This window comes from Felis catus, chromosome D3, assembly GCF_018350175.1.
Source record: "Felis catus isolate Fca126 chromosome D3, F.catus_Fca126_mat1.0, whole genome shotgun sequence".
Lineage (NCBI taxonomy): Eukaryota > Metazoa > Chordata > Mammalia > Carnivora > Felidae > Felis > Felis catus.
In genome coordinates, this window is record NC_058379.1 from 34614232 (window position 1) to 34852565 (window position 238334).

The 238334-nt window shown below is 44.1% G+C and overlaps 2 protein-coding genes, 1 long non-coding RNA gene and 1 pseudogene across 8 annotated transcripts; 1 reads left to right on the plus strand and 3 right to left on the minus strand.

Annotated features, from left to right (window-relative positions):
* Nucleotides 1–16179: 16179 nt before the first annotated feature.
* Nucleotides 16180–21376, minus strand: TXNDC2 (thioredoxin domain containing 2). Of its 2 annotated transcripts, none has more exons than XM_006938783.4 (2): nucleotides 19149–21376; nucleotides 16180–18820 (listed from the first exon to the last, which is right to left on the minus strand). In XM_006938783.4, the coding sequence occupies exons 1-2, from the start codon at nucleotides 19234–19236 to the stop codon at nucleotides 17157–17159; spliced, it is 1752 nt and encodes a 583-aa protein (XP_006938845.3). In that variant the 5' UTR covers nucleotides 19237–21376; the 3' UTR covers nucleotides 16180–17156. The 2 variants fall into 2 exon arrangements, with proteins under 2 accessions (XP_006938845.3, XP_003995066.3); XM_003995017.5 differs by having other exon boundaries at nucleotides 19137–21376.
* Nucleotides 21377–35322: 13946 nt separating this feature from the next.
* Nucleotides 35323–171336, minus strand: RAB31 (RAB31, member RAS oncogene family). 5 transcript variants are annotated; one of them, XM_045042398.1, is made up of 9 exons: nucleotides 171205–171336; nucleotides 111910–111989; nucleotides 102806–102887; nucleotides 92070–92262; nucleotides 81877–81948; nucleotides 80717–80823; nucleotides 52652–52761; nucleotides 49489–49596; nucleotides 35323–38735 (listed from the first exon to the last, which is right to left on the minus strand). In XM_045042398.1, the coding sequence occupies exons 3-8, from the start codon at nucleotides 102850–102852 to the stop codon at nucleotides 49493–49495; spliced, it is 633 nt and encodes a 210-aa protein (XP_044898333.1). In that variant the 5' UTR covers nucleotides 102853–102887; nucleotides 111910–111989; nucleotides 171205–171336; the 3' UTR covers nucleotides 35323–38735; nucleotides 49489–49492. The 5 variants fall into 5 exon arrangements, with proteins under 5 accessions (XP_044898333.1, XP_044898332.1, XP_044898335.1 ...); XM_045042397.1 differs by lacking the exon at nucleotides 171205–171336 and adding an exon at nucleotides 170592–170842; XM_045042400.1 differs by lacking the exons at nucleotides 92070–92262; nucleotides 171205–171336 and adding an exon at nucleotides 170592–170805.
* Nucleotides 171337–176756: 5420 nt separating this feature from the next.
* On the plus strand, nucleotides 176757–192404 carry LOC111557227. Its single transcript, XR_002737080.2, has 2 exons — nucleotides 176757–176924; nucleotides 192072–192404. It is a non-coding gene; the product is annotated as an uncharacterized LOC111557227 (long non-coding RNA).
* A 33449-nt stretch (nucleotides 192405–225853) lies between these two features.
* Nucleotides 225854–226510, minus strand: LOC101099842 (annotated as a pseudogene).
* Between the last annotated feature and the right edge of the window lie 11824 nt (nucleotides 226511–238334).

Genomic DNA, 238334 nt, shown 5'->3' on the forward strand with positions numbered 1-238334 from the left:
TGCTTCCCTTCGATGTGTTCTTTCAGCTTAGGATGTTAGAGTATTGCAGTGAGGGAGGCAGCGGGGAAGCCAAGAGTGGAGCAAGAAGGAGGTCAACAGGATGGATATCTGCTGAGTAGCAAGTGACTCCTGACTGAGTAACAAGGATGCTGCAGGTAAAACAGGAATGAAGCTGAGTCAGTGCACACAAAAGCACGGGTCCAAAACAGAGAGACGTCATAGAGACCGACCACTGACCAAAACAGGTACGAGGCCCGGAAGTATCACTGGGATGCAATGTCATGTAAATGTGGATTAATTGGTGGTGCTTATTGTGGCATCTTTGTCAGACATCCGTGAGAAATATAGATCCTCAAAGAAGGCAGATGGGAGTCTCCCCAGATAAAATCGAGGCTGGAAGAAGAGTTAGAAAAAGGACTTATCTTGGGGGTTTTTCTTTTTATAGCCATTTAAAACAGTGAAGAGTGTGAGATTAATCATCTTTGTTTATGAAAAATCGTTTGAAGACTACGCGTCTTCTCAGTTAATCTTTTCTACTGTAAAAGCAACATGTGTCATTGTAACAAATGACATAATCCACAAGCATATGGACAAAAAGTCTCTTCCTACACCTCCCAATTTCTACTCCACTTAGGGTAACCCGTTTAACTGCCTGAGTTGTGTTATCACTCTCTAACTTTATCCATACTTATACAAACATAGCCAGTTTGCTTTTTGGTGTGTGTGTGGTTTTTCTTTTTCTTTTTTTTTTTTAACACGAATTCTAACATATTACCATACCATTGCTTTATTCACTTTGCAGTATATTGTTGATATCTGGCCAGGTCTTGGCATAGATCTAACTCAGTCTTTTTTTTTTTTTTAATTTTTTAACGTTTATTTATTTTTGAGACAGAGAGAGACAGAGCATGAACGGGGGAGGGGCAGAGAGAGAGGGAGACACAGAATCAGAAGCAGGCTCCAGGCTGTGAGCCATCAGCCCAGAGCCCGACGCGGGGCTCAAACTCACGGACCGTGAGATCGTGACCTGAGCTGAAGTCGGACGCTTAACCGACTGAGCCACCCAGGCGCCCCTCTAACTCAGTCTTTTAACAGCTAAATCCATAGAATAGATTACCCTACTATAGAACTGTTTGCTCCCTTACTGGTAAATATGTAAATTGATCTAGGCTTTTATCACAACCAACAGCACTGCAATAAGCATCCTTGTATGTGTATCTTTATCATAGAATGCTTTTATTTCCACAGGGAGATTTCCAGTTCTGGGATCACTGGATCAAAGATATTTTCTATTTCAATATATATTGCATACTTTTTTTTTTTCCACGTTTTTATTTATTTTTGGGACAGAGAGAGACAGAGCATGAACGGGGGAGGGGCAGAGAGAGAGGGAGACACAGAATCGGAAACAGGCTTCAGGCTCTGAGCCATCAGCCCAGAGCCCGACGCGGGGCTCGAACTCGCGGATCGCGAGATCGTGACCTGGCTGAAGTCGGACGCTTAACCGACTGCGCCACCCAGGCGCCCCAGCATACTTTTATCCAAAAGGTTGTAACAACTCACACCTCCATCAGGAACAGAGTGAGGATGTCTGTCTCCCCCATTGTCACCAGGCCCTAGTGTGGCTTTTAATGTGTTTTCTCCCATGAATACAGTTATTCTGGAAGGCAACCCAGCAAGAAGAAATTAAAAGATGCCTATGAACATAAAATCCACATCTGACACCTTGCCTGACTTCTCATAGTCTCTGAACACACTGGCTTCTTTGGATAGCCTTAACAAAACCTAGAGTAGATGTGGGGTGAAAAACATAGATTTGGACATCAGACAGACTGGAATTCAGACTCCATCCCTGTCATACGATTAAATACTATGGCCTTATCTATCACATGGCAACAATACATCCCACATTCGATATTGGCTGTACATACTAGAAGGTACAATGTGTATAAAGTGCTTAGCATAGTGCTTGGCATTTAACGATTGTGACATGATTATTCACAAAATTTGATATCTCCTTTGAAATATAAGCCATATATATGTACATTATTGGACATTTAAACCCACAACCAAATGTTATCTTCTTAATGAGAAACTTTAAAAACCAGAAATAATTTCCTAGGGTATTCTGAAAATAATGAGGATTCTTTTTTTGTTTTCCTTTATTCCCGTTGCTGGTTGACGACTTGTTTTGGGCCAAGTCCTGTGGTATAGGGGAGGGCAGACACAAAGAAGACTAATACTTACTTTCAGTCCTGAAAATGTTGATGGTCTAAATGGACTTAAGCATAATCCAATGCGTGGTGGGCTTTAAGAGAAGGAATTGAAAGGGATTATGGAAGAATTGTCAGAAGTCATTCAATCCTTGAGAGTCGGGAAATGCGTTGCAGATATCTGGCCATTTCCAGATCGTGCCATTTTTTATACCCAGGTACATATAAACGCACAGGCCCGCACTCATACACACACACTCACACTCACTCACTCACCTTTCTGAGATTTTCTACTAGAGCACTTTATTTTCTCTGGAGGGTGTTTTGCAGCTCGTGGTTGTTGTTGTGGGTGGTAGTGGTGGTGTTTTGTTGTTGTTGTTTACCTCCAAGAACAAAAAAATTTGATGTTCCTGGCAGCATTATTCACCATAGCCAAAAGCTGAAAGCAGCCGTGACGTCCAACAGATGCGTGGTTAAGCAAAACATGCTAGATACATACAAGACCATATTATTCAGCCTTAAAAAGGAAATTCTGACACATGCTCCTATAGGAATGAAACTTGAAAGACATTATGCTAAGTGAAATAAACCAGGAAGTGAATTAATTAAGCTAAGTGAAATAAGACAGGAAGTAGAATGGTGGTTTCTGGGGAGCAGGGGGGCGGGGAATGGGAATGGGGAGTTAGATTTTCATGGTTATAGAGTTTCTGTTCAGTTGTGGCTGGATGGTGGTAATGGCAGCAAGATAGTGTGAATGCGCTTAATGCTGCTGAACTGTAAACTTAAAAATGGTTAACCTGGTAAATTCTATGTCAGATAACTTTTACCGCAATAAAATGAAAGGCTAAAAACATTTGTTTTGTTTAGCACAAATAGGTTGTTCATTTCACTCTGTAACAGTATTATTACTATCTCCTTGCATTTCAGTAGCTTCTCTCGGGCTGTTTGTGTTTTGTTTGGTTTTGTTTTGATTTGTAGGGTTGGGTTTTGCTTTGGTTTTTGAGATGGGAGGGAGGGACAGACGGAGAGGGGAAGAGAGAGAGAGAATCCCAAGCAGGCTCTGCACTGTCAGTGTGGAGCCAGACATGGGCTGGAACTCACCCACCACAAGATCATGACCTGAACTGAAATCAAGAGTCTGACGTATAGGGGCACCTGAGTGGCTCAGTCAGTTAAGCGTCTGACTTCGGCTCAGGTCATGATCTCACAGTCCGTGGGTTCGAGCCCCGCGTCGGGCTCTGTGCTGAAAGCTCAGAACCTGGAGCCTGTTTCAGATTCTGTGTCTCCCTCTCTCTCCCCGCTCGTTCTCTCTCTCTCTCTCTCTCTCTCTCTCTCTCTCAAAAATAAAGTAAACGTTAAAAAAAATTAAAGAGTCTGACTCTTAACCAACTGAGCCAAACAGGAGACCCTATCCTGGCCATTTTAAACAATAGCTTGGGGATGAGAACTCAGGCTTACTCAAAGCTGGGTTCAATTTCTGACTCTGTCATTTATATGGGGATAATAAAACCATTTACCTCACAAGATTGTTGTGAAAATTAAATGAGACAATACTTGTATATACCTGTACACAATACCTGGCACGTGTAAGGGCTCAATAAATGTTACCATTATTGTTACTTACTTCATAAGTGCTCATTCATAGGTAGGCATGAATGTCCATTTTTGCCTCCTTTTTAAGAAATTATATAGCTTGGGATACCTCAGACCATACATTCATATGAAGAAAATAAAAATCAAGACACTGAATTGTTCCACTGGAAACTCAGTGGCAAACTTTGACAAATACTCACTTTCAGAAAAATTCCCTTTAGGCTTTTCTCATTGAGCTTTGATGCTGGTGCTGTCACATCAGTCTGGATTATATGCTATCGGCATAGTAAGGAAGCTCTTATTCGTTACATTAAAAATAGAAATATTAGTCTATTTGGGGATCACTTATTTTTATTGCAGAGATTTAGTAAAATCAGTGGTTGAAGCCAATGGGCCCGATGGAGGACGGGGACCCAGTGATGAAATAGATACCCAACCTGAGACCTAACCAGCTGCCAGTCAGGAAACTGAAAAAGTTCAGTATAAATTCACTCTCCGCAACCATTGCTCCCGTGAGGTGGAGAAAGGCTGGCAGGCATGGACTAAACAGGTCAGTCCAGAGGTGTGCCTGGACTCCACTGATTCATTCATTTGGACAGTTTGTGCCATGAAATGTGTAAGTCAAGTAGACAGCGCGATGTTATAGGGGAAGTGCTCTACACTGTAGGCATTCTAGGTACTGCCCTTAGTGCAATGTTCCTTGTACTTTACTTAGTAGCCATGGCCAATTTGTAGCATGTTTGAAAGAAGTTGAAGCCAAGCATGTAGATTTGATTTTATTTAGATACAATTGCATGGCCATGGAAACTTGTGGAAGACATTCATTGAGCTGCTTCCTCCGATTGGACATTCTGGTTAGAATTAAAAGGCTCTGGGGCGCCTGGGTGGCACAGTCGGTTGGGCGTCCGACTTCAGCCAGGTCACGATCTCGCGGTCCGCGAGTTCGAGCCCCGCATCGGGCTCTGGGCTGATGGCTCTCGGAGCCTGGAGCCTGTTTCCGATTCTGTGTCTCCCCCTCTCTCTGCCCCTCCCCCGTTCATGCTCTGTCTCTCTCTCTGTCCCAAAAATAAATAAACGTTGAAAAAAAAATTAAAAAAAAAAAGAATTAAAAGGCTCTGAGAAATTTACCATAGCCTCAGTGGTTCACAAGATTTTACTTCCTTACAGATGTGATAAAAATGCTCGGACCCTTGGAAAAACACAGACGTTGCCTTTTTTTTTTTTTTTTCACATTCTGTTTATCTCCTCTCTGCTCCCTTTATAGGACTGATCCACCAGTGCTGGCACACGCGGGCAAAGAATAAGTCACCTAAACATCAGAGCTCTGACTCCAGACTTACAGCACCCATCCTCATTTCTGGCCAGTTTCACCTTACAGGGTTTCTTCAATACCCCTGCAATTGCACTCTGTGGTCGGGGACAAGAGTCAGCATCACAACCGACCCACCAGGCTGCCTCTGGCCCAGTTTCCTCACCCACAGAGGGTGATTGGACACAACTCAAACAAATAAATCCAAGCACAAAGCACCTGGGATATATGATTCCTCCTATTTTTAATCTGGTTGAAAAATCAATAGAATCACAGATTTGGAAGAATTATAAAGCTGAGGGATGGAAATGAAATCGAAATTCAGTTGCGAGCCATGGATTTAATGTGTATGAATTGTTCTTTACATTTCTATAGTTACACCTAAAGTGCAATCCAGATAATGTGTGGTTTATCACACATCAATCTTACCAGCATGGTTCAGTTTCAGAAGAAATACATTACGCTGAAATTAGACTATGCTCACCAAGAAGACTTAGTCCCCATGCAATTTTAGAAAGGGCATATAAATTCCAAAATTGTTTGGCATTGTGGTAAACAATGCTCGGTCCTTGATTGTACGTTGGCTTTTATGAAACCATTGAGATGGAAGCGGAGTGCCACCATAAATTATGTAAACCTTGAGTCAGAATAATTCTGTCTGTAAAGACTGTATTCTTGTTGTCTCTATTACAAATGGTCAGTGATTAACATGAGGTCTAGAATTTAACGTAGCTTCTGTGAGCAGAGACCTCAGTTTGTTCACTGCTGTATCTCCATCATCTGGAACAGGGCCTGGGATACAGAAGGTACTCAATATACATTTATTGTTTTCTAATTTTTCCTTGGAAATAATTTTAGGCTTACAGAAAAGCTGCAAAAAGAGTTCATCAAGTTCAACTTACACCTTGCCCTCCCTCAGCTCCCCCTAACATTAATATCTTACATAACCCTGGAACAGTTACCAAAAACAGGAAAACAATATTGCTTCGATATTGTTGACTAGCCCATAGACCTTCTTGGAATTTCTCCAGTTTTCCCATTAATGTCTTCTGACTTGTCCAGGGTACAGTTCAGGTCCCCATCTTGCGTTTAGCTGTGATCTCTCCCTCATCTCCTCCAAACTGGGACAATTCCTCAGTCTTTTTTGACTTTCATAACCTTGATATTTTTGAAGGGTATTGGCCAATTATTTTCCAATGCCCCACATTTGGGGTTTGTCTGATTTTTTTTCCTGATTGGGTTGAGGTTCTGCATATTTAGCAAGGATACTGCAGTAGTGATAGCCGGCCCTTCTCAGTGCATTCAGATGTCCATAATGCCAGTTTATTCCTGGTTTTCACAACTTTGTTCGTGTGGTTAAGGTGGTGTCTCCCAGGTTCCTCACTGGAAAGTTGCTATTTTTCCCTTTGTGATAAGTATCTTGTAACAAGACACTTTGAGACACTGCAGACGCAGTTTCTAATCAAACTTTCACTCGCGTATTTTAGTATCCATATGAGTCTTGCCTGGAACCAGAGACTATCTGTTTCCATCATTCCTTCCACATTTGCTCACTGGAATCTACTGGAAGGAACAACTGTCCCTTTCCCATCATTTCTTTACTTATTCATCCACTTACTTATCTAAGTATGGACCCATGGAAATTTATTTTATTATAACCCACTATTATCATCATTTATATTGTTGATCACCTTGTCCCACATTTGGCCAGTGGGGGCTCCTTCAGGATCATCATATATTTTCCCTGCTAAATCCCTGAAGGTCCTGATCTCGGGACCTTGGTTAGAAACCAAGATTGGCCCCTAGATGTGCTCATGCTACTGGAATGTCATTGCCTTCAGGTCCTTTCATGGACAAAGCTAGGAAATCCATATAGTTTCTATCTATCATCTATCTATCTATCTATCTATCTATCTATCTATCATCTATCTATCTATCTACATCAAAAATGATGATCATAGCGATGCCTTCCATCCCAATCTAACATCCCAGAGTTCGTTCTAGACTTCTTCCTCCTTATTTGCAACTTCTTTCATGTAAGATAGTAGGAGACCTAACTCTCATTACCCACAATAAATGTACTTACTTGCTCAATCCTCAAATGCATGTAGAGGAATCTCAGAATCGCTAACCCATACCTCTGTGAAAAACAGATTTACTGACTAGGGCAGGATATTTCTGTACAGTTCATATTGTCTTTTACTTTACAGTAAAAGTATACTTTATAGTATACAGTCAGCATACTGTTTTCCAAGGTTACTTACGTAAGTGTTTTTCTTTCTCACTTCCTTCACTATGGTTCTATTATTCACTATGATTGTATTATTCACTTATAATACACTTAAATTCATTTTTACTGTTTGTATTCCATTTTGCCTCTCCTCTTTGCTTCAATTACTAATTTTGGGGTATGTGAAGCATGGATATGCTTCTTAGAGTCAAAAAATATTCTTTTTTTCGTCCTTTGGCACAAGGAGCAGATACATGTGTATTTTCTAATATAATCCTCACTTTTACTTGAAGGGCTAAATATTATATTCTTTTTCATACTTCGCTTTTTTTCACATAGTATATCCTGGAAATCACTCCATATCAGTTCAGAGAGAGCCTCCTCACTCTTTTTTACGGCTGCATAGTACTCCACAGGGCAGATACTATCAACTGCTGTCCTTTGTATGAGTAGTTAGGCTGTTTCCGATATTTTGTGATAAGCAACCAAGGCTTCAGTGAACAACCTTATATATATATATATATATATATATATATATATATATATATATATATATGTCTTTTCATATTGTTGGAGGTCTGGAATTTGACCTCAAAACTCAAATGAAATTTTTAGATCAAAGGTAATTCTATGTATAGTTTTAGATGTTGACAAATTCCCTTCCCTTTTGCTTTGTTCCCCCCCCCCAAAGCTATGTGTTTCAAAGATTACTTCAAAACCAGTATATTTTTAATTTTCTGATTGATAGCCCCTGCTCCCAAACCTTTCAAATCAAGTTAAGACTTAGGATGGGTAGATGAACCTGGACTTCTTGGCAACGGTTTTAGACCAACCTTGAACCCCACTGCTAGATCCCTTCATCTCCTTTCCCTGCAGTTTTTCTAATCTGTCCTTGCTGACCCCAAAGCCTTGCAGAGCGGGGGCTACAGGACAAAAGCAAGAGAAGTACACCCTGGGATTCTCATCTCCACTGTGGTTTTTTTTTTTTTAATTATATTCTCTGAAGTGTGGCTGTAATACAACCACCTGTCTATTTTCACCTTGCACCCATATACTAAGCCAACCAATGATGTGTAAACCAAGTTTGAGCTCTTTCCTCTTCTGGAGCTGGTTGTACAGAACCTCCGCATGGCCACGGATGTGAGCTGGTGGTGGGGCGCTGGGGCATCTACCGCGAGTGGCGTGGAGTTTGGGTTCCCTGTTCAGACAATCTAATGGTACTCTTCTTCCTGCTTGGGCTCAGTCCCAGCGTATCACATCCATCTCTCGTAATGAACTGCTGCAGGGCCCGTCCAGCTTTACGATGTGGTGGATCTGACAGAAATCTTTATGACAGCTCCTAAGGGGCAGTCCCAGGTGTATAGTCACCGGGTGTCCCAGTGACACACTGGGATCTGTTTTTCAAAAAGTGCTGGAATATCTGCCGCAGGTGATATGATCACCCCCCAGAACACCAGGGCTTGCCATCAGCTGTGTGACTGCCTCTTCTCCCACTACTGACACCTCCAACACCATAGACTCTGCTGGATCCTATGGGCCACGTGGCAAGGCTTGGGGCCCCACTCAGAGCTGGAGGCCTTTCTCCTGTGTCGTCTGAGCCAGTGCGGTGTTCTCGATGTGGAGTGCGTTGCATCCAGAAGCCAGACAGACATACCAGGCACTGTGCTTCTGCCTCGTGGTAGGGGATGCAAAAACAAGAATTTATCTTCTAATCCGGAGAACGTATCTCGGCGCCCATCTGATCACTGGACCCCTGAGAACTTTCCTGAATGACAGGTCCCTGAATTTCCAGCATCCTGTCAAGGCCTTCAGGACACTAGCTTTTCCTGCTGTCCTGCTCCATCACACGTCATCAATGTCATGGATCACTGTCATACAGGATGTCCAGGCACTTCCTATTTCTTCATATGGTGTTATAACGGAGGATGGAAAACTTCAAAACACCCTGGAACAGAACAGTCAGTGAATGTTGCTGCCTATTCCACCTGAATGCAGGTTACTGTTGGGTTGTTTCCCCCCCCCCCCCCAGAATGGAAAAGAACATATTTGCCAAATCACTGGCCATATAATATGTACCCGAAGCCTTATTAATCTGCTTTAGCATCAATACTGCTTCTGTCCGGCAGCCTCAGTGGAACTACAGCTTGGTTTAGCTTGTGGTGTTCTACCATCCGTTTTCCGCAGGTGCCAGACTGGCTCTTCAAATGAAGATGTGATAGGAGAGACCACTACCCTGTATCCTTTCAGGCTTTAACACGGGCATGAATCTCTGTGATGCAATATTGCCCTGATTTACCGTTACGACCTGGGGAATGGGGGCAGTTTAATAGGTTCATCGCTAGTCTTACCCAGTGCGATGATTCTTACCCCACCGGTCAAGGACCCAAAATTGCCAATTTTCCCCCCATACATTAGTAAACTTTATTCTGTCTTTTATCAAGGGATAACGAACTCCATTATGGGATTAAATATCTTGTATTTCAAATAGACCTTTTGGGACATGCATTCTATTACCTAATTTACAGTGAGATTGGTAAACATAATCTGGTTACAGTTTCTAAAAATTTCTTAAACAATATGATTTTAAATTTCTGGTGCAGCCCAATGATCTACTTAGGAAAGACATAGTAAATGTATTGCTAGGGTGGCACTCAAATGCTAAGATCTTGTACATTCTGACCATGTCTCTTGAAGTCAAGGCGACCCAACTCTGCATGTCTGCCCCATTCACCAGTGGTTGTCCCACGTGATGGCCTCCTCCACTCCACACACCCTCCACATGTCATCTCACCCGAGCCAATCTTGTCTCGATGCCCAGTAACCACATTTGACTTTTATACCCACTGATCACCCCTATGGTTTGGGCAACTTCTATAGTCCCCTCCTGGTTTCTTGGGTCTCATTGTTAGTGCTTCATTTTCAGCTGTATAGGCATCTCTGCTGCCTGAGACGAGAGAGACCTCTACTCTCAGCCCTTGACCTTCAGGAACTCCCTATTCGCTTGCTGGTCAGCTCAAGCCCTATCCCTCCTGGAGAGGAGACATTTGGACATGTTTCACTTGAATTATTGAAAAGGCATTGAATCTCCATCCCAGGGGATAAACTAGAGTTATCAAGAGTGCGTATTTAAGCAAGTCAATAAAGAATAGAAGAATCCTAAGAATTAAAAATCAATTTATTGATTTTAATTACAAACACAGGAGTTTTCCATTTCATGAACACCTCTAAGTAGGCTTCCCAGAGGACAGCCTATGGGCTCTGAATATTCCTTGCATTCAGAACAGTTTACCCATTGGCTATGAGTAGAGCTCATTACTGACATGTATACCTATCTTTCTGCCTTCAACATGAACACCAGTGGTAAACATGCATAGTATCTGAACCTCACATGATAAATCTCGGGCGTGTGTGTGTGTGTGTGTGTGTGTGTGTGTGTGTGTGTTTTAAGAACATATGAAAAAAAATCAGTACACAGATGGGGCCTGTGGAGTATGAATGATGGCAGCTGGTATCCAACCTATACAACTACCAACTTTATTTTAGCATTTTTCTATGGATATGTATACATCTGAAACTTGCGATCCCAAATGGAGTAGAATTATAATTTGGATTTATAAATACTTTTTTAAAAACCTCAGATGCCAAAACAGAGATTAGTTGAAAGTAAGCATCTTTATCGTAGGAGTACTTTGGGGCTCACAGAAAGAGATCACATTTATTAGGGAAATGAACATAGGGAGATTAAGAAATCTGATTTAAGGGAAATCTTCTTTAAAGCCTTCCCAGGGAGGCAGCTAACCTCATCTGCCATTTCTAAACTAAGAATCATTAGCTAACTGGTGACTTCCTTCTGTACCTTCCTAAAGTCGGTGAAAGATATTGATCTCTGAGTCATTATGCTTGCATTTAGCTTTGCCTTTCAAACACCAAGGCATTGCGGCCTTCCTGGGGCACAGGAGAGAGAAGCAGTCCTTCTTTTCATCTTCCTCAAGCCCCACTAGTGCAGTGGCTCTCCAGAGGCCAGCGACCCATCCGGGGCATTTAGGGAAAACAGCAACAAAGACCTGCAGAACCGCTCTGTGCCCTTCTCCGTTCTTCCCCAAGCCAGATCTCCCACTTCCTTGAAATCACCATCCCAGCCTAAGAGAAGATGACTCTCAACTTGCATGTGTAAAAGTAAGACACTTCTAACCGACGTGTGGTAGAACAATCCGTTTTCTTCCAGTGCTCGCAATTCACGTTTGTTCATTTCAGTCACTGCCTGTCTTTACCAACCTTAACGTCCTTTTGTTTATCATTGTCAAATATCAGCCTTTTCGTTTTCAAGTAAGTCATCTTTTTTCCATGCTGGAGTTTGCAAATCCTTACTTTCCCAAACCTTGAAGCTATAGGGGCTTTCTCTCGCTCCCTGCTATCTTGATCCCAACAATGGTCATTGTTGGCTCCGGGCAACTATTTTTACTGTGGGTGTTAAAGGATCTCCTGGCTAAAGTGCCACGATTCTTTGAAAATCTGAAGATTCCTCCTGTACCTTTTGGTTTATTTTTTTCAGTTAACTTTTATCTCCACTGACTGTGCCATTCCGCGATTCTCTTATACGAGCTGGGAAACTTCAAAATCTGCCAAAAGTCACAAGAGAATTCTCTAGGCAACAGTATGATAAAAGTTGTAAATATTTATTGAATGTGATTTATTTGAAATAAACATTTCTGCCTCAAAAAGGCACCCAAGTGTCGAGCACCCAAGGAGTATTTTATGTAGACCCTCCACCGTTAAATCGAATTGCTCACACTTAGAGAAAAATAAAGTCCAAAAGCTTCACTTAGAAAAACAGACCCCAACACTGTCTTCTTTGCATCTTTCCGAGCATCTGCTTCGTAAGTGTTTTGTATTCTCTTTTGATTCATATTCCATATGACATCTTGGGCGAAACTCACATGTCATCGTTTGTCATTTGAGCAAGCCTCCAAGTTATTACTTAGTTCACAGAGTGGTGTTTAGTTCTTAAGGAAATCAGATTGGATTAAAATGAAGTGAGAAGGCATGTTTAAAAGGAATTTGATATGTGCATTTGATACGCCTTTTCTCATTGGGTTGAGTTTTTCATAGGAATTCATAAGTTGGGATAAGGGTGATTCTAACTGCGTTTTTAGGGTAGCTCCCGGTCTAGTTACAGTGGCACCAAATGTGGCCCCATGATGTGGATATGCTTGTCTGGACAGCAAATCTTCCTTCCTCCCACTTGCCATGTAACCGGCTTAGCTCTTGTGGTTTCATGGCACTGTCCCTTTTCCAGGGGTACAGAGCGACCCAGGCCTGATCAGTCAGAGTACCCCATCCCCGCCAAATACACAGAACGGTTCAGGGATTCTCACATGACCCAGCCAATCAGAGAGAGTCTTTCCAGGGACATTTATTTGGAGTCATGAGGAAACAGACTCACTGTTCATCTGTGATTATGAGCCATGGAAGCAATCAATGATAAAACCCAAATGAGCAGCAGAATTGAGAGGTGGAAAACACCAGTGTCCTGATGATGTTGTTTGAACCTCCACATACCCCGGAAGTAGTTTGCCCCCCTTGGAATTTCCAGTTTCAAAACCCAACACACTCTCCATTTTTGCTGGAGCAGGTTTGAGTTGGGTCTCTGTCACTCGCCAGCAAAAAATGAAAATATCCCCCACGACCTCCTCAACCACTTAGGCACTTGATCTCCAAACAGAAGAACTTCTCAAGATTTCGTCTCTAAGACTGTAACATAAAGCTGGGAAGGCCCAGGATGCTCAACTAGAACACGAAGCCCCAGGTTAAGTTCTGCATTTGAAGACGCTGCCCGAGTATCCTTGTCCTTGAGCCGCATGCTTACTCCCTCTTATTTCAGTTCTCCCAGATTTTGTTTAAGAAATGTTTTAATGTTTATTTATTTTTGAGAGAGAGAGAGAGAGAGAGAGAGAGAGAGAGAGAGAGAGAGCATGAGCAGGGGAGGGGCAGAGAGAGAGGGAGACACAGAATCCGAAGCAGGCTCCAGGCTTCTGAGCTATCAGCACAGAGCCCCACGCAGGGTTGGAACCCACGAACTGGGAGATCATGACCTGAGCTGAAGTCAGGCGCTTAATGGACTGAGCCACCCAGGCACCCCTAGAGTTAGTCTTAATAATCTTTACTGTTCTTGTTAGGACTATTGCCAGATACTTTATTTTCTGTCACTGTTGTAAAGGAGACCTTTTTCCATAATGATACCCAATCGCTTATCATTGAATCAAAAGGAAGCGGTTTTTTTTTTTTTTTTTTTGAAGATTACCCTGAAGACTGCCACTTTGTTGAATTTTCTTACCAAACCAAACAGGTTTTCCACTGAATCTTGTTAGGGCTCTAGTTAGATTATCATCATTCGCAGCCAATACGATTATCTAGAATCTTCTTTCTCATTAGTAATGCTTCTTATTTCTCCTGCATGCTCAATATTAGAGGTTATAACAATTGCTTGGCTCATTTTTTTAAAGCACATGACTCTTAATTAGCAAAACAGAATGTCCATACTCAAGCTTTGTGCCAGAGAACATGACTTTGACCTGGTTACTGTTTAACTCTTATCCAAACAATCCAGAGAAATGGTGCTTAGGGTGGGTAGTTTGAAGGACATGAATCAATTCTCTGGTAGTTTAGATTTTGTTCCTGGATCAAATTAGATTGTCCGAGAGCCTCACATTTGCTCCGCATTGTGTTGGCCCCTCAGAATTGTGCTTTGTCTTCCTCCCTTGATTTATATCAGGAATAGTATAAAACCACCTGAAAAATCTACCACGATTATTTTCAAGGGTTTTCGTTAGGTCATTGTCCATGCCATCACGTAGTAACCTAAATATATAGAAAGACACAGGATAGGGGCACCTGGCTGGCTCAGTCGGTAGAGTATGCGACTCTTGACCTTGGGGTCGTGACCTTGAGCCCCATGTTGGGTGTACAGACTACTTAAATAAAGAAAACTTTAAAAAAAGATTTTTTTTTTAAAGAGAGACCTATGATTAAAAAAAAAAAAAAATCAATACTACAGTCCCAGAAATGGCTGTTGGCGTAACTCACTAATGTTAGATTTGGGAGTGCTTGGTCCTCCAAACTACACGGTCTAAAGTGCTGTGGGGCTAAGTTGTACAAGTGGGGGTCTGGTAGCAGAGGGATTGGGTTAATTCACAAATGTCTTAGCAGATAAAGTTATATATGGAAAACAGGAACACATCTGAGAGAAATAAGTCAGAGGAAGGTCTCTCTACCAGAGGAAAAGAACAGATACATGGATCATTAGCAGAAGTCCATTTATATGAAAATCAAAAGCTGCATACTTGTACACCCTGAATCCCAAATCCTCTCATTGGAAAGTGGTTTATGATCATAGCTTTGGCTTTTAGGAGAGATTAGTACCAGAAATAACTATATGAGAATTGTTTCCGAATTTATGATACAAAATGTTGTCGAGAACGTCATCCGGAGGTTCCCAGACGAAAGTGTTCATGCAAGAATTTCATTATGGGAAATCTTTGACTCCTTTTTCAAGTTCCAATGTTTTCTCCTTCGGGACGCTGACATCTGGGTATCCCTGAGTTTCCCTTTCCTCACCCCTCCACGCGGCTAAGAAGCTCAGGACAAATTTCCCACTCAAACCGAACGAGCCTTCAGATGACATCTTACCCGTCTTCCTGGTTTTAATCTCCTTACTAATTTGTCCGCTTTATCATTAAAGCTTTTTGTAGGTCATCCCAAATGCTTTTGGAAAAAAGGCCAGGTATGCATGGCATTTTGTTTCTATTGTTAGGGGTTTGTTTTTCAGGGCTCAGAGGAGTCTACTAGGTTGAGATACTAAGGGGGAGTGACTGGGGCAGCCCCTTTCTACAGTCAACTTAAGATAGGGATTGCCACCACAACTGCGTAAAGGAAGCCACCCAGGTTCCTCGCCAGAGGACCGGAGAATGCATGCCCCACCTAGGGGAGGTAATGCCACTCAGCCTCTAAGAGGAGGTTGGTTTCTTGAGGTAATGCAAACCCAGAATGCCAGGTTTTACAATTTTTCAGGAAAAGCTAGAATTCAAGATTTTAAAGGGAATTCTGGTTTTTGAAATGTTGACAACTAGTTCAAATTCTTTAAAACACTTTGGACCCGCAGAAGACAGGATGGGATGGTGGCCGATGAGCAATAAGGGGAAAAAAAAGGAGTTGTTCCTTGGTGGGTAGAAGTTTTGGTTATACAGGATGGATAAGTTCTAGAGATTTTCTGTACAACATTGTGCCTACAGTTTACAACACAGTATCGTGCATTTAAAAATATGTTAAGAGGCTACTGGGGCGCCTCGGTGGCTCAGTCGGTTAAGCGTCAGACTTCAGGTCAGGTCATGATCTCACGGTTCGTGGGTTCGAGCCCCACGTCTGGCTCTGTGCTGACAGCTCAGAGCCTGGAGCCTGCTTCGGATTCTGTGTCTCCCTCTCTCTCTGCCCCTCCCCCATTCATGCTCTGTCTCTCTCTGTCTCAAAAATAAATAAACGTTAAAAAAAATTTTTTTTAATTTGTTAAGAGGTTAGACCTCATATTATGTGCTCTTATGGGTTCGAGCCCCATGTCTGGCTCTGTGCTGACAGCTCAGAGCCTGGAGCCTGCTTCGGATTCTGTGTCTTCCTCTCTCTCTGACCCTCCCCCATTCATGCTCTGTCTCTCTCTGTCTCAAAAATAAATAAACGTTAAAAAAAATTTTTTTTTAATTTGTTAAGAGGTTAGACCTCATATTATGTGCTCTTACCATCATCACCACCACCACAACAAAAAAGACGACATACAAGGAAACCTCTGGAGGCGATGGGTATGTTTATTATCTTGATTGTGGTAATATCATAAGTCCATGCATATGTCCAAACTCATCAAATCGTATACATTAAATATTTGCTAGTATAGGTGTGTGTATCCCATACACATTTTTCTTTTGTAAACACAAAACTCTGGACCAAGCCACCATCTGTGACCCAGACCTGGGCCTTTGGGCTCTGAGACATCTGGGAGCAGGTTTTAGAAACCCAGTTACCAGGAGACAAAGTAAGAAATCTGCCACCGGGGAGCTGATGTCATAATGGCACTGAGGATCGCCCTGACTTTGACCTGAGTAATAAAGCGCTCGGTCTGAGAAACCAGAAGCTTTGGGCTCTGTCGAGGTTTTTGTGGGCGCGATTAGTAGAAAAAGGCCTGCACTCGAGATCTGGGAAGCTGGCTTGGAGCTTGGCTGTGCCAGCCACGAATCCCACGCGGGGTGGGTGAAGCCATGGGATTTCCAGAGTCCTCCAGAGCACTCCCTGCACCCAGAGGAGGTTAGGTATGATCTGTGGATCTTTCAAATTCTGTGTTTCCCAAAGTATCCTATCAGAAACCCCAAAAGATATGTGAGCATGAGAAAAGAAGTCTCCACTCATCTTTCAATCATGTACTTGTACCGAAGAACTGTCTAAATTTCCACTGTTGCCACAAACACCAAATGAGCTGGATTTCCAAGGGTGAGTTCCCAAACAAATCACAATACAAAAATACGAGACAGGTGGACTCCCAATCTCCACCAAAGGAAATTTTACTATCACCCTTTCCTACCAATGAAAACATGGTCACAGTAGGTTTCAGTGCTTTACCACTTTTCGAAAAGGTGGAGTTAATACTTAATAATTTATGAGCAGGGGGCCATTCAGACACACACTTTTGTTACGCCTCGCCTTTTTTGGTAAATAAAAAAGCAATCACAAACTATCACGAGCCGACTGTCTAAAATGCTTTCAGAATCCACAATTACTTTAACTCTGCAATGATCGCTTCGAGTTTTTCTGTAACGGCGCCGCAAAATTCGCCCACCTTTTCTTCTTTCTTATAAAACTGAAAGGTTGGGATGCACACGATCTCAAGGTCCTTCACCAGCTCATCACACTCATCAGCATCCACTTCCAGAAACACCACGTCCTCGTACTTGACAGACAAGGAATGGAAAAGGGGCTTGATGGTCCTGCAGGGCCCACACCACGTGGCTGAGAAGTCCACGGCCACCAGCCTCTCCCCAGCCTCCCTGAGCGCCAACTCGAAGTCCTCCTTGCTTAGGATCATCTTCACCAAGTCCACCTCCAGAAGCTCCATTGACCCTGATGCCTTCAGGACGTCTCCTTCTATGGGCGGGATGGCTTCTTTTGAGGACTTGGGGATATCACCTTCCTTAGGCTGGATGCTGTCTTCTGAGCACTTGGTGTCACCCTCTCTGGGCAGGATGTTTTCTTCGGAGGACTTGGGGTTGGGGATGTGTTTGGACAGGGTAGATTTCACTAATAGCTTGGGGCTGTTGATCTGTTTAGACAGGAAAGGTTTTGCTGAGAACTTAGGGGTGTTGGCCTGTTTGGGCAGAATGGATTTTGCTAAGAACTTGAGACTCTTGCCCTGCTTAGGCAGGATGGTTTTGGCCAGGGACATGGGGATGTTATCCTGCTTGGGTGGGATGTTTTTTTCTAAGGAAGTAGACATTCCATCCTCCTGCAGCAGGGTGGTTTTTTCTGAGGAACTGGGAGTGTCACCATGCTTGGGTGCAATAATTTTTTCTGAAGAATTGGAGCTATCAGCCTGCTTGGGTGGGATCCTTTCTTCTGAGGGATTGGGGGTATCACTCTCCTCGGGTAGAATGACTTTTCCTGAAAAATTTGGGGTGTCAGTCTGCTTGGGTGGGATGCTTTTTGCTGGGGAATTGGGGGTATCAGCCTGCTTGGGTGGGATCCTTTCTTCTGAGGGATTGGGGGTGTCACTGTCCTTGGGTAGAATGATTTTTCCTGAAAAATTTGGGGTGTCAGTCTGCTTGGGTGGGATGCTTTTTGCTGGGGAATTGGGGGTATCAGCCTGTTTGGGTGGGGTGATTTTGGTTGGGAAATTGAGGGCATTGCCATGCTTGGGCAGGATCATTTTTGCTGAAGAATTGGGGATACTGCCATGCTTGGGTTGGATGATTTTTGCTGAAAAGCTGGGGGTGTCAACCTGCTTGGGTGAGATGGATTTTGCTGAGAAACTTGGGATGTTAGCCTGTTTGGGTGGAATGGGTTTTGCTAAGGGATTGGAGATGCCAGCTTGCTTGAGCGGGATAATTTTTTCTGGAGAATTGGGGGTATCAGCCTGCCTGGGCAGGATCATTTTTGCTAAAGAATTGGGGATACTGCCCTGCTCGCGAGGGATGATTTTTGCTGAAAAACCGGGGGTGCCAGCCTGCTTGGGTTGCATGGTCATTGCTGAGAAATTGAAGATGTTACCACCCTGTGCCGGTGGGAATATGACCTTGAGCTGTGGACCTTTGGATTGCTTTGCAGGCATGTGTTGTATGTTGTCGGCCTCCGAAGCCGAGGCCTTCTCCTGGATGTGTGCTGTGTCCAAGAATTCTGGGACCAGGGGAGTCACGTGGCTGGACAGGCCCTGTAATAATGGGCTTTCTGAACAAAAAAGTAAATAAGTAAAAATGCAAAAGAAGAAACAACAACAGAAATTCTCATCACGTACTCCAGGGAAGACCAATGCCATGGTTAGAGCCCACAAATGTAGTTTTGTGAATGACGCATCACTGTGAAAAATCACATTCCACAGAAGGCCAAGCAGCATGTGATTACGCGTATCTTTTGGTAGAGTTGTTTTTTTTTTTAAACTACAACTTTTCTCTGCTTTAATACTGCTGTCTGCTCCTTGAGCACGTAGGTCCCTAAGGTGACCTCTCCACCCCGCCGTCCCCCGTCCCCGCCCCCCCCCCCTTACCATTAACGTCACCTTGATCATCTTCTTGTTTCTCTGGACTCATGTTCGGATCTTCCAGGGTTCCAGCTCTATCACTTTCCACTTCCTGTTCCTTGTCCATATCCACTCAGACTTCACACGTGCCTCAGAGTGGAGACGAGGCTGTACCCTCCAACTTTCTCCAGCCTCTCCTGCCTGACATCATAATATGAGTAACGACTTGCATTCGGGTGGTACTCACGGCTGGCTTTCCCTCTTTGTACTCAGAGCAGTAGTATTCGAGAGTCTCGTGACAGCCTTGGTTATGGTGGCCGTGCCGTGTGTTAGGCTGTGCCCGGTGCCTGATGTGCATTCATAGGTATTATTTCCTATAACACAACAAACCACTGAGGTAAGTGCCATTATGATCCCCGCCTTACAAACAAGAATATTGAGCCCTGGAGAAGTTATGTAACTTGCTCAAGGTCACAAAGCCAGGAGATGGGCGGGTTCCAAGCCTGCTCCCTGAACGCTACGCCGAACTGTGCCGTTTGCCAAATCCCTGCCCAGCATGGTAACTCGAAACCACCTTTCCTACAACCTTCCTCTAGGACTCTCCGGCTCCAGCTGTCCCTTTCTGACTCACCCGCCCTAACCATCTAAGTGTTTCCTCCTAATCACGTTACCCTCCTCTGCAAAGTCCTGCCTGACCGTCAGGTGTTCGATTTGACTATTTGGAAGGGAGTAGATTATGATGCAGAGAAATTCCCTGAGAAGAGGTGAAAACGTCACACCTTCCATCCCAATAGATGGGGAGCCAAGAGAACAGGTACATAGATGTGTTCAGAGGAAAGCTGACAGCAGAGGAGTATTTGCCTGGGCTCCACTGGGGAGGCCAGGAAACACCCACATTCACATGGACTCCTCATCGACATGGCAGCGTGGGTCACTGGCAGAGGGTGTGACTGGATTCTTGGGCCTGGCGCAGGCTCCTGGCCCCACAGCCTGCTGTACCCATGCCAAGGATCTGGAAATCCTGCACAGCCAGTGCTGGGGACGCGAGCGTCCCGCGAAGACCGGCAGACCTATAGGGGCCTCGGGGAAGAAGCGAGAAGCCACTATGAAGGGGGATTTGTGATGAGAGGGCAATGATTGGAGTCACAGGTTCAACCAGTGGGTGAGAGCGTGGTGCCCCAACCCCTAGATGGGCCCAGTGGTCCTCAGCAGTCCTTAGTCGAGGCAGCAGGCCAAACAAGCCACTTTACAAGCGGAATCGGAGCCAGAGGGCCGGGCCACAACTGGGCTGCACGGCCCTGTGCACCCAGATATTGTGGAGAAAGGGGAGGAATTGGAAAGACTGAGCTGCTACCAGAATGAGAAAGCGTGCATCAGGCTGAAAGTCCACAAGCAGGCAGATTGAATTCCTGCCCCTCACTCCTCGAATCCCCATCGAGACAAGGCTCGTGGAGGAAGGAGATCCACTGTAGGACAATTTTAAAGCCATAGTATATTTGCACATCTTCATGAAAGTGAGGAGATCTGTGACCATGGTACATTCCTACTTGGGGACCTGAGCTGTGTTTTAGGTTTGGCAGAGTTGTTCGAATTATTTCTCCTCTTCAGTCTGAAATTCAGATGGATTCCAAGCAACCGGAAATATCAATGCCTCTGAATCATTTTCATTCAACTTGTCATAAAATGTATCTTTTTCCCTTAAAATGTATTTTCTCCTTCAGCACAAGCTGGCGCCCAAATTGCTCCTGAACCCTTATGTCAGTTGTGGTTCTGTGAGGGAAACAACAAATCAGCTATTCTAGGCATAGAAAGATTTATCTAATTATAACATAGCTGGAAAGGCTGCCTTTGGGCTAGATGTCCTGGAATAATTCCTAGAAAAATGAGCAGGGCTGCAGACCTGGCCTGCCAGGGGGTGCGACCTTCATGATATCAGGAAGGCAGGAATCAGAAAGTTGCCGCTAAAATGGCTGACTTCAAGAACTTTCTGTTCCAGCTGCCAACCAAGGGTGAGAGAGCCACCGCTCCAACTCCCTCTCAGCTCAAAACTAGGGCTGAACTAGAAAGCTAGGGCAGAGAGAGGACAAAGTTGCAAGATGATGGCTTCCTTCGCATGCGGGTCCATCTACTGGTGGAATCGGTTTTGCATCCAGAACCCTAGGGGAGGCCAAAAAATGTGGTCTTTAGATTTCCAGCCTCTGTAGTTCAGGGAGCCACACTAGAAGTTGGAATAAACACTGCATGGAAATTCATTTCTACCCCACGCTCGCAATGACGACACGGCAGTCTAGTTTTTACACACTAGGCTGGCACAACTTTTTGGTTTTATAATTACAAAAATAATACATATTCATGATACAAACGTGAGGAAACACACGAATAAAAAAATAAGAATAAGATTGGCACTCAAAGTGCCAATCTTCAAGGATCACCGTTATCAATACTGTGATGTATATTCTTGTCTTTCTTGGATTTATACTACCGTAATCCTTTTCATGGAAGAATATATTTTGAATCCTCTCTTTTGGATTTTGAACATCCAGAACAGTGAGACATACATTTCTGTTGTTTAAGCCACCCAGTCAGTGGTATAACAGCCCTAGCAAACTAATATGGCAGCCATAGACATGGGCATGGCTGTGTCATAATAAAACTTTATTTACAAAAACAGGCAGGTGGCCAAAGGACATAGCTGGCCAATCCCTGCCCTATATAATCATTTTTAATGATTGACTAATGTTCTTTTTTTTTTTAATTTTTTTTCAACGTTTTTTATTTATTTTTGGGACAGAGAGAGACAGAGCATGAACGGGGGAGGGGCAGAGAGAGAGGGAGACACAGAATCGGAAACAGGCTCCAGGCTCCGAGCCATCAGCCCAGAGCCTGATGCGGGGCTCGAACTCACGGACCGCAAGATCGTGACCTGGCTGAAGTCGGACGCTTAACCGACTGCGCCACCCAGGTGCCCCTAATGTTCTTTTTAAAGGATGAACTACAATTTACTTAAATCATTTCATATTGATGGATATAAAGGTTGTTTTTATTATTTGCCTGTGTAAGCAATATAACAATAAGGATTTATAGATAAATGTGTTCACATATTCTTAATTATTTTCTTAGAATACAATTCTAGAGGGGCACCTGGGTGGCTCAGTCAGTTAAACGTCCGACTTCAGCTCAGGTCATGATCTCATCGTTCATGGGTTCGCGTCCCATACTTGGGGTGGGGATTATGCTCCATCTCCTTGAGGGAGGGGTATCTACATAATTTTATTTGGAATGTTTCTGTTTGGGAGGTTTGTCTCTCCCATCCTCCATTTATTTATTCCATTCATTTATTTACGTTAGTGTCGACTCATGGACATTTGTTTTATACCTTGGGTTATAATCCAGTACTGTGAACTTTATTTGTTGCTCACATCCTCCCAGCTTTGACCACTGAGAACTTTCAGTTGGTTCCCGTGTCCTTTTGATTTACACACGCCTGTAGTTTTGTTTGTTGAGCATGTCCTTGCCTTCTGGCACTACAAGATGCTCCAGGCTCATTCTATAGATTCACTGCCATATCCCTAGAATCGTCCATTTCTTTAATGAGCCCTGCTTCCTTTTATTGGAGAACGGTGTTTAGAAAACAAAATCTGAGCTGGGTGTGCTTGTTGATACTGGGTGCCATTGCCTTTAGATTCAGTGAGCATAACTAGGAACTGGATACAGATGTAACTAACCCGTGCACACACACACCTTTATTGCTATTTCTATATCAGTATCTGTATTAAGCGAACTATGAGTTCATATTGATGTCCTTGACTTTAATTCAGTACCACATGGTTCATTGTAGCCTTTCCCCCAAGCTTGTCTGTAAACTTCTATTCCAAAAGTGACTTGGTCCCCACTGTCTGCCACTCATTTATTTGTTCAATTCCAGTAGACACATATAATGGTTTCAGAATGGTTAACCTGTCCCTCCATGGTAAACAGCTTCATCACCTAGAACACAGCGCTTCTGTACGGTTCCTTTTGTCTTTATAGGCTTATCGTTTCTAGTCATTTCCAAAGTTACTTAGGTCGGCCTCTTCCCTCCCACCCCCACCCCTTCAATGAAATTATGCCATACATTTGTAGTAGGTATTTTCTTTTGTCACATTCTGCATTTCATTCTGGGATCCCCTACCCTCTGGACTGAATTTTTTTCCAAATTTGCATACATTAAGGTTCACTCTGTGCTATGGAGTCCTCTATGTTTGACAAATGAGTGTTATTATTATTCATCACTACAGGACCATACAAAATAGTTTCACTGCCCTAAAAAAAAAAATCTATGCTTCACCTAGTCAACCCTCACCCTCTTGCAAATTCATGGCAGCCACTGATTTGTCTCTGTAGCCTTGCTTTTTCTAGGTTGTCACATAAATGGGGTCATATAATTTGTAGCCTTCTCAGATTGACTTCTTTCCCTTAGCAATATGTATTTAGGATCCCCCATGCTGATTTTTGTGTCAATGGTTTGTTTCTTTCGACCACTGAATAGATAATAAAGCATTTTAACTAAACTATAGGAGGCAGATCTAAGACAAGAATTTGAGCGCAGGTATTTATTTGGGACATGATCCCAGGAGACATTGGTAGGGCAGTGGGGAAGGAATCAAGCCAGCTGTCACTGTGCGCACTAGGGGTCACTCCCACTGGGGACTGGGGGAGAGTACAAAGCATACCTCAAGCGATCCTTCCTTCCTTCCTTTTGAGTGCTCTTTCCGGGGGCATCAAGTCTGGCATTTGTGCTTGTCCGTGCACATGCTCTACCTGTCCCCTGCAGGGGCACCTGAGCCACCTGAGAGAGATGCAGGTGTTTGCAGTAAGTAGTCATTTGAGAATAGGGATGAGAGCTAACAGGCTGTGCATGGAGCAGGGCATCCTGTTCAGCTGGAAGGCGACGCTGCACAAAGCAGCTGTAACTGAGGAGTAGACAGAAGGGAGTAGGGAGAGAAGGTTTCCATCTTCGGTGGGGTGCACACTGTCTTCTCTGAGCATCTAGAGCTCCAGAAAATGAGCCCAAAATAGGGTCAAGGGCTGGCACTCAGAAAGAATCAGCCGGATGTCATTGCCACGTGCCTTTGGTGGCAACCGTGATACGAGGCAGTCTTGCAATTGCTTCCTGGAGCCACTGCCACCTTGGCAGAGCCCCAAGGGTCTCAGGGGCCTGGGTTCGGATGGCCAGAGGGGGCTAGAGCAGGATGGGGGAGGGAAAGGATGAATAAGCATGTGAAACGGGGAACACAGTGAAGAGACCCAGAAGCCCCCCCTTGAAGAAAGAGCTCCATGGCCAGAGAAATGCTATTGGGACTATTCTGGGGATCCAAGTGCATGCACAGGTGTGTGTGTGTGTGTGTGTGTGTACCCACCATAGTGAAAGCACCAATTAATACCACTTCATAATATTTTATAATACACTGGCAGATATTATTCAGCTCCACATTTGTTGAGTATTTACGTAGGACGCAAATGAGGCTATCCACCAGGGATAAACGAGCAGACCCCGGGGGCTACCTCCTTAGGGCATTTGTTGTAATGAGGAAAGCGGACACCACAAAATGGGGTTTCTATTCCAAAACGTAAGCAAGACCATTTATTCAGATATACATGTATCTGCATCTGTATGTATTAATATATGTAAATATATAAAATAAAGAGAAAACTTGGCTCTGAAGGCCCTGTCTAACACCCACTATACTAATTGCTTTGAGCAGGTAAAGGGAGAGGAGAAATGGGTTTGAGAAAAAGATCAAAACGGACTTCAGCTTTGTCTATTATATTCAATTTCATTTTGCTTAATTAAATACGTGTGTGCCTGTATATCACAAATGCTTCGAAATCAAATGTTAATATTTGTTCATTCTATATGGTGGGCACTCATACGTGGGTTTGTTGCATTTATCTTTGAGATGTTCTGTAAGACTTCACGTAAAAGAGGAGGGACACCAGCTGGGAGTTATTGCGTGTCCTGATGCGGGGCAGTAAGGGCCACCATGGGCAGTGAGGATGACATCTTTCATGCAGGTGGCTCATGCTGCAGCGACATGTCAGCTCCTTGAGAACAGGCACCTCTGAAGGGATTTAACTAGAAGGTTCAACTACAGTTTTATGTGGTTCTAATCATATAGTTGTTAACTGATAGAGACCATTACTTCAATAGAGGCGTGTTCGTTCACAGAGAGTCACTCTGTATTAAGAATTATTTTGTAATCAGATCAAAACAGCATGTTTATTGTATGCCTGGTGCTAAAATAGAAGAATGCTTGGGGAACCTGGGTGGCTCAGTCGGTTGAGCATGTGACTTCGGCTCAGATCATGGTCTCGCAGTTCATGGGTTCGAGCCCCGCATCCAGCTCACTGCCATTAGTGAGCCCGCTTTGGATCCTCTGTCTTCCTCTCTCTCTGCTCCTCCCCCACTCATGCTCTCTCTCTTAAAAATAAATACACATTAAAGAAAAAATATGTATATATATAAACAAGAATGCTTATCGTCATAAAAGCCTTCATTTCAGTACTGGTTGCTCTAAGCAAAAAGGGATCTACGTCTTACATTTCCATCCTATTTTTTGTCGTCGATGTGACCGCTCTTTAAGTATTTTTCCCTAAAGAGATCAGAAAGCAATCAGTTGGACAAGTCATTACACAGAGCTGGATTCGGTGTCTCTTGAATTTTACCAGGCTCACCCACGATATCATATTACCTTTAGAACATCCCCCAAATCTGAAAGAAGTTGTTGTGGGCTCATGTAAAATAAATGAAGCCATAAATCCATTTAAACACCTATTAGAAAATTGTTTTTTACCTGGTTTCTCAGTGTCATACTAGCAAACATTGGAAAAACTCCTAAGACGTTCTAAGTGTTTGTGTGGATTGGTAAATTGCTTACTATTCCTTCTATTTTTCTAGAGTATCCAAACTGTCAAGAATGGACATTTTTTAATGGGAAAGAACTTAATTTCTTAAAGACCAAGCAAATGCTCTTCTTTTCTACCTCCAAATGACTGGGCATACAGAGGATTTGTCATGAACCATCAGTATTTTCCCTAAGGTGTGGATCTTATGCCTTTGTACCTGGCTCTCTGAGTTCAGTACCCCATTCATTCCCCATCAGTTCTAGACACAATGCTATCTATGTTTTGTTCAAGGAAGAGTGGATTATTGACTTTACTCAGCCCCTTTGTTCTGGTATTTAACGCTCAACACTTTTATGGTTGGAGAGACTTTTTGCATAACGTTGAAAGCTCTCCTGTGTGAGTATTTACTAAAAAACCCTGGAGATGCTTTGGTAAGATTCAGGTTAGTTGTCAGTTTGATGGTGTTTTAATACCCATAGGCTGCTCAGAGACTTTAAACATGCACGTGACCCCAGCTCATCACTCCTAGGGCAGGGGCTTTGCTCTCTTATACATGGTTCCTTGGATCTCACAATACCCACCTTCTAAAGGAAGCCAGACAAGCAAGCCAGTGGAATGGCACCCTCAGCAGAGCAGAGCAAAACAATGGCTCCCATTGAACATGTCTCAGCACATTAATTGTGGTTTTGGCGCTCAGGGCCCCGGGAAGGGCCCAAGCTCACTCTCACCATAAGTGAGTGTGGTATTCCGTGGGCTCTTACTGAATGGACGGAGAAAGACATGAATGGGTTACAAGATGGATAATAAGAAACGATCAAAGGTTTACATTAAAACCGTTAACTTAAAATACACTTTTGCTCAAATTATCTTTATTAGCATCTGGCAGACCACCATCTCTAGCTTGGCTTCTGAAGAGAGTAACAGGAAAGTGGCCAAGGAAATTATCCCCGTAAGACTTTTCCAACCCATCCATACCAGGAACAAAATCAGAACACTGCAAGTGAAATGAAAAACTGAAATGTCACCCCCCGACACAGCGTCCTGGCCACCCATCCCTTCCTGTCAGCACCACACATTTAGTGAAGTGATGTTACATGGCAGAAATCCATAGATCCCGCCTAATCCAAGTGTAAGATAAGATAAGAGAGATTGCCTTGGCATCTTCGGTTGGTGGCCTGGTTTGCAATGCAGCAGGCACTCAAGAAAAACTTGCCTGTGAGTTTCCCTTCCTTCCCGACCCTCTGAGGTAATACCTGATTAACTTCCTGACCCTCTGCTACAGCACTGAGTGTGGAGAATTAAAATAAGTTAATACCGGACTCCATGTTTAGCGCAAAAAGCGTACTACCCCAGGGGCGCCTGGGTGGCTCAGCCGGTTGAGCGTCCGACTTCGGCTCAGGTCATGATCTGGGCTATTACTCCCCCGGGGGAAGAGGTGAGAAAGCTCCCTGAAACCAAGTGGTGCACTGCCAGGAGCAAACAGAGATGGCCTTTTTGTCAGGGAAAGAGGAGCCGTGCCACCATGCGGTGAAGGTGGGCAGGAGAGGGCCCTGGCCCATGCTGGGCAGAGACAGGTGCTGGGCCCAAATGAGAGGCGGTATTTCAGCACGTGTCACAGAGTTGGAATGTTACTGGATCTGCACTAGGGCGTCGCACAAAGGTGAGGAAATGGCACGATCTGATCTGTACTTTAGCAGTTTCACGGGCAGCATATGCCGCAGACTTGAGGGCCAAAGACAGAATTCGGAGATCTGTTAAGAAGCCATCGCAAGAGCTGAGAGAGAATATATCAAAAGCCGATACTCGGAGAGGGGAAAGAGAGCTAAAAGGTTCAAGAAATTCCAGAAATAGAATTTCGATGGTTTGACACATGCCTAGGAGAAGCTGACATGGACTCTCACGTTTGAGGCCTGAGCCACCGAGAGACTGTGGCGCAGGAAGCGGACAGGGGACCAGGTGGACGAGGCTGTGTGTGCCCGACGGGGCATCAGGACACCACGCGGGCGCCCATCGGGCAGCTGGGAATCGAATTCTGCTTGATCTCCGGAAAGAAGTCAGACCAGACTACGATTCAGAAGCCAAACACCTGGACGCAGTAGTTGCAATCCTAAAATTGGATGAAATCATAAAAAAGGGGGACACATGGGGTGGAATCAGGAGGACGAGTTTGCAGAAGGGACCTGCAAGGGAATCTTGGCCAAAGAAGGGGCGAACCGCCGGAGGGGAGGTCAACAGCCTCGAGTTCCTACAGGGATGCAGGGAGAGTGAGGAGACAGAGGTCAGCAGTGGGGCCAGGAGGTAGGTCGTCCCTCCATAACCTTTGAAAGGGCAGAATTCCGAATCCCAAATTCCAAATTCGGGTGAGGAGTGAATAATAGAAGATCGAGATTCTCTTTTTAAGGATTTCATTAATGCAAGGCAAGAGTAGCTTGGGGGGGGGGGGGCAAGGAAAATGGATGACAGCTGATCAACCCTAGAGAAGGTTTATGGGTAGATGTAAGTTGACCAGAGGTGGGAAATCGTGCAGGGGGGCTTTAAGACAGAAGAAGAAAAGAAAAGAAAAAAAAAAAAAAAAGCATGGGACATGCTTTAGAAGTGAGTTGGGATCTTCTTCCAAGGGATGAAGAAAAGAGAGAGAATAGGTACAAATGGAGAGAAAATGCGAGGTGAAGGAGAGCAGAGGAAGCCTGGCCACTCTCGGGTCGCCCAGGCCCCCTTGGGGACACCATTTTGCGCCAGCTTCTCAGGCGCATACTCAGGGCAACATCAGAGTCGCGGGGCCTTGATGCAAAAGTCATTTCAAAAGGCCAGTTAAGAACTTCAGTCAGGGCTGAGCAAATGGTGTCAATATCGAGGTCAGGGATACAGAAAAGATAAATCGAGCTGCCTGAGAGGTGGGGTCAAGGAGAGCCACACCTGCAGTTCGGGGTCAGATAATAGTTCCCTGAAACCAGCAAATCTCACTAATGGAGCGTTTCAGCTCTGGTGGCCTGAGCTGGTTAACCCTGAGCTCCCCAGCCTGCACTCCCTCCCGAGGTGCAAGGGTGAGAGTGTGGGCCTCCGCAGGGATGGATGTCACCCAGCCTACTGATTAGAAAACTGAGAGCCAGGAAGGGCTCCATGCTTCTTCCATGCAGATGAGAATAACTGTGCATGCTTCTCAGATTTGTAAGTTTATTTATTTATTTTTGAGAAGGGGGGGGGGGTCAGGGAGGGAGAGAGAAAGAGTATGCACCAGCAGGGGAGGGGCAGAGAGAGAGAGAGGGGCGGGGTGGGGGGAGAATCCTAAGCAGGCTCCACACTGTCAGCACAGAGCCCCGACGCAGGGCTCGATCACATGAACTGTGAGATCATGACCTGAGCAGAAACCCAGAGTCAGACACTCAACGCGCTGAGCCGCCCAGGCGCCCCTCAGATTGGTTTTAAGGCTGAAAGGAGATACAACTTGAAAGTATTTCGTTTAGGAGAAGGATTCATTGAGTGTAGATTTCCTTTCCTTCAATCCTTTTTGTTTTTGTGTTTTAATTTTTTAATGTTTTATTTTTATTTTTGAGAGAGAGATTGCAAACAGGGGAGGCACAGAGAGAGACGGAGACACGGAATCTGAAGCAGGCACCTGGCTCTGAGCTGTCAGCACTGAGCCCGACGCAGGGCTCGAACTCACGGACCGTGAGATCGTGACCTGAGCTGAAGTCGGACGCTTAACCGACTGAGCCACCCAGGCGCCCCTCGTTTTTTAAAATTAAAACACGAGAAAAGACGAACCGTAGCTAACGTTTGACTTCTGTCTCTCTTACTGGTCTATGGTCTTGGGCAATTTAGTTACCCTCCTGTGCCTCAGTTTCCTCATGTGTAGAATGGAGGTGATAACAGAAATGGAAGAACGATAAAGAGGGTTGTAAAAATAAAAAGAGGCAATGGGACGTAAAACGCCGAGGACCATATCTGGCACATAGCAAGTCGCTATATCCATGTTAGCTGTTACTGGTTTTGAGCATTTGGTGCTGGGATGGTAAGAAGTGCTTTCTGTTCAATGAAACCCCTGCAGCCCCACTCAGGAGCCGCTGCGAGTGGAGACGGCAGCTGCCTGGGAGCTGCCAGATAGGAAGGCCTCTCACACGCGCTCTCACCGAATCCTCGTGACGCACCCAAGAGGCAGGTACGAAGGGCTCTCCGTACCTTACGTGACATCTGTGCCCAGGTGTTGGCAGGATTCCGAATTTTGTTTGGATTTTTTATAAAAATCCTGGGGCGCCTGGGTGGCTCAGTCGTTTGGGCATCCGACTCCGGTTCAGGTCATGATCTCGTGGTCGGTGAGTTCGAGCCCCGCGTTGGGCTCTGTGCTGACAGCTCAGAGCCTGGAGCCTGTTTCAGATTCTGTGTCTCCTTCTCTCTCTGACCCTCCCCCGTTCATGCTCTGTCTCTCTCTGTCCCAAAAATAAATAAACGTTGAAAAAAAAATTAAAAAAAATAAAAAATAAAAAAATAAAAAATAAAATAAAAATTTAAAAATCCAGCGGAGTCAGGGATGGGATCCTATAAGCAACCAGTAGTATTTCTGCAACTAAAGGTGCAGATATGCACACCTGGTTGGATAAATACTCAACGACAAATGGCATCTCATCAGTTCGGATCTAGTTCTACTCCAGATGAGTCCGTACCAAACTTAGAAAAAAACCTCTCTGCTCGTGAAGCTCTTTGGACTCCAGAATTGTGGACAAGTGTGCATAGGAATTATTTTCTGCATCTTGCGTACGAGGAAGCCAGGGCTCAGCGACATTAATCTGCTAAACATCCCACTGCCAGCACACAGAGCTGGGGGTCGGACTCGGAGGACTAGACCTCTTGATCTTAATCTCCACGCCACATGGCTCCAGGGAAAGGAACAAACATAAGAAAATGACAACTTCACAAATCCAGGGCAGAGGTCGAAGCCAATGGCAATAATCATGGCTACCAGGCGTCTGGGCTAAGTGCCTTACACAACAATTTCACTTAGTTTTGACACCGAATCCGTGATGTGGGCACTATCCCCGCTTTTCAGGTGAAAACTGAGGCTCAGAGAAACCAAGTAACTTGTTCAGGATCTTATGATGAGTAAGGGGTGGGCTGATTCCGAGCCCCGGTTCCTACCCCTGTGGTCACCATGCTTTCCCCAGTCAAGCCTCCCTGTCTGCCTTCAACAGAATGTCTTCTTCTCATTCCTGCCATTCTTGGTTTTCTCGTCCTTTCCCTTATGTCGGTTTCCTCCTTCATAAGCTTGGAAATTGTATACATCTGAATGGGCTCATTCAGCACCGGCTCATGGTAGCCCTCAACAAATACTTGTTGGATAAATGGATGGATGGATGGATGGATGGATGACTTTACCAAGACAGCTGTGATGAGGTACTTACCCAGGAACTCCTGAATTTTCTGTCCCACCTCCCCGACACCCACCTTCCATCTTGCTAGAGGCTGGACCAGAATGACCATGTGTCCCAATGTGCCCGAGACTATCCAACTTAATCCTGTTGTACCAGCTTGATATTAACAGCATCCCCTTCACTCTCAATAAAGTCTGCAATAAAACAGAGGATTTTGGAACTCAAAAGGGAAAGGCTTGACAAAGCTAGTGTAAAGTTATGGCCTGCTTCCCCCCACTCCTACACCCCCTGGGCTATGGGAAGGGAGCAGCGGAGAAGCTGAGAGAGCTTACATGCAGACACAATCTGGGTGAGGTGGGCCCAGCACCAGCTTCCCACTGGCCTCCCAGAAAGAGGACTGAGAACTGTGCCCCCCACCCAGGCAGTCATCGGGGTCCCCAGCAATAGAGGAGGAATGCTGGCAAAGCTCACCCGACACAGTCCAGGCTGCTGCCCTACCAATCTCTGAGGACCCCGGGGGAGCTCATGCTCTCATCCAAAATCTTCCCCAGGACCTTTAAGCGGGGTGCAGAAGCAGACTGGAGGGGGCCAGGTGCACAAGACAAGGGGGACAGAGAAAGACCTCTGTGTTGGCCAGACAGTGAGACCCAGAAACACTACAGCAGCCCTCCGGGAGCTTAGATGCATCCTTAACACGTCACCCACCCTTGGGAGCACGTGAGGGTTAAATCGTGACAGTGTGCTTAAGCCCACAGTGACGGAAGCCAGAGTTTACGGAGTAAAACTAGCTGGATGATCATATCCAGCTTTCCACATTAGACAGAACAGGGGCTCAAGGTAGAAATGAAGTTATTACGGAAAAAGCAAGAGTACATTTTGATGCCTGACTCTTGTAGCCAGTAACGCTGATTTTTAACACTGTAATTTTTAAGGGTTACGGTATTCTATTTTGTGGTTATGATTTATTCGATTTCCTATCATAGGACATTTGCATCATTCCAAGTTTTCATTATTAATAAACGATACTGGGACAAACACTAGTGAATAAATCTGCACTAACCAGCTAGTACATCGTGAGGTCCCTTGAGCAGTGGTTGGAGAGGTCCACCCAGTGAGGAAATGGGGCCTCCTGCCTCCCTCCTATTAGGGAATCGGTGAGGGCTTCAGATGCTGCAGCCCCAGCCAACATCTCAAATTCACCTGTTAAAGACCCTGCACCTAGAACCACCCAGCTAAGCCGTTCCCAAATTCTGCCCACGGAAACTGTAAGATAACAAGTATTTATAGTTGGGGCACCTGGGCGGCTCAGTTGGTTAAGTGTCCGACTCTTGATTTTGGCTCAGGTCACGATCTCACAGTTCGTGAGATCGAGCCCCACATTGGGCTGCCCACTGACAGCGTGGAGCCTGCTTGGGATTCTCTCTCTCTCCCTCTCTCTCTCTGCCTCTCCCCAGTTTGTACTCTCTCTCAAAATAAATAAATAAACTTTAAAAAATAGGTGTTTATTGTTTTAAGACGCTAAGTTTTGGATGAATATGTTATGCATTAATAGGTAACGTATGTGTGTGTTATATATATAATACATACATATACACATATATATGCATATATATATATACACATACACACAAACACAAGTACATATACTGAAATTAATTCCTACAAATAGAAGAACAGGATTAGTGGGTCATAGGATGTAGTCTTTTCAAATGTCTCAGATACACAGTGTCAAACCACTTTGTAGAAGACTTATCGATTTATGCTCTGACCAGCATGAGAGTGCCCGTCTCCAGTACACCTGCCCATGCTTGGTATTATCTGTCTAGTGGTGTCTCAATAAACACCGGAATAGAGGAGAGAAGGTAGCTTCACATACGTGCAACAAGCCAGTGGAACGTCATGTTGCTGCACTGTCTTAAAACTTCAGGGAAGACGCTCCTGGAGACAGATGCTCATTAAGTTAGGATGACTCCCTCCTCTTCTAACCAGCAAGCCTTGCTCTTGGGATGATGCTTGTCTGAGCAGGAAATGTTTAAAGACTACTTACAGTAGCCCCAGGCCGTACTCGGCTAAGGATAGCCCTAGACTTTTTGCCCTCTTTCTCCAGAACCCATAAATAACCAGAGTTGTTCTGTAGAAACGTGAAAGGTGCCTCAGTGCACAACTCCTCAGACCGTGCACTCTATTAAGTAAACCCCCAAGGTGGGACACAGCGAAAGTGAGAGAGCAAGGAGAGAAGGGAATCTCCGCGTAGAATGTTACCGACACAGAAGGCCAAAATTTGGCGGCTAAATCCAGCAATCCATCGGATTGTTCTGAAACGTTTCCCCAAACTGCCATGAATAGGCAACGACTTCGTAGTCAACGCAAAAGAAAGACTCTTCTTCCTGACAAAATTGGAACACCAGGTCTCTTGGTGATGGCGGTTTTTGTTTTGTTTCTTGTTTGATATTTTGAATTTTTTTTTTTCGTTTATTTATTTTTGGGACAGAGAGAGACAGAGCATGAACGGGGGAGGGGCAGAGAGAGAGGGAGACACAGAATCGGAAACAGGCTCCAGGCTCCGAGCCATCAGCCCAGAGCCTGACGCGGGGCTTGAACTCGCGGACCGCGAGATCGTGACCTGGCTGAAGTCGGACGCTTAACCGACTGCGCCACCCAGGCGCCCCTCTTGTTTGATATTTTGAAGGCAGCTTTCCAAGCACGCGCCTTGGGGAAACTTGAATGCTGAGAAAGTGGGGCACCACTTTCCTCCCTCTTCACACTCTGTTCCAGGTCCATCCATGAATCGGACAAAGCTTTGCCTGGAAGGCACCGGATGTACAGGTGTGCAAAAAAAAAGTCCGCGTGTCTGGCGGGGTAGCTGAGACAGTGGAAGGGGGGCATACGTAAGCCTCAGAAAACGTCCTGAGAACATTAAGTTGGCAATGACACTTAGGAATTCCTTCCAGCCTGTTTACAAAGTCAACCTAATCCTTCTTTGCTTCTTGGCTCCATAGCCTTTCCCTTTGAAAAAAATTAACACGGCAAAATGCACTAATAAAGCACATACCTTGAAATTACCAGACGCTATCATTTTGTCATATTGGCTTCAGAGTTTTCTATCATGAAACACATAAAAATTACTGCTCGTTTGTTGCCCTTCGTTCCCTTCCCTGATGCTGTTTGCTTACCTGCCTCCCCAGAGGTAAGCATGATAGAGAAATCGGTGTTTTTCCTTCTAATGCCTCCTTTACACGCACACACACACATTCACAAACAACATACATTATTGTTTTTGTGCCAATTTAGATGCTTTTGTACTTCTTCAGCTTGCTTTATTGATTCATTCAGGCCACAGCTCTGTTGCTCAGGCTGTGCACTGCATAGCTCCTGAAGGTCCTTCACACAGGCCACGGTGAGAGTGGTTCCCTTGGGAGTGTGCAGTACGTAGCCCCACACTCCACATCCTGGTTTTTTTTTTTTAATTTTTTTTAACGTTTCTATTTTATTTTTGAGAGACAGACATGTTTGTGAGTGGGGGAGGGGCAGAGAGAGAGGGAGACACAGAATCCGAACCAGGCTCCAGGCTCTGAGCTGTCGGCACAGAGCCCGACGCGGGGCTCGAACTCACGACCCGTGAGATCACGACCTGAGCCGAAGTCAGATGCTTAACCGACTGAGCCACCCAGGTGCCCCTCCACAATCCTGTTTTGAGATACATATTGATGTGTGAGAGATCTTGCATTCATTTTCATTACCCTGTAGTTTTCATCGTGTGACCGTGCCCCTGCCACATTTTATTACTGATTTCCTTAGGGGAAGACACTTTGCTGTTGCAAACAGCGCCAGCCAACATCCTTCTACACGTCCTCGTGTGCACAGGTACGCAAATGCCTCCGGGGAATCGCCTTTCTCTGTTCCGAGGTGACTGTGGTTTAAAGAAAACTACCCTGCTGGGCATTAGAAGACAAAGACAGAGCTGGTAAAACTTACAATATTTATTAGTATGAATCAGTGTTTGTTAAACTCAAAATAACAGATACAGTTGGGCGATGTTGAGGGCAATGGCTTACTATAGAATACAAGGTGGAGAGACCCTAATCGTCTGCCGCAGTGTCTTCTATATGTGAGAACTGGGTCCAGCCCAGACAGAAGCCCTTTATAAAAACACGAGAAAAAGGAACGGTTTACACTGACACTGGATCACTGGGTCTGCTTTCAACGATGGCGGTTGAAAGAGCGCCCTAGACACCAAATGGGTCTGAATACAGCTCCGAGCCCTTTCGTTTACAAGCTGGCTTGTAATTCAGCCCGCTGTGAGCACTGCAGAGCAAGGTGGCGTCCCGCCGGAGGGGCTCGGCTTCAGCCACCATATGCTACACTCCTTGATCTGAAAGGAAAGATTTCTGTCATCCAAACCTCCCTCAGAAAATGAATTCAGGGCTCACTGGGGGCACAGCCCTTTCGTTGGCTAGAAGTTAGTTTTAGGCCTTCAACCCTCTCTCGTCTGCAAGGTAACGTCCCATTCGGCACCCTGATGTACCATTTCAACCGTAAAATGGCAAGTCAATTATGTACCTACATTAAACGTTTGCATGACTCCAGCGCCATCGTGGGGGAGCCCACGGGGAAATAACCCCCGTGAGAACCCGTGCCTACACGGTACAACACATAGGCACGAGCCAGGCCCAGCCGGTGAAATGGATTACGTGTCGGTGGTAACAAATACAAAATCATATTTACACATATACACGCCCGTGAAAGGAAAGAAAACGGAAGGAGAAAAGCAAAGTTTGGAAAATTCTGTGAAGGGTTTCCATCACGTGAAACTTCTTGGCGTTTTGGGCCTTTACGTAATATCACGTGGTCATAATTCAACTATCAGAACAGCCAGAACGTGATCGCGAGGCCAAAGAAAGAAAGTCGGGAAGCTTCGCTGTGGACAAAGCGCGAGCGTCTGTCTTCAGAGAAGACTCCGTGTTGGCATGAATGCTTGTGCCCAAGTGCCGTGTACTCTCTTCACCAACCGCTTGGAGTACTGATTATGTATCTATTGCCATCTGACTGGCCTGAATAGTTAAGGCGGTGCAGAAAGGTAAAGGAGTGGTTCACACCCTCGATGTGCTTCTGGAAGAAAACCCCGGGCTCATACGTGGGTTGCTCGCTCGCTGCATGTGATTAACATCAGCTATTTTCATGCAAGCTGCAACCGCCGAAGGCCCAGACCAAGGCTGTGAACCCCACTGGGAGGTGTTAGCACCTTAGCTGGGCCACCAGAACAGCTGTCTAGAGACAGACCCAGGTTCTCAGGGACCGCTGGATGAGGAAAGGCTCCACGACAAGCCCGCGTGCCACCTGGAAAGGGGTCGTTCCGTCTGCAGCCCCAGTTGTTTAACTTTCAAAAGGGGCGCGACAGTCACTCGGAGTTGACAATGTGGAGAAAACTCTAAAAAGCCCAGCAGGGGCCCTGCTGAGGCATCCCAGTGCCACTTGCTAGCAGTTTTTGAGGTGCCTGTCTGGGAGAGCTAAGAGGCCCTCTTGAACCAAAAGTAAGTTTCTCCAGCCTGCACATCCTAAGACGGTCACGCTACTCTTTGCCATCGGGGTGCGACAGTTGACGCTATCCGACCGACAGCATGTTCTTGAGTTAAAAACAAAGCAGAACACCTCAGTCTGCGATTTCCGCCTGTTTCCTTGATTGCAGTCCTCATAAATTAGCGTCAGCTTGGCCGCCGTCTCTCAGCGACTCTCGCTTTTTGTTGGCGGTGATCTCAGCACCTCTAACCTGTCTAGAGCAGGGTGGGCACAGCCACGGCAGGACTCGGAAGCAGCAGCTCGCACTGGGTTCCTGGGAGTTTGAGGTCTTCTGTCCGCTCACAATCTCTCTCCTGGTTCTTACATTATAGGTTTTCTACTAAAGTTTGCTGGGTCTTGAATGTTCCTACCAAAAAAGGGAACCAGCCAGCCCTGTTACCAGGCTGCCTGATTACCCCCACGCAAGGCATGGATCCAAACATCCTTTAAGAATTTCCCTCCAATATAAGCCCTAATAGGAAGCCAAGGGCTTCTTGATCCCAGATATTGATGGACGTCCGAATGGTAATAAGATTTGGATTTCCAATGGAAATAGCTTTTCTTCCTTTCCATGCCTTCTCTCCCTTTCCTTCCATCGGATTCAGGCATCTTTAATTAATTGAGCAGACAGGGCATCTAGAAGGGAAGGTTTTATGAAAGCCTACCGTCGGCTAATTAGCATTCCAGGGTGGGACCTCCGGGTAGCCCTAGCGCCCACCTGCCCAAGCCTGGCATCTTCTAGAACGCTTTCTCCAATTCTGTAATGCCGGGGGTCTAGAATCTTAAGGTGCTGGTGCTCCCTCTGGCTGGCTTTCCTGTAACCTATTAATTGATATTATTCGGGGTGTGCCCTAAGACCTAGACTCGAACATCCCCTGGTTAATTTGCCCCCTAGATATGACGCCGTGACATACTGTCTTAGTAAAATCATAGTCTGTGCATTAACCTTCCCTAAGAGGGTAGGCGTTTATTACTGTGGAGACGATCATACCAGACAGTCTCTGGAAAAATATTTATATCCTACATCTGTCACCGCTTACACGGTAACTACTTAAATGATTCTTTCAAACTAGGCCTCCCACTCCCAAAATTGCATGCGATATCTTAGGCAGATTCGGTGTGTTTATATATGACTGAAGGAAAACGGGCACCAAGTAAAAGAGATGTAGACAACAGTTTCTAATGCATCTTTCTCCACTTTCATCATGGCTCAAGTCTGTAGCTTGAGTGATGGGCCAATTACACTCCATTGAAAGGTAAATTAAATTAAATTAAATTAAATTAAATGAACCTTTCAGTGAAGGCTGGTCAGGAAACAGAGGCAATGGCACTGAAGAACTTAATGAAATGGGGCTGGGGAGCACAGGAAATCAGAATGGATCACCACTTTGGACTCTCACACATATTAAGCCGATGTGGCTGCTGTACAAATTTAAGAATATTTTAAGGTTTTTAACAACAACAACAACAATACCAAATCAGTTGTACTCGTGACCTAACACCTGTTCCCTCCCGTTTGCATTTCATGCACCAAAGGCCATTTTGTGGCAGTGTGGCGGATTTTTCTAGAAGCCTTTCCCAGGGACAGTTCCTGCCCCACCCCTGCAGGTCTTCTAGGATGCCAAGCCAGCATCCCACTTCTCCCTATGTGGGGTGCCAGGCTGCCGAGAATGGGAGGTCGGCTCTGGCTTCTTCAAGTACTGTGGACCATGGCCCACGGGTCAGCAGCACCGCCGGCTGGCTTGCGTGGCTGGCTTCCCAAGTTTGATGGCTCCATTGTTTCCATTTTCATGGGGGTCCAAGGGTGGGATCTGGCGACCTGGAACAAAGAGGAGGCCAGGGTTGAGTTTCTTCACTCTAGTCGGTACCACATACGCATTGCGACCCTGCTTCAACACCTCCCCTTAATGTTTGGGTTGTACAGGGAGTAGAGGGGTCCAGGCTCTTTTCCCTCCCTCCCTCCCTCCCTCCTTGCCTCCTTGTTCTGCTGCATGAAGTTGGACTCCTGTCTAGGAAGTTGAGGAAAAGTAGAAGCAGCCTCCTGAGAATGTGGATTTTCCTGGATCTGGAACCCCGTGCTCACCCAGCCACCTTCTCCACACCAGCAAGGGCCCACTGCTTCCTCTCCAGCCCTCCCACGGGTCTGTCCTACCGGAATGAGCTCCTGCATGGCAGCAAGGCTTCCACAGTAACTGTGAGGGCTCATCTTTTCTGCTTCTTCAAGTAGAACCCGACTGGGAATTGTAATCTTCCTAAGAATATCATCTGTTAACACCTAGCTCCCCATCCTGCATCCTGCCGTGTGCAAATAATCTTATTCTTACTTAATGTAATTTTAAGAAGTGTCCTAGAGTCTCTGCAAAGAAACACAACGTAAAGATTAAAAAAAAGGCGATCGTGGAGGATGGGGAGGTGGCAGCGAAAGGGTATGTGGTTTCTTTTTGGGATGATAAAGATAGTCTTTTTTTTTAATGTTTAATTATTTTTGAGAGAGAGAGTGTGCACGCTCACGCGTGAGTGGGGGAGGGGCGGGGGAGGCGGGGACAGAGGATCTGAAGTAGGGCTCCACCCTGACAATGGACAGCCCAACGCAGGGCTCGAAATCAAGAACCAAACCGCGAGATCCTGACCTGAGCAGAAGTCAGCCGCTTAACCGACTGAGCCACTCAGGCCCCCCGAGATGATAAAGATGTGCCAAAACTGACTGTGCTCTTAGATGAACATCTCCGTGAATATGCTAAAAGCTACTGAATTGTACACTTCGAACTGATGAAATGTATAGTATGTGAGTTTTAGGTCAATAAAGCGGCCTCTACAAAAGGCGACGGGATCTGGAAATAATATTTGTTTAGAACCTCGCAGTTTGCAAAGATGTTCACAGACACTGTCTTCACTTCATCCTGGGAGGTCGGCGTGATGGCTGTTAGTCTCATTGTTTTACCAAGCCTCAGACATCTCAGGTTACATGCTGAAAGGCACATCCACAGCAAGCGGCGCGTGTGGCTCTTTAATTATAACCTGCATCTTGGTTTTCTGATGGGTCCCGAAGCCTGTGTCCTTCTCACTGCCCCGCGTTAGCCCTCTGTGCTACATTCCTATGCCCCATAAAAAGTAAAGGTTGTTCAGATGAGCTCATCAGCATATCAGTTCACTAAATAATCAGGGATTAGAAATGGAGGGGAAATCAGTTCCAAAGACAAAGTCCTTCAGTGCCAGTGGATGTTACCTGCGGACTATAAAGAGTCAAACTGCCTGGAAGAGGCAGAAAGAGTCGATGACAAAGATATTGATGTATTGCGCAGATCGGGTGATATGGCCACTCATCAAAGCCCAAGCAGAGAGGTTAAGGTCATTGGCAGTTGGCCCAAATCCGAAATCAATGGTAGAACTCTTCATCTCACTATGAAGCGGATGAGAAGATTCCAAAAACTTCTGAGGCTACTACTCCAGTCAGTTCCCGGACAGCCGACCAAACTATGCAGAGCTATTGCACACCGGTCTCCAAACAGCTCAGTCCTGATCCAGAAGCAACTGAGAATGTCAGTACGTCCTCTTCTCCTTTGGACACGCTGTGGTGTTTTTTTGTTTTTTTTTGTTTTTTTTAATTAGTCATAATTAAAAGGAAGTAAACAAAATGCTCCTTCTAGTTTGTCAATCTTAAGCGATAGAGGGGAAAGTTCCCAACGACTACCCATAGCCTGATTTGTTTAGGTCAGATCTTGCCAATCAAGTGTTACTTCCTCCCCAAGAGGAAGCGCTGTGTTTGGGAGGAATGATGGTGCCCAGTTATATCATTATTTAAATGTGTAAGATTTCAGGTGCCTCCTGGATGTGTTCGGTGCTGCAACAGGGGCTTTTGCTTTTGCATCTGGAACACCTGGGGCCAAGATTATAACTCTGATTGGTGGAAGCCGTTGCCCTAGTGAACTAAGACAAGTACCGTTCACTGATTACTATTTTTGACAAAATCAGAATCAACATCCTATGCCAACATCAACTTCATGTTATTCTTCGGTTGTTAACTCTAAAGTCAGCAAAGTAGAATTACGCTATTAGCCCTCTCATCTTTGACTTTTTCCACATGCCTCACGCTGTAAGTTTGCGTAAGGTTTTTCCTATGAAATGCACCCCAAATACAAAAGAACCTTATGCATACAATACACAGTGAAGTCACAAAGGTAGAGTGAAAATCTAGAGACAAAGGGCATATGGAAGGCACAATGGGAAGGAATGTCCGGGCAACCCATCCCCATCTGCCTTGCTCTGTCCTTCCTCCTCCCTCTTTCCTGCCTCCCACTTCTCTCCTCCACGGGCAGTAACCACGACAATGTTTAGAATACAAGGTTCAGGAGACCCACATCATGCCTCAAGCAGACTCCTTTGTTTTAAACTGTTAGCAGTGTTTTCGAATCAGTTGTTCGGCCTGGCTTCGTAGAAGCACCGGGCCCCATGTACCTTCAGAATATGCAAAATCTCACTGATTGGAACAAAGTATTTCTCAAAGACAGAGTTAGACTTCGTTTTTCTCCTCTGATAAAAAGAGTGCTGAGATCTGAGAGGTGGTGTCGCGGTTACGTGAACTCGGACAAGCTAGTTAGTGTTTTCAAGACTTCCTTTCCTCGCCTATAAAAAGAATTTGAGACAGTAACTTGACAGCTGCTGTCCATATCCCTCCATGGCCACTACCAACGTGGGAGGAACTAACGGCAATAAACGGGGCCTGGGTGCCCCTCGGGTGGAGCCTGCATGGGGAGCAGGGCTCAGGTACTAGGAGCGGGACCCGTCCTGCTCTCCTACAAAACACAACCTGGGACGGGGCCACCCATCCCCGCTTCAAACAGTGAGAAGAAAGGAAATGCTTCCATTTTAGGGCAGAGGTTGAGGAAAGCTGAGTCATAACGACGAGGCAAGCACCTTAAAAAGAGAAGGAAGCCAATAGTGCTGTGAAAACACAAGAGCTCCGATCTTGTGATCTGAGTTATTTGGAACTTACTGAAAGGTGAAATGCACTTAGACAAAGGAATGGCTCTGGAAAACGGCCAAGGCATTTTGTACCAAGGTGATCACACAACTGAATCGGTATTAATTACATGGGCATAGAATAGGACAAATATATTAGAGACACAAACATCTGAAAAGGCTCTGAGCATCATCCTCTGTGGGTTTCCACTCTTACAAAATGTCCTTTGAGTACACGATCTCCGTAATGGGTCATCCTTGAGCAGAAATCCCAGGCCAGGGTGTTTATTTTAACAAGGTTCAGATTGTGTAAGATTCTGCTTGGGAAAAGTTCAAGGGCCGTTTTTTTGTTTTGTTTTGTTTTTTGTTTTTTTTTTTTGGTTTTTTTTGAAATTCAGTTTTCCCGAAAGCTGACAGCCCAGAGGAAAAACAGGTTTTATAAACGGTTCCTCAGGAATGCGATACGTGAAAAAACAAATTGCAAGCCTATGAATGTGATCATGGCTCTGGACTGGGGACCGTAAACGCTTTCACACACAACAAAAATAAAACAGCGTGCTTGGCTACAGCTGTCCTTCCTTCTTGGGTGCAGGACGGGCCATTCCCTGCACGAGCCCGGAGGCCTCCCCGGTTAATTCTGCTGTTCACATTCTTCTCCCCTTTCATCGCAGTTTAGGATTTACTTGGCTCGGCCATTTTCTGTTGAGTGTTAGAGGTGCTGCCATAATTGCTCTCTAACTTCCATTTCCTGATCCTGATTTTCCGAATCATCCTGATTAGTAAACTGACCAATAGGACTTGAAAGTAGTTAGCCTTGATAATGGCCTTCAAGCCTCTCCATTTAGAGAGGGGCGTCTCTATGGAACACTGCCCTTACAATGGGGACAGGGGGGACACTCATGCCACTTGAGTCGTTCAAAACTGCCCTTTGACTGCTGTAAAGAAGATAATCTTGGAATTACTAGATGACCTTGAATGTTAGAGTCTAGACCCAAGAAATGAGCTAACATTCTATATAGGATCAGAATGACTTAGGAGACACAGAGTGAGTTTCACCAGGAGGCTTGCAGGAAGTCCAGGTCAAGATAAGAACAGCCTTGACCTTGGTGACATTAAGAGAAGTAGAGGAGTACCTGGCTGGCTTAGTTGGAGGAGTGTGGGACTCTCGATCCCAGGGTTGTGAGTTCAAGCCCTACATTGCGGGTAGAGGTTAAAGATTAATAAATAAATAAATATTAGAAAGAGAAGTAGGAAACAAGGATGAACGGGACTGCAGGAAGATACTTGGGAGGATGTGACAATTGACTGGAAGTAGGGTGACGAGAGGGATAGAGAAAAGCAAAGATAGGGGCCCCTAGGTGGTTCAGTAGGTTAAGCTGTGCTGACAGCTCAGAGCCTGGAGCCTGCTTTGGATTCTGTGTCTCTCTCTCTCTGTCTCTCTCCCTCTGCCCCTCCTCCGCTCTGTCTCTCTCTCTCAAAAAATAAATAAACATTAAAACAAAAAAAAAAAGAGAAAAGCAAAGATAAATGTCTAGGTTGCTGAAGGAATGGTGACATTCACAGAGAGGGAGGAGGGGGAGGTCACCACTGGCTGTTAGACCAAGATGCCAGATATCTTCAAAACGGGGAGGCCTAAGTCACTCGAAAATCATTAGACTTCCTTACCATTCAAGGGCATCTTTCCCTTTTATTTTTCTTTTGAAATTAATAGACTCCATTGATTGAATAGTTTTAGGTTTACAGAAAAAGTTGAGCATATCGTACAGAAAGCTCCTAAGACTCCTCCCCCTCATTCCCAACTTTCCCCCTTTTAACGACTTGCACAACTGGGGAACATTTATTACGAGTGACGAACCACCATTGATTATTATGAACTAAAGTCCACAGGTTACATTAGGGCTCATTTGGGGCTCATTTTATCAACATCCTCTGGGTTTTGATAAATGCATAATGGTAGGCATTCACCGTGACACATAGAATAGTTTCACTGCCCTAAAAATCCTCTGTGCTCCACTATTCATCCCTCCCGCCTTCCCTCCGTGAGCCTGTGGTGACCACTGATCTTTCTACTGTCCCTATAGGTTTGCCTTTTCCAGAATGTCACGTAGTTGGAATCATATAGTATGTAGCCTTTTCTGATTGGCTTCTTATCACTTAGTAAGACGCATTTATTCATGCACATCCTTCTACGACCTGATAGCTCATTTCTTATTACTGAAGGATTATTCCATTGAATAGGATACGTCCCCTCAATTTTTTTATTTTAACACTTAAAACATGACACAAAAACACAAGCCACAAGGGGTGCCTGGGTGGCCCAGTCAGTTAAACATCCAACTCTTGACTTTGGCTCAGGTTGGAGCCCCACATCAGGTTCTGTGCTGACGGGGCAGAGTGTGCTTGGGATTCTCTCTCTCTCTCTTTCTCTCTTTCTCTCTCTCTCTCTACCCTTCCCCTGTGTGCATGCTCTCTTAATCTCAAAATAAATAAGTAAATAAACAAACTTAAAAAAAACACACACCACAAGCCACAAGGGAAAAATCTAACAAATCAGACTTCATCAAAATTAAAAATTTCTGCTTTTCCAAAGACATTGTCAAGAAAATGAAAAGGTAAGCCACAATCTGAGAGACGATATTTGAAAAAACAAATATCTGATAACACGTATCCAAAATATACAAATAATCTTTAAAACTCAACAATAAGAGGGGTGCCTGGGTGGCTCAGTTGGTTGAGTGTCCGACTTCAGCTCAGGTCATGATCTTACGGCTTGTGAGTTTGAGCCCCGCGTCAGGCTCTGTGCTGACAGCTCGGAGCCTGGAGCCTGCTTGGGATTCTGTGTCTCATTCTCTCTCTGCCCCTCCCCCACTTGTGCTCTGTCTCTCTCTGTCTCTCAAAAATAAGTAAAAGTAAAAAAAAAATCTAAAAAAAAATTAAAAACAACCCTCAACAATAAGAAAGCAAACAACTCAATACAAAACAGGCAAAATTTAAACCAACACTTCTCCAAAGAAGACACAAGGATTGCAAATAAGCACATAAGAAAGCACTCAACGTTGTTAGTCATTAAGAAGATGGACATTGAAAACACAAGGAGAGGGGCGCCTGGGTGGCTCAGTTGGTTGAGCATCTGACTTAGGCTCAGGTCATGATCTCGCAGTTTGTGAGTTCAAGCCCCACATCGGGCTCTGTGCTGACAGCTCAGGGCCTGGAGCCGGCTTCGGATTCCGTGTCTCCCTCTTTCTCTCTGCCCCTCCCCGTGCGCGTGCATGCATGCTCTCGCTCTCAAAAATAAATAAATAAACTTAAAACAAACAAACAACGACAAAAAGAAATTGCATGATTCCCTCATGGAGAGGCAATCTCTTGCGCAAGAGGCTTAAAATACATAGCAACCGATCACTCTGTGTGAAATTTATTTGCATCCTGATCCAGACAAACTGTAAAATGCAAACAAAGAAACCATTTAGGGCAAACATGAGCCATATTTGGCGATATTAATATGATAACGGTATTGTGATTACTAATGTAATAATGAAGTTGTTATGTAAAAAAAGCTACATTCTGAAAATATTTACAGGTGAAATCTGGAATTTCCTTCAAAATAATTCAGGTGGAGGAGAGTGAGGGGGAATGTGGGGGTAGAGATGAAATCAGCTTGCTTATGAGTGCATGCTGGTTCACTATGGTATTTGGTTTACTGATGTATATTTAACAAATTTTCCAAAATAAAGCCTGATTTAAAAACAATTTTTTTAACATTTTTATTTATTTTTAAGAGAGAGGCAGAGCACGAGTAGGGGAGGGGCAGAGACAGAGGGAGACACAGAATCTGAAACAGGCTCCAGGCTCTGAGCTGTCAGCACAGAGCCCAACCTCAGCGCTCGAATCCACCAACCATGAGATCATGAGATCACGACTTGAGCCGAAGTCGGACACTTAACCAACTGAGCCACCCAGGTGCCCCAAAAGCGAAAGAGAGAGAGAGAGAGAGAGAGGAAGAGCACATGAGCAGGGGAGGGGCAGAAAGGGGGGGGGAGGAGAGGGAGAGAGAGAGAGAGAGAGAGAGAGAGAGAGAGAGAGAGAGAACGCAAAGCAGGCTCCACACTGTCAGCACAGAGCTGGAACCCACAAACTGCGAGATCATGACCTGAGTGGAAACCAAGAGCCAGCCGCTTAACCAACTGAGCCACCCAGGCGCCCCAAGTCTGATTTTGTTTTTGTTTTTTTTTTGTTCCTGTTCCCTGGAATCTCACCACCATGAAACAACCACTATTCACATTTTAAGCCTACGTAGGTATCCCTCCACCTGTTGCCCAGAAGAATACATCGTTTACTTACTATGTACACTACATGGTTCAGACTTTATAAAATCAAGATATTATAGGAACCAGTCTGTGACTTCTGTTTCACATTCAGCAATTTATCTTTGCATGTCAGGAAGACAGATATACATCATCATCTTAAATCACTAATTTATACTGGTGTATCACGGTTGGTTTGTTGGTTTTTTTTTTAAAAACGATTTCCCACCTTTGGGACGGTGGAGTCATTTCTTGTTTTTCACCATTATGAATAATGTTATCCTAAACTGCCATAGGCAATGAGCAGTGAGGCGGACTAGAAGTTGCAGGCATGGTTCCGGAGGCCCTGTCAGCCTTCTAACACCGGCTGCTTGCTTAGTAGCTCTGTGACCTAGAGCAGGTTACAGACCTCTCCAAGCCTCAATGTCCGCGTGTGTGAAACAGGGATGGCAACAGCGGCCTATTCCACAGGACAAATGGTGTACCGATGAGTTAATATACATGTAAGCAATTTCAGCAATGGGACAGACGGCGAACTTGCTAGGTGTTAGACATTACTGCTACATTTTGCACCCCTGATCAGTGTCTGCTTCAGAATCATCAGGATAAAAGATATAACACGTGTTCAGGGCTTTTGATACCCCCATGTGTCCATATTCTGAAAACTACATTATTTCACAGACATCCCCTATTATTGCGGTCCCTAAATTAACTTTTTGGATGTAAGAAAGTAGACAGGAGATGTAGGTCTTTGTCCTTTCCTGCGACTTAATGGCCAAACTTACCTTCGTTGGACAGCTTGCTACAGTACTATGAAATTTGCAAATGCTTTGTTTTGTTTTTAAATGTCTTTCTCCTGCTCCAAACAAAAAGTAACTACTGGAGAATTTCAAAAATCCAGAGCACTTAAAATAGCTAACACTCCGTGCAAAGAATGATCACAGAACAAAACCTGATCACTGCCCACAAGTCTCAACTTCCTGCCTGTCGAATGAACACTCTATTCTGATTTCTCCAAACCAATACGCTTGTACCTCTAATTATATTCACTTGTAAAAATATTTCTCACCTCGTTCTCAATCTGCTAACCAACCAACAAAAAACCTAGTTTGATGTCCACAATGTCTCCAGATGTGATTTTCAGAAGAAAGCCTTGTGTTCTCTTGTCCATTCAAATTAACCAGAACAAAAGCACAGCTGTCTGGCCGAGGTCCCACCCCCAAACAGACCTTCTTCTGGTGAGCCTGCAGCCCCACCTTTTTTTGCCCTCAGGGAGAGTTAAAAACACCACCACCACCAACAAAATGGTATTGGAGTTGAAATGATTAAAATCCACAAACCAAAACTTGTGTTTCTCACACTCCAGAATCCAGTCGGCCAAGCTTGCAACAGATGCAGCCCCAAGAGAACCTGCTCATTGGCTGGCCGTCCTCATTCCAGGATCGGGGACCCAGGGAGCACGGAGCACACGGCTCTCTCCCTCGGCCCCCCAGCCTGGCCTGTTCCCCGTGTTACTGGCTCCACTTCTGAAAAATTTTTGAAATTCGCATCCACGCCCCTCCCGGTCCCAGCCTCCTCTCTCCAGTGTGACTGCAGCAGCACCCTAATCGGGGAGCCATTTCCAACCTTCCTCCCCCTGTCCACTCCCCAAGGGTGATCGTTCAGCGTGTACTGGGTATGCCACACCCCCCTTAAAATCCTCGCGAGCCTTCCAGAATATCACCTCCTTCTTCCCAATGCAGCGCCCAAGCAAGGACCTGGCTCCGTCTCCACGCTCCCCACCCGGGGGTGCCGGAGCTTGCCACCTGCCGTCCTGCGGCCTCCTTTCTGCTAAATGCAGCCCACCGCTTCCGGCCTCAGGAACTCAGCTCACAGTGCTCACTCGACTTGAGGCTCCTCCTGAGCTCTTTGCCCAAGTGGACTCTCCCCATTTTCCAGGTCCAGCTTCAAATCATTTCCCCGGGAAGATCTCCCCCACCGATCTCAAGTCCCCACCTGCCACTATTCCTGCAATCCTTGTTCTTTTGCTTCAAAGCATTTATTACAACGTGTCGTCATATACCCATTTGGCTCTCTGCCGATAGGCTGTCTCCCTACTTGACGGCCAGTTTGTTTTGTTGACTGTGGTGTCCCTGGTGTCTGGCAAAGCACCTGACCCACAGGAGAACCCACGATCTATTTGTCGAATAAGTGAATGAAGACATAGCTCGGCCTCTCCAACCGGCCGGTGTCATCCAACCTTAAGTCCCCGTAGAAGACTGACTGTGTTTCACTTGATCTGGTGACCACACTGAATTACTACCTCCGGGAACATCATGAGGCGGGGAGGAAGATCCAAATTCAAAAAACCGAATTTGGCACTCTCCTGTCTACGCGTCTTAGCTTCACGGGGAACACGACAGAGCAAGACCTGCTCGCGGAGAACTTGCACGAGGTGCACACCATGTTCTTTTAACGCGCTCACTGAATTTAACCACTTAAAAGTGTTCAAGTGTCAGAACGACAGGGGAAACCGGAGGTAACCTCGGGAGCCACCCATGAGAGTTGGGGCAGGTGAAGACTTTGTGAAGGAAAAAGACATGAACTGGACCTTCGAGGAATTAAGGTTTGCAGGAAGGAGAAGAGAAGCATCGCATTGATGGCCGGAGACAGCTAGTGGATGGAAGAGGAGATCAAGGCAAGGCCCGGAGCTCCAGACCCTGCCTTTCAGGATTACAGAGTCAGGCAGAGAGTAGTTGGCCAGAAGAGTTGGGTTTTCATTTGTGACACTGTAATGAGTAAACGGCAACAAGAATATTCTTTGTGCTTTCACACACCAACCGGAACACTCAAAGGTGCCACAATTTTCTAGGCCAAGAAGAACTATGTCTTAACTCAAAGAGGAAAACTGATGTTCAAGTTAAAGGCATGAGACCTCAAGAAAGGAACAGAAACAGCTCTGGGGAGAAATGCATGGAAGGGAATGAGCCATATGCAGTGGGGCAAAGGAGATCCAAAAATGTCATCGAGGAGAGGGTCCCTGGAGGAATGCCAGTCAGAGCACAGTGTGGGGACAGACCGTGTGCCAATCCCGCCCTCCCCCCCACAAAATAAAACAGGGCAGCACCTTTACAGGCTCCTTTATAGGGTAGCTTTAGCCTTTGAAAACAGATAATATTTCGTGAAACAATTTCCTGTTAGTAAATACATTAACTCCTGCTCAGAAGATACAGCGGTCTCCTTTCTGCTTTATGAACACCCTGGGAACACAGAAGAGGAACGTTGGTCTCTTCACCCAAGTCGATACGAATTAATTTTGCTTAAACACACCTTCTTAAAGGGCTTTTACTCTCACCACTTTTACTGTATCCTTTCTCCCAGGCACGTTTGTCTCTGGAACACTGCTTTGAGGAGCATACAAGTCAGCGATACCCCATTCTATTTTGAGCACGGGAGGATCACATGTAACACAAATAGGAGCAGGAGAGAAAACATAAATGCAAAGTCGGCCGCAGTGTATTTAGTTGTACTTGGTACTGCATTTCAAGTCAACCTGTAATTAGGCTGCAACACCCTGTTGTGAAGAAATTCACCCGAAGGAGTGAAGACGCCCCAGCGCTTACAGCACCTACCTACGAGGTCTTGCTGTGGGCCGAGTATCAAGAAGCTTCTTTGCTAAGGCAATTTTTTTTTTCTTTTTTGAGAGAGCGGGCGAGCAGGGGAGGGGCAAAGGGGGGAGAGAGAGAGTAAGAGAGAGAGAGAAAGAATCTCAAACAGGTTCCGCAGCCCTCGTAGAGCCCAACGCAGGGCTTGATCTCATGACCCTGGGATCACAACCCAATCAAGAGTCAAAGGCTTAACTGACTGAGGAACCCAGGTGCTCTGTAAGGCATTGTTAACCAAAGTATAATGAAACAGAAGCAAGAACTTGTTTCTTTCACCTGGAAGACGAAGTGATACAGCTGTTCTACGGCTTATGCAGGAATTAATTATTGGAAGCCATCATTACCCACTGCTTTAAGCAAAACATTTGCTTTTTCTTAAATGAAGCGGACCACCAAGATCTTGGGAATTCCTTACTCAAAGTCCCCATCACCTTGAGCCATAAAGTCCTCCTAGGGGTGAACAGGTATATACTGGCTGGACCGCCCAAAAAAATATCTTTCAAGTGGAGATATTAACACTTGCGGCTTAGGCTTATTTTCTTCCTTGCGGTTATTTCGCTCTTCGTTTTAATAATGATCTGTGTAAGCCTCCCAGCTCATGTAGAATCCTTAAGCTGACTCTCAGGTATGCAGAGCGCTGTGTTTCCTTCACTGGGCACTGCTGGCCCCACCATCTGCCTTCCAGGGCTAAAGCTGGGGGAAGGGCTCTAGAACATATAAGGAGCTGCACAAAGGGAAGGGGTCAATGTCATCAGGAGCTCTCTAGCATCACTAAGCAAAACCTTTAACCCAAACAAAGTGCTGAATGGTCGCACCACTTGCCTAACACACCAGAAAAGCCAGACGCCGCCAGAAAAGAATGAGTTTGATCCGAGGGAAAATGAGGTTAATGGAATGAGTTCAAGCCAAACTCTCTTAAGAGGCCGCCCAGCATTCCACAGCTACAGAGGACAGCTGAGCATTCCATCTATGGCCCATTTTCAGGACGGAGCAGGAGTCTGGGGATCCAGGGTTTCCAACAAAAAATTACAGCCTACCACCCTCAAGTTCAACCACTAAGGTCAATGCACTTGGATTGACGCTATTTTGTTGAGAGGGTGAAATAACAGCGGGCGAACGAATCCTTCTGAAGGAGGACGGGAGGGAAGGTGACGTGGACCCCCATGAACACGTGAGGCTGGGCCGTGCAGGCCTTAGCTGTGCGTTCTTGCGCATTTCCGTATCATGTAAGTAACCCCGGTCAGAGTTCCCCATCTCCAGTGAATTCCCCATCAAGCCAAGAGAAACAAACACAATAATCCCTGCTGTGGGTTCTCAGAGCCTAAAGTAAGGAACCAAAACCAGTTAAAAGGAAATCAAATCTGTTCTGGGAAATGAAGGCCCCTCGGACGTTGAGAGCACCGCCAACTATGACCTCAGGCAGAAGAGAGATCAAACCGTCAGTTTCCCCTCTGGAATTCCCTTCTGGAATTGTCTGGGGCCAGATAAGATCTTTGGGAACAACTGCCAACTGTTCAGGGGTTCAACTTTTCATGAGGCGGGGACCCTGGGCCTCTGCACCTCAGTAAACATGGACGCCTCTGCAAAGTCCCCGATTATGCTCTGGAGGCATCTCAGGACAGTTTCTCAAGACAGCTGTCAGCAGGTAGCTCTCTGAGGGGACCCAGCGCAGACACCTTTACCAAAGAAGCTGTGAAGGGGAAATCTGGCCATCAGCTGGGAAACAGCTCTGAAATAAAGCTTACATATGGGGAACCAGCATAAAGGAAGAGAATTATAATGTGACCCTGAACAGGAGACAAAGAAGAGAGCGGACCTTCCACTAACTGATCAGAAATGAGAGAAACCTTTACAAAATCGACTGACGGGGCGCCTGGGTGGCGCAGTCGGTTAAGCGTCCGACTTCAGCCAGGTCACGATCTCGCGGTCCGTGAGTTCGAGCCCCGCGTCGGGCTCTGGGCTGATGGCTCAGAGCCTGGAGCCTGTTCCCGATTCTGTGTCTCCCTCTCTCTCTGCCCCTCCCTTGTTCATGCTCTATCTCTCTCTGTCCCAAAAATAAATAAATGTTGAAAAAAAATTAAAAAAAAAAAAACAACAAAATCGACTGTCTGCCCAGTCCCCAATTTCTGGTTTTGAGGGGTGGAGACTCAGTTTTTGTTGATGACCCCCAGGCAAAAGAAATCACTAACTTATTTTTGGGTTTTTTGTTTTGTTTATTTTGTTTGCTAGAGTCCTTCCGTTTAATGCACGACGTTAGTGTTCTATACCTTATCGCTACTTATTTTATTTCTCTTCCCCTCAACATACGAACATAAAATGCTATCACATACACAACCTTTTTTAAGTTTATTTATTTTAAGACAGAGAGAGAGAGAGAGAAGAGAGAACCAGCAGGGGAGGGGCAGAGAGACGGGGAGACAGAAGACCTGAAGGGGGCTCTGCACTGACAGAAGAGAGCCTGATGTGGGGCTCGAACCCACGAACCGCGAGATCACGACCTGAGCCTAAGTCGGACAGCAACTGACGGAGCCACCCAGGTGCCCCATACTCAACCGTTTAATTAAAATGACTTATTTTGCAAAAGAGGTACTTCATTTTGATTCACAAAACACAGAATCAACAGGTTAAAGCACAGAGCTATAGAAATTCAGAATCGGGAGGCACATATAGGTCCAGACTCACGAGTACAGACTGAGACTTTTATGTCCACGGCGTCAGACAAATTCACACCGAGGGAAAGCCTGAGTGCAGCCCTCTGTGATTTTATGCTTTGACTCCCAGAAGCATACAAATGCAGGCAAAGCTGAAAATGCAATTCAGGTACTTACTGATTCCTTGAAAGAGCTCTTCGATATTAATAGCATTTTTTGCACTTGTTTCAACCACGACGGCACCTATGGATTCGGCATATTCCTTAGCGTCCTTCAGGGGAACTTCCCTGGAAAAGAGGTCACACCCGGACAGAAATGAATGCTCATTTGTAAAATATAAATAACCCAACAGACCAACAAAAAGCTCACGTGGAAACAGCTCCTTTACTGTCCTGCAGGATGACTCGATTGCTCAGCAAGTATCGAAAACCTAGCATGGGGAGAACACTTTAAAATCTGGTCTCTGGCATCCCTGGAGGTTAAGATGTGTATGTATAAAATGCTGTCCCTGGTCACAGAGGGGAAGAATTCTAGATCATTAGAAAAACTCGTTATGAAGATGGCAGCATATATTCCAGCTTTCAGAGTTAGGGCTGATTGCAATTCTTTTCTCGTAAAAATGACTCGTTAATATATTTTCAAAATTTTGTGCATGCGTGTGCATGGTCCTGCACACACACATGCTTTTGTAGAATTTTTGCATATTGTCTTTCACAAATCAGAGAGATATGATTTGAAGGTCTGGTAATTGATGTGGTCATAGCTACAATGCAATATGACATAACCGGACTTTCACCTTTAAGAGGCTGTTCCTGCAAAGGACGTGAACTCTATATTTAAATGAATAATCCAGAAAGACATTTATTGATCTGTTTTTAACGTGCAGATGCCGTGGCGGATCTGAAGGTTAAAAAGACACCGGTCCTATTCTCTAGAAGTTTAGTCATTTATTCAACAGATATTTATTGAGCGTCTATTATATACCAGTCTCTCTGGTAGGTGCTAGAGAAAACAGTAATCCCCATCTTCCAGAACCTACCTGAGAGCAAAGACAAACATCCATAGTTACTCTAACCCACAACACGGTAACATCTGCAATATGGGGATAATAAAGATGCAATAAAGCACTTCAGCATCATCGGAAGTGTACAGAAATACAGGAAGTACAGGAGTACAGGAAGTGATGCATTTCGATCGATGGAATCTGGGAAGATGAGTGGAGTGCGGCCAAGAAGGGCGTAGAACATGAATAAGAATTTGTGATGCCACCACCTGAAAAAGGCCCCAAGGCAGGGGAGTACCTCATCCCCCGATACTGTTAAAAATCAATTCTGCACCCAGCTCCGCCTTGGATGGAAAGGGTGGATTTGCAAGTGAATGGTCTCAATGGAGAGGAGGCCCTGAGATGGAAGGGGGTGGCCAGGAGGAACCACAGCGGATGGGCTAGAAGACACCCCACACCTGTCTCGTGCCCAGCTGCCACTGGAGGACAGGAGGGCAACAGGGTCAGCACCACATTCTAGGGGAAAACGGTACACACAATAGGCTACAGTGGGGAGTGAGGAGAAGAATTTGGAAGCCCCTCTCATGCGGTGGCCGAGAGAAAATACAATGCTGGACTAGATGGATGGCTACAGGACAGAAGAAACGTGGACAGAAAATCAAGACTGGGAGCAGGGTGACGAGACTGTATCCCTCTCCCACCTCCTTCCCGTTGCTTCACCCCTCCAAATGCCTCCTGAATGGTTTTTTTTTTTTTTAATTTTTTTTCAACGTTTATTTATTTTTGGGACAGAGAGAGACAGAGCATGAACGGGGGAGGGGCAGAGAGAGAGGGAGACACAGAATCGGAAACAGGCTCCAGGCTCTGAGCCATCAGCCCAGAGCCTGACGCGGGACTCGAACTCACGGACCGCGAGATCGTGACCTGGCTGAAGTCGGACGCTTAACCAACTGCGCCACCCAGGCGCCCCGCCTCCTGAATGGTTTTAACTGGCTTATAAAGTTACTGGGGAAATCGCCCTTGGCATTTAAATTCTTTGCGGACCCCCAATCATGTGAGAGGAGGGCTTTTCGGGTGCCAGCTGGAGACGGGCCCAAGGAGTCAGCCGTGGTAAAGGCAGCTGCCCTTGGATTCCAAACCAGAGAAAAAAAGCCTCTTGAGTCATGTCCTTTGGAATCTGTTCTTCCATAATCTTTCTTACCAAAGACCCACTGGGAAAAAACCGTGCTCCTGAATCTATACATACTCTCTATTGTTTTCAACAGACAAGCCCCAGGCTGCTCACTAAGATTGAAGGGGGGAAAAAAAAAGAAACTTGAGTTCTTTGATGGCAATGAGTTTGACATTTAAAACATTCCAGAAAAGGGCTCTTCTGCCTTCAGGTTGGCATGTTACCCTAGTTTTCATTTCTTTCTGGCAGTCTTTATCAAACCACAAATAGAAGGGTGGGGCTCATCTCTGCCCAAATGTGGTTTCAGGTAAGACAAGCCATGTCCTGCTAATGTCTACCTGGGGTACGGGTGATTCTGGCCAGCAAGGAAGCTTTGGAGACCGCTTAAGTGAGAGCAGATTACAAATACAGTTAAATGCTTCCTTAGCCCCCCTTTCCTGAGTCCCTTTGCGAGGGAAAGAGGAATAGCATGGTTTTTGCCAGGATTAAGGCAAGTGGCTTTAACACACAATCCAAAATATCCGTCCTGAGCATAAGAGTAAAAGCTCACATGGGCTGATTATCTCACAGTCTACAACACCGGACCTTGACATGGAGAGATAAGAAAAGTGTGTCCTCACATTCTTCCATGTTTAGACATGGTCTCATGAGATAAATGATTCTTCCAAAGGGACCCAGTGAACCAGGGGTGGAGGCAGGGTCTAATCGAAGACCCTCTGGCTCTGCCCACTTGGCTCCCATCAGGCCTTGAGCAACTAACCACCCAATGGGCACCCATGTTCCTGAGGCCATTCTTTCCATCATTATAGACAAAGAATATGTGAGGTTCAAAAGATCCTCACGCTGTAATACACTGGAGTCAAGGGTGGAAGCAAGGGAAGGGCATAGCCCATCCTAAAGAAGAGGTTCTTACTCTGAGGCTGGAGGGCCAGTGAAAGTCCTTCTAACAATGAACCGAGACCAGAAGGACCAACCACTCTTGGGTCTGTCAAAATATATTTCCTCTACAGTGATATAAAAAGAAATACGTACGTGCTCCTTCTTCTTGCTTCTCGGCACAGACTTCCCGAAACCAGGAAGTTTCTTATGTGGCAGGCGTGTCTTCTGTTATTCACAAAGGCCCCCCCTTACGCCACACCTGAGTTTCTTATAGGAAGAGGCCCCTAGGGAGCTTCAGGTGGGGGCTGGCTGCCAAAAAGATCCAACCCCACGATTAGAGGGTTGAAACTCTCAGCCCCGCTCTCCAACCCTGGGGAGGGGAGAACTGGAGACGGATTCAATCCTGACTAAATAATAAAACCTCGGGGGAAACTCGCGAACACAGGCTCGGAGAGGTTTGAGTTGGTTGGTGAACACGTTGAGGTGCTGGGATGGTGACAACCCATACCCTGCTCTATTCTTCCCTTTCATTTGCCTGGTCCTGAGTTGTATCCTTTATAGGAACATTGTAATCCTAAATCTCATGCTCCAGACTGAGAACTCTGTTCTGGTGAGTTATCAAAACCGAGGTGGAGGGGACATGGGAACCTTCAAATTGGTAGTCTGCTGGACAGAAGTGGGGTTAACTTCTTAACCAAGGCTTGCATCTGGTGTGGGAAGTGGACGGGTGGGGGCAGTCCTGTGGGACTGAGTCCTTCGTTTGGGGGATCTGTGCTAACTCCAGGGGGTTACCGTCAGAAGTGAACTGAATGGCAGGACACCCAGCTGGTGTCGGCAAATGGTGCTTGGAACAAACAGGTATAGCTACGGTCTGAAGAAGAACCTTACAACCATGAGGATTTCCTTCCTCAGAGACTCTTGCAGGTTCTTAATTTTTTTTTCAACGTTTTTATTTATTTTTGGGACAGAGAGAGACACAGCATGAACGGGGGAGGGGCAGAGCGAGAGGGAGACACAGAATCGGAAACAGGCTCCAGGCTCCGAGGCATCAGCCCAGAGCCTGATGCGGGGCTCGAACTCACGGACCGCGAGATCGTGACCTGGCTGAAGTTGGACGCTTAACCGACTGCGCCACCCAGGCACCCCTCTTGCAGGTTCTTAAAAGAGCAACCAACTGGGAACGTGTCCAGCTGCAGTTCAGCAGAGGCCCATTGCACGACCCTCAAGGCTGGAAGGCTGCCATCACTGGCCCGCGATAACGATTACAGGAGACTGTGGCACCTAGTGGCTTTTGTTCATTTTTTGCGGCAAATACTTATCAAGGGTCTGCCATACGCTGGGCGTCGTGCTAGGCATTGGAACAGGTGAACGGAGACTAATTAATTTGCCCAACCCAAGGTTTCAACAGAGCTAGTCAATTTTGATGGAAAAGACTGTTTTTTCGACTTTCTAGACCAACCCGTGTACAGAATTGCGGACTCCTAGAAATCACCCACGAGAGTTATTGCACAGCAGCCAGGAAGTGTAGACTGGGAGTCCTCCCTGGGTGCCCCTCCCACCGCTGCTCCTTCGTCCTCTTTTAAGAGCTGATGGTTTTCTGCCTACCTTATATGTCAGCATCACATCACCCGGGGTTTCTTTCTTGACCATCTGCGGTCCTACCCCCACTGGAGAGCAGCCACAGGCAGGCCAAGTAGTCAGGATAGAGGTTAGGATGCAAAACCAGGCCTGGTTCCCTCTGGAGCCCGTGGGAGACATGCAGGGCAGAGAAAGTGGGAGAGCTGGCGACCATGGGGGAGGCTACTGTCCAGTTACCAGGAAAACACTAAATTCAAGGCACTGTCAGAAGACACGAGAGTCAGGGTCAGAACCAAGAACTGAGTGATGGGGAGAGACAGCAATACTGGCCAGGCTTAGGGGTAGAGAAAGGGAAGTCTTTCTCTAACCCATTTTGTATTTGAACGCGGTCCACACCAGCAACCTGTCACGTGTCTCGGGCCACAGCACTCAGAGGCTCTCCGTGGGGGGGGGGGGGGGGGTCAGGAAACAGCATTCTTGTGGTCTCCAGAGTTTCAACGGGCTGTGCTGCCCCACCAGGGTCCTTGTTTTGTTGTTCGTGATGTAACCTGGCAACATGGCAGCTGACTCATTTTCATTTCAGAGGTATTTAATTCTCCATGGTCCTCCTCCTTTGACGGCACAGACAGAGGAAGGCACGTACCCCCAGGAGTTCCTGCAGCCCTAACTGGAGAGGGAGGGGGATCAAACCAGCAGGCTAAAGGCAGAGTAATGCTGTATCCCCACTAGGGGTTCATTGGGAAGGTTCAGTTCCATGGGTTCCCCCTGAAAGTCAATGGATCCAGGCGACTTCCACTGAGCTTCCACGCCTGTGTCTCCCCCACCGGACATACCTGTGCCTCCCCTGCCCCAGGTCTTATGCCCCTCATTTTACCAGATGGGGCGAATGCTCTATAACCATTCTACATGTTAAGAAATTTGATCTTGGGGCGCCTGGGTGGCTCGGTCGGTTGAGCGTCCGACTTCAGCTCAGGTCATGATCTCACGGTCCGTGAGTTCGAGCCCCGCGTCGGGCTCTGTGCTGACCACTCAGAGCCTGCAGCCTATTTCAGATTCTGTGTCTCCCTCTCTCTGACCCTCCCCTGTTCATGCTCTGTCTCTCTCTGTCTCAAAAATAAATAAACGTTGAAAAAATTAAAAAAAAAAAAAGAAATTTGATCTTATAAAGTGCCCAACACAATACCTGGCACATAGTAAGTACTGTATCAACATTTCATTAACAAATCGTGACAAAGCTCCATCAGCAAGGGTGGTGGCACGGCACCAGTTTCTTAGAGAATGCCACCAAAAGGATTGAGGAAATGATGCAAGTGGAGGAAACAAGTAAACACGAGGCTCTAACTACTTCAGAGCTTGAAGGTCCTTCATGGGTTTATTTGAGTCAACCCCTGTATTTTACGACACAGGAAGGCCTCCAGGCCAGTCATCACTGTTCCACAGAAGAATGGGTGAATACAGGCTAGATCAGCCAACTCATAAGATACATTAAGTTTGATAAATTACCCCAAGATTAAGTTGTAAACATATTTTGTAAACATAAATCCAACACACTGGAAGCCCTTTCTGCATGAAAAACATCTGACATTAATTCTAAGGAACCTGTATTCAAAGACAGCGAGCAACTTTTCGTAAGCCATGAATGTTTCTTGTTCTGTGACGTTCTTGTACATGTTTTCCAACCACTTTGGTTTGGATGGTTTGGATTTTTTTATTTATTTATTCATAAGTGCTCTTTGCATAAGAAGAAACCTAGCCCTTTGTAATATATTTTCCACATTTCTTCAGCTTATCACTTGTGTTTAGATCTCTGCCACACAGTTTTTATATAGTCAGATTTATTGATCATTTTCCTCTATGGTTTCTGAGTTTTGTATCATGATTAAACAGTTCATTACAATTTCAAGATTATTTTTAACAGTCATTTGCTTTCTCTAACTTTTATGGTTTTGTTATTTTACACTTAAATCCTTGTTCCAGGGGTGCCTGGGTGGCTCAGTCAGTTAAGCGTCTGACTTTGGCCCAGGTCATGATCTCACAGTTTTGTGAGTTCAAGCCTCGCGTCGGGCTCTGTGCTGACAGCTCAGAGCCTAGAGCCTGCTTCAGATTCTGTGTCTCCCTCTCTCTCTGCCCCTCCCCTGCTTGTGCTCTCTCTCTCTCTCTCAAAAGTAAATAATTATTTTTTAAAAAACCCTTGTTCCGGGGCGCCTGGGTGGCTCAGTCGGTTGGGCGGCTGACTTCGGCTCAGGTCACGATCTCACGGTCCGTGAGTTCAAGCCCCGCGTCGGGCTCTGGGCTGATGGCTCAGAGCCTGGAGCCTGCTTCCAATTCTGTGTCTCCCTCTCTCTCTGCCCCTCCCCCGTTCATGCTCTGTCTCTCTGTCTCAAAAATGAATAAAACGTTAAAAAAAAATTAAAAAAAAAATTAAAAAAAAAACCCTTGTTCCATTTTGAATTTATTTTTTCTCACTTCCCCTTGATGACTAGCTAATTATTCCAAAACCATTAAATGATTTATCTCTTTTTATATTTACTTAAATATCATCTTTGTCACATACTGAATCTATGTATTTCACCCTATTTCTTGATTCTCTACTCTGTTCATTGATTTTCTGTCCAATTCTGTGACAATGTTATATTGTTTTATTATCGAATCATTAAAATAGATATCAACATCTGCTGGGATTAGTCCCTCCAATACTATTTTTATCTGTTTATTTTTTCTAGATGAATTTTAGGATCATTTTGTAAAACTTCTTCTTGAATGTTGTTTTGGTAATTTGAGTGGAATCTCAGTAAATTCGTGGTTTAATTTAGAGCAAATTGACATTTTTACAGTATGAGTTTTCCTATCCGAGGAAAAAGTACACATTGTCATTTATTTAAATGTTTTATGTCCAACATAGATTGTTAAGTTTTATCTATAGAGTGCTTGCTCAATTTTTTGCTAAATTCATTCCTAGGATTTAAAATACTTCCAAATTTTAAAAACTACACACACACACCAGAAAAGTTTATTTCTAGCTATTTGACATTTGTATTGCTGGTATAAAGAGAGTTTTAATGACACATTGATTTTCTAATTGGTTATTATTTGTACATAGGTGAAGAATAATTACGAGGTAGACAATCATGGTTTTCCTAATCCTGCTAGCAATTCAGAAACTTCCTATGAAAACGAGGATCACATGATTCATATATCAGATTGGCCAAGATGTAACAGTTTAATATCTGCAGTGTTAGAGCAGAGAGAGAGAGAGACAGAGAGACAGAGAGAAAGTGATGCTCATGCACTGTTGGCAGGCTGGCCATGTGATCTCAAAGAGCTCATGGAAGGTTAAATGCAGAAAAACCATATCCTCTAAGAAGTTTCCAGGTAGCTTAGAGCAGGTGCAGAAAAGTCTTCATTTTCTTGGAAAATTAAACACATTAAAACAACAACAACAACAACACCCTTGATGCTACAAGCAAAGAGACAAAATGAGGATAAACACCCAAGATTCCTATAGTCTGTCACGTGCAATTCGGCCTTCTCTAGATCTCCCCAGAGGACATCTGTGAATCTTTCAGGGCCTTGTTTCTCAGGTGTGTTTTACAGACCGCCCATCTCGGTGATTATTTGGGGATCATTAGAAATGAACACCTCCATGCCTCAGACCTACTGAACCAGAAGGTCTATTAGGCAAGTCCCAGAAATAAGCATTCGAGCAACTTTCCAACAGCTTCTTATGCATTCTATAGCTTGAGAACAAGTCTTTTAGGGGGTGGACTACAAAATACTGAGTTTGGTATTTCTGCTGTCTATCCAATTCATAACCTGACACTCTTAAGTTACAAGTTTGGAAATCTGTACTAAGATGACTATACCAGGACATAATCAAATAAAAATGTTCAGACACTATTTTACAGGTGATACAATAAAAGAATAGTGGCCTCGTGAGCTCTTCCCCAAAGAAACTTTCTGGTGGTTCAGGTGGGTTCTAGAGTATATCTTCCATTTCTAAACTATCATAACAGCAATAACCAAGCGTTTCATATTCTGCCGAATTCCCGGAATAAAGCCATGAACATTTCACTTAAAAAGGTTTGCCCTAGGGGCGCCTGGGTGGCTCAGTCAGTTGAGCGTCTGACTTCGGCTCAGGTCGTGATCTCACAGTCCGTGGGTTCGAGCCCCACGTCGGGCTCTGTGCTGACAGCTCAGAGCCTGGAGCCCATTTCGGATTCTGTGTCTCCCTCTCTCTCTGCCCCTCCCCCACTCTTTGTCTCACTCTGTCTCTCAAAATTAAATTTAAAAAAAAAAAAAAAAGGTTTGCCCTGTATTGTTCCTCTCTCCCCCCGCCGCAGCCCCCTTCCAAGGTCAAGCTTAAGAGACCCATGAGTAAGTAGTGGGGCAGCAGTAAGCAGGACACAGTTGTTCAATGTCTGGTGGAATTCTTTTTTGTCAAAGCCATCCCACGTGTTTTAGGCATCCTCGCCAAAAGCAGCGGGAATCATTCACAACATTCCATCAGAATCCAGCAGAGAAGGGCTGCTGTCTGAGAAGGCTGCTGTGTGCCACGAGATGGTCGCAGCCCTCCCCATGCCCTCAAGCAGCCACTGAAATGAATAAACAGGGCATGTTAGGTCACCTTAGCACATATTTTCTCTAAATATGCAAGATATCTGTGTCGCACGTAGACGAGGCAACCATTTTAGCAATAATCAACGTGGCAATAATTAAAGCAGTTTAAGGGGCGCCTGGGTGGCGCAGTCGGTTAGGCGTCCGACTTCAGCCAGGTCACGATCTCACGGTCGGTGAGTTCGAGCCCCGCGTCAGGCTCTGGGCTGATGGCTCGGAGCCTGGAGCCTGTTTCCAATCCTGTGTCTCCCTCTCTCTCTGCCCCTCCCCCGTTCATGCTCTGTCTCTCTCTGTCCCAAAAATAAATAAACGTTGAAAAAAAAATTAAAAAAAAAAAAAAAGCAGTTTAAAACGCCAGTTCTTCTAGACAACCAGATTGGTTCCCCTGTGAAGTGCAACTAAAACCAAAATGAACTTGCTTTTAAAAAACGAAGAGTAATTGCCACCTTCACAGTAAATACCTGACTGGACAGTAACACTTCATAGCGACCTAAGTGCTTACAGTTAAGCACTTGACATGTGTACCCTGGAAAGAATTTCTGTTCCCATGGGGCCTTGCTGCCTTATTAATGTGTATCCATAACTGCTATTCACCTGGGGCCAAATTCCTGGTGTCAAGTTCAAACAAGCAGTGTCAGGTTCTCGTCAGAGACTTAAATGGATTGTTTCTCATGGAAAATGTCAGAGTGAGAACTGAATGAGAGCTGAGCAGAAAACATGGGTTTCTCTAGGGAGATCCGGCCATTCCTTTGCTTCTTAACATCCCTTTCTCCAGACAGAAATTTAGGCGAGTCCTGGGAAGCCAAAGAGAACCACAGGGAAGAGTCTCTAGCTCCAAACCCTCTGAGCAGAATATGATCAGCTGCCGTTTTCCCTTGGTAGTTTGCAAATTATTCTCCCTCACGGATTTCTACTTGAACTTTCTTCAAGAACACTCGTTCTGGAGAGGACGATCAGGTTTAAAGCGGGGCTCTACACCATCTTAGGTGCAGGACCCGAGACAAGCACCTTAACCTTTGTGCCTCAGTTTCCTTATTGACAAGGAGGGAGAAGGAGAGTGACTCTTCCACTGGATTATGAAGATTAACATGAATTACTTATAATACTGTGTGTGGCACACAGTAAGAATTCAATTCCTGCTGGGGCGCCTGGGTGGCTCAGTCAGTTAAGTGTCCGACTTCAGCTCAGGTCACGATCTCGCGGTCCGCGAGTTCGAGCCCCGCGTCGGGCTCTGGGCTGATGGCTCAGAGCCTGGAGCCTGCTTCCGATTCTGTGCCTCCCTCTCTCTCTGCCCCTCCCCCGTTCATGCTCTGTCTCTCTCTGTCTCAAAAATAAATAAACGTTAAAAAAAATTAAAAAAAAAAAAAAGAATTCAATTCCTGCTAACAATGATGATGGCGATAATGACCCTGTTTTCAGTCCACTGCCTAAGTAAACAGTTCATAAACAGAAGTAAATATTGTGCCATTTGAAAGAAGTCACTGAGATGCTATAATTCTTAATGGAAGTGACATTTTGAAACTCTGAAACTTTGTGCAGCATGTAAAGGAAAAAGGAAAAAAAGATTATTGTATCTTCTTTTTTTTTAATTTTTTAAAAGTTTATTTTTTTTTAATTTTTTTTTCAACGTTTATTTATTTTTGGCACAGAGAGAGACAGAGCACGAACGGGGGAGGGCCAGAGAGAGGGAGACACAGAATCAGAAACAGGCTCCAGGTTCCGAGCCATCAGCCCAGAGCCTGATGCGGGGCTCGAACTCACGGACCGCGAGATCGTGACCTGAGCTGAAGTCGGACGCTTAACCAACTGCGCCACCCAGGTGCCCCAGTTTATTTTATTTTTGAGAGGGAGAGAGAGAGACAGAGAGGTGAGTGGGGGAGGGGCAGAGAGAGAGGGAGACACAGGATCCAAGCAGGCTCCAGGCTCTGAGCTGTCAGCACACAGCCAGATGAGGGGCTCGAACACACGAACCGTGAGATCACGACCTGAGCTGAAGTCGGCGCTTAACCAACTGAGCCACCCAGGCGCCCCAGATTATTGTATCTTCTAAGAAAATATCCAGGAACAAAAAGCTTACCTCTTTGTTTAATAATATATCTGTTAATAACTTTAGAAAACATCCTTCCCCTGCTCGCTAAAGAAGGTTAGAATCAGCCATGTGGTCCTGAATTAGGGTTCAGAAGCATCAATAGGAACTTATGTTTATCTTACTATAGATGCAGATGGACAGATACAGAAATAATTAGAGTTGACTTTTATACAACATGATTGGAAGTACACGGGTCCACTTATATGTGGATTTTTGGGTAAATACGGTATAGTACTTATGAATGTATTTTCTCTTATGATTTTCTTAATAACATTTTCTCTTCTCTAGCTTGCTTTATTGTAAGAATACAGTATATAATACATAAATAAAATATGTGTTAATCACCTCTTTATTTGGTTGTTAAGGCTTACGGTTAACATCAGGCTATTAGGAGTTGAATCTTTGGAAAGTCAAAGTTATACACAGGTTTTCAGGTGAATGGGGGGCTGGCGCCCCTGACCCACACATTATTCAAGGATCAGATATGTGTGTACACTCAAGTTAGTCTGCATGCATGCATTTCCTAGCTCTGCTCACTGAAAGGTCCTAGAACCAGTGACACCCCAGTGGCAACAAGCCAAGGCAGCCCAGATCTTGGTTTGCAAATACCATTCTTCGATAAAAGGAACCAAAGCTCCTTGGAGAAATGGCTAATTCTAGGGCTGAAGCCTAAACTATGCAAGATGCGCCGATAATATCTTGTTGTGCCAGAAAGTAAGGAAGTGCTCAAAAACCAAAAGGATAAGCATATGTTAAAGGGACACAGAAGCCAACAGGAAGAGCTCCCAGTGGCCAAAGCTGGAAGAATTTGAGCCACAGATTAAATAACACAGCACTGCATTATAACCTAAAGCATCAAATAAATACCTATGAGTCCGTGCTGATATAAATAAATGATTGAATAAATCAGTTAAGTGGGTAGAGGTGACAAGTTTCACCTGCAGAAGAATTCCAAGCGATGTATGTGGATATTCCTTTCCCAAGGAGTGGGGCGTAATCCCTACCCCTTGCGTGTGAGCTTAGACTTTCTTCCAAAGAGTATAGTAAGGCAAGTGGATGGGTAACTTTACAGTGAAGAAACCTGACAACCAACACCTCAGCTGGGTGACCAAGGTCAACAACACCAGTAGAAAGTGGTAAGTGGTAAGTAATGAAAATAGCACTTTACCACTGTGGTCTTTCTCCCCCAAGCCCCTAACCCCAGTCTAATCATGAGAACAGCATCAGACAAACCCCAATGGAGAGACAGTCTCTAAAATACCTGACCAGGACTATTCAAAACTACCAAGGGCATCAAAAACAAAGGAAGTCTGAAAACCCGTCACAGCCCAGAGGAGCCCAAAGACACATGACAATTAAATGTATTACGATATTCTGGATGGAATCCCAGAACCAGAAAAAAGAAAAAAAAAAAAAGGATATTAGGGAAAAGCTAATGAAATCTGAGTAAAGCATGAACTTTAATTAATAATGAAGTATCAATCGCAGTTCCTTAGTTGTGACAAATGCACTGTAATATAACAATAGGGGCAGCAGGGATGTGGGGCGTATGGGAACTCTCTGTACTATCTTTTTAACTTGTCTATAAATACAAAACTACCCCCAAATTAAAAATTTTTTTTAATTAGCCATAAAAACAAACACACACACCCAACACACACCTCACCACATGGAGATTTAGGTCCTACCGCTCCCCTAACTGCCACCAGACTGCCACATATCTCTTTCCAAACCAGCCTCATGAGATCCTCTCCGGGGCCAACTATGACTATTGAGTGATTATAGACCATTTATCAAGGCTTATAATAAAGCTGTAAGAATTCAGTCAGCACAGTATTGGCATACAGATGGATAAATAGGCCAACAGAACAGAATAAAGAGCCCCAGAAACAGCCCCATTCAGGCATGACACATGACCTATGAGTGATATGGCATGAACATCAGTGGGAAAAAGTAGGCACTTTACTTACAACGAATACAGCTAACCGACGAATACAGCTTACAACTGGGAAAACTCCGGCAGCATACACAAAAATCAATTCCAAGTGATTTAAAGACAGGTAGGGACATAAAACTAAGGTTTCTGTTTTTGTTTTTGTTTTTTTAAAGATCGTCAATATAGGAATGTCTTCACGATCTCAGGGGTGGGGAAAGATATCTTAAATAAGACTCTTTCCTCAGGAAAAACACAAAAACAAAACAATAGCAAAGGAAAAACATTGATAATTTCTATTACACAGGAATTGAGGCCCTCTGATAATGCAAAGCCACAATAAAGAGTGGAAACCTAAAACATAAATTTGAAGCTATTTCAACACATACCTATGTGAAGGGACTAGCATCCTATATATAATATATACACATATGTATATACATATATATACATATTGTATATGTATATACATATACATATATTAAATCCCTTGAATAAACAAGATTAGGATAAAGAACAGAAAACAGAAAAGTGGCAAAGACTTGAATAGGCTCTTCACGTAAGAGGAAACTTGAATGGCCACTAAACATGTAAAAAGACGCCAACTTCTTTATTGGTAACTGGGGAAATGCAAACTGAAATTGCTCTCAGATGTCACTCCACGCCTCAACATCTTATGGCACCAAGACCTGGCAAGGACACAGAGCAACAGGAGGGCTCATGCACCACTAGTCCCCATTTTGGAAGACACTGGCATTACCCAGGAAAACTGAGCATGTGCACACTCTGCGACCAGGCACACTCTTCTTACACAGCAGAATCTAGAGAAGTGCTTAAACATGGCGCTATGAGATGCAGACGACTATCCAGGGGCTCCTGGGTGGCTCAGTTGGTTAAGTGTCTGACTTTGGCTCAGGTCATGATCTCGTGGTTCACGAATGAGTTTGAGCCCCACATCGGGCTCTGTGCTGACAGCTTGCTCAGAGTCTGGAGCCTGCTTTGGATTCCGTGTCTCCCTCTCTCTCTGCCCCTACCCGGCTCATGCTCTGTCTTTCTCTCTCTCTCTCTCAAAAATGAATAAGCATTAAAAAAAAAAACAAAAACAAAGAATATCCAAGAAGTCATATTCACAGTAACACCACCACAGAAATAACTCAAATATCCCTCAACCGTAGGATGGAAAAATGGTGCCATACTCATAAACTAGAATAGCATACAGTGATGAAAATGTACCAAATCCAGCTAACATTCTTTGGGATGAATCTCCCGGGCATATTCAGAGCAAGATGCAAGTCATCACACAATACATACGGTGAGATTCCAGTTCAAAAACCAGAAAACCCAAATCTGTTACTACATGAGTGGTAAAGCATAGGGAAAACAAAGAAATGCTTATCCCAAAAGTCAGGGTTACTTCTAGAGGGAGAGAAGGATATATGGTTGGGGAGGAAAGCTTACTCATAGTTACATGGCTGTTCATTTTATTCTTTAAAATTCCCATTTTCTTTACATATACATCAATGTTTTACATATTCTTCATTAAGAATATTACTGAAAAAGAGAAAAATCCCCGATGTTCTCTCTCAGCTCTCTGGGGAGCTCAGCCTTCAGTTCCTTCCCTCCTGCTTCCAGACCAGCATCAAATGCAGGCCAGCCACCTGCACAGCATCGGAAAGAGGTACAAACAAGGAAAGGCTCATCTCGGAGCACAAAACACACATTTAACAGCACAGATTCTGCTCATCTCATGTAAAGAAAACACTGTGTGCATTTTAATGCTGGGCATGATGTTTCCAGACCTTTTGGTGGCTTTTGATGTTCACTGGCTTTTGTGCTTTTAGGATTTGAATAAGTTGGATTTTTATTATCCAGCATCTCAAGTTGTGTTTCTTGGTTAATATAATTTTAAACAAACTCCTATGCTCACTGTGGACCCACTATCAAGACTGGAACGAGTTCTGGAGTCACATGTAAGAATTAAAAGCAATGTATATATTCTTAGCAAAACATATTTATTTCCAAATCTATTTTTATCTGCTAAAGAGCTCAAGTTCATCCAAAAATTTGAAACAACCAATGCCTGGCAATTCCGGAAATGGTTGATGTACTCGTGGGAAAGTCTAAAGGGGTATGAGGCTGGCAAACAGGTTTCATCTCTTTAACTGGTGGTGACCACAGGAAGCATTGTGTTAAGGAGCCCGGGGCCGCAACAGGATCAGGAGAAGACAGTGCCATGACCGACGGGCGACGGTGCCATGGGTACGAGAGATGGGCAAGGAGGAGGCAGAAGCGCCAGCACGTCAAGCTCAAACCACTCACTCTGCATACGTTTACACTGTGCATAAACTGTCCCCTCAGTATCCACCTGCCTTCCACCATTCCCCAGGCTAACGATCAGGTAGGTATTCTTCATGATCTCTCCCCCATAACACGTGCCAAACTCCCTCCCACCTCCACGCCTCTGGCCATTGTCTTCCCTTCCTGGAATTTCCTCCTCCTTGACTGATCCTTAACAGTGCAGTGGCACACTTCGTCGGTAAGCCTTTCCAAATCACTCCAGATGACCACAGACTCTCCTTTTCCTGAATTCTTTTGTCTGTTCTGCACCATAACATTTGGAGCTTTATTGAATGCAGTCTTGGGTGCCTGGGTGGCTCAGTCGGTTGAGCGTCCGACTTCGGCTCAGGTCATGATCTCACAGCTTGTGAGTTCGAGCCCCGCGTCGGGCTCTGTGCTGACAGCTCGGATCCTGGAGCCTGCTTCGGATTCTGTGTCTGCCTCTCTCTCTGCCCCAACCCACTCACTCATATTCTGTCTCCGTCTCTCTCAAAAATAAACATTAAAAAAAATTAAAAATAAATAAATGTAGTCTTGTATTGCTTGTTAGATATTTTCCTCCCATGTGTACTACTCTTGGCTTTCCAAAGAGAAGTTAATAAGGAAAATACTTTCTTCTCCTTTTTTGTACTTCCCATAGAACTTTGCGGCACACAAAAAGCTACCAAAAATTATTTGTTAATCAAATGATTAAAAACTGATAGGACAAATTTCCTTCCTCCTAACACCCCCTAGTTTCACTTCTACTTCAGATGTTCTTTTCTTGGAGCACAACCTCTTCACTTCAGGAAGACTCTTGACTCACTGGGAGTGTCTCACCAATCTCTCTCGGTGTTGCTCTTACAGATACCAGAGCTCAGAGAGTATGGTTCCAAGAAGGGCAAGAGGACACTCAGCCCCTGATTATCTCCTGGGAGGAATCTTGGGTAGAAGAGCCATTCCCAGGTCTTTCAGAGCCACCACCCCTGAGTAGAAGGTCTCTCCCGATCTCCAACCCCTTGTTTCTATCATCACTTTGGTTGGGTAGCTTCCTACTGCTACCATTTGCAAGATAAAATATGTTAAGCCTGAGGGGCCTTCTCCTGTCAACACTTCTCCTCCATGATCCCTCCTTCACCCTTTCTGATTTGTTCATAGCCTCAACGTACTGGTGAGGTGTGGGATTCCAAGGTAAAGCCAGTGGGAGACCCCTGAGCTTGAAGGATTGGTCAAATTAGAATCCATTAAAAGAAACCAAATGTCTAAATGATCAAGAAAGGAAAGGAGAGTTCTAATATGTGGCAGTCCAAGGGGGTTCACATACAAGGTCATGAATTCAAAATCAGGGCAAGAAGACCGAGCAAAAGAAACAGGCCTGGGATCTACTACAAGGTAGGGGTAGGATGGAAGTAATTTCTCACAGGAAAGTACTTATTTTGATGGCTACAGGTCAAGGCTTGGTTATAAAGCTGACAGGGAAACGTGAAGGGGGTAATTCTGGCTTAGGGGTCAGGGGTAGAATAAGATAACCTCTTCTTCCTCTGAAGACTTGGAGGATCTCGCCCCCATTGCCAACTAGGAAGATGGTTCCTGAGATACCTGAAGCCCCTCTTGTGAAAGTGCCATAGCCAGGCGACCCTAATCATTTGCCCAAGCTGAAGTCAACCAACTATAGGCTGGATATGAAGAAGATCCACCATCCAGGAGGTGGCTGGGTACAAGGTGCTGACCTAAGCAGGAGCCTGATGTTAATTAGATGGAGACAAACCCAATCATCTCTCTTCTTCTGGTGACTCTCAGTGTGAGATGCCAAAGAGAAGGGGCCAGAGAACTGGCCGTGCTTCTAAAGGGATGACAGGATGATGGGTCAGGGGTGCTGGATCCTGAAAGGTGAAGGACCACTGTTTCCATTCTCCCTGAGGTCTGGAGAGTGGGAGGGAGGCAGGTGTGGCCTGTACAGGCTGGACATGTGCCCAGCTAGTTCTAGGACTTCCTCATCCCCCCCCGTCATCAACCCTATCACCTAAGGCAAAGCTTTTCCAAGGATGGCCCTTAGACCACTTGTAAAAGAACCACTTTACAAAATGCATATATCTCCAGCCTTCTGATTATTGGATCAGAATCTCAGGAGCTGGATTCTGGAATCTGAATTTTTAACAGGTGCCCTGAGTGATTCTTATGTTTGTGGAACTTTTAAAACTACTGAAGCAAGGTGACCTCTTTCTCTTTTTCCTTTCAAGACTCGTCTGCTCCAATTCTCTGCCAGGCCCAGGACAGGGCCATGCAGTCTCTTGTGGGCTCCCCAGACTTCCTGAGAAGGTTTCTTTTCTAGCTAGACCCCAGGCCAAATCTGCCCTCCTTCGAGCCACCTGGAATTAGCCCCATGCATCACTTGTTCAAAAACCCAGTGACCCACCACGACGTGGCACTCATGTCGGCGTTTCCTGCCACCCATGTGAGGCAAATTGCACAGCTCACTCTCTCTGCTCTGAGCTGCCCCTGTCCTTCTAGTTCGTGGGCCTCTCAGGTCCTGCATAATCAATTCAGCCGAGGTTCTCTTATTTTCTTGCAATTCTGTATTTCCCTAGAGTGTCCCCAACTTTGCAATCCCTACCTCAGCACGACCAGATGGTAGGGCCCAGGGGGTAAGGAGATGGGGCCTGGTTTCTTGGGCCCCATCAGGAACCGTATACTCTCCTGTGATCAGAGCTGTGATCAGAGCTTTGCTCCAAGGCACATGTTCACTGCAGGAAAGGAAAGTGACAACCAGCACTTTCTGCATGGACGGTCATACGTACAGCATGGCCAATTCCAGTTTGCCTCCTTGCCTCAAAGAGGATGCACATGACTCCAATTTCACAGTAACCTGAGCACAAGGACATTTTGTCTAGAATTCATCAAGATATTCAGGAAAATCTCACAAAGGTCAGGAGCCTAATAAAACAAGCTAGAAGGCCTGAATTCACTTGACCAGATGCTTCTGAATGCCTTTCACTCTGGGTAGTGTGGTCAGACCTTTATATCGTCTTCTGGAACACACAAGAATTCAAAACACAGTGACTGGATGGTCGGGTACCTCCTCCGTGAAGCACTTCTGTTCACAAACGTCTCAAGTGGGCTAAGTCAAATTCACAGCGTTAATTCCTGTTAAATTCTGCTACGCTCTCAAAACACGCCAGTGTTACCTCTTCTTCTGGACTCACAAGCTTACACAACCGAAGTCTGTTAGAGGACCCCGGCTCCACCTATATACACGCTCATACACGCATGTCAAATCTACGCACGGTCGCTCTCCAACCCCCCAGTGAAAAATAAAATAGAGCCTTCTGGCAATTACAGAAAGGCAAAGTGTTTTAGGATTAGCATAAAAGAAGGTCAAGCTCTAAATAAGGTCTGGAGTATAGAGAATTGGCTAACTCCCCAGAAAAATCATACCAGCAGGCACAATCTGGAGCAGCCAGACGGGCTGACCAAGAACCTGATTCCACTGCCATGGAAAGTGTCAACAGCAGATGCCCATTAGGCCCTATCATTTACCAGACTATTCCTGTCCAGTGGGAGGCAGTTTATATTCTGAGCAAGGACTCCCTGCTTTCCTAAATGGGAGTTTTAATACAGTTAATCCGTTTTTCTTTTGCACCCTATTGTGTGTTGGGGATGGTTGAATTCATCATTTAACCCAATGTGCTTATGAAACTTCAGTCCACCATATATAATATATACGATATGCATATATGTGGTGTGTGTGTGTGTATATATGTACACAAATCTACGTATATACCACTGCTCCAATATTTACTTATTATTTCTAACTAAATCAACCTTTTGTTCATTAATTTTTTTTTGAGATAATTATAGATCCACCCTGCAGTTATAAGAAACAGATTCCTTGTACACTTTGTCCAGGTTCAAATTGTAACATTTTGCAAAACTATAGTATAATATCACAAATAGGATACTGATATTAATACACTCTTATTCAGATTTTCCCAGTTTTATTGGTACTCATCTGTGTGTGTTAAGTTCTATACAATTTTTTTTAACTTTTTATGTTTATTTCTGAGAGACAGACAGAGAGAGAGAGAGAGAGGGAGCATTAGTGAGGGAAGGGCAGAGAGACAGGGAGACACAGAATCCAAAGCAGGCTCCAGGCTCCGATGCTGTCAGCACAGAACCCAATGCAGGGCTCGAACCTACGAATCGTGAGATCATGACCTGAGCCGAAGTTGGATGCTTAACCGACTGAGCCACCCAGGAGCCCCATAAGCTCTACACAATTTTAACCCCTGTGTAGGTTCACGTGTCCACCACTGCAGAGAAGAACACCAAATGGTTCCAACATCACAAGGGTCTCCCGTGTTGTCCTTTTATAGCCACGCCCACTTTCCTCCCCATCCCCTGCCCACCACAACCCCTGGCAACCACTAATATGTCGTCTTCTTTTTTTTTTTTTAACTGTATTTATTCATTTTGAGAAAGACAGAGACAGTGCAAGTGGGGGAGAGGCAGAGAGAAAGGAAGAGAGAGAATCCCAGCAGGTGCCCCACTGTCCGTGCAGAGCTCCAGGCGCAGCTCGAACTCACAAAACTAACTGCAAGACCACGACCTGAGCCGAAACCAAGAGACAAGACGTTTCACCGACCGAGCCGCCCAGGCGCCCCTGCTAATATGTCCTCTATTTCAAAAATGTTCTCATCTCAAAATCTCATATAAATGAAGTAATACACTGTAAAACCTCTGAGATCAGCTTTATTCACTCAGCATCATTTCTCTGGAGGTTCATCCAAGTTGCCTGTACTTTGTTCCTTTTCACTGCCGCATACGATCCCATGGCACGGAAGTACCACATTGTGCTGAGTCATTCACCTTTCAAAGAATATCTGGGCTGATTCCAGTGTCGGGCCATCATAAAAAAAAAAAAAAAAAAGCTTCAATGAATCCTCACGTGTGGGTTTTGTGTGAATGTAAATTTTCATTTGTCTGGAATAAGTGCCCAAAGTATGATTGCTGGGCATATGTAATTGCATATTTAGTCTTAAAGGAAACTGCCAAACTGTTTTTCCAGAACGACTGTACCATTTTACGGGCACCCCAGCAGCACAGGAGTGCTCCAGTGTTTCTGTGTCCTCGCCAGCATTGGGTCTTATCACTTTTATTCTGCCAATTTCGACAGGTCTGCCGATGATGCCGAGCACCTTTTCAGGCCCGTGCTGACCACCTTGATATTCTCTCGGGTGAGACGGACCCTCCCCATTTTCAAATGAGGGTTTTTAACTGTTAAGTCTCAGTGCTAATCCTTTGTCAGATACAGTTTGCAGATAATTTTTCCCAGTCTGCAGCTTGCTTTTCATCCTCTTCACGGGAGCTTTCGCGGAACAAGTGTTTTTGTTTTGTTTTGTTTTTAATGTTTATTTTTGAGACAGAGAGAGAGACAGAGCACGAGCAGAGACAGGGAGACACAGAATCCAAAGCAGACTCCAGGCTCTGAGCTGTCAGCACAGAGCCCGACGCGGGGCTCGAACTCACAGACCTCGAGATCATGACCTGAGCTGAAGTCGGACGCTCAACCGACTGAGCCACTCAGGCGCCCCTACGGAACAAATGTTTTTATTTTGATGAGGTCCCGTCTACCAACTTTTCCTTACATGGAGGGTACTTTTGCTGTCAAGTCTCACAACTTTTTACCGAGTTCCAGATCCTCAAGATGTTCTCTTGGGAACTTTTCTAAAAGTTTTCTAGTTTGACTTTCTACATGAAACTCTAGGATTCATTTCAGAGTAATTGTTACATATGGTGTGAGGTTGGCTTGCAGGTTCCCCTCCACTATGGCTATCCAATTACTCCAGCACTGTTTATTGAAAAAGCTATCCTTCCTCCATTGAATTACTTTCGCATCTTTGTCAACAATCAGTTGAGCATATTTATTTGCTGGGCTCTCTATTCTGTTTCGTTGATCTGTTTGTACATCCTTCTGCCAACACCACACTGTCTTGATTACTGTAGCTATACAGTAAGTCTTAATAGAGAAGACAGTGATTTCTTCCACTATATTCTTCTTTGTCAATGTCATTTTAGCTTTTCTAGTACCTGTGCCTTTCCATATAAATTTTAGGACAAACTTGTTTCTGTTTACAAAACAAAACAAAACAAAACAAAAAACCGACCCTTGTTAAAATCTTCATAGGGACTACACTGAACCTATAGGTAGATCAATTTACGGAGAACTGACATCTGTTCTATATTGAGACTTCCAACTCATGAACATGGTATGTCTCTCCACTTATTCAAGTCTTGTTTGGTTTCTTTCGTAAGAATTTTATAATTTTCAGCATACAGATCCCATATATGTTTTATTAAGTAGATATCGAAGTATTTCATTTTCTTTGTAGAAACCGTCAAGAGTTTGTGTTTTTAACTTCAGTTTCTGCATATTCATTTTTAGATACAGAAATATAATTGATTTTTCTGTGCATATTGCATATCCTGAAACTTTGTTGAACCCAGTTATTAGTTTTGGAGTTTTTTGGTATATCCCTTTGGAGTTCCCATGTAGACAATCATGTCATGTACATACATCAACTTTTTAAACATTTTGCAAAAAAATTTATATCATTATCACAAATGGAACACTAGCATCACTTGTCATAAAAATGTAATTCTAAAAAATAAGTACAATAAAGACAAAATATAATTAAATTCCAGCTAAATACAGTTGCCTGCGGAGGCCCTCAATGTTAAGCCTGAAAGCTTGCTCTTTCTCTTTCTCTCTCTCTCTCTCTCAAAGGAAGAATAGCAAATATAAAAATAGGTGTTGAAAATTTATTAGCCTCAAACTCATATGGAATATTCTCCAGGATCAACCATACACCAGGCCATACAATAATCCTCAATACATTTAAAATAATTAAAATCATACAAAGTATGTTTTGAAATTACAATGGAATTAAATTAGAAACCATCAACAGAAATTTGGGAAACTGGGGCGCTTGGGTGACTCAGTCAGTTAAGCGTCTCACTCTTGATTTTGGCTCAGGTCATGATCTCACGGCTGGTGAGTTTGAGTTCTGCATCTGTGCTGTTAGCACAGAGCCTGCTTGGAACTCTCTCTCTCTCTCTCTCTCTCTCTCTCTCTCTCTCTCTCTCAATCTCTGTACCTCCCCAGCTCACGTACACACACTCTCTCACTCAAAATAAATAAATAAACTTTAAAAAAGAAATTTGGGAAATTCACAAATACATGGAAATTAAACACTACACTACCAAATAAAAAATGGGTCTGAAAATAAATTAGAAAATACTTTGAATTGTATAAAAACAAAAATACAACATACCAAAACGTATGGGATGCAGCTATGGCAGTGCTTAGAGGGCAATTTATGGCTGTAAATGTCAAAATTAGAAAGGAAGATCTCAAATAAATATGCTAACTTCTACTTTGAAAAACTAGAAAAAAAAAGGGAGCAAAGTAAACCCAAAGCAAACAGAAGGAAGGGAATAATGAACAGAGGGAAAATAAATGACATAGAAGAACAATGGAAAGAAATCAGTGAAACTAAATGTTGTTCTTTGAAAAGATCAACAAAACTGACAAACTTTTAGCTAACTGAGCAGGAAATAAAAGGCTAAAATTTCTAAAATCAGGAACAGAGGCGTAGACATTACTACTGACCTTACAGAAATGAAAAGGATTATAAGAGAATACTGCACTACACAAACAAATGAGATAACATAAATAAAGTGGATAAATTCCTAAAAACATACAAACTACTCTAACCCAAGACATAATAGAAAACCTGAGTATATCTACAGCAAATAAAGAAGTTGGACTGGTAATTAAAATCTTTCCACAAAGAAAAGCCTGGGTCCAGTTGGCTTCACTGGTGATTTTATCAAACACTTAAGAATTAAGAATTAACATCAATCTTTCACAAACTCTTCTAGAAAACAGAAAAGAACACTTTTCCACTCATTCTACAAAATCTACTGCTTTGATATATCAACATCAAACAAAGACTTCACAAAAAACACAAAAACTACAGACCAATATTCTCATGAATACAGACATAAAAATCCTCAACCAAATATGAGTAAGCTGAACCCAGCAGCATATAAAAAGGATTACGTGTCAGGGCTAAGTGGAATCTGTCCCAGGAATGCAGGGGGTTTAACATTCGAAAATCAATTAATGTAATACATTATATTAACAGAATAAAGGACAAAAACCACATGATCACCTCAGAAGATTCAGAAAGAGCATTTCACAAAAATTCAACATTCATTCATAAGAAAAAAAAAACTCAACAAACTAGGAATAAAAGGGAACTTCCCCCACATCGATAAAGAGGACCTACATAACCCATACCACCAATATCCTATTTACTAAGAACAACTAAATGCTTTGCCCCTACAACCAGGAAGAAGACAATAATGTCCACTCTCACCATCTCTATTCAAATTGTATTGAGGGTCTAGAAAGGGTAATTAGACAAGGAAAAGAAATAAAAGATTTCTTTTATTGGAAAGAAAGAAGTAAGACTGTCTGTATTCACAGACAACATAATCTTGTACACACTAACAATGAACATACCATAAACAAAATTACAAAACAGTCCCGCTCACAGTAACATCAAGAACAATGAAACACTTAGGGACAAGGCTAACAAGGACATGCAAAACTTGTACACTGGCAACTATGAGATATGGGTAAAGGAGATTAAAGAAGACTTTAAATAAAATAGAAAGGCATCTTATATTCACGGATCAGAAAACTTAATATTATTGAGATGCCAATAATCCCCACACTGTTCTAAAGATTCAACACATTCTCTATTAAAATCTCATTTGCTTTTTCACAGAAATTGAGAAGAGAATCCTTTTCACATGGAAATGGAAAAGACCCAGAATAGTCAAAACAGTCAAACAATCTTGAAAAAGAAAAACTAAATTGGAGGACTTATAAATATTTCGAACTTAGCAATCAAAATCATGCGGCATTAGCATAAGGAAGTATAGATCAACTGAATAGAATCAAGGGCCCAAAATAAGATTTTACATTTATCATCAACTAATCTTTGACAAAAGTGCCAAAAAAAAATTCACTGGGAAAAAAGTTGCCTTTTTAACAAATAGTGCTGGGAATTAGATATTCACACAAACGATTAATTTGGACCTCCACCTCATAAACACACACAATAATCAACTCCAAATAGATGACTGATATAAATGTAAGCTCTAAAATTACAAAATTCTTAAGAGAAAGCATAAGAAAAAAAAGAAGAAAGCGGAAGAGTAAATCTTTGTGATCTTAATTAGTCAATCACTTGAGCATAAGAGATAAAAGGGAAAAAAAAAATCACAAATTGGTTGTTAAAGTTTTGTACTTCAAGAGACACAATAAAGATTGCGAAGATAACTCACAAAAAGGAAAAGAAAATATTTGCAAATCCTATATCTGATAAGGGACTTGTATTCACAATACATAAAGAACTACAACTCAATAGTAAAAAGACCAATAACTCAATTAAAAATTGGGCAGAGGATTTGAAGAGACATGTCTCCAAAGAAGATATACAAATGGTCAATAAGCAGATGGGAAGATGTTTAACATCATTAGTCATTAGGAAAATACAAACCCAAGCCACATTGACACAACTTCACACCCATTAGGATGGCAATAATGCAAAAGACAGGTTAAAAACAGTGCTGGCTGAGAACGTGGAGAAATTGGAACCTCATACATGGCCAGTAGGCATATAAAATGGTGCAGCCATTGTGGAAAACAGTTTGGCAGTTCTTCAAATTGTTAAACACAAAGTTTCCGTGACACAGAAATTATACTCCTCGGAGTATACCCAAGAGAAATGAAAACATATGTCCACACAAAATTTGTCCATGATCGTTTACAGCAGCACTTTTTAAAGTAGCCAATGAGGCACCTGGGTGGCTTAGTCACTTAGTGACTGACTCTTGATTTCCTCTCGGGTCGTGATCTCACGGTTCGTGGGACCGAACCCCCCTGTGTCCGGTTCTGTGCTGATCCGGGCCTGCTTGGGATTCTCCCGGTCTCTCTGCCCCTCCCCTGCTTGTGCTTGCTGTCTCACTCTCTCTCTAAAAATAAATAAATAAAGTAGCCAAAAAGTGAAAACAACTCAAATTTCAAGTTTCATTCAACCAGTGAGTGAAAAAGTAAAATATGGTACACCCACACAATAAAATACTATTCAGCCATAAAAATGAATGAAGTGCTAACGCGTGCTACAACACAGATGAATTTCAAAACCATTATGGTAAGTGAAAGAAGCCAGTCACAAAAGACCACATAAGTGCATGACTCGATTTATAATACAAAATGTCCAGAAAAGGCAAATTTATAAAGACAAGAGAGTACATTAGTGGTTGCCAGGGGCTGGAAGGAGCTGGATGTTGGGAGAGACTGTAAATTGGCATGTTCTTTGCAGGGTGATGGAAATGTTCTAAAATTAGATGCGATGATGACTGTACAACCCTATAATTATACAAAAATTTATTGACCTGTACACTAAGAGACAGGTGGATTTTATGGTGTCTAAATTAGTTCAATGAAATATATTTATAAAGAAATTAAAATTTTAAATTACGTATTAATAAATATTTAAAAATCAAAAATTTATTAGATCCATCTAGTCTTCCTCTGTGACTTAATCCAATGAGTCTTTCTCATTGAGGGTTTGAAAGAGAATTGCAAAGGGAGTCATTTGCTTGCTGCATGATTCCAGTGACAAGTAGCATCTAACATAACTTCGCGTGTAACAAAGGATACAATATACTCCATTCTTTAAACCACAACTGCAAGAGAAGTCACATTCCAACCTCACTGAGGCCAAACTAGAGGCGAAAGGGTACTATCCACAAACCGGAACTAGTGGGACAGCAGGCCCATGATGTCACCACTGGATGTAGTACCTGGACGGTCTCCCACTGGGGATGTAGGGGCTGTGAGTGAATTTACAGTTCAAAGTGAGATGGATGGGTTCTGTTAGGTGGGACATTTTGAAAATTATGTATATATACATATATATATATATGTATATATACATATATATGTGTGTGTGTGTGTGTGTGTGTGTGTGTGTATATATATATATATATATATATATATATATATATATATAGGCTTATATAGGCTGGCCACAAAGCAGAATGCCTTCTAAGGAGAATACTATACCAGTGCATTTTTAAAAGTGAATTCCTTTTAAAAGGAACGTACGGTACGTCTCCAGGTATGAGTAGCCAAGCCAACATGTCACAGACATGTTTTGTCTGACCAGGCTGTACTTTTCTAGGAGCTGCCCCTCTTCAAGACCACCTGCCTCCCTATTCTCATGGTTATGGGGGAAAAATCATCTTGTACCTCCCAAATCCCCTCTCTTGGCCACAAATGCCTTGTCATGATATGGGGAGATCCTTCCATTGGCAATTTAAACTAGAAACAGAGAGAGAGTGCCAGAGACTAAATATGGAGCATATCAAATGCCAAAGCTAAAGGCAGCCTTGCTTTTTTTTACCGTGGGGATACCAGCACCTTCCAATAAGTTCCCTTTTTCCTGAAAATAATTTCAAGTGGGACTCCGTTTCATGTCACCAAGAAGCCTAAATAATCCCAGTCAACTTTAAATAACTATCTGCTTAACTTCCACTCTATCAGTTCTGCCACAATACACAAACCTTGGTACCATTACAGCCATGCTTTTGCTATAACTCAATGGTGTCAGATGATAGAACCTTCCCTAGCAAAACACGGTCTCTAGCCACCCGCCCTCCCCCAACCCCATGACAAAAGTTAGTGATTCTGTTGCAATTCTAGACAAGCAAGCTGTTTTAGGGTCACAGTAAAGAATGGAGAGATCTGACCCAAGTCTAGGGAGTTTAGACATTTGTCCAGTCCCCAGAAAAACAAATGATTAAGTGGTGTTTATGGCTGTTATTGTAAACCAACCTGATGCAATGTGATACAAAGTGTCTGAAATCCCAAAGAAACAGAGCGATTTGTCAAAGGCCATGTTAAGAGCTTTTACAAGATCTATTTCCATTGTTTATCAAATGTTGCCTGAATCACACTTGGATTAGCAAAACCTGAGGCATGATGTCTTTGTCTTTATGAAGATCACCGACTGAATTGCTGACAGTTGAATTAACCAGGGGAATACAGATAGATGATACAAATTGGCTATTCCTTTTTTTGTTTGTTTGTTTTTAGTAGGTTTCACGCCCAGCTTGAAGCCCAATGTGGAGCTGGAACTCACGACCATGAAATGAAGACTTAAACTGGGATTAAGAGTAGGATGCTTAATTGACTGAGCCACCCAGGTGCCACTCACTATTCCTTTTTACAGCATTTTTATTTAGTAAAAATAGCTAGCTTATCAGGCTCCATAGAGCTATCATCAAATCTCTAGTCCCCACAGACTGGGTCCCTGCAAATCTCGTTTCAGGTTAAAAAAGAAAAAAAAAAGGTCAACAATTCAGTATCTCTGAGGGAAACCAAAGTGTTTGGTTTGATACATCACCTTAAGATTATACGGAGAACAGCCTTAACAACACAAGTATGACAGCTTTTTACATGTGGACATTCAGAGACAGAGGATGTTAACTATCCGAGAACAGTTTTTAATGGGTCTTACCTAATGTCTGAGAGATCACACTTGTTTCCAGCAATAGCCATTACAATGTTTTCTGGACCATGCTCCTTCAGCTCTTTCACCCATTTCTTCAGGGTATGAAATGAATCCTAAACCCAAAGTGTAAATCAATCATTGGAAAGACCCACCAACACAGTATTGCAACCAAGTAGAAATGTAAACCCAACCCAATTTAATAGACGAAAATATTTTCAGGAAACTCATGTACATTAACATCCCACCCCTGTCCTGGCACAAAACTTAGTAGCTAAGTTACACTTAAATAACCTGTAGAACTTTCCTTTTCTAAAACTGAAACTTGATGAACTGAAGAAAGTCGTGTTAGTAATTTTCTTCTATAAATAACATCAATTGAAAATTACAGCCTTGACTCAGCATGAAAAAGACTCAGTCATAGGACTAGACATGTTCGTGCTTATTTCAGGAAAGAAAAAGAATACACACACACGAGAGAGAGAGACAGAGAGACAGAGAAATCCTGATTTCCTTACTGCCCTTACTCCCCACCATCCTCCAGCAAACCAGCCAAGGTAGACAGCACATCTAGGTAGAAGTGGTCAGGAACTCATGGACAGTTAACAGTGATGGATCATTAAACCAGCAGTCCTGTGCGCTGAGTCAGCACTCCAGGAGTGGAAAAAGAAAGTCAGCAAACCACTGCAGTTACTTGATGGATAGCCTAGATCCCCAACGTGATAACTAAAAATGTGGTATACTATATATATACAATACATACATCAACATTATCCTTGACATTTTAAGTAGTGTGATGGAAACACTAATAGAAAATAAGTATTCCATAATCACAAAACATGCAGAACTTAACCAAATCATTTTCCTCCACTTAAAAGGCTGACATTCTGGAGAGGGGTACTTGGCAGACATGACCTTGCCTCTACGAGCAGACGGTCAATTTGAAAAATGAATGATCATTGTTGTTTACTTAATTTGGTAGAAAAATTTGAAATGTTTCACTATATACAGGTGAATAAACTCAATAGATGGTGTTGATTATCCCTGGCTACCATGCTATGAAATCTCATTCCAGGCTCCTGGCATGACAAGCAGTCAAGTCTCTGTTTTGGTCTTTTGAAGACAGAGAATCAACACAAATGGGGCCGTTTTGAAGGGGACAGTCTTACCTGTTTGGTAATATCATATACTATGACAGCTGCAGCGGATCCACGATAGTACATGGGAGCCAGTGAATGAAACTGTTTAAGAACAATGAATAGTTTTAGGCCAAAGTCAACACATTTCATGCAACTTCAAATTAAAATATAAAAGTTTCATCCTACATTATCCCTATAAGATCCCTGAACTCCCCTTAGAATTCTCCCAGGGTTCGTATTAGGCAATATATTCTCCTCCTTGACTACACACGTGCTTGTGGCTTATAGACCATGAAATTCACTTTTGGGAAAAGGCCAAAAATACGTTTTACTTTAAATGTTACTCTTCTATGAATTTTCTTTTCTCCACTGCTCATCATTTATCTGATACGACGGATCCACGGACATCTCATTAGGATGACAGAGTGGTAAGAAAAAGATGCTTGCCAAGGGGAGGACAAGAAGAGACTGGCACAGATCACAAGACCCTCACTGAGCCTTTAATGAGGAACATTGAGCCAGGACACCTCCCCAAGCCACCCTCAGCCTACACGGCTGCCATCCCTCAAATGAACACAGTGACACAGACGAGCTCCATTCCAAAATGTGAGCACATCAAGTCCCATTGGTCACTAGAACCCTTTATCTCTAAACATGATAGATAATTATGCTGAGGATACATACAGAGTCTGCGAATATTTTGAAGGATAGATCTTTGGATACATCTGGATACATCGTGGAAGGGTTTTAAAAGCCAGTAAGAAAAAGATAGCTCAGGCGAAAAATGGTCCAAGGATACATGTAGCTAAATCTCCAAGGAAGAGATATAAATTGCCAGTAAATATTTTGAAGCATTCAATTACAGTAAAAGAAATGAAAATAAAAGCAATGAAGAGGCATGTAGTAACTTATTAAATATTAAAAAGATTTACTATATCCACAGTTGGTATGGATTCAGTCAGGGGAGCACCCTCATATGTTACCTGGGAATGTATTTGAAGACCTTCTTATAAAAAGACATTCAATATCACTAATCCTCAGGGAAACACAAATCAAAATCACAATGAGATATCACACCTGTTATGATGGCTGTTATCAAAAAGAAAGGGGGGGGGGTGCTGGGTGGCTCAATCAGTTGAGCGTCCAGCTCCTGGTTTAGGCTCAAGTCATGATCCCAGGGTCGTGGGATTGAGCCCTGTGTCGGGCTCCGTGCTGAGTGCAGAGCTTGCTTAGGATTCTCTCTCTCTTTCCCTCTGTCCCTTCCTGACTCATGTGTGCATGCTCTCTCTCTTTAAAAAAAAAAAAAAAAAAAGATAACAAGCATTGGTGAGGATGTGGAGAAAAGGGAAAAGGGAACCCTGATGCACTGTTGGGAATGTAAAGTGGTGCAGCCACTATTGAAAACAGTATGCAGGCAACACAAAAAACACAGAACTATATGATCCAGCAATCCCCCTTTTGGTTATATGCCTAAAGGAAATCTCTTCAATACCTTGAAGAGATATCTGCACTTCCATGTTCACGGCAGCATTATTTGCAATGGACAAGACATGGAAACAACCTAAGTGTCTATCGAGGAATGAAGAAAGGAAGAAAAGATGATGTGTATACACACACACACACACACACACACACACACACACACACACAGTGGAATATTACCCAGCCTTAAAAAAGGAAATCCTGCTATTTGCAACAACATGGATGAATCTAAAAGATATTATGCCAAATGAAATAAGCCAGATGCAGAAACAAAACAACCTGCATGATCTCACTTATACATGGGATCTAAAACAGTCAAATACATAGAAGCAGAGAGTAGAAGGGTGGTTACCAGGAACAGGGAGGGGAGGGGTTGGGGAGATGTTGGTGAAAGGTTACAAAGTTGCAGTTACATGGGACGAATAAGTTGCAGAGATACAAGGCACAGCCTGATGCCTATGGTAAATTATAGTGTATTGAATCTGGAAATTTGCCAAGAGAGAAAATTTCAGGTGTTATCATCGTTTAACAAAGGGAAAAGGTAACTATGTGAGAAGATATATTAATTACCTTGACTGTCGTAACAATTTCACTATGTGTATGTACATCAAATCATGTTGTACACCTTAAATATATAATTTTTATTTAAAAAAGAGAGATACTCTCTTTAAAAGCCGCTGTTGGTAATATATGCCAAAAGTTGAAATGTGCATATTGTTCGACCCACCAACTCCACTTAAAGGAGCTCATCACACACAATGGCCCTCATCCCTATGTTACACATGGGAGCAAATATTTGAAAACGACCTAACGGTTCATCATAGAGAATCCATTAATGGTGTCTGCATATAACAGAATATTCTGCAACAATTAAAATGATGGTGAGGGTTTTTATTTTTAGAAACGATTACACACTGTTAAAGGGGGAAAGAAACAGTCTCGAAGCTGCTTATGAAGCATACTATAATTTAGAATAGAATGTGAGGTGGTCTGTCTATGTCTACGGCTACAACAATGTTTCTCAAAATGTTAACAGTGGGATTTCTAGTGACTTGTACATTCTTCTCATAAGAGCCTGTAGAGCATAAATGTTTACAATGATTTTTTTACATAGGTTTTTAAGTTGAAAAGAAAAAGCAACCATTTTTATTGGAGAGTAGGATAAGGAGCAGGGAGGGAAGGAAGGATAGATCCTGAAGCTTTTCCAACAAAACCATCTCACTCATTCGTGTTGGTTTCCCACATAATACTTATCACTGAATAAAGCCTTGCCAAATTGAAATGATCCTATTTGGAGATTTGAAGTACGTTAGTTCCCGAGGCATCCCTCGTAATGCGCTGTAGAGGGCTAGGGCGGCACTCTCCAGAGTGTGGAAGGAAACAGGCTCTTTCTCAACTCTCCCGCCCTGGTGCAAGCCTCCACCTTGAACAGAAATAGCCATGGGGCCTCTGTGGTTTTTCAGAAAAGGGAACGGGTTGAATGGAGCTCAGGATGGACCCAGGAGTTCCCAGCTGACGGGCCCTGGCCACTTGCCAGGACCCCCTGGAGGACAGCAGGCCATTTACCATGTGTGCCTTTCATATTCAGTGCCCAACACTGGGTGTCTGTTGTAATTGTTAGACATCACTAAATCTATTTTTAATCTGTCCTTTAGCAGTCCAATCCACATGTAGAGAATAAAGTCAGAATTCCTGCCCAAAGGGAGGATACAAGGAACGTATTTCTGAAACACTCCTGCTTTGCTAAGGGTTAAGAATGCATATAAAGTGTCCTTTTAGCCCAATTATATAAAACGCCCATTTTTTTTTTCAATATAGCCTCCATAATAAGAAAGGTCCACATAAACACACCACGTGGGAACAAAATCTGTATCTCAAAAATCAAGATACTTGCGGACTCAAGCACAAAGAGGGGCAAATCGTGGATATCTTCTTAAGACAGAGTTCATTTTCAGCTACAATACTATGAACTGAATCTAAAATGGTCACTGGTGTGCAGGTCTCATGAATTATTGAATAGATCTTTGTATATAATGCATTACTTGTTCTTTCCTTCCCCCAAATGGAATCATTTTGAAATAAATCTGTTGGTGAAGCCACTTAAATGGCTTTATTGCCGGGGACTTGGGAGTTTTAATGAGTTAAAAGTTCAAGTCTCAGTTCTAAAACCCAATAATGCATTGACCAACGGATAATATTTGTGGAGGGCAAAACGATAAATCACTTCTAGCCTACAATGTGTATACTCTTTCCCATACAAATATAAAAACAAGAGCACCACAATTAGCTTCAATACTCGACGTGGCATAACTCAATTTCCGTAGAGTCTGAATTAAGACTGATAAAAACACTTACATAAAAAGGTTCTTCCAGAAACAGTTTCCCGATCACATGAGGTTGATATAATTTTTAAATCTCACCTTGAGAGGTTCTTTGAAAATGAGCATGACAGAAGCCAATTCAAAATCCCTTCTTTCCTAACTATCCAACAAAATATCTAGAATGCCAAATTAAAGTGCTCAGATAACTCTTAAATTATTTAGAAGCAGCACGGGGAATTATGAAAAGCCAATCTGACTCTCAAAAGAAATGGCTGTGTATGTCCTTCGTGTGTGTGACTGTGTGTTTTTTAACTGTTGTATGTCCACAGAATAAGAGGGAGGGGAATGGTCTTCTTCAAGCTGCTCAGACTTAGCTTTTACAGATGTATGCTAACCTTGCCCCCACTTCCAGCAACTGGGAGAAGGATAAAGTGGGCATAATCTTTCTATCAAACAACCAGACAAGGAACATCAAGAGTCTTGAAAATGTTCATACACTGATTCAACAATGGCACTTCTGAAGGGAATGATCAGAGATGGGCACAGAGTAACCAAAATTCACTCCAGAATCATCAGTAATGCTGACAAATCGGAACCGATGTCAACGTCTAACGATCAGGGACCAGAAACGTAAATTTGGCTTAGCCACACAATGGACTTCCAGGCAGCGGTGAAATTTACATTTCTGAAAAAACAGAAGATGACACAAGAGGCAAGATAGAGCAGTCTGGTACTTCCCTAGGGTCTTCTGCAGAACCCTGGGCCCATGAGGTGCTTTTTGGAAAAAAGGTTTCTTGGCCAAGTAAGTTTGACCAACGTTGTACATGATAACGCTTCCTCGGAGATTTACAACGTATTATTAGTGCGTGAGAAGCTCTGAAAATTAGTATAGTCAAGAAACCTATTTGTTTTGGTTTTAACTCAGAATTCTCAATTTTCTTTACCTTTTTCCAAGTAGCATTTTTTAACATCTCGAGACCAGGTATGCTCAGAACCCACCTTAAGGGCAAAGTACGGAAAGATCTACACTCAAAGGGAGTCGAGACATCCATGCCTGGCTGCCTGACTCTGTTCTGGTTTCTTTATTCTGTAAACTGTGGGTAGCTGTGGGGGTTGGGGTGGTGGTGGTGATAACTAAGGTTTTTCCAGCTCTGTGATGACACTCACGGCCAAGGCAGGACAGAGTCTGGATGAAACCTCTTCCCTTTGCCCTGCTCTTGATTCTTCCGAGGGTTTTACCTATAACACAAATGTCCTTTCTTCCCATCCCACACCACCCTGTACGTGTGTACATTCACACACTCCTCAGCACACAGTGGAAATTATTATTCCAGGAAATATCCAAATCCTCCAGACCACCCAGTCTGCTTCAGGCAAAATTCCTTAAATGCAGGTTTGTGGCATCATAAATTCCACAGCAGCAAAAAATCGTGCATGTCAAGAATGAGCAGTAGTGGAAAATACATCAAGTTTCCAAACAAGGACAAGTTCCAGCTGGGCTCTGCCTCCCCAGATGAGAATTATCCAAGCCAGAGCGCTCTGGCATCAGGTCCAGGAACTTGTAGGGATTGGTTAGGCGTTACGATGTTCAGAGAACAGTGTCCTTGGTGAGTCGCTTCAATGCAGCCCGGGAGTCGATGCTGTTCTGCCTCTGGTGCTAGCACAGGATCAGAAATTCTCACCATCCCACAGAACCCTGAGGCCAGGGACGGTCGAGGGCAGAAGCCAAAACATATCCCGTGGTTCATTAGGATTCAAACAAAGAGGGAAGTGGTAGAGGAAAATTCTTGACATTCCCAACATTCCCAGCTGGCAAAAGCTGAATGGAAAAACCATGGCTGAATGTTCTTTATGTGCCATTCAGAAGAATGTTTCTGATTTTTACACAGACCCTCTCTCTCCACAGAAAAGCGGAGGCCTATTTAATATGCCCACTCAGATGTCCTAAAACCCGTTAGCAGGTAAAGTTGAAAAGAAAAAGGGCTGGGAAATTATACAGCAGACTATTAACGATATGATTTCTGAAAACTGCCATTATAGGCAGCCCGTCACTTGTTTTGATGCGTCCAGATTTTTTTTTTAATTTTAATAGGTTACATTACTTTTACAATGAGAAGGGATTTTTTGTTCCCTCCCCTTCCTTCTTCTTTCTTTCATTTTGCCAGTGAAAGTCAAACAGCGGCCTCAGCATCAGGGGATCAAAGTATTGAAGCCAAAGTATCAGAAGGAAGCTGGATTTGAGAGGTAACCTGACCTCCATGTGGCTCCTTTTTGACAAGGTACAGTGCAAACCTTCTCTAGTAGAAAATGAAACAACCCAAATCCAAACCTCTTTCCACAAAAAAAACGGTGTTGGTGGGGAGGGCATGGATTCGTGTTTTGTAAAAGACAAGGCAATGAACTAGGCTATTCTGATCCTTAGAATAATGTAGGAGACAGAAGTCAAGGTCTTGAAATGATGCAGAAATACATTTTTCCCCACCCATGTAATACCCAACTGCAGAGAACCTCAGCTCTAATTCCTGTCTGTTAGCAAGCCAATGGAATTTCCTCAAAGTCCAGAACTCTGCCCCACCCTGTCCCTAAGTTATCTGTGTTTCTCATCACACACAGTCACCATTCATTTGAAGGAAATGCCACAAAGGTTGGTCATGGCTCTCCCTCTCTCTACTCTGCTCAGGTTGCTTTGGTCTCTCCCACCTGTGTGTAGCCTCCTGTTCACAGAAAACATCCCATCTTCGGGAGGCCTCCCTGCAGGATGGGACAGCAAGCCAACATCACCTGGGATTACGCCCAGAGCAGAAGACACTTTGCTCTGTGGGCCCCACAGCGGGGCCTAACCCAGTGCCCCCCGGCAGCGGCACCCGTCCCGAAGCCCTGCCACCACGGTGCCCGCAGGAAAGCCTGCCTTGCTGGGCACCCTTGAGGAGCTTCCCGAGTCTATGACAGCACCTTGCTAGAAAGGGATTAGAATCACACACTTGCAGGCGTGTGATTTCATTCATCCCCAGAGCACCGGGCACCCAGGACTGTGTGCTGTGTTCACTGAGTGCAGCCTGAGTGCATCGTTCCTGGACTATCTGGAAGTTTCCATTACGGCATGTAAATACTGCAGTGGCCTCCATACTGGCCACACAGCACCCAGAGGGATCCTTTTTTTAACTTGAGTTGTGTTATTTACACATACCATCGAATCTATTTTTAACTTTTTAATTGTGGAAATTTTCAAACATACGCACCAGAAGAGAGCATGGCACAATGCGCTTCCAGATTCTCATCCCCTAGCCTCAAGATCACCCTGAATATATGGCCGCGGGCATGTTTCCACCTCTCTTCCCACCCCGCCGCTAAAACCTTCTGAAGCAAATACCTGACATCATATTATTTTAACTGTAAAGCAACGGACGTTTTTCTTCCAACTGTGTCACTTTTCAAAACCCTTCCAATGTACTAAGCATAAAATCCAAACTGTGTCCTGTGGTGTCACTAGGGCACTAGGCTCGTCTCCCCCGCCCTCTCTCTCCAGCCCCTGGCCTCCTCCCTGCTCCCTCAACATGCAGCCACGTGGAGCCCTCAAGCTTATGTCACATGCCTTCCCCAGCCTGGACCACCCTCCACTAGATATCCTCACTCCCTCACTTCATTCACACCTTTTTCAAGGGTCACCTCCTGTGCGACCCTTCCCCGACCCCCTATCTGGGCCATAGCAGGGACTCAACAAATATGTAACGATGGAACACCTGTGATGAGTCCCTAACCCTGTGAAGGCAAGTTCACTGGGTAAGACTGTTCCCATTTTACAGATGAGACAATAGGCTCAGAATGGTTACATCAACTGCCCACGGACACACAGCTCTTCTACACAGTCTTCTGACTCCAAATTCTATGCGTCTTTCCATTTCTCAGTCGCTTCTCTGCAATGAAATGTTGCTTAAGTTGACATAATGCAGATATGGGCTTACACACGTATTCACTCATTCAACAAGTATCTACTGAACACGTGGTACATGACAGGTACTAAGCGATGGGGAAGCAGGAGTTGGCCGGTGGAATTACAGCCCCCCAAGATGTCCACATCCTAATCCCTGGGACCAGGAAATATGTTATGGTACATGGCAAGGGGGGGGTTAAGACTGCTAACGGAATTAAGGTTGCTGACCAGCTGACCTTGAGATGGAAAGATTATCCTCCATTATACAGTGTCCAGTGTCATCCTAAGCGTCCTTACAATTGGCAGAGGGAGGCAAGAGAGTCAGAGCATGGAAGAGCTTCTGCTGCCGGCCTTGAAGATGGAGGGAGGGGCCACAAACCGAGGAATGCGGGCAGCCTCTGAAAAAGGCCAGGGACGGATTCTTCCCCAAAGCCTCCAGAAAGGAACACGGCCCTGCCTATGCCTTGGTTATGAGCCCGGTGACACTCTTCTCAGACTTGTGACTTTCTGAACTGTGAGCAAGTAAACTTGTGCTGTTTCGAGCTACCAAATGCGTGGTAATCTGTTACAGCAGCCATAGGAAACAAACAGAGAAGGGGAAGGACAAGGGTGGAGTCAGGCCCGCCTTCAAAGGGGCTGCCCTGGATTTCAATGTCTCCAAACAGGGAGCTCTGTGTTCTAAGCACACTGCAGCTATTCCTGCTTAGACACGTCCTTCTGGCCTTCAGGAGCACCCTCTTTTGTTATTAAATGAAGTCCATGTGCCTCATTTCCTTGTCAAGAATGGCATTCGCTGGCTTCATATACCCTTTGGTTTGTATCTTGACCAGACTTGGGAAATTAGGTGCACAAAGAAGTGAATGGGGACGGGGAGGGGCGGGAAGGTGAGGGTGAGGAGGGAATGGGGGAGTGGGGGGGAGGAAAGAGGAGAAAAACACAACCAGATACGGTGCTTCTTAGATTCTTAATAAGCGCAACCCCAGCCCCGGGACGCCTGTCTCCGGCGCGCTGCCTGCAGTCCTGGCCCTCTGAGCGTCGGAGAACGGAAACTGGCCTCAACCCAGGAGGCAGAGACAATGCTTCATAATTAGAAGCTACTTAGGGCGTCCCAGACTAAAACACACTCCAGTAAAATGTCGTTGCCCGATTTGTGAAGCATCTTCATTTAGCGGCGTCACGGTCCCCCCCAGACCCTGTCCCCACGGAGGGGGCAGGGCAGGCGGCCCTGGACGCCCAGAGAGGAGGGGGAGACACCCACCGCGGAACAAAGAACACCAGTGGGGTCTCTTGTGACAGAGAGGGTGTAGAAGGGGCAAGGGGCAGGGACTACTTGCAGGCAGGGGCGGCCCAGCCTTGCTTTTTAAGATCAACGTAGGCTTGAGCTTCTACTCTCCACGCTTCCTGTCTGTTCACTTCCCGCTTCCGGTCCCTCACTTCCGGCTTTCCCAGCGCACTGGCTGAGGGCAGAAGTGCTTGGAGAGTTTCCCTCAGGGCTTACTACATTTATTTTAATATATGGACATGTCCTTCCTCTCTCCCTCCTGCCAGTGGCATTCTGCACCGAAACTCATTTCCTAAATGACACCAACACCCCCAAATGGGAACCAGATATGCCGTTAAAGGCGGTTCTCTGGCTGCCCACACCTCTGCCGTCCGATGCCCCTCTTCGAATGCCACAGTCACACTTCCTTGGGCAGTTTCTGTCACCAACTTTTATTTATTTTCTAAAGTTTATTTATTTTGAGAAAGACCAAGAGAGCAAGTGGGGGAGGGGCAGAGAGAAGGAGAGAGAGAATCCCAAGGAGGATCCACACTGACAGTGAAGAGCCCCCGCCCCGTGGGGCTTGAACCCACAAACCGTGAGATCATGACCTGAGCAGAAACCAAGAGAGGGATGCTCAACTGACTGGGCCACCCAGGCGCCCCTCTGTCACCAATTTTTAAATACCGCTGGACCTCTTCAGCCGTACCACTTTTAAATACGGTGATTCCTGAGGCTTCTTCTCAAAGCAGATGTGGTGGCACCGCCCTATCAGGAGCTATTGACTTCTTTTTTTTTTTTAATTTTTTTTTTAACGTTTATTTATTTTTGAGACAGAGAGAGACAGAGCATGAACGGGGGAGGGTCACAGAGAGAGGGAGACACAGAATCCGAAGCAGGCTCCAGGCTGTGAGCTGTCAGCACAGAGCCCGACGCGGGGCTCGAACCCACAGACCGTGAGATCATGACCTGAGCCGAAGTCGGACGCTTAACCGACCGAGCCACCCAGGCGCCCCTGTTGACTTCATTTTTAACAGCATATGCCAGATTTGCAAGCTTCTGATGTTTCTCCTTGCCGCATAATCTTCATCTGGTTTTCCCTTCCGGGGAGTGTTACGGGAGCAAAGGGTGGAGAGAAGGAATATTTCCCTTCTCAGGATCTCAGTTTGCACTAATTAAAACACTGTTCTCTTGGGATGGGGAGAGGAAAGCAAAACCGGGTACTGACCCTCTTCCACTGCAGGTGAATTCCTACAAAAAATCGTTCTCGAGTGAGTGGGTGCAGGAAAAGGTGCAATAGAGTGAAGCAGTTTCCCTCCGGCAGTGGGTGAGGAGCAGATTCTGTGTGTTGTCGAATCGGATCCTGTGTTCTGTCGGCTCCTAGCCGGCGCCACTTGGAGCCGGGCCTGTATTTCCCGTGGCTGCAGGGCAAGCAGAGGAGAAACAGAGCAGCACATTCTGAGCTTCTGAGAGGCCCCATTCTTCAAGGACTTCCAAAGGTCAAAATTTCCTCTGACTTTAGCTACAGTCTGTGAAAAGTGAACCATTTCCTTAACCACAGAGTCCGGGACCAAGGAAAGAATGAAAGATGGCAAAAAGCGTCTTTGGGTGTTTGTCAAGGCTGAACCCGACCTCCTCTATCTGCCGCCTTCATTCTGTTTTTCTGTCTCAGGGACCCCCTGAGACCCAGCATTTCGGCCACGGCCCTGCCTGGCTGTGTCTCAGCTGTCTCTGCTCACGTCGTTGTCCAATCGCCTAACCTTTCCTAATTCCAATTAGGCGCCGCACAGGTCAAGCCAAAGGAGGTGAATAAGCGTAATGTCTCAACAGAGCAGCTAAACCGTCAGCTCCTAGAGGGCATCAGCGTCACTTTGCCTTCTTCAGGTACCCAAGCTTCCGGGAAAACTTCGGACAGAAGGAACAAGGGAAGATTAAACAAATCGGGGTGGTGTAAATACATTTATTATATCATTTCCCCGAGTGCTTGAACTATCTCAAAATTGGAGGGAAAAAAATGTTTGTACACTCACTAGGAGAGTCGCTGTAAGCCTTTGAATCAATGGGTGTCAGCATATCACTTTATCTTGAGTCAGTATGTATTAAGTAATAATGTCTGGTCCTGGGTTAGATAATAGCGCTGATAAAAGCTAAACCAGCTGCAAATGATAATATTTTGAAGACAGATTCCTTCTTTTAAAAAAATAATTTAGTCAAGTAAAATACATTTCGAATATAATGATAAGTTTGGTAAGTTGCAAGTGATAACTTCACAAATATAACCTTACGTACAGTTTTATGTGAACTTGTTATGCATTTTAACATTTCAAAGATTTAATATTTTATTCAGAATTTCTTCTTTAGGTACCATTCAGAGGTCAAGGCTGCCTTTCCAGTCCACAATTAGAAATGAACAACAGCTGGGGCGCCTGGGTGGCGCAGTCGGTTAAGCGTCCGACTTCAGCCAGGTCACGATCTCGCGGTCCGTGAGTTCGAGCCCCGCGTCAGGCTCTGGGCTGATGGCTCAGAGCCTGGAGCCTGTTTCCGATTCTGTGTCTCCCTCTCTCTCTGCCCCTCCCCCGTTCATGCTCTGTCTCTCTCTGTCCCAAAAATAAATAAATGTTTAAAAAAAAATTAAAAAAAAAAAAAAAGAAATGAACAACAGCTTGTAACTTGTTTATCGCTTAGGACTTAAAGGTTTAAGGAGTAGGTAACCCTCAAATTCATCTACAGATTCAACACGATCCCTATCAAAATACAGCTGGGGTTTTTGCAAAAATGTACAAGCCGGTCCTAAAATTCCTATGGAAATGCAAGGGATGTGGAATAGACAAAATAATCTTGAAAAAGAAGGACTAAGTTGAAGGACTCATACTTCCTAATTTCAAAACTTGCCAAAAAGCTACAGCAATCAGGGAAATGTGGTACTGGCAGAAGGGTAAAAATTAGATCAAAGAAATAGAATTGCATCCGGAATTAAACCCTCACATTTGTGGTCAACTGATTACCAACAAAGGTGCTGGGAAAACCAACTGGGCCAAGAATGGTCTTTTCAACAAATCGTGTTGGGACAGCTGATTTTGTATGATATCAACGTACAGAGTGAGGTGGAAAACCCTTCCTTGTAAGATATGCAAAAAGTAACAACAGATGGATCATAGAGCTAAAGGTAAGAGCTAAAACTATAGAACTCTTAGAAGAACATATGGGAGTAAATCCTTGTAGCCTTGAGTTCGGCAAAGACAAGTGGTGGGAATGTGGAGAAACTAGAACCTCATACATTGCTGGTAGGAATAGAAAATGGTGCAGCCACTTTGGAGAATAGTTTTGGTAGACCCTCAAAATGCTAAATATAGGGTTACCACATGACCCATCAATTTCACTCCTAGATATGTTCCTAAGAGATTTTGTTTCGATTCCTAAACACAATTATCTATGCAAAAACTTATTTACTCATGAATGCTTGTAGCAGTCTTATTCATAATAGCCAAAAAGTGAAAATAACCTAAATGTCCATCACTTGATGGAGGGATATACAAAATGTAGTGCATCCATACAATGGAGTATTAATCAGCCATGAAAAAGAAAGGAGCACTGATTCAAGTTACAATGTCGATGGACATCGATAACATTGTCCTAAGTGAAAGAAGCCAGTCACAAAAAAACAAAACAAAACAAAACAAAACAAAACAAAACAGGCTGTATGATTCCATTTATATGAAATGTCCAGAGTAGGCAAATCTACAGGCAGAAAGCAGCCAAGGGCGGGGACTCAGGAAGAAGTGGGAAATGACTGTTAATAGGTTCAGGGTTTCTTTTGCGGATGATGAAAATGTTGTAAAATTAATTGCGGCAACGCTTGCACAGTCAACATACTAGAGCCCACTGAACTGTACACGTTAAATGGGTGTATTTATGGTCTGTGAATTACATCTCAATAAAACTGTATTTAAAAAAGGGAGGTAGGGGTGCCTGGGTGGCACAGTCGGTTAAGCGTCCGACTTCAGCCAGGTCACGATCTCGTGGTCCGTGAGTTCGAGCCCCGCATCAGGCTCTGGGCTGATGGCTCAGAGCCTGGAGGCTGTTTCCGATTCTGTGTCTCCCTCTCTCTCTGCCCCTCCCCCGTTCATGCTCTCTCTCTCTCTGTCCCAAAAATAAAAATAAAAAAAAAGTTGAAAAAAAAAATTAAAAAAAAAATAAAAAATAAAAAAGGGAGGTAAGGGGCACCTGGGTGGTTCAGTCGGTTAAGTGTCCAACTCTTGATTTCGGCTCAGGTCCTGATCTCACACGGGATCTAGCCTCTCGTCAGGCTCTGCACTAACAGCACAGAGCCTGCTTGAGATTCTTTCTCTCCCTCTCTCTCTCTGCCCCTCCCCCACTCACACTCTTGCTCTCTCAAAACCAACAAAATAAACTAAAAATTTTTTCTCAAAAAAAAAAAAAACACTAGAGGTAGTACTCTACATGCTGATAATCCACACAGAAACAAATATAGACAAAAGCGTTTATCAGCTAATTTTATTTCTAACCACTAGAACTCCAGGATGGATTATCCAAAAAAAGACGAAAGCGTGGCTCAACGGCTTCCGAGGTGAACTGGGCAATGAAAACAAGAAGTTTATGAGACTGAAGCACTGAGCGAGTCTAGAACGGGTGAGGGAGTGAACAGGAAAAGAGTTCCAGAGGAACAGGTAAACAGAGGATTTCACACCACAGCTATGTTCATTGGGCTGTTTTCAGAAACACAGAGAGGGACTAGCTCAGGCACCAGGAAGTAATGAATATACAGCTCACCCCTGAACAACACGGGTCTGAACTACACAAGTCCGCTTAAATGCAGATGTTTTTGCAGTACAGAACTATGCACGCATTTTCTCCTACGATTTTCTTTTTTTTAATTTTTTTAATGTTTTTATTTATTTTTGAGACAGAGAGAGACAGCATGAGCAGGGGAGGGGCAGAGAGAGAGGGAGACACAGAATCCGAAGCAGGCTCCAGGCTCTGAGCTATCAGCACAGAGCCGGCCGCGGGGCTCGAACTCACGGAGTGTGAGATCATGATCTGAGCTAAAGTCAGACGCTTAACGGACTGGGCCACCCAGGCGCCCCTTCTCCTATGATTTTCTAATACATTTTCTTTTCTCTAGCTTACTTTATTGTAAGAATACAGTGTATCACATGTAACATACAAAATACATGTTCATTGACTGTTTATGTTATCAGTAAGGCTTCCAGTCAACAGTAGGCTATTAGTAGTTAAGTTTTAGGGGAGTCCAAAGCTATACATAGATTTTCAACGGCGAGGGGTCAACCCCCCTAACCCCCACATTGTTCAAGGATCAACTGTATTTTCAAAGCCACAGGGGGGCAAACGTTATTTCTATAATTTCAGATTTCTTAACAGGAAATTCATTTGGGGTAAAATACCATAGAGTGTGTAAAAGTAAAGTTCAGTGGGAAAAGATGGAGGTAGATGTCTGAAAAGAAGTTCCAGGCTGGGAGAAGTTGAGCCTCCAAGGTACACAGAGCAAGAGAACCAGATGCCTACGGAAGACAAAATTACGACCACCAATTCTTCACTTCTCCATGAATTCATGCCCTGTTTATGCCAATGTAGTATTTGCACTTCCTCTAAAGGCCATGTTTCTATCTTTTGACTTTGGGCTCTGCCATGTGACTTGCCTTGGTCAATGGGATGTAGGCCATGTGACATGTGCCCATTCTAACCCTAGCATGAAGAGGCCTCACGTCTGCCCTTTGTCCCTCATGCTTCTGTATTGCCTGAAAAGAGCTTCCTCGGGGAGCTGTTGTCTCTCTAACCCCAGAATGAACAAGCAAGCGAAGTCCCCCCTTACAGCGCACAGACCCACACCTTGAAACAGAGCCACCTCAGCAAGAGAGCTCTTGTAATATTTTTGTAACTTTTCTGCAAGTACAAGAATATTTTCAAATACAGAGATAAAAAAGAATTCACACGCAACAAACGTGTCATTTTCAGTTAATAATCGTATTCTAAAGCCTACATAAAGTTGTATTTAAGATCATATTTAGAATTCTACAATAGCTCAATCTTTTATTAGATGATACTCTCTTACTCAGTCCCGTATAGTGTTCAATTTGTTCTTACTTGGCATTTCTTTCATTTCCAATGTTTTGTCAATTTTCTTAAATACCCAAAAGAGGGGCACCTGGGTGGCTCCATCAGTTGAGTGTCCGACTCTTGATTTTGACTCAGGTCATGATACCAGGGATTGTGGGATTGAGCCCCTCATCAGGCTCTATGCTGATCGTGGAGCCTGCTGGAGGTTTCTCTCTCTCTCTCTCTCTCTCTCTCTCTCTCTCTCTCTCTCTCTCTCTCGCTCTCACTCTGCCCCTCTCCCCTGTTTGCTGTCTCCCTAAAATAAATAAATAACTCCAAAAAGACAGTAGTAATAAATTATATAATTTCCTACACATATCTTTGCATCATGTCATTTTTACTGTTAAGTTCAAAGCTCCATAATTCCTGGTAAATATGGGGGGGGGGCTATTTTTTAGTCTGTATGTGTGTTCTCCAATTTCATCTTAAAAAATATATAACAATGAGCTTGATTTCAGAAGTCAATCTATTTAACATAAGATGTGTTAAGTAGAGTAAGGGGAGAGTTTTCATGCTCACAAAAGAACTACCAATTCACCTTTGTGGAATTTGACCGTGGTGCATTTGAAACCCAAATTTTATAAATGCAACCATTACGACTGAGGCACTAGGGTGGACAGACAGCCAACCCAAGTGAAACAAGAGAATAAGATGATGTTGATATCTGTTCATGTTAGGTTCTTAGAGTAATATTGCTCTGATGGATCAGATCAAGAAAATGAAGCCTGAAATTATTCCAAGACACCAACATTTTAAGGGAGTTATCTGATGGCTTGTGATAGTGTTTTAAAGCAAAAACAGAATGACTTGGAAGCAGACAACTAGAACATGAAGGTTGCATTTCCTACTGATGAGGCATTTTTAATAACAATGAGGATATTCTAGTTTATGTGGAAAAACAAGGGAGTCAAAAGGAAACCCAACGGGAAAGATGGATGTGCTGCCACATTGGGACAGAATCCCAAACCCAGACTAGTGGGAGATAGGAGGACGAAGCTGGGCAGATAAATTCCTTTCTCTCCCCTGGGACCACTTCCGCTCCTGTGTACATCCTTCCAGAGGCATCTGCTAACCTACTGTTGAGTCCTTGTCACAGCTTGGCACAAAGCAGAAGCCAGAACCACTCATTCCAGGAAGAAAGGATGAAAACCCCCAAAAGCCCGCACTGATACTACAACACGGGCACGGCAGTGGCACTCTCGCCCCCTGGACACCCCTCTTGGTTGCAACAAACTGGAAGCACAAATCTTGCAAACGTTACGTTTCTAACAAATTGGACTCAGCAATCATCTGGTTAATTGAAAATGATTAAATTTTCAAACACTTTCTTACAGAGGCAGTCTATGGATTAGCATTTGCCATTGAAAGAGTCCTAAGATGGCCGTCACATATGGTTGAATGAAAAGCATTATCAGGAATGAACACTCCCTTCTACGAAGAGAGGGAGGAGGAGAGTGATCCTTTTACATTTCCAGTGCTCTGACGGAAAAGTAATTTTTCAAGAGTATGAATTTGTGCCAAAATATAGTCCAGAGTTAATATTGTGTATGCGAGGCAGAACTTGGTTGAATCGTCCCGCAAGTAAACAAATACTGATGCAAAGCACTGCCCTGAGCATTATCCCCCTTTGAGGACACAGAAGTCTATGTCTTTATATTATGAAACCATAAATCCAAAGAGATTTTGTTTGTTTAAAATTACACAGACTTAGTAGAACAGCAGCAGATTTCTACACAGATAAGGAGGGATAATAAAGTGCACTGGACTCCAACAATTAATGAGACAGAACAAATAGCATGAGGCACAAGCAGCAGCAGGGAATGTATTTTTAGCTCCAACATTAGGTAACGTCATTACAAGCACGATTAAATCCAGCAACAAGCTGCCAAAATGATTGAAAAATTGCCATCACTGGAGAGATGCGAGACTGCACGGAGGGACACCAGACAAGGACAGTCTGAGGATAACTAAATCAGGCCTTTGAGGGTTAGAGGGATCGATGACCACAAAGGCTGAACAGACATTTTTCACCCGCGCTCCACAAATCTAGATTCTAAAAAGCATCCACCTGAAGTTATCGTCCAAAACTCAGTCCCTCTTCCCTGAAGCACTACTATGGAATCAAACCTTGCACCTATAATACTAACCGTTATAATAATAGATAATACTCCGAATACATATAGCACTAACACAATAATACTACATATAATATGTAACATGTATAATATAATAATCTATACAATACTATGCTTTTAAAATTACAGACATAGCAATATAGTCACAGATGCCTATAACCTCTAACAAATTTTAGGAAAAGCAATTAGAATAATTAGAAATATGGTCATACGAAAAATTTTCTATTGCTATTTTGCTTTGAGATGGTCAGTGAGTCAAGCTACAAACTACAGTCGTCACTTTCGAGTATCAGATTTCCTCAAAAGCAGTCAAACACTTGAATATTAGAATAGGTAAGGAGGGGCGCCTGGGTGGCTCAGTCAGTTACGCATCTGACTTTGGTTCAGGTCATGATCTCACAGCTTGTGGGTTCGAGCCCCACGTCAGGCTCTGTGCTGACAGCTCAGAGCCTGGAGCCTGCTTTGGATTCTGTGTCTCCCTCTCTCTCTCTGCCCCTCCCCCACTCACACTGTGTGTGTGTGTGTGTGTGTGTGTGTGTGTGTGTGTGTGTCTCAAAAAGTAAATAAACATTAAAAAATTTTAAAAAGAAGAATAGGTAAGGAAATGTCAAATACTCTGTTTAGATCATATAGAAATCTCTCTTCAGGAATACCGTTGTTATCAAGTGAAAACAGCAGGTTATAAAGAACCATGACCCCTTTAATATGAAGTTATCAACACATATAGTGAGTTATCTGAAGAATGATCATCTAATGTCAATAGTGGAAATTAGACTTCTTGTAGGGATCATTTCATAATGTATACAAATATCAAATCGCTACGATGTACACCTGAAATGGACAGAATATTGTACGTCAAGTATACCTCAACTAAAAAAATAAATTAAAAAAACGGTGCAAATATCTGGGTGGTGGGATTCTGGCCAACTTCACTTTCAGCCGCATGGCTTTTGGGTGATTTTTCTAGCGGAACAGAACTACAAAGCTCGGGACCCAGACTGCCGGATTCCTATTTCGGCTTTACGCCTAATTGGCTGTGTGATCTTGAACGAGTTACTTAACTTCTCCGCCCCTCAGTGACTTCACCTATAAATAGGGATGAAAGTAGTCCCCACGTCAGAGTGCCGTGAGAGGGCTAAGTGCGTTATTAGCACACGGAAAACATTCGGAACAGGGCATGAAACACAGCAAGCCCTTAGGAATGACCCACCAATCGTAGAAACAGTAATACTTCTAGTACGAAGCCAGCTATTTGTAAAACTGAGTTATGCACATTGAAAGCAACTATTTCATGGCCAAAAGTACAAATGGCAGCAAGAAAGCCTCTGCTTCAGTTTAAATAACCAAAAAACCAAACCCCTCCCCCCCCAACCAAAAACCTAGCAGGTCTACGTACTACAAGTCTGCATACATAGTATGTAAAGAGGAAGATACGTAAAGAAGAGATCCCTGAGCAGACATTTCTTCCTCGGATTCGTCACCTCATTTCGGGAGTCAGCATGCACAGCTGACCCACAGAGTTAAAGAGGTGCTCGTGGCAGCAGCTTCGTGTGTGCAAGTTGGTGCTCTCAATTTAGCAGCAAAATAGAAGATGTTCTAATGAGGTTAGCATTTGTAGGCCGCAAGATTCGTCCTAATTAAGAAGAAAGAAATCTTGAACACCGGAGTAGCCTGAATCGACAAATGCTGGGACAGGGATTTATGGGAAGTGAAAATCATAGAAACGCACACTTGATTTGTTAGGAGCAGATAATGAAAATGCTGCATTATCCCGAACCCCGGATTCTCTTCCTTTGAGAGAGAGACAATCAACAGAATCAGTAAGTGAATTAAATAGCATATTAGCAGGTGGTAAGGGCTGCGGAGAAAAATGGAGTGGAGCAGGGAGGGAAAAGGGGGAAGTGATATTATTTAAACAGGGTAGGTAGAGAAGGTGACACGTGAGCTTGGACCATTTTACTATTTTACTCCATGATCATTAGCCTGGAGCAGCCTGGCTGCATGATCATTTGAGCAGCCTGAAAGCTCCCAGTGAAGGCAGGCTATTGGTAATCCCTGTGTGTCACTTACCCTGACCACCCTTTTCGACTTTGATAATATACACCCTAGTTATTATATGAATATCCTATTATAGGCAGTCTGTGCTGGTATTACCTCACTTTTTAAAATCTAAAAACACAAGGGGCACCTAGGTGGCTCAGCAGGTTAAGTGTCCGACTTGGGCTCAGGTCTTGATCTCGAGGTTCATGAGCCCAAATCGGGCTCTGTGTGAACAGCTCAGAGCCTGGAGCCTGCTTCAGATTCTGTGTGTGTGTGTCTCTCTCTCTCTCTGCCCCCCCCCCCCCCGACCCTACTCATTCTCTCTCTCTCTCTCTCAAAAATAAACATTAAAATCTAAGAACATAAGCTTTTTAAACAATCTTCCCCATAAATATGTCCAGCACATAAAAGGAATTAAGAATAAGAGAGTAATAGCACTGCTAGGAATTTACCCAAGACATACAGGAGTGCTGATGCATAGGGGCACTTGTACCCCAATGTTTATAGCAGCACTTTCAACAATCGCCAAATTATGGAAAGAGCCTAAATGTCCATCAACTGACGAATGGATAAAGAAACTGTGGTTTATATATACAATGGAATACTACTTGGCAACGAGAAAGAAAGAAATCTGGCCATTTGCAGCAACGTGGATGGAACTGGAGAGTGTTATGCTAAGTGAAATAAGTCATACAGAGAAAGACAGATACCATATGTTTTCACTCTTATGTGGATCCTGAGAAACTTAACAGAAGACCATGGGGGAGGGGAAGGGGGGAAAAAGTTACAGAGAGGGAAGGAGGCAAACCATGAGAGACTCCTAAAAACTGAGAATAAACTGAGGGTTGATGGGGGGTAGGGGGGAGGGGAAAGGGGGTGATGGGCATCGAGGAGGGCACCTGTTGGGATGAGCACTGGGTGTTGTATGGAAACCAATTTGACAATAAATTTCATATTAAAAAAAAAAGAATAAGAAACAAGTCATTGGCTGTTTCTAGTAAACCGATGTCCATTGGCCCGTTGTGCAGTAAAGGAACCTAGATTTTCCTTGGGTAACTAAGCCTACTAGACTTCCAACCAGTGTGGCTCAGGTGGGGCTGATGGCAGCCCTACCTCTAGGGGTAAGTGTATTACCTGGCTCTACAAATAGGAGTGCCAAATATCCCTTAAATGCTGCTACACAGCGTCAAGTTCAAGAGTGGAACACGTGACCCAAACCTGGCCCATGAGAACCCACAGGCACTGAAACACGGGGTGCAACTCGCGGAAAAGAGGTACTGTCCTTTGTGGGACTGCTCAGGTGGCAGAATACAGGCGTGGAGTCACCGACGGAGCCATCCTGGCCACCCTTGGGGAAGGGAAGGAGGTGAGTCTGCCTCAAAATGAAGCCAGTCTAGAGGTAAGCAAGCAAAGAAATACGAATGGAGTTGGGTGCCTCCGACAATACATTTGGAGGACTTGAACTCAGCCCTGCCTCAAGAGAGCCACCCCCATACATCTTTTTCACAGTGGAAAAGCACATTTCCTTTTTTGCTTAAATCACAGAAGCTGGGTTCCTGGTCGCTTGCAACCAAGAATCTTGCCAAATACAAATAAACCTTCAGGAACCAGGCTCAGTATTTTCCCTAGAAAGCCAACGACCACGTACACTTACCCGTTCCTGCCCAGCAGTGTCCCAGATGAGGAACTTATGAAGCTCATTTCCACAAGGCACAGTTTTGGTCATAAAAGATGCCCTGAAAAAGAGAACCAACATCTGCACGTTACCAGGTGCCCTTACAATCTTCACAGAGGCTCCTGGTTCAGACAAGTTAACCTTGCCTCAGCAAGACCTCGTAAGCTCCCTCCTGGGGCCACCAAGGTGGAAAGAAGGGCTGTTAGAGTCTTATCACCCACCCCCGCCCCAAAATTCTACATTTGCTGTTAGTCCAGCTGAACGTTTAGGTTAGGGAAGGAAAACTTCTTTAAAAAAGCAAAGACGGGGCGCCTGGGTGGCGCAGTCGGTTAAGCGTCCGACTTCAGCCAGGTCACGATCTCGCCGTCCGTGAGTTCGAGCCCCGCGTCAGGCTCTGGGCTGATGGCTGATGTCTCCCTCTCTCTCTGCCCCTCCCCCGTTCATGCTCTGTCTCTCTCTGTCCCAAAAATAAATAAACGTTGAAAAAAAAAATTTTTTAAAAGCAAAGAATGCATTCAAATCACTGTGTTTCCAAAAACATTGTCTTAAGATAATATGTCCAATTGTTCTAAGATAATATGCCCCAAATCTCAGGGAAAAAAATAAAACCTCAGATTTTAAAAACTTATTATCACAACAATGAAGAGTGACAAGGGCAGCTAATATCTGGGCAAGTCACACTTTGGGCCTTGCAATGGCGCAAACAGAAAATCGCCTTATATATTCACCTATGCTATGCATCCAACACTAGCTACAACTAATAAAATACGGTATCTCATTCCCACCCTGCTTCTATACACGCAGGGATAAAGGCTGGTGGCTTACCAAATATATATGTTTTCTCCATTAAAAGAAAGAAAAAGGAAGGATTTGAAACTCTCAGTAGATAATGAAACACTTGATACTTTCTTTTGTGTACTTGTTAATAAACTTTTCCTTCATGTTCATGAAAGATGTAAAGATACAATACGTGGAAAGTTTACGCCCTTGACTTTTTTTCTGTGAGATAAAGTTCCCCCTTCATCAAAAACTAACGAGTATCCCCAACAGTGGGGCAACCAGACGTGATAACCTCCTGACGTGATGAACACATCACCTGTGCAGCATTCTGGCCAAAACCATTTAACCCGAATTTAATCAGGAAGAAACAAATCAGGCAAATCCAGAATGCGGAGCACTGTACAAGAATTCTACAAGCATTCTACAACCGGCCTGAATGCTTCAATAAGTCATGAAAAGCAAACAGAACAAAAGGCAGGGAGACTGTTCTACCATCTAGATTCAGAGAACACAAAGAGATAAAGCAACCAAATGCCTCTTGGCTGGATTGGAATTAGGAGAGAAATAGCTTTGAAAGACATTTTTAGGACAATTGGAAACATTTATATTTAGACTATCTGTCATATGTTATCATTAAATCAAAATTAATTGATTTATCACACCAGGTGTGATACCGGTGTCCTCATTATGTTCTTATTCCCAGGAGAGGCACAGTAGAGTTTTTAGGGTTAAGGTGTTAGGCTGTTTTTCTCTTGCGTCCCATGGCCCAGCCGACCACCGTATCCAGTACGCAGTTCAGCCCTGCACCACTCAGCCCCCCTGCCAGTCAGGTTTCCTCAACTTCTCCGACTTTTCCCCAGGACTACGAGGCAAACTACACGTGTCCCAGGCAGAAAAGCGTATGTCCCTGCAATTCCCACATGACCCCCACAACACACACACACACACACACACACACACACACACGCCAGAAGTTAACAGTTCTATTTATCAACCTACGATCGCACTAAATGGAAATTCTAAGTATTTTTCTAAGTGATGTGACCCAATCTTACCAAAACCACAACTGTCCCATGATGTCTTCTCTTATAAAGTGCTTAAAATATGCAAGGACTACTGATAGGAGTAAACATATTTAAAAAATGGAAATACCTTTGTTACTTTTCCTATTATAAAAGCAGTATATGTACATCACAAAAATGAAACAAAAAATGAAAGCAAAGGAGGAAACAGAAATCAACTGCCATGTCAGCACCTAGCCACAATCAGCTAGTAAGTTGGTACACATCCAAATTATTTTTATACAATGTTTACTCCATAATTGATCATACTCTGTATACATTTTATTTCCCCTCCACTCTATGTATCATGGACCCCTTTCCATTTCTGTGAATATGGATCAACATCATTATCTAAAATGACAAAATATTCTTCTTTTTTTTTTAAATATTTATTTTTGAGACAGCGAACAGGAGAGGTGCAGAGAGGGAGGGGACCGAGGATCCAAAGCAGGCTCTGAGATGACAGCGGAGAGCCCGGTTGTGGGGCTCAACCTCACAAACTGTGAGATCATGACCTGAGTTCAAGTCGAAGGCTCAACCAAATTGAGCCACCCAGGCACCCCTAAAATGACTAAATATTTTATACCATGTTATGGCTTTATCCACTACCCCCACTGAAGATAATTTTCGTCACCTATTTTCCACGATATGACAATGATTAAATAAATACCTTTACTTACAATCTTTGTGTCCTTATACAATTCTTTCCTTAGATTTAATCTCAGAAACAGACATGACACCCTGTGGGTGAGACCAGCCTACACACCCATGACCACGTAGAAGATGACCTTCTCCCCAGCCAATCCTCATCTTTCAAGTCTTTCCCAGCATGATTGGGAGAAAATGATACATCGTTCCCATTTTTATTATGCTTATTATAAGTTTGAACGTCATTTTAGTGTTTATTGCTCATTTGTATTTTTCTTTTGTAAATATTTAGTTCGTGACCTTTCCCCACTTCTCAGTTGGGATGTTCACCCTTTTCTTATTCACTTTTTGAGTACTTTATGCTTACCTCTTATAATAGTATATTTTAAATAATATTTTTTTCTGGCTTAACCTTCACCCTTTAACTTTGTTTAGAAATTCTTTCCATAAACACCCTTGGTTTTGTTTTAGCTCTGATGTAAGCCAGATTTTCATTCATTCCTCAATATATTCTAGGCACTAGGATAAATAATACATCAACCGTGCCCTTAAAAAGTTTTCAGGCTTAGAAAACTAAGTTCATGCCTTTAAAATCTTAAAAACAGGGGCGCCTGGTGCTCAGTCGGTTAAGCGTCTGACTTGGGCTCAGGTCATGATCTCACCGTTTGTGGGTTCAAGCCCCGTGTCGGGCTCTGTGCTGACAGCTCAGAGCCTGGAGCCTGGATTCTGTCTCCCTTTCTCTCTGCCCCTTCCCCGCTCACACTCTGTCCCTCTCAAAAATAAATATTAAAAAAAATGTTTTAATAAATAAAATAAAATAAAATCTTAGAAACAGAGGAGCACCCAGGGGGCTCAGTCTGTTGAGTGTCCAACTTCGGCTCAGGTCACAATCTTGCGCTTGTGGGTTTGGGCCCCGTGTTGGGCTCTGTGCTGATAGCTCAGAGCCTGGAGCCTGCTTTGGATTCTGTGCCTCCCTTTCTCTCTGCCCTCCTCCTGTTCAAGCTCTCTGTAAAATGGATAAATGTTACTAAAAAAAATTTTTTTAATAAAATCTTAGAATCAGAGACTTTTAGAAATGGAAAAAACATGAAATATCCAGGCTGACCCTTTCATTCTACAGATAAGAGGGGAGGGTGGAATCTGAGCCCCAAAAGACTGCCTTGTCCATGGTCAAGAGTCTATCAGCACAGTCAGGAACAGAATGCAGAGGACTGTCCTCACTGCCAGCGAGGTGGAATGAGCGCTTAGAAAGCCCCTCAGTTTCCTCATCTGAGAAACAGAACCAGTATCTACTTTGCATGATCTAGAAGGCTGTTGTAGGATCAAATGTGGGAATGACATCTGTGAAATTCCCCCTTGATGTTCAGTAAGTCTGTGCAGAACAGCTTTAGTAGAGTCGTAATGCCTACCACATATACACATAAACACACACACATACACACAAATGCACAGGTATACACCCCTCTCTGCTCCTCATTTCCTGCCACAAGAACAGTCTTCCAATATTTGAAATTACAGCTCACAATCCTTGCTCCTTGGGTTATTCGGGGTTTTTCTTAACAGCTTCTTTGCTAGCATTCAATCTTACGAACCCCAAGCATCTTTTCGTCTCTATAGATTATCTTTCAGAGTGGTCGAGGGGGGAGCGTTGGCAATGCTGAACTGACTTCGTTATCTGTGGGAACCAAAATCTGGCAGAGAATTCACACAATTACCTTGTAAAAGTCGAAACAGAAAGGGAGATACACACACACACACACACACACACACACATATATGTTCAAGATGTCAACACAATCTGCTTGAATAGCAAAGCCAAGATTTTTCATTGTGAGTCACAAGAGACCATAAGAATGAGTGCTTTCCATTGCTGACACAATGGCATTTTGTACCCTTTCCCCAGCGGTAGTTTGACCACAGCGGGAAGAACAAGGGTGGACTTTGAAAGTGGACTCACTGGGTCTGAGTCCTATGTCCGCTATTCGTTGGCTGTATGTGCCCAAACAAGTCACTGCGTTGCTCTGATTCTTAGGGCCAGCGACATTACTGTGAAAAATCAGGCCCTGGCCCTGGCATGAACTCAAGCGTCTACGGGACCAGGGAGCAACCATATAAATGAGCCACGCGGGCTAGATGTAAACGTAATAATGATAAAAATAATAGTGACGATAAACAGCGGCAGCGACACGGAAAGGAGAGAGCCCGCCCACTCACACGGAGCGCCTGCGGCTCGGGTCCAGCTGGCTCCTGCCACGTGAGCATGTCTACGCCAAGTCTACAGATTTTTTTAAGAGAAGCCAGAAATGCAAGTTTATTATGTAAAAATCTCCCAAGTCTTCGCTATTGGCTTAAAAATTTTAAAGCACTGTGCAGCTAAACAAAACGCATCTAAAAGCCAGGTTCTCAGCACACCAAACCCACCCGCTGCAGGCTAAGCACCGCGGCCTATATAGAACATCTTCCAAGAAATGTGTATGTTCTTTGCTAACTTTGTTTGTCTGGAGCTGGAGTTTGGGAACATTTTCTCAAAATCCCAGAGGAGAGAGGATACATTTTGAGTGGGTTTTGAAACTGGGGACTTGAACGGCATCAGGTAAGGACAACAGATTAATACTGGAAGAGCCCATCTCAATCTTGACTCCAGAGGAAAAGTAAAGGATGAAGTAGAAAGAAAGCAGATCAGGGGCGGCTGGGTGGTGCAGTCGGTTGAGCGTCCGACTTCAGCCAGGTCACGATCTCGCGGTCTGTGAGTTCGAGCCCCGCGTCGGGCTCTGGGCTGAGGCTCAGAGCCTGGAGCCTGTTTCCAATTCTGTGTCTCCCTCTCTCTCTGCCCCTCCCCCGTTCATGCTCTGTCTCTCTCTGTCCCAAAAATAAATAAATGTTGAAAAAAAAATTAAAAAAAAAAAAGAAAGAAAAAAAAAAAGAAAGAAAGAAAGCAGATCAGCACATAATTGAATGCTACAAGCACTTACCACTACATTTATGGAGAAATTTTAAGGTATGAGAAAATGCGTAAGCTTTAAGTTTAGAGGAAAATAATGGAATTCAGGATGATCTCTATCTCTATCTCTATCTCTATCTCTATCTCTATCTCTAGATAGATATAGATATCTCTAGAGATAGAGATAGAGATAGCTATCTTTTAAGTAAGACCTAAAGCTGGTAAGTATACAGAAAAATAGGGACAACCTTTCTGAAAAACAATTTGGCAATATCCATCAGGAGCCTTCAATATGTTCTTATTCTTTGACTAAATTATTCCACTGCTATGAATGTAACCTAATGAAATAATCAGAGGTGCATGCAAGTATTTATGCCCCAGGACGTACATCATACATTATCTAAAAGGTAAAACAAAATTATAAATAACCTAAATGGCTTTAATGGAAAATACAGCCATTATAAATCCTTGCTTTGTTATACAACGATGTATGTCAATTCTATATTCCTAACACCGAGGCGGGGGAAATCCTTGTTTTTAAAGACCATTTAATAACATGGAATTCACAATATAATGTTGAATTTAAAAAAAGATTTTATATACACATAGCAAAAAGACTGGAAGAAAATATACCAGCTGATTATGGGTGGTTTTTAAATTTTTTTAATGTTTATTTATTTTTGAGAGAGACAGAGTGCTAGCAGAGAGAGAGGGAGACACAGAATCCGAAACAGGCTCCAGGCTCTGTGCTGACAGAGGGGCTTGAACCCACGAACCGTGAGATCATGATCTGGGCCGAAGTTGGACACTTAATCGACTGAGCCACCCAGGTGCCCCTCTGGGTGGTTTTTATATTTTCTTCACAGTTTTCTTCATTTTCTGTTTTTTAGGACGAGTATATGATACTTTTATAATCAGAGAAAATAGTATTTACATCATATTTTTGAAGATTATTTGGTATTATAAGAAAATGTTCAAAATATATTAAGTAGAAAACTAGATTAAAATCATATGTATACTATGATTCCAATTTTTATAAATTCTGGGCTTTTTCTTAGAATGAACATAAACTTTTATCAATTGAAAACTTAGGCTTTAATCTTGACTTTGTCAAGGAAATGCACAGACAGCATGCAAAGTGTTCCATTTATGGTCTTTCAAGAAATCTGTGTTCATGAAAGAAAAATAAGGCAGACTTAGAGGATAAAAAAATGTATGCTGTGGTGTGTCAGGTAGAATGCGTTGGCATTTTTGGTTTTAGAAATTATGTATTTGTATACCTGCATATACACAGAAAATACAGGAAGTATGTTTAACATGCACTTTGGACTCTAATGATAATGTTAATGAAGAAAATGGGACCAGAGAGCTAGTAAAATCCTCTAGTGTCACTTTCTGTTTTCCATATTTATGGATGGGCTGAATTTTTCATAATGAGCATTATAATTTGAGGAACGAAGGCATGATTTTTTAGTTAATGGACTATTTTTTTTAGAGAAGTATTAGGTTTACAGAAAAAAAATGACCATTAAGTACAGAATTTCCACACAATACATACTTTTTTAAAAACCCCAAACCACCACAATATATTTATCAGACAAAGCAGAGTTAACAGGGTTTGACTGGTTATCTCCACAACGGCTACCACTCTCCCTCTGAATGCCGCCCCTCCCACCAGGCGGTGGAATTTATTTCCTGTTCCTTGAATCTGGGCTGGCGTTATGACTTGCTTTGACCAAGATGCTATGACCAAAATGATATGCCTACTAGAGGCACAAGGATGCTTACACCTCTGTGTAAAAGTCATGCTGAACACTTATGTATTTACCATAATTTATGGTAAGAACATGCATTGCCTTTTTATTTAGAAAAATCATTACAAAAGGAATACAGATTGGTTATTAAAAATGACTTTTTTTTAAGTTTAAAAAGTAAAAGGTGAGAGTCTCCTCCATCTTCCAAAACCACACTCAGAGTCAATCACTTTCAGGGGTTTGGCTTTTATTAAACACACAAAAGTGGAAAATTAAGAAGAATAAAAGTATATCACAGGGCACCTGGGTGGCTCAGTCGGTTAACTGTCCGACTTCAGCTCAGGTCATGATCTTGTGGTTTGTGAGTTCGGAGCCCCACGTCAGGTTCTATGCTCACAGCTCAGAGCCTGGAGCCTGCTTCAGACTCTGTGTCTCCCTGTCTCTCTGCCCCTCCCCTGCTCTCTCAAAAATAAATAAACATTAAAAAAAAATTTTTTTAAAGTACATCACAGAGAAGAATAAAAAGAATTTCCTCTATAAAACTGTCCCCGATCTATGGAAGTGCCTATGTCGGGAGACAATTCCCACGGATCTCTACCATTGTCCACATTGTGCAAGCAGAGGCACAGTCTTTTTTCCAGACTGTGTTTTCAAGGATGTTTGTATAGCAAATAGCCTTGGAGGGGAGAAATAAGGTCTCCCTCTGGAGCGAAGCACAGACATGCTTACCGCCTATTATGAAAGATCCTATTATGGATGTGTACACTTGGGGGTCCTCTCTTGTGACTCAACCTACTGCATGTAGGGCGTCATCTGACCCTCTTCGCGTTACACTACAGGACTAGTGCTCGGAGAACCAACAAATTGATGATATTCCAACAACTGCTACTTTCCCCGTGTCTGATCCGGGAGTCGTGTGTCCTCTACCAGCATCCATAAACCAGGCACAGCTAACTTCTTAGCTTGCCGTCACAGGTCTTGACGCATATATTTGTGAACGTGTTTCTTTAAGCCATTTTTAAATTGCAAAAGGCAGTGGATTTTCTCACCTACCCCACTCCCAACCACTGGCCTATCAACCAACCGCTGGAGCTTCTCCACTTACAAGTGATAGAGACAATCGCTCCTGTCCTCGTCAATCCTTGCTAAAATATAGAAACACACATTTCCCTTGAAGACAAAATAAAACCTTTGCTCTCCGCAAAGAGCACGATATGTTCAGGGAGAAAAAATCAGCGAGGCCAAGTTCTAAGAGAACGAAAAACCAAGCACCTGCAAAACGGCCCAGCCAAGCACATCTGGCAAAAGCGTCTGTAGGGAAGGGGAAAATGGAATAGGAAAATGCTCCCATAGTCCAAGGTTGGGGTCTCAGAAGTGAATAATCCACCTCCCCTCCCCAAGCATAAGAATGACATTTGATTAATCCAGAAAAGAAAATCAATCTGCCCCACGGACTGCATGGACAGCTGTGCTGTGTGAGCAGACAGTGTTTCCAGGTTTATTGGCAGGGTACCTAGAGCAGGACCTCTGGGGATTTGTCCATCTCAAAATAAAGCTGGCATGATTTGCAGAATAACGCTCTTGGAGATGAAGTAGATGGTTTTAGGCTGCAGCCTAAGAGGACGGTTGGCTAGGGAAAAAGAATTACTGACAGGGACAGCGAGGCAGGACACATTGCCTGAAAGTCCCTGCATTTCCTTCAAAGTCTTTACAGTTGGGATTGATTGTCACTGGCTGGGATGCAAACTGCTTTCAGATTCTGCAGATCTGGATACTTGGAAACTCCCTGCCCCGGCTAAAAGCCATGTTGCACCAGCTTGCAGGCTCAGGCACCAAGTGACCTCTCCAAGTGCTTTTGAAGGGAAGAAATGTGAAAGAGAAGAACATACGGGAACTTACCCAATGGTCGGGCTGATGTTGTGGTCAAAGTGATCCTGTACAAATCGACACACAATGCTTGATTTCCCAACCCCGGTGTCCTGGAAAAGAATGAGGACAGAGCCATGAAGACCAAGGGTATCAGTTCTAACCTAGTATAATACACCTAGAACCAGAGGGCAGGAAAGGCTATTTCTGGTTGGTGGGAGTAGGGGAGGAGGATACTCTCCTCTGTTTCTTACCAGTATTCTCCATAATGAACCTGTATTGCTTTCATAGAAAGAAAAGAAGTATGGTAAAAATAAGCTTTAGAAACACGTCCCCTAGGTTAATAATTAACCTAGAATTGGCATGGTTACAATATATGTATTTCCAGAAATTTGAACATGTTTGAAAGGGCCTGGAGAAGTATGGTAAACACAACGCATTGTTTTGGTAGAGATAGAACTGATTTTGTTCCAAACCTGAACACTCGAAAACTATGTAATCTATTTCTCTGGGTACCACCCTGTAAGACCTATGAATGCTAATTTCTGCATTTCTAGCACTTTTTCTTCAGAATCTGATGGCTGCATAGTAACCTCCAATTTTGCTTAATTATATAAAGGTCTCATCTCAGTGCTTTCCCTGTTAAATAATTCTTTAAAGCTGATTAGGATAGAGGTCTATTATATACTGGAAATGGAACACATGCATTTATATCCACTCCCTCCAAAACCCTTGTCAAGTGGTTTAAGGAATAAAAGGTACAAATTCACAAGGTCAAACAGATCTGGAGACAACACCAGACAAGTGACGTCAACCAAAAGCACGTGGCCAAGTGGTCACTGCGAAAGAAGCAGCTGGAGCCCTCAGGGCCGCCAGGGAGGAGAGCCACTGAGAAGCAAGACAATTCACGCCACAGAATCCCTGAAGGAATCAGGAACTGGAGGACAAGGCTGAAAACAGCATCAGCTGAAAGGCCGCACAAAAACATACCCTGGGTGCCCCTGGCCACAAAACCAGAGGCCAGACCCTCCTGAACCCCAGGAGGAGGTGGGAGCTGGGTCTCCAGGAAATCTGTATCAGACAGGGCTGGGCTTGGGAGCTTGCGACCCCCGTTAACCTTTGTGAGCCCAGACAGAAGAGGTGAGGAGTCCCCTCCGGGTAAGAGGAAAATCCTACAGCTCCTGATACTTGGAGCCACCCAACTAAAAGCCATGTTGCACCAGACTACAAACCCCAGTGCAAACAGACCTTTCAGCGCACATTTTAATCTTTTAAAAATAAACGCTCAGCTAAGAAAGACCAGATGTTTATACCCACACAAAAAAAGAGTAGGATACTATTTCAGAAGATTATTCAGAGAGTAAGACTGACCTTAGAGATTAACAATACAATGGTAGAAGTGGAAATTTCAAAGGAAGAGGTGTAAGGTAAAATCCGAGATTGCCCAGAAAGTAGAACATACTAGAACAAAGCAACTGGCCTCAGCTGCAGGTCACTGCTCTTCTGAGAGGGGTGGCAAGGCACAAAGACGCCAGATTCACAGACTACTGACACAGAGAAGGCCTCCTCAACACGTTGCTTATCTGAAAGATCATGGGGACATTTTGAGGTCTATAAGTGAACGGGCAACCAGACATAGCCCAAGAAGAACAAATAGCGGTATGGTTCTCCCCTATTAAAGGTGTAGATTTGAAAGCCTAAAGATCCAGGAGGAAATGCTGAAACTTGGGAAAACGTGCTTTTCCTTACACTGTGATGTGAAGTGAGATCTGAAATACCAGCTGGAAAGCTGAGTTATTTTTATTCCTCACCCCCCGTGCTTAGGGGACAATTCCAGCCAACATAGAGCAAGAGGGGCCCCAGCTTGTGACACTCATCAGAAGATCACTGTCCCAAAGGTGTCCTATCCTAGTGAGAGTGGTCTTCACTGGTTATGAGCCATACTGAAAAAAAGCCCCAAAGCCGCTTATCGGCAGCACGCACAGCGACGCGCAGAGTTCAGAGAGGTGGCGACAGAATTAAAACATCAGCTCCTCGGATTCCAGATCAATATGCCGCTGCTATTTCTGAGCTGAGCCTTCCGCATGGATTCCGGCTAACATGCCTCACAGTTCCCCAAAACCCACAACTCCACTCAGTTGTTTTCATCTCCGTTGCTTTTAACCACCCTCTGCCCCACCCCCCTGCCCCGTGGAGGAGGGGATCTTGCAGTCCCTTCGGCCCATGCAACCCCAGAGAAACTGAAAAGCCAGGGGCGGTACTGCCCTGCCCTTGAAGTCTCACAAGGCGAACTGCTCTCTGCAAACAGCTGGGTAGATGGCTACCGCTGACCACGCTTATCTGTATTTTTACATATTTTATGTCCCCAAGCTCACGGTCGGAACTCCTCCACCCCCCAGAGACAGGTCTCGGGTTTATTATCTCACAAGGAATGCCAAAGGATTCATCTCTGCCGTCTGTGCACCCCACCCATGGTGGGGAGGCAGATTGATGCGAGCGCCTGTCCCCTCCCTCTCTAGCACCTCTCGATCACAGCGTAGGAATCCTCTTTCTCCGGCTCTTCGCTGGTCCTCCCACAGCCAGGAGAGGTGCCTGGCGGAGGGGGTACCCGCACACCCAGGTGCGCAGGACTGCTCTGCCCCGGGCTCAGGAGACAAATCCGCCCCTCCCGAGTTTTGCCCCGATCAGGCCTTCTTTGGTGTCCTTTTGGCTTACCCCCAAGCTCACCCTGCTTCCAAGCTGAGAAAAACCACCCCTCTGGAATACCTCCAGTTTTCGCCAGCCCCCAGAGGCCCTACCCCCTGTAACCACCGTGGCACTTACTCTCTGTGACTGGCCCTCGGCCTAGAGGGCTTTGGCGAGACTGTGCATGTCACAGTGAGGACTCTGCTCTAGAAAGCCCGTTTTGGGTGTCGACCCTTTCACTTTACCCAAGGGCCCTGCTCAAAACAACCAGCTCCAGATCCCCAACAGCCCCCATGATCCTGCAAGGCGAACCCTCAAAATGCCCTTGAGGATGAAAAAACTCAAGAGCCATCTGGAAATGATTCCTTTCAACTCATCCTCTTCTACTGATAACTCGGGCTTAAAATACCAGCTTTTCTGAAGAGTTAAAGCAGCAAGCCTGCTCAAATCCAGATTGAATAGTTCATTTTCCAGCCAAACACACTCAGTGTTTCTTTTCTTTTTACAAACTCACTCTCAAAATTTCCCTCGACAGGAAAAGAAATAAAAGGACAAAAGGACAGGCAAGGTTTTAGTCGGTCTCAGAAAAGGCGGTGTTCTTACAAAGAACTGCTTCAAGTAATCTTCTGTGGCCAGTGGCTTTGTGACGCTCCAGAAGTGGCCAGCTGTTCCCCAGCTGGCCACCAGGGGAAGGCCCTGCTCCAGGTTTGCTGAGGGAGCCTGCCGCCGGGAGACAGGGCCGTGTCATGAATCACTGGGCTTTGGGAGTTCCTTTGCCTGCAGGAACCTCGCTGGCACGGTGACACACAACCGCAAGAGGAAAACGCCAGTGAGTCATGACTGTCGCATGGGGTAACATAAAGGTTTAAAGCAGGAAAAGTGGAAAGCATACCAGGGGAAGAAGGGCATCTGAAGAGAGAGAGGATGAGAGAGGGGGACCGCGGCTGCCCACCATTCTCCAAAGGCTACTTTATTTTTAGTGGACTTACACGGACGGAAGGAAACTCATCTCTGCCGATATTTTTCCATTTCGTCAGACTATGAGACTAGCATAGTCCATCTTGTCCAGTCTCTTAGGTTTGCAAAAGAGGAAGCTGTGTGACTTCCTCAGAGTCACACAGCTGGCTGGTCGAGTCAGAACCTAATTTTCTGAGCTCCAGTGAAATCCCCCTGAGGCTCTTACCAGGTTCAAATCAACCTCCCTGGCAAATGTAAGTTTCTTGCCCACAAAGTCCATTTTCTAGAACTCGCAAGGAGGACTTGCATTACTGCCTTTCACGGTAGCATCGTGTGTCCTCCAAATAAACCTGCGGGGGTTTTTACCTGTAATAAAAGGCGGACATACCACCAGCTACTGAAGAAGCACTAGAATAAAACCAGTCCTGATTCCACAAACCAGGAATGAGGTTTAGTAGAATCCTCCCTTGGGGGTAATCAGTGTTTTGTTGTACTCTCATTTGTGTGGTTGGTATCAGACACAGGCTGAGGCCTAGCGATGGGTTCCATCTTCTTAAAAGGGAAATGCATCCCTTAAAAGATATTTTCTGGGGCTAATCATGCAATCCCCTGAGAACCACCACTTACTCTAACATGACAGTCTCTGCTGTTCGAACTGTCACATATATTAATCACACGTAAATCTGTAGTTATGAAATCACCAACCACAAACTTGCAGCTGCTATCACGTAAAACACGAGGCATCCATTTGCTTCACTCCCGGACTATTGCAACAGGCTTCAAGGAAGCATTCCTACGTCTCCAGAAAAAGGAGAGAAGGTCCGAGGCAACGTTAGCACCACCGCTAATCCTGCTCTAATGGAAGACATCACTAATCAGTTGAGGACATGTTATTTTATTGAACCTGAAAAAGGCCTCCAAATCTCTTCAGCCCAGCTCTGCAGGCAGTCCGTAGGACTCAAACAAGGTGTGTTTCCAGAACAAATGGCCATCCCCTACCGTTGCCCTTCTCTTCCCAACAGTCAACATGCTCCTACGTTCTCCTCCTCTCCAAACTCACTAAGCACAGTCCTGTGGGTGTTTTAGATGCCTTTACGAGTTGGAAGGGGTTTTTTTTTTTTGGAAATTAAGAAGGAACGCACATTGGTGACAGCATTATAAGCCAACATGCCTTCTATGAAAAGGAAATGAGAGACAATACCAAGAATCACAGACCCAGGAAATCCATTCCTAAGAAGATAGTTAAAAGAAGAAAAAAATAAATAAACACAAAAATTTCACTGAAGTATTATTTATAAAAATCAGAAATGGCCCAAAAAACACACTCTAAGTTAAATAACTTGCGGTATAGACAGTAATCTCTTAAGCTTTAATTTCACACCTACCAAAATGTCAAAGGGGCAGAATACGATTTGTCCATAATGCGAACTCTGGAAATGATCCTTTCAGCACCTGTCTCTAGGGTTTAGAGAGAACCCACATGGCAAGGGTTTTTTGCATTTATTTATTTGTTTTATTCAGTCATCCATTTGTTTAAGTGTTCGGCCTTTGAGCCTGGCACATTTCTAAAAAATCCTGAGTGTCTTACACGTTGATAGGGAGCTAAGTTAGGATTTTAGGAGGACCGTGGAGGCCAGCCAGATTTGATGCATGGAGAGAAACAAAATAAAGAGAGAGGCACAGGGAGAACCGTGGGATGGTAAATGGCTTGACCTTTTGACCCCAAAGGTAAGCGAAGTCAAAAGCATCGTAGAGACCGACCCAGGGGAGCAAAGGTCTCTTCAGGGACACTGGACACACCACCCTGAGCGCCTGAGATGGCCTTGTGGAGACAAACCACAGGAAGATGCAGAGAGTAGCCACTAGTGATTTGGGGTAGTGTAACATGCTTATTACTTCCACTTTGGGGCAGATGGGGGAGGAAGCGTGTGTTGCCGACACTGAAGAGAGGAGGTCATGGAGGAGAGAACGTCCATTTCCTGCGACTATAGGGCGCCCGGCCCACGGCCTCACCAGCACGCCCCGTGTCAGCCGGTCAGGTCCCCACTATCCCGGCCAGGGCTCCCCGATGGCACCACCTGTCCTTCCCATGGCCCAAAACGCCAGATCCACCCAGAACAGAGAACAGGAGCTGACACAAAGGAATACACCCCTGTCAAGCATATCCCAACCCGCGCAACTCCACAGTCTGCACCTAATTCCAAAGAAACCCCACGGAAAGGCCGTACAAATTCCATACAAACCCACCAAGTTTGTTTTTTTTTTTTTTTAAAGCTTTGGCTAAGGCGGAAAGGATACACACCCCCATTCCACTCCTCTGCGTGTCAGAAGTTTATGTCAGAGCAACCTGCAGAAGAACCCAATCACACACACCCCTTACAACAGAGGTCACTGCTTCTGTGGAACCTGAATTGGCCAGCCTAAGGACTCAAGCCCCAAACACTGCACATCACCCCCGGAGCATCCTGTAAGCTCCCTGGAGATCTCCCGTGCATCCCTTCAGTTCTGTCCCTACGACGCCAGTTCTGTCCCTACAACACTCTTTCCACGACGCCAGTTCTGTCCCTACAACACTCTTTCCACGGGAGAACTGAAGTACTTTGTTCCTGGATGACATTTAAAGCTTTATTGGGATTACAGATTTGATGGGCCTGTTTGCCCCGGAGCCCTAAATCTCTTTGGCACCGAAAAGGAAAGGGTTCAATATTTGTAAATCACAGTAATCACTACCAAAAAAAAAAAAAAAAAAGTGCCATAAAAGCAAAAACAAACAAATAAATAAAATAAAAATCATTAAACTCAAGTCTATAATATGCTTGTTTTATTACCACACATTCTACAAGATGTCCTTTGGTGGTGTGAGACCTCTGTCCAAGCAGAGTAAATCTCAGCCTTTACGCTACGTTCTAGGAAACAAGTGAATTAGCAACGCAAGAAAATTCAACTACAGGCATCCCACCGTATTTAGGAAAGAACACCATACAATTATTTGATGAAAATACAATACAAATTAAAAGCCCCTAAGCATTCCCACAAATAACTTTGCCATACCTTCGGCCACAGTTATTTTGAAACATGTCAGGGATTTGTGTTACAACAAACATCTGGAAATCCATTTACAAAGAGAACCTAATTACATGTATGACAAAAGGAAATCTTTCATATTGAAAGAGGTCGGTTCTGTCCTGAGTCTGAGAGTCACTAAACTATCTTCTCTACCTACCTCATGGGGACAAAAATGCTTATGGACATAATGTTAAGCATGTAAATAGCGCTAAGTGAATTTATGCATTTAGATCAATGCCCCGTGGGCACTAATGAACCTAGCTTGGAAATGTCCACAGTTTTCTAGATGTATACGAGAATAATGGAAAGTATACATACAGAGAACAAGATGTCATGGCTTGGGATACAAAAAGTGACCAGAAGAGATGTTAAAAATATCCTCTTAGATAACAGAAAGAAATAAGCAGGAATGAGGAGCATGAAACCCACAAGAAGGAGATAAGGAGATGGTTCAATAGGGAACAGAGACACGCATATTCACTTACTCTATCTCCCCGGGTCCTCACAACAGCCCTTTGTAAAGCAGAGGACAGATGGCATTGTCCACACTTCTCATGTAAGGAAACCATGGTCTAAAAGGTTAGGGGTGGGGCACCTGGGTGGCTCAGCTGGTTAAGTGTCCGATTCTTGGTTTTGGTTCAGGTCATGATCTCACAGTTTGTGAGCTCCAGCCCCAAGTCGGGCTCTGCACCGACAGTGTGGAGTCTGCTTGGGATTCTCTCTCTCTCCCTCTGTCTCTCCCCCTCCCCTGCTCGTGCTCTCGTATCTCTCAAAATAAATAAATAAATTTTTAAAAAATAGAATACTAGGGGTGCCTGGGTGGCTCAGTCAGTTGGGCATCCGACTTCAGCTCAGGTCACGATCTCGTGGTCCATGAGTTCGAGCCCCGCGTCAGGCTCTGGGCTGATGGCTCAGAGCCTGGAGCCTGCTTCCGATTCTGTGTCTCCCTCTCTCTCTGCCCCTCCCCCGTTCATGCTCTGTCTCTGTCTCAAAAATAAATAAACGTTAAAAAAAATTTTTTTTTTTTTAAATAGAATACTAAAAGGTTAGGGGAATTGCCTGCGGTCCTACGACTAGTAAAAGCATCATCAAGGTTCAGACACCCCTTCCCCACTTCCAGGGCTGTATTCGCTGACCAAACCATGTCTCTCCAGAAGCCGTGCGTCCATCAGTCTATTCACTGCCTGTATGGTCAGCAATATGCCAGGATGGGAGATGGAAAGATCAAGCCCAACTCCTACAGCCAGGACACTCACATTCAGGCTTAAACTTTACAGCGGAATCAAAGACAGGAGGCTAGAGTGACCAGACCAAGGTCATTGTCCAGGCCACCCCCAATACATGACTGATGACTGATGGCTATGTTCCAAGACTGTATTTGCTGGCTAATCATTTGGAAGTCAGACAGCATTCTTCCGTGGAAGTAATGCTGAAAATAAATAAAGATTACTTCCCAAACTCGCCGCTGAACTCTACACGGCAGAAGAAACCGTTGTCTGTTTATATCTATAGGATAACTTATGGTTTCCACAGGAAAACTTACTCTAATTTCAAACTGGGGATTTCAGACAGTGGCAAGTAGACACCCAGGCTTTCAGTGCAAGCAGAACGCCCTGGGAGACTAAGGAGATCTTGTTGAACAAATGGTCTCGTGGATTTGGACGCCAGCAATACTCCCTAGAGCACAAATCTTTCATAGGAGCAGGAGTGAGCAAAATAGTAATATGGGCAATAAGAAAAGCTGACATTTACTGAGCACAGAGAGAGTTCCAGGCACCAAGCTAGGCATTTCATATGGAAGGTATCAGCTCAAGTATTGCTTCCACTCTACTATATCTCTGCTATCCTTCTGGGATTCCAGTTGTGCCTATACTGAACTTTTTCACCTTATCATACATATCTCTTACATTCTTTTCTTTTCTTTCCCATCTTTTTGTCGGAGTTTCAGTTTGGAGATCTTCTGATCTAATTTCTACTTCTTTCTACAGATGTAGCTAACATGGTGGTGATCCCATTAATTGCTTTCCCAATATCGATTACTGTATTTTTTTTTAAGTAGTCCATGAGGCTTGAACTCACGACCCTGAGCTAAAGACCCGAGCTGAGGTCAAGAGTCAGACACTTAACTGACTGAGCCACCAAGGAGCCCCAATTTATTATATTTTTTTCTTTCGTAAAATTTTCCTTTTTATAAAGTTTTCAATTCCTTGCTCGAAATCATGACTTTTATTTCCTTGAGCATATGAAACATATTTATATTTTACATATTTTAAAGTCCATGTCTGACAATTCTATAATCTACATCCTCTGTGGGTCGGTTTCTTCTGTCTGTGGAAAGGTTAAACTGCCTTGTCTCTTCATATCTCTGGTCACGTTTGATTAAGTCTTAGCATCCTCCTTTCAGAGGAGGAAATCACAGCAATTTGTCCAAGGACATGGGTGTCGAGGCTAAGACTCCATCCCAGATCTTCTGTGACTCTTAGATAACTGTCTAAATAGAAGAGATGGCCATGTTTCTGGGACATCATACACTCCAAAGAAACTAATGCTAGTGTGAAACTATTTATAATATTTAAAAATATTGTCCTCTTTCCACTTTTTCTTAAAGTTTATTTATTTACTTAGAGAGAAAGAGAGAGAGAGAATGGGGGAGGGGCAGAGAGAGAGAGAGAGAGAGAGAGAGAGAGAATCCCAAGCAGGCTCCATGCTATCAGCACAGAACCCAACTCTGGGCTCAGTCTCACCACTGTGAGATCATGACCCAAGCCAAAAATCAAGCGTCAGACACTTAACCGGCTGAGCCAACCAAATGATTCGAGAGGTGGCAGATCCGGTGGGCTCTGAAGTTTAGAAATCGGTCAGGCATGGGTGCTCTGGCCCCCACAGTAGAGTGCCTTCTCAGCCCTGCTGGTGGCAGAGGAATGTTCTAGAAGTTCCAGGGAAGACAGAGTCAGTGACGCACTGGGAGCGAGGAAAGATGAGCACCAGAGGCTCCATCCCTCTCCTCCCCTGGCTCTTAAAGAAATCTTCTCAGGGGCGCCTGGGTGGCTCAGTCGGTTGAGCGTCCGACTTCGGCTCAGGTCACGATCTCGCGGTCCGTGAGTTCGAGCCCCGCGTCGGGCTCTGGGCTGACGGCTCAGAGCCTGGAGCCTGCTTCCGATTCTGTGTCTCCCTCTCTCTCTGCCCCTCCCTCGTTCATGCTCTGTCTCTCTCTGTCCCCAAAATAAATAAACGTTAAAAAAAATTTTTTTTTAAATAAAAAAAAGAAAAAAAAGAAATCTTCTCAGATCACCACCTCTCCTCTCGCCTTACTTTACAGATAAGTGAATGAGCGAAAAGAAGAAGGAAGACAATTTTTAAAAGGGGAAGGGCAAGTTCCATAGCTCCTTCACTTCCGTTATTCTTACAACAGCCCCCGCTGCTTCTTGGCATTTTTGAGAGAGCAGTTTGTCCCAATGTACAAACTCTGTGCAGCTAAGCAGAAATTTCAGTGTATCTAATGAGTCTTAGAAGGTGTGATCTTAACTGTTTAAAAAAAAAAATTAACACTTTTTTTTTTTTTTTTACTTATATCATACTTCCTGCCAAAGGAACTAACTGTCCTCTGGCCACCTTTCCTTCCTCACAAGCAGCATATGTGTGGGCTCTCAGTTGGGCAAGATGGGTCACTCAACAAATGACAGAGACATAGGCTTCCCTCCTCCCAGGGAGAAAACCCACTCATTTCATAAAATATCTAGCCTTGCATCCCGCCAGAAACCAGCGAGGGAGCCCGGAGGACCCGTAGAACTGTGCCCAGATCCCTGACCCACCAAACCGTGAGACAATTAAGTGTGTGTTGTCTTAAGCTGTCAGATTCTGGTGCAACTTGTTACACAGCAATGGATAACTCATAGGGATGTAGCAGACAATGTGTATTAAGCACTGACTCTGAACAAATTTTATTTAACCCATGCAGCAACCCTAATGAAGTAGAGTTAGGCCTACTTTGCAGAGCAGGAAATGAAAGTTAAGGGCAGATCAGGAGTATGAGAAGTTGGCCCCCAAGGGATGATGACGGCAGAGCTGTGTGGGACTCACGAGGCTCTGCCCCAAGAGCAGTGATTCTGAGTACTCCTCCGGGAACCTGCTCTCAGGGCCACGAGAAAGGAAAAAGATTACATTGCTTAAACTGACAAAACCTGTTTTAGAGTGATTTAAGCACTGAGGATAACCCCAAAGTCAGCCAATGAAGTTATGGTGGACACAGGGCTACAATGTAAAGCAATAATTCAATCTCAAGGGTAAACCTCTGGGGGAAAGATCACAGCATGCAAGATCAGAGAGTAGAGAAGTGGGGACTTCAGAATTTGCTTTCAAGATCTCATTAGAGACATTTCACAGTTGTTTGGAGAAACCACTCACACAGCTCCCTGTGAAGGGTTGCCTCATTTTATTAAGCATCTTTTCATCTCATTAGAAACCTTCTCCTTCATTTGGTATCACTTCCACCTAGTGAGTCAACAGGGAATCCAACACCAGTGGGAGGAGGCAGAGACTGTTTCAGTTCCTCTCCTCCTCCCCCTCCATCCACACACCCTTACTTGGTCCTTAGGAGCCATGACAAGACATTGCGGGGGAAGCATAGGAATGTTCTCCCACCCAGCAGATAGACCATGGCCTGGATGGTTCATGCTCTGTGGGAAGCCCGAGGGAGGAAGGACACATCCGGGAGCTCATTTCCTCACCTCTGTGCTTTAGATAATCCGCACCTTAGGTTGATGCTTCCCCTTTCTAACCACCGCCTCCCCCCTCTAGCCAGGGGGCCTCAGACACAGACACAATCCTAATAACAGACACGTCAACACATCAAAGCCACAACACACAAAGACCATCATCTCCACTCCTGTCACCCTTCTATAGGATGATTCATGGGTGTCAGCCACCTGGCATCCTCAAAATCACACGTTACCTTTGTGGGTAGGTAAGGTTCTCTGGTGAGAAGGTCCCTCATCAGATTCTCACTGTCACTTATGACCTAAATATTTGTAAGATCTGCTGAATCCATACGCCCTCTGACTCCCTTCCTTTCTGAATACTGAGCAACAGGCTAGCCACCAACCCCCCCTCAATCTCTGAACGTCTGTGTTTAAGGCAACACTGAGGCCAACCCCTAGAAAGGACAAAGTTACCACTGCCGGTTTATCTCTAATCCGCACACTGCTTGACCTCAAAGATTATGAGTTCTGCTTAATCTTCTCCTGCCCCACTTCCTGTCCCCATCTACCAAGGCTATCTGGCAAACTCTGAAGATGTTAGAAGTTACACGACCTGAGGTCCTGCCCCCTGTACTGCACTTTCAGAGTGAGGGCCTAGTAGCAGGGGGTCATCTGGCCACACCCACAGGGGGACGGGTGAATCATCAATACCCCCACGTGCTCGCATGCATAATGCTTGCACGCACAGCTCAGAACTTGGAATCGGGAAGGCCAGCCACTTATCCCCGTATGACACTGGGAAGGGAAGAAATGGCGACTGCTGATCAGTCCCAGCAAGGTCATATGTCCCAACCCCCACGGAACTCCTGTACCAGTGAAGAACAGACAAATAAACTGGACAGTGTCATATACCGTGATAAGTGCCATGACGGGGAAACAAAAGGACATCGAACCCACATTTGAGAGATCAGGGAAGGCTTTGTGGAGGCAGGGACATTACATCTGAAACCAAAAGGAGGCATTAGCCAGGCAAGGTAGGGAATAGGACCGGAAAACGGAGGAAGGGAGGTGGGGGAGCTGGATTCTAGCAACAGGAACAGAGCATGGGGAGAAAACAGTCTGTCCAAGAATTCAATTTAGTGGACGTTTGAGGTTTTTTTCTTCTGGGAGGCAAAGATCCAACAGCCCCCCAAGAATATACGGATGGAGGGCCCGGGGACTGGCAGATGCCCTTTCCGCCCCTCCTCTGGCCTCTCCTGTTGATCCACTGGCTTAAAGAAGCTCTCAAATCCAGGGGCTCTATCTCCCTATTTCTGCTCTTCTCACACATTTCCCTGTAGCGGATGCGAAGCACATGTGTGCGTGTAACACGCGCAACATACACCCGCAGGTGTGTGCATGCATACAGATGCATGACACACACGCACAGCTGCCTACATGCACACCCATGCACGCATGTGTACACACCCCCACAGGCTCAGCGACCCTGGCTTGTCGTGCACCATCCTGGACTACCCTAATGTCAACCTGGCTTAAAGCAGGGACGACATCTCCCAGGATCCCTTTCTCCCTAAGGTTCTGGGTTAGAAATGACCAAAAAGGGAATTTGCAGGAAGTCAAGATTGCTGTTATACACTCCCGAAGGTTTCAGCACACAGGTAGAAAGAGGTTCCCGGCAGAGCCCCCTTCTGTACCCGCCTTTTCTCCCAACCACAGCCTCAGCAGCCGTCCACAGACAGCTGCCACCCCACCCCGCTGCGGGCCACTTGCTGTTGGCTATGTCGGCTTCTCAGAGCTTCCGCGAGAGCCCCCATGCAACCACCACGCTGGCGATTCTCTGGCTCGAGGGGTTTCGTCTGATTTTCAAGCTCCTTCTTCCAGACCTCCCCTCACCGCACTGCCCACGTTCATATCAAGGGCAACAAAGTGCAATAAATCCTGTCCCATAGTAGCTCCCCTTTCTTGAAGAAATGCTGATACACTCACCAGGAAGAAGCACCTGCAAACAAAGGAGCAGGAGAATGCAAAGGAATGTTCTGCAGGCTAGAGAGAGAGGTAAGCCCGGCAGGAGTCACGTCAGGATGATTTAACGACCAGAGCATCATTCACTCTAGACAGAGCCCCAGAACATCCGCAGGCCAAGGGCGCGGTCTTAACCCTGTTAAGGAGTCTGGAAGTTGGCCGAGGAAAGTGGGAACCAATGAAATCCACCCTGTTGTGGCACTTTAAGAGGATCAGAAGGAAACCAAAGGAAGAAAGGCCATTTAGGAGGCTGTTCTTTCACTGGCTGCATTTTTATTGAGCACCTACCGTGTGCCAGTATAATCCACAAGTGACGGTGGCCAAAGTCGATCATGTCAGTGCTAAGACTCTCCAGGAGCTCAGCCTGTACTCTCTGCTCGATTCTGCAGGGCAGACAAAAGGAACAGTTCCTACATCCCGACTGTAATAAATGTGAAAAGTTAGCATCCTCAGATAACTCACTCACGTGAACTAACACTCAAGGCCTCGCAGGTCACCAAGCCGAAACCCGGGGTAATATAACTACCCGTAGCGAGCCCTTAATCAAGATACTCGCTGACAGCGACTGCGATTTCGTCAAACAGGGCACACGCACACTTGCAGGCTGCAGAAAGAGCAAGCCGGGGACGCGACAGTCTGCTCACAACTTCCCCATCCTCCTCATCCTAGCGCGGTTCCAATTAAATAACGGTGTTGACCTATGATGTGTTAGGAATCTTCCCACACTTAGGAAGACCAGCTAGATCAAGGGCTAGACTCATGATCACAAGAGCATCAGGAAAGGCATTTGCAAGAAAGGAAGGGAATGTGTCCGAGGAAGGGGAGTTGGCCTCCAGAATGTGAACAGAAACATCCCCCATCACCATCATGCTAGCCTGACTTCCTCATGGTTTAGAATTCCGGCTTAATGTCCACCGGTGCTTCCACAAGTGATTAAAAGACTACAAAATACAAATAAAAGCAATGAATTACTACCACCCTCACTTTCAATCTATGCACCTTGGAAATAAATGCTAAGATATTATACTTATTAGCTTAACAATGTGTCCAGGGGGGGCGCTGGGGTGGCTCGGTCGGTTAAACATCCGGTTCTTGATTTCAGCCGAGGTCATGATTTCAGGGTTCGTGAGATCGAGCCCCGTGTCAGGCTCTGCACTGATAGCACGAAGCCTGGTTGGGATTCCCTCTCTCCTCTCTCTCTACTCCTCCCCTACTCACACGCTGTCTCTCTAAATAAATAAATAAATAAATAAATAAACATTTTTTTAAAATGTGACCAGGAAACACAAAATTGCCTACATCACAGCTCCCTGAAGAATCCTGTCCACACTGCAGCCTCCAGGCAGAGGTCAGCAGAAACCCCCACCCCGCCACCGCTGCCGAAAGTTCCAAGATCAAAGATGAGACGCTTTTGCTCTTTCATCCTCCAAAGGAGAGAAAACAAGTGTGTCTGCAGATAAAAACAGACTCAGATGTGGACAAATTTCCCAGGAACAACCTGAACAGGTGTTGTGTTGACAGTAAACAGTAAAGCCATGGAAATATACTCTCTGAATGAAACATGCTCTCCTATATAGCATCCTCAACTGCTCCTCACTCAAAGACCAGCTGAAGGTCAAGAAGAAAGCAAGTGACTGCAGGTCTGCTCTTCACTGCCGCGCTGGGTATGAACTTGTGGAGTCAACCTCACGCCCTCAATGCTCTGGTGCAACCCTCGTCTGAACAAACACCTGCGACCCCTCCAGCACGGAAAAGTAACCTAAAACCTTGCCAGAGAATAACTTCCCACAGACAGAGGTCAAGATCAAGGGCACTGCACTGAACCTGCCCTAAAAAGCAACTGCACGTGTCCAGGTAAGTTGAAACTGCAACACAAAGGATGACCAAGGGAAAACTGAACGGAAGACAGTTAAAGACATCAAGGCGAAAACGGAGCTTCTGAGCATCCAAGTTCCAAATCACAACACCGATGAGCTTTTAATCATACTAACCATGTTATTCATCACGACGGTGATGACAGTTGACGTTTTGTTAAGCTAGACTCTGTGTTGTTACCTTGCATCAGCTCATTTAATCTTCAACCCAGATCTATGAGAGACTATTATCATGCTTCACAGTTGGGAAAACAGACTTAAGGAGGTTCAGCAATTGAATGGGTCTGTGCTCAGAGGCCCGAGCTCTTGATCTCCATCCCATACCCTACTACACGGTGACGAACACCATCTGGGCTCCCAATTCTGTGACAAGTCCTGGAGATGCAAACAAGTTTGATGATGCACTTCTCTCCCACCTGCTAAGCACACCCTGCGTGTCTAAGCCATAAGTGCCACTGTGTTAGGCACTGGAGATTCAATAGAATACCTCTTGTCCCAGAAGTACGCAGGTTACAAACCTGGGAACAAGGAACGGATCCGGACTTCAAGGCCTTAACGGCCCAGAGAGGTGGACTTTTGTCTTGAATTCACCCTCATGACACAGAGAGGCAAGTAGCCACGCACCATACTCGCGAACAATCTCTCGCCCACCCTGGGGTGTGACTGCTCAGATCCAGTGGTGAGTTCCTTGGCACCCCACAAGTCCCCTCAAGCATGTTGTATGACAATATGCCCTTCCTGAAAAGTCCATGAGAAACGAACACAATGGCCCATCTTTACCTTAACCTATATTCTAAAAGCTCTGTGGCTTATAGAGCAGACAGACTCACATTATTGTGTCTGACCTTCATAGTCACTCTGAGGTATCATTATTCCCATTTTATGGATGGAGAACTTGAGGCCCAGTGCAATTCACAGTCACACGGGAATGGGGTAAGGCCAATCCCAGGCCTCCATCTCCTGGTTCTTTCTTTCCCCATCACTAAACCATCTTCAGGCCACATCTGAGTCCTAAGACCTTACAGAATCTCAGTATGTGGGACCTTCAGACACTGGGGAGGAAAATGTCCAGAGCTACGAAATCTCAAAGTGAAGTAACAGGCAGTTTGTAACGTGTAAATGAACACCTTTGGTTAACTTTGGCATTAAAAAAATAATTGAATGCAAATAAGAACAGACAACTTGGTAATCCCACACGCTGGCCAACTTTCCACTCAACGAAGATGTACAGGTATCGGTGCACATTTGAACTTCATGTGCCGACACTGAAATTCCACTTGTGGGTGCCTCGAGATCTGTGGAGACAGATCTCTTTAACAAGTCCGTTTTTGAGAGGAAAGAAAATGTGTAGTTTATACTTCTCAAGATAGAAACGGTCCCTTGTATGAATCACTGAATATTCCCAGAGATATTGTGGGGGAAAAAACCCAATATGTAGTATCACCATTCCATAAAGTAAGAGTCTCCAAACTGCTTTGATTGCACATCCCTAGCCACAAAAGACGACTGCGTACATCCTCTAATATGTGTATATTTACTTACAACCTGTATACATGTGCTACTGTACTAAGATAGTATACAACATATAAAACATATGCAGAAACTGCAGTTTTAAAAGAACGGCGTATCAGTCAGTTCTCAAAACCCAGAAATCTACTGGATGCTCGAGCTGGTGAGCTGCCCCCTCCACATCACCAGATTCCACATTTCTGTTCATCAAAAAAGTCTCGCTGGTGCCGCAAAGAGACTTCTACTACAAGCAAGCACTTGGGAAGGGACCCTCGGTGTGTCCTTCCACACAGAGACGAAGCTCCCAGGAGCTAGACCTGTGTCACGTGAGCTGGAAGCTGAGGGCAGCCATCTTTACACTCCCTCTGACGGAAGAAGGAAGGAAGCAGCCCAAAGACACAAGCCCCAGGACTGCTAGTGACCCCAGGACGTTCCCTATCATCTTGAGGCCCCGCTGCATTCCTGCCTTTAGGTTCCATGAGACACACCCTGTATCTTTTTTAAGTTGGACCTTCGTATAAACTGTCCCATGTGAAGCTTGACATGCCCCCCCCCCCAAAGGAAACATCTCTAAGGACTTTCTAGATAAGCCCTGGTCACATTACACCATCACCACTCTCCTCTCCATTCGACCCCTTCACTGCCCTGTCACAGCATCACACAATTGCTTTTTTATACGCATTAGCTGAAGTCAGTTTCTGACATAAGTATTACTTCATCACGTCCAAACCATAGCTTAATAATGTGCTGCTCTACCACTGTGGTTGGAGAACAATACATCAGAATAACGAGTTCTCCCACCTAGAAAAAGTCGACGTGCAGCGCCTGGAAAAGATCTCCACAGCCTGATGTCCAGGCCTTGCCAACAGCAAAGTCCGTCTGCCTCTGGCCAAAGCATCAGGAGCCCTCACTTGGCCGCATGTTACACTCAAGCATATTTCATCCACGCTGCCGGCCACAGGCATGACTGCTACGCATGCACGAAGAATCTAAGTTACAGAAAGCTATGTGCATCCTCTAATTTGCCAGCGAATGTTCGCTTCTGTATTCTAGCTTTACAACAATACAACTGATTGACTTTATTTTGACAAGGAAAGGAAAGGGAAGGGAGGGGAGGGGAGGGGAGGGGAGGGGAGGGGAGGGGAGGGGAGGGGAGGGGAGGAGAGGAGAGGAGAGGAGAGGAGAGGAAAGGAAAGGAAAGGAAAGGAAAGGAAAGGAAAGGAAAGGAAAGGAAAGGAAAGAAGGATGCCTAGCTGGCTCAGTTGGAAGACTGTGTGACTCTTGATTTCAGGGTCATGACTTTAAGCCCCACAATGGGTGCAGAGATTACTTAAATAAATAATTAAAAAAGAGAAAAGAAACTTGAAAGAAAAGTAAATGTGCAAGGAAGGACAATGAGGTAGGAAAGACAGGAGTAAAATCATTATTCTGGTGTCAACTTGGACCCTTTGTTCATGTTTTGAGTCTGGGGACCAACAATACTCTGTCCCCACTTCCCGCACCGGATTCTATCTCAACCAGGCAGGAAGATTACAGCTCGACTGAGGCAACCAGACCAAAAGTTTACAGATAGTAATTTGGTCAGATGAGCCAAAGGAAGTATGTTTCTGCACTTAGTGGTTTGGACCACTTTGGAGATCGAGAAAGATATTACAGACCTTCTCTGAACTCTGAGCACAAACTTCTGCTCCTCCACGACTTAACCATACGATCACAGCAGCTAATTTCAAACTCTGGCTTCCTACCCATAAATCTGGTGCCTTGCCCACAGTGGCACAAAACAGAACCTCCCAAGTGTCTGATGCATATGAAAACATGCCGGCAAATCTGCTCAGAGTCCCTATTTCGTGTGCCTGCCCTCTCCGAGAAAAGACCAGTACATTGCAGAACGAGTCCCCAGAGCCCTGGCGTATGCCAAGCCTGCATTTTCACCACACGACAGGATCCCTTCCTGTTAAATGGATCGAAACGGCAAACTGTATCTGCAGCCGCCAGGAACACAGGGTCAGCCGGGACACACGGACGGCAGGAGCATCCTGCCATTTTGCTGACCGAAGGAAAACCGTTTAGGAGCCTTGAGTTTTCTGTTACCTTCTTTCTCGATTCTTGACATGCACTGGCTGGCTGCTTAGGCTCCTGCAACGCTGTACCAACAGGCTGGCGGACATCACCACGCTATCTGTTTTATTCTTTCTCCACGAAAGCCAAAACCTAAATCCCCAGTACACAATTGCTTTTGCCGACGCGTATCTCCGAAACAGCCCTCATCTGTTAATATGCCGCAAATTCACAAAGCATCCCAACCCCCACCCTCTGACCTGTTCCAAGTCACGCCTGTTTGTTAGCTGAGCCGGAGCTCGGTTTGGGGAGACGCAATGACCTCATATAAAGGAAAAAGAAGAAAGAAGCGGCCAACAGCCCACTAGCCCAAGGGTCAAAGGACCCAGTCGAGGTGCTGCAGGTGAGGCAGAGACCAAATACAGTGTGTTTCCATACGGCATCCCACAAGAACAACTAGGCCCCTACAGGTGAGAATAATGGTCGCCAAAGATTTCTTTTCGGGGGCACCTGAGCGGCTCAGTCAGCTGAGCATCCGACTTCGGCTCAGGGCATGATCTCATGGTTCATAGGTTCGAGCCCCGCATTGGGCTCTGCGCTGACAGCTCAGAGCCTGGAAGCTGCTTTGGAGTCTGTGTGTGTCTCTCTCTCTCTGCCCCTCCCCTCCTCGCTCTCTCTCTCTCTCTCTCAAAAATAAATAAACATTAAAAAAATTTTTCAAAGATTTCTTTTTGTATGCACACCAAGCTATAAAAATTAGAGACACTCTCTTTTCTGGGCCAAGAAATCAAGGGCTGGTAGCCATTCTGGGAAAAAAGTTTGCAAATCTTAAGGATAATTGTTTTACTCTTCTTGGTTATTCGCTAGTTCTCTTAAGAGGAGAAAAACAACAATAAAACACAGACCCCAAGAGGTCACGGGCTGGAGCATGAGATGCACTGCACACGTTTTAGGGAACAAACACTTTGGCAAAATGAAAACAGAAAACAACAATCAAGGAGAAGAATGTATGGATGCTGTACCTAATGGTAAACCCCAGCTCCCCCACGCGCTGTGAAGGGAAGCCGACTGTTGTCATGGTCAGAGCAGGGGTTTGGGATCAGACATGAGGAATTTAAATTTCTTGCTGAGTCTCTCCAGGCTTCAGCTCCCCCGTCTGTAAAATCAGTAGTAAGGCCTCTCTCTCAGAGGATTTTTGTGAAGATTAAATGAGGTAATATATCTACAGCACTTAGAACAGCGCTGGCACATTGCAAATGTTCAATAAATGCTAATCATTATCATGATGATTAGGCAGCCATTTAATAAGAATCAGTAGTGCTTGTATGTATGAAAAGAGCTCCCAGATACACTGTTTGGAAAAAAAAAAAAGCCGGAACAGATTGTTGGCTGGATCGAAGGTGGGGAAAGTAAGGGAAGGTGGTCAAAAGGTAGAAAATTCCTGTTATAAAATAAATAAATCCTGGAGATGTAATGCACAGCATGGTGACTAAAGTTACCAATACTTTACTGTATATTTGTAAATTGTGAATAGAGTGGATCTTAGAAGTTCAAACCACAAGAAAAAAAATTGTAACTATGTACGGCGATGGATGTTAACTACCCTTACTGCGGTGGTCATTTTGCAATATATACATATATCGAATCATTATGTTATACTCCTAAAATTAATACATTGTTAGATATGAATATCTCAGAAAAATAGAAAAAAAGTCATATGTGAGTCTGCAATGACTTCTTTCTTTCTTTCCTTCTTGAGAGAGAGAGAGAGCATGAGCAGGGTAGGGGCACAGGGAGGGAAAGAGAGAAAGAGAGAGAGAGAGAGAGAGAGAGAGAGAGAATCTCAAGCAGGCGTCACACTCAGCACGGAGCCCAATGTGGGGCTCGATCCCAAGACCCTGGTATCATGACCTGAGCCGAAATCAAGAGTCGGGTCACTCAACTGACAGACCCACCCAGGCACCCTTTTCTTTATTTCTATTTAAATCTATGTGTGTAAGCACAAACACACAAGCATGAAACATTGCTTTAAAAAAAAAAAAAGTCACAAGAACATATTAACAGTGATTGTCCAAGGTAGAGAAGCCTTCCCTTTTCATTCTGTAACTTCCTGTATCCCTTGAATTTTGTAATCCTACAGAAAGTTTTCCTTGTATTTCTTTCGCACAGGAACAGATGTGACCTGGGTGGAGGGATTAGGGTATATAGTTTGTATTCTTCCTTAAGTCTCTCTAAACAAATATAACATTTTACACTAACATTTCTCCCGACACTTTGTGGTTCCCTTCCCGCCACCTGCACATGATCAAAAGTTTAAATGAATCATCACCTGAATCACAGATCCTTAACTCTGTGAGATATGTCATGAGTAATGTGTAACAAAGCTGGGAGGTGGAATTATAGGAAACTCACTGCAAATCGCACATAACCCTGGGAACCCCTGGGAGTGTGCTTCCTGTATCAATGCCATTGGCCACAGGTGTTCTATGTGGTTTTGGTGGGAAAACACTAATACTGCTGATCTAATCTTAAACCCTCTTCCTCCTAGGAACTAATGCCTCGCATTTAAATGATATCAAATGTGTAAATCATCTAAACTTGGGTTTTTTTTGTGGTAGTTGTTGTTGCCGAGATGCAATGTGCATAACACATAATTAGCTATTTTAAAGTCAACAACTCAGGGGCGCCTGGGTGGCTCAGCTGGTTGAGCATCTGACTTCGACTCAGGTCATGATCTCGCAGTTCGTGGGTTCCGGTGCGGAGCTGTGTGCCGACAGCTCAGAGCCTGGAGCCTGCTTCGGATTCTGTGTCTCCCTCTCTCTCTCTGCCCCACCCCCTCTCCCACTCTGTCTCTCTCTCTCTCTCTCTCAAAAATAAATAAACATAAAAAAATAAAATAAAATAAAGTCAACAACTCAGAGGCGCTTAGGACATTCGTAATGTTGTGCAATCACCTCTATCCAGTTCCAAAACATTTTCTTCATCCCCAAATAACTCCACGCTCATTAAGCAATTTACTCTCCATTCTCCCCTCCCCCACAGCTCCTGGCAATCACAAATCTACACTGTCTCCGGGTTTCTCTCTTCTGGATATTTCATACACAGCTAAATGCAATCATACAATATGTGACCTTTTGTGACTGGCTTCTTCCAGTTAGCATAGTGTTTTCAAGGTTCACCTACATGGTATCAGCACGTGATTCCTTTTCAAGGCTAATATTTCACCCTTGTATATATATATTGCATATGCCACGGTGTGTTTATCCATTCATCTATCCAGACAACCTGGGTCGTTTCCCCCTTTTGGCTACTATGAATAGCGTTGCTAGGCACATTCGTGTACAAGCATTTGTTTGAGTACCTGTTTTTCAACTGTTTGTGTAGATACCTCAGGGTGAACGTGCTGGGTCATATGGTAATTCTAGGTTTAACTTTTTGAGGAATGGCCAAACTTCTGTTTTCCACAGTAGCTGCACCATCTTATTAACATTTCCACCAGCTACCTATGAAAATTCTAACAACACTTATTATTTTCCTTTTTTATTTTTTTATTAAAAAAAAATTTTTTTTAACGTTCATTTATTTTTGAGACAGAGAGAGACACAGCATGAACGGGGGAGGGGCAGAGAGAGAGGGAGACACAGAATCGGAAGCAGGCTCCAGGCTCTGAGCTGTCAGCACAGAGCCCGACGCGGGGCTGGAACCCACGGACCGCGAGATCATGACCTGAGCTGAAGTCGGACGCTTATCCGACTGAGCCACCCAGGCGCCCCTATTTTCCTTTTTAAAAAAAAATTACAGTCATCCTAGTGGGTGTGAAGTGGGTATTTCACTGTGGTCTTAATTTGCATTTCTCTAAACTGGTGACGTCAAGCATCTTTTCATGTACTCTTGGCCATTTATATACCTTCTTTGGAGAAACGTGTATTCAGATCCTTTGTGTATTTTTAAATTGGTTTTTGTTGTTGTTGAGCTGTAAGTCTGTTTCACATATCCGGATGCTAGATCCCCACCAGACATTTGATTTGCAAATAGTTCCTCTCATTCTATAAGTTGTCTTTCTACTTTCTTCATATTGTCCTTGGATGAGCATAATTTTTTCAATTTAAATGAAGTCCAACTTCTGCATTTTTTTTGTTGTTGCTCATGCTTTCGTTGTCATATCTAAGAATCTATTGGCAAATCTAAGGTCATGAAGATTTAACCCTGTTTTCCATTAGGAATTTAATAGATTCAGGTCCTATATTTAGGTCATGGATCCATTTTGAGTTAATTCTTATATAGGGTATGAAGTAAGGTTTCCATTAAAGCATGTGGCTATCCAGTTGTCCCAGCACATGTGTTGAAGAGACTACTGCTCTCTCATTAAATGATCTCAGGACTCTTGTCAAAAATCAACTGCCCCTGGATGTATAGGTTTATTTTAGGAACCTCAATTCTATTCCTTGGTCTACATGTGTCTTCTTATGCCAGTACCACACTGTTTAGATTTACTGCAGATTTGTAGTGGGTTTTGAAATCAGAAAATGTGAGTCCTCCAACTTTGTTCTTCTTTCTCAAGATTATTTTGGCTACTTGGAGGCTCTTGAATTCTATATGAATCTGAAGATTGGCTTTTCCATTTCTGCAGAAAAAAGCCTTTGGAATTTTGATAGGAATTGCACTGACTCTGTTGATCACTTCGGGAATTATTGCCATCTCAACAATAAAAAGTCTCCCCCAGCCTCTTCAACAAATGGTGTTAGGAAAACTGCTCAGCAACATACAAAAGAATGAAACTGGACTACTTTCTTACACCACGCAGAAAAATAAATTCAAAATGGATTAAAGACCTAAATGTGAGACATAAAACCATAAAAATCCTAGAAGAGAACATAGGCAATAACTTCTTTGACATCAGCCACAGCAATTTCTTTCTAGATACGCCTCCTGAGGAAAGGGAAACAGAAGTGAAAATAAACTATTGGGGCTACATCAAAATAGAAAGCTTCTGGGGCGCCTGGGTGGCTCAGTCGGTTAAGCGGCCAACCTCGGCTCAGGTCATGATCTCGCGGTCGGTGAGTTCGAGCCCCGCGTCGGGCTCTGTGCTGACAGCTCAGAGCCTGGAGCCTGTTTCAGATTCTGTGTCTCCCTCTCTCTGACCCTCCCCCGTTCATGCTCTGTCTCTCTCTGTCTCAAAAATAAATAAACGTTAAAAAAAAAAAATAGAAAGCTTCTGCACAGTGAAGGCAACAACAAACAAAACTGAAAGGCAACCTACAGAATGGGAGAAGATATCTGCAAATGACATATCCACTAAAGTATCCAAAATATATAAAGAACTTATACAACTCAACACCCAAAAAAACCCAAATAATCCCATTTAAATGGGATTTAAAAAATCCCACTTAAAAATCCCAGACATTTCTCCAAAAAAGACATACAAATGGCCAACAGATGTTCAATATCACTCATCATCAGGAAAACGCAACTCAACACTACAATGAGATACCATCTCATACCTGTCAGAATGGCAAAAATCAACAACGCAAGAAACAACAACGTGTTGGCAAGGATATGTGAGTGTAGTCACACACTGTTGGTGGGAATGCAAACTGGTGCAGCCACTGTGGAAAGCAGTATGGAAGTTCCCCCAAAAAGTCATAAGTAGAACTACCCTACAATCCAGTAATCACACTACTGGGTATTTAGCCAAAGAATACAAAAACACTAATTAGAAGGAATATATGCACCCCTGTGTTTACAGCAGGATTATTTACAATAGCCAAAATATAGAAGCAGCCCAAGTGTCCATCAATTGATGAATATATTAAGAAGATGTGGTATATACAGACAACGGAATACTATTCAACCATAAAAAATGAAATCTTGGGGCGCCTGAGTGGCTCAGTTGGTTAAGCGTCCGATTTTGGCTCAGGTCACGATCTCACGGCCCATGAGTTCGAGCCCCGCGTCAGGCTCTGTGCTGACAGCTCAGAGCCTGGAGCCTGCTTCAGATTCTGTGTCTCCCTCTCTCTCTGCCCCTTCCCCGCTCATGCTCTGTCTCTCTCTGTCTCAAAAATAAATAAAAACATTAAAAAATTAAAAAAAAAAAATGAAATCTTGCCATAGGCAATGACATGGATGGCGATGGAGAGTATTATGTTAAGTGAAATAAGTCAGAGAAAGACAAATACCATATGATTTCACTCATACGTGGAATTTAAGAAAGAAAACAAACAAAAGGGAAAAAAATAGAGAGGGAGAGGAACCAAGAAAAAGACTCTTAACTATAGAGAACAAACTGATGATCACCAAAGAGGAGGGTGTGGGGGGATGGGGGATGGAGATGAAGGAGTACATTTGTTGTGATGAGCATAGGGTGTTGTATGGAAATGCTGAATTACTATACTGTACTATACACCTGAAAGTAATATAGCACTGTGTGTTGACTAATGCAATTTTTTTTTAACTTCAAAGAAAAAATACAAAATTCTGAGTAAAGGTCAAAATTCTGAAAATTTGATTTTAAAATTTTATACCTTATTAGATGGATTTTTAGAGATTTAGTTAAAAGTGCTGCTGACGTGGGACACCTGGATGGCTCAGTTGGTTGAGGGCCCCACTCTTGATTTCAGCTTAGGTCATGATCTCAGGGTTGTGGGATCAAGCCCCACACTGGGCTCCACGCCAGGCACGGAGCCTGCTTGAGATTCTCTTTCTCCTTCTCCCTGTGCCCCAACCCCCTTCTCAAAAAAAAAAAAAAAAAGCATTTACTTTATTAAACTTTTCTCTTTATGAAATAAATAAATAAAAATTAAAACACATATACCTTAAAAAATAATAAGTCTCAAGACACCTGGTGGCTCAGTCAGTTAAGTGTCCGACTTCAGCTTAGGTCACGATCTCATGGTTTGTGAGTTTGAGCCCCGCGTCCAGTTCTGTGCTGACAGCTCAGAGCTTGGAGCCCGCTTCGGATTCTGTGTTTCTCTCTTTGTCCCTCCTCTGCTCGCACTCTTGCACACTCTCTCTCTCTCTCTCTCTCTCAAAAATAAGTAAACATTAAAAAATGATAATAATAGTAAGTTCTTCCAGTCGATAAACATGATATATATTTCCATTTACTTAGGTCTTTGATTTCTTTCAGCAATGTTTTTAGTTCTCAGTGTACAAGTCTTTCACCTCTTTGTTTCAATTTATTTCTATGGATTTCATTCTTTTGGATCCTACTATAAATGAAAGCATTTTGTTAGTTTCCTTTTCAGATTGTTCATTGCTGGTATACAGAAACACTACTGATATTTGTGTTTATTTTGGACCCTGTGAATTCCTGTGAATTGAACTTTCCTGAATTCATTTTTTTAGCGCTAGTAGTCATTGTATATGTGTGCATGTGTATGCATTCTTTCACATTTTTTTATATCTATGATCATGTCGTCTGCAAAAAGAGATAGTTTTACTTCTTCCTTTCCAATTTGGATGCCTTTTTCTTGCCTAATTGCTCTGACTAGAACTTCCAGCACGGGAGCAAAAGTGCTTCTTCACCTTATTCCTTGTCCTAGAAGGAAAGCTTTCAGTCTTTCACCACTGACGATGGTGGGTTTTTCATAAATACCTTTTATCATGTGGAGGTAGTTCCCTTCTGTTTCTTGCTTTTTTCATGTTTTATTATGAAAAGGTGTTGGAAGTTGTCAAATGCTTTTTCTGATTGAGACGATTATGTGGGTTTTACTCCTTCATTCCATTAACATGGTGTATTACATTGATTGAACTCATGTTGAACCACTCTTGCACTCCTGGGATAAATCCCTCTTGGTCTTGGTATACAATCCTTTTAATATGTTGCGGAATTCCATTTGCTAATACTTTGCTGAGAATTTTTGCATCAATATCGTAAGGAATCTTGGTCTGTAGTTTTCATATCTTGACCTTGGTATCAGGGCAATGCTAGCCTCATAAAATAAGATAGGAAGTGTTCCCTTCGCTTCTATTTCCTGGAAGACTTTGAGAGAGATTGATGCTATGCTTTGAATGTTTGGTAGAATTCACCAACATATGGTCCTAAACCATTCGTTGTTGGGAGGTTTTTAATAACTCATTCAATCTCTTGTTATAGGCCTGTTCAGATTTCCTATTTCTTTTTGGGACAGTTTTGGCAGTGGGTTGTTTCCAGGAATCTATCCATTTAATCTAGATTATCTAATTTCTTGGCACACAACCGTTCATGGCATTCTCCCATAATTCTTTTCATTTCTGCAAAGTCAGCAGTGATATCCTCACTGTCATTTTTTTTTAATTTAGTTATTTGCTTCTTTTTTCTTAGCCATCTAGCTAAAAGTTCATCGATTTTGTTGACCTTCAAAGAACCAAATTTTGGGTTCAGTAATTCTCCCTATGGTTTTTCTATTTCCTGTTTCATTAAAGTTAGGTTATTGATTTAAAACCTTTTTAAAGGGGGGCTGGGTGGCTCAGTTAAGTGTCCGACTCTTGGTTTCAACTCAGGTCATGATCTCACAATTTTGTGGGTTTGAGTCCCGCATCGGGTTCTGTGCTAGCAGTGTGGAGCTGTCCATCCCCTACCCGTGCTGTCTCTGTCTCTCTCAAAATACATAAATAAACTCTTTAAAACTATCTTTTTCATAGGCACCTACACAGCTATAAATTTCCCACTGAGCACTGCTTTTATAACATCCCCTAAGTTTGAGGGTGTTGTGTTTTCATTTTTTTTAAGTACTTTTTTTCTAGTTTATTTATTTATTTTTGAGGGGGAGAGGCAGAGAGAGAGAATCCCAAGCAGGCTCTGCATTTTCAGTGCAGAGCCCAACCTGGGGCTCAAACCCACGAACTGTGACATCATGACCTGAGCTGAAATCAAGTCAGAAGCTCAACCAACTAAGCCGCCCAGGCACCCCCCCCCCCCTCTGCTGTGTTTCCATTTGAATTCATCTCAAATTATTTCCTAAATTCCGCTGTAATTTCGTCTATAACGACAGTGGTTGTTTTTGAGTCTATACTGACTTTTACAATTATTAAGAGAAAACCTGCCAATGTCCTGAACCCCTTAGGATTAGTTAGTTCTTCTGCTTTTTGGATCCAAGTTCCTCTTACGAGGGTCCATTCCTGTCACTGGTTAAAAGAAGCACAGCACCTTTGTTATTTTTAATCGGGACCATAAAACGTTATGTTAAAGAATAATTACCGAAGGTAGAACCATGACCCTCCTAAGATATAAAATACACATATTAAAGACTTTATTGACCTCATTATTAATGAGGGTGTTAGTAAGACGTTACAACAGTTCAAAAGAGAAGTTAGAGAAGCACGAATTTCCGAGGATTAAAGGAATGATCGAATTAAAGGTTGAAACACATTTACAGACAGACAAGAAACTGGATATTTTTTCATAACGGGGGGGGGGGGATAATCATTTTAATCACACAAAGAGCTTTTCTCCATGTCTATGGACAGTAACTGTTTTGCCTTGCTACCAGTTACCTACGACTTAAAGAGCTGTAAAACATACCAAAGGCAAGAAAAAGGCTAGAGTCGGATACTCTTGAAGGGTGCACTCTCTCTACACAAAGGACAGTTTTCCACTGGAGGAAACACCCAGGAGTCTCCTGCTTATTCCAAATCTCTTCACAATATGACATGGAAAAGAAAAAGAAAACTGAAAGGTGTGGATGAGGAAAGGAACAAGCAGAGGCAACTCTGCCATGAAACAAAAATAAGAACTGAAATGAAAAAAGATTAGCAGGCCCAGGTGCCCCGTGACGCCCCACACCCGTGGTGTAGCTGGTCGCTGGGGGTGGGGGTGGGGGAGCCCTGGGCGCTGAAAGGGAAGTGAGTCTGCCACCCCGAAGGCACCGATCACCCCAGGCCACGCGAGTCCTAGGTGGAGGAATCTGTGGGCCAACATCCAGATCTCTCTGCACCCTAAGACCCAGGCCTCAAAGGCAGGGGCCCCCAAGGCACCGGGCACAGGACACAAAACACAATTTGTACTGCAAGATGGCAAAACGTGATGCTGGTTGTCACCAGCGAGACCCCAAGACTTGCCCTTTACTGCCCGCCTGCTTGTACTCGCTAACTTACGTCTCACAGCTTTGCCTTAAGCTCCTCTTTCCGGCTTACCTCTTAGCTCAGCAAATGGAAACCAAAACCACCCCTCAAGTGATAGTGACCGCCCTGAAGAGAACTCCAGCAGGCCCAGACCACCCAGACTGCTTGGGCTAAACCCCAGATTCGCGCCTAGGCAGATGGACCATGGAGTGACCCCTGGGACAACCGGCAACTGCTTTTACCTCGTTATACTACTAAAATCTCGGCCCAGGGAGGCGCGCCAGCCTCATTTACATAACCTACCACGGGTGTGTGGGCATGTTTCTTTAGGGCGCATGCGTGGCCTTATGCCCGCCTCTACATACAACAACAAGGTTTCCCTATCTAAACACTCATCCTGACCCTAAATAAAAGACACCCATCTCCCCCTTCCCCGTGATCTCCTTATTTGCTGCAAATAAGTTTTCTTTGTGCGACAGCTCAACCTGGTACAGTTTCTGGCTCGCACTCTGGTTACACAGTGGCTGTCACTAAAGTCTCATCACTACTTCCAGGAGGAGGGCGGGGAAGGGTTGTGGGGACTCAGAGTGTGTCAGGGATGACTAACAGAACTGGTTTTGCACGTGGGCTGGGAAGGGAGGTTCCCTGGAGCCCAGAGGCAGGACGCACACGTGGGCAGTGAAGTCCCTGGCAGTTTCCCACCCGGAGCCCAACTCGACATCCATCTGGGAGTTGGGATAAAGATCAGATGGGCTTCAGTCTTCAAACCAATCAGACCCGGCGTGAACCAGCCCTGCTAGAAATCAAGAAAATAATAATTAACTTTCAAACACTTTTCAGACAGGCAAGGTATAAAACATTCAGGTTTTATTATGTGACTGAAGGCGACACACTTCATTTTCGAGTCATTGTGATATATACTTCAGATGTTACGTACATCCTGCTTATTTGCATGAATGAACACCGGCTTATAACTTTCAAGCACATTTTCAAACATATAGGCTATCTGTACATCTGTCAGTCGTTCTCCTCATATGCCAGTAATGCCTGTATAGGGAAAGTTACCACACAGAACTGAAAAAAAAAAAAAAAAATCACGAAATTCAAGCAAAACAAATGATTTCAGACAAAACTGTATCAAAAGCAGGTCTAGGGGCTACCGTCACAGGTCCTCATTGCACTGGTAAGCATCTCAGGGCCTGTTTGCAGCTGCTTCATAAATGGTCATGTGCCCCATCTACATTTATGAATAAAAACATATCTTTTATCAGAAGACAAAAGCCATGAAGGAAAAACACTGAGAGTGAATGTCCTCACCACGTACCCTTGCCCCCCTCCGGGCTACTTCAACAGGACTTGGCTGTTGCTCTGTCACATTAGCATTTCTTTACCCTTCCTGCCTGGACGAATGGGATGATTGTTCCGACAGGAACTTCCCAGAAGGCCCAGGGACTCTTCAATGGGACGCATCAACAGACAGTTCGCACCCTAGGATTCTTTGAACCCCTCAAAAACTTCATCTTGCCGTGTCCTCTTTCGGAAAGACCGCCTTAAATCGCACTTGTCATTCCCCACCGTCAGCCCGGGCCTCCCGGCAGGGAAAAGCTGTCAAGGCTTGGGTTTCGCTGGGTGCTCAGCAGTGATGAGGTCAACTCTATGTGACCAACAGGCTGTCGGTGAGATCCAAGGTCAACTCTGGACAGGAGAGAGGGCAGTGACCCGGAGCCCCCCATGACACCACAGGCCCGGAAGCCGCCTTGAGAGGCTGCTGACTCACTTTCCCTGCCTGCCCCAGGGACCCCTGTAGCATCAGGAGGCCTGTGTGCCCTGAGTGAGGGATAGGCTCAGGTCGTAAGAGACGAAGGAGCCATGTGGAAAAACCAGGTGAGAGTTTCCAAATGAAATCCCCCCCGAAAAATGGCAATCTCGGGGTTCATATGAAAAGTCACCACACCCGAGGGAGCTACCAGGCTCCTGCCACTTCCCAAGGCTGGAGCAGCAGCAGGGGCTGCCAATGGGCCATAAGGCAGACGGGGAAGCTACGCGCGGCAGGTGCAGGACACTCTGGTCAGGGCGCCATGACGCCCACTGCCCCCCACAGCCAGCTGGAAGCCAGCAAAGCCCACTGGAGAACTGGCTGTGTGCACAGGCGTGCCCCCTGCTTGGGGAGGGGGGAGGGCACGCACACAGGACAGCAGTGAAGAGGAAGACTGGCTTCCCTGTGGCCTGCCCAAGGGGGCATGAATCCCTGCGGGGCCACGGGGCATGGAAAGGAAGACCCTCTGGACAAAATGGCAGGCCATTCTCAGCGCTAAAAACAAACAACCCAACTGAGTACATTTTAATACATTTTAAAGATCTTCCTGGCTTTATTCAACCACTTGTGAACGGGACAGCATCCCATCGAGCAGAGAGAAAGGAGTTCCAAAGAGCCGTACAAAATACGAGGATTTTATGGGCAGAAGAGGGCAGGAAAAGGAAGTTTCTAGCGTAGAGTGGGTTGTTTCAGACAAGGTCACCTACGTATTCGGGACGAAAGGGATCTATCGGGTGGACTACCTCACCAGCACTGGCAGGTAACTCCAGATTGTCCGGGTGAAGGTTACATACAGTCCTGGCAGAGACTGAAACTGTAACTAGGGAAGCTATGAGGTCTTAGTTGGCTGACCTAGGCCTAACACAGGTGACTCCATTGTGGGCCTGTCGTCTCTTTTCTAACCCGAGGAAAGCCTCATAAGTTCCACAGCTTCAGCTCTCATGACGGTCTTTGTCCCTTAGCGCTGGGCACCTGATTCTGGAGCCACCTCCCTAGGGACCTCGTTTGCCACATCCCATGGGTGCCATTAACCACCTCTCATGCGTCACAGCACACAGCGCTCCAGCAGAGTGTCACCTCCTCAAAACAGCACCTGCCAGGGGCCCACCTGGGACCACAGGCTGCAGGCTGCAAAGAGCACATGTGCCCTTTGGTGTGGGCTGCACCTCATGATGGCCTGGAAGCTTCCACGTGCCGCCCCTCGGATCCCTGTGAGGCAGTGTCACACATCATTTCCCAGAGAAACCTGCTTTTCTATTTCCCTCTCTCAGGCTATGTATTTATCCACATACAGCATCGGTATGACAGAGCCTAAAGATGTGTCACAACACTATGAGTTGCCTCTGGATGAGCATTACTAGCCCATCAACAGAATTTTAAAATTTGCATTTGGAAAAGCAAAAATATCTTTACTGTAAAGTTATGCAATCCTTGCGCACTAATGCAAATTAAGTCAAGTTTGTGTGCAAATCAACTTGTGAGGTAGACATTGTCGGCAAAATTTTACAAGTGACGGATCTGAGTCTCAGAGAGGCTCGACAGCACAACCGAAGGCCACACAAATAGCAAGTAACACAGTCAGGACTCGATCAGGTGGGTCTCGCTAGAGTCATCTGCTCTTCCACGACCCCATCTTGCTTCTCTCCCCTTCGTGTCCTGAATCTGAGAGAAGAACCAAGTCAAAGTTCCAGTCAAGGAATAAACTCATATTCTTCGAACTCATATCCTGGCAGTGACCTGGTGGGAACATAAAAGGTGCTGGTGGAGGAAACTGTCGGGGGTCCGTGATACCCACTCTCTCCTCATCTGTTAGAAACAGAACCCTGAGGTTTAGCTGGGCACTCAGTCACTGTTGCTGGTAGAGGCGACCACGGGACTAAGCTCCGGCAAACAGGACAGAAGCAGAGACGATGCGTTGACCCCATAAGCCACCAAACCCACTCTGAACCAGCTACCAGGACTAACAGAGAAGAAAGAAATGATTTCCATCCTGCTTAAGCCACTACACTTTGGAGTCTCTTGCTTCAGCAACATGCCCAGATCCTAATCACTGCTGCTCATCCAAGAAACTTAAAAACCTGTATATTCCTTTAAAAAGGCGAAGATGGGGCGCCTGGGTGGCGCAGTCGGTTAAGCGTCCAACTTCAGCCAGGTCACGATCTCGCGGTCCGTGAGTTCGAGCCCCGCGTCAGGCTCTGGGCTGATGGCTCAGAGCCTGGAGCCTGTTTCCGATTCTGTGTCTCCCTCTCTCTCTGCCCCTCCCCCGTTCATGCTCTGTCTCTCTCTGTCCCAAAAATAAATAAACGTTGAGAAAAAAAAAAATTAAAAAGGCGAAGAATTATCCTCACAGCTTGTTGAACCTATTCACTTGCCTAGCGCCCCACTTCTTCCGAAGGGGTGCAAGGTAAATGCATCCTGTGCCCTGTGTCTGAATTCTCACAAATTCCAAATCCGAATTTATGAGGTTGCACTGTATACTATGACACTATACCAGTATCACAATCCAATTCTTTAAACCCATATTCTTCCCAAAGTCCTTATTTGGAAAATGCCACCCACCCATAGTTAGCTACCGGGCAGGTGGCCGCCACGGTTTCCCCAGGCAGGCATGACATCGTTCGAACCGGGGCCTTGCTCACTGCCCTGCCGGGCCACACTTCTTCTTCAGCAGCCGCATCTATTGCACACGCGGAAGGCCCAGCGAGGTTGCCATGGCAGCAAGCATCATTGAAATGCTGGCAAACTGGCTGCCTGCCAGGACCAAGTTGTTGGTAATCCTGTCTTGTTGGTTAAGCATTCGGACAGACAAAACTCTTTTTATGACCATTCAGTAATAAGAGCTTTTAAAGGAAGCAGAAGGGGGTGGGGAAGCTGTTGGAACCCTCTGACCTATTTAGAGACCCCGGCCTGGATGCCTTGTGCAATGTGGTATTTCAGCCCCTCCGAGCAGAACCGACCGTCATCACTTGAGATTATATAATAGGCATGGGTCCATTTGTTCTAGCCTGCCATTTTCTGCCTTCGTGATCACCTATTACCAATCCGAGATTGATTTGCTGTGACATCTGCTACTATCCCATGACTGGAATAATAAACACAAGCAATGCACGCTGGCCATTACATTTTTGGTGAAGAGCTACAGTAGAGAATGACATATGTCTGCTCATTGGAAGGAACACGTAATTAACAGCATCATTTATCCACCCAACACCAAGCAGTATACAGAAAACAAGTTGTTTCACAGAAGGAAAGCAGAGCGTCCTCCATATATGGGGTTACAGACACTCTGCTCTACCAGCCACTGAGCCTTTTCTACAACCTAAAAAATATACTTTTATATCTATATTGCATACAAAACCTACTTACATTATATGTGCTATGTATTCGTAGTATATTATTATATAAGGAATTCTGTTGCATTAGGTGTTATCACCTGCTGCAGAAGCATGACCGAGGCCAGTCTCCAATTGAAACAGGACTCACCAGCTATGCTGCCATAAACACTACTACGGAATTAAGCTGACATACGGGACTGTGCTTTCTACGGCATTTGATTGGGATTTTTACGTGCTTGACCTTGTCACAGTAGCAGAATCCATCATCTACGGAAACTCATAAAACCGAGGGTGTCACCTTGGCACACCATTCAAAACCAATTAACAGAACCTCTGTTAGACACATAAATCCATTGATCCGTTCTTACAACTGGCACAGAAAACATTTAAAAGGCAAATAAGGTAGTAAATTTCGACAGATATTTGAAAGAGCAAGCCAGAGATAGCACAGATTTAAAAACAAAAATAATGAGCCCTTGCCCCATCTCATCCAACAATAATTCAGAACACTGCCGCCAAAGCCTTCCTAGCACAAGGCTAAAACTTGGAAATTCACACACACAAAAAGAGTGCTGTGCTTTCAAAATAAATTATCGTGTTCTAACACAGATTATACACAGTTTGAAAGCAAATTAATTATCACCATGGTCTGAAGGCTTTTTAGAAACTGAAAGCGTAACCCACTTGGGACTCCCCTTGCCTTTGGCAAATCTGATTATTAACAAACATCTACCGAATTGGCTTTGGATACGTGCTATCATTTTAACACAAACTACAAATATTTACAAAAAAAATTCCCAGGACGAATGCCACTCTGCTGACGTTTTGAGCCATCCAGGAATTTATAAATAAACAAGTACGAGCTCACGAACGGGGGGAAATGTCAGCTCTACTGGCCAGCAGATGAACAGGAGGAAAGCAGAAGAGTAGGATGCCCAAGAAGGCGACTCCACACAGCCTCCAGTGTCACTGAGGGCCACCTACAAGGACGTCCTGGGCCAGCTCTGGTCCTGTACCATCCCCCCGGGAGAAAGGACCCGTGTTAAACGATCAGTAACAGCAGGGGATGGCATGCTTCTAGAGCATAAGTTCTAGGTTGACCATCTAGATACTAGAATGAAAATTAAATGTTTTAATAATGACAATGAAGACGTTGCTTTCTACATCAAGAGGGTCAAGAATGAGACAAAAAGGGATGCCTGGGTGGCTCAGTCGGTTGGGCGGCCGACTACAGCTCAGGTCACGATCTCGCGGTCCGTGAGTTCCAGCCCCGCATCAGGCTCTGGGCTGATGGCTCAGAGCCTGGAGCCTGCTTCCGATTCTGTGTCCCCCTCTCTCTCTGCTCCTCCCCCACTCACTGATCTCGCAGTTCGTGGGTTCGAGTGCGGAGCTGTGTACTGACAGCTCAGAGCCTGGAGCCTATTTCGGATTCTGTACCTCCTTCTCTCTCTGCTCCTTCCCTGCTTGCTCTCTGTCTCTCTCTCTCTCTCTCAAAAATAATAAACATTAAAAAAATTTTTTTTTAATTAAAAAAAAGAATGAGACAAAAAACACTCTTTTTTAAAAGAAGACATCGATTTTGGGAGAATAAAATCACACACAACGCATCTGGCACACGCTGCTGAGGCAAAAGAGACGGGCTTGTGATCACTTGGTGAGTCCTTCCCTGCAATGAGGCCCATGGTCATGGTGGTTTGGTCCTAGAGCAAATGGTGGCCACCCCTGGAAGCTTTCATGGCCAAAGCCAACGACTGCCTCCCAGCGCCCCTTCTGACTTAAGACTCTGTCATCCCCTGGCTGTGTTCACTGTTTCTTCTGCATCAGTCACTGAAACCAGCTCTTCAGAGGCCGTGCAGCCTCTAGGCCCTGAGCCGTGTACGTCTTACCTTGCCAGGCCCTTATCTTTATGTGGGCTGGTCGGGACACTGGGGGCTGACTAGAGGCCAAGAGCAGGTTGAGGGGCCATGTGGTCAGGACATGCACAAATGCTTCTTCCATGGGGATGATTCTCTGGACCTCCTGGGTAACTCTTATCCTCTCTCCATCCCCGCCCCACCTCTCCTTTCTTAGCCCCGCTCAGGACTGTTGCTGAATTTGACTTATTCCTCTACACTCGCACAACTGCTGACCTGGGTTGCTGGTTACACTTCTTTAAGCCCGTGCTCACACTTCCCACCCGGCCCCACAACCTCACCACTCTCCGAAGTTAGGGTTGGAGGCTGAAGTGGTGTCTTTAAGCAGGGAGGAAATTTACCCCCAAAATACTGGCACAGAAACAAAAAGACACAATGAACACACTGGACTGGTCAGAGCCGGGTAGAGGGACTGGAGTGAAGAAATAACAAATTAATTAGAGCTAAAAAAAAAATAATAAAGGCTGTACGGGGACCTAGGCTAATAACTACAGCATGAACGGCGGAGTATGGTTCATTGAACCCTCCACGTGTGAAGGACACGAACATGGGGTGGGGTTAGGGCTATAACTCGGGTTAACTCACGGGGTTTTCAGGAAAGTGGAGAGCGCAGCTGCAGAAACTGCTTTTGGTGCCAGCCAAAACCACACCACGATGTCAGCCCGGCAAGGTTAAGTCTGCCAGACACAGTTCCCCATGGCCTGCCCGCAAGGGTCGCTGCCGTTCCCAGACAATGCATCCTCCTCCATCCCAGCTCCTCTACGCCTGGTTCCCGGGCAGATTCCAGGACACATGCCTCCAACTGGTCGTGCCCATAACTGAGCTGCCGAAGAGGTATCTGGCCTCCCTAGCCTCTATTCAGAAGGCAGGATCTGCTTCCCTCAACACTAAAAGGAATTTCCTAAAGTAAAAGGCCAACGTCTAGCACATTCCTTTCGTCTAATTTTGTGGTTTGTAAAACTCAGACCTGGTCCGGCACTCACCTCCAGAAAACACTCAGTTTAGTTCACAGGGACAAGCAGCAGGACACCTGGGTGGCTCAGTGGGTTGAGCATCCGACTTCAGCTCTGGTCATGATCTCACACACAGCTTGTGAGTTCCGGTCACATATGGGGTGAGCATGAGCCCTGCTTCTCTCTCTCTCTCTCTCTGCCCCTTGCCTACTTGCACCCTCTCTCTCTCAAAAACAACAACAACAACAACAACAACAAAAAACCACTGGGGGTTGGGGGAGAAGCAGCTCTTTGCTTGGACACCTTTCAGGCTGAGAAGCATTCTCTACGTGTGATCTGGAAACTGATCCAACCAAGTCTCCCATCCCATGCTATTTGAGGATTACAGGCCACCAAAGCATGAACGTTGCAGCTAAGATAAGGCCTCTCAGTGCAGACAGCAGTGAGCACGTGTCCTATGTGTGAGATGTCACCATTCACGTGCAGGAATTTCATGTGCGAATGGGAAATTGAATGGGAAAGTGTTGGGTTCCACCTTAGAGCGAAGTGATACACGTCCAAGCTCACAGTGACTCCATTTCCCCACCATTTCACAGAAGAGAGTTCCACGGCAAAAAAGTAACGGTACTAACTCGGTAACTCTTGAGTAGCCAGAGCCGAAAGAAAAGACCCCGACACCAATCCGTAACTGCAGCAGGCGCGAGCCTGAGGAATCGCCGTAAAAGAGTGTTTAGGTGAGACCCTTACTGATAAGTCTTTCCACTCTCGCACACTTAATTGGCTCTCATAAAAGATCCGGCTATTTTGGACTATTCTTCTCAACAAACTTGAACAAGTTTTAAAAAGAATGTTGCAAAAGACCCTCAACGTCTCATTTCAAAACCCAGCGTCTTAATCCCTCTAGGAGGCCAGCATGGGAAAGGCAGAGCAACGACTTCCTGTTAGCACCCAAAGGCTGCATGAGGGCCAGGGCCGCTACTAGAAGGTTCCCGGCAGACATCTCCCAGCCCAGAACCATGGTCTTCCTTCTCCTTCCGCCAGTGACCAGAAATCTGCCTGTGCAAAATGCTACCCTGAGCTTAAGAAAATAGCTAGTGAGCATGCCCACACTCCCCCAGCGTGGTCACCCAGCTCTGTTTCAACATCTCCCGCAACAAAGAATTCCAAGGTCACCTTCAAAATCCCTCCAGCCATTCTTCAAATGTCACCACTGAAGTCACCTTCATCCAGATAGTCTCCATCCTGCATGGCACGTTAGCCTTGGGAGCAGACACGACAGGCATACGGGCTTCCCCCTCCCTCACTGAGGACGGGCACACCAATAACCAAACCTGGCAGGGAATCAACCCTGGCCGCTAACATTTTTGGGGCTTCTCCTGAGCTTACACACAACTTACATACAAAACCCTGACCACACTCCCTGGCGAAATGGGTCACCTCATCCTGCCCCTTTACAGGAGGCGGTCGGCATGGTGGCTTAACAGCAGTCATTGGAGTCCCCGGGCCTGGAGGTAAACATCAGTCCTGCCATTAACTGACCACAGGGCCCTAAGCAAGTTTTTAACGTCTACGGGCTTCCATTTCAACTGCACGACCACGATGATAAGGGTTGCACCTTACTGGTTTGGGGTAAGATGAACAGGCAGAGTATGCCCAGTGCCCAGCATGGGCAGTTTGATAGATACGATTACAGCCGACCCTTGAACAATGCCAAGCCCCTGCACACAACTTTTGACTCCCCCCAAATCTTAACTAATAGCTTGCTATTGACTGGAAGCCTTACTGATAACATACACCATGGATTAACCCACATTTTGTATGTTCTGTGTATGACACACTGTATTTTTACAATACAGTAAAAGAGAAAGGAAAATGTTAAGAAAACATATGGAAAATACAGCTACAGTATTGTACTGTATTTACTGAAAAAAAATCCACACATAAGTGAATGCGTGCAATCTAAACCCGTGTTGTTCAAGGGTCAGCTGTATTTACTTCCTACAATGGGTTTGAGAGGCCCGAGGTCTTCACCTTGTCTTCTCTCTCCCCCCTTCCTCCCCTCCTTCAGTCCCATTAACAGGTGCAGGTACCCTGCTACATAGCAATCCTCTCCTATAAAACAGAACACATTCCTTCCCCTCTTCATTTTTATATACTCCTCTCTCCTCAGTTAGGGAGAATTAGACACATATCAGCAACATCCACCTATTTTTTGTGTGCATAAGTATAAGAAACAGAAATTTGCTTTTAAGTAATTTATATATTTTTAAATTTTTGTTAATGTTTATTTTTGAGAGAGAGAGAGAGAGAGAGAGACAGAGCATGAGTGGGGGAGGGGCAGAGAGCAAGGGAGACACAGAATCTGAAGCAGGTTCCAGGCTCTGAGCTGTCAGATGCCCAACTGACTGAGCCACCCGGGCGCGCCAGTAATTTATATATTTTTAAAAATAATACCTTCACTTTACCAGCCACTCTTCCCCACCCCCACTCCTAAAAAAAAAAAAAAAAAAAAGGTTTCTCTAGTTGCTTCTTTCTGATTGCTACCACCTCCAACCTCAGAGGCCTAGTTACCTAGTGGAACACCAGGAGACTGTGTTCTGAGGCTCTCTCAGTCTAGGAGGGAGGGTGGGCCAGAGTCTAAAGACTAATGGAGAGGCCAGCTGTGGAAGGTGCCAGAAGGCACATGGATCTGACCAATCGAGCAGCAAACAGAGGCAGGGAGTTGGGAGGCCCACCAGGGTGTACGGTCCCAGGAGTTCTGGCCGCACCCACTTTGGGCTGACTCCTGGAGGTAATGACAGCCCAGGAAGATGGGATGGGACTCGGGGTTCAGTTGGAACTCCCAGGCAGAGAGTGGGAGTCAGAATTCTAGGCTAACGAAGTAATCAGAATAAAGGGGTGCCTCTAGAATGGCTATTGATACTGAAGAGTGGGGCAGCTCCGGGCACAGAAAGTGCCATCTTCCTGGAAGCAGCCTATCCCTGGTGTGACTGGCAACCAGCAGTGTGGGACCCAATGGAGTGTGGGGCCATCGTCTGATTCACCAGAGCACGCGCCCTACAGTCCGTACACGACAAGCCTCGGAAACCTGGTGTCAAGATAACCACAGCACTGCTCACTATCTGGGGGACATAAAGAAGCTAGGATCTTGTACCATCTTAAATGGACCGTGTTACACGTGAAGCTCAATTTATCCCTAACTCTTAGACTCACAATTCCCACTGACACAGCAATTTCTGGACTAGCTCCAGTGGAAGCGATCCTGCTCACACTGAAGTGGAAAAAAATAAAGATTTACAGCATGGAAAATACCCAAGTGCTGTAGATGGTGGAAAGTGCACATCATCACTCCACTTGCCCATTTTTCTACCACCGATCCAAACACTCGAGCCACCACACTTCAGAGCCAGGTCCCACCCCAGCTAAGACTCCGCTCCCAACACCACTCTTTCCATTTAGCGACCCTAAAATTTTCACTCATTGAAGTGTCTTCCAGTAACCACCAAATTAATTCAATATATGCAGTGTTCCAGGTTATTATTCTCAGTGAGATGAGCATTGTCATAGATAATCAAAACTCACCATCCACTCAGCACCTAGCAAAACTCTTGCATGTTAATAGTAGCTAATAGTGTTAATAGTGGCTCCATAAATATTTGTTGAATGAGCAAATCAATTAACGAGTTCCCGTTTGCAGCCCTGGGTGTTTAAGGCGCCCTATGCTGTTCAGCACCACGAACTGATTCCTTTACACAATTTGTAAGTTTGCCTGAATATGATTGATTCAAAAATCCATGGAGGGGCGCCTGGGTGGCTCAGTCGGTTAAGCGGCCGACTTCGGCTCAGGTCACGATCTCGCAGTCTGTGAGTTCGAGCCCCGCGTCGGGCTCTGTGCTGACAGCTCAGAGCCTGGAGCCTCTTTCGGATTCTGTGCCTCCCTTTCTCTCTGCTCCTCCCCTGTTCATGCTCTGTCTCTCTCTGTCTCAAAAATAAATAAACGTTAAAAAAAAAATCAATGGATTTTTTAATAGAACAATATAGAATGCAGAAATAGACGCATTTACACATGGCCGTTTCATTTACGACACAAACAGCATATTAGATCAGTAAATAAAGATGAATTACTCAATAAACTCAGACACTTGAAATTAAAAAAAAAAACTTAAATCCCAACCTGTCTCTTTGTACCAAAATAAATTCCATTTGATCAAAAAAATTTTTAATTAAAGCAAAAACGCACTATTAAAGAAGCAGAGCAAAATAAAAATATAGGTAACAAATTTTATAATATGAGAGTGTGGAAGGACTTTCTAAGCAAGATATAAAATACCAAAACCACAAAGGAAAAGCCTGACATATTTGACTAAATATTTTTAAATATCTGGTATGGTTTTTAAAATACAGTAAACAGGGGCGCCTGGGTGGCTCAGTCGGTTAAGAGTCCGACTTCAGCTCAGGTCATGGTCTCACAGTTGGTGAGTTCAAGCCCCTTATCGGGCTCCGAGCCTGGGGCCTGCTTTGGATTCTGTGTCTTCCTCTCTCTCTGCCCACCCCCGCAACTCATGCTCTGTCTCTCTCTGTCTCGCAAAAATAAATAAACATTAAAAAAATTAAAAATAAAATACAGTAAACAAAGTAAAATATAAACCAACGAACTGAGGAAAATAAGTGTAATACAAATGTCAAAGGGTTTGGTTTCTTTTTTTTTTAATTAAAAAAAAATTTTTAATGCTTATTTATTCTAGAGAGAGAGGGAGAAAAAGCGTGCGCTTGAGTGCGGGAGGGGCAGAGAGAGAGGGGAAACAGAATCTGAAGCAGGCTCCAGGCTCTGAGCTGTCAGCACAGAGCCCCGAACTCACAAGCCTTGAGATCATGATCGAGTAAAAGCCCAACCGACTGAGCCACCCAGGAGCCCCAGGTTTGGTTTCTTAATTTGCAAAGAGTTATCACAAATCAATAAGAAAAACAATCCAAATAAAAATGGGTAAATGAGGGGCGCCTGGGTGGCGCAGTCGGTTGAGCGTCCGACTTCAGCCAGGTCACGATCTCACGGTCCGTGAGTTCAAGCCCCGCGTCGGGCTCTGGGCTGATGGCTCCGAGCCTGGAGCCTGTTTCCGATTCTGTGTCTCCCTCTCTCTCTGCCCCTCCCCCGTTCATGCTCTGTCTCTCTCTGTCCCAAAAATAAATAAACGTTGAAAAAAAAAATTTTAAAAAAAAATGGGTAAATGATGTGAATAGGAGAAAAAAAACAGTCAATAAACTTATGAAAAGATATGCATTACTAAATAGAAATCAGAACAGGTTATTATTTTTAACTCATAATATTAGCAAAGATTAAAAAAACCCTGATGATATTCAGTGTTAAAAAGGTGTGAAAAGTCATATTCTAAACACTAAAGGGAATGTAAATTGGTACAATATTTTGGAGGTTACTTTTACAGTATCTTTTTAAAGATATAAACTTCACATATCTCTGACTCAACATTCCATTTTTCAGGTAATTATCCTACAAATCAATTTCACACATGTATATTAAAATTTCGATACAAAGACTTTACTGCAAAATATTTGTAAAAAACAAAATGAAACTACCCAAACATCTGTCATTAGGGCATGAATTAAGTAAATCATGATATACTGTTGTGAGAGAATTCTATGTAACCCTTAAAATAAATGAGGTAGATCAATACACACCGACAGAAAAGATGGTCAACGTTTATCTCTAGGTGAATAAGGCAGGAAAATAACATTTGCATATGCATAGACCATATCTAGAAAACTACATAAGAAACATAAGGCATTTCCGGAGAAATGTAGTCTTTTCACTTTTCCTTTTGTATCTTTCTGTACCATTTTTATTCTTTACAAGTATGTATTAAGGTTAGTCATTAAAAAGAACTTTCACGAAGAAGGGTCTTAAAAAAGTTTTCTTCATAGGAAGGTTTTCTTCATTAAAAACAGGAACAATATTTTGAAAATTTGCCAGAACTGCTTTCAAACACCCTTGAGCACCTTATTTATCTACAACTAACAATGCTTCCTATTTAATTAATGGATTAAAATGGGCCTCCGTGGGGGCGCCTGGGTGGCTCAATCCGTTAAGCGTCTGACTTCGGCCCAGGTCATCATCTCGCAGTTCGTGAGTTCGAGCCTCGAGTCGGATTCTGTGCTTCGGATTCTGTGTCTCCCTCTCTCTCTGCCTCGGCCTCGCTCACTCTCTCCCTCAAAAATGAATAAACATTTAAAAAATTTTTTTTTAAATAGGCTTCCAACCTCTTTCATATCCCAGCAAACACAGAAAATGGTATTAGTTGTCTAGCATTGGACAAATGGGCACAGGTGGCTGCAGCCTGCCCAGCCCCACCTGCCAAGGCCAGCCTCCGAGTCCCTGCACCCCTGTGACCCAATGGCAGCCCCTGCCCACCAACTGGGAGACCCCTGTCCTAGGAGCAGAGGAAGTTTTATTAAAAACCACTTTAAGATAATTACTTTAAAATAATGCAGATCCTTCGGTTAGTATGTTATGATAAAAACAAGCAAAAATACAGTTGACCTTTGAACAACACAGGTTTGAACTGTGCAGGTCCATTCACACACAGATTCTCTTCAGTAAATACACTACAGTACTGTAAATGCATTTTCTCTTCTTTATAAGTTTCTTAATAACACTTTCTTTTGTCTAAAGCTAGAGAAACTTTAGTACTATTATTGTAACAATTCAGTATATAATACACACAGAACGTGTTCATCGACTATGTTCTTGGTAAGGCTTTTGGTCAACAGTGGGCTATTAGTAATTCAGTCTCGAGGGAGTCAAAACTTATGCACAAATTTTTGACTGCAGGGGGTCGGCACCCCTAACCTCCACATCATTCTCGAGTCAACTGTAACATCATGGTGTTAGAAGTCAGGCGAACAGGTTAGTTTTCTTTCTTTCTTTTTTGCTTTTCTTTTTTCTTTTCTTCTCTCGTCTCTTTGACGGCTAATGCCAGGAAGGAGGAACAGGGTGGGCTTCTGGAGGACTGGCCACACTCTGTTTCTGGATCTGCGTGTCTGTATGGGTCTATTCAATTTGTGAGAATCCATTCGTTCACCATATGGAAGATTTGTGCACCTTTTTTGTATGAATATTATACTTCAATATAAAAACTTAAAGAGTATATTATAAACTTGGTCAAGTTAGTAAAAATAATGCAATATGTTTCTACAATATCATATACTAAGTCAAAAGCTATTACTTAGCACTTATGCCTTGCAGATCGCGTAACAGAGAAGATTAAAGAAAACTTCCAAATTGGAATCCTCTCATGGAAACCATTTAAACTCCCCTAAGCCTTGAGGTTATCAGGATGTCAAATGGTTCACTGTGGAAGAGGTAAAAAGAATTTTCTGAATCTGATATGCCAGGCGGGATTGATTCCCTGTCAGAAGGGTTACATATGCAAGGCGTCAGCATTTTCCCACGGAGGAAACTGAGCCCCAGAAGTTACGTGATTTGCTACCATCATCGAGTTAGTTAAGTGGCAAAGCCAGGAAAGGTACTCCCGTCTGCCTACCCAGAGGCTTATGCACGCTCAGCAGTGCCGCCTGGCAGGAGGCCGGCACAGCTGTGATGACAGTTGTACTGGCAGACCTAGAAACTTCTAACATCTAACAGGCCCCACCAATCTAGCAGGTTGGCCTTCCTGATCGACTGATCTCTGCAAACTGACATTCCTGACAGAGCGCTGACTATGCATCCAAAGGGAGAGTTAAAGGAATAAAAGGAGCAAAGTAAAACGCTGCTTCCTGGACAGGTGAGCTGGGAAACGCAGAAAAGGTCAGAAAGCCTGGGCTCGGGGCCGCTCCCCACACACAGCCAGCCTCTGGACCCTGAGCAAAGCATTCAACACCCTACGCCTCAGTCTCTCACACCTGCAAATCAGGGACAGGAGGCATACTGCATTCGCAGACCGCACACTACAACCACACCAGGTGCTGTTGCTGTGCTGTCGATGTCGCTGTGCGTTAGAGCTGCTGGGGACGCATTAGGACCTCCCTGCCGTCATCAAGATCCTGACACTGCACTTCGCCTTTTCGTGTTAATACATTCCCGGAAGTGAGAATCAGTCCTCCCAAAACACCTGGCCAGGACCTCGACATGGCGGTCTGCCTCCTTTTCTTCCACGGAAGTACTTCAAATCTGGTTCAATTATTATTAGTGTTTAAACACAATACTTTTAAAAAATATTTTCTAAAGTTTATTTATTTTGAGAGAGAAGAGAGAGAGCATGCACAAGTGGAGAAGGGGCAGAGAGAGAGAGAGGGAGAAAGAGAGAATCCAAGCAGGCTCCACACTGTCAGGACAGAACTGGACGCAGGGCTCAGTCCCATGAGTCATGAGATCATGACCTGAGCTGAGATCAAGAGTCGGTGGCTTAACAGACTGGGCCACCCAGGCGCCCCAAAAACACCTTGTATTTTCTAATAATTCCATTCTATCGAACCAGTGGTGCTCTGCTATAAAGAAGTAATTTGTGACTAATAACAACTAAGGTTTGTGGCACAGCAAAGTAGTTAAGCGCGCCGAGTTCTGGGGTTACACAAAGCTAGTTCTAATCCATGGAGCCTCACTTATTAGCAGAGAGTGTTTGTTCATGTTACTAACCCCCGAGCTTTCGTCTCCTCATCAGCAAGGTGGGGATAATAATACAACTCACCCTTACAAGTCCCCAAATACCATAATGTATATAGAGCACTTACTCAGTGGGGGAGACTAAAGATGACCACAGATTCTTGCCATTACTCCCATTAACAGGTAGAGTGCAAATCTCCTCCCTTTGCTTCTAGGCGGGCCTTAGTGACTTGCTCCATCAATTACATATGGCAGAAATGACATTCTGGGATCGGTGAGGCTAGGTCACAAGAAGCTTCCGCCCAAAGCTCATGAACACTCCCTCTGGACACAGCCAGCCCCCATGTGACACGGCTGCCTACCCTGAGACTCTAGGTTACGAAGAAGCCCAAGGTAACTGCATGGAGAGGCCACATGGAAGGAGACACTTGGGTAGCCCCAGCTAGTCCAGCCATCCCAGCCCAGGCACCAGACACGTGACTGACCCAGCCTGCAGATGGCTCCAGCCCCGGCCAGCATCCGACTGAAACAGCAAGGAAACCCCAGGCAAGGGCTGCCCTCTGAGCCCAGTCAAACCACAGAACTGTGAAAAAATAACGCACTGTTCTTTTAAGCTACAAAGTGTGGGGTAGTTTGTTATACGGCAACGGATAACTGAGACACTCAGATGGTGTGTGGCACATGAGTTACACTCAGTACGTGGCAGCTGTTGGGATTACGGAGATACTCACACACCAGACTCAGGCTCAACCGTATAGCAACATCCTTCTTAATCAAAGGCATTCTGAAGTACTTTCTTGATTGGGGACAAATGGACTGTGTTTTGGTTTCAACTCCAGGACTGTGTACCAATCTTGCTCAACTATTACTGACCCTGCAGGGATTGGAGCAGGGGCAATTATAAATTCTTTTAGTGCCTGTAAGGAGGAAGCCAAGCACGTACGAAGACGCAGGCAGAGTGTAGCTACCCTGCTCAAAAGCGAGGACGAGGATGTGCACATGTGGTTAGCTGTGACACAACAGTGGTGATTCACAAGCCACAAGTGCAGGGCTGACGGAAGTGAAATGTCCAATAACGCAATTCACATTAACAGCAGCAACATACTCAAATCAGTAAATCATACAATCAAAAGGTTAGCAACCATATTTTAAAAATATGCCTATTTTTATTGTACATTAGGTTACATTACTAAGATTAAGTCATGAGGTGGCAATCTACAAATAATACAATTCATCTTTTTAAATAAGTATCTTTCTTCTGAAAACGTATAGACTGTATTTATTACTAGTTCCTTTTAAACCGAATTATTCTGGAAGGTCTTTATTTTATTTTATCTTATTTTGAATTTTTTTATTAACATTCATTTAGTTTTTGAGAGTCAGAGAGAGACAGAGCACAGGCAGGGGAGGTGCAGAGAGAGGGAGACACAGAATCGGAAGCAGGCTCCAGGCTCTGAGCTGACAGCACAGAGCCCGGTGCGGGACTCGAACCCATGAACCGTGAGATCATGACCCGAGCCGAGGCCGGTCGCTTAACCGACTGAGCCACCCAGGCACCCCTATTTTTTTTTTTTGGAAGATCTTTAAATGACTGAGTTCATGACTCCCATGTCTATATAAATAATGCTTTTATGAGAAGAACGTTCTTTAAAAAGCCTAATGCATTCTTTGCTTTATTTAGCCACATACCCTCTGAGGCTTCAACAGAATCCAGGTATCCCTGGGAAGGTCTAGGATTATCAAGGCTGTCCGTGGCCTGAGTCACATCAAAAGAAAGGAGCAAGACAGTTGAGGCCTTACTCCCCTAGGAATAGCACCCTAGGCCAGCACTGGGCACAGCTCAACACACACACCTCCACGTCGCAACAGGCATGCCCAGGGACCCTGATTCCTGGAAATACAGCCTCCTTTTCCACAGTCCTGCCAACATACTTCATGAAGGACAACAGCTTCCATTAGCCCACAGCCAACCTCAGCGGTCAGAGTAGTTTTTCTTAGGCCCTTTGAAGACTCCATAGGCTTTTTTAAGGGGAAAAGCAATCCCATGGGTCCTAAGGTAAACATTAACGACGGAGTAAATACATACAAATAATAAACGTACACACAAACTGCTTATGCTATTCTGAAACCACAAAATAAAGGTAAACATATTAATTAAATACAAATTAAACTCCAAAGCCAACAACATTCAGAGGAGTATCCATCTCCTGTGATGGATAATGCTGCTCTGTTTAACGGAAACAGCTCAGGGCTGGGGAGCACCCTGAGGTCAGCGTGCTGTCACCATGTGATGGTGTAATTCTCTCCTACTCCACACATAATCTGTCAGCAAAGGGTTCGCTTCTACCTTCAAACAGCCCACGCAGGACCCCATGCACCACTGAGGCTGCCACGCCCTGGTAGAAATCACCACGACCTGGTCTTCTGCCAGTTCCCTGCCTGCGGACCACCCTCCACGCAGCAGCTGCGACCATCCACATAAAAGGGAGGTCAGACCTTGGCTACTGCTCTGCCCAAGACCTTCAACAGCACCCCCCACCCACCAGAGGCCCAGGAAATGCCACAGTTCCCAACCTGCCCACCAGACGCCATGGGCTCAGGCCCCAAACCGCCTCCTGCTTCCTTCCCAGTGATCACTGTGCTCCGGCCCCACTGGGCCACCCGCCGGCACACAAACTCACCAGGCGTGCCCCTCCCACCCCAGCCCTGGGGTCCCCTCTGCCAGCTCAGGAATACTGCCTCTGTGTCTTTACTCAAGGGCCTTCCTCAAGCCCCTACTCAACCACCCCCTAACCAGCCCTCCCAGTGCGCCCACCTGCCTCCTCTCCATAGCACCTATCACCATCTGCCGTACTAGGTATTTACAAGCAGTAGCCACTCCTGCTGGATGTCTGCTCCACAAGGTCAGGACCGTGGGTCTGATTTGTTACCTGGTGTATGCCCAAGCCCTTGAACAGTGCCTGGAAAATATCTGTCCTGTGCTGCAGGGTCACTTGGTCTTCACATGGCCTCACGCATTATCTCTGTACTCTGCCTCCCTTCTTATCCCATTAGCCAGCTTTTACGGGCACCGAAGCTGTGACACAGTTTTGCCACACGGTGATCACCCTGAAGATCCACGATGTACTTTTATCTATTTTTTTAAAGAACAGCATTGAAATGAACGGGCACAGAAAACTACAGACCCCACGGGACAGAATGACAGACCCGCTACTTTCCGAAACCCCATCCTGAGAAACCCTAGATTCGGGAACGGTGGGGAAGGCAGAGCTGTTGCGACTCAAGTGGTCACCATGAGGCCAAATAATGACGCGCACAGATAAGAGCACAGCGTGACCTGGGAAGCCACTCGAGTGTCTGTCCTGTTGATGACAGAGCTGGCATGCCACAGCTTACAGGCACAACCGTCACATTTCAAGGACCTCTCACAGTCTGACCCACATTACTTTCCGGTTTTATTACCAATTTGTCAGTTATTTCCAGTAACAACCAAACGGATCTCTACCCGTCAAACATCTCCTTGATCCTGCAAGAAGTTTTTATAGGTTTTAAATTAATTACACAAGCAATGCGTGCTCATTAAATAAACCGATGAAGAGAAAGAAGTTATTTATAAGTGCAAATTAGTCCCTGCCCCACGGGGATAACCACTTGACAAATGAGTCTCTTTAGAAGCTTTTCCTGTCAGTGGATGTGTATGGTCAGCATCACCTCTCCCACTCACTCCCCAACACTTCCTTCCTCTGCGCTGGGCCAATGTGGCTCAGCAGCGGGCACCCACATGCCCTCACTGGCCTCTCCCAAACTCCTTGGCCCTTCCTTGGAAACATCAGGCAACGAAGCATCATGTGACATCCCGCAGGGTCGCCTGGGGTTGTTTCCCATGTGCGCCCTATCACACCAAGTACATTGCTGGAGCGTAAACCTCAAGGACATCGTCCCTTCCTCTCTGGGAAACTGTTCTATGAGCCTACAGCCTCCCAGCCATGCAGCAAGCTCCATTCATCTCTCAAGGCACATGGCTCTCAGTTAAACCCTCATTTACTATGAAAAATAAGCCCACTGCCCCAAACAAAGGAGGGTCGTGGAGACTCAGAGCACAGTGAAGGGAGGCTTTAATCAACATTCTTGGAAGAGCGGATGTCTGATGGACAGGCACACTCGGGGCAGTTACAGCAGGCAATTTACCTCCTAGTGTGCAAGTCCCTCCCCTGATTCCTCATTGGCTGAGTACTACAGACGTTACAGCCTTACCCGGAAGTCGCCTATGCCCACGTAAGGCAAAAAGTAGTCTGATGGGAACAACTGTACATTCCTTGAGGTGCCACAGACTTCAGTTCTTTGGGGCATGCTCACTGCGGAGCACATGAAAAACAAGCCCACGGAATGGAGAAGGGAAGAAAAACCAGGAAGTGAAGGGTCTGAGGGTTTGGGACTCCACTGGGCGGAGGTGGGGGGAGTCGTACCTATTTCCAATAGGTTTTAAACCTACTGTTAACTAGACAGCACAGCTTTTATGTGGTATTTCTGAAAATGAATCATCTCACTTCTCGCATTTACTTTATACAGATCCCTGTTTGCCAGCATTACTCTCCAAAGGGTAAAGCTGGCCGGGTTTTCTGGTCTATCCTGGCAGCGGAAGGGAAGGTCACCGGGATCGGCTCAGCATACACTCCCCACTCAGCAGTGGGGGAGCAAGTGAAGAGCAGGCTAGAAACATTCCCTCTGTGAGCTAAGCCCTAGATGCCTCTTTCAAGAAGGACAGTCTGATGATTCATCGATGAGAAGTGGGGAGAATAAGAAAACAAATTAAGACGATGGGAGAAAATGATCCTGCAGGGCAGGAAAGAACAGAGACAACGTTAAAAACACAGAGCAGGACAGTGAGCTTGATGTCGACCATAAAATTACAAGTGGTCATCTGAACATAACACCAGAGACAAGGAAAGAACAGGAGTTGCAAGATGGGGAACAGGAGGTGACGGAGGGCAGGTAGGACGATTTCCTCATACCCACAGGATTTCCAGCTAACGACAGGAAACAAGACTGTGGCAAGTTTGTACAATTATATGTCATTATAAAGAAATGAGGCTCAAGGCATCATCCTGGATCCCTCATCTTTGTGATCACAAATGAACATTTATCACTTCGCTAATCAATCATTGTCCCACCTCATAATTAGATTCAAAATTTAATTAAGATGAGCATGTGTTGGGGTGCCTGGGTGGCTCAGTCAGTTAAGCGTCCGACTTCGGCTCAGGTCATGATCTCGCGGTCCGTGAGTTCAAGCCCCGTGTCGGGCTCCGTGCTGACAGCTCAGAGCCTGGAGCCTGCTTCAGATTCTGTGTCTCCCTCTCTCTCTGACCCTCCCCCGTTCATGCCCTGTCTCTGTCTCAAAAATAAATAAACATTAAAAAAAAAATTAAAAAAAAAAAAAGATGAGCATGTGTTACTTTACAATGAAGAAAACAGCTCTTCAGAAGATTATTATGGAAAAGGTTAGAAAATTTTTCGCTTCTGAAATGAGAGGTAAGGCCATAAAATATGTAGGATTGATGCTATGCTTTTTTTTTTCTTAAAAAAAAAAAGACTTTTTAAAAAGCATTATTAGAGACAGAGAGAGAGCACGAGCAGGAAAGAGAGGGGGGAAAAGGAGGAAAGAATCTCAGGCAGCCTCCATGCTCAGCATGGAGCCCAATGCAGGGCTTGATCCCGGGACCCTGGGGTCATGACCTGAGCTGAAATGAAGAACCAGATGCTCAACGGACTGAGGTATCCAGGCACCCCCCAAAAAGACTTTCTTAATTAAGCTTGCCATAAATCTAAATACCCTGGCTAATAGTCTGACCAGAAAAAAACAAAAAACAAAACTTGCCCTTTGCCATCAGAGGGCAAGTGGGCAAGTTCTAAGTGATACTCTTCATGCACAGGTGTGTGCGTGGGTGTCTCTCTCCCCCGCCCATCCCCCTCCACCTTCCCTACTCTTGTCTTTCTTTCTCTGTCCCTGAACCAGCTCTCCCTCTCTCTCCCTCCCTTTCAGGGAAATCTTTGATAGAGGCACCTTTTAGGACTAGGCATTCTATCTGCAGATCCCAGTTAGAATACTGACTCCATGAGAGAAGAAAGGAAGTGATACTGGATAATGCAGGTATCTTTTTCTTCTAGAAAAGCAAATACTGTTCATAAAAAGGGATCCAGCTCTCTGCTACCCTTTGCAAAGCAGAGAAAATAGGAGGGAACCGATTTCCCCTATATTCTGTTGGCTCTCCAACAGGGCTCATTCAAATTCTGGTAATCCAGCTCTTCCAGGAGCCTCCCAGGGAACTGAAAGCAGCCTAGACTACCTTCTGGGTTAAATCCTGAGCGAGCAGAAGGTTCATGACCTCCAGAGAAGTCAGAGCAGGTCTGAGGTATTCGAAGCAAGGAAATAGACCAGAAAAAGATTCGTCGAAACAGAAGATTCCGCAGTGAGAAACCCATCCAGTGACCCCGACGTTCAGTCCCTCTTTTCTTTTCCTTATTTCAGCTGACAAAGAGTTAGACATCAAGAGAGACAACTCTGGTTCCTCAGGACCTACTCAACTCTCAGCAGCTCAGGGGTCACACCATGCGACTCAAGTCACAAAACCTAAGTCAAACCCCAGGTAAAGCAGAAGCCCCATGTGGTCTCTGACAGAGACAGAGCGTCCTCACCACCACCCTACCGACCTGCTCCTCCCCTCCTGGAGCTCCTGTGCCCCTCCCCCAGCTCCGGGCCATACCTGCTTTTCCATATAACACTTACCGCCTTCTAACCAGCCAGAGAATCTGTTTTCCCACCTTTCTGCTAAAACGTAAGCTCCATAAGGTCAAAGCCCTTTGTTTTGCTCAGACATACCACTGCCTGGCACTTGTAGAAGCTAAGAGATAATTTGTTGAATGAGTGCCATAAAGGTAAGTGGGAAAGAAAACTGTAATATACACGGGCACACAAAAAATAAGACCATTCAACATCAAGTATGTTGTCTGCTCACCAACATGCAAAACCCAGAAGACGCAACGAGGTGGCAGCTAGAAAAATTGAGACCTTGGGACTTTCTACAAGACAAGTGGCCTGGATTCGTGGCAGAAAAAAGGAGGGGAACTGTTTTAGATGAGGGACATGACAAGCAAATGTAGTTACATGGTCTCCGTGGATTTCTTAAACAGCTATCAAGGTCATTTGGGGACAACTGGAAACTCTGAGTATGAACTACATACACGATACCATTATATCTGTGTTCAGTTCTGGGCATTACAGTTGTGAAGGAGAACGTCCTTTCTTCTAAAAGATACATAATTATACAGGAGTCAAGTGTCATAATGTCTGCAATTTACTTTCAGAGGGTTCAGGGAAAAAATACATTAGAGAGGGAAAGAGATAAAAAGCAAGAGATTGGCAACATGTTATTCCCACTGAATCTAGGGGAGAGACTTACAGGCATTCGTTGCTCTGCTCTTTCAAATGTTTTGTGCGTTTGAGACGTTTCAAAATAAAAGACGGGCAAGAGGGAGTTAAAAATAAAAGACCCCATTCTAGGGAGGTAGTGGGGTCAACAGGACGGTGGTCAGCCCAGGAGTGGAAGGGCTGTGCTCCCTGCCCCCCTCACCTTCCAGTCACCTCAGCCCTCCAGAAAATACCATGAGAACCAGAGTCCCACCTGCTCTCCCCAAGGCCTGAAGTCCACACCCACTTTCCATTCTTGTCAAAGCCCTGTGTGTTCTTTGAGGCACTCTTCAAATCCTTCCTTCTTGGAGATACCTTCCCAGATTCCTCCTTTCCCAGCCCCCCTGTATTCAATTTAACTTCCTTGTCTCCCGCTGTACCATGTGACGGGATCCCACTCATCGCCATGGCCACGAATGTTAGTTCCTGTGCACGTGCCTGTCTCCCCTGCCCGACCAGGAACCTCTCCATCACCAGCAGGGACCAGAACCCCGTCTTCCCCGTCTTCTGTCTCCAGCAGAGTTAGCCCAGCAGGCAGTCAAAACAGACGTGGTGCAAAAACTTTCTACCCCTCACCTGTCCTCACGTCTAATAAGACGGATGGCGGTCAGTATGTATCATAATCTTACTCTATTCCTTCTGCTGTGCTTGGCTCTGTGGTAAGTGCCGTCACAGGAGTACAAGTGATGTCATTTAGGTCACTGCTTTTGTGTCCACATCCCAGGAAAGGTAGAGGGCTTCAAAGACAAGGCTCATGGCTGTCCTACCTACCTGCAGCCACCCACAGCAGCTCCTGGCATGAAAGAATCACTAGATAGATGGTGAGCGGTTGAACGGATGAATGCCTATTCCATTTTCAAGCGCGTATTGGAAATTGTAAAAATAAAGATAAATCAAAGTGTAGTATCTGCAGAGACAGGCAAGCCCTAAAAGTAATCTAACCTGTTGGACGCAATTAAATGTGAAGACCTTTTGTAACTCACGAGCTCAAAATCTTTTTGTGCCCTAGCATCTTAGAAAGTAAAGTTTTATATTTTCCAATGGCAATGGCCTTGGAGCAGTCCCGAGGGATACGACAGACACATTCATGAGAACAGTGACACCGGGCCAGGGGAAAGGGTGGGGGCCACATGCCTCACAAGGGATGGGGAGGGACCACAAGAAGTTTGAAAGTGACTGCAAGTGACTCTGACGCATATCCCAGGGAGCACTGAGCTCAGAAGGCTGAGAGAGAGATGTAGCCATTGTTGACCCTGAAGAAAAAAGGAACAAAGAGACCCTGGCGGAGTCCATCGACCCTGGTGGGTGTTCGGTGTTATCAAACTTCGGGCGCTCCCAGAAGACATCCCACTATGTCATTCACATTTATTTTCAACCCAGTACCACGCTTTCCACAAAGGGTTCAATTTAATACAGGAATCAGGTTTGGTAAGAAACAGATTAGATTTCTAGCCTCTCTACATCCTCCCCCACCAACCCCCCACACCCCAAGAAATGGGGTTTCTGGGAAAAAATGAAAATGACTTATGTTAGAATCTCTTGGAAAGCAATTCGGATGAGTGCCTGGCCCAATCCTCCCCGTCCTACGCATTCCATCCTTCCACGATGACCCAACCAGATGCACCTAGTCTTATGAATGCTTTCGGTGACGGAGTGCTCACTATCACTCAAAGTAGCCCATTTGAGGGTCCATAGCTCTGACGGATCTGCTTATCTGTCCCACCCTTGGGTCCTAGAGCCTCTGGGGATCACACAGTCCCCTCACGGGAAGGCCCTGCACACAGCTGAGGTCTCTGCTGCCCAGATGCCACACCAATCCCAGGTGTTTGCTCTGTGATGAACCATCACCCGGATCCTAGCAGAAAGATGAGCACCAAGCTCCTTACCAGAAGCAGGGACACCCTCAGCTGTGTTTTAACCATGCCACTCAAGCTGTTGAGGAAGTGGCAGAAATCTCTAAACTGTCGTCAAGACAACCAAAGCCCAAATATAAATCTCTTTGGGATTCCATCCGGAAGCAGTTTTTAAGCATACACACCCAGAGGAAATAATAGAAGAAAAGGAAGATCCTCTCCGCCCCCTCCTCCTCCTCCTCTTCTCCCTTCTCTCCCTCCCTCTCCCCCTCCCCTTGCTTTCTGCCACGTGGTGATGTGTGTTAAAAATGCACACTGGGAAGGTTTCCACCTTTGGGGTTGGAACAGCTGCTGCCTCGATATTGTTTTTGTTAGTTTTTTTTTTTTTTAACATACTTCGCTCTTTTTAAGGGCATTGTTTCCAAGCTACATGTTTCATAATACTAATTCAGATTACAAAGTGGGATGATTGGCACTTTATTGACAAGAACGGGACCCACGGGTCCTGGGTGTCTAATAAGGACCCCTTTTCACCGTGTGCCCCTGGCAAGCACACTGTCCTGCGTGGCTAGCTGGTTTATCCCAGGAAAGGGCATTCACAAAGGCTTAGGATAAACACGAGAAAAGCCGCCCATGACAGCAACCAGAGCCAAGAATTTAGAACAGGTAGCCTAACTAAACCCAATGCTCTTGAGTCCTTGGTTTGAATGCACAAAGCATTCAGGGAATGCTCCCCAGACTGCTGTTGACTCCATCTGGGAGCACTGACCAAAAGAAGCAAGACAGACATGCTGAACTTCATGGTCGTGAAAGGCACAGGTACAGGCGGAGAAGACCTGTCATCTGGCTTATTCCACCTGTCGCGAGTGACCCTCCCGCTGGGAACCTCCGACCCCGCCGAGGCTGCAGACCACAGCTAAGAGGGATAAAAGTCTGCACTGCCCACACTTTGTGCCTTAGATGGGAAGTGCGTCCTCGAATAGCCACGGAACACTCAAGGCCGATGGCCGGGCACAAAAAGACTAGCCCCTCAGCCTCCCCAGTGAGACAGCCAGACTTCAGTTAGGAGCTCTGCATTCTCCATCACCTTCTCAAGGGGGCACAAAAGAAAGTGACATGACAGAGGGCATGGCTTCTAAGGTCTCAGTCCGACTGAGACTTCAGGAAGATGTCGTGGCTGAAAAACAGGAAGCTGAGTGCTAGCCACGTGTAAGACTGCCTCTAGAAAAGAGACCTCCCGACAAAGAGAACCCAAAAGAGCCCAAGGCTCCTGCTAAAATTTTGAGGACTTTTGGACTTGTTCTTGATTCCTTCTTTTAGTCGCCGACCTGCAAGGTTCTCTCTCAAATTAAGAGAGTGAACCCAAGGTGGTTAAAATGGCTTTGAACTCACCCAAATGCTATCTCACCCAGAGAACCCCCCCTATAGGAATGAGCAGCTAAGAATACAGCCTATCACATACATCTCACTCAGGACAGGCCCAGGCAAACCACAGGACCTAACAAATTTCACTCAGTGTGGGGGATAAGGTCACTGGCCCTCTGACCTAAACAAGACTAAAACCTAGAAGCCACTCTCACAAAAAAGAAGGCCGCTGGGGTGCCTGGGTGGCTTAGTTGGTTAAGCGTCCGACTTGGCCTCAGGTCATGATCTCACAGTTCTCGTGGGTTCGAGCCCCGCATCGGGTTCTGTGCTGACAGCCTGGAGGCTGTTTCCGATTCTGGTCTCCCTCTCTCTCTGCCCCTCCCCCACTTGTGCTCTGTGTCTCTCTCTCTCTCAAAAACAAATAAATGTAAAAATATAAATAAATAAATAAATAAATAAATAAATAAATAAATAAATAAATAAAAGAAGGCCGCTGACATGGTGTTACGGGAATGATGCTTCAAAGCTTCCATCCGCCCCGAAAAACCTTCTTGCTCTGCTCTGTCAGGGCTGTGTCCTCGCAAGCCAAACTCCTACCAACAGAGCCACTGCAAAGAACCAGGGTGAGGCACGGTCTCCAGGAAGCCAACTAAAAGGATATGTTTCATTCGCAGAGATAAAAGAAAAGAAGTAAAGGGACTTCCTCCAGCTCTGTCATACACCAGGCTTACTAATTGTCACCCTGGAATCACAGGTTAGCAGGACATGGTACCCTGTATCTTAGCAGATCATCTGGTACAGTCCTCTGCCTTAAAAGGGAAGATGTTATGACGTCCATTTTATAGATGAGGCGACTGAAGTACTTGCCCAGAATTGCACGGCCAGTGATCCATTTCCTTGTAGAAGGATACGGAGACTCATCCCTGAACAGTGAAAATAATTCCTGTGATGAGTAGCACTTGTGCCTCCTAAGCAGATGACAAAGGAGAAAGCGTGGGGCGGGGGGACTTGGGGGGAGCCAAAACATCTCCTACTTCATTTACTCCCGAGGCCCATCCTGGCACACACAATACACATCAAAGTTGCTCTTGATTCCTTGGGACACATGAGGCTGGAATGACCCCTCGCAAGGAAAACACGAGATTCCCGGAATTTATGTCGAAACCATGTTGGAGAGCCCCGCAGAGGCTAAAACCCACACTGCAACACAAATAAAGGTCAGCGGAGGAAGACCGGGGCAGGATCCTTTTCCAGATCCCAGCTGGGGCTGAGCAAGGCAGGAGGGCAGGAACACTGGGTAGTTTGTGCCCAGGGTGACAGAGATGGGAGGGCCTTTGCCAGGTCCCCTGGAATTCTAGGCGAACCGGACAATCTGGGGTGAATGACAGTGATGGAAGACAGTCGAGAACGTTGTCCAACCAAAAGTGCCAAAGGAGCCTAGATGGAGCCTAGACACCTAGGGGCTGGTCTGGTACAATTCAGTCCTAACCTGGGACCATTTCCTCAGTATAGGCTTCCCGTACATCCAGGACATCCCTCTCCCATCTCGACAGACCAGTGAGCCTTTCTTCTAAATAACGACAGGTCTACCCCTCTGCTGTTCTTTTTGTAGGAAATGGTTTTCTTGGGAGACCAGCCTTGCCAGGGGCAGTACCCCAGGCATCGATGCCGAAAGCTGCTGAAAACACGGCTTAAAACCATCTCTTTCAAAAGAAGAAATTCTGGAATTTGGTGTGGGCACCCGAAAGGAAATGACCCTATTATCTGAGCTCTCTGCCGCGGGTCTTCCAGGGCCTGCCCGGGGGTCTGCCCAGAGCAAAGGGCTTGGGTATTTCTGTCGTTGTTTCTGGCTTCTTCCACATTTCCTCAGACTCCTCAGAAAGACCCACTCGGGGAGGGGAAGCGGTGATAGGGGAGAACTTTCTCATCCTGCCCAGAAGTTTTCGGGCGCAGTGCTCTCCAGCACTTTTCTCTTCACCTTCCAGCCGGGGCATCCCCTCGCATTTTCTCGCGTCTGGCTGGGCTTTCTCTCCCACCCACCACCACCCCCCCCGCCCTCCTCCTCCCCCTCCCCCTCCCCCTCCCGCTCCCCCCAAAAAGTGAATAAACCAATTGCCCCCGAGACGCAAAAAGGATCTGGAGCCTTGGCTGAGTAACTTAAAGTTTCCGCCGGAAGGAAATTATCAAAGGCGAAGGAGAAAGCCCTCGGAGGCCGGAGGGACCGCGGCGGCGGCGAGGAGCGGCGGCCGCTCTGCGTGTCCCAGCGGAGGGTCCCGCGGCGCGGCCCGGCCCGGCCCGAGCGCGGCGGGGCCCCAGCGGCTCCCGGGCGACGGGCCGGCCGCGGTGAACGAGCGCGAAGCTCCGGGGCAGGCTCGGACCCGACCCCCGCCGGGCTGGGAAAAGAGGGCGCAGTGGACTGGGGGCGCAGGGGCCGGGGGAGGGGGGGGCGCACGGACGTGGGTGTCCCCGGCGGAGGGCGGCGCAGGACTCACCCCGAGAAGACACACTTTGAGCTCCCGTATCGCCATCATGTGCTCGGGGCCGGACCGGGCAGGGGCTCAGCATCCTCCGGGGCCGGGGCCGCGCCGCGCCCGCGCCCAGCCTGCGTCCTCCAGTCTCCGCCTTTCGCTCGCGGCAGCCCGCGGGCGGGACCGCCGCCGCTGCTATTTCTGGGCCGCCGGCCCCGCCGCGGTCGGTCACGTGGCCGCCGGCCGGCTCCTCCCGGGACTTCGGGTCTAACCTCGGCGGCCCCCAGCTCCCAGGAACGCCCCCAGACGGCGTCAGCCACCAGGGGGCCGCCCCCGGGACCTGCGGAGTCCTTGGCGGAGTGCCTCCCCGGTCAGACCTGCTCAGCAGCCGGACCCCGCTCTGCACAGCCCCTCCGCCGTCTGCCCCTCCAGCCTCGCCACGGCTGCAGTGCCCCGTGGGGTGGAAGGAGGACAGGGTCCGCCGTGGGGAGACCCCACGGCTGGCTGCGTCCCTGAGGATTTCATTCCTCATCTCGAAGGGGATGCTGCCAGCCGACGTCCTGCAGTCCCGTCGTTAACGGACACTCTAGGATCCCAGCAGAAATGAAGCCCCAGAACAGTTAACTTTGCAACCCACCTGCTCCTGCAGTTCAGGCCGGGGCTTCAACGTACTCCCATGCACTTCTTAACTGTCAGCCCGGAGTTCATTTTTCTATATGTAGTTGAAAATGGTTCCCGAAGCAATGATCTCTTCCTCCCTCCAAAACAGATGTGTCCCTGTCTGAAAAAGGAAACATGCATTGCAGAGAGGAAGCTGCCTTGCTCAGTATAGAAAATGCCTGGGCAGACACCCAAGCCTCAGAAGTATAGCTAGAAATATGTAGCTCCTGGCCGATCTTCTGCAACTTTCCTTAGGCTCTGGCTTGAGACAGTCAAGGAAATCTTGTGGAAACTGTCCTCTTTTCTCCATCCATAGCCCAGAGAACCACATCCACTCAGACAGCTTCACTTGTTGCTACTATATACATGTCAGCTTTTTGAACATATCCATCTGAATAATCCATTGGTATTTCAGATTGGAAATAACATTTCTTACACTTCATCCCCTGTCCCAAACTCTCAAGCCTCTCTCCTGACTTGCTAATTTTTTTTTTTTTGAGAGAGAGAGAGAGCACAAGCAGGGGAGGGGCAGAGAGAGAGAGGAGAACAGAGGATCTGAAGCAGGCTCTGTGCTGACAGCAGTGAGCCCATGTGGAACTCAAGCTCATGAACCATGAGATCATGACCTAAGCCGAAGTCGGGCAGTCAACTGACTGAGCCACCCAGGCACCCCCGACTTGCTAATTTTGATCCGTGACCCTTTCTTTCCCCAGCAGACCACCCACTTTCATTATCTGGTTTTGTTCCTCCTACAGCCATGTTGCAGCGACCTAGAACCCACATGACCCCCTACAGTGGGGGCTTCTGAATCGATACCTCCAGAGAAAAAAAAATCCTACATCTCTAGAGTCAAAACAGGCCCCCAAGCTGACAATTGGCAATTAAATTCCCCAGCGCAGCAGGGTCTTTCCTGGCCAAGTGCAGGCTTGTGGGGGGTTATTCACACAAATCTGGACCACGTGGTTCAAAAAGTAGCCGTGGACAAGATACGGGTCTTATTTAACATGAAGATTGTTGTATCAGCCTCTGTCCTTGGTTTAGTATCCAAAGTAAGGGTAGTCTTTCGTGTGGGCAACAGGAAAAGAGGTCCACCCAGTATTACCCAGCCCTGGTCATAATACCTCACTGTCTTCAGATTTGCTGAGCAGAGACAATGGCAACACAGTTGCAGAGAAACGTCCTGGTAAAGCAGTTCCATGGCCAAGGTCCACAGCAGCCCTTCCCTAATGCCGGCGCTGTCCCTGACAGTATGGCTTGAGTCTCCATTGCCGGCGCTGTCCCTGACAGTATGGCTTGAGTCTCCATGTTACAGTCACTTGCCTTTGGCCTTTCTTCTCACTTCCCAAAAGCCGACTGGACCAGAACGCAAGCCTTTCCATAAGTGGGAATTCATACACTTCAATAGGTCACAGAGGGCAGGACCATTCCCAGACAAAAATGAGCTGACAAAATTTCTCTTCGATTCCCTTACCCTCTTTCATGATCCCTCCCCTTCTACGCCACTCTCCACTAGCCTAGGCATCTGGGATGCCCGTGTGGTGTCTAGGCTCTCCCAAAACAATCCCTTATCCAGGCCTCCTCTCCTGCACCCCCAGAATTACTCCCGTCTGTTTATCTTTCTCCCCACTCCCAGCTCCATTAAAAATCACCTTGTGTGTGTCACGTTCTGTGCTCTGCCTTACAAAGTGGCAGTCCTTGTCTGTCAACCGGACTGCCTTCATGGGTATATTCCCCTTCTCAGCCAGGTCACCCCGAGGAGCTTAAAATTGGCCTTATGGGACACCTGGGTGGCTCAGTCGGTTGGTGGCCGACTTCAGCTAAGGTCATGATCTCACAGCTCATGAGTTGGAGCCCTGCATCGGGCCCTGTGCTGACAGCTCAGAGCCTGGAGCCTGCTTCAGATTCTGTGTTTCCTTGTCTCTCTGCCCTTCCCCAGCTCACACTCTGTCTCTCTCTGTCTCTCAAAAATAAATAAATATATTTTTTAAAAGTTGGCCTCATGAAAAACCTGCTCCCCACAATCACCCCAAGGTGATGCATAAGGCTCTCACCCAGAAGGGAGGACGATGGCCACTACAACGCATATTTTGGGAGTGACAAGGTCCTGGATAGCTCTCAACTTTTTAAAGATATAATGTTCTCTATGAATGCTATTATTATACTCTTTGATTACTGTGCTAAGGGCCTGTCCTAACTCCTCTGGTATTTTCTGCATATGAAGTGGTTCTGATATAACCTAAGCAGGGGTAAAAATTCAGTGATACACAACTGAGAATTTATTAAATAAAATAAAATAGAACGTGAAGGTTTTCTTGAGACCTTTGTAAAACAAAAGGTCACTGGACTAATTCAGAGTTCCGCCCTTCTGCTGCGTTAAAGTGTTCAGTGGCACCAAACAAGATGAAATCCAAGCTTTTCAGCACATCTTGCCCAAACCAGCCTCTCTCCTCTGCCCACCTGGTGAAACCCTGTCATCCTTCAGAGAGCTGCTCAAATTTCACCTCCTCAGGAAAGTCTGCCCTGAGCTTGTACACACTTGTTCACGCGTCTCGTAGCATTTACTCAACATAAATAAAGGAATTAACAGCTAAATCCCTTTTATAAGAAGTCAGGGTCTAAACGGATACACAGGTGGAATTACCCATCTATATGAAAGGTACCCTTATACTATGTGAAGGATCCTTTCTGTTTTACCAGGGTTTAAAAAATAACTAGTAATGCTCTAAAAAGAAAAGTGACTAGCAATGATTTTTTTTTTTTTTTTTAATGTCCTTCTCCAGCAGGATCTTTGACCTCTTACACTATGCAAACTGTTTTGAATACTGTTTTGTGGATGTCCGGTCATGCACAATATGGCCCTAGGACCCAGGGGCTTTGCATAATGGATGGTTGAGCCTGAAATGTTCATCCTTGGACTTCATCTCAGATGGTTCTGCATGGGGATTTTTTTTTTTTTTTAAAGAGTAATTCACAGAGACGCCTGGGTGGCTCAGTCGGTTAAGCGTCCAACTCTTAATTTCAGCTCAGGTCGTGATTTGTGAGTTCGAGCCCCACGTCTGGCTCTGTACTGACAGTGCAGAACCTGCTTGGGATTCTCTCTCTCTCTCTCTCTCTCTCTCTGCCCACCCCCCCCCCTCAATCTCTGCCCCTCCCCCCACCCCGGAAATAAGTAAACTTAAAAAAAAAAAGGAGTAATTCACCAATGAGTATTTTGCAAAAGTCTACCAGATGACTGGAAAATGCCTGGGGAAACCACCGCATCCTTTCCTTAAAGATTAGCAAAAGCCAGTAAGGGCCAGAAGCTTGGTCATGTTTTTTGAACCAACAAATCCCTTTTCGGACCATAACATAGAAATAAGTACAAAAAGGGAACCAACACAAAGCCTGCCTGTTTGTACCCAAACAGGCACACAAAGAAACAAAACCATACGCGAAAGGAACAAAAAATCATCTCGACTGAGATAAAGGGAGGACAGCTGTACTCACTGCAACATTGAATGGATGAAACAACTGAAATCCCTTCACATTTGGGGAATGATCACGGCATTGAAAATTACGGCGTTTCGCTAGGGTATGTTTAATGGTGCACATCTCTCTTAGGTAGTAGATAAAATGTGTATACCGATGCGGGGAAACAAAGGCAAAAGAAAAAATTAAATTTCCTTACAACTTACAGCCCATTGACAAGCCCTCAAGACTGGCAAAGTGACATTCCTCTAGGAGCTCAGCTGCCTAAGGGCAAAAGGCAATCTTAGCCCAACCACCTCCCCACCCTCCAGAATCCTGTAAATCTACTTTAACATACAAAAATTCCTTCGGAAACCTCCTTTACCTCTCCCCGTCCCCCTCCCCCAAATATATGTTAGCAATCATCCTCCAAGCATATGGCCCACTGATAACGTATGTGAAGGGTCTCAAGCCTGAGGTTGTACTAGACAGTAGTAAATGACCTTTTCCTAACAATAGCTAGCCCCCTCAGGATCCTGGAAACATTGCTTCCAAAATTCTTTGGAGACTTACACTATCCCCAACCCCTTCCCAACTTGAAAGTGTGTAATCAGTCACCCATCACAAGCCCAGTGCAGCTCTTTCTACCCACGGGTCCTGTCCCCATGCTTTAATAAAACCACCCTTTTGCATCAAAGATGCCTCAAGAATTCTTTCTTGGCCGTGGGCTCTGAGCCCTAATATTCTCTACATCATATGCTGTGTAGACTTCTAGGGAGGTTTGTAGCAAATAAGTTTCTGTGGGAATAACATGACACAAAATTGGGGCTGCATGTGAAAAAGGATAAGCCATTCAAATGTGTTGCAGCTCATCAGACCGCAAGCTGATCTCACAAGGCCAGTGGTGAGTCATTCTGGCCTGCTCAGGGGCCAATCAAGGAAAAATTTAAGTGTTTATGAACCTTGTTTTTAACAATTGCATCTTTCTTTTAACGGAACTTTAGTGTCTGCAGTGTCCATTAAGTAGATCTCATTTTCTTAACCCTTCCTTCCTTCTTCTCTTCCGCAAGTTTTAGATATTTTCAAGTAGCACATGCTCCTCTCTCTTATTTGTAATTCAGACCCCTTAAAGACATTTTGAGGAGCTAACCTCCAGCTAAGCCATGGATGTCAGGGATTTTAGGAAAGCAGAAGCGAAAGGGGCTCACAGTTCACCCACAGACTTGGAGAAGGAGAAAGCAGTCTAAAAGCGATTCTGAGTTTCGGGGAATGCCTGAAAACAGAAGGAGCCTCCATGTGTAGGGAGGAGAACGGTCAGTCCCCAGGCACCGGGAATGGGCCAGCTTGGTAGGTAAGAGGATACACTTCCTCTCTGAGTGACTGTTCTCTCTTCGCAACTCTTGTTGTCTTCATCTTGGTGGGGAAAGATGGCAGCATCTCTCAGAAGTTCAGGGGCAGCAGCTGGAGAAGTCAGTGAGTTGTCAGCTCTTCAGACAAATGGATGAAGGAGGGTCAAGACCCACTTTCTACGTTTTCCCCTTTACCAACAGAATGGGAGTACTCCAGAGTGCTCAAGAACAAGTAGATCACCCTAACTTAAAACAAGGGAGGCCTCTGTTGGGCTCCACCAAAGGATTGGTGTTGAGTGGTAGTTTTTAGATTTTCCAGATACACCTTCCTGGTTATATCAACATTGAGCACCTCCTCCCCTAACCAGCCACTTCACAGACACTCCTGCCTATTGGCCTCTAAAGTCTTTCCAATCCCTGAATGAGCTGAAAGGGTTGGGTTACAAGAAGATACAAGATATATATTAACGCCGTCAACAAAAATAAATGAGTGGATTCAATGGGGAGACCACCTCCCAAAACCCATAAATAGTATATAACCCAATCAGTCCTGTTCACTCTCATTGCTTACTTGTAAAACTGGGAAATAATTACAGTGATGCAGACCACAGTCAACCCAACCCAGTTTCATTTCTTTTTTTTTTTTTAAGTTTATTTCTTTATTTTGAGAGAGACAGAGATGGCTTGAGTGAGGGAGAGGAAGAGAGAGAAGGAGACACGGCATCCGAAACAAGCTCCAGGCTCTGAGCTGTCAGCACAGAGAGAGCCTGATGCGGGGCTCAAACTCACGAACCTGTGAGCTCATGACCCGAGCTGAACACTCAACCGACTGAGCCACCCAGGCACCCAACCCAGTTTCATTTCTTAGGCCATCAGTGGATTGTTTTTTCCCATCATTCACGTAAGTTTTGCTGCCATTGCTAAGAGTAATACCGTAGAGTTTAGGATATACTTTTTCTTAAAAGAGACTGTGTTCGACCTTTTTTTTGCGGGGGTGGGGGGAGTCTTTAACATTATTTGTTATCAAACTAGAAAACTGATTTTAGATGTTGGAAACAACTCTTATATCTTCAGGAATTTCTATCTTTAATTGCTTACATACCCATTCAGCAAATGGTAGATGCTGGTTATGTGCTAGACATTGGGCGTGGAACCAAGTGAGGTAGAGAACGTCCACGGGCATAGACCCCACCATGGAGATGGGCAAACAAATAAGCAGGCTGTTTATAGTATGCTGTTAAATGCCTGAAGTTTAGTACATCTGTTTTATTTTTCTTGCTCTTCTGATTAAGAAAATGAGTGTAATTTCCAGAGTCGGCAAACCTGGAACATAATGAAACCTAGTCCCCAAGTAAGGAGGAAGGTGATCAAGATGGCTAGAGTTTGAACCTAGTCAACCAGGAGGGGGGTGTGTGTGTGTGAGAGAGAGAGAGTGACAGACAGACAGACAGACAGACATAGACACAGAGATCTTTGTTCTGTCTGAATTCCCAACACTGCCTTGGACTAGGAAGAGCCTAATGCCAACAATCCCCTAACTCAAGTGCCTCTCAGAAGATCTGAGTACCTAGTCTAACGGTTAACTGAGCTGCCTTAAGGGTCCAATCACATCGGAACTCTTGCAAATTGTGTTTCTATTATTGTGGTTATTGTTGTTGAACTCATTGTTATTCCCTGATTTCCTTGATTTGCCCATGTGACAGAACCCGTCATAAACCAACATCTGAAGATGTTTAAGTGAGTAGATGAGAGAGTGAGTGGTAGCATAGGAAGGGCACTGGAGCAGACAGAACAAGGTTTAAATGGAGGTTCCTTCATCCCCTGCTTGTGTGAATTTAAGGAAGTTCCTGAATCTCTTAGACCTGCAGTTTCATACTCTGTCAAAGGTGGTTATAAAAAAGGCTGTTGCATTATTTGGGGGAAGGTTACATTAGATGTGGGAGGGGAGGGGGGTTCCTAGCAGATCTGGGCAACTAACCGTCCCAGCTTGCATGGGAGCGTCCAAGTTTTAATCCTGAAAGTTTCGCATCCTGGGAAACCCTCAGTCCCAGGTAAAATGTGCAGGCTGGCCACCCTAGTCCCTTCCCCAAGCCTGTGAAACTGTTTCTGGGTTGCTGTTATCCTTAAAAAGGAAGTGTTAACTTCCAACCAGCCTCACTTCCTTCCTCCGTTTTTCAGCTCTGAATGTAGAAAGGACCCTAGGTTAAAAAGCAGCACCAACACTTGACACAGAGCCATAAACATCTAAATTACCTATAAGCTCTCACCAATTTGCACTCTGCTTACATGGAAGACTTAAATATGCAAATTATAACTTCAGCTAAATAACAGCAAAACGAACGACATACTAGGTTTTTAAAAACAGGAAATGGGAAAAGATTGCTTTGTTTCCAGCCCCCTAGTAAGGCCCCTTTCCCCCTTTTGGTGGTTTATAATTTACTCTTGTCTCTCATTTCTGATGCCCACTCCATACCTTCCCGCACACATGTCTCAAATGTTGTTTTCTTCTACTGAACTAAAACTTTCCTTCAGAACCAACCCATCGTAGCTCTGCTGGAAGGGATTTTTGAGGCCAAAAAGGCCTTTCTCAGGTAAACGTTCTGGGAAGTGGACCAAACAATTATTCCCTTTGCCCACATGTGGCCACCTGAATTTCAGTCTATGGCACCTCTCTTGGTTCTGCCGTCAGCAGTTGTTCAAAAACAGTGTGTCAAGGGGTGCCTGGGTGGCGCAGTCGGTTAAGCGTCCGACTTCAGCCAGGTCACGATCTCGCGGTCCGTGAGTTCGAGTCCCGCGTCGGGCTCTGGGCTGATGGCTCAGAGCCTGGAGCCTGTTTCCGATTCTGTGTCTCCCTCTCTCTCTGCCCCTCCCCCGTTCATGCTCTGTCTCTCTCTGTCCCAAAAATAAATAAACGTTGAAAAAAAAAAAATTAAAAAAAAAAAAAAAACAGTGTGTCAAAATTATCTGATGGTATGCTGTGGAGAGGCTGAGGTGGGAGGGCTCTGGCTCTATTTCTCCTAAATGGAGAGAGGAAAATGCAGATTTACTTTCAGAAGTCACAAGAAGAAAAGCTGATAGATTTGGACACATAAAAGTTAACTCCTTCTGGGGCACCTGGGTCCCTCAGTCGGTTTAGCATCTGACTCTTAATTTCGGCTCAGGTCATGGGATCAATCCCCATGTCAGGCTCCACACTCAGTGTGGAACCTGCTTAGGGTTCTCTCTCACTCTCTCTCTCTCCCTTTGCACTTCTCCCTTACTTTCGCTCACTCACTCTCTTTCTCTCTCTCAAAATAAAAATTTTTAATGTTTTTTAAAAAGTTAACTCCTTCTTTATGCAGGAAATATTATAAATATCATTTGTAACTGCAATTGAAAGGGTGTCTGGGTGGCTCAGGGGCTTAAGCATCCGACTTGGCTCAGATCATGATCTCACAGTTTGTAGGTTCAGGCCCCACATCACGCTCTCTGCTGTCAGTGCAGAGCCTGCTAGAGATCCTCTGTCTCCCTCTCTCTCATCCCCTCCCCCTGCTTGCCTCTCTCTCTCTCTCTCTCAAAAATAAATAAACATTTAAAGAAGAAATTAAAAAATAAACTTCAGGGGCACCAGGGCGGCTCAGTTGGTTAAGCGTCCAACTGCAGCTCAGGTCATGATCTCACGGTGTGTGGGTTCAAGCCCTGCATCGGGCTCGGTGCTGACAGCTCAGAGCCTGGAGCCTGCTTCGGATTTTATGTCTTCCTCTCTCTCTGTCCTTCCCCCCCACAGGCTTTGTCTCTCTGTCTCTGTCTCAAAAATAAACATTAAAAAAAATTTTTTTAAACTGCAACTTAAAAGAATATTTGGCACATACATGATTCAGTTAATGATCTTAATATGAAAAGAATTAGTATATCAAAAAGAAAGAAAAAAACTAAGACCCCATTAGAAAAAAATGAACAGACACAAAGATTAGGTATGAAGCAAAGATACTCCCTCTCACCACTCCTTGTCAATACCAAACTGGAAGGTTGTGCTAATGCAATAAAAGAAGAAAAGGAAATTAAAATATACAGATTGGAAACAAAGACATAAAACAATTTTTCCTGTCAGATGACATTATTGTTTATGTAGAAAATCTGGAAGAATTGACCCAATAAATAAATAAATAAATAAATAAATAAATAAAATCAAACCTGAAACTAACAAGCAATTATACCAAGGTTGCAGGATACAAGGCTGATATACAAAAGTCAGTCACATTCTTTTATGCTAGCAGTGAACAAGTGGAATTTGAAATTAATAACACAATATCATTGGGGCACCTGGGTGGCTCAGCTGGTTAAGCATCTGACTCTTGATCTCAGCTCAGGTCTTGATTTCAAGGTTGTGAGTTAGAGCCCTGCATTGGGCTCCACTCCAGGCATGGAGCTTGCTAAAAAACAAACAAACAAACAAACAAACAAACATAACAAACAAAAAAACACAATGTCATTTATATTATTACCTCAAAAGATGAAATACTTAGATATAAACCTAGCAAAATAGGCATAAGATCTATATGAAACTATAAAGCTCTGATGAATGAAATCAAAGAAAAATTAAATAAATGGAGAGATATTCCATGTTCATAGATAGGAACACTCAATCTTGTCAAGATGTCAGTTCTTCCCAAATTGATCTATAGATTCAACACAATGGATGTGGCAAACATTCTAAAGTTTATATGGAGAGGCAAAAGACCCAGAATAGCCAACATGATATTAAAGGAAAAGAATTTAAAAAAAAATTTTTTTTAATAAATAAATAAATAAAAAGGGGGCACCTGGATGGCTCAGTTGGTTGAGTGTCTGACTTTGGCTCAGGTTGTGATCTCACAGCCCGTGAGTTTGAGCCCCGCATCAGGCTCTATGCTGACAGCTCAGAGCCTGGAGCCTGCTTTGGATTCTGTGTCTCCCTCTCTCTGACCCTAACCCACTCACATTCTGTCTCTGTCTCTCTCAAAAATAAATAAATACTAAAAAGAAAAATTTTTAAATAAATAAATAAAGGAGAAGAATTAATTTGGAAGACTGACACTACTCAACTTTAAGGCTTACTGTAAAGCTATAGTAATCAAAACAGTATGGTATTGATGAAACAGTAGGCAAATAGATCAATGGAACAGAATAAAGAACCCGGAAATAAACCCCCATAAATATAGTCACTGATCTTTGTTTGACAAAGGAGCACAGGTAATAAAATGAAGCAAAGATAGTCTTTTCAACAGATGGTGCTAGAACAACAAATTAATGGATTGTATGGCACTACTACTCTACCTATGAGAATTACAAAAATCCAGAACACTGACAACACCAAAAGCTCTTGAAGATGTGGAGCGACAGGAACTCTCAGTCGTTGCTGGTGGGAATTCAAAATGGTACAACCACTTTGGAAGACTGTTTGGCAGTTTCCTATAAAACTAAACATATTCTCACCATATAACCCAAAATCATGCAGCTTTATTCATAATTGCCAAAAGTTGGAAGCAATCAAGATGTCTTTCAGGAGGTGAGTGGATAAACTGCGGTACATCCAGACAACGGGATGATATTCGCTGCTAAACAGAAATGGGCTATCAAGGCATAAAAGACACGGTGAAACATTAAATGCGTATTACTAGGTGAAAGAAGTCAGTCTGAAAAGGCTACACACTGCATGATTCCAACTATATGACATCCTGGAAATGCAAAACTATGGAGGGTATAAAAAGATCAGTGGTTCCTAAGGGTTAGGGGTTGGGAGAAGAGATGACTGAATGGAGCGCAGGGATTTTTAAGAGTGAAAATACTTTGTATGATAATGTAATGAGGGATACGTGTCATTATACATTTGTCCAAACCCATAGAATATACAACAGTAAGAGTGAACCCTAATGTAAACTATGGTCTCTGGGTGATTATGATGGTTATCTAGGTTATTAATTTTAACAATCGTACTCTCTGGTGAGAGATTTTTATAATAGGAGAAGCTATGCCTGTGTAGGTATATGGGAAATCTCTGAACAGCAGTCCCCCCCACCCTTACTCATGGTTTTGTTCTCTGAGGTTCCAGTTACCTATGATCAACTGTGGTCCAGAAGCAGATGATCCTCCTTCTGATGTATCATCCAAAGATCAGTAGTGGCCTAAAGCTATGTCACAATGACTAAGTCATTCACCTCACTTCATCTCATCACATAGGCATTTTATCATCTCACATCATGAAGGGGGAGTACAGTGCAATAAGATTTTGAGAGAGAGAGAGACCATATTCACACTTTTATTATAGTATATTATCATAATTGTTCTATTTCATTATTAGTCGTTGTTAATCTCTTACTCTGCCTAATTTATAAATCAAACTCTACAATAGGTATGTGTATGTAGGAGAAAACATAATAAAGACAGGATTCAGTTCTATCTGTGGTTTCAGGCATCCACTGGGGGTCTTGGAATGTGTCCCCCATGGGTAAGGAGATGCTACTGTACCTTTCGCACGACTTGGCTGTGAACCTAAAACTGGTCTAGAAAACTCTTCTTTACAAAAAATGAGCAGACACAAGTAGGAAGCACATAGACAAACCAAATGTTCAATTTCACAAGTAAAGATTAACCATTGAGAAACTATTTTCTACTTATCAAGTTAGCATAGTCACAAAACCTAAAACTCCATGCTGCTGTGAGTGGGGTAGAAAGCCAAATGGTCATTCGGGGTTTTCAGACTGTAAGCTGGCTTGACCTTTTTGGAATCATGCATTTCTTCTTCCTTTTTTTATTTTTAATTGAGGTATAGTTGATAAACAATATTACATTAGTTTCAGGTGTGCAATGTAGTGATTCGACATTTATATCCTCCCAGCCATTCTGTCAGGTGGGTGCCTTCGCACATCTTTTCTCTGGTGCAATATCTGTGTATTTTCTCCTCTACTCTCCATGAGCAGATTTATAGCTGTATGAAGCTTACTTTTAGGTTCTGGTGAGAAGGGGGATCCAGAATCTGAACGTTCTCTGCTCTTTGCCAAATATACGACACTGGCAGATAGAAGATAAGGAGTGGTGGAAAGGACCTAGGAGGTTTAGGTCAGAATAACTGGGAATTCTCTCCTCTTTTGAATATGACAACCTCGAAGGGAAGAGGACTCTTAACAACAAGAGCGAACACTAATCGAGTGTTCATTGCTAGCTACGTGCCAGGTACCACGTTGCCAAGTATCTTTTATCAATTATGCCACTGTCCCCTTGCCTAGAGGAAGGTGCAGTTGTTCTGGAAACTGAGGCAAAGAGGTCTCTGTAAAGGTCTGCCTCTATGGCCACATCCAGGATTCAAGCCCAGACATCATTACTATTTAGGGAGCCCTTTACTTGGTTTCTAGTTTGAGGCATTGCCAGAGATATGCAGGTAAAAATGATGAGCGGAATAGAAAGCAAAATATCTAAGCTAGATACAGAGAATACAGAGTTTGCTGCAAAGATGAGACAGTCAGTGCTGGCTGGCATTTTCACACACACACACACACACACACACACACACACACACACACACATACACACACGGACACACACTGCTGTCTGAACAGATCCCATTCCTCCCTGTTGTCTGGAAGCTCCTAGAGGTCCAGGATAGCATTCTGAACATTTTGGTAATCTCTTCAGGGCTAAAGAGTCTCTCCCAGAGAGTAAAAATAATAAATATTTGTTGAACACATGAGATCCTAGCTACAAAACACAGCATTTTCCACTCACAGTATTATTCTTGACGCCCTAGAGTTCTTACCTAAAGAGCAAACAATAAACCCAACAATATTTATAACGGTGAACTTCACGTGTTAACTTGGCTAGCTCGTACTACCCAGATATTTGGTCAAACATTATTCTAGATGTTTCTGTGGAAATATTTTTAGATGAGATTAACATTTAAATGAGTGGACTTTGAGTAAGGCAGATTACCCTCCATAATGTGGGTAGGACTCATCCAATCAGTTGAAGGCCGTTACAGAAAAAGACCAACCTCCCCAGAGGACAAGGGAATTCTGCTAACAGATAGCCTTCAGACTTGAACTGTTTTGACTGTTCCCTGAGTCTTCAGCCAGCTAGCCTACCCTACAGATTTTGGACTCACCAGCCCCCAGAATCACATGAGTCAATTCCTTAAAATAAATCTCTTCATATATGTGTGTGTGTGTGTGTGTGTGTGTGTGTGTATAATACACATCCTATCAGTTTGGTTTTGTTTCTCTAGTGAACCCTAATACCCTAACACTATACTTGACTGATTTTTTCCTACATACTGGTCCTGATTATGTTCCCCCAAATATTAACTAGCACCCACTGTGTGGCCAGGAGCTAGAGTTGCAAAAGGTCAATGAGGAGACATCAAGAACCCCACAGTCTGAACTTGCCTCTGACCATGACCCTTTGAAGAAATAGACTACTTCTCAAAGCTCTATGGCTGTGGCCACAGCATGGGAATTTGTGAACATAAATGTAGGTTTGGCCCACACCAATGCTGTGAGGAGAGGGCCATGATAATTTAAAACTAAAAATAAAAGGGACGCATGGGTGGCTCAGTCAGTTAAGCATCCGACTGTTGGTTTCAGCTCAGGTCATGATCTCACAGTTTGTGAGTTCAAGCCCCGCGTCAGGCTCTGCACTGTTAGTGCTTGGGATTCTGTCTCCCTCTCGCTCTGCCCCTCCCTTCCTCTCTCTCCCTCTCTCTCTCTCTCAAGAATAAATAAAATAAACATTTAAAAAATTGGGGCGCCTGGGTGGCGCAGTCGGTTAAGCGTCCGACTTCAGCCAGGTCACGATCTCGCGGTCCGTGAGTTCAAGCCCCACGTCAGGCTCTGGGCTGATGGCTCAGAGCCTGGAGCCTGTTTCCGATTCTGTGTCTCCCTCTCTCTCTGCCCCTCCCCCGTTCATGCTCTGTCTCTCTCTGTCCCCAAAATAAATAAACGTTGAAAAAAAAATTTTTTTAATAAAAAAATAAAAATAAATAAATTAAAATTAAAAGTGGAGATAATAGATCCAGGTCTAACACAGAAAAGGCATGGCCTTTAAGGCTATAAGGTTTAAACTAGTGACCAAGAAGTGGCAAAAGTAGAGAGAAGCTTGTGGAGAAGCAGAGATGAGTCAGAGCTAAATATGCCAGCTCAGAATAAAGTAGCAGGGCTCTTCCGTGGGAGTGTTGGACTCAAGGAGGAGAAGGCACCACTTGGGGAAGATTTTACTGACCATGCCATCAGGATGTCCAGAACCTCGTCTGGATTGCAATAGCCAGCCTGAGTCAAGGGCACGATCTGAGAAGTGGAACAGAAAAGGCATTACTTCCTCACTATCCAGGGGAATTGAGAGAGAGGGTTGCACCCAGGACCAGGAATAGAAAACAGTTTGGTTTAGAAAATGGAAGAGAAAAGCAATATAAAACTCTGCAGTGGTAAAGAAGACCCCACTGGCCAGTATAACAAGACCGTGCTTGCAAAAAAAAAAAAAGGACTGAGTGCTCACAACTTAACTACTTGGATAATGTATTAGAGGCACACAGTAGATGCTTAACAAACATTTGTTGAGAAAAATGAATGAATGAACAGGAATGGATGAGACATGCTGACAGCTGAACGAAGGAAGAAAACCAAAGAGAAGTAGGAGAAAAGACTGAATGCCAAGGAGGAGGCCTGTACAGAAACCTCAGTGCTCTCTGGTGCGTGGTGGACAGTTACCACTTCTGCCTGGGACGGCTTATTTCTTCATTCTGGTGCCCTCCCAGCGTCTGGGACACACATCTGTCCCAAAGCTCACGCTCCATCGTGCCTTTGCCGATAACGCTCAGATATTCTTAGCGAAGTTATCCTAGAGCTGGTACCTTCCTTTTCCTCCCCTTCTAAAACATTTTTCTAATTAGATAATTAATATCTGGTTATTTATTGAAAATTAAGAAATGCTCTGACAAGGGAGAAATCACACATTATTTTCACCATCCAAAACACACACACATACGCCCAGTTAATGGTGAGTTATTTCTGATCTTTTTTCTATAGGTAATGTTGCATCTTGAAATGGTTGCAACCATTCTACATACACAGTTTTGTGCTGTTCTACCTATTAGCATTACATCTGTAATAGTTTTGTAAGAAATATGATGCTGGGCGTTTTTTTATTATAAAGTGAAATACACAGAACATAAAATTTACCATCAGTGACATTTAGTGCCTTCACAATGCTGTGCAACTATCACCACTATCCAGTTCCAGAACATTTTCATCACCGCAGAAAGACACCTTATACCCATCAAGTAGCCATGGTCCACAGCCCCCTCTCCACAGCCCGTGGCATTCACTGATCTATTTTCTGTCTCTATGGATGTGCCGACTCTAGATATTTCACAAATGGTATCATACAATACATGATCCTTTGTGACCAGCTTCCTTCCCTTAGCATAAAGTCTTCAAGGTCCATCCGTGTTGGACCGTGCGTCAGCACTTCATTCCTGTTTATGTGATACTGTTTTAAATTTGACGCTTTGGGGGCGCCTGGGGGGCTCAGTCGATTGAGCATCCAACTCTTGGTTTCAGCTCAGGTCATGATCTCGTGGATCATGATTCAAGCCTCGTATCAGGCCCCACGCTGGCAGTGCGGAGCCTGCTTGGGATTCTCTCTCTCTCTCCCTCTCTCTCTCTCTCTCTCTCTGCCTCTCTCTCAAAGTAAATAAATACACTTTATTTTTATAAATAAATAAATAAATAAATAAATAAGACTCTTTGGCTCAAAATTCTGGTATGGCTCCCCCTTGCCTAACCAAATAAAATCTGAGCTTCCTCACATGGCATTCACTTTTCTACAAAACCCTGTCTGCCCCTCTTACCTGTACCAGCCCCCACCACTTATTGGCCTCTGTGCCTCTGCCTAAGCCCCAGTCTCTGTATCTCTGAGTCCATGGTTCTCAAAGCATGGAGCCCTGCCCTGCCCTGGAGCAAGGCATTACCCGGGAAACTTTCATACTAACTCAGAGCCCCAATTCTGTGTTTCAACAAGCCCTCCAGGTGATTCAGATGCACCTAAAATTTAAGAACCGTTTGGTCTACATCACACCAGTCCTCAAGTCTAGTTCATACGCTGTGGCCTTGAAACTTTAGCTTTCTCTCCTCTCTTACTTCCCATTGGACCTTATCATACCTCCTTGAGAGGACTTCTCACTTTTTATACTATGTTGTAGTCATCCCTCCATTCCCAGACCTCGCTGTGCCATTTATTTTATGGAAACACTGAGAAGGAGGTTGGAGAAGATGATTTTGAAGGTTGTCTCTGGCTGAGATGCCAGGCATGAGCTCCCAAGGACAGGCCTGGCAATGTCCTATACTTTCCATTGTACATTGTAGCTGGAAGGGTTGGTCCCAAGTTATATATGACAGACTTCCACCAATCTGCAGAAGAGTGAAAGCCCTAAGATGTGTCTTTAAAAAAATCCTACGCCGTGGCCCATGTCAGCAGAGACTGGCACATTATACCACAGCAGACATTAGGCAAGCAGGAGAAAAGTTCAAGATAAACAGGACGAGACGGGACAGACCTCATTCTCCCAACCATGACCGGCGAGAGAATAATAGATTATTTACACTATTCATGTTTGAGTTAACTGATGGCAAACTCAACACAGCTCCTTCAGAAAGGAGTTTAGTTTTCCTCGCTCATTCCTACTGCTATGTTTACAAAAAATCTTAACTGAATTAAAGGAGCCCACAGCAGATGCTTTTTTAGAAATTCCACCCAGTTTAGAAAGACACTTTCCTCTGAGGAATGTTCCTTCCACCAGAAATCAGTGGGGAATTGGGAGGATGGGAGGGCCAGGCAGCTATGGTTTTACTACCCACCCAACTTCTGGCCACTGATCTGACCCCAGGTGGGCACGGGTGGATATCTGATTGAAAACAGGCCAATGAAATTCTTCTCACCGGAATTTGGAACTGATGCTCTGAGGTTCTATTCAGTGTCTGCGTGCAGCTGGAATAAAGGTGATATAAACCCAGGTGAGATAACATGAGCCACATGCATGAAGTTGAAGAGGGCGTGAGGCCAATTTGTAGAGAGACAAATGGGCTTTGACCATGTTTCAAGGGGGAGAGAGAGTCTATGAAAAAGCTGTTCCACTCAGCCCTCCAGGTTGGGCTTGAATGAGGTTATCCACATTCACTGCCTTGGATTTCTGAAATACCCATGAAACCTAATATATTCCCCTTCCTCACTCAAGTGAGTGGGAAATGAGGTTCCGTTTCTCATACCCCAAAGAAATTCAGTTAAGACAGATCCTTCCAGGCAAACCCAACCCTGAATGACAATCCCAGTCAAGACTCTGGTGTCCCAGGAGGGCAACCCAGGCGCCCATTACTAGTCTAGGAAGGAGACTCGCAGGACCCCAGACACACGGGCACGACACCAGTCCTACCAACCAGTGGAAGCTCAAGAAATAGTGAAATATCAAGTAACCGACCTATTGCTTAAGAAGGATATCTGAAAGACTGGTGCGTTACAACTAGAGATGAATTAAGACAAGACAGCCACCTCCAAATATCACAAGCGTATTCGAAAAGAGGGGGACAGATGGGTGCCCAGTTTATTTCTTTTGGGATTTATACCTTACCTCATTTGAGGGCAAAAACTGAGCTGGCTAAATCCTGACATCCTCCAGATGGCAAAGCAGCAGTCAAGGAGTAGAAACCACAGAGTGACCCATTTCAGTTGGTCCATAGGAGAGACAACTCTCAGAGAGGTGTCTGAGTACGTTCTGAGCGAGGATTTGACAGTCTTCTCGTCTCTCTCAGAGGCTCCAAGCAAAGCCAGCTGGCAGGTGCGACTCCCTCCTGGGAGGGTGGTGGGACTCCATAATGGTCCCCAGTGGCTACCTAGCAACTTACAACAAGCATCTTGGCTTGTCCACTGTGAACAAGAACACTGTGTGAGTTCACACGGCCGAACGCAGCCGGTTTTTAAAAAATTTTCACCCTGAACTCATAGACCGCCTTTTTCCTTGAGGTCATTATTTCACTAACATGGCATGTGTAATGACACAAGTATGAGAACAGATGGAATAATGGATGAGTTTTTAATTTTTTATGTCACTCTTCATAGACAAAACATGGAGCTAGCGACATTACATCAGTTCCCCCATTTTTTTGTTTTGTTCTTCTGTGTGTGTGTGTGTGTGTGTGTGTGTGTTTATATTTCTTCATGGAATCCAAGAGCCTGGAACTACTCTGTCTTCTTTCTCACCTCCGCCATGACTTATTCATATATGAACTGTATGACCTTAAGCCCCCTTCCAACCACGGATTCTAGACTCTAGGGTTACACTTTATTTCCAATTAACCTTGCGATCTGTCTTAACACCTAATGTAGGATAGCATCAGGGTCTCCCTCTAGAACCTCTCTTGCCTTGCCTGAATGTTCTAGCCAAGCAGCTGCTGCCAAATGGAGAAATTTATAGTGTTACACTGGAATAGGCATTGGAGCTTTGCCTCAAACTTTCCATTTTGAAAATTTTCAGACCTACCAAAATGTTAAAAGAGTTGAACAAATTATTCAGATACCCTTCACTTAGTTTCACAAACTGATAACATTTGCCACATTTACTTTCTGTCTCTCTTTTACTGTATTATATAAAAAAACTTTTTTTTTTCTGGCTGACTATTCGTAAGTAAATTAGGGTAATCATGACATTTCACCCCTAAGCACTTTCGCAGGTATCTCCCAAGAACAAAAACATTCTCATATAAAACTACAATAACATTATCATTCTCAAGATATTTAACTTCGATAAGCGATTTATTAATATATTGTTGGGTGCCTGGGTGGCTCAGTCGATTAAGCGTCTGACTTCAGCTCAGGTCATGATCTCACAGTTGGTGAGTTCGAGCCCCACATTGGGCTCTGTGCTGACCGTGCGGAGCCTGCTTCAGATTCTGTCTCCTTCTCTCTCTCTCTCTGCCCCTCTCCCACTCACACTCTCTCTCTCAAATATAAGTAAACATAAAAAAATTTAATAAAAATAATACTGTTACACTAATAGATTGTTATAATAATTTGTCACTGTAATTAACTAATATAGAATATACAAACCACAGTTTCATGCCTTGTTCTACCTTTCGAGATTTTTGACATTTTTCAAAAGCGAGTTGTCTTGTAAAATGTCTTCTATGTTGTGGACTCATCTGATTGTTTTCCCTTAATTAGATGCGGGTTAAACATTTTGGCGAGAATACTACACAGAAGGTGCTGCATTCTTCCCATTGCCTCAGAGCAGGGGGCTCAGTTGTAAATGTGTCCCATTACTAAGGATCTTAATTCAGTTAAGATGGTATCCACCGCTTTCTCCATTGTAAATGTAGCTTTTCCCTCTGTATTTAATAAGTAATCTGACACCGTGAGGGTTTCAGATTCACCTTTCGCTTTTCCTGCCCCAGCCCTGCAGTCGGCTATTTCTCTAATGATCCCCGATCTTTTAAACACCAAGATTTTGGTGCTAAATGTTTAAGTGATATTGAAAAGAGCATATAGGCCCTTTCAATGAATTAGGTTAAACGAACAAACAAACCTGAGTTCATCCTAATACAACTACAGCCCTTCTTTCTCACCCCGCCACCATGACTTAGTGTTTCCTCTTCCCTTCAGTGAGAACCCTGGTTCCCAATAATACAAAACATGTCTATCCTACAATGTAGAGAAAATAGTTCCAGCATCGCTAAACCAATACCACTTCCTACAACAGACCTACGAAGCCTATTCATGTTTTCTCTGTAGATCTTTTTGTCCTCAAATCCACTAAGATTATACAGCACACATAGTTGTAGTTAATGGCATCCATTGCTTTCTCTGTGTGGTTGTGTAATTTGATGTACAGTTAGGTTTGGTTGTTTCTGTTTATATTCAGTTTGGGGTTAATTTTGATTTGTGCTATGGACTGAATTTTGTCCAACCCCCCCCCTCCAAATTTGTGTGTTGAAGCCCTACCCCCAGTGAGACTGTATTCAGAGATAGGGCTGATAGAAAGGATAATGATGGTTAAATAAAGTCATAAAGGTAGGGCCCTGATCTGATAGGATGATTGTCTTTCCAAGAAGAGACATCAGAGAGGATGCTCACGCTCTCTCTCTCTGTCTGTCTCTCTCTGTCTCTCTGCCAGAATGCTCTGAAGGAAGGATATGGGAGGATGCAGCAGGCAGGGGGTTGTCTGCAAGCCAGGATGAGAGCCCTCACCAGAAATTGAATTGGCCAAACGCTGGTATCATTTCCAGCCTCCAGGACTGTGAAAAAAATAAATTTCTGTTGTTTGAACCAGGACCTAGTCTGTGATATTTTGTGGTGGCAGCCTGTGCTTTGTTCTTTTACATATTGTTGGTTTCTTATGGGAGTTTGGGACATCTGCTTCTTTGGAAGAGTAAGGTTGTGGCCAGAATGAACATATAAATAAAAACCAAAAATAATTAGCAAGCATATACTCATCAGATGTCTGTATGTAAATTGTGTGTAATAATACCCCATAGCACTGTTGGAGTGAATCAGACAGTATATGAGATAATTCTTTAGGGAAACCAAACCTAAATGAGAGGTTAACCTGAAATATCAGATGGTCAGTGATGAAACCAGGACTGAAGTCACATTTTCCCTAGACTCAAAGCTTGCTTTTGAATATCATGATATACTACAAGGAAAAATAGGGGTTAATAAAGATAAACAAGAGTTTCAGGGATTTTGATGAGCCCATGGAAAAAGTATTCAATATGCATTTATAAGTAACAGGTGAATATATACACATGTATATATATTTTTTCCCAGTATGCATAAAGAAAAATGAACAGGTTGACTTGTATTTATCTGCAGAAGGGTGAGAACATGACTAAAAGCCTTGGGATTGATGGCCAATCTCCAATACCAAGTGTACCCCTTATCTTAGTCTCTCAGCAATGCATCTTTTGAAAAAGAACTCACTGTTAGGTGACAAAGAATTGCGAAATCCAGGTCAGTCCAAGAAAGCTCAAGGTTGTTTCAATTTCTCTCATTTCAGAGAGCTGGGAAAGAGCTGTGATGGCCATGCCAACACCTGCCGTGGAAGAAAAGAGAGGTGGCACAAGGTCACAAATTTTACTTTTGCAAAACATGGTCAGGGGGCCACGAAAATTCTCAAAGGAGACAGCATTTATAATTAAGATTTTAAGCCAGGATTGGGTCCCTTTCTTGGTATCTGTTTTAGAAGTATTAGAAGTGCCAATATTGATCCAAGAGACAGAGGGACTTAAAGTGTCTAAGTCCAAGGTTGCAGTCATCCCCAAGACCAGATCACCTCTGCTTTGACTGACCCCGGCAACAAGAGCCAATAAATCCTCTCTGGTTTGGGTGAGGTGTGGTTGAGTTTCACTTGCAAACAAAGACCCCTGATTAGTACATACATCAACACTAACCCTCACAGTAGCTGGTGAGAAAACTAGTAACAATTTGCTGTTTTGTGATGAGAAAACTAAATTTCAGATACTGTAAGTAACTTACTTAAGGTGATATTTAAGGTGATATTTAGCAAATGGCAGGCAAGATTTGAACCAAGATCCTGTGAGGCTGAAGCACTTTTCATCAGATTACATAATGGAATACATTATATATTCAACAGCTCTGTTAACACAAAGTTTGTTTTCTGAAAAAAAATACGACTATAACATGTGTTTTTTCCTTACTTCTCAGTTATCATGAAAGAAACAAGGGTGCCATTGAGTTGAGCACCCATCACATGCTAAATGCTTTCAAATAGGAGGTCATTATCCCTCCTAGCAAGCCCATGAATCGTCCCCGTGGATAGTTGAGAACACTGAGCTGTAGAAAGTATAATTAGTAATTATCCATAGTCACTCAGTAAGTAGCAAGACTGAGGTACAATGTCTTCTGAACAGCATTCTGGTGTTGTCTTAACGCTACCAAATTCCTTCTTCCTGGTGTAGGCTTTGATTGTTTTACCCCAATTCCACAATTCCAGGTGCTGACAATCACTGAGTGACCTCTATCCAGGGCGTAAGTGAGGGCTCATGAGAAACTAACAAACTCTATGGACAACTTTCCGTGTTCAACTCTGTTTCAGTGGTAGAAACCATCACCGCATTTCTGAGCAATTACCACAAGCTCAGCTGAGAGCAACTCATGACTTCAATATGCATCAACAACAAGCAATTTATAAAAACCAGAGTTAAGTGTCCAGGAAAATAAATTATTTCATTTATGTGTTATTGTCCTGGCTGACAAAATTTACGTTGATGAGAACCAACAGTAGAACACAGTTTGGAGGCCCAAGTGTTTTCACTCATGACCCGATAAATATCCTAGACCATTTCTGAAATATTTCTATCAGTCCATGACCATCAATTAAGTTTTCTCCTCACAACAGTTTTATGTTCCGAGTTAAAACATCAACATTTTAAATGTCTGACAAGTTTTTTATTAGTAGTTTCCTTTGCTCTTATAATGCCTCAGAGACTCACACTCTTTGGGGCACTGAAGAGATGGACAAAGAGCTTTACTACTTCCTTTTGGAAGACTCCAAACAGATTTATCTTTTTCTTTCTAAATACATGTTTTAATTTATTAGGGCAAAAACATGCATACAGAAAAAGCTCACAGTCTATGAAGTGAACACTCTTATGAATCACCACACATTGAGCACATTCATATAACCAACACCCTGTTCAGGAAATACCAGAACCTTAGAATCATCTCCACTTTGATCCCCCTCCAAATAACTACCTCTCTCCAAAGGTAATGACTTACTGGCTTTTAATGCAATAGGTTTGTTTTGCCTGTTTTTGAATTTTATATAAATAGAATCATAAAGTCCAACGTATCAGCCTGTTGGATACACACCAAACAATGTTTCGAAATGCTAGGTCATAAAATATGAATACATTCAACTTTGGTTGGTGTCACCAGTTTCCCAAGTTGATTGTATGAATTCACATTCCCCCAAGTGGAGTTAGAGCATTCTTGTTGTCCAAGTTGGTTGTTTGAATTTACAGTTGCCCTAGAAGCATTCCAGTTGCTCTACGTCCCTACCAATACTTGATATTTCTAGCCCTTTCAAGATTTTTAACCATGATGATGAATATGTGGTAGTATTTCATGGTGGTTTTAATCTGCATTTCTCCAATAACTAATGATGTTGAGCCCCTTTCCTTATGATCTATGGTCATTTGATTAGTCTCTTCTATCCAGACATTAAATTAGTGAAATCCTCAAAATCTTGGTCCTAGATAGTCTCTTCTCATTTCATTCTTATACTGTCTATTTCAATAACTAATCTCTATTCACAACTTGAATTACCTGCCATTTTGCTTCTACTTCTTCATTCAGTTAATGTACGTTTACTCAACTCTTACTAAGTATAATCCTAGGCACTGGGTATACAATGGTGAGCAAAATAGAACAAAAAAGAACCCATAACACTCAACAGAAAATGAACAACCTAATTTATAAATGGGTAAAAGACCTGAACAGAATCCTTACCAAAGAAGATATACAGAGGGCAAAGAGGCATACGAAAGGATTCTCAACATCGTACATTATCAGGAATTGCAAATTAAATCAACAATTAGATACCACTAAAAATACCAGCTAAAATTTGAAATACTGTCAACACCAAATGTGGGCAAGCATGTGGAGCAAGAGGAACTCTCATTCATTGCTGGTGAAAATTCAGCCACTTTGGAAGACAGTCGGTGGTTTCTTATAAAACGAAGCATACTCTTACCATATGATCCAACAATTGTGCTCCTTAGCATTTGCCCAAAGGCGTTGAAAACACGCCCACACAAAAATCTGCACATGGGTATTATAGCAGCCTTATTCATAATTGCCAAAATTTGGAAGCAACCAAGATGCCTGCAGTAGGTGAATAGGTAAATGAACTTTGGTACATCCAGACGATGGAATATTAGTCAGCACTAAAAAGAAATGATCTCCCAAGCCATAAAGAGACATGGAGGAATCTTAAATGCATGTTGCTAAAAGTGAAAGAAGCCAATCTGAAGAGGCTACACACACTATATGCTTCCAACTATATGACATTCTGCTAACGCTAAAACTATGAAGACAGAAAAAATACCAGTGGTTGCCAGGAGTTGGGTAGAGGGAAGGATGAATAGGTCAGGTAGAGCACACAGGGTTTTTAGGGCAGTGAAACTACTCTGTATGATACTGTGATGGTGGATACATGTCATTATACATTTGTCAAAGCCCCCAAAATATACAATGCCAAGAGTGAATCCTAATACAAAGTATATACTTGGGTGATAATGATGTATCTGTTGATTCAGTGGTTATAACAAAGGTACCGCTCAAATTCAGGAATTTGATAGTAGGAAGGCTGTGTGTGTTGAGGGGGTAGGGTATGTACAGGAAGTCTCTGTCCTTTCTGTTCAATTTTTTTCATGAACCTAAAGCTGCTCTAAGTAACAAATAGTGTCTAATAAAAAAGAAAGAAAGAAAAGACTCAGTCCTGTTTTTACATTCTAGTGACAGAAACCATGTAGACCAAAGAATGGAGTATGCACAGATGATTTCAAAATCATCTTCAGTGTTAACCTTTCTTCTGAGCTCTAGACTCTTATATCTAACCAGCTACCTGACATTTTCACCTTGCCTGTCTCTTGGACCCCTAAACTCTACATGATCTTCTCTCAGAGGCTGGTCTCCTTTATGCTCATCTTGGTGCAATGTTTGGAAGCTTCCCCTAATCCCCTCTACAAAGATCTGTCTCTAACCTACCTGACATATCTCTGCATTTCGATTGCCACTCCTGGGATGTGTGACCCCGTGGTCTCCTGTTGGGATTCCTGCACTAGCATCCTGTGTGGTCTCCCCAAAGACACCTTTTTGCCATCCTCAGGGCACTTTCCACAGTATAATCGGAATGACTTCTCAAAACCAGAATCTGATTACATCATGTCCCTTGCTTAAAATCCAGCAACGATTTCTCATTGCTCTTAGGATAAAGGCAAAAAACTGTAACCTGGTCTAACACAACATGTATGATCTGGCCCTTGCCCACCTCTCTGCCCCACACTGCACCACCCTCACCACCCCACACTTCAGGCCTGGAGGTGTTCTCTCTGTCCCCAGAATGTGCCAGGCTCCTGCAGCCTTTGCACCTGTACTCTCTTCTCCTGGGATGGTTCCCTCTCCTTGTGGTCTGTAAGCACCTATACGCCTTTCAGATCTCAGCCCAAACATCTTTGCCCCAAGGAAGGTTTCCCCAACTCCAGCCTAGATCAAGTCAAAGGATCTGCTGTCATCACTCTGACTTCCTTTCCTCCATAACATTTATGTCTGCATGATTCTGACAAGTGCTTCTCTCCCTCAAGAGACAGTAATGTCCATCAACCTGGAAAATGTTGCCGGTTTTATAACTTCAGGTCTTAGCATAGTCGTAGATAATAGAAATGCAATTGATAATTTTCCAGCCAATAATGAGTACTCTTCTGTCTATCCAGAAGTTTTGGAAGGCTCCTCTCATTAGAGAGCCCACCTTATGAAGGAGTAGAGGTATCTTCCTTTGCACTATGGTATCATAAGAAGATTACCCTTGGGCCCTACTTCCCTTGAAACAGTGTCTATCAGTTCACTATGGCATTTTAGATTCTCACTGTTAAAGTCATTCCTGTTTGGGAAAGCCACCAGAACCATCCAATAGCTACAAACGACGTGTGGCTGTTGTGCGTGTGAAATACAGCTGGTCGAAACTGAGATGTGCTGTATGAGTGAAATACCCAAAAAAAAAAAAAACTTTTTAAATATCAAATTTATCATCAAATTGGTTACCATACAACACCCAGTGCTCATCCCAACAGGTGCCCTCCTCAATGCCCATCACCCACCCACCCCTCCCTCCCACTCCCCATCAACCCTCAGTTTATTCTCAGTTTTTAAGAGTCTCTTATGATCTGGCTCTCTCTCTAACTTTTTTTTTCCTTCCCCTCCCCCATGGTCTTCTGTTAAGTTTCTCAGGATCCACATACAGTGAAAACATATGGTATCTGTCTTTCTCTGTATGATTTATTTCACTTAGCATAACACTCTCCAGTTCCATCCACGTTGCTACAAAAGGCCATATTTCATTCTTTCTCATTGCCAAGTAGAAATACCCAAAATTTTGAAGAGTTTGTAAGAAAAAAAGAATTCGAAATATCTCATTAACTTTTTTTATTGATTGCATATTGAAATGATAATATCTTGGATATTGTGGGTTAAATAAAATATATTATAATATTAATTTAACCCTGTTTCTTTTTACTTTTTGAAATTTAGCTACTAGATAACTTAAAATTACATATATGGTTCACATTATATAGCTATTGCACAACACTTCTCTAGCATATAACTTTCAAAATATAAAAATTAATACATAAAAAAACAAAAATAAACAAAAATTTAAAAATAAAAATTACTGCATCATTCACAACCCCCCAGGAATTAACATAATTTATTTTTTAATAATCCATTAAAGTGAAACATTTCTGGGAGCAATTTTGTGTCATGTAATAGGAACCAGTTTGGGAGCTCACTTAGGCTTGAAAAGACTAGTAATTAGAGGGAGATACTGATTGAACAGCTTCAAGGATAGCTCATGGAAAACACACGTAAGACGCAGTAAGGCACTGAGCTTGGAAGAACGAAGTCATCTGGACCTTCCTTTTTGCTTCTGTCAGCATTCTAATTTCTTCTTTCAGTCTACAGCCTGCTGGGCGTCTCTGCCTGTCCCATCCACGTGGCAGGTCTTGACCTGAGCTCCACCCACTAAAGTGACAGCCACACACAAACCAAGAGGCTGGACCTCAACCTCCCTTGCACCGCAGGCTGGCTGTGCTGGAACAAGGCATCAGCCTCTAGAATGGGGCACTTACAGCAGAGAGCACCCAGAACTGGGAACAATGGGAGAAGAGTTCCCAAAATACAACACAGAGGGAACAGTTTGTCCACTTAATAGCCTCTGTCTCAGCTTGAATTGGGTCATCATGGAAAGAACCTAGGAGACCCAATTTTTTTCTGGACATAGTTGGGAAGGGATTAGGAGCCAGAGGAAGGTCTCCAGAAAATCAGGCAGACCAATGAGAACCTAGACGTACAATCAGAGCAGAGGTGGGAAGAGAACTGACATTGTGACCTTCGTGACCTCTGAAGAAGAAGAGAAACAGACGGAGAACAAATGAACAAAGACATGAAGTAGTTAAATGTGACTCCTAAGCCCTTCTTTTCCAGGAACTGACCTAAATTCTGTTTGTCTGCCTACATGGAGTTGTGGTTAGGAACACATTTCTGAGGGATTGGTGTGGTTTCAATGTTTTCCAGTGTCTGGTGAAAACAGAACTATGAAAGTTGAATGTTCAGAGACTTTTGTTTGGGTTTTGAAACAGGAACATTTTGAAATACTGAATATGTTATTCTTTCATATTATTGTTTTACTTAAAGAAGTACTCTTTATGTAAAGCCAAATTTTCAGCTACTAACATAAACACTTTAACTAGTTCCCCTTTTTGCTCTAAAGCCAGTTCCAGATATTACAATTTTGGTGGGAGGGAAAGGGGGATGAAAGGATAGAGAGGAGGAGAGAGACAGAGAACACAAGTGAAAAGATAATTTGTGACAGTTATGTGAGTTCTTCCTGAATGTTCTAGCTGATCACTATATCCCTTTCTTCCTTTGGTTGTGCAGGTCTTTCCCTGGAGTGCAACCTATTAGGAGAGGTTAGAATTTATCTGGAGCAGCTCTTTGCACTTGATTTTTAATGTCTTTAAATAACATGTGTGGGGGCGCCTGGGTGGTGCAGTCGGTTAAGCGTCCGACTTCAGCCAGGTCACGATCTCGCGGTCCGTGAGTTCGAGCCCCGCGTCGGGCTCTGGGCTGATGGCTCAGAGCCTGGAGCCTGTTTCTGATTCTGTGTCTCCCTCTCTCTCTCTGCCCCTCCCCCGTTCATGCTCTGTCTCTCTCTGTCCCAAAAATAAATAAACGTTGAAAAAAAAAAAAATTAAATAACATGTGTGACCACATGCTTTTCCCACTTATACATAAAGGAACCTCACTGTGTATGCTTTCTTATTTTCTTATTGGAATGTAGATCTAATATTGCTTCATTTACTATATTCAGAAAAATATAGAAATTTTTTTTTCAACGTTTTTATTTATTTTTGGGACAGAGAGAGACAGAGCATGAACAGGGGAGGGGCAGAGAGAGAGGGAGACACAGAATCGGAAACAGGCTCCAGGCTCCGAGCCATCAGCCCAGAGCCCGACGCGGGGCTCAAACTCACGGACCGCGAGATGGTGACCTGGCTGAAGTCGGACGCTCAACCGACTGCGCCACCCAGGCGCCCCTGAAATATAGAAATTTTAAAAGGGGTTCTAGACTTCTGTTTCTTGCCAAAATGGAGTAACAGGAACCTGATTTATGTTCCTGCCTGTAATAACCTCTTCCCCATCCCCACCCCCTCAAAAAAACTAGATCAAAAAAAGTTTCAAGACCCTGGATTTAGGCAACAAATGATACCAGCTAGGCAAGAAGTTTCTAAAATTCAGTTTCCTGGGCTCCAATCCAATGATTTTGTCTCTATAGTTCCGTAGTGTAACTTGAACATCTGTGTTTTATTTTCATAATTTTGCTTACTTGTTTTAATGTATAACATACACATGCTAGAAAACATAATGGTAGCAAAATGTTAGTAGTCATTGAAACTGGGTAGTAGATACATGGAGGTTCACTATACTGTTCTCTCTGTTTTTGTATACTCTTGAATTTTTCATAACAATTTTTTTTAATTTTAAAGAAAGAAAGCATGAGTGAGGGAGAGGGGCAGAGGGAGAGAGAGAGAGAAAGAGACAGATTCTCAAGCCCTGATGCAGGGCTTGACCCCATGGCCCTGGGATCATGACCTGAGCCGAAATCAAGAGTTGGCAAAACCAAGAGTTGGACACTCAATTGACTGAGCCACCCAGGTGCCCCCATAATAAAAAATTTTAAGGTAAAAAAAAAAAAACTGATGCCAGCTAGAAATTTGGATCTACACAAGGGAATGAAGAACACCAGATATGGTTTCTTATATGAGTAAATATGTAGCATATTCTTACTATTTAAATATATTTTAAAGATAATTGGCTACACAAAAATGAGACCGATGTAGTACAGAGAATATAACATATATAAAAGCAAAATGTATGACAATAGCAAAAAGGTTGAGAGGGGAGAAATAGAAGTACATGACTGTAATACTATACATGCAGTGATATAATATCACTTGAAGGTAGATTGTGGTAAGGTAAAGATGTATCCTATAAACCCTAAGGCAATTACCTCAATAATACAAGAGTTATAGGTAATAAGTCAACAAGGGTATAAAATGGAATCGTAAAATATACTCAGTTAATCCAAAAGAAAACAGAAGAGAAAGTGGAAAAGCAACAAAGAAAAATGAGTCAAATAGAAAACAAATAGCAAGACAACCTATCTAGCCAAATCATTTCAAGAATCACATTAAAGGTGAATGGTTTAAACACTCTAATTCAAAGGCAGAGATTTTCAGGCTTGATAAAAAAAAAAACCAAGATTCAACTGTATCATGACTATAACAAATATACTTTAAATATAAAAACAAGGGGTTAAAAGTAAAATAATGGAAAAAGATATGCCATGCTAGTCAAAGGAAAAATGGAGTGGCTGTATCAATATCAAAGTAGATTTTAGAGCAATGAATATTACTGGGGATAAAGGAGGTCATTTCATGATAAAGGACCAATTCATAAAAAAGACAGAATAATCATAAATGTTTAGGCTCATAACAACTGAGCTGAAAGATACATGAAATAAAAACTGAAAGAATTGCAAGGAGAAATAGACAAATCTACAATTATGGTCAGAGATTCCAACAACCTTCAATAATTGGTAGAACAAGTAAACAGAAAATCAGTAAGGATACAGAAAACCTGAAAAAACACAGTCTACTAACTTGACATATTTATCTCATCACAGTTCACATTCAAGTAATAACATATCATATTTCTTCCGAATAAAAATTATTGGTTAACTACTAATAGAAGGAAATGTTTCAACCTACAAAACATCTACAGCTACAAAAACCTACAGCTAACATCATACTTGATGGTGGAAGACTGAAGTTTTTCTTCCCTAAGATTAGGGACAAAACAAGGATTTATGCTTTTACAACTTTTATTCAACAAGTATATTGAGCTTCAAGACAATGTGATAAAAGCAAAATATAAAATAAAAATAAGCAGCGGTACCTGGGTGACCTTGTTAAGTGTCTGAATCTTGATTTTTGGCTCAGGACATGATCTCATGGTTCATGAGTTTGAGCCCCACATCGGGCTCTGCAGTGTTAATGCAGAGACTGCTTGAGATTCTCTTTCTCCCTCTCTCTCTGCCCCTCCCCTGCTTGTACGCTATCTCTCTCTCAAAATAAATAAACTTTTTAAAAAATCTAATAAATTAATTAATTAATTACATAGCCAGATTGGAAAGGAACAAGTACAACCCTTTCTTTATTGATCATCTGTGTAGAAATTAAAAGAAATCTGCTAAAACTAATAAATAAGTTTAGCAGGTTGCAAGAGACAAGATCAATATTAGGAAATCAATTGCATTTCTCTGTAATAACAACAATAAGAAAGTGAAATTTTTAAATGCCATTTACAATAAGATAAAAAATTATGAAATTCTTAAGGATAAATCTAACAAGGGGGTGCCTGGGTGGCTCAGTAGGTTGAGTGTCCAACCCTTAATTTCGGCTCAAGTCATGATCTCACGTTTTGTGAGTATGAGTCCCATGTTGGGCTATGTGCTCACAGCGTGGAGCCTGCTTGGGATTCTCTCTCCCTCTCTTTTCTCACCCCCCCCTCAAAATAAATACGCATTTTAAAAAGGGATAAATCTGACAAAAAAATGGGCAAGACCTATACACAAAACTATAAAACATTGCTGAGGGAAATTAAATAAGACCTAAATAAATGGAGAGGTATACTTTGTTCATTAACTTAAAGACTTAATATTGTCAAGATGTCAATCCTCTGCAAATTGCTTTATAGATTTAACATAATCCCAATCAAAATCTCAGTAGACCTTTTTGTAGAAATTGAGGAAAGGATTCTAAAATTCATATGGAAATACAGAGAACCCATATAGACAAAACAACTTTGAAAAAGAAAAAGAAAGGTGGATGCCTGATACTACTTGACTTGAAGGCTTCTTTTATAACTACAGCAATCAAAACAGCATAGTATTGGCACATAGACAAACAGCTCAGTAGAACAAAATAGAAAGTCCGGAAAGACCCACACATATATGAACCCATGGTTTTTGACAAAGATACCAAGGCAATTCATAGAAGAAAAAAATCTTTTCAACAAATGGTATTGAAACAGTTGGATATTCATGTGTAGAAAAGAAAGAACTTTGTTTCATACTTCACACTACATATAAAACTTTACCCAAAATAGGTCATAGACCTAAGTGTAAAAGCTAAAATCATTGAACATCTAGGAACAAACAGAAGAAAACTTTTGTGACTTTGGGTTATTTAAAGGTTTTTTGATCCCACACCAGAAGCATCACCTACTAAAGAAAAACTGATAAATTATATTTTTTTCAAAATGAAAAGCTTCTGCTCTTCAAAAGACACTATGAAGCTAATCAATAAAGACAAGCTACAGCATAAGGAGAAAATATGCAAATTGTGTATCTGATAAACAACTTGTATGTAGCATATATAAAGAACTCTGAAAACCCAATAATAAGAAAGCAAACAATTTTAGGGACACCTGGGTGGCTCAGGTGGTTAAGTGTCCAACTCTGGATTTCGGCTCAGGCCATGATCTCACGGTTTGTGGGATCGAGCCCACATGGGGCTCTGTGCTGATCGTGGAGCCTGCTTGCGGTTCTCTCTCTCCTTCACTTTTCCTTTGTCCCTTCCCTGCTTGTGCTCTCTTCTCTCTCTCTCTCTCTCTCTCTCTCAAAATAAATAAATAAACTTTACCAACAACAAAAAGAGAAGAAAACAAAAACAATTTTAGAATGGGCAAACGATCTGAATAAACATTCACCGAAGATTTGAATAGCAAATTTAAAAAGCACGTTAAAAGATATTCGACATCATTACGCATCAGGGAAACACAAGTTAAAACTCACCTATTAAAATGACCAAAATTAAAAAGAGATTATTTCAAGGGGTGGTGTAGAGGTGGAATGACTGGAACCCTCATACGCTACCAGTGAGAATGCAAAATGTTACAGCTCTTTTGGAAAACAGTTTTGCCATTTCTTAAAAACTTAAATATTTATCTATCATGTGAAACAGAAATTTTACTCTTAAACACCAAAAGGAATGAAAACATATGTTTATAGCACTTTATTTATAATTGCCCCAAACTGGAAATAGCCCAAAGTCCATCAACAGGTGAATGGATAAACAAAAGTTTTGTTGTGATGTGTGATATATAACAAGAAATATATATTTGATCTTTGTCCCCATTCCTGGCACAGAGCTTTTAAAACTCTTCAAATTCCCTAAATAATAAGAGCTGTAGGGGCAACTGGGTGGCTCAGTCAGTTAAGCCTCCAACTCTTGATTTTGGCTCAGGTCCTGATCTCACAGTTTCTTTCATGAGTTCAAACCCTGCATCAGGCTCTGCGCTGACCATGAAGAGCCTTCTTGGGATTCTCTCTCCCCCTCTCTCTCTGCCTCTCCCCTGACTCTCACTCTCTCTGTTTCTCTCAAAATAAATAACTAAACTTAAAAAAAAAAAAAAAAAAAAGCTGTGAAGGTTAAGTCTTCTGTTGGACCTTTCCGGTTGACCCTTTCAACCACATTTGGGCTTACATTAGTGAGGCGAATTTTGGAAAGCCCTTAGATCACCAACCACAGGATGGGGCTAGTTGTCAAGGTAACCAACCATGGGATTAGTGAGGGTGGAACTTTCAGGAGCTAGAGGCTGTCTTAGTCACTAACGGTCAATGATTTAATCAAGCTTGTCTATGTAATGAAACCTCCGTAAAACCCCCAAAGGCCAGGGTTCCTCAGAGTTTCTGGGCTGAGGTCGTGTGCCTGAAAAGGGCATGAAAGCTCTGGGCCTCTTCCCCCATACAGTGCCCTCCACATTTCTTCCATCTCGATGTTCATGTGTATCCTTTGAGTTACTCTTCGTAATAAATCGGCGGTAGTAAAATGTTTCCGGGAGTTTTGTGAGCCTTTCTAGCACATGATCGAACCCAAGGAGGTGGTCATAGGAACCTCTGACGTACAGCTGCGGGCCAGAAGCACAGGTAACAACCTGGACTTCGAATGGGCATCTGAAGTGGCATCTGAAGTCTTGTAGGACTGAGCCCTTCCTCTGTGGGATCGGATATTACCTCCAGGAAGATGGTGTCAGGATTGAGTTAAATTGTAGGACACCCAGGTGGTGTTAGAGAATTCCCTGGTGTGAGAACCGCCCCCCCCCCCCCCCCCCCCCCCCCCCCCGCGCATTTCATGACCGGAAGTGTCCAAAATGAAGAAGCATTCTGAGACGAGAATGTCAAGGAGACACAGTAGAGCTCTTCCCAGTCGGTGGTACAGTAGCCAAATCCACTGCCACTGCCCCTTCCTCCTGCCAAGGATACAAGCAGTCAAGATGGATTCCCTATCCGATGTAAACAGGAGGCAAGTGTCCAGTTGGGCCATAAATGAGTTGCAGACTCTTTTGGAGTTTCATCCCTGTGGAAGAAGATACTCAAATGGTATCGGGTAAGCATGCTGGGTAACAAGTTTTGAGGAGAAGTGGGTAGTTGAAGGCAATTTCAAGTCCCCCTGGGCCAGTCTCCCACTTCTTATCATTTCCCGATAGGACTTGTCTCCCTTTCCGGTATCTAAAACTCCCTTTTTCAGCTGGAATTTATTTGTCCCCACATATTTTCACTAGACCTTGGCCTTATCTATTATTTTTGAAGAGGAGTACTCCCGGGGGCCAGAAAATTCCACTGACCCTTGATCCAGTCAGGGCTTTCAAATGCTGTCTGTCCAGTGAATACCAAACGGTCAGCAGTAGATGCCCCAAGGTAAAAACCCTGTCACCTAGGTATTGAAATTCTCTTGGTGATCTAATGCTGGAGCATGCGGAGGCACATAGGAAATAAAAATAACGGACCAGAACTTCGGTTAAAAATAAGTTTGCTGCTTTGAACTGTCTCCAGAGAAATCACGAAGATGATGTTCAGCGGTGGAAGCAAACAGTTGCACAGGGAGGGCATTAAGTCGCCTAGAATCTTCCTAGCACCTCCCTGCAGACAACCCACAAAATGATATTTCTTGTATGGAAAATTGACCTTTGTTTCCATGTTATTTGAAGGGAGTAAAATCTTTGCCATCGTGAACGATGTGCAAGTAGATATGATATGTAAGTAAAAAGTGGGGGTTTACTATGAAATACTGCCCTAATTTCACCCTGATGGCTAACTGCTAAACATTTCTCCAGTGGCAATGCCAGCCCATTAGTGTCATGAGATAAGTTAAAGGTACCTAAAGTTCTGGGGCGCCTGGGTGGCTCAGTCGGTTAAGCGGCCCACTTCGGCTCAGGTCATGATCTCACAGTCCGTGAGTTCGAGCCCCGCGTCGGGCTCTGGGCTGACAGCTCAGAGCCTGGAGCCCGTTTCAGATTCTGTGTCTCCCTCTCTCTCTGCCCCTCCCCTGCTCATGCTCTGTCTCTCTCTGTCTCAAAAATAAATAAACGTAAAAAAACATTTAAAAAAAAAGTACCTAAAGTTCTGCAATCCAAGAATGTTCTATTTTCTTTACCATCTAATTCTAGGAACCCGGGGACACCATGACCGTTGAAGCATTGCAGATCCCAGGTATTCAGGTGTCTGCGAAAGTTGTAAAAATTTAAGCCTGCACTTATTGAATGTGATACCCCTGTCACTGCACTCAGTACTTTATATGTGTCACCCTGTTTATTACAATCATAGCCTCACCCAATGCTATGATTGCCCTGCTTTTACAGAGGAGGATATGACACCTTCTGAGGAGGCTCTGAGAAGAGCAGAGCCTGGGAGGTTCAGAACTGGAACCACCCTCTTCCTCAAACTCCCCAGGTCCCTGGGCAGCTCAGGGGGGTTAGACCCACCTCTGTGTGGTTTCTAACCTCTAACATTAGATGGCAGTGACTCTAAGCTAACGGACCCATGCAGGTTCACTATTCCCCTATTAAGCAATAAGAAGGAAACATCTGCGTCACAGAAACTCCGAGATGAAAGGAATATCTTTTACTGCCTTATGAACGGCGCCAGTAGGGAGGTTTATTTCTGGTTGACATCCGTTTACTACACATATGAGAAATTATTAAATTGCTTGAGGAAATATGTACGAAGACAGCATGGCACTTACACAGAGGCAAGTGAGTACCATTTGGATGAGATGTTTGTATTTGTTGGTATCTAACGACCTTTCATTGGTAGCCAGAGAACCATATGACTTATGGTTACCCTCTCTCCTCACAAGGGTATGGTTCAGAGGTGATGCAGGTCTGGAGACACCAGTGTGAGAGAGCCATGACTAAGGCATCTGAGAACAATCCCTGTGAATTATTAACGCCAGCTCTAAGAACTCTGTTATTCCATTAAAGACAGGGAGGTCATAACTAAGGAAGCCATCCAGGTGATTATGAACAGAGCCAGAGAGAAGGCAGGGCCTGCCAATTCAGGTTTAGAATTTCCAGAAAAGCATTCTTGTGAATCTGATAGTATTTCTAGGCTGGACTATTTCTATTTCATTACAAAAAAAGGATATTTTAATTTCCCTCTTGTCTAGCATCTAATTCAAGACGTTAAATATGATTCAGTGAATGGGTGAAAAAAACCACTTCTTTAAATTGCAAACATATATTTCTCATACACAAGCACTTTTTCTTCTAATTCCTTTGTCTCTAAGGAGAACAAAGGAAGGGAATTTTGCAGTCAAAAGCAAAGATGAGGGGCGCCTGGGTGGCGCAGTCGGTTAAGCGTCCGATTTCAGCCAGGTCATGATCTCGCGGTCCATGAGTTCGAGCCCCGCGTCGAGCTCTGGGCTGATGGCTCGGAGCCTGGAGCCTGTTTCCGATTCTGCGTCTCCCTCTCTCTCTGCCCTTCCCCCGTTCATGCTCTGTCTCTCTCTGTCCCAAAAATAAATAAAAACGTTGAGAAAAAAAAAAAAAAGCAAAGATGAATAAATTGGAAAACATAAAGCTATACATTTGTTTTTTTGTTGTTTTTTTTTTGTTTTTTTAATTTTTTTTTCAACGTTTATTTGTTTTTGGGAAAGAGAGAGACAGAGCATGAACGGGGGAGGGGCAGAGAGAGAGGGAGACAGAATCGGAAACAGGCTCCAGGCTCTGAGCCATCAGCCCAGAGCCTGACGCGGGGCTCGAACTCACGGACCACGAGATCGTGACCTGGCTGAAGACGTTTAACCGACTGTGCCACCCAGGTGCCCCTTCATTTGATAGACAAATATAAGAACCCTGAAAAAAACAATTTGTGGACAGATGTAAACAAGAAAACAAGTGACACCATTTCAAGACAGAGTAAGGGAATATAACCAGAGTTAATATGTGAGATTTCTTTTTTTTTTTTTAAGTTTATTTATTTATCTGAGGGACAGAGCACTCATGTGGAGGAAAGGCAGAGAGAGAAGAGAGAGAATCCCAAGCAGGCTCCACGCTATTTGCACAGACACGGGACTCGATCCCATGAACCATGAGATCATGACCTGAGCCAAAAATCAACAGTCAGACACTTAACTGACTGAGCTACCTAGAGGCCCCAATATGTGAGACTTCTGTGAAAAAAAATTATGTGTATGGAAAAATTTTCTAAAAATATATAAATCATCAAAATTTATATAAGCAATAAAAATAGTAATAGGGTTACTTAAAAGTAAACTATTGTTTTCTAAATTTCACAGGAAAGGCAAACAAATGATAATGCCCGGGAAAATCTGAAAAATTAAAAAAAATATATTGAGAGGAGGGTGTTCCTATTAGATATTACAATATATTAAAAAGCTACAGCGATCAAAATTGTGTGATACTGACACTTGAATAGAGAGATCAACGGACTGGAGCATCATGAGGTCCAGACTAGACTCAAATAAATATGAAACTTTTGTATAGGAAACTAGTAGCACTTTAAATCATGGAGGAAAGATGTTTTATTGAATACATAATGTTGGAGACAAAAAGAATCATAAAGAAACCTTAAAATGGATATCAATAGCAATAACGTTAGCATTGTTTTTAAATTATTTCACACACATAGTAGGATATACACACATGCATGTTTATACGTGTATATACACATATGCATGTACATATACATATATGTATAGCTATATATGTACGATGTGTGTATGTATGCACCATCAGGAATCAATCACAAAAGCAGAACCACTAGAAATGATGTAGCATAAAGAATTCATGTATAAGAATTGGGCCTTACACAAGTGTGGGATCTGGTTAACCAATCTCAATTCAACTTTTTATTCTGAACCTCGTATTAAGCCTGACGTCATGGGGCTGTGGTCAGGCAAGAAGGACGCACGCGGAATGGGGGAGAACAAGGACTTGCCTCTGACCCTCTTCCCCTCACACCTGGCACCCAGACGGATCCCCTAGGTGCTGGAGGACCCTGCCCATGACAGGTGAGCTGGCAGATTCACATAAATGTGCTTGAGCTCCAACAGGGCCTAGTCTACACGGACTGAGACTAAGCATGGCAACTTCGAAATGTCTTGCAAATTTCTCCTGTGTCCAACTCTGAGCAGAGATCTACTGGAAAGGGAATTCTGGAAAATGAAGTTCTGTTTAGCCAAGTTGGCATATTATTAAGCCAACACTATACACACACACACACACACACACACACACACGCACGCACACACAGACATACACACGTACCACACACACACACATATGTATGCCTGCATAGTATGTATTTATATATATACCTAAGTATATATAAAGTAATTATATTAGTTCAGAACCAAGCTATTTAATATAAGGATACAAACATAAAAATCAAGAAGTGAAGCCCATGAGGTATTTAATTTGAGTTGAAAGATAAGTATGAGCTCATGACGCATTTCTCTTTTTGAAAACAATTAATATGCATTTCCTAGCTCTAAAGTGAAAAGGCCTTGAAGCAATGACAACAGTAGCAATGAGTTACCCGGCATCCGTTCTCTGGTCTCCAAAGACCATTTCTCACTGAAAGGAACCAGGGTTTCTTGACGAAGCAGCTGTTAACAGGCCCGGGGCAGGAGAAGTATGAGATGAGCCTCAAACGTCTTATATCAGAAAACAAGGAAACAGCGAGAGACTGCGAGGTTAATGTCAAAGACACAGACACAAAGACTTCCCTCAACTTGAAGGGAAGATCGAAACACATTGGATATATACAAATTCATTAGCTCATCACGATCCTGACAGAAAAAAGAAAAACACACACGCACACACTCAACAACTCGTTGGATACCCCTGGGAAAAAATAAACGAGTTTCTGGAGAACTATCTCCAAAATAGGTACTTTTCATCCCAAGTCGGAGAAGAGGGGAAACGTCACAGTTCATTTTAACGTATCCTAAACCTAATATGAAAACCTGACAAGGCAGCACAGAAAAGTCAACTATCATCAAACATCCTTTATGAGAGAAGCAAAGCATTAATAAAACATTAACAAATGCAATGCAGTCACATCAAAAGGCTAGTAGAAACCTATCATTCTTAGAAAATCCTGCCACGTTTTTGATGTTACAAAAGAATCCTCCCATGGTTTCTTCCAGCGCTTTTCGGTTTCTGTTCTAACAGTTAAGATTTATTTATTCCCAGGTAGGATGTGAGGTATGTTACCCAGTTTCCCCAAAATAATTTTTAATGTCAAAATACAAAACATGCAAAAGCTGTCTCCACGTGCAGAACAGAACGACTTCCTGTCATCCAGCTTTAACGATCGTAACTATTTCACGATTTCTGTTTTAGCTACACCCCTCTCACCTATCTCCTCTGACTCAGCTATTTTATAGCCACGAAGTCTGGACTTTGTGATATTTCAGTCCACTGATCTCTCTATTCGGGTGCTAGTATCACGTAATTTTCACCACTGTCGCTTTTCAATACATTGTAATGTTGTGTAAAAACCATAACAGTCCCTCTGAAATACTTTGGGATGTACTCTAAGAGATGAACATTCTTTTTTTTTTCAAACATAACCACAACATTATCTTCTCAAAAAATTGCTTTAATATTATCAAACACAGAGTCCATGTTAAAAGTTTCCCAACTGTCTTACAAATGTCTTTCCACAGTCAGGGTGTTCAAAACAGGGTTCAAACTAGGTCCAGACAATGCATTTGACAGGTCTCAAAGCTCCTTGAGACTTTACTAATTTAACCTCTCCTCTCCATTTTATTCCTACCACGTATTTGTTAAAGACGTTGGGACACTTTTCCCGTAGAATTTCTCACAATCTGATTTTGGCTGATCGAATCCTTGTCGGCCATTTAACATTTAATGTGCCCCACATTGCCTGTAAGCTGATGGTTAGATCCAAAAATTTGTTGACAATCAGATTCAATTTGGTCAAGGCAAAAATACATCAGAGGTGGGGCTGTATGTTTCCTACCACATCTCATGAGGAAGCGCCCTCAGTTCTGGTTATCTGACTGTTAGTCACACCAAGACTGGTCAGTGATTCAGGTATGCTCAGCCTGACCATCCAGTAGAACATTCCCCATCAACTGTTCACCAACTGGCTTTAGAGACCATTCTTCAGTGCCTACATCTATATTTCATTAGAGGAGACATGCAGTGATTTTCCCACTCTCTCTCCCTGCAATCATTAATGTTGATCCTTCTACAAAGAAGAACTTGTCCCATCATCTATTGTCTACTGTGAAACAACCCATCAGGGAGGCAGGATAAATGCTTGACCTTTTCCCTCAATGTCCCAAATTTTTGAAATAGCAGATCAGTGTCATATCAAACTTAGGTCTATCTCACTTTTTGTTCTTCGGTCTGTCCCGTCTTCACCTAAGTCAGCTTTTATCTAGAGGCATTCCTTGGGGACGTCTGTGGTCAAATCCCCCACCATATGCTTTTGTAACACTCCCTACCTCTTCTAGAGCAGTTAAGAATTCTTTTGGTTACAAATAACAGAGCCCAATTAGGAAAAGCTTAAGAAAAAACATGTAATTTATTGGAAAGATACTAGCTATTGCAGAACCATAGAAAGAACAAGCCCAGAAGGAAAAAGAGTCAGCTCTGAGCATCTCAGCAGTAGGCATTTGTGGACCTTGTCCTCAGAGTCACCACTTACATGATTCAGCAACATGGACTCCCAGAACCTGTGGGCAGGAATTTACTCCACAACCCAGTTAGAGAGAACAGTTCCCACAAGAGAATGTCTTTCCTTCTGACATCAATTATAAGCTGGAGATATTCCCAAAACCACCTTCAGTTTTTATAATACTGATAGTCCTAGTAAATTACAGGAAAAAAAAAACAGATTGGGGTGCCGGGTGGCTCAGGCACTTAAGCGCCCGACTTCGGCTCAGGTCATGATCTCGCGGTTCGTGCGTTCGAGACCTGTGTCGTGCTCTGTGCTGACAGCTCAGAGCCTGGAGTCTGCTTCAGATTCTGTGTCTCCCTCTCTCTCTCTCTCTCTCTGCCCCTCCCCCATTCATGCTGTCTCTGTCTCTGTCTCTCTTTCTCTCTCTCTTTCTCTCTCTCTCAAAAATAAATAAACATTTTTTAAAAATTTAAAAAGAAAGGAGCGCCTGGGTGGCTTGGTCGGTTGGGCGTCCGACTTCGGCTCAGGTCATGATCTCACGGTCCGTGGGTTCGAGCCCCTTGTCGGGCTCTGTGCTGACAGCTCAGAGCCTGGAGCCTGTTTCAGATTCTGTGTCTCCCTCTCTCTCTGCTCCTCCCCTGTTCATGCTCTGCCTCTCTCTGTCTCAAAAATAAATAAACGTTAAAAAAAAATTTTTTTTTTTAATTTTAAAAAGAAAAAGAAAAACATTAAAATCAGCCAGGGGCCGGGACACATGGGACAGAGTCCAGGAGGGTCCAGACACAGAGTTTCTGTATGGACATCTTCTCCAGATTTGCTACGGATCGTGTTAACTCCTCCCAGCCACGATATGACAATATGCCTGGACTACTGCCAACCAGGAAAACTGACCAGAGACTTTGGTGTCCAAGGTTTTTATTGGGGCTCCATCACCCACTGCCTACATGCCTGGCCTCTAGTCTCCAGCCCCTGCAGGTCTGTTTGATACCCTTCATTGCCAGTTCCTTCCAGAGGCAGGGCTGACACCACGTAGCCCAAAGTCCCCATCATAAATCACATTGTAAGACTGTACAGTGGACCAATCTCTTAGGCAAACAAAGACACTCCCATCAGGCAGAACATTCCAGGGCCAGGAGATCACCTCCCAGTAGCTGAGGGCAAAGGCCAGACTTCCTTTGGGGTTAGGTTAATTCTTCACCGCACATTGGGTCTCTCCATTGCAAATTTAAAATTACACAAGAAACAGAAACCTATTAGTCTAGTTTATGCAAAATCACCTAGTTCAGACATGGCCACTGGAAAAAGACCTTGAGAGGCAGCCTTCTCTATTTTCTGTATACACTGCTTCCTTTGTCCGGTTAGAGACGGCCCTGTCTAATACAACTGAGCTAATCTCCTATGCACCCCTCTCTCCCCAAGAGGACATAACCCAAGTTAAATTCAGCAGCTGCCTACAGAAGTCATTTCATGGAGCCACATTCCCCAAGGCCAGGATCGCAGGCCAGGCCCATGCTTCTCTAGTTCTGCTGAGATTCTGTTTCAGTGTTCTGTACCTTAAAGTCATTGGCTCATTCAAGCAACAATATCACATTCACCATGACGTAGAAGACAGAAGGGAAAAAAACAAGTTATAATAACTTCTTTTTTTTTTTTTTAATTTTTTTTTTCAACGTTTATTTATTTTTGGGACAGAGAGAGACAGAGCATGAACGGGGAAGGGGCAGAGAGAGAGGGAGACACAGAATCGGAAACAGGCTCCAGGCTCCGAGCCATCAGCCCCGAGCCCGACGCGGGGCTCGAACTCCCGGACCGCGAGATCGTGACCTGGCTGAAGTCGGACGCTTAACCGACTGCGCCACCCAGGCGCCCCAATAACTTCTTTTAAAAAGGGAAAAGGGTAGTAATTAGTTCACTGGCATTAAGCGACAAAATACAGATGGAAGGACTTTATTTATTTTTCTGAAGCTGGCTATGGGATTGGGCTGGTATCATGAGTTGAATTGTGTCCCCTCAAAAAGATATATTGGAGTCCTAGGCCCTGGTACCTCAAAATGTGACTGGATTTCGAAATAGGGTCTTTACAAAGGTAATCGAGTTAAAATGGGGTCGTTAGGGTGGGCTCTAATCTAATAGGGCTGGTGTCCTACTAAAAATGGGAAATTTGGGCACAGAGATTGCCTCTTACAGGGGGAAGATGATGTGAAGGGACACAGAAAAAAGACAGTCATCTTACAAGCCAAGGAAATAGACCTGGGACAGATCCTTCCCCAGCACCCACAGAGAAAGCATGACTTGGGGGACATCTTGATTTCAGACTCTGGCCTCCAAAACTGCAAGACAATAAATTTCTGCTGTTCTAAGCCATCCAGTTATAGTAACCCTAGTGAACTAACCCAGTTGGTATTTATGACTTCCCTCTGTCTATCCCATGTAGATCGACTATCTGTCTATCCCACAGTTGTGGCCCACCCTTCCCGACTGGGTTGCTTTCTGGGCAAGAAGGCCCAAATCTTACTTAGGATCTAGCTCTTCAGCCCAAACCTTGATAACCTTGGGCAGAAAGAGCCTGAAAAAGCCCTGTGGCCGTTTCATCTTCTAATTCAAAGGACCCAGCATCGTGCCTTGCTGCAAATTCCACTTTGACTCTTTGGATGCATTACAATTAAGGACTTACTGCCTAACTTCAGAAGTAACCGAATTCCCGAGCAGTCTTCTTTGAAAGTTGGAACCTCCCTCACAGCCTGGACTTCAGATTTCAGAGCATATGTTCAGAATAACCTGTCTTTGATGTTCCTGGTCTCTTGAGACCCAGAGGGGGGAAAAAGGGGAAAGAAAGCCCATGAGCGGAGTTTAGAGTCACAGTATCTCTCCCTTTAGGCAGGTTCATTCCAATAGCTGAAGGTCCCCAAGTCCGTACCATATGTCCATGACTGGCTCTGAGCAGGTGTAATAAAAGCAGCCCCAGGTGAGTCATTTGCTGTCACCTCAGGCTTTCCTAAAGACAGGGCCATTGTGGGGGCCTCCTCTTTACAGATTGGTTGAGTCTAGCTATGACTCTTCTCAGGAGGGGGCAAGAGTTCAGAAGCCCGGATTGATCAGGACAAAAATCTCACATACATTTGTTTTAAATATATTTTAAACATAGGGTCAAAGCCTAATATTATACTACGATTAGGCTGTGCCAGCCAGTTTTACATCTAACACCTTCAGGAGTCTTGTCTTCAGAGAACAGCCCAGGGACCAAAGAAAGAAAGATGAGGTGAGCATCTGAGCAGGCTTCTACAAACACACAAACTTTCTGGAGAGATGCATGGTTGAGTGCTAAACAGGACGTACTGTGATGAATGCCAACAATAAAGAGGAGCAGAAGACTTTGGCTTTTTTATTTTATGCTTTTCTCAACTGTTTGCATTTCTAAACGTAAACATGTATTCGTTTTACAATATTACAAAATGGTTTCTCCATTGGTGGATGAATGAATGAATGAATGGATGAACCAGATGTGGTCTACACATACAGTGGAATATTTTTCAGCTTTAAAAAGAAGGGATGGGGGGGCGCCTGGGTGGCGCAGTCGGTTAAGCGTCCGACTTCAGCCAGGTCACGATCTCGCGGTCCGTGAGTTCGAGCCCCGCGTCAGGCTCTGGGCTGATGGCTCGGAGCCTGGAGCCTGCTTCCGATTCTGTGTCTCCCTCTCTCTCTGCCCCTCCCCCGTTCATGCTCTGTCTCTCTCTGTCCCAAAAAGAAATAAAAAACATTGAAAAAAAAAACTTTAAAAAAATAAAAAGAAGGGATATTCTGACACATGCCACAACATGGATGAACCTTGAGGATGAGCGAAATAAGCCAGTCGAAAGAAATACCATATGACTCCACTTACATGAGAGAGCAAGAGCAGTCAAATTCATAGAGACAGAAAGGAGAATCGTGGCTTCCAGGGGCTGGAGGGAGTCAGTTATCGCTTAATAGATGCAGAGTTTCAGTTTTACAAGATGAAAAGGGTTCTGGAGATGGACGGTGGTCATGGTTGCACAGCAATGTGGATGTACTTGATGCCATTGAACCGTATACTTAGATATGGTTGAAATGGGGGCATGTCGGTGGCTCAGTTGGTTAAGCATCTAACTCTGGATTTTGGTTCAGGTCATGAGCTCAAGATTCGTGGGATCAAGCCCTATGTCAGGCTTTGTGCTAACCAGTGGAGCCTGCTTGGGATTCTGTCTCCCTCTGTCTCTGCCCCTTTCCTGTTTGCAGTCTCTCTCTCTCTCTCTCTCTCTCTCTCTCTCTCTCTTAAAATAAATAAATAAACATTTTTTAAAAAATGGGGGCACCTGGGTAGCTCAGTCGGTTAAGTGTCCGACTTCAGCTCAGGTCATGATCTTGCAGTTTGTGAATTTGAGCCCTGCATAAGGCTCGGTGCTGACAGCTCGGAGCCTGGAGCCTGTTTCAGATTCTGTGTCTCCTTCTCTCTCTGCCCCTCCCTCACTCACACTCTGTCTCTCAAAAATGAGTAAATGTTTAAAAATGTTTAAATATAAAAAAAGAAATGGTTAAAATGGTAAACTTTATATTATACAGCTTATGTATTATACGTTCTATGACAATTTACAAAATTAGTTTCTTCTTGCATTCTATTATGAATTATCTCTTGTCTTTTACCATTAGTTCATTTATTTGCATGAACTCTTTATACATTAGAAGATATTAACCTTGTTTCTTTTGCATTTACTTAAAGTATATCTCAAAGTTTGTCATTTATTTCTTTTTCTATTTGGAAAATGGGATTTAAAAATTTTTTTATGTTTTATTTTATATTTGAGAGAAAGAGAGAGAGGGAGAGAGAGAGCATGAGCAGGGGAGGGGCAGAGAAGCTGAGACAGAATCTGAGCCGTCTCCAGGCTCTGAGCTGTCAGCACAGAGCCCAATGCAAGGCTCGAACCCTCAAGCCATGAGATCAGGATCTGAGACGAAGTTGGACGCTTAACGGACTGAACCACCCAGGCACCCCAAAATGGGATTTTTTCTTAACTTAGAAGTCTATTGTAACTATTTAGTCATTTAAAAATCTCTTCCTTTGGGATTTCTCTTACAACTTTAAGCTTCTGAAGTGCCCCACCCATCTCAGTGCTTTGATATTTTTTCAGCTTTTTCTTTTTTTACATTTAATTCTTTAATTCATTAGTTATTGTGGGACGCCTGGGTGGCTCAGTTGGTTGAGCATCCGACTTCGGCTCATGTCATGATCTCATGGTTCCTGGGTTCGAGCCCCGCGACGGGCTCTGTGCTGACAGCTCAGAGGCTGAAGCCTGCCTCAGATTCTCTGTCTCTGTCGATCCCCTGCTCGCACTCTCTCTCTCTCAAAAATAAATAAACATTAAAAAAAAAGTCATCGATTATTGCAACATAAGTAATCGAATAATTTTTCATTCCCACTGAGTTTAGATGATTATTTAATCATATATTAAAATTTAAATAGAACAAATCCAGTTGTTTGACTTTCTGTTTTGTGCCATCGATGAGAATGTTTTATTTTACATTGCTATAAACCTACTGAACTATTGCAGTTTTGTGTGGCAGATTGCATTTTGCAAAAAAATGGCTGAAATAATACTTCCCATCTCACATGGTCTTCTAGCACCTTAGCGTTCCTCCATTCGGAGGTGTAAGCTCTGTGACCTCTTCTTGAAACTGGGTTTCTTCAAACTGGGTTTATTCCTTGTAATTGCCTCAAGGAATATTATGCGATGAAAATGGCCCTGGGTGACACTGGCTTTGGGAGTCCTTAGCCATATCCAAGAAGTGTTGCCACTGCAAACCCACCATGTTGAAAAGGGCATGTGGAAGAGAGAGATGACCAGGGGCCCCATCGTTCCAGCCTCGGCAGTTTGAGTTTTCCCAGCCCAAGTACCTACCAGATCTGGCTGTGAGCAATTCTTTAGACATTGCATCCCCCGCCACCATCTGACTATAACGCCATGTGGATTCCCAAGTAAGAACCACCTAGCTGAGCCCGGTCAAGGCCCAGATTCATGAGAGATGATAATAAAATGATTACTGTTCTTCAAGCTACTGAGTCTGGGGTGGTTTGTTATATAGCAATAAATCACTAGAACACTTCATAAATGTTTTAGAGTAGTGCCGCCGACTTTTCAAAATTGCCATTGCTATTTACATCTATTTATTCTTCCCTTGAATTTTAACATTCTTTGGTTACTCTCCTACTTCCTCCTAGTTTGTGTTTTTAGAATCTGTTATAGTTGCGGGGCGCCTGGGTGGCTCAGTTGATTAAGCATCTGACTCTTGATTTCGAATCAGGTCATGATCTCACAATCCTGAAAAGCCTGCCTGAGTTTCTCTCTCTCCCTCTCCCTCTACCCCTCCCCTGCTCATGTACACACTCACGCACTTTCTATCTCTCGAAAAAAAAAAAAAAGTCCGTTATAGTTGTAACCATGTCTATATAGAATTCCACTATCTGTTAAAATAACGTGTTTAAAGCCTTTTCTCTATAGCTACATAGCTTCATAATTATATTTACTTAAAATTTTTTCTCTGTCATTGAACGTTTAAGTTATATAATTTTCTCCACATTTATAGGTAATGCTGTAACAAATATCTTCATGCGTATAGTCTTTTCAAATAATGAAAAAACTTTTCTCTCTAGGGTAATTTTTTTTGAGGTGGAAATTGTTGGGTCAAAGAAGTAGGGGCATTTTTAGGGATTGGTATAGAACGTCAAACTGCTTTCCAAAAGGGGTGTAACAATTTATCCTCCACGTCAGTAATGTACGCGGATAACATTGCAGTTCCTCTGGAACTGGCTATTGTATTTTGTATATTTTAATTGGCAAAAATTACGCTTTATTATTTTTGACTTGTGTTTCTTTGATTACCAGTGATGTTGGACATTTTCCCATTCATGAATGGGGGATGGTCTAGTCATGTCCTTTGTTAATTTATGTATTGGAATCATTGTGTCTCCTACTATCGCTGTGAGTTTTTACAGTGTTTGGCTCTTTATAGTGAATGTGATGGGTGTGTTAACCTTAAAAATGAAACTGCCAGTCATTTTGCCAGCCAAAAATGGGTTTATGCAAGAATAGCAGAGAACTGCAGCTCAGAACTCGTAAGGCACAGTGAGACCACAGGCAAGTCCAGAGAACAAAGGAAAGGAATGCTCTTTTATAGAGGAAAGAGAGGCCATGGGAGCGGTCGTTAAAAGCAAAAGTCCATTGGACTAAACTAGGAATTCAAAGTGCAGTAGATTTTCCAAGGCTGAGCTGTGACCGTCTCTCATTGGCTGGGCTGTTGTGAGGAGGAGGGGAAAACCCTTCTCCCGGCAGCTGGGGTAGTAAAGCAGTATTGACCTGCAAGGTACATCACTTCCGGTTTGGGTCTGCAACTGACAAGGAGTGGTAGGGCATGAGAGCTCCCCCTTCTGGCCTCCAGATTCCATTTTAAATGAGATTTCCTTTTATTTAACTTTCACAGTTGCCGCTTAGAAACCCTTAGAAGGTGGGGGTTCCCATTGCCCCATTGCCAGGCAGTCTAGCTGTGGACATTTCAAAACTGCTTCCCTCCCTGGTAATTGTCTTCGGGGAAGGGAACGCCTTTGCTGAAGGTTAAGCCCCCTTCTCTGGGGGCACCCATAGAGGAGTCCAGTGGAGACCAGCCCCCTTGACTCAATCTGAGACAATTCTGCAGGGTCATCTGAAGCCTTAGCTACTGCTACATCACTGCTCAGCTTCTCCCTCCCTCTGCCCAGCCCTGCTGCCCTCCCTCCCTCGAGGGCATTCTTTCTGGAACCTTCTCCAATAAACCTTTTGTTCTTTCAGCTTTACTGAAGTATAATTGACAAATAAAATTGTAAGATATTTAAAGTATGAATGTGATGATCTGATATATGTATACGTTGTGAAAAGATTCTCCTTTTTTTTTTTTTTTTTTTTTTTTTTTTTGGTAAGAACATTTAAGTTCTATTCTGTCAGCAAATTTCAATCCTATGGTACAGTGTTATCAGCTATAGTCACCAAGTCATATAGTAGATTTTCAGATCTCATTCTGCTTATATCTGAAAGTTTGTAACCTTTTACCAGCCTCTCCCTATTTCTTCCACCCCCAGCCCCTGGCAGTCACCATTCTGCTGTCTGTTTCTATGAGTTTGACATTTTTTTAAAGATTCACATGTAAGTGATACCATGCAATACCTGTGTTTCTCTGTCTGGTTTATTTTACTTTGCATAATGCCCTCTGGGTTCATCCATGTTGTCACAAATGACAGGACTTTCTTCATTTTTAAGGCTGAGTAATAAACATTCTGCTGTATAAATCTATCACATTTTCTTGATCTGTTCATCCATTGACAGACATGTAGAGCCAAGAATACTTGTAGACCAAAGCTTTATCTGAGCCAGTTGCCAGGAAACCTGATCTAAGGCAACAATTAATCACTTGTTTCTCATTGACCTGTGATATTTTCCAATCTTTTCTTTTTTCACCTTTTTTAGTATTTGCAGATATTGCATTTCAAAATATGCACGCATATCTATCTTTTTTGCTGTGTGATTTCTTCTAAACTTAAAGGACTTCCTCATATCCACACACCTGAGATTTGATTAGTATTCAGTTATATTTTCTTCCAGTTTTCCTATGGTTGCATTTTATTATTAGCTGCTTCTTCTAATGAAATTAATGTTAGTAAAGGATTTGAAGCAAACAAGAGAATGCCATTGCCTCTCTCCCTTCATTTGTGATGCCCCTGTTACATCTTAGATGGAGGCTGTGTTCTTGCCATATTTTTCGGCTGTGAGAATAATGCTAATAAAATGCTGTTTGGAAATGACTGGTGATGCTATCAACAATTTCCTCCCTGTACATGGATTTTTCAAGGGTTCTTGTCCTGTCGATGAAGCGTCCTGGCCAATTCCGCCTCTCTGCCTCGCTTCTGCATGGCCAAGCACGTTACCATGTTTAAGAAAAAGGTTGGATCCCGGGGTACCTGGGTGCCCCAACTGAGCATCTGACTCTTGATTTCACCTCAGATCATAATCCCAGGGTCATAGGGTAGAGCCCCACGTCGAGCCCCAAGTTGGGCTCCATGCTGAGTGTAGAGCCTGCTTGGGATTCTCTCTCTTTTCTCTCTCTCTCTGCCCCTCTCCGGCCCCTGCGCTCTCTCTTAAAAAAATTTTTTTTAAAGGAGAAAAGCAACAACAACAACAACAAAAACAAGTAAAAGGTTGGATCCCAACACTGACCCTCCTTCACTTTCCAAGAAACTTACCCATACAGGAGGGAACTGGTAACTTTGCCCCCAAACACCAAATGGAATTTTACGTTCGATACAAACGTGTACCGCCAGATTGCCACGAAAACCTTCACGGTTTCGCTTCTTAATTAAACCAAATACTGCAAATGAGGGGAAAAAAGAGTACTAAGTTACGGTCAGAATTTTATTGTCCCGTAAACACACTTTTTGTGTGTATTGCCAAGTGAGGATAATGTGCTCTCTTCATACAGTCAGCACATTCACGTTTTGCCGAGCAGGCATGAGGCTTCTTTCAAAAGATCCTAGTGTCTCTTGTGCCAACCGAGAAGTTTTTATTCAGATCTGTCGGCAGAGCCCCAGCCAACGGGGTGTTTTCGCTTGTGTGGTTTTTTTTTCCTCAGAAGTGTTCATGAGAAACCTACTTATAATGTTTCCCAAACTAGAACTTTGGAACAAACCTGAATGGAATGCACACGTTCAAAACTTAGGTACAGTCTAAACAACCCCTGTAACCAAATGATGTTCGGAGAGCTGGGTTTTCCACAAAGCCCCCTTGATGAACTCTGAACACCTGTGCAACCCACAGACGTGTCCTGAGTGCTCCTGGGATGTGGGGAGTGGCGGGGGGGTGGGGGGAGGAAGGTGGATGTCCGGGGCATTCGTATACATCACACAGGACTCAAGCAAACTCAGGGGCTCCAGCATTAATACCCACATGGTACAGAGTTTGGGGGCTTTAGGGAGAGGATGATAAAGACAGCAGTTCAGACTTTCTATTCTTACTAACACATCCCTCTGTGTCATACTAGAGAGCCCCGACTCACTGCCCAAACTTCCCTTCATAGAAGCAATTCTTTGGGTAAACACACTTTCTTCCCAATGCTGTTTGCCTTTTTAGTTTCTTTTCTTCCCCCCAAATCCCTACCCCCCCCTTCTTGGTGGCACCATATTTCCTCCTCCTTTGCCCCCAGATGTCAGTAGATCCCAAACCTTCTGTAGCATTGTAGAGATTTTCCCAGCCCCTTCCTTGAGTTGTAAATCAAAACTAGTCTCATCTCTGCTTATGTCTGCTAAATAGAGGGGAGGTACAAACACAGGAGCCCAAGACTGCTCCCAGTGGGGAGAAGGGGGCTTGGGGTGAGTCTCCACTTTCCAGATGTAGTTTGGCTTTTTGCTTTTCTTTGGTTGTTTCCAAGTAGATATGTTTTAAATTACACATGGTTCACACTGCAAGATTTAATCTCTTTATCATTGCCCTCTTTGGGTTTTCTTGTGGACTCAAAGCTCCATCCCAACCCCTGCTGGCGTGTGTGAGGTTACTATGAAAAAAGAGTATTGGGTTCAATGCTGGCCTTCAGTTACATGGCAAAGCCTCTTCCATCAACTTGGCATTGGTAGAATCCAGGCCAACGTACACTTCCCGAAGTCCTGAGCAAGGCAACCGCGTAGTTTTGCTGCTATCTGTGCATTTCCACTCACAGACGTGTTCTCACTTCTTCCCACCTCACCATTTGCCCTCCTCCATAACTGCCATTTAAGTGCATGGCCCAGGGAATCGGGACAGCTGACTCTGAGGCCCACAGATGTCTTTGGGTAGCCACTGTACCCAATCTGAAAAGTAGGTAACCACATTCATGGATGACCCAAGAGGGTTTGGACAGGACACTGTGACAACTTCCTGGAAAGGTTTCAACACATTTTTGAAATGCTGTTGAAGAGTGAAGGGTCACGCACGGTATTTCACAAAGGCATGACTTAGGCCATCGTGTACCAACCCTGTCAGCAATTCTTCCCCAAGACCTGAATAAAACTGTCCTACTCACCCTTGGGTCATGCAGGTACTTACTGACACATCTCAAACAAATGTCATGTCTTATGTAGAGAGAACCCCATAGACTTAGTCAATCTACACATTTGCCTGAGGGGCAAATTCAGCATGAGAGCCTGAAACTGGTGCCCAACTTCCCTGGGAGACACTGCCCCAGGCCCTGGGAATATGTTGCCGAAAGTCAGGACAGGGTGAGTGGGTGATTCAACAGTTCCTCGCCCTAGGTGGAGGTTCATTTATGCTGCTGTGAAAATCTGCCCCACCAAAAAATCACTGGGATGGTCAATAGCATCTTGCGGTGGAGACTGCTAGTAATCCATCACCCTGTCCTCTGTATTAATAGAGTGTAGTCTGAGCACAGGGCTGCCCGGCTAGAGACTACATTTCCCAGATGCGCCGGGAGGCTAGGTGTGGCCAAGTGACTAAGTTAGTAAGTGACTAAGCAACGAGCAACTTCCTCGTTGCTTGAAAGGAAATTGCTCATCCTGAACTTCTGCTTTCTGTCCTTCCCTAGAGTTGGAAAACCAAAGTGCCCAGTTTTGACCAGGCATTTGACCAGGTCATAGCTGGACCATGACTGTGACCTAATACAGCGTTCTTAGGACCTTTTGTGCAATGCACACCTTAGAGTCTGGTGACACCTAGGGATGCCTCCTCAGAAAATTAAGTGCATAAAATAAAATACACCACAAAACACCCACGGGAGTGGCTGAAGTTTAAAAGACAGAAAACCCCTTATATCCGTGAGAATGTGGGGCAACTGGAACTCTTATACGTTGCTTGCTAGGAGGAGTATAATTTCATCCAACCACTTTGAAAAATAGTTTGGCAGTATCCACTAAAGCTAAACATAGGTTTATCCATGACCCAGCAACCCCACCCGTACGTGTATATCCAAGAGAAATGAGCACACATATATACTAAAGACATAGATGTTCATGGTGGCCTTATTTATGTCAAAAACAGGAAGTGACTCATGTCCATCAACAGAAGAATATGTAAATCGATCGTTTCTAGTCATAAAATGAAATACCACACAAAATAAAGAGAATGGATTAACAATATGCACAAAAACTGGGATGAATCTCAAGACATTAGGTTGAATGAAAGAAGCCAACACAAAAGTGTACATACATTTGCTAGACTTTGTGGCTATCATTTTGCAATATATACAAGTATGAAATCACGATGTTGTATACCCTGAAATTAATGTAATGTTATATGCCAATTATATCGTGATACGAAAGGGCTCTGGGGTCACAGGGGAAGACGAAGAGGCATAGCATAGATTTTGAGAGCAGTGCAAATATTTTGCATGATATTATAATGATAGATCTACATCATTAAGCATTTGCCCAAATCTATAGACTGCACAACACCAAAAGTGAACTCTGAAGTAAACTATGGACTTTGAGTGATTATGATGTGTCATCATAGGTTCCTTCTTGGCAAAAAATGTACCATTCTGGAGAGGCGTTAATGGGGGAGACCGTGCATGTGTGGGAACAGGGTAGCTATGGGAAATCTCTGTACCTCCATCTTAATGTTGTTGTAAACCTAAAACTGTTCCAAAAAAAAAATATTAAGTCTTTTAAAAAAGTATACATACTACATGGTTTCACTTATATGAATGTAAAGAACAGATAACACTAATTAATGATACAGGGGTCCGAATAATTTGCAAGAGGGGCGCCACAAAAGGGCACAGGACATACCTGAAATAATGAAAAAGTTCTATATTTTGATACCATTAAAACATATAATTTCACTTACTTATACACTTAAGATCTGTGTTTATTTTATTCACCTTATATATATATATAATGCAGTGAAAAGGTAGAATATAAAATAAATAAATAGAATATATCATTCTTGGGGCACCTGGCTGGCTCAGTTGGTGAAGCATGCAACTGTTAATCTTGGGGTTGTGAGTTCAAGTCCCATGTTGAGGGGTAGAGTTTACCCCCCCAAAATTCTTGAAAATTATAAAGAAATTATATTGGAATTCACTATTAAAATATCATAAACGTTTTAAAAAACTGTTTCTTGGGGTGCCTGGGTGGCTTAGTTGGTTAAGTGGCTGACTTCGGCTCAGGTTATGATCTCGCAGTTCGTGGGTTCAAGTCCCACGTCAGACTCTGTGCTGATGGTTCAGAACCTGGAGCCTGCTTTGGATGCTGTGTCTCCCTCTCTCTCTGCCCCTCTCCCACTCGTGCTCTGTCTCTCTTTCTCTGTGAAAATTAAATACGCAATAAAAAAATTTTTTTTAAATACCATACATTTCTTTAGTGATGTATCAACTAAGTAGCAACAGGTCTGATAATTACCATAATTTCAAGACGATGATGAATACAAGTGATATTTCAAGATGATTGAAACTGATATGAAATATCTACTATTTGTATTGGTGATAAATTCATAATCATGAATTCATTATAAATTCATAATCATAGTACTATTAGCAGAATAGTACTGCTAACAGTACTATGGTTCGTTGCCTATACTTGGAATTGAGGAAAATGCTACATATAAAGCAGAGATGTAATTTTTTTCTTATTCCAACTTACGGAGCTTCTGAACTCTATCCATGGACTCTCTGGAGGTCCAAGAACCCCAGTGTAAGTAGTCTTGATGGTGGTAGAGCAACAGCATTTGGGTACCTGGGTCACACAGTGGTCACGTGGGACAGAGGCTCTTGGGTCAATCTGGCCCATTTTCCATAGGGCTCTTAAGTGAAAGTCAAATAAAGCTCTATTTTTGATAGGGGGCTCTTTGTCATAGCAGCTTAGCCTTTACCCTCACTGATACAGACCACTCTTCGTTGAATTCACCAACTTATGACCCTCTTTCACCAAATCCAGATGGAGAACTACTTCTCAGACCCTGGTTATTTGGGAATCCATTGCCTATTGTCCTTAAGGGGATATCCGTTATGATTACCCTCTCCTAGAAGGCACATTTATCAGGTGAGAGTCCTAGCATCCAGCCCCTCCTCCCATCTCAATCCCCAGGCCTGGGGAGCTCTGACTTAAAATGACAGTATCACTTCCATATGTCTTAAACTATTAAAAAAAAAAAAAAAGAAAAGATAAATATATATATAATTTTGAAAAAGTATAACCCCACATACTCACTACCCTGTGGTGCCTAGATCCGTTGGCTGGGACACACAGCCCCATTGGTGGAGACCATGGGCTCCAAGTCTCCATGTTACCACCGCGGCAGTGGTGACCACTGGCCCCATGAGAGCTGTCGCCCAGGATCTCTAGAAAAAAAAAAAAAACTCTAAACCCTAATATGTATAGAGTGACTAAAATGCATCTTCAGCAGACCCCATCCGCTGCTGTTGCTTCCCCAATCTCAGACTGACAAGCAAGGAGGACATTTTCTCCCCGAGAGGAGTTAGAATTGTCTAGAAATGTTTAAGAAAATCAAGTCTAATAGAGGCATTTTTGTGTTGTGGAATTTGTGAATTCGAATTTTATATGCCTGCAAAGTGCTCTTGTTTGCTTTGTTTATTTGCATTTAGTTCACGTCTTTCGTTACCCCACATACAATTACGTGTCTTCCGGTTTGTTGAAGCATTGGTCAGACAATGTTTGCCACAATAACTTCTGTCAGAGTGGCCAGCCATAAACACTCCAGCACCACGTTCATCTGAAGGGCGCTCCCAACAACGACGACCAATTTGGTCATACTTATCCAACCTTATAGTATTTCAGGACAGCCAGCTTAGCCTTCTTTCTCTCATGCTTATTCTTCTCGGGAGTGGCATAAGACTTCTTCCTTTTCTTAGCACCACCACGAAGTCTCAACACGCGATGAAGAACGGACTCCTTTTGAATGTTGTAGTCCGTCAAAGGATGTCCATCTTCCAATTGCCGGCCAGCAAGGATCAGTCTCTGCTGAACAGGAGGAATTTCTTCCTTATCCTGAATCTTGGCCTTTAACATTTCCTATTGTATCCGAGGGTTCCACCTCGAGAGTGATGGTCTTCACCCTAAGGGTTTCCACGGAAATCTACATCTTGGTGGCAGGTCCACCGCAGACGGTGGATCAGAAAGGAAGTCTACTTGCCAAGTGTTTAATGATTGGGTGGTCAGAGTCAGAGAAATTAGCACAGTGATTCAAATTTAAAATGTGTAACTATTTGATCTGTGATGATTTTGGTGAAATCTCACGGTGCTTTTGTACTGTTAGAATACTGAAGACAATCGAAGTTCAAATTTCAAGTTAAATTTAAGAATTTGAGAAAGTTTGAAAGTTTGAGGTCCTTAAAAAAATCAAGTAGCTTATAATTAAACAAATAGTTGGAAATATCTAAGGGAATTTAAATTGTAAAAATCCCTCTGAAAGTGATGGCTAGGGGCACCTGGGTGGCTCAGTCGATCAAGCATCTGATTCTTGATTTGGGCTCAGTTCATGATCTCACGGTTTGGGAGATCAGGCCGGACATTGGGCTCTGCGCTGACAGTGCAGAGCCTACTTGGGATTCTCCCTGCCTCTCTCTCTCTCTCTCTGCCCCTCCCCTGCCCATACTCGCTCTCTCTCTCTCAAAATAAATAAATAAATGAACATTTTTTTTTAAGCGATGGCTAAAACGTGTCCAATTACTAAATAGAGTAAGATAAGTGAATTGAGTATAAATACTTAGGAAAGAACTACCTTTTTACAAATTGTAATCTATTGTGATTCATTTTCAACATGAAGATACATCTCTAGGGTCGCCTGGGTGGCTCAGTCGGTTGAGCATCAGATTCTCAATTTCAGCCCAGGTCATGATCCCAGGGTTGTAGGGTAGAGCCCCGTGTTGGACTCCATGCTATATGGAGCCTGCTTGAGATTCTCTCTCTCTCTCTCTCCCTCTCTCTCTCTCTCTCTGTGCCCCTCTGCCTGGCTCACACCCTCTCTCTCTCTCTCTCAAATAGAAAATTAATAAAAATTAATAAAATAATAAAAATAAAAGAGCAAGAAAAACTCTTACTGAACCAAAAACAAACTGAGACACCATTTCTGATGACTACCTACCCAGACCCTTGTTTGCGAGATTCTCACATTGGCCTGGCTCTTAGCAGCGCCTGGGAAGCTTGTGTAAAACATGAATTGCTTAGCCTCTACTCCAAACTCAATCAGGACCTGTTGGGGGGGGGGGGGGAGGCCAGGAGCCATGGGTTTCCCCTTCCTGTACCAGAGATGGGGGCACTTCTAGGGCATTGAAGTTCATTTGATACGAAGGTCATGCTTCCAGTGAGAAACTTAAAATGCTTTCCCATCATATCCGATCCACGCGAATACCTGAATGTGTGGTATTCATAACTCCAGGCAGAGTGGACTTAAAACTGTTTCCATGGTAACAGTTCGCGCTCTGGTCTCCATGGTGAGGCTTATAAGGATCCTCCAATTTACTTTATTTAAAATTCTAGATTTATTTGCTGTTGATCAGTTGCACATAAAGAGCTGTGCTTTTAAAAATAACTCTAGCCCTATTTCAGGAGTACTATAAAGAAGGAAATAGAAAGAAAAGTAATAACAATAAATTGGTCTCTCTCATGAAAGCTCATTTCATGTGACAATGAATCAGAATATCAAGGTCAAATGATGTGAAACTGAATTAAGTAGCCCACGTATTTTTTTTAATCTGACGCCTATTTGTCAGAAATCATTTTGTATTATTTAATACCTAAAAGGATTCATTGTTCAACTAGATGTCATTTTTCTGCATTAAAAACGTATAAATCATCTCAATAGCCTTCATGCAGGAAATATATTTCTCTTTCTAAAACACAGCTTACACAGATGTCTGATCATGGGAGAGCCCCCTGACAAACTACTCTTGAATCAAACTGCCAGTCCCTGATAGGGAGAACACCCCACAATTAAATCTACCATGTAACACGAGTTGTCCCTTCAAAACTGTCACCGAGAGTACCATGTTTTCCGTCTTTGTTCAGGTCTGGGTTCATTTTAAAAAGTGGAAGTGTCGGGGCGCCTGGGTGGCTCAGTCCGGTTAAGCGTCCGACTTCAGCTCAGGTCACGATCTCGCGGTCCGTGAGTTCGAGCCTCGCATTGGACTCTGGGCTGACAGCTCAGAGCCTGGAGCCTGCTTTGGATTCTGTGTCTCCCTCTCTCTCTGCCCCTCCCCCATTCATGCTCTGTCTCTCCCTGTCTCAAAAATAAATAAACGTTAAAAAAAAATTTTTTTTAAATGGAAGTGTCAAATAAGGAAGCACTCTGCACCTCCTGACCTCAGGGCCCCAGTGAGCAATTAACATATATTTACTGATTGCTGGCCTGAGGATAGAATCTACTCACTGGAAGGGCTGAAATGTACAGATTACGAGAGATCCATTGAGTTATGACAATGCTTTCCGGGGGGAGGGGGAAAGAGTGCCAAGCAGCAGATACACAGACTTTACTCTTCAGAAAAGAGAGCCGCCTCTGAGCTGGTCTATAGGATGCAGCCCCTCTCAGGGCACCCGCCTGAGTGCCTTTTTTCTGGACTCACCCTGGGGAGGTCCTTCTGCACACTCGAACATTTCTAGCTGCAGTACTTCTCAGAGTGTGCTCGCCTCAGTTGGATGAAAGTTCCATACCGCCACAACTCAACGGGACAGGAGGCTCCGTGAAGTCAACGCCCGCAGGCGTGTTCATGACCTCATTTCTCCGGTCGCCCCTGCTCGGACGCTCAGCGCAGGTGCTTATTACAGACTTGTGGCCTGAGAATGAATGAATGGGTGGATGCATGATTGACTACAGAAGCCCTGAGCAAGGCCTGGGGAGAAGTCCGTAGTCTGGGTGGCACTGTTGCCTTGGGCCAGCAGGCTGAGCTCACTCGGTGCCGGGGTGCAGCTGGCCTCATGAATCCCCCGCCTCGTGGTGGGATCGGGGCAGTGACACGTGTCCCTCTCTGGCCCCACTTCGCAGCTTCTTCTGAATACAGGCTTCACCGTTATCTTCACTGTGTTACTTTTCCTTCACTTCATTTCACCGCGTCTTATGTCCTTTATACTTTTGGAACAAAGGCGTTTCGTTCTGTTATCATGAGACTCTAGTCTTGGAACATTATGTGACATCGAGCTTCTTGTTAAAAGCAAGCTTTCTTCCATGTTTTAATTTTTTTAATGTTTATTTTTGAGAGAGAGAGAGACTGAATGCAAGCAGGGAAGGAGCAGACAGAGATAGGGAGACACAGAATTCGAAGCAGGCTCCAGGCTCTGAGCTGTCAGCACAGAGCCTGACATGGGGCTTGAACTCATGAACCGTGAGATCATGACCTGACCAGAAGTCAGATGCTTAACCGACTAAGCCACCCAAGTGCCCCAAAAGCAAGTTTTCTTCTAAAAGAATTATAGATGTCACCTGTGGTGATTTGCAGGCTGAAAATAGGAGGTTCTGTTTGGCCCCTCAAAGGTCTGCTTCCAGCTCTGGTCTCTGACATTACCAAATGTCTTTTTAAAGTCACTTAGAGTCCTGGGGCCTCGTTTTCTCCGTCCATAAGATAAGCTGGAGGGGAAAAAAAAAAACAAAAAACAGACAATCTCTAGGTCAGGATTCTCTACTCTGCCTGTGGATCTCCTGTACCTGTGACAGGGCCAGGCATGTTGGACACTGAGGTCATGTCCCTGGAACACACACCCTCATCTCATGCAGCACGGCTGATGCCCTGGGGCTGAGCAGAGAACAAGTCCAGGGTTGTCCCGGGCCAACAACAGTAAATGACACACGAATGCCATTCATTCTGTTATCCTAAAGTCAGTGTCATAGGATCAGAAGTGCACTCAAAATCACCAAGTGTCCTTTTTGGAACTCTGGAGCCTATGGGAAAGCTGAATTAGAAACCAATGGTGTTGGGAGCATGAGTTAGCAGTTTGGGAGCAATTAGCAGTTTGTTTAGATAAACTTAACAGTATCTTGGTCATCTGCGTGGTTTTTGTTAAACTAACCACTTCATTCTTGGGATAACTTTTGCCCTGGATTTCCTTAAAGTGACATTCAATCTCTAATATGGCATGGGGTAGGCAGAATAATGCCCCCCCCCAAAGATGTCCACACTCTAAAGCCTGGAACCTTTAGGGGCGCCTGGGTGGCTCAGTTGGTTAAGTCTCTGACTTCAGCTCAGGTCATGATCTCGCGATCCAGGAGTTCGAGCCCCGCGTCGGGCTCTGGGCTGATGGCTCAGAGCCTGGAGCCTGCTTCCGATTCTGTGTCTCCCTCTCTCTCTGCCCCTCCCCCATTCATGCCCTGTCTCTCTCTGTCTCAAAAATAAATAAACGTTAAAAAAAAAATTTTAAAGCCTGGAACCTTTGTATGTGTTTAGGTTCCATGGCAAGGGGGAATTAAGATTACAGATGGAATTAAGATGGCTAGTTAGCTGGTTTTAAAGAGACTCTTCTGGATCATCCAGGTGGACCCACTATAATCACAAATTTTTTTAAGTTTATTTATTTGTTTTGATAGAGAGCGAGAGAGGAGCAGAGAGAGAGGGAGGAGAGAATCCCAAGTAGGATTCGCGCTGTCGGTGCTGAGCCCAATGTGGGTCTCAATCCCACAAACCGAACTGCGAGACCGTAACCTGAGTCAAAATAAAGAGCCTCATGTTTAACTGACTGAGCCACCCAGGCGCCCCTAATCACAAGTGTTTTAAAGTAGAAGAAGAAGGCAGGAGGGGTCAGAGTCAAGGAGGGATACTTGAGGATGCCACACTGTTGGCTTCGAAGGTGGAGAGGGAAGATGAGAACCAATAAAAGCAGGCAGCCGGCCAGAAGCTAGAAAATGCAAGGAAACAGGTTCTCCCCTAGAGCCTCCGGACAAACACCTTGGTTTTAACTCAGACCCATTTCAGACTTCTGACCTCCAGAAGTTTAAGAGAATAAGTATTGTCTTAAGTCACTAATTATGTGGATATTTGAACCAGCAGCAATAGGAAACTGGTAGATGGTATGTATTACAATAATTCAGAAATTTACTATAATGATTTCATTAAGATAGCTGAAAATCGATCAATTTAAACTTTTTTTTTTCAACGTTTATTTATTTTGGGGACAGAGAGAGACAGAGCATGAACGGGGGAGGGGCAGAGAGAGGGAGACACAGAATCCGAAACAGGCTCCAGGCTCTGAGCCATCAGCCCAGAGCCTGACGCGGGGCTCGAACTCACGGACTGCGAGATCGTAACCTGGCTGAAGTCGGACGCTTAACCGACTGCGCCACCCAGGCGCCCCGAAAATCGATCAATTTAAAGCAAAAGAAATAGTCAATTAAAAATTCCAGACTGGGGGCACCTAGGTGGCTCAGTCAGTTAAGCATCTGACTCTTCATTTCGGCTCAGGTCATGATCTCGTGGTTGGTGACCCCGAGCCCCACGTCGGGCCCTGTGCTGACAGCTCAGAGCCTGGAGCCTGCTTCGGATTCTGTGTCTTTCTCTCTCTGCCCCTGCCCTGCTCGCACTCTGTCTCAAAAATAAATGAATGTTAAAAAATTTTTTTTTATTTAAAAAAGAGAAGGAATCATGACAGGAGCACTTGGGTGGCTCGGTTGGTTAAGTATCTGACTCTTAATTTTGGCCCAGGTCATGATATCATGGTTCATGGGGCTGAGCCCAGCATTGGGCTCTGCGCTGACAGTGTGGAACCTGCTTGGGGTTCTCTCTCTGCCCCTTCTGTGTGCACGCATGCTCTCTCTCAAACTAAATACATTTAAAAGCAAACAAACAAAAAAAAGGAATCATGACCTTTATTTTTGTCTGCTCCTCAGTAGTGAGCCCTGGGGCTTACACGGAGTAGGAGCTTAGTAAATATTGCTCAGCTGAATGATAAACCTTCAGACAGAGGTACTTTAGAGCATGTAGAATGACACCAATGAAACATAAATAGGTCCTGATGTAGCAAGCATTCATTCACTCTCCAGAGACACGAGCTACCAGGGACCAGAATCAATCAGCAAAACCAACAGTATCTGTTCTATTTCAACAGATACCTCTGCTACCAGCTCTGGAACAAAGTTGCCCTGCAACTCCTTGAACTGCGGCGAATAAGAGAGTAACTTCTTTAACTTTCAAAATGAAATTGAAAGGGAAAAAAAGGAAATAAAATCCGATATCGAAAAACTAAAATTAAAAAAAAAAGCCCTTATTTTCCCTAATACACTTATCTGAGTTTGGAAACTTTTCACGCAGAGAATTGGTACTTTCCTTGTGGGAAATGGGTACCCTGAGTTTTTATCCCCACAGGCAAGGTGGGGAGTTGGCAGAATTCATTTCCTTTTCTTGCTTTGGTAACCATCTGAACCGGGCACAGGGAGTTCTGTTCCTTGCCCGAGGCCTCTCCTACTTCGGTTTGAACAAGGGACAGGTGTGGTTCAAGGGTAGTTATAAGGTGGAGATAAGGGCCCCACAGGGTTCCTGCCCACAGGGTGGAGTCACTTGGTCTCTAAGCTGTCACCAGAACCTTTGTTTTGTTTTAAAGTGGTCTGAGATGAAATGGCACTTGTTAAAGAAGAGAAATTCCTTACATTTTTAAGAACAAGATCAGAGCTAGATAAACAACTGCCCAGCTCACTGTTGTATTATACAGTAATCCGGGGATTACCGTGAGTCACCCACGGGACAGTCTCTACGAAGTCGAATCAGAACAAGCAACACCGAATTGGGGCCACAGAGAAAGTGCACGCACGTGGCTTGGCCACATCAGAGCAAGGCTTTGGTGATGACAGGCCCAGAAGGCTCGAGTGGGTAGCTCAAGTTCTGTTCTTGCCAGAGAGGAATGAAGGAAACGGGGGGGGGGGGGGGGGGGGGGCGAAGGCAAGACGATGGCGGAGGAATTGGAGCGCCATCTGCGCTCTGTCCATCTGAGGTCTTCGGCTCTTTCCACTCCCCTAGTCTTGCTCCTCGCAATTAAAGGTGTTAAAGGTTCATAATCAGGCACTTTCTGTTAAGAATCTTACTTGCCACTTTTGCTAAGTCTGCAACCTCGGGCAAGCTACTTGCACTTGCTACTTGAACCTTAGGTTCAACTCCCTTGTCACTGTCCAATCATTGGAGAGGGCGCTTCCTCGCAGTATCATGGTAAACACTCGCTGCAACGGGCGTGGAGTCCAAGCTACCCCAGACACTTCGCAATCGACCCTCCTGTCCCTCCGTGCCCATACTCCAGACGGGGCTGGCACATCTGAGAGCATCCAGCTTTGTATATTTCTTAGAGTCCCTAGCCTGGAAAGAGCTATGGATCTAGGGTCTCAAGAAGTGGTGGCCCAGCCCCAGAAGCCCTTCTCCCTTTGCATGTGTTCAACTTGCCATCTGCTAGGAGCCAGGAGGAGACTGGAAACAAGCTGTGGTGACTTCCCCCTTCATTTCCAGCAGCCCCTTCAGTTCCTCCAGCCCACTTACGGCTCATTGTCAATGCTGAGCTGCCTTGTTTGACTTTCTGATAAGAGATGCGGAGGCAGTAATGTTGCTTATTCATATTATTTGCCCTAGACTTTGAGACTTCACGGCAACCCATGGTGCAGCCTAATGGTCTTCGACAGAAGCCTGGAATTTCCTGGAGCACGCTTAGTGCCAAGCATTTACGTTCTCACTGGAAGGGAGCAAATGAGGCACAAGAGACAGCCAACAACTTAATTGTCCTTGGTGCCCAAGCCTGGCGGACTTCTGCAGCCTTCAGTTATTAATGTAATTGGAGCAGAAAAAACTGATACAATTGTGCAAACAACCGTTATCAACCGGGTTTAAAAGAGACAAGGATGCGTAAGCGAGGGCAATAGGTCAAAGAAAAAATTTAATACAGACGGCAAAGCAGCAAAGATAGTTGAGAATGCCAGACAGTATCACACATTTTCAAGGGACAAGAGTCACTATTCTTTTATGCATGACACACATGGCTTGTTTCTGCCGTCCCAAATGACAGCATGTTGGTGCCCGTCTCTCATCTGCGACAGTGCCTAGGTTTTATTTTACAGAAACTGAGACAGTGGCATCTCGCCTAATCTTTTTTATCTGTTATTTGAGAGAATCTCACTTTAGCAACTTGCATTTTGCAACATTCTGAAAGATGGGTATCTTGAAATTACCTAGGTAACTACCCGCAAGCACAATTCTGACATCGTTGGGCCTGAATTCTGGATGCAGAAGCTGGAGGCTGGTCAGCGAGGAACAATGGTCATTTGTGAAGGAGGGGACACTTGAGAGCTCGGTGTCTCTATAACAGGAGGCAAAACCATGTTCACCAATAAGGTTTCAACCCTTTATTTAGTGAAATGAAGTGTTAGGGAACACAGAGGGGGTTTTTAAGAGCTTACACGTCCATCAGAACCAGAGCCACGGTGTGGGAAGAGAACCGCAAGACATTTCCTCAAATACCTGTGGCTTTGTGTAAGTATGAATATATAACAAGGAACTCTGGTACTTTGCTCTAAAATTGTCTTACATTTTTAAAGAAAGTCTGGTTGACTTACGATGGCTACATAAACCTGTGATTTATTAGACTTCTCAAATAGATCATTTCTCAAAACAGCTGAATACCAGTTAAGAGGAGGAAACAGTTGTATTTTTGCCTAGCAAATAATGTTGGTCATGCTGAGTATAGGCACATTTGCTTTCTAGATGTGCCCTTGAACATGTAGCATGTAATCTGTTCTTTATCTTAACAAAAGGGCGGCAATACATACACAATCTTAACACTACAAGGAACTTGTACTTTCTTAGAAGAGGTTGGCCTTCTTAGAAGAGGGAGGGAAAAGGGGCGCCTGAGTGGTTCAGCTGGTTGAGTGTCCAGCTTTGGCTCACAGGTCATGATCTCGAAGCCCCGGAGTTCAAGGCCCAAGTCAAGCTCTGTGCTGACAGCTTGGAGCCTGGAGCCTGCTTCTGATGTGTGTCTCCCTCTCTCTCTGCCCCTCCCCCACTCACATTCTGTGTGTGTGTGTGTGTGTGTGTGTGTGTGTGTGTGTGTGTGTCTCAAAAATAAACATTAAAAGAAAAAAAGAAGAGGGAGGGAAATGTTTTCAGTCCTATCACACAAAACATTTTAACAGATTTGATCTGATTTAAAATAGAAACACAGGAAAACTGCCTGACCTGTGATAGAATTGTGCCTGATTCATAAAAATTCCCATCTATCTCATCATTTTCCTTTTCCAATCTTTCATATACAAATGTAAAAATCCCTCAGGATAAGCAAGGGAAACTAATACTGGGAGAGTGTCTAAAATATGCCAGGCATTTTGTTGGCAACTTTGATACTTTGTTGCATTTAATTTCCACTGCAGCCCTGGGAGATGTGTGGTTAAGAGCTGCCCCAGAGACTGCTTTATTATTCTGCTTCTGGTTGTATCAAAGATAAGGCACTCACTGCAATCCATTCATTTCCAATGTCTCTGTTACCAAAAGAAATAGAATTAAGGCATGGAAATTTTTTTTCTCAGAGAATACGACTTTATCACTGATAATCCATTTGTATCTTGAGTGACCTTAAAACTAATATACTATTGTAAAATTGTAACTGAGAAAAAGAACTAAACAGTTTTTCTAGTCAAAATGCAAGTTCTTGTGTATCATAACTTCAATGACAGGTATTTGGAAGTAGATACATTCATAACAGACGGTAACAGACAATTGGGGAGCCTTAAACTCTTCCAACAGGTCTGGGTCTTTTTTTTTTTTTTTAATTACATTTTCTCATATAATTGTATCATTTGAGCAAATCTTCTATCAGAATCCAACATTACGACTATGAATTGCTGTAGAACTTTCGCGGTCATATTTTCTGTTAAATATGTGGTTTTGACTTGGGAAGAACGGATGAAAGAAGAATCTAGTAGGCTTGTGAAAATGATCACCAAATCCCTGAAGTATTTGTGCTCCTTCCTCATTTCTTAGGTCATTTTTATATAAGTGTATAAACATATGGGTGAGTACCCTAGCAACCACAAAGACCACGTCAGCAGGAAGATCCAACAGCATTCCACAGTTGTTACTCTTCCCTTTCATGAATGTGGAAACAATAAGATTATTTCTAATGTAAATCTAACTCCATGTATGGGGGAGGGGAGCGGAAAACCCTAAGTAAAAACTCTATGGCTTTCAGGGGATTTGATTCCTCTACAATTATCAGGGCAGAACTGGTTATGGGTATTTCTCAATTGTCAAAATTGGCAAAAGCCCTCACCAAGGAAAAGAAACATGGGACATCTCCCAATTGATGAGTTGACTGATAGATTTAGTCGATCTTCGGCAAAGCACTAAAAGAACAGCTTTAACAGATCCTTTGTGAGGTATTTGTGTGGGTGGAGAATACTGGAAGTTAAAAGTCCCTCAAGATTCAAAGGAATACACCCCAGTTTGAGGCACTTCAGGTATTTTATGCCCTGAGATAACAGGGAGATATTCGGGGAAAGGCCATCCTGCTCCCCAGACAGCTGCCCACGCGTAAGCCCGAAGGCTGGCTCCACTGAGGATTCTCACTAGAAAAAGTTAAATCATTTCACTGTTCAGTATGTAATTCCATCTATACGAAAGATTCCATAGAAACTACATTTGCACATGGTCTTCATATTTTATTACAATTGCTACTTCAATAAACCTGATCTCCAAATGTCCAGGCAAGGAGTAAAATGTGTCAAACTAAACTGAATCGGAGTTTCTTCTCCATATGTGGACTGATGCTAAATTTTATCATAGACTACACGCATGCGATATCCCAATCACGCTTCACTAATTGTACTTTCGATATCTGTTCAGTTCCATCGTCACAGATTCATTCATGAATATTTCCTGAATGCCCTACCTCGGCCAGGCACTGCCCTACTCACCAAGGCTACAACAGTAAAGGGATAGAAAGGCCTAGATTCTCATGGGTCTTACATTCCTGTTGTGGAAAATGACGGCTTTCCTATACTTTGGTTGAGGGTAAATTTTACATAGGAAGTTATAGGAAAGACACCAATTATATTTGGACGCATTTCTTTTTAAAAACCCTAAATATTTCTTGCTAGTTGGAAAGCTGTGACTTCGAATGACTCAGAATGGCACCAACAACACATTGCTTTTCTGTAATTGCACAGAATTCTACAGAGCAAAACACTAGATACCTCTCTCATTAATCACTTCTTTATTAAACACTGTAATGGTTGGGGCACTTGGGTGGCTCAGTCAGTTAAGTGTCAGACTTTGGCTCAGGTCGTGATCCCTGCATCCAGCTCTGTGCTGACAGCTCAGAACCTGGAGCCTGCATCGGATTCTGTGTTTCCCTCTCTCTCTGCCCTTCTTCCCCTGCTCGCACTCTGTCTCACTCTGTCTCTCAAAAAGAAATTAGAGAAAAAAAATTTTTTAATACTGTGGTGATTAATTTTATGTGTCAACCTCGTTAGGCCAGAGTCCCCCGATATTTGGTCAAACATTCTAGATGTTGCTGTGAAGGAATTTTTTTAAAGGTGAGATTTAACGTTTAAATCATTAGACTGAGTAAAGCAGATTGCCTTCCAAAATGTGGGTGGGCCTCATTCAATCAGATGAAGGTCTTAATAGAACAAAGACCCAGGTTCCATGGAGAGGAGGGCATTCTACCAGCAGACTCCCTTCAAACTCAGACTGCAGCATGATCCCTTCCCTGGGTCTCCAGGCTGCCAGCCTTACAGATTTTGTACTTGCCAGCCTCCACAATCACCAATTCCTTAAATGTTCCTCTTTCTGTCAATGTCTGTCTCTGTCTCTCAATACATCCTACTGGTTCTGGAGAACCCGGATTAATACAAGCACCTACATCACTTTGAGAGATGATGAACTGCCATGCAATCCGGGGTTCGAGTCTTTAAAAAGCCAGGCGTACAAACAAGAAGGAACAAAATGCGGGCGCCTTGC

Excerpts from the sequence above, each read along its gene's own strand:
- TXNDC2 (XM_003995017.5), bottom strand. The coding sequence starts at position 19,236 with ATGGACAAGGAACAGGAAGTGGAAAGTGATAGAGCTGGAACCCTGGAA. Across the intron at positions 18,821-19,136 it reads TGATCAAGGTGACGTTAATG|AAAGCCCATTATTACAGGGC; the intron begins GTAAGGGGGGGG and ends TTTTTTGTTCAG.
- RAB31 (XM_045042398.1), bottom strand. The coding sequence starts at position 102,852 with ATGAGCTTCATAAGTTCCTCATCTGGGACACTGCTGGGCAGGAACGG. Across the intron at positions 92,263-102,805 it reads ACACTGCTGGGCAGGAACGG|CCACGGGAAATACAGGCCCG; the intron begins GTAAGTGTACGT and ends CTTGCCCTGCAG. Across the intron at positions 49,597-52,651 it reads AGAGCTCTTTCAAGGAATCA|AATGGGGTATCGCTGACTTG; the intron begins GTAAGTACCTGA and ends TGCTCAAAATAG.